Source organism: Narcine bancroftii, chromosome 3, assembly GCF_036971445.1.
Source record: "Narcine bancroftii isolate sNarBan1 chromosome 3, sNarBan1.hap1, whole genome shotgun sequence".
NCBI classification, from domain to species: Eukaryota; Metazoa; Chordata; class Chondrichthyes; order Torpediniformes; family Narcinidae; genus Narcine; species Narcine bancroftii.
The window spans coordinates 340,590,119-340,878,476 of NC_091471.1; the positions used below are offsets into that span (position 1 = coordinate 340,590,119).

Here is a 288,358-nt window from a genome sequence, read left to right on the forward strand (position 1 = left end):
TTAATTCACAGTCCAATCTCACTTCTCACTCCTCCAAGTTCACAAGTATCAGGCAATTCTTATACTGTGCTCAGAAGTTAACATTTATAATTTTCACCAGGCTTTGGTGCTTGAAAGATAAATGGCTACTGCTCAGGAAGGTTCTTGTCAGTTTTCAGAGAGATGTTTGGCTCATTGGACACACAAACTGATTCCCTTCGATCAGCCACTTCAGTGTTTGCAGAATAAACTTGCCCCACCAGGGTTTTCCAAATGATAACCTCTTTCTTTCAGGTCACCACAGAGTTCCTTTTTGTTTTTCTTTCATTTCAAGTGAAACATTATACAGCCAGCCATTTCCTCTTGTATAGACCACAAGAGGTTTGACCAGGCTGAACTAAGAACTCAGAACCTGTCTTCAAAATGTTTTTTTTCTTCCACAAGTTTGCCAGCTTGTCCTTTTCCAGTCCCAGCTCCTGCTGCTGAACTGTAGAACTGAATTCTCTCTCTCCCACCCCACCCCCCCTGAGAAAACCACATGACCCTCTTAGAACAGCAAATTACATTCAGACTGTGGCATTGAACCCCATCTTCCGAGTCCATTCATCCGTTGCTTTCCAAAACAATAATCCATTACTCCAAAGCATGTCCAATTAACACCTACTTGTGAAGTCCTTATACGTATTCTTCAAAGTGTTTTCCCCCCCAAAGTCACTCGGAGCCTGGACTGTCTGGCTTGAGCAGAGCTCTGGCATTTTAAATGAGATGTTTTGAAGTGTTTGTATTTGTGTGTGACCTAACTAAAAACCCCACAATTTATCTCCTTTAAAGCATATCTATATAAAATATAACATAATCCATCACACAACTCACATGCTTCAGTCAGTAGCTGAGCTTCATGTTGCATTCTTGGTTATTTTGTCCATAAACGCATCACACCAGGCGTTTCCTTCTCCTGAGTAAATTCTTGAAGGTCAACATTTATAGGCAATTGATTGCATAGTGTTTGAACTCAGCTATTTATTGTTCAAACACAACTTTTCCTCATGAAAGTTAAACATTTATAGCTTTATGCATCAAGTCATCCAGATGAGGTAAGGTGGAACTTTAAATGCCCATGCATTATTCTATTGTCAATCAATAATTCGTGGAAGGGTGAGAAACAGCAAAAGGAAAACCAACACACTCAAACTCCCGGCAACCACATGTACAAAATCCACAACTTTATCTGTTCAATAAAACTGTTCTACTCCATTGTTTTAAACAGAGGAAGCAGGTTATAACGATTGGTCACGTTTCAACAATTTCCTTGACTGCTTTTATAGATTACCCTGTTTACACTCAAGTTGGCTAAAACAATAAATGTTGCTACCCTCCCCTGCACTTCCCCACCCCCCCCCCCCCATGGCTTACCATATATAACCATATAACCGTTTACAGCACGGAAACAGGCCATGTCGGCCCTTCAAGTCTGTACCGGTTCACTTGAACAACTCCACTAGCTCCTCCGCAAACTCCTGAGGAAGTATAGGCTTTCTTCATGATGCCATTGGTGTGTTGGTTCCAAGAAAGATCTTCCGAGATGAAAAAGGATTTATGACAGAATCAACTTTCCAAGTATTTAAACTTAGCTGCACCCTTCGTTTTTCAGAATTCAATCTATAAAGAAATTTTTTTATCGTTCATATGTATTTTTCTTATTGTTGATGCATTTTGTGAGCTTTGTTCAGTGCCAATGGTTAAAAAAAAACATGAATGATGAAAGAGTAAATATTAAAGAGCTACCTTGGATTTTATATTCTTCACCTTCTGGATCCTGAACCAAGAAGCATTTGTTGGCACCTCCGACTGAAGAACATAAACAAGAGTATATCTCACGACTTCTGCCACGGAGATGAATCTCTGCTACCCTTTTGACAACTATATTCAAATATTTTCATATATTTATACATATTAGACTTGCCATTTGTTTTAAAGGTGCTTAAAGATTGTATCAGAAATAATTGCTAATCTCTATGTACATTATTACATTATACTAGGCAACAGAAACCACAAAGGTGCATACAAATATTACAGAAGCAAATGATAGAGATTTCAGTTCAAAACCCTCCATCTTCTTGGAACTTCTCCCATGTAAAATAGAACTCACCATACATGCTCAGATCTTAAATAAAAAACAAGGAGCTTGATGCCTTCCCCGCCTCTTCTACTTTTTTACTTGGTCAGATGAAATTCAGATATGGATTATATTTTGAGAATATGCTGGCAGTTATAGCTAAATATGAAATGGTGAATGTGCGTAAAACAAATCTTGCATGAGCTTTGGGCTTAGATATAATGTTCATTGTTCTCTTTCTTTGGCTTGGCTTCGCGGACAAAGATTTATGGAGGGGGTAAAAAGTCCACGTCAGTTGCAGGCTCGTTGGTGGCTGACAAGTCCGATGCGGGACAGGCAGACACGGTTGCAGCGGCTGCAGGGGAAAATTGGTTGGTTGGGGTTGGGTGTTGGGTTTTTCCTCCTTTGCCTTTTGTCAGTGAGGTGGGCTCTGCGGTCTTCTTCAAAGGAGGTTGCTGCCCGCCAAATTGTGAGGCGCCAAGATGCACGGTTTGAGGCGATATCAGCCCACTTTCTATTGTTCTACAGTAGAAACAAATCACTATGCTAATACATTGATCTGATGCATCGATACGCTATAATCTGGAAAATGTCTTAATCCATCCAAATGCAAATTAATAAGTTTTTGAAACTGCTAAAGTGTGCACACAATTTTTAATTGTTTATTCACGTACATTTTAATCACTGACATTTTGTTTCCCCTAAGCTGTGCACTTGATTAAACTAAAAAGTACTATAAATTGTAGCAGCCATTAGCAATCAACTTTCTAGTTTAACTTCTAACTTGCAGCGAATCCAAATAAAACCATAAATATTTAAATAAGAAGCAACATTTAGAGGCATGGAGAGGGATAGTTTTGATACTAGAAAGTCAAATAAATATAAAACACATTTTTCTCTTTAAACTTCTATAGTCTGAGTTCCAGCTTGAGCAAGTCATAATTTATCAAATTCTTTAAAGTTACATTTATCTTCTAAGCAACTGATGCCTTGTACATTCTTTATCCCTCCGGTTAGATTTCTCTGGTGAAGTCTCAGCATATGTGAGGGAGATGCCATTTTAAATAAAACACCAAACTTCTTCCAACATTTAAGTTTCAGTCCCAGCCCAAGTGGTACAGACTTTCCAAGCATGAAATGGAAGGGCACATTACAACAGTCAATTTCAGACATCAACGAAGCATCAGATTTTTATCAACAACCTTCAGTTCTTGAAAGGCCAAAAAGAAAATCACCACCGTAATGAATTTCAGGTGAATTTGGAAATATTTTCTATTTTTCAAAAATAAGCCTAAGAGGCTTCGTTTAATTTTACTATATTTCAAGGCTTATTTAAAAATGAACTTTTGGATCGCAAAGTAATTTCAGACCAGAGGATATTTTGCAGAGAGTATGACCATTGAGACCACTTGCAGACTGTACAGGCAAGTGTGGAATGAGTAGCAGCAAACATGAATGCAAGTTGATGAACTTGAAATAGAACGATCTGTTTTAGAAAATACAAGTCTGAATGAGTTAGAAGAGCAAAGATGCAGAAGAACAAATCATAAAAAGGCAAATGCAGCTCAAATAGATTCAACATTCTAACAAAGCATCATTTCAAAGCACAAGTTCCAAACCCACTGTCGTAGCTGAGGAAATGAAATATTATTCATAAATCGGAGACAACTAGATTCTCAAAACAGATCACTAATCTGAACTCCGTGACCGATGATTTTGAGATTTTGACGAGTTCTCTAGAAGCCTCCGTAAAGAGAACATGGTCTTTAGCCATTAAATCTGCAAAGTGGAGTATGCTTGGAGCTGATAACTTTTCAGTTGACAGCAGCAAGCAGAAGCTCTGTGAAAACAGTGGGAAAATTCACCACCTCCTCCTTCACTTGAGGCAAGGTCGGCAGTTCCTGCACTAGCCTTAACTGGTCATCTCCAAACCCATCGAGCTGGACCAGAGCAGCAGTAGTTCATCCTTCATCCTGTGACTGCCCAAGGTGGTGGCAGTCCAATTTGGTGCCACTTCATCAAAAGAGAGAAACTAAAGAGCGACAAGCATGCACTTTAATTCAGTCACCTCGACAGAAGATTGCGGGTTCAAACTCCAAGGTAGATTCATGCTCCATTCCATAGCTGAATTCAAATCAAAATCAAGTGTACCACAGTATTGGGTCCATCACTCCTTCTTTTAAAAAAAATGGCTGAGTGGACGGGAAAAAAGGAGTGATGACGGACAGGCATTCAAATTGGTACCCTTTCAATGTACAAGGGGTAATCTGATAGGGTGATGATGCCTGTGAGGTTATAATAGGTTAAGGTATTAACAGTAGATCGGTTCTTGTGGTGGCAAGAGGGTGCAAATTCATACAAGAATGAGGGAATACTCTGCCAGAATCTGTGGTCACCATGCAATTCATCCCGTTCATTTAAAAGCAAATTAAGTGCATGCCTGAGAAAGGAACACAAGACAGTACAGAAATTGAACAGAGGAACTAAACGAGATACTCTTGCAGAGAGTATCACCAGTGATCATTATTTGGCCACTTGAGCTGTTAGCTTTCAGAATCCTAACGAGGGGGCATACCTAAAGTGTCATCACAATTTTCTCATTACCTATATTGCCTATTGCCAGAATTGCTATAAAAAACATCTTAATCTTTTTATCTTCTCCATAAATTTACTATTGCCAAAAACTGGAGGCACGTACATGAACTTTTTAATCGCCAGTCAAACAACTTCGCCACATTTTTTTTTAAATTTGAAATTATGTAAACATTTATCCAAATGTCACAGACTGGTTTTAGCAAGCATTTGGTCCAATTCAGTATTTGCAGTATTAGGTTTTGTATTTTCTCATATGTGAAGCTATAGAAGCAGAAATCTCAGCACTCTTCTTGTTCTGGCCATAGAAGTCCAAAAAGTCTCCGCTGGGGCTCACAAGATACATGATTATTGTGTGGTCAACCTGAAAGACAACAGAGAGCTTAAAAATATTTAAAGCACATTTAAAAGTTTACTTCTGAAATATTACCAAGCAAATGGTGCTCATTTGCACAAAATTTAGCTGAAATAATATTTGAAGGATCACATTTTGAGGTTGGAATGGAGGAGTACATCGATTACAAGGGCAAGGATCATCAACCATTCATTCTCCTGGTGGTTAAATGCACCACTTATTATAGAAATGCAAACTACAAAGGTCCAAGGTGAATCCTGATTGATCTCAACCACTTATAATTGTGTGCTTTAAACACTTCGCATGTGGCTCCATCATTGGGGCAAGGTGTTTCCATACAATGCACAAATAAGGCACTCACTATGCAGCACATTTAAGGTAAAGGCATCTAGAAGTAACTTTAAAAGGGAATACGAACAAATTACAAAACAACCACTTGTGCTGTCTGGTGAATCATTTTCAAAAATTATTCCAGCCTCAAGAAATAGTCATTTGTATAATTTAATTATAAATTTTAGCTGTAGTTCCACCAAGGATCTGGAAATTTGTTTGACTCCAATTTAAAAATATACAGTACCACTCCAATTATCCAAAATCCACATTTATCCAAAAAAAAAAATGAGGATATCCAAAACAAATCAGAAATCCTCAGTTATCCGAATTTTCTTCAGAGCCAAACTGTCCTCAAAGGTTGAAAACAAAATTCCCCGGCATGAAATTAGAACGATTGTCCTTGTTTCAGGTAACTCCCTCCCCTCGCTCTTTCCATTTCTTCTTTACCTACCCCGTTGACTTTTCTCTCCAACTCTCCCTCTCAAACTGCCTGCCGCTGTCTCCCATCCGCAAGCGGTTGGAAGGATCCCTTGTCCGAGCGTCATCAAAGAGAGAGCCTCCCGGGAGCCGCAAGGACCTCGGGCTCCCGGGAGCCGCAAGGACCTCGGGCTCCCGGGAGCCGCAAGGACCTCGGGCTCCCGGGAGCCGCAAGGACCTCGGGCTCCCGGGAGCCGCAAGGACCTCGGGCTGTGGGGATGTGTCGGTGACTGGCAGCGGGCAGCATTTTTTGGTGAGAATCAATGCTGAAAAAGCTTTCTCTTGTGATTTGCTGTTGCTACTGGGCTGTTTATAAAAAATGACCAGTTCTCAAGAGAGAAAAAAAAGTTTATCCGACCTAGTTCCAGTCCTGACCATTTCAGATAACCAGAGTTGTATAAATAAGTGTTTCTTGAATGCAGGTTCTTGATACAGATCTAACCCAAAAGTTAATGAGGTGTAGGGATGGGAAGGTGGGGGAAGGGAAGAATTAATAAAACGGAAAAGAACCAACAATCAACACAATTGTCAATCGTCGTTAATATGGATTATCAGTGACTTAAAATGAAACAAGCCACAGATCCTATCTGGTATATTCTTTTCACCTAACTTAACATAAATGTTTTTATGCTTTTTATGTAGTAGGTGGGAGAGAAGTATGGAAGAAACCAAATAAACTAGGCCTACTTCTTCAGGAAGGGAGCCCATAAACTTTGAGCAGAGCCCAAAGGGGGCCATTGGGGAAAAAAAAGATGAGGATGGCTGCTGTAGCTCCAACTGCAGCGAGCAAGTGTCTCCCTCTCAAATACAAGGAAAGGTTGCGATGGCACACTCTGGATGAGCATTGCAGCAACACCACCACCGAGGATAAAGTAACCCATTTGGCTGGCACCTACCCACTCCGGTGGGTGGGTGGCCGGGGAGAGGATCCACAATCGGGGCATCGGGAGCTCCGGTGGGCGGGCGGCAGGAGAGAGGATCCACGATCGGGGCATCGGGAGCTCCGGTGGGCGGGCGGCCGGGGAGAGGATCCACGATCGGGACATCGGGAGCTCCGGAGGGTGGGCGGCCGGAGAGAGGATCCACGATCGGGGCATCGGGAACTCCGGTGGGCGGGCGGCCAGGGAGAGGATCCACGATCGGGGCATCGGGAGCTCCGGTGGGTGGGCGGCCGGGGAGAGGATTCACGATCGGGGCATTGGGAGCTCCGGTGGGCAGGCGGCCGGAGAGAGGATCCACAGCCAGTTGGGAGGGCTGGCCACTGGGGTGGGCGAGTGGCTAGGGAAAGGGTTCGAAGTCGGAGTGTCAGGAGCTCGGATGGGTGGGTGGGCCCAAAAATAGGTGGGGGAGGTCACCTTTAATGAGGGGGGGGGATATCAATTATTACACAAATATATATGGTATGCCTTGTGCCAAAATACTGCTGGCCTCCATCTCGATCCATTTTAGGGAAGCAACTGGGATGAATTTTTAATTTACCCAGAGTTCACCTTCTTTCCCGTTGCCACACTTCTATTTCATATTTACCACTTGTGATGACCCAGCTGTAGGCATGCCAACAGCTTCTTGGAATCCTCAGGACAGTCCCAACTTCTTAAAAGGTGTGCCCTGTGATGTCGTCTACCAGGACAGAAAAATCAGGAGTAACACTGGGGAGGCAAGACTCAACTCTTCCTTCACTCACCTCCTGCTGCCCATTGGGTGCCTGGTTCTCAGCCAGTGCAAAGGACAAGGCTCACGACAAAACCATTCAAACGTTTACTTACAATGTAATCATTGTCCTCGTCTTTAGGTCCTTGGCTATAATAGACTCTGTAGGCCTTTGATACCTGGTCTATTTGCTCTTGTGAGCCCGTCAGACCAATCAACTTCGGAGAAAACTCTAAGGAGCGAATCAAATATTTATATCATATTACAAATGAAAAAAAAAAGTTTGTGTATTAATTTTGGATCGTATTTACCTGAAGGATCTCAACACCTCTTGTTGCCTCAGTAGAGCACAAGCAATAATAAAGGACCCCACCCATCCTGCCCTGCATCTGTTTGACCTACTACCCTCTGGCAGATGCTACAGGTTAATCAAGACAAGAACAGACTCAGAAACAGTTTTTTCCCCCAGGCTGTCTCTATACTGAACACACATATCCACAAATTCCCCTCTCTGTCCTCCACATCTATTATACATACAGCCGACACTCCCCCCCCCTCCATTCACATAAAGGACATATACGGCACAGTAAATTAAGTTATTTATTTAACTTCTGTGGTGCTGCCTGTGGTTGCGTCGCTGCATTGGTAACCTTGAACTGCTGTCTTTTTAATCTCGTTGTATAACTTGTACAATGACAATAAAGCTATTTGAATTTGAATTACACATCATTTTTCATATCATCAGGTTGAACCAAAGTGCTTCACGACTAGAAATATTGTAAATGTTCAGAAACTAATCCGTCAAAACACCGAAATGCTAGAGGAGCTCAGCTGATCTTGTGGCGTCCATAGGAGGTCAAGCTTGAGTACTGATGTTTCAGGCCTGAGCCCTTCATACCTTGAGGAAGGGCTCAGGTCCTAATTGTCAGTAATATATCAGCTGTCCTTACTCCAGCATTTCTGTGTTTTGACTACATTCACAGCGTCTGCAGACTTAGTGTTTCGCACCCCACTCCCAGAAACCAATCAGGTTGTGCAAGTGCAAATGTACTCATCTCAAATTCTGACCAAATATGATCAAAACCTGTTTATAATAATTTTAATCTAAAGTGTACTTGCAGAAGATACATCATGATTCATCACCTATTCCCATTTAAGGAAGTAACTTTTATTGTATTTTTATTTCAGATCCTTAAAATTCAGTTGGGAGAAAATACAGACATTTCAAAAGTATTAGATATAGCAGATCAACCTACTGCTTTAAACTACAAGTATTAGGTCCATGAAACCCTAAAAGAGAAATGGCGTTGTGACACGGGCTACTCGAGCCAAAATCCCCTCCTTCCCTCCTCTGCCAAATTCTAGGTAGGATAATCAAGGTTTATCACTCTGGAGTTCTTCTAGTGTATCCATCAACGTCAATCTTCCCATTCCAGGTGTTTAGCTTAGTTTGAGGAAATTTATATTTGAAGTTTTACTTAAAAATAGAGATTGGCTTCCAGCAGAATTTCAGCAAACTGGCTGAAAGGGTACTTGAAAGAGGGAGTGGCTCGGGGGAGAGAGCTGCAGGACGACTCGGGCGGGCCAGCGGGGAGAGAGCGGTCTGTCTTTACCTCACTACATTTACCACATCCCCCATCCAACGCTGCCGTGACCCCCCCCCCCCCACCGCCCCGCTATTACTTAAAAGTACCGCCAAAACAATTCAGCAATCCGAAAAGTGTCCGGACCCAAGGATTTCAGATAAAAAGGATAAGCACCTGTACAAGAATTCCAACAATAATCGCAGAAGAGCAGCTAAAAATCAAGACCAAGGAATTGATCGCCATTCTTTTAACAAAGATTTTGATGGCACACAGTAGGCACTTTATTTTATGCAATAAAAACTGAACATGCAAGAAACACTCAGCAGGTCAGACCACAACTGTGTAAAAAAAAGGTTTCAGGTCCAAGAGCATCAAATCTAAAAAAAACTATTGTCAGTAGCAGAACCTAACAAACAAAATATGCTTGAGGAGATTAAATGAATTAATACAGAAGTTAGAATCACACCAATATAAATAATTGGAGTCATTCTATTTGGTCTCATTCTATCAGAGACATTCCCCTTGTTCCACTCACCTCTTTCCCCAAAAATCAACTTGCTTTATTCCCCCCCCCCCCAGTCCCAGTTCTGACAAAGCATCTCAGACCCAAAACATTAACTGTTCGTCTTTTCACAGACGCTGTTTCCAGCATTTGCTGTTTTTATTCCAAGATTTGAGCATCTGTTGTTTTTATTAATTTAATATCATGACTTGTTTCCTGCCCCCCAACTCCCCACAGATGAACCAGGAGGATCCATTATTAATTTTCAAGAGAAATGATTAGTCTGACAAAAATCAGTAATTGCTAGGAATCAGAAAATAGATCAGGTGTTTAGATCAAGATGGGGTTAGTATCAGAGACATCGGCTTTGTTCTTTATGCAATTCCAGGATTTTAATTTCTTCAATAAACAATTAAACAACCTACCTTGGACATATTTTGCCATGGCCTCCACATTATCTCGGTCTGGATCAATTGTAATCAAGAGAGGTGTCAGATTTGGCAAAGAGGAGATTTTGTCTGTAACATGAAATACAGAAGCAATAAGATTGCTGTAAAGAAAATAGAAGTGGTTAAAAAAGTGAAGATTTTAACAATATCAATAATTATTAACAAATACTGGAAATTGTTAATTCGTGTATTTTTACCACATAAAATATTACATTATGATATTTTCAGTTATAATGGTACAACATATATATGGGATTATTGTATTGAACTCAATAAAAATATTTTAAAAAGAAAGAAAAAGTGAAGAGGTAATGGTGGGAAACTGAGAGGTTTGCTAAATGTTGCCCTGCTTCGGAGGTTTTGGCCCTGACAGGATCTCCTGAAAGGAACAGGTTGAAGTAGATATAAAAACACACTAATGCTGGAGAATCTCAGCTGGTCAAACAGTGCACTTTATAGAGCAAAGATAAAGATATATATCCAACGTTTCAGGCTTGGGCCCTTCATCAAAGTTTGAGCAAAATGTGTGCAGGAACAAGTGTTTGTGTCTCTCCAACAGGAAAAAAATTGACGTAAAGCGAGGAAGCAAGTTACAAAATAAACACTAACAACTTCTCCTGACAAATTTACCAATAAAATTGGACTTCATGACAGTGGAATTACTAAATTGTTTACCTGGAAAGACATCATCACTAATTTACAGCATTTAATAACATAGTTTGGAATGGAAGTGTCTGTTTAAATATGCTGATATACATCTTAAATCGCGGTGATTGCATCCATTGATGAAATTTTACCTATTTCATCCACGACAGCAATCATTTTCTCCAGTTCATCGGGACAAATGTCTGGACAGTGTGTAAATCCAAAGTATATTAAGACCCACTGTCCAAGGTAGTCTTTGTCGGTCTTGGCCTGCCCTCTGTGATCAGTCAGCGAAAAGGGCCCTCCAAGTGCTGCCTTCCCCAAAGTCCGGGTCCGCTCCTTCTCAAGCTCTAAATAAAGTCAATTGAAGAGAGATTAACACCTTCTCGTTGAAAGGTTTGAGATATACTCAATGTGATATTAATGAAATTTGTACATTTTTATTACAAATCTCCTCGTAATTCTCTTTGAGGATTTTGAAACATTAACGTACTAGGAAATGAAACAACAATGAATGTTGAGATGGATAAACTTCTCAATGCAAAGACAACAAGAGATCTGGGAAAGAGGACATCAATATGGTGTTTACGTAAACATTCAGCCGTGGTTGCTCTGAACAGTAGGGCATGCTTAAAGGGCCATTTTGCCAACTCCTCCTATTTTAAAAAAACATTTTGATTGAAGCAATTTGATAGCATTTTGTTCACAATTTATTAATATACCCAAACATCCACAGGAGAAGAAAACAAATTGAAGCTTTGAAAATCTGCCTTTAGATCAATTCCTGCTAGCAAGGAACACCCCGGCCAAGCTAAAGATGCAACACATTCACCTCACTTTTAGTATTCAATCAGAAATGTCTTCTCCGCAGTGATATCAAGTGATCTCTCAGTATTTCATTATCAGAAGAGGTACAAGGCAGGGAACGAAGATGCACCAACTGCAACACAGTGCTTCAGTGTAGTAGCAACTCAGATTCTTTAATAGAAGTCCAATCCAGATCTTTTGCAGCACTACTCAATTGATTGGGAGAGCAAGTTTCTCATACAAGGTATCAAAATTATACGGTCAAAAGAACTGTCATTTCTTTTTTAAGAATGTTTAAACACTTTCAATGTGAGAGATAACTTCTGCAGCACCTCTATTACACATGTCCAATTGGATCATAACTGTTCTGACATTCAACTCCAAATTCACTCTTTTCTTCGAACACCTTCATCCTTTTGGTTAACAATCGTCTAGCAATCCTCAGACCTGCATGTAACAATTGACTTTGCACCAATTGCCATTTTAAAACAAGTTCCATTCATCCACTGCTTTCAGTGAAGAGGAGATACCTAACTTCACTCCTGAAAGTTGGCAGTGTCTTGGGTGTTTGGGTGTGTCTTCTAGCTGAGATTTTGAAGCCAGCAGAAATAATTTTCTATCAATTGGAAACCAAGTAATCTCTTTTTCACTTGAATTGACAGAATCCTCATTATGTAATCAGGACACAATTTAGCCTTGACTGTCCAAGTATCAGTCTGCTAAACCCTCTCTTCCAATCTCTCCAAGAATATTATTGTCCTTCTTGAAGTGTGATGCTTAGAAATGAATAAAGTCAGGCAGAATTAGACTAACAACCATCTTATCAGTTAGGATTCCATTAACCTGACTGATTCCTGCATCTGACAATGGTAATTTCACGATTTGTGTCTGAATCTTAAGCCACTTTCAACTTCCACCATTTCTTTCCCATTGTTACGAGCCCAGAGGACTCCAAAACCCACAGCAATAGATATTCACCAAGACAAATGGTTACTTAAACAAAAGTTGCTTTTAATTATCTTTAAACATGAAAACAGAATCACATTTTAACTTATCACTATTGACTTAACTAACCTAACAACCCCGTCTAATTCTAAGCATACGTGAATGTAATGTGTGTGTAAGTTCAGAAAAGTTCTTTGGTTCACATTCCAATCTCACTTCTCATTCATCCAAGTTCACTGGTTGCAGGCAATTCTTATACTATTCACAGAATTTAACATTTATAAAGTTCATCAGGGCTTGGTAAATAGTTACCGCTCCTGGTTTTTAGAGAGATTTGTTATTCCAGGACATCCACAACTGATTTACTTCCATTAGCCACTCCACTGTCTTGCTGATGAAACTTGCCCCCTCAGGTTCTCCAGATGATAACCTCTTTCTTTCAGGTCACCAAAGAGTGCCTTTTTGTTTAGACAGCTAGTCCCCTCCTCTTGCATGAACCACCAGGGCTTTGACCAGGCTGAACTAAGCATTCACAACCCATCTTCCAAAATGGGATTTCCTACAAGCTTGCCAGCTTGTCCTGATCCAATCCCAGTTGCTGACTGTAAAACTGTAGAACTGATCTGTTTCTCTCTTTCTCTGAGAGAAAGCCTGTTTGACTCTCTCTGCTTGCAAAACCACACGACCCACTTAGAACAGCAAGTTCCCTTCCAGACAGAAGGCGACTCCGACAAGCTCTTTCATCTGTTCCCTTTTTGTAAGCAACAATCCATTAGTGAAGTCTCTTGGGCACTCTCCAAAGCTCTTCCAAAGGCTGTGGGGCCGATATGTTTAGCATTACTAGAGCTCCAGTATTTCAAATAAGATCTGTTTTAAAGTGCTTGTATGTGACCCAGACTAACAAACCTTGCCCCAATTTATCTCCCAGAAACATACCTACATTCTATCACACCATCACCACATTAGAAGTACCCTAATATGCCTTCTCCAGGTCCAAGGTGGTTAAAGTCCATTGCATGCATGACTTACTTTCTTCCTTTTCTCTCTTTAAGTGTTTCATGGCGACCAGGAGTGCTCCTCCCACGGCAAAGGTGATTGCTAAAGATTTCCATGTGACAGGCTACTAAGAAGGAGAAAAATTGCCTTAGAAAAGCAATATTAAACAAATTATGAACAACAGGCCAGTGTTTATTCCTCTAAAAGAGGCAAAAATTAATATCACTTAGAACCAATAGCAGGTACCTAATTGTGATGTCAAAATCACTAAACAGTTGCACAGTTATACAGAAAACTATATGACATGTTGACAATAACATTTGGTCATCAGACTAGTTAACAAATACAATTAAATTATTCTTTTTCAATATTGAACATTGCACTCTGGATTTAGCATGGTCTAGATGGGCTGAAGGGCCATCTATTTTCTATGGATTAAGAAATGGTCCAACCTGACATGAAATTTGGAGGTGGTTTTGCTGAATAAGCAAAAGAACATGGAATTGTTTTTGCTTTATGACACAGAAGGAAGGTGAAGAGGGAAGACTGCATGTGTCAGTAAAGAAGCTGACTTGTACAGGTAAAGGAAAACCTACCACATGGTCTACATGATTATTTGTCCAAGAAGACTCAAACAGCACAATGATCGCCATCAATGCTGCTGCTTCACATCTCTACAAAGTAGAGTTTCATTCGGACCTCAGGTGCTGTCTACGTGGAGATTCCATGCTTCCTCTGTAGAAGTCTGGGTTTCCATATCCCAAAGACATGCTGGTAGGCTAATTCATCACTGGACGGCAGTGATATGGAAGAGAGAAAAAGATACTGAGACACAGTAAAATGAGAGGAAATGGGATTGCTGTCCTGAGAGTGGGTATGGATCTGATGGATTAAATGGCTTTATTTTGTGTTGTTAAAAAGCTGTTTCTATTTTCCTCAATAAAATTAAATTCAGCTTTACTTACCCCACTCTTTTTGGTCCTAGGGTTCCTGTTCTCACCAGTTGGTGGTGGAGGCATTGCGCTGAAGGAGCGGAGATGGAACATGGGGTAATCAGTCTGTTTCCATATTGGGCAAAAGTGACTCCTCAACTGTTCCAACACACAAATGAAGATCAGTGAGCACATTTCATACATTCAGCCTCGTTAATTTTAAAAGTTAAGCCTAACAAGCATTGAAAACATTGAGAGAATAATTCTTCAAAAGCACTTTGAGATTTTCCCCATTCACTTCATCTGGCTTCAGTTTAATTCTTACACAAAAGACAGCACCTCTGATTATGCAGCACTTGGTTTGTAGCACAGATTCTGTGATCAAGCTTGAAATCGTTCTTGTAACTTCAACGAGGATCAGAATTACTCCAGCGCTCACGAATAGGGGCAGAAGTGATAAAAAGCACTAAGTAACTGCGGTCAAGACGCTCATGCATTGCTTGCACGACCAGTCACTGGGTGGTGGGGGGGGGTAGGGTAACCTTTATCACTCCTTCAGCCACTGCTGCCAAGGTGTTTTAAAAACACACAGTAAATGCTGGAGGAACTCAGCTAGTCAGGAGGTAAAGATATATCGCCAATGTTTAGAGCCTGAGCCCTTCTTCAAGGTTAAGGGACTTCTACTCAGGCACAAGGATGAAAGAAAAATAGAGTAGGAGGTAGGAAGTGCTTAGTTTGTTTTTGGTAGGTGGGCACAACATTGTGGGCCAAATGGCCTGTAATGTGCTACAGTTCTCTGTATAAGGGCAGGTAAGTGTCTGAATGAAGACTCCCCACCCCCCTTCTCTCTCTCTCTCAGTTTTTTATTTAGACGCCTGCCTCCTATTTCCTTGTATCTTGAAGAAGGGCTCAGGCTCGGTTTATAGACCTTTACCTCCTGGAAGACTGCCGACTTCTTCCGGCCTTCCCTGTGTCCTTTTACTACAATTGCAGCATCCGCAGACTTCCGTGCTCGCCTTCATGGTCTGAAACTCACCACCGCCGACACGGTGCGCCGCTCCTTCGCTGCTCGCTCAGCCGGCCGCTTGCAATGCAGGGAGACCCCGGGCACCACGCAAGGAACTTGCCGGTTGAGCCCTCCGAAAAGAACAACAGTCCCTCCACGCAAGTGCATCAACAGCGCCATTGAAGGAGGCTTCTGACCTTCATTTAATGCATCCGGTAGCATTGGAGTCCCCGCCTACAGTATTAGCATGTTATTAGACCCGGGCGCAGCTCGAAAACCGGATTGCAAACAGCGTTCGCTGTCCGGGGTTATTTTACCCACTGTGGGCAAGACAGATTTACTTTGCAGGAGGGTGAAATCAGTGGTTATTAATATTCCGAATTAACTTTCCATAAACAAATAGAGAACTTTGCTATCACAGCAGATCCCCCCTATGCAACCCTCATACTGTAAATGCATTGCTTCATCCCAGATATGCCCGAAATACGAAGTCAACCACCCATTGCAAAAGATTGATGCACTTCGCTCAAGAGAGGTGAAGATCGAAGTATATTCTCAAAAGTTCTGAAATCATTTCTCCTTAATGTTTCGACTTGGGGTTTTTTTTTAAATGCTTTGGGTCAACCGCAAACTACGGTTCGAAATCTTCAATACTATTTGGAAATCCTGTATCACGGTGTTGGGCGCTACCAGTTGCCCCAGACAAAGACTGAGGGGAACGATAGGGATTATTACACTAGAGATTGCTGGCCCAGGTTAAGGATAGGGAAATGAGGAGAGGAAGAGGGGTCTCCACCTTTATGGCCTGGGTGACATGGGAGGATGTCATCAGGAGGGCGGGCCAGTCAATATCACAAATACAATCTCCATTTCCACGTTCGATGCTTGAGGGGCTGACACGGTCACGTCAATCTTGCTCCATTCTCTTTGACAGGAAAAAAAAACCCGGAGGAGTGGGGGAGGGGGGGGGTGGTGGTGGTGGGGGAGGGGGGAGGGGGGTGGGGGAAGGGAGGGGGGGAGGGAGGGGGGGAGGGAGGGGGGGAGGGTGGTGGGGGTGGGGAATCTAACTTTAACTTCTGTAACGTCTTCCCATTCTTCTAAGTAATGATTTCCACAAGAAATCAGGTACAGAGCAGGATCAGGCCCCTCTGGATTTTAAACGTCAGGAGAATGTTATTTTTGCTGTAATAGTGTGGATCTGCAGAATTGGGTAATTTGCCAAAATGCTGACATTAATTCAACTATACTGAACAAGCCCACAAGTACCTAATTATGAACACCAAAATGAGCGTTAGCCTTCATGAATTCTGTGCCCTTCAGGATGATTGCAACGTAAAAATCAAACGCAACCATGTACAATTAAAAGAAAAGCTAAAATATGGGGGGGGGGGGGGGAATATACCGACACCCCATTATTACTCAAGTATATTTCATGAAATGACCATCAACCGCCAATTTAATTCATGGGACACCCAGGGTAACACAAGTGATAGAAGTAGTGGCTTCCCCTCTCTTCACCAAGCAACCACAAGATTATTTATTCGTTCAGCGTTTTTAAAGGTGGCTTGAATTCATCTCCCCCAGAAGTAACGGCGCCAACGTTCACATTCCACCCAGGAATAGTTATTAGAAAATATATTTTCTTCCAGACAACAGCAGTCAACTCCAGAAACAAGTCCTGGGGGAGGAAACAGAAAGCAGAAATAATGACCTGCTCCCCATCCATGCTCAGAAATAACCTTCCACTAACAAGAAACCACTTAACCAATTATTCATTAAAAACAACGAGCCACTCAATTGCCCATATATATTAGCCACCGTTTCCCAACAGATACATTTGCAAACAAAGGCATAGACCATAGTATTTCCCAGATATAACTCTGGTGGCCATTCTCATCTCCACCCGGAAGTGGCTGCGGGTCCAGATGTTGCAAAGATTGAGTGACGTGCGGCCGCGATCGGACACGGATGGTGCTGCGGGCGAGTTCTCGGTGAGTCAGTTCAGCGGCTCGGTTCGACCGAGGTGGCCAGGGGCTGGGGTTCCCGCAGCAGAAGCCCTTGTGGACGCTGCACCCGTGCCAGCCTGGGTCACGAAACTCCTCCACCCGGCAAACCCAGGGAGGGTGGAGCAGCGACCGTGGGCCAAAGGAATCCCCTTCCCTCGCGTCTGCCCGGGGAGTGGTTTCTTTTAAACACTACGCGGAGAAGCGGCATTTGTTGCTTTGTTCCCCTTGTTCTTGAATTACTGGAGACGGTTTTACTGTGTCAATGGTTACACTTGCACTGTTTCTCTTGGGAGCATGTGATTGGCATCCTATACAACCCTGATGAGCAGGATTTAGAACATTTCTATACCAGTCACGGCAATCCGTACTGATCTGGAGATGAAAACAAACTGTGCCTAATGCAGGCATTAGTGCTACAAACAAGCACTCAAGTCCTTAAATGAGTATCGTTATTTCCCCCCCCCCCCCCTTTTGTTCAAGAGTCTGAATGTTATGAACCCAGAGGACCCCAAAACCCAGCAGCAATTCACCAAGGCAAGTGGTCACTTAAACAAAAGTTGCTTTTAATTATCTTTAAACATCAAACTTTAACTTGACTAACCTAACTTAACCCCCCTTCTAATTCTAAGTGCATGTCTGTGTAAGTTCAGAAAAAGTTCTTTGGTTCGCAGTCCAATCTCACTTCTCACTGGTGGCAGGCAATTCTTCTACTGTGCACAGAATTTAACCTTTATAAAGTTCACCAGGCTTTGGCGCTTGAAGGGGAAATGGTTACCATTCAGGAAGGTTCTTGTCGGTTTTCAGAGAGCGATTTGTTGTCCATTTACTTCCATCAGCCACTGCAGTGTCATTCCAAAGAAACTTGCCCCGTCAGGGTTCTCCAGATGATAACCTCTTTCTTTCAGGGCACCACAGATTGCCTTTTTGTTTCTCTTATTCCAAGTGAAACATTAGACAACCAGTCCTCTCCTCTTGCATGAACCACAGGGGCTTTTACCAGGCCAAATGGCTTTCCACAAGCTTGCCAGATTGTCCTGTTCCAGTCCCAGCTGCTTCTGCTGGCTGTAAAATTGTACAAGTGATTTCTCTGTGTGTGTGTCTCTCTCTTGCTGAGAGAAAGCCTGTATGACTCTCTCTGCTTGCAAAACCATATGACCCTCTTAGAACAACAAGTTCTCTTCCAGACAATCTGCGGCTCCAACAAGATCTTTCCTCTGTTGCCTTTTGTAAACAGCAATCCATGAGTGAGGTCTCTTGAGCACTCTTCAAAGCTCTTGCAAAAGCTGTGGAGCAGATATGTCAAGCATGATAGGGGGGGGGGCAGATCTCCAGTATTTTACATAAGATCTGTTTTAAAGTGTGACCTACTCTAACAAACCTTTCCCAGTTTATCTCCCAAAAACATATCTGTATACTCTGTCACAGGTAGTATCTATTGTATGTGGTATGAGTCTTGTAGCACCTGTGCCTCCTTCCTAATGGCAGCAGTGGCCTGGGTGTTGTGGATCCATGGAATTTGATGCTGCTCTCCTACGGCAATGTTCCATATAGATATGTTTGATTATGGGAAGGGTCTTTATTGGGCTGCAGGAATTTTCACTCCATTATTGGTGCTCCGATTACCAGGCCATTGAGTCTCGCACTAAGGATGAAGGACACCATCGAGTCATACAGCACCAAACAGGACCACCGACGCGTTCTGAGAGTCAAGTGTGCATTTTTACTCCCAACTTACTCCCACTCATTGTATTCTCTCCATCAGGGGTGGGCAACCTTTTAATTTAGACATACAGCATGGTAACAGACCATATCTGCCATGAGTCTGTACCGAGAGTGTAGGTTAATTGGGCGGCACAGACTCGTGGGCTGAAATGGCCTGTCACCATGCTGTATGTCTAAATTAAAAGGTTGCCCACCCCTGCGACTCCCATTTCCTATCAATTGCCCCCGAGATCCTGTCACTTGTCAACTCATTCGAGAGGATTAACCTGCCAGTTTTGGTTTGCTCCCAGATTCCAAAATGGGGATGAGCAAAAGCATGCAGAGAGAATTTATAATTCCATGTAACTAGGTCAGGGCTGAACCTGGTGTGAGGCAGCAGTTTTCTACCACCCTCAAATGGGGTGAATGAGAGTTGAACCATACAATGTAATTCCACTGTGATTAAAGGTGTTGTGGGGTGCACAGTGGCTTCCTACATTGCACTCCCCATTGAATCAGAAGTTGTGTGTTCATCCCTTTCCAGAGGCTTGAGTAAATAAAACCAACAGACATAGGAACAGAATTAAGCCATTCAAATCATTGAGTCCTCTCCATTGTAGCTAATTTATTATCCTGATTCTCCTGCTTTCTCCCTGTAACCCTTGATTTTCCTCCTGATCAAGAATTTGTCTCCCTCTGTCTTTATATATACCCAAATGATGTGGCCACAAATTCCATTGATTCGCCATCCTCTGGGTAAAGGAATTCCTCCTCGAGTTGCAGCCTGGTACTCTGGAGAGTGTGCCACAAAAATGTTTTTGAAATGAAATGTTAAACAGAATTTTCCCCATCTGCTCTTTGAAACGATCCCATTGTGATATTTAAGGTAATCTACATAGTGTTGTCGCCACGACTCCCCTTCACTGAAATTTATTCTTCAACAAATAGGATTTAAATACATTAACTGGACATGTGGCCTTGTGTGCCGAAGTAATTGAGATTGATTTGCCTGCTTTACCTTATCATACAGCTATACTTCAGAGTAATGGCTGTAAATCAGCTGGGGCTCCCTTTGAAAAGGCATGAAAAATGTGTGAATCCAGAACCTTGGTATTTCCAAATCAAATACAGTCACAAAGCCATTTTGCGTGTGGCAAATCCTCACAAGCAGTAATTTTATAATGGCCAAATAATCTACCTCATTGCTGTTAATGGAAAATGCTACAGTTCTTTGTTTTTCTTCACGACTGCTCAAGAAATCAGATAGATCCTCTCAGTCAAAGTATTTCATTCCCAATGGATTTCAGGTGCCAGCATCCACTGAGTTATTGACATTTCCAGTAGACAGTCAAGGGTAGGATACTTTATTACTTGCTGCTCCCTTCACTTAAGATGCATGTAGATTGTGGGGGGGGGGGGGGGGGGGGGCGGGGGGGCGGAGAGAAAGAGAGAGAGAGGGGGTGAGTGGGGGAGAGAGAGGTGTGTAGGAAGAGAGGGGTGGGTGGGGAGGGAGAGAGAGAGAGAGAGTTAGGGGTGGGGGAGAGGGAGGGGGAAAGTGATTCCTAAATTGTAAAACTAGTTTGTGTTTTACAACTGCATTTTTCAACTTCTCTGACCAGCATTTGTGGATTTACCTGGTGTAGGACAAACATTTCGCTAGGAACCCATTCTCAGCATGGACCCACGCTGAATCATTTTGATGTTCTCCAAACCTGATGTGGCCCTCACACCACAATTGCTTTGCTGTTTAATGTTAAATCCTAATCATTGATCATTTATCTCTCTTTATTTTAGGTGATGGGCATGTGGAAGTGAAATATTTAAAAGAATGGAGACTGAATCGGCTGAAAATAACCTGTACTTCACTTTTGGAGTCATAGCAGACCTTCAATATGCAAATGTACAGAATGGCCTCAACTATGCAAGGACAAGAGAACGTTACTATAGGAACAGCCTCCTCCAGTTGCGCCGTGCCATCAAAGAATGGAATGAAGAGCTGATCACTCCTAAGTTTATTCTGCAGCTTGGTGATATAATTGATGGATGCAATTCACAGATCAAGGTTCCTGAAGAAGCACTACAAACTGTAATAAATGAGTTTACAAACTGTGCATCTCCAGTGCACCATATCTGGGGAAACCATGAATTTTACAACTTTGACAGGAAACAATTGGCTAAATCGGTACTCAATAGCAAGCACCTGGAAGGTGACGTTGAACCTGGTGACGTGCCATGTTTTGAGACGGAGGTTAACCCTGATGATCCTGAAGCATTTTATGGCTACCATTTTAGTCCTTTTCCAAAATTTCGATTCATAATAACTGATGGATATGATCTCAGCATTCTCGGTAGGGAAAAGAACAGTGAAAAGCACAATAAATCAGTTCAGATACTGAAATCAAACAACAAAAATGAAAATCCCAATAGTCCTGAAGGCAAGTTATCATTTTATGTTTTACTTGTGCAACTGTTTTACATTGTGTATGCTGCCTGCCTATTTTCCCCATTTTTCAAATGTTGTTTAGCCACATTTAAAATATTATAGAACAGTAAAATCCTTGGTATCCGGAATTCAAGCGACTGGCAAAAAAATTGAGGAAAATAAATTTAAAGAAAGAATAAAATAATAGGTAAAATTCCATTAAATTTAAAATTGTAAAGTGTTCTCTGAAGTCACACTTAAACCTTTGGTGAAGATGAGAGGAAGCCTTGTTCATGCTTTGCTCGTAGCAGCTGTTGGAATAAAGTTGTTTTTGAATAAAATGGGTGTTGCCCGGGATGAAGAGCTGGTTGATGCCGCTTGCCATTGGGGTGACTTTTTAAAGTGTCTCCTTATCTCTGCTTAGCAAGAGTCACCCTGGTCAGAGGCTTTATCTGTAAACTTGGGGGAGGGGGGAGTTAATTATCCATAAGGTTATTGTTCGTCTTTCGGGCAGCTCCGTGGAGTGGGAGTGGGGAAGGAACCTGTAGATGCAGCGATGGCTAAATGATTTCCAAGAATGTGACTGAAAATAAAGTAAAATGCTTTAAGGTTTATATTTTCAGGCAAGTGAAGTTTGTTCAGTGTCAGTACAGTGTGGAATTTCTGTCTTTTAAAATATTTATTCTTAATGCAGGTGTATTAGTTAGGCACTCAGAGTAGGTTTCAAGCAACTGGAATATATACTTATCCAGCATCTACCAATCCTCATCGGTGCAGGATATCAGGGGTTTTGCTGTATATGTAAAATGCACTGCAAATAGTTTATACCAGTGGTTCTCAACTTTTTTTTCCCCCCACTCACATCCCACTTTAAGTATTCCCTATGCCATCGGTGCTCTGTGATTAGTAAGGAATTGCTTAAGATGGGATGTGAGTGGGAAGAGAAGGTTGAGAAACACTGCTCTGGACCCAATTGTTACTAAAATATTTGTTTGAGAAAAATGGTCATTGGCCCACTTCCTTTGGAGTTCTGAAACCGTGCACATAACGAGTCCATTAGGTACAATTAAAACAGTGGTTTCCAAACTTTTTTTTTTCCACCCACACACCACCTTAAGCAATTCCTTACTCATCACAGAGCACCTATGGTATGGGGAATACTTAAAGTGGAAAGAAAAAGGTTGAGAACCACTAGTTTACACTGATAGTAATTTAAAATATAAATCATTTACATGAAAGCAATATATTTCTTTTAAATGCATCAAGATATATTTGCCCTCTCTGATATAATTATGTTTGCTTTCTCTTAAACTATTTACATCAAATACCAGAGATTAATTTGTTCAGTCTAATATAAGATTCCAGTATTAACTATCAGTTTCCACCTATTTGTCTACCTATTAGTACCGAAGGCTTCCCCAGAAAATAGAAAAGGATCGTTCCTAAAATGCTACTTTGCAATTTAAAGATAACATATCCATCCATCGAGGTAAAGATTACAAGCAATGTAATAAGAAGTTAATGCATTTAGATGAAAAAATAATTTCATTTGGCCATTATTTCATGAATGTCAATTTTTCCTATCTCTATATTTGTGGTTATCTAACTTTTTTTGTATTTTGTTCTGATTTGTGGAGTGTAAAATCCTGGAACATTGTTGTTTTGTGCAAGATTTGCGCAAGCGTTCACTGCTAACCTGTATTTCGTTATCTCATAACTATAATTTTCATGATTATTGCAGTTCTGCATGGTTAGTAACAAAATGCTAAGGAAAGAAAATCAGGTATATAATTTTTCAATATTTAAAAAAATATTTTTTTATTTAGAAGTACAGGCTATTTTGGCTAACGAGTCCATGCTGCCCAATTTACATTCATTAATCAACACCCCCGATATGTTTTTGATTGTTTCAAGATTCAATTTATTGTCATTGTAATAAAACAGTGTCATATTGCTTTTGCCTGCTGTAAGGCAGACAGATTTGCCATTGGCAGAAATTGCCTGAAGCGCCTTTTACAGTCAGAGAAAGAGAAGCAAAAGGGAGTGTGTGTCCCGTCCCCCACCACCCCGAGTCACTGGGTGTCCGTGGATTCGTCCCCAGCGCTTCCATAGCCACACAGTACAGTTCAAACCATTTACAACCCAAGCTCCGACATGGTCAGGAACCCTTCAACGCCTTTGGTACTCCCTTGCATCCCGTTTCTGATACCTGGTACCCTTTCAGCCAGTCTCCAGCAGTCCTCAGCCTGGCGTGAGTCTCCCGACTGCAGCATCCAGCAGCCCGTGGGTTCTTCACCTCACGTCGCCAGCATCCCGCCGCATGCGTGGAACCTTCAGACGCAGAGCCCCCCTCACTAGTCCGCCGTCATGGTCACCAGCATGTGGGTCATCATCTCCTCTGCTTTTCCTTCTCAGACAAGGGTTGCTCTCCCTGTTTTCTCGAGCCCTGCGCGAGACCTCCACTCCCCTAGAGTCTGCAACCCTTCATGGCTGTTGCCGATCATAGGTGCCGCCATCATGGGCGCAGACCTCGTGGTCATGGGATTTTAATAAAACCACTGTCGGGTCTTTTAACGGACTGTTCAAAGCCTGTTTGGAGTTGATGGCAGTTGACTGAGCGGTTGGACCTCAGGGGAGTGCTCCCCACGAGTCCACACCAGCGCTGCCGTTACAGCAGCAGTGCCGTCATATTCTCGCTCTCTCGCTCTCTCGCTCTCTCGCTCTCTCGCTCTCTCGCTCTCTCGCTCTCTCGCTCTCTCGCTCATATATATACACATACATTCTGACTGAACAGGTTATTGAAATATTTCATTACCACTATAAACCACAAAGTTGGAATTGTTTAATAATTTGTGTATAAACCCAGAATTGATTTACATTATTGCCAACCTGCCCTGTACAATTATAACAATGGCAAAGCAATATTAATTGGTCTATGAAATGATGTTGCTTTTAGAAAATAGTTATGCAATTTTACGTTCTCCATAACTGCATGCCATGAAAAGTTCTGCATTATTCCACTGGAATTGTGAAAAATATTTTGAAAGTATTCCATTAACTTAAAAAAGACATCTAAAAACAGTAATAAAGATTGCCATAGATTTAGATAAATCTGGCATTGCTGTAGTCTATCAAAATGTACAATAATCCCTCTTTTAAACCACAGGCCTTGATGGATTAAATAAACGCTTCTTGGGATTTAATGGAGGTTTCAGCCAAGAGCAGTTAGAATGGCTAAACAATGTACTAACATTCTCTGATAACAACCAGGAAAAGGTCACAGTCATTGGTAAGTAATTTATAAGTAATCTGTTCTGGTTGATTTTTCTCGATGTAGGGGCAGACAAATCCATGCGAGAGAAAGGGCAAAATACCAGGCAAGCCACTACTGGAATACTATATTAAGTTCTCACTGCAGCTCTTGGGAAGGATGTGATGGCATAGGTGCACAAAAGAGATTTGTAAGGATATTGTCAATGCTGGAGAATTAGTTGTGGGAGGAGCTGGTCAAGATTGGATTTACTTATTAGGAGAAATAGCATCTTGTATTTCAACCAGATGTTTCTTATTTATCAAAATAGCTACGTCCCCTTGCCTTTGAATTTAAATAAAGAAGCTGCAACATATCCTACCCAATCCCTTTTTAACTTCTGATGTTTTATTCAATTAAATGAGTTTCTTGTAAGAAAGCTGCATCTATTTTCATTTTCTTAATATGTGCTAAAAATCCTTTTTCTCTTCACTGGACTGTTAAGCCCATTAATATTAAAACTTAAGACGGTCAATACTTTACTCATTGGTATATTTTTTAATCAACCATAAACAGTATTTCCCCTTCACCTCTTTCCTCACAAAGCTTTTATAAGGCATATCAATCCAGGGTTTTTTTAAAAGAAAGTAAAGAAACAAAGTTAAATAAAAACAAAATAAACTCCAATTAATGTTGCTAAAATAATACACAACATTATCCCCCTCTGCTTTACAGGTAGTGGCCAAAGCCACAAGAAAACACACATGACTCAATAGATGTCAGTCTATTTCACTCCAGCTCCCCCAAACGTTCACTATTACTTCAATTCATATCGATTAGACAGATTATAGTTATTTTAATCCACTCCTTATAAATCAAGAAGAACTTCAGACTCTGGCTTGTTGTACGGTCCCCTGGTCATCTTCCTGATGATCATTGGTAGAGCCCGCATATTCTTGTGCATCCAGGATCTGTAAATAAAAACTTATTTGGTCCTCCTTGCACGAAAATTGTAAGAGTTGCAGGGTGGAGTAGAACAAATCTGTAACCTTTCTTCCACAAAGTATTCTTTACCAGATTATATTCTTTCCTTTTTTTCAACAACTCAAAACTAATATCAGGATTTTTAAAATAAAAATATCTTATTTCCATGATATTCCAATAGACCCTTTCTCTCTTTGGCTTGTTTTGAGGCTAACTCTAACACTTTCTTCTGACCTGGTAAAGAAGAAACTTTATCAATATAGGTTATCCTTTTTGAGCTGGTAATGGGTGTGGTTTTAAAGCCCTATGTACCCTTTTTACTTCAATATTTCCTTAAAACTCATCCAGTTCAAAAACTTCAGGAATCCAGCATTGGAAAAAAGTTATGATATTTTCCCTTTCTTTACCTTCTTTAAGACCAACAATTTTCTCTAATAAATCCACTTTCTCAGACAGTTGTATATTCATAATAGTGTGCCTCAGTTGAGTTTTCCGTTTTATCCTCCACCCATCTTGATCAAAATTAGCCACAAAACTATTTAATCCATAATCTAAATCATCGATATACATTTAAAAAGAAGCAGCCCCAACCCTGACCCCTCACCACTAGTAACTGGCAACCAACCAGAACAGGATCCCTTTGCTTTCTGCCTATCAGCTAATGCTCCACCCAATCTAATATCTTTCCTGTAATTCTATGGGTTCTCATCTCATTAAGCAGCCCCTTATACGGCACCTTAGCGAAGGCCTTTTGAAAATCCAAATACACAACATCCACAGTTTTTCCCTTATCCATCTTACTTGAGATGACATCAAAAAATTCCAATAGGTTGGTCAGATAGGAATGTCTCTTCCTGAAATCATGGACCTATCATGTCATGCACCTCAAGGTATTTCATAACCTCGTCCTTGAGGATTGACTCCAATAACTTTCCAACTATCAATATCAAACTAATAGGTCTACGATTTTTTTTTGCCTCCCTCCTTTCTTAAAGAGTAGAATTACATTTCTTAAACTCTGAAACCATGTCAGAGTCTATTGATGTCTGGAAAATCATTTCCAATGCCTCCACGATCTCTAAAGCCACCTCCTTCAGAACCCGTGGATGCATCTCATCCAGTCCAGGAGACTTATCTATCTTTAGTCCATTTAGCTTACCAAGCGCTCTCGCTCTTTGAGACCTCTGACTATCAGGTATATTGCTAATGTCTTCCACAGTGAAGACTGATGCAAAAAAAATACTTCTTTAGTTCCTCTGCCATCTTTTTGTAACCCAGTATCATGTTCAATTGGTCCCATATCTACCCCTGTTTCTTTTACTCCACTTTTTTTTTTAAACTCTGTATCCTTTTGTATGTTATTTGCCAACTTTTCTTAATTTGTCTTTTCTTTCCTAGTGGATTTCTTAGTTTCTTTCTGTGTTTTTAAGTTTCCCAGTCCTTTGTTTTCCCACTAACTTTTGCTTCCTTGTATGCCCTCCCTTTCACTTTTATCTTAGCTTTAATCTCTCTTGTTAGCCACATTTGTACCATTTTTCCATTCATAGTATTTTTTTCCTTGGATTATATCTATCCTGCACTTTATATTATATGATTATATCATCCAATTCTGCTCTGCCATCCCTCCATCATACCACTGTAATTTTCTTTGTTCCACTGAAATATTGACACATCTGATATCAGCTTCTCAAATTTGAAACTAAACTCACCCAATCCAAAACTGCCGATCCCCTGGAGGGCTTATCAACAAGCTGCTCTCAAAAGCCATCCCGTAAGCATTCAACAAACTCTCCCGAGATCCAGTATCTTCCTGACTTTCCTAATCCCCTTTCATGTTAAAATCCCCCCATAATTATTTTGACATTTTCCTTCTGACACACTTTTTCTATTTCCAGCTCTAACTTGTCGTCCATTTCCTGGCTTGTAGATTTTCTAATGGTGGGGAGAGTTTTGCCTGTGATGTCCTGGGCTGTGTCCACTACCTTTTGCAAGGCTTTCCACTCAAGAGGTTTAGGCCATGATGCAGCTGATCAACACATTTTCAACTTTACATCTATCTAAAGGTTTACTCTGTCGTACTGGACCTCTGCAAACTTGAGAAAGTTGTGAGAAACTGAGACAGAACAAAAGGACTATTTTCCCTTGCCAGGGAGAGCAATGAGGGGAGATGAATTTATGGGAATTGGTAGGATTAGAAGCAGTTTAAGAATTCTTGTTGTGGAACTTGCCTGTAAATGGTGGAGGCCAGAAACTCCTAAAACCTTAAAAAGAACTTGTGTGAGTAATTGCTGTGTCCTCAGTCAGGAGCTGGGAAGAGCTTTCTCGGTGCTGAATATGTACAAAATGCTTCATTGTTTTAGCAGTGGATGCCTTAAAACAGACATACGAGGGATTTTTTTTGTCAAAATTAGTTCTTGAAGTTTGTTACAAATATTAAAATTTAACCAGGAATTCTGTAGATGGGAATTTGGCCTGCTCTGCCTTAGGGAGTCCTAGTACAGGAGTTCTTAACTTTGTACTTGTAGCTGTAACATTTTCTCACTGCAAGAGTATTGTCTGGTTTGACCAAGGTTCTAAAAAATGGACATTATATAATTGTTCCTTTCATAGTTTAAATGTTGGGCAGCCCGGTTAGCCTAGTGGTTAGTGCAATGTTGTTACAGCGCCAGTAATCAGGACCGGGGTTCTAATTCCGCGCTGGCTGTGAGGTATCCTCCCTATGTCTGTGTGGGTTTTCCTGGGGACTCTGGTTTCCTACAACTGTTCAAAACATACTGAGGTTTTGAGATCAATTGTGTGTAATTGCGCAGCCAGGCTCATGGGCCGAAAGGATCTGTTACTGTGCTGTATGTCTAAATTTAAAATAAATTTATTGCGCAGTATCGCTCTTTAAATTAGAATGGATGGAAATAACGTGCACTTGTCCACTGTTTTTTTGCAGGTCATCTTCCTGTTCATCCATACTCGACCGATCCTATGTGTGTTGCCTGGAACTATAATGAGATTCTTTCATTGCTACATGCACACCCCAGTGTGATCTGTTTTATAGCAGGACATGATCACGATGGTGGCTACTACTTGGATGACCATGGAATTCATCATCTTACCTTTGAGGGTGTGATTGAAACATCACCAGAGAGTCAAGCATTTGGGACTGTTCATGTATATGAAGACAGAATGATTTTAAAGGGAAGAGGTCGCATTTCTGCCAGAGGTTTGTGGTACAGAAATAGATAATTTAATAGATTTGTGTTGTAATGGATAACAGATGGACAAACTAGAATCTTTCTTCAGGGGACAGTTAGGACCATATATGATTTTACCTAGATGCAACAGCATGGAGATTCTAATTCGACAGGGGAATGTGTATATCTAGAATGTATTACATATTCCAAAGTGAGAGTCCGAATCCGAACTTGGATATACAGAGAGATTGGAATTGGATTAAAAATTTAACGGAGAGTGGTGGCAAGACCTCTGTATTAACAGTCTATCTGAAATCATTAATGCCAAATATAAATTGGTGCAATTAATTTCTTACATCAGCTACACCTCACACCACAAAAATTACATAAATCAAAATCTGATTATTCTGAATTGTGCTTTAGATGTAGTGTAGAACTTGGAGTTTTCATCCACTCCACCCGGCTATGTACAAAGGGAAGGCTTTTTTGAGAGAATTTGTGAAGAAAGTTACAAAAGTGGATTTTCCACAAGATCCTGAACTGTATCATTTGGAAGATATTGGGAACATGGGTTTTAAGTTATCAAAACACCAAATTTCTTTTGTGAAGGCCGCCTTCGTTGTAGCCAGGAAGTGTACAGCGGTTTCATGGAAGTCCGACTCCCAGTTAACCATCTCACGACGGAATTTGGAAATGCAGAGATGCATTCCCCTAGAGAAGATCACTGACAATGCAAGGAAGAATTAGGACACATTTGTTAAAATATGGAAACCTTACTTGAATTATATTGGCACCCAGTTTGATTAATTTCCCCCTACTTGCAAAGAAGATGACATTTGATTCTGTATTAATAAGTTTATTGATTGCTTCATCAATTGTATAAGGGAGGGAGGGAAGTAAGGGGATGGGATTAACTGTTTGTGTGTTTATTTTTATCTCTCAGGTTGATTTGTTTATGGATCGTTGAACCTGTAAAAGTTAAAAGTAAAATATTCACACAAAAAAAACCAGTTGGACCTTTGATCACTCGGATTGTTATGCTGAAGTTTGAATAACCGAATGATCTGGCACTGGAGTAGTCGGACATTCTCCAAAGGAGATATTCTGCATCTTTAAAAGGGGGAACCTGGATTTCCATAGTGTTAATTAAAGGAAATTCTGAGTGTTTACACCATTTGTGATTTCAGCAACTTGATGGGATCTGAAGTTGCATTGCTCTTAATTGCAAGTGTTAATTCAGATTCTTGCACTGAATTATTATATTATCCTGTACTTTAATAAAATGTGTTTATAGCCCATTTAAACACTCTTAGTGTAATTTAGTAAAGAGCTATCACCACCATCAATGGGACAAAGATATTGAAGGAGGGATGGATAGTGGGCAGAATACATGAGATGATGAGCATGGGATCTTTTACGTTGATCTGGGGACAGTTTTGGATCAGAATCTTTAATGCATTGATTTGTGTAGCATCGTACTCCCTGCCTACTGTTGTGTTCAACCCCCAGCATGTCGCCATAAAGTTAGCTATAAGGCTCATATCAACATCTCTATTACATCTAATTATGAGTAGTTTTACTAAGTTTCAATCAACTTTTTACAAACTGCAGAATATTGATACAAGCTTGTGTGAACCATTGGGCTCTGGTACACTAATGCAGTGTTTGATTTGCCTAGATATTGACTCCATCTGTACCTTGATCAGATCAGTTTGCAGACATATGTATAGTTTTGCTCTGAACCCCCTCCCTGTAACAGACCAACACAGCTACATCACATCCTCTGGCAACACAAAAGAATCAAAGCCACTAGCAATAGATTATCGCACATCCCTTGTTTGTGTTCCTTTCAAGTCTAGTTTACCTGTTATAACCCACGCTCTTTCACCCAGTTAGTTCTGTGCCACTGATTAGTTGTGGTGAAGAAGAATTGAGAAGTTTTTTTTTTCTCCTCTCTAGTCATATTGCTAAACTGGACGAGAAAACACATCATGTAAATTACGATCGTAAGTCAACTTTATCTGTGAAAGGGGGGGAATAATGTAGTACAGGTGCATAATCTTTTATCTGAAAGTCTGAAAAACAAAACTTCCGAAAACCAAACCTATTTTTCCATGGGTGTCATCTGCATACTGAAGCTCGTGTTTGGTGCCAAACATGACCGGATGCGACCCGCCCCAGGTCCAGCGCCGTGTCTCAGTGCTCCTACCAGTCAGACATACCTCTGCTGCTCGCAGACTTTGAAAATGTCAAAAAGAGCTGCAGGGTCCCCAGTGGGTAACAGAGAGAAGCAGAAAAGGAAGCATCTGTCATTATTGATAGCGCAGTAAGTAGAGTTATTGCAGAAGCTTGATTGTGGTGTATTTGTGTGGCGCCTTATTGAAGTTTATTGTGTGGGAACTACCACCATATACCACTTAATAAAGCAGAAAAATAAGTTGTTGAAGTTTTACAGCGACGACCAGAAACAAATGAAAAATCGGATGCTAGTAATTTTATGGTCTCTCTTTATCTCACTTCATTTACCACCATCATCACTCCTCCCCAGCTCCGCCACTTCCCATTGCACTCCTCCCCAGCTCCGCCACTTCCCATTGCACTCCTCCCCAGCTCCGCCACTTCCCATTGCACTCCTCCCCAGCTCCGCCACTTCCCATTGCACTCCTCCCCAGCTCCGCCACTTCCCATTGCACTCCTCCCCAGCTCCGCCACTTCCCATTGCACTCCTCCCCAGCTCCGCCACTTCCCATTGCACTCCTCCCCAGCTCCGCCACTTCCCATTGCACTCCTCCCCAGCTCCGCCACTTCCCATTGCACCCCCCCCCCCAGTCCAGAGACTCTTCTTGTTGAAGTGTCTCTATTTTGCGCAAAATTGAAATCAGCGCAGTTACTTAATGTACTGCTGTAACTTATTCTATTATCTGAAAAATTCCAAATTCTGAAAAGAGACTGGTCCCAAGGGTTTCGAATAAAAGATTATGTACCTGTACCTTCAAATCACAGGCACAAGAAACTATGGACGTTAGAATCTAGAACAAACAAACAAAAAAAATGTGCTGGAGAGACTAATCAGGTCGTGCAGCATCTGTGAAGGCAGAGGGATACTTAACAATTCAGGTCACCCACCATTTATTAGTCCTGCTGCAGGCTCTCGTCCCTTATCGTTGGCTATCCCTCTTTCTTCACACCTGCTGCATTTCCTGATTTCTCCCAGCTTTTTTAATGCACCTTCAAATAATTTAAAAAATGTTATTTTAAAAAAAGTTCTGTGAAGATTGAATGCATGCAGGATCGAATTTTGGTCAGTGTTGGTCAATCTTGAACAGACAGGAGACCATTCAAAGTGAATATTCAAGTAGGAGTAGAGAGCCATTAACAATAATTTATTCTGCTTAAAAGGCTGTGTTTATTTATTGGCATGTAATTGAAGTTTAATGATAAAATGTAAATGATCAAGAATGATTTTTTAAAAGTTCAGGATCAGTATGCATTGTTTTTCTTTCATGGTGAGCTGCCTTTTGAATTCTACTGCACATTTCTTGATAAGATATTCGCACTATACCTTTTGGCTAGTATGTTCCAGGATCGGGATCCATCTACAATGAGGAATAGTGATTCACTCCATGTCAATGCATCGTGTGATCTGCAGAGCCTGGCGTTTCTGTGCTGCTAAAGCCCTTTCCTTGATGGTCGAGGTCAGAGGTTTGAGAGATGCTCTCTGAGTAGCCTGAGTGAGTAACTGCAGTGAATTTTGTATATGCCACGTTGCGGTCAATGTGCAGGAGTGCAAGAGCAGGTTAATGTTTAACATGGTTGATATCAACTGAATGAGCTGCTTTATTGATGGTACAAGTTGTTTGCATTAAACTCATCCAGTCAAATGGAGGTTGTACCATAAGACTCTGATGCAGGTTGTAGATGATAAAGACTCTTAAGTGGGAGGGTGAGAAGATGTGGTACACGTAGCTAGGACAAAGGATGGGGTTCTGAAGAGCAAATATAGGGAGTTAGGAAGGAAGCTAAAAAGTGTAATCTCAAGAGTGGTCATCTTTGGATTTCTGTCTGTAAGGGTCAATAGGGCGGCATGGTTGGTGTAGCGGTCTCTTTAAGTACATCACCAATGTACTCCAGAAGCAAAAAAATCCCCAAACAGTTGTTAAATGTTTAAAAATGTCTTAAAAACCATTCGTCATTTTTTTTGACAATGTATTTCAAGTTAACCATAGTTTTGTTCAAGGGTGTCCAAATCTACACTTGCTCCATTGTTCATGCAGTAATTCTCATTCTGTTGTTGTTTTGTGACAAATTGGTTCCTTTCCTAATAGCATTGATTGGTAATGCAACCATTATAATTAAGCAAATCCAAACTGAGCAGTATCTAGTTATGGATCCAACTTTAGAAATTCAGTTAGCAATGCAAAATAATGCCAGTGCTGTTAAAAGTTCTTTTCTAGTGAACAGGAGATGAGTACAAGAGCAGGATTGTTTAAATACAGTGCCCTCCATAATGTTTAGGACAAAAAAAACTTTTTTTCCTTTATTTTCCCTCTGCTCTAGAGTTTTAAATTTGGAAGGTCATGCCTCAGGAGTTTAAGTGAGTTTTATGAGGAGGTAACAAAAGAAATTGATGAGGGTAGGGTGGTAAATGTGGTCTATTTGGATTTTAGCAAGGTATTTGACAAGGTCCCCCATGGGAAACTCGTTCAGAAAACCATGAGGCTGAGTGGATAAAAAAAATTGGCTTGTATTAGAAAGCAGAGAGCAGTAGTGGAAGGAAAATATTCTTCCTGGAGGACAGTGACTAGTGGCGTACCTCAAGAATTCATTCTGGGATCCCTGCTCTTTGTTATAAATGACCTGGATGAAGAGGCGGAAGGATAGGTGAGGAAGTTTGCAGATACAAAGTTTGGAGGAGTTGTGGATGGAGCTGAAGGCTGTCAAAGGCTACCAGAGGATATAGACAGGATGCAGAGTTGGATGGAGAAATGGCAGATGGTCTTCAATTGGGATGTGTGAGTTGATTTTGGAAGGACAAACCAGAAGACTGAGTACAGGGTTAATCGTCATTAACTTAAGAGGATTCTAGGCTTCATTAATAGGGGGGGGCTTGTGTTTAAGAACCGAGAGGTCATGTTACAACTCTACAAATCTCTGGTGAGATCACTTAGATTATTGTATTCAGTTCTGGTCACCTCATTATAGGAAGGATATGAAAGCTATGGAGAGGGTGCAGGGGAGATTTAGCAGGATTTTACCTGGTTTGTTAAATGCCTTATGAGACAAGGTTAACGAGCTGGGACTTTTCTCTTTGGAGGGTAAAAAGATGAGAGGAGACTTAATAGATGGCTACAAGATTGAGATGCATAGATATGATGGAGAGCCAGCGCCTGTCTCCTAGGGCAGGAATAGCAAACACTAAGAGGACATTTGTACAAAGTGCAGGGAGGGGAGACATCAGGGTAATGTCTTTTTATGCAAAGTTGTGGGTGCCTGGAATATCTTGACAGGAAACTTTAGGGGCATTTAAGACTCTTAGACAGGCATATGGCAGGAAAAAAAAATGGAGAGTTATGGGGTAGGGAGGTTTAGTATTTTTTTAAAGGAATATATAGGTCAGCACAAGATCAAGGGCCAAAAGGCCCGTACTGTAATGTTCTATCTTCAAAACCATTCACAAGTGATTTAAAGTGTACATTCCAAATTTCATTAAAAGGCACATGTTACACATAGTCCCCTCATTTCAGACTAAAGTACTAAACATGACTAATATATATATACCGTAATATTTGGGACACAGCAATGGTATGTATATTAGTCATGTTTAGTACTTTGTCGCATATCCCTCCATGCAATGATTGCTTGAAGTCTGTGATTCATAAACATTACCAGGTGCTGAGTATCTTCTCTGGTGATGCTCTGCCAGGCCTTATCTATTTTAAAACCCCCTACTCTTTTTTTTGAATATTTTATTTATAGATTTTCAAACTCAAACAATTTCCAGTAATGAATCATAAATTAGTTATCCATTATATACAAAATTTGCCATAGAGTCCAAGCCATTTCCCCTCCCCTCAACTCCCCACATTCAACACAACACAATTACATTCAACATTCGAGGCACCCACAACAAAGGTTGGGAACACATCAGGGATTTGTCACGGCCTGACACCTGGCACCTAGGTTGTTACATTTTTCTTGACTTGATTGGGCTGAAATGAACCCCCCCCCCCGGCCCCTCCCTCAGTGGAAGGATAGACAGAGAAGGCAGGACAGTGAGACATGCAGATCCACACTACAACTGTGCTCCTACGAAATTTAAATATGGCTGCCAAATTTTTAGGAAGGTGTCATATTTTTCTTTAATTTATCGATAATTTTTCTCCAAGGGAACACAGCTTTGCTTTTCTATATTTCAGCACACAATGTCCAAGTGAGAGATTTGCAGGTAACCGCTATGTACATCCTGGCTATTACTAATGCAATCTTTACAAATTGGATTTGAAATTTGGACAACTTCATCTTAAGCCCTATGTCCATCATATTTCCTAATAAGAAGTGCTCTGGGTCCTGTAGAATTCTTTACTTATGATTTTTTTTTTCTAGGGCTTAGCCGAGATCCACCCAGAAGGTACATGTCCACGTTCCTGTTGCAATGCCACATCTAAAGCATTGCTGTGAAATTTCTGGTTTAGCCTTATTCAATTTTTGTGCTGTCACATAGAGCTGGTGGAGAAAGTTATACTGCACCAGTCTATACTACACATTAAGAGACCCATAATTTTGATAATTTTATAAATGACCTAGATTAAGAAGTAGAGGGTTAGGTTAATACGTTTGCTGACACAAAGGTTGGAGAAGTTGTAGATAGTTGGGTAGATGTTGGGCAGAAAAGTGGCAGGTGGAGTACAATCCAGGTAAGTGTGAAGTGATGCATTTTAGAAGGTCATTCTTTAAGGCTGAACACCTGGTTAATGGCAGAATTCTTAAGTGTGGAAGAACAGAGGGACCTTTTGGTGCAAATCCATAGATCTCTCAAGGTTTCCATGCAGATTGATCGGGTAGTTAAAAACACTTTGGTAATGCTGGACTTCATTAGTCAGGGGAATGAGTTCAAGAGTCATGAGGTGATGTTGCAGTTCTATAAAACTCTGGTTAGATCACACTTGGAACACTGTATTCAGTTCTGGTCGCCTCATTACCGGAAGGATGTGGATGCTACAGAGAGTGTGCAGAAGAGATTTAGCAGGATGTTTCCTGGATTGGAGAATGTGTCTTGTGCAGCAAGGTTAACGTGGCTTTTCTCTTTGGAGTGAAGAAGCATGAGAGGGTAGTTAATAGAGGTCGACAAGATTACAAGAGACATAAATAGGGTGGACAACCAGCATTATTATCCTGGGTAAGACTAACAAACACCAGAGGTCATTTGTAAGCGGCAAAGGGAGGAAGGTTCAGGGGAGACATCAGGGTTAGTTTTTTTTCCCCATACAGAGTATTGCATGCTTGGAATGCATTGCGAGAGGTGGTGGTGGAGGTGAAATAGGGACATTTAAAATACTCTCAAACAGGCAAAAGAATGCAGGAAAAAATAGTGTTATGAGTGTGTGGTAATAAAGGTTTAGTTTGTCGAGTGCGTTTATATAGATCGGTACATCATGGACCAAAGGGCCTGTACTGTGCTGTAATGTTCTGTTTTCTATGTTCTAAAATGTTAATAATCAAAGTTTATAAATTACCCCGGATTGCCATTACTCAAGCACAATGTTCATTGGTAAGTGCGGGTAGGGAAATCTTTGAACATCAGGATCAACAAATAATGTTCCAATTCCAACAAAAGTAAACCATACGTGACTGACGTTTCAGGACCAAGTCTAGGTTTAGCTTGGAACCCACCTGTGAGCACTCTTGAGGGGTATAGACTTGAAATTCCACAAAATATAAATTTATGAGATAGACACGAGTATTGATATAAAACCTGCAAAGGCACAATGTTCAGAAAGGTTACATCGATGTAATGTGACATTACAACAGCTGTGAAGTTGCCTTTGTGAAATTTGGACAACTTCATCTTAAGCCTTGTGTCCATCATATTTCCTAATAAGAAGTGCTCTGGGTCCTGTAGAATTCTTTACTTATGATTTTTTTTTTTCTAGGGCTTAGCCGAGTTCCACCCAGAAGGTACATGTCCACGTTCCTGTTGCTATGCCACATCTAAAGCATTGCTGTGAAATTTCTGGTTTAGCCTTAATCACAAAGATTAGTTTCCCCAATGGAAAGTTTCTCTTCTCAATTATTTTAACATTAACTCAGAATGCAAAAGGTACAATTTTCAATTATAAATGTGAAGCTATCACTTTTCTTTTGGGCTAACAATCTTTTAGGACATTCTGCCAGTCCTTTTCTGAGAGGACATTGACAACACTGCTTCGCCCCAATAATCCCAACCTAAATCTCAGAATCTGTGTGATCGTTGCAACGGAATTCACTAGACATCAAATAAATGGGTTTGACCCATAACACCGAGCTGGATTCAATCTTCAAGATCAGAACCAAGACTTAATTGGCAGTCTTTTCCCTCTGATATATCAAAATGACACATTCATTATACAATTAACATTATTTGAAAGGTATTTCATTTATAAATTAAAAAGTTACAGAGAATTATGTCATAGCTTTCTTTCTGTCAGATTATTTGTAATAGCAACACTAAGTTATGAGCAGCTCTGAACAGCAGCTGATCAATTCATTTTACTCCTGGTACGATTATTAGCTCGCATCTTGCTTAAATCGCATTCTTGCAGTGCTCTGGCCAAGATGCCCGCAACTCTTCATTGATGTAGTAATAAAACCATGTTATGAATGGAAAAACAGTAATAAAAACTGCAATAGAAATTCTAAAACCACCAGGATACCTGAAAAATAAAAAAGAAACCGTTAATCTCTAACCAAGTTTGCGTACTGGAATGAGGTGCTTCGAGTGTTGCTCTTTTTAAATTGAAATATCCAATAATTGAATTCTATCTCAGATAGATTATGAGCAGTGACTTGTTAATTAGCTCAACAAGATTGGAAACAAATTTCCCAACTGGAAATGTTTGGAAATGAAATATTCACCTAAGTGTTCCTCCTCTTAGCATCTCGTGCTTTCAAGTTACAAAACAGTCAATGCTTTTAAAAGCCATTGAAACTGATATTACCATTTTTCTGTTTTATTCATTTAACATCATGAAAGTACTCAGAACAAAAATCACAGCTGGTTGGTTGTCCTGTACAAACACAACAAGAATTCTACAACTGAAGATCTGAAAACAAACGATTTGACTGTCATTTTAAAGAGGTAGCTTTAGAGCTCTGGCTTGGTAAATCATTAAAAATTGTGTTCCATGCCTGACACGAAAGTGATCATCACTGACATTTCATGGCCTAACCTGCCACTGAACTGAGCTGTTGGGCTAATTGACGACTGTTAGTAGAAGCTCCCTGTTAACTAGCATGGTAAGTGTGTCATCTGGCAAACTCGTGCATTTTAATATTTAATTTTAATATTGCTACCAGTAATTCACTAAGGATGTTAAAATTTACAAATGTTGCTGTAGATTGGGGCATGAACCAAAAGGATCACAGGTTTAATTCAAAAATTTGAGCTAGGAAGTTGAGGAAGATTGATCACGACTGCAACCAAAGCAAATTGGAAATTTGATCAATCAAGTCCAGAAGATCTAGGAGCAGAAGGACAGCATGGTTAGCGAAGTGGTTAGTGCAACACTGTTTAAAATGCCAGCCACCAGGGTTCAAATTTCGATGTCTGTAAGGAGTTTTATGTTCTCTGCGTGGATTTCCTCTGAGTGCACAACCAAACACTTTCCGATATTGTATTTCATTTGCCACTCCTTTGCCCATACTCCTAATCTAAGTCTCTCTATTTGCTCCTCCACATATCTTTGTATCATCTGAAAACTTGGCCTCAAAGCCATTTATTCCACAGTCCAAATCACTGACATACAACATAAAAAGGAGTGGCTCCCACACCGACCCCTGCAGAACACCACTGGTAACCGGTGACCAACCAGAATGGAATCCCTTTATTCCCATCTGTTTCCTGCCGATCAACCAATACTCTATCAATGCTAGTATCTTTCCTGTAATTTCACGGGCTCTCATCTGGTAAAGCGGCCTCATGGGTGGAACCTTGTCAAAACCCTTCTGGAAATTTAAATATACAACATCCACTGTAGCTCCTTTATCTAGCCTGCTTTTGGTCTCCTCAAAAATTGCAGGTTTGTTAGGCAAGATTTTCCCTTCAGGAAACCCTGCTAACTTTTCATGAAATGTCTTGTCATGCATCTCCAGGTACTCCGTAACCTCGTCCTTGACGATCAACTGCAACGCCTTCCCATGTTAGGCTGACAGGTCTATAATTTTCTTTCTGCTGCCTTCTTCCCTTTTTTAAATAGTGGATGGACGTTTGCAATTTTGCAGTCCTCCGGAACTATGTCAAAATTTACTGATTCCTGGGAGTGCCTCACAATCTCCATAGCTACTTCTTTCAGTACCCAAGGGTACATTCCATCTGGTCTGGGAGACTTACCATATATGTCAGTGTATAAAACGGCTCTTGAACTTTGAAAAAAGTTACTCCAAAATTAGGGATCGTCTTCTATGCCATGTATAAAATCCCACACAGCGAAGTCTCAGCGCTCCCCCGCAGGGTCCTGCCCAGCCAGAACTGCCATCGGCTCTGTACAGGCTTTAAAAGGCCTGTTAAAGGAGCTGACAGTGGTTTATTTTAAAATGTAAACCTTTACTGAGTAATTTGCTTTTAAAATATTGTGAATTAGTATATTAACTGTCAGCAGTATGTGTCAGATTTGGGGTAGTCTTGTATAGCTCAAAATTAACATTTTAGGTGGAAATTCAGATGCCATCTCGTTTAGAGTATACGCCTGCATATACAGTAACTACCCTTAGACCATTCAGTACCTGAAGCAGCAACTTCCTGGTGATCGTGACTCTCTTCCCTGATGCTTTTGTAAGTCCGGTATTCTGCTAATGTTTTCCCCACAGTAAAACCAGATGCAAAATACTCATTCAGTTTCTTTGACATCTCCTTGTCTCCCATTACAATTTCTCCAGCGTTATTTTCTATTGGCCGATATCGACGTGCCTCTTGTTTTACTCTTGATACACTGGTACTTAAAAAGGCTTCCCGTCTCCTTTTTTATATTATTTGATAGCTTCCCATCAAAGTTTCAGGCTGCTCATAATACTCCAACATCACATCCATTATATTCTATCCCCCATAAAATGAATGCCTGCTTTGCAATGGTCGCTTTCTTTCAGAGTTCATCTTCGTGTTTTCAGCATGCTTTTGAAAGCTTCCCAGTCCTGGATCCTCCCCCTGCCGGAGCTGCTATGCACGCAGTGTTACCATTGGTGCAAACCTGGGAGAGCGAAAAGACAGCGCTGCCCCAAAGGATTCAAATGCCTGGTCCTGATACCCTTGGCTCCGTACAGGTGTTAAACACCTTGTTAAATGAGCCGGGGCTTATAATTAAAATCCCGCAACCGTGGAGGTCTGAGCCCAAGAATGGCAGCAGCCACGAGGGGATGCAGACTCGAGGGAACCCGCAGACTGATGCAGGGTATGAGAAATGGTAAGAAGTTGCCCACCCCATTGGAAAAGGAGAACCAAGCGGGAGGTCAAACAAGAAAGGTGACCACGGCAGCGAACGAGCAAGAGGCTCAGTGGTTGAGAGACCAACGCGGGCTGCCGCTGCTGGAGACTGGCTCATGGGAACTGGAATTTCATGGGGGCCCTTCTTGCCTTCAGCACCCAAAGGGCCTCGTGCACTGGCTTCCTGACCACGTCAGAGGTTTGGATATGGATCTTGGGTTGCCAATGGATCGATCAGGAGTCTGTATGGGTACAGCGGCTGCTGGAGTACAGGAGACAAATCCAGAGACACTCAAGTGACTTTGAAGGGGCTTTCCTTTGCTTCTCTTTCTCTCTTACTGTAAGGGGCACACTAAAGGTGACTCTTTGCCTTCTGCTTGCCCTAAGGCAGACAATGTTGTGTAGTATCACATTTTCTGTACATGACAATAAAAGAATCTTAAATCTTGGAAGGGCAAGCTTGAGATGAGCAAATTTTTTTTTAAATGAGGAAAAATGTAGATATATGGGAAAAAATACTTTGGCAACGTTCTGCAGAAAGAAGACTTAAGCCTGGATATTTGCACCATTTCTTTGATTAAACACAGGAGATAGTTGGAGAAATATTTTAAATACTCACTTTCCTGAACCTCGGCAAAGCTTTATCCATATTATGATTAGAACTAATCCTAAAAATTCCCTGCAATGCGAAACAAAATAAACAGCATATCAGTGCTACCATTTGGTAACCTTTCACACAAGCCTCACCTTGTCAAAAGGCCATCAGGGAAGTTCAGGAACAGGCCCTGGGATTCCATTACCAGAAGCCCACTTGCCACCTCACCTTTGCAGGATGGGCCTTAGACACAAGGCATTTACTCTGCCCAGACCCACAGGGCCAGAAAGTATGAAAATGGCAGAGGCTGACCGAATAACTGAATTCTCTTTGAAATTACTTCAATACTCATTAAGTGAAGCACACAGGAAAGTCTTATGAACAGCCACAGGATCTTTTTTCACCCACCGGAATACGGGTCGGGGTGAATGGGCCTCTTACCCAAGAGACAACATTATACAATGCAGCCTTCTGTCAGGGTGTATTGGAGTCTTGGATTAAGTGAGGCTTGACACCCCCCCCCCCCCCCCCCCCCATTCTGATTTAGAGGTTCGAGCCAAATTGAAAAGTGTCAAGACCAAAATTAGTTGGGGTATGAGGTCTGGCACCATCTAACTCCATGCAGCCTCATAGATTCGGAATAATGAGAGATTAAACACAAACAATGCCAAGTTAAAATAAAAGATCAACACAAAGACACAGGTATATTGTGAATAATCTGAACAAGGTGAAGAAAATACACAAGCTTCTACACAAATAATGGTGTAATTTCAATGAAACCTGCATACCGGCCCTCTTCTTGATGGAAAATACTGTTCTTTGAATGTTGATAAACGTACCAACCCCACATAATGGCTTCCATGTAACATATGTAGAGGTGTATCAGTGAGAGATGTTTCCAGAAGACGGTCTCTAAGAAAAGGAGTTCAAAGTGTTCATAAGTAAAAATCAGACAAGAAACATCAAATGACCCTGCTACACAAGAGTTTCTTCGAAAAATAAATTGAATGCAATAAAGAATTGTTTATAAAATAATTTGGGAATTCCAGATGTTCAAAAAACTTCAGTCACACACTTCTGGATCACCATGTAAAGAACGAAAGTTCAGCTGAAAAACAGTTGTTTCAACACGCTCCCAAAGGTTAGAATGAGATAAGTATTTAGAGATGTTAATTGTGTCAAAACAGTCCTGGTTTTTGAAGTGCTACGTGAACTCACATCCTCTGGCCAAAAAAACAAGAGTGCTACCATTGAGACGAGGCCGTCACCACAACCAAATTATTTCCTCCGCTGAGATTCGGAGCTCACATTTCTTTCAGCCAATTCTTCCTGTAACCGTAAAATCCAAAACTTGCAGCCATCACACAGATCACACTAGCATCCCCTTTGAAAACATGGGTGCTGAGTCGAGTCATAATTCTAAAAGTATAAATCAGAAGAATGATACCAGCTCAGTGATAATAAGCTCTGTACCTGTAACGCGTGGATTCAGGCCAACAAGGAAAGACAGTACAGCAGGAATTAAAGTAAGCAACTTGTTCAACAAAGGAGACCAATTAAAGGAGATGTTAGAATACAGGAATAGAACCAGGAGCAGAAAATTCAATTTCTCCTGTTGCTCGCCTATTCAAAAGATTGTGACTTTCCTGCACTAACTCCATGCACCTAGATTAGTTTAATATCCAAATATTGAACAAGTTTCTGTCTTACAACTGACCCTTCACTGGCCTTCATGGTTGTGGATGTCTTTTGAGGCTGCTAACCTGATTTTAGACACTCAAATTGGGGGAAACATCATTTTTGTATGTGCCCTGTCAATTTTGTATATTTCATCGTGATAATCTCTCATTCTTCTCAGCTCAAGTGATCAAGGGTTGAATCTTCTCATTGAACAAACACATCTTCTCTGATAGTAACCTGGTTAACCCTCATTTCACTCCTTTCATCAATAGCATATTCTTCCTTAGACATGGAGATGGGACGTTTTTGAAATGTTCAAGTTGCTCAACAGAGCCATTAAAAATGGAGGGCGACATTTCCACACTTGTATTCAAATTACCTTACAGTAAGGAGTGTTTGCAGTATCAATGTATTGTGCAATGTATCATCAGAAAAATTGATGAGAATGCACATGTATCACTCATCAAAATTACTGCTAGAGATTGTGAACATTTAGGTGCCCAGCACCATACGAGTTTAAAGATGTTAATTGGGTCAAAACAGTCCAACCCCAAAACAATCCATTCCTTCTGACTGTCTTCTCTGCTAGTTCACCAATTTTCAATCCATGCAAGTACATTATCCACAATACCACACGTTCTTAATCTGTTGCATGGTACCTCATCAAAAGTCTACGGTGAAAGAAGAGTTGTGTTTGCCCAAATCCTGACATTTCAGCCAAATGTTATGAAGCTGGTTTCAGGGAATTTACTCTGTGATAAAACATACTTACAATTCATATTCCTGCATCTGGATCATTAACCTGAGGACAAAACAGAAGAGATTTATATATATATATATATATGTGTGTGTGTGTAATTTATTAATATTAAATGATTGATCAAGGAATTTAATTTTCTCCTGGAGAATCAAGTGCACAACATGTGGTCAGTTGCATTTATGATTAAGGTGAAATTTGTTCAGCAAATCTGTAGATATTTCCCTTCAAACCCACACCATGGAACATGACAATTTGGTTAATTTTATTGAGTGCTACTAAAATTAAGAAATAAATCACTTCTCAAATCTCTGCGAACTGCAGACTTCCAACCATGTGCATATGATCCTACAATTGCTAAACCATCAAGTTGTTTCTTGCAAGGATCTAGATAATACCTATAAGCTATATACAGTAAAATCCCTGTTATCCAGAATTCAAGCAACTGGCAAAAAAATTTGTGGAAAATAAATAGGTAAAAAATACTCAGGTTTAAAATTGGCATCCCTAGCTGTTAGTTCGCCAATCCACACAGCATGCAACTTCAAGCAACTGGAAAATTCACTTATCTGGCAATTCCCATAGGTGCTGGATACCGGGGATTTTACTATATATGTTGGGACAACATCGCAGACCAAAGGGCCTATACAGTGCTGTAATGTTCTATAATGTATAATGGTAAACAATAGGATGCACTGTCTGTCTTCGTGCAGGACCCTCTCCACCCCCCACACCCCCCCCCCCCACCATCCCCACAACCCCATGACATGCAAAATATCACTGTGCAATTTACTGGTATCACCGCTAATATATGCCAAATCTCTCCATTACTGTTGGTTTTATTGATGAATTCCGTGACTTTACAGGATGCTGTTCAACCTGCTGCATTTCCACCAGCAGATTGTGTGGTGGTTCAGATTGCACTATCTGCAGTCTCCTTTGAGTCTCCATCTGGAAAATATAACTTTCAGCTGATATATTTAACAGTAAGTTTTCGGCTTTAAACCATTTTTAATCTACCCTGACACTGCTATAAAAATCAACTTAACCAGGATGTTTCAGATTGAGATTGATTGTTCATCTGTCCAGGGGAATGGCAGCAAATGGTAGTGTGAGTTGCGCATCTGTGATTCGCTGGTGGCAGAAACCCTATTGCAATTTAATTCATGCAAGTAGGAATACTTGCAGTCACACTCTAAATCTGATACTCCCTGGCAGCAACGAAGGAGTGGTTGGTTAAAGAAATGGATGTTGAAAAAATGGAAATATTAATCGATGTGCCTACAATTAATTAACGTTATAGTTATTCAATTTGCAGAATTAATTGGATATAACATTATGCACTATTTTTACAGCACATTCTGGGGGTGCTATTGAAGAAATGAGAGTTCAATATTTATTTTAGAAGCTCTCTATCCAGACTTTGAACTGCAAATATTGCTCTTGAATGATACTGGTGATCGCTTCACAAATAATTCCCTCAAAGCTACTGTATCCAAAACTGGCCTTATTTTGTTTACAATTCTAGCCGAATGTACCTTCAACGTCACACCAATATCTTGTACAATTACTCTCCTATATTTCTGGATTTGCAGAAAATCCCTGCGAGTTCTTCCATCAAATTCTGACACTTCATTACTTTGCAGTTATACTCACAGTAGTTAAAATAATGACAGTCCAAATAAACGGACATAGCCTGTTCTGGAAAAGTGCTCTCTATTCCTCCTGCTAATGTTTATGATCAAGTTCCAGAGTAACTACTGATAGAACATCATGATTATTTAACTTTGCACAATGTGAGTGAGCCATTTTACTTCATTTCCATAAAATGAACCCATGTAAACACTGCACCTTTACAAATAGTAAAGTCTATTGTTGAAGTGCCAAAGTTGGACAGCTGAGTCACACAGAGGCACAAGGATGACCAAAGATGCAAACTGTGAGCGGGGCTGTAAATGAAGAGAAGCTTTAAGAAGAACCACGGATCTGAGTAGCTGAAGACACAACCACAAGTGGTGTGCTACAAATCAGAGCTTGCCAAGAGATTGAAAGTTAAGAAGCAAAGATATCACATCCACCTGTTGGGTTGGAGGTGGTACAATGAAAAAGGTCAGGCTAGGCCTTGGAGAGGCTTGAACAGAAGAATTTTAGACAAAGTGTTGCATTAGAATGGAAAGGAGTAATGTATGGGAACACAGAAAACGTAGATCCAGAGCAAAACACAATCTGTACGTGAAGCAACATCAGTGGGAGAAAAAGGACTGTCAATGTTTTGAACCTGAACCCCTCAAGACTGCGAATCAGAGCCAGGGGAGACAGTAAAAACAGTGCTGGAGAAACTCAGCAGGTCGAACAGCATACATGATAGAGCAAAGATAACGATACATAACCAGCATTTCGGGCTCAGGCCTGAAACATTGGTTAAGTATCTTTATCTTTGCTGTACAGCGGGGCTTCCCAAACTTTTTAGCTCTCAGAACCTATTTAGGGAGCACTTGGAAATTGCAGAACCCCAATCGTCAATTACAGTTTAAAAGACCTGATATATACACAAGCATAGTAAGAAAGTAAAAAAAATCCTCACCATTGAAATCATTTGTTACCTCCAATTTACATTTAATGGGATAAATGAAATTGTTTCTTGTCCTCACTTATCTTCCTAATGTTGGGCACAATATTAGATAGGCGGATCCTTATGTCAGGAGCGGCATCAAGTTGGTTCCTGTATTTTGTTTTTGTTGCTGCATAATACAGAAATCCTGCCTTGCACGTGCAAGTCATGGAAAATGGTAAGAGGCAGTGCACAGCTGATTTTGCCAAGGATGGATAGTCTTCACTCAGGCTCCATCTGTGCCCACATGTAAACACTTTTTCCACGGAATGGCACTCTTCATCATGTAGTTATTGAGACAGTTTAAAAATTTCTCCAGTTGCATGTCTTGCAAAGTTTCACAAAGAAGCACATCTTCCTCAATATCCTTCTTGTACACATACCCATTGAAGAATAGCAGCACTGAAAGACTTGCTACATCTGTTTCTTTACACTTGATTTTTCAGATAAAGGCACCATGTAAGAATCGTCAGGAAAAAATGGCGGCACCTCAGTGCTTGCTTCAGATGAATTATCCTGTTGTAGCTAGCTGTTACAAGTTATGGCTCTTCAGAGGCTATAGCACAGGAGAAGTTATAGCTGCATGCAGGTTAGCTCAGAAAGAACACGGTGTTCCAAGAAAGAATGCCTCAAACCCCAGTTGAGTGAAGTTAACGCTCAGCTTTATTGGGCTCACAGCCCTGCTTTTTTTTCTCAAGCTGAGGAGCGTGGTCAAAACCCTCTCAGCACCGATTGGTGTGTTTGAAATCTGCTTCCCTTGATAGGCCAGTTAAGCTCTTTTGGTTGTGGCCAATTGGAGGGCGGCGCTGCGGGCCTCGTGCAGTCTGCAGGATCGTTACGTTTGTCCTTCATTTTGTGAGGCCCCGTGGGGGTGCTGTGAAGGGCCACCGCACTGTTTCCTATGTTCTTTTTTAGACAACGATGCGTGGTTCTTAATATAGTACCGCACACGTGGAATATCTTTCTGCGCTGCTGACGTCAGGCCTCAAGACGCCCTTTTGTTTCATTAGCATCAAGACAACTGCTGCTGTCGTCGCAGAAACAGTGATTTTAAGACAAAGATGTGGTGCGCTGAGGTAGCAGCGAGCAAGCACAAAACTCAAAAAGACTGTACAACAGGCTTTATTCAGGTAAAAGTCTGAACACCAGCTCATGCTTCAGTGGCTCCCCGTGTGACTGGCTCAGGAGGGGCCGGCTCAGTTCTATATTCGGGTCGGCTGATTGACAGCCGGCCAGGTGGAGTCATCCCCCTCGGGGGTCTATTCAGACCGGCTGACTGACTGCCAGCCAGGTGGTATTCTTGCAGGTACAGAGATGCCCCCCCCCCACCCCCCCCAGCAGAAGGTAAAAAGTAATTTAAAATAATAATTATTACAAGTTTTAGTGACATATTACTACTACCCATTTCTTCTGTGGAACCCCTGCGCCTTTTTTTGGGAAACCTTGCTACACTGTTTGACCTGCTGAGTTTCTCCATCATTGTGTTTTTAACTTCATCCAGAACTTTCTTGTTTTATGTCAGAGGGGAGATAGTATCATGAGAATAAGGAAATCTGTCACCTTAATAATGCCAGCTTTTGCGCAACCTTTTGTTTATTATATTTCTCATAGATATAATTGGTTACACATGGGAAAAGCTATGCTCCGGAACTATGAGAAATACAATAAACACGAGGTTACGCATGATACAATACAATTGGTTACACAGGCAATACACCACACCCCAAAAGTTAAATAAATGGGACCCAACAGTATCAGATAGAGGTTTTCGCTATAAGGAGGAAACGGGAAAAACACTACATGCAATTTGGGCATGTGAGAAAGTGGAAAAGTTTTGGGAAGATCTAAATCAGGTATTAAATAAAATCACAAAAAGCAACATACCAAAAAATCCAGAGATCTTTCTTCTAAGTTAATATAAGAAGTAAAGAACTTGGCCTCGATTTGGATGGGGCAGAAAAAAGATTTATTATGATAGCCTTAGCTGTAGCAAAAAAATGTATAGCGTCAACCTGGAAATCAGAAGAGAGCCTGAGAGTACAGCAATGGTACATAGAAATGAATCAATGTATTCCATTCGAAAAAAATAACATAATTTAAGAAATAACGTCACAGTATTCAAACAATTTTGGGAACCGTACATGGAACACAACAGAGAGGGCCTACCGCGCAACTCCACCCCCCTAAAATGAACTGACCCAGTGTGTAAAAGTAGATGACACAATTTTCTTGTTTATTTTCATTGTGTGACGACATTGTTTAATGGGTTTATTGTATTGTATATGTTGAACGTTTAGTGGGTGGGGAGGGGGGTGGGAAGGAGGGAGGGAAGGGAGGAGGGAAAAAGGGGAGAAAATGACAGTGTCCATTCAAGAGGGAAATGTTTTTGTGTATTTTGGTTCATAGTGTGAAAAATATTTTTTTTAAAAAAAGCCCAGCTTTTCATGGCAATGTGCTACTATCTTGCTACATGCTGAGATGTGTTCAGGGTTGAGGCAAAACGTGCGCTGTTGCAATTGCATTGACACATTGAAGCCTGGCTGGGGTTTTTTTTTACCCCCTCCCCTTTGCTATGAGCACAAGTGGACAGGCAAGACAAGCCTGATGAGTCGCAGGAAGGGAACGCAGCCGAAAGCTGCTCTCCAGCACGGACTGGCCGCCCCACTGCGTTAACTCAACCTTACCTGCACGTAAGTGGCAAGCGAGAAAAACAACGCTATGCAGAGGTTGCAAAGTCGCCAGAGCGCGGAGGAGGTGGAGGGGTGCAGACGTCTCGTCCTGAGCGCACAGCCATCTCCCTTCCGGTCCACACCCTGTGCGGGGAATAGCTGCTGCCGACGTGCAGTGAATCCGCCCCGCTGGGGAAGACCCAGGTTTCACCTTTAATGTTTGCTGCCTCTTCTATGCCATCTCAGTTCGAATGGTTCCTTCGTAAAGGTCAGAGCAGCTTGAAAGTCCCTTAATGCAGAAAAACATCACTAAGTAATAACTTCTGGGGGGGGGCAGCAAACACCCTTTTATCTTAACGTGACGCGGCGCAAGTTTTTTTAAAATTGGTATTGACATTCAGACATTCAGACATTGACATTCAGACATTCAGACAGCTCAGCCTTTAAACGAGCTTTTGGAAAAGTAATCTGGAAGAAACAATATTTCCGCAGCAGTCATTTTACTTTCTAAACAGTGTTCCAGAACCTCGTGTTCATTGTATTGTAACACAGCAAGGCTGCGTCCTCGCACCAACCCTCTTCACTATCTTCTTCAGCATGGTTATCCAACTGCACGAAAACCAACAAGGTCGGGTCAGATACAGCAATGAGCTCTCTGAACCCTTCTCCATTAACAATGGCATGAAGCAAGGCTGTGTTCTCGCACCAACCCTCTTTTCAATCTTCTTCAGCATGATGCTGAACCAAGCCATGAAAGACCCCAACAATGAAGACGCTGTTTACATCCGGTACCGCACGGATGGCAGTCTCTTCAATCTGAGGCGCCTGCAAGCTCACACCAAGACACAAGAGAAACTTGTCCGTGAACTACTCTTTGCAGACGATGCCGCTTTAGTTGCCCATTCAGAGCCAGCTCTTCAGCGCTTGATGTCCTGCTTTGCGGAAACTGCCAAAATGTTTGGCCTGGAAGTCAGCCTGAAGAAAACTGAGGTCCTCCATCAGCCAGCTCCCCACCATGACTACCAGCCCCCCCACATCTCCATCGGGCACACAAAACTCAAAACGGTCAACCAGTTTCTCGGCTGCACCATTTCATCGGATGCAAGGATCGACAATGAGATAGACAACAGACTCGCCAAGGCAAATAGTGCCTTTGGAAGACTACACAAAAGAGTCTGGAAATACAGAGCCGTTGTCATACCCACGCTCCTGTTCGGCTCCGAATCATGGGTCCTCTACCGGCATCACCTACGGCTCCTAGAACGCTTCCACCAGCGTTGTCTCCGCTCCATCCTCAACATCCATTGGAGCGCTTTCATCCCTAACGTCGAAGTACTCGAGATGGCAGAGGTCGACAGCGTCGAGTCCTCGCTCCTGAAGATCCAGCTGCGCTGGGTGGGTCACGTCTCCAGAATGGAGGACCGTCGCCTTCCCAAGATCGTGTTTAATGGCGAGCTCTCCACTGGCCACTGTGACAGAGGTGCACCAAAGAAAAGGTACAAGGACTGCCTAAAGAAATCTCTTGGTGCCTGCCACATTGACCACCACCAGTGGGCTGATATCGCCTCAAACCGTGCATCTTGGCGCCTCACAGTTTGGCGGGCAGCAACCTCCTTTGAAGAAGACCGCAGAGCCCACCTCACTGACATAAGGCAAAGGAGGAAAAACCCAACACCCAACCCCAACCAACCAATTTTCCCCTGCAGCCGCTGCAACCGTGTCTGCCTGTCCCGCATCGGACTTGTCAGCCACAAACGAGCCTGCAGCTGACGTGGACTTATACCCCCTCCATAAATCTTCGTCCGCGAAGCCAAGCCAAAGAAAAAAAAAAGATATACAATATAATTGTATATCCAAACACTATGTTTGGTGCACACTCACCTCAAGAGTGCAAGGAAAACACAGTATAAAACACAGATTTGAGCCTTGCAGGGTAATTGAGGGATAAAGCTTTGGCTCAACAAGTTCCCCTCAAGTTTATTATCTCCTCTAATCCCTGCTTCGTTGTTCTCCCAAGTCATCTTTTCATCGTTAGTTGCCAAACTCAAAGCTCTGGAATTAATTCAACCCACAGCACCACCAAACCTTTATTCGTATATTAGGGCATTCTTTAAAACCTAACAGAAAGCACGGCAGTGCATCTCGTGGAGCACCTGCCTCACAGCACCAGGACTGTAGTTTAATTCTGAGCTCTGTGGGTGTCTGTGTGGAGTTTTGCACTCTCTCTCTCTCTGTGACCATATAGGTTTCCCCCATATGCCAAAGGCATACAAGTTGGAAGGTTAATTGGCCACGATAAGTTGCCCCGAGTACAGATGGGGAGTAGAAGCATCGACAAGAGCAAAGAATAGTTCACAGGGAAAATAAGTAAGACAGTGGGGTGGTTCTTTAAGCCAGAAAGGCTTCAATGAACTGAATGTCCTCCTTGCATGTCATAAAGAAATATGTAAATACCTTTGACCTCACCTCTGGTCTATTATGCCAATAAGTGGCTCTGTTGTGAAACATAAAAATCTACAGATGCTGTGATTGTAATAAAAACACACCAAAATGCTGGAGGAACTCAGCCGGTTTTGCAGTGTTCCTTCCTTGACGAAGGGCTCAGGCTCAAAATCTTTATCTCTTATGGACGCTGAAAGACCAGCGAGTTCCTCCAGCATTTTGGTGCGTTTTTACTGTATCAAATTTTGTTCATTGTCCTTATTTAGTATTACTGTCGGGCGCGGATGTTTGGGGACCTGAGGTCGGGGAATCTGAACTGAGGAGAAGCGGACGACGACGCAGGTGGGAGCACTGTTGGGCATGGGAGAGTCAGGGATCCGAGGTTGGGGAGTCAAGTCAAGGAGTGGATGGTGACGCAGGCGGTGATAGGAGTACTGTCGGGTGCGGGAGAGTCAGGGGCCTGAGGTTGGGGGAGCTGTCGAGTTGGAGTCGGTGGTAGAGTGAAAGACCCCACAGGCTGGAAGAAAAAGTAAAGTTAAAGACAAGGACTTACCTGTTAAGGCGTGAAAAGGTTGATTTCGAGGCATTGGAGGATTCCAGGAGCAACGTAGCCAGAGGGGATTTGGTGGGAAAATAGCATGGCAGGAAAGCCTAGAGTTAGAAAGTGAGATGGAGGAGTTGGAAAGCAAGGTGGAGGAGGAATAGGAAGAGGGACGAACGAGGGAGTAAAAGAAGGACATTGCAGGGAGGTAAAAGACAGATAAAGGGGGCAGAGGGCCTGATGCCCTTTGCCAGAGAGATACTGAAGGCCATTGGCCAGATCACTGGTGGGAGGGCAGGGAGAAATCAAAGAAAGGCTGAAAAATGACAGAAAAGGTATCTGAAATGGAAGAGACAATTGAGAGAGTGGAAGAACAATTAGATAAGAGAGAGAGTGAAATGGATGCATGGGAAAGGGAGAGAAGATACCCAAAACATCAGCAGGAAGAATACGGTTAAAATTCTGGAGGTGAAGGAGGGGAGAGACATGGTGGAGTTCCTGAAAAAGTGGATCCTAAATACACTAGGGGAGGAAACAAATTGAAAATAATCTTAGAATGAGCCCACCAGTCTCTCACCCCCTCCCCGCCTGGGGCCAAACCAACGGCCACGTTCTATCCTGGTAAGGCTCCTTTGTTACCAGGATAGAGAGAGAATTTTACAGGTGGTGGGTGTGTAGGCTGGTGGGGGGTGGGGGGTGGAGGTTTTATTCTACCTGGACATAAACATTGTGCTATTTCAACGTAGGAGGGAATTTAACCCGATTAAAAAGAAACAAAAAGGAATTGAATTTACCCTCCTTCATCCAGAAATGCTGACGATAAATAGTAAGAGCAGGAGGGGAAAGAAAGTTTTTTTAAGGATTCAAGAAAGGCAATGGACTTTGTAAGAACCCTGCCACTGCTTCAGGATTAAATGTAAATGTCAATAAGGTGGAAAGAGGGAATCAGGGGAAAGATGGACTGTAAATATTGTGATTGTGAGGAATTCGAGGGGGATTGTGGTGCGCTGTTAGCCAGAATCAGACACACACAAAGATAAAGACTGTACAACAGGCTTTAATCCACAAAGACTTCCACAGAGCCAGGGTGGCTGTGGCTACAGCAACTCTGAGTGGGGCCGGCGCAGGCTTATATCCCAGAGGGTGATTGACACCCGATCGGGTGGGGCTTGATCCCTTCAGGCCGACTGATTGACAGCCGGCCAAGTGTTGTCCTGTCCCCTTACACTTCAGCAGGTTCAGAGGTTACCCCCTGCAGTAGGCTGGTGGTGTACCACCACCTTCCCCCCCTTCTTTAAAATTGTCCCAGAAGGGGGGGTGGGCAGTAACAAGGAATCGCACCCACAATGTACATACAACATTTACAGGCTGAGACGATTCGACGGCCGCCGGGGTCTCTGTGACCATCGTAGGACTGGCTCCTGGTCACTGGTCAGAGGGGAAGTGGGGGGGAGCTGGCGGCAGGGGTGTGTGTGGCTGTTGTGGTGCCATGCGGAGGGGTGGCCAGGGGTGCCGGGGTTGATGTATGTGGGTCATATTGGATGGGTGCGGGGGGGCGGGTTTGTCTCCTAAGGCTGAAGCGGGCCCCTGATGGTCAAGGAGGCCCTGCGTGCCCTATAGCTGCCTGGGGACGGGGATGTATGCCCAGTCAGCATCGTCCTGGGTTGGAAGGTGGCGTGGTGTGGTGGGTGTTTCTGCTGGTGCCAGGTCCCTGGTTGAGACGGTGTCCTTCCTGCCACTGCCAAACCTAATGTAAGCGTAGTTATGGTTTGCATGAAGGAGGAAAACCTGCTCTACCAGGGCTTCGGCCTCGTGTGTCCGTATATGCTTATGCAGAAGCACCAGTCCCGGGGACATGAGCCATACTGGGAGTCACATTCCAGTCGCCGACCTCCTGGGGAATGAGAACAGGTGTTCGTGAGGGGTCTCGTTGGTAGCTGTGCACAGCAGTGACCGAATGGCATGGAGTGCCTCGGGCAGGGCATCCTGCCAGTACTCAACGGCCCACCCTTTTGACCTGAGAGCCAGGAGGACTGCCTTCCAGACCACCCCATTCTCACATTCCACTTGCCCGTTGCCTCTTGGGTTATAGTTTGTCGTGCGACTGGTCCCAATGCCCCTCGCCGTCAGGTACTGGTGCAGCTAGTTGCTTATGAAACTAGACCCCCCGGTCGCTGTGGATGAAGGCGCGGTAGCCAAACTTGGTGAAAATCTGCCCCAAGGCCCTGATGATGGTGGCCATGGAGGTGTACGGACAAGGGATGGTGAAAGGGAAGCATGAGTACTCGTCCACTACCGTGAGGAAGTAGACGTTTCGGTTCATGGAAGGTAGAGGCCCTTTGAAGTCCATGCCGAGATGCTCAAAAGGCCGAGTAGCCTTTACAACATGGGCCTGGGATGGGGTGGAAGAAGCGGGGTTTACATTCCCCACAGACCCGACAGGCCTCAGTGATGACCCTGACGTCCCTGATGGTGTACAGCAGATTTTGGGACAAGGAAATGATACAACCGGGTGACCCCCGGATGGCAGAGGGTCTCATGCAATCCCTGCAACCTGTCATCAGCATAGACGTACAGGTGTGAGAGACGGCATCAGGGGAGTCGTTAAACTTCCCGGGGTGGTACTGGATGTCGTAGCTGTAGGTTGTCAGCTTAACTCTCCAGCGCAGGATCGTGTCGTTCTTGATCTTGCTCTTGTGGGTAGTGTTAAACATGAACACTGCCTGCTGATCTGTGAGGAGCGTGAATCTCCTGCCGGCCAGGTAGTGGCGCCAATGGTGGACCGCTTCCATAATCGCCTGGGGCTCCATTTCAATGGCGGAGTGCCCTAGCTTGGAGCCGTGGAGGGTCCTGGAGAAGAAGAAGATGGGGCACCCCCCCCCCCCCTTGGTTGAGGGTAGCAGTGTGGGCCACCTCGGAGGCATCGCTCTCCACCTGGAAGGAGGAGTGCTCATCCATAGCCAGCATCGTGGCATCTGTGATGTCTTGCCCAATGCGGGTGAAGGCTGCCTGTGCCTCAGGTGGGAGGGAAAAAGTTGTGGCTTGGGCCAGTGGGTGGACCTTGTCGGAGAAGCAAGGGACCCACTGCGAGTAATAAGAGAACAGGCCCAGGCACCTGCGGAGGGCCTTTAGCGTGGGGGGGGGAGGGGTAACTCCATTAATGGGCACATCCTTTCTGGATCTGGGCTGACGACTCCATGGGCCACGCTGTACCCCAAGATGGCGAGGCGGGTGGTGCTGAACACAAACTTCTCCTTGTTGTAAGTGAGGTTCAGCTCCGTGTCCATCTGGAGGAATTTTTCCAGGTTAGCATCGTGGTCCTGCTGGTCACGGTCGCAGATAGTGACATTATCCAGATATGGAAACGTCGCCTTCAGCACAGTCTACCATGCGATCCATCTCCCACCGGAAGACGGCGACCCAGTTCATGACCCCAAAAGGAACTTGGCAAAACTGGTACAGGCATCCGTCTGCCTCAAAGGCGGTGTAGGGCTTGTCCTTTGGGTAGATAGGGATTTGGTGATGTGCCGACTTCAGGCCAATCGTGGAAAAACCTGGTAGTGGGCTATCTTATTGACCATGTCGGCAATCCTCGACAGGGGGTAGGCATCCAGCTGGGTGTGCCAATTAATGGTCTGGCTGTAATCCACAACCATCCTCAGCTTACTTCCCCCTTTGACCACAAGGACTTGGGCTCTCCAAGGGCTGTTACTGGGCTCTATAATGCCTTCCACCAGGAGTCGCCACATCTCAGCCTTGATGAGATCCCTGTCTGCAGCGAAATAGTACCTACTTCTGGCAGCGATCGGCTTGCAGCCTAGCGCAAGATGTGGAAAGAGCACCGGTGGGGTGATGCGCAATGTGGAGAGGCCGCAGGTTGGCCGGAGCTGGAAGGTTGGGGCCCCCCGAAGGCAAGGGTGACACTCTGCAGGCGGCACTAGAAATCCATGCCCAGGAGGAGTGGTGCTTGACCAGGAGCCTGAATCCTGTGCAAGTCTCCCCTCCCACCGTTATATCGACCAAGCAGCGCCCGAAAGGTACCAACAGTCTTATCCTTGGCGGTGAGGGTGATCGAGCAGGTGGTGGGGTGGACCTTTAACCTTAAAGGAGTGGGCCACGCTCGGGTGAATGAAGCTCTCAGTGCTGCCACTGTCCAACAGGGACTTTTTTACCTGCCCTTGACTTGCACGTCCATCATCGAGCGCCCGAGATCGTGGGGGATGTCCCTGGTCAGCGTGGTGGCGGCCAGGACCGTCTTGGAGTCATAGCTATCCGGAGGGATGGGGAGCATCGATAGGGTGGCCTGTTCATCGCCCGTGTTGACCAGTTGCCGTCGGTCGGTGGGTGCTGCGTGCAGCAGCTGATGGCACCTGGAGGTGTGGGGCGCGTCGGTAGGGCGACCTGGTCATCGCTTGTGTTGACCACGTTGTTCTCAACATCGTCGGGGGCCATCCATGTTGGGCACTGCCTGGCCCAAGATAGCGGCGGCACGTGGGGGGCTGCTGCGTGGCTGGCCTCCTTCCCCAGCCGTGTCCGCTGCGCTGGGGGAAGTGACATCATCACGGCCGGCAGCAGTGATGTCAATACATCAGCTGGAAGTGACATCGCTGTATTTCTCAGTGAGTGGTGCCGGTGAGGGCGGGGGCTGGTGCAGATGCTCGGGGCACACGCTGTGAGTCGCTGGCAGGGCCGGATGTTGCGTGGTCAAAGTCGGGGAAGGGGGAAGTCGTCGCGGAGACAATGGCGCCGCCTGGTCCGCGGGGGAGGTCATAGAGGGCTGCTGAGTTGCCGGCAGGTTTTGCAAAGTGACCTTTCTTACCGCATCGGGAACAATACAGGTTCCTGGCTGGGCAGTTTTGGCGCGATCGTCGATCTGACCCACACTAGGACCCATAGTACTTACAGGGGTGCCGGGTGCCTGCCGGAGCGACATTCTCCTCCCTAGCTAGGCCTGGGGCTGCAGCTGCAGTGTGAGAGGGCCATGAGGGAGCCTGGGGGAACCTGGAATTGGAGGCTTCGACGTGCAGGGCTGCTGCTTCCAGGGTTTGGACCACCTTCACAGTCCTGGTTAGGGCATGGATTTTGTCTTCCAGCAGTTTCTGCCAGATGGCCCTCGAGCGTAGCCCTCGGACGAAGGCATCCTGGATCAACTTCTCGACCTCCTCTACACCTACCCTGGGTTCAGCCAGACACGGTCGGGCTAACTCTCGCAAGTGTCCCAGGTAAGACTCAGTGTCTCCCTGGGTCGCTGGGCTCGGGTGTTGAGGAGGTACCTTGCACAGACCACATTCATGACATTCAAGAGTGTCCATTGCATCCTTTGGTTACCTGGAAGGCGCGGGGACCCAGCTTTGACTGGAGTAGGGTCAACCTCTTCCGATTGGAGTCCAGGATGTCGCCCTCATGTGCCTCGATGATTGCCTCACCCGTGTGCTGCCAGATCTTGAAGTGCATCTGGGCTTCTGGGTGGCGTGGGTCAACCTCGAGGCTTCCTAATGCACAGGTGTTTTTTCATAGCCGCTGTGGGAAAATTTTGTGGATTAAATTGTGGTGCACTGTTAGCCAGAATCAGACACAAACAAAGATAAAGACTGTACAAGAGGCTTTAATCCACAAAGACTTCCACAGAGCCAGGCTGGCTGTGGCTGCAGCAACTCTCCGGCGCAGGCTTATATACCGGAGGGTGATTAACACCCAACCGGGTGGGGCTTGATCCATTCAGGCTGACTGATTGACAACCGGCCAGGTGTTGTCCTGTCCCCTTACACTCCTGCAGGTACAGAGGTTGCCCCCTGCAGTAGGCCAGGGGTTATGCGTTTTTTTCCCATAATGTTAATGTTTAAAGATGAATGCATATTAGAAGTAAGAATGTATACGGGGAGCTCAAGGAAAGGGAGAGAGGTACAAGTGTTAGATGGTGCGTATGGCATGTCTCAAATTGGCGGGGGGATTGGCACCAATAGCTTGGTTATTGGTGTCTGGGGAGGGCAGGGTTAAGATAACTTAGGGGGAAAGAAGAGGAGAGAATATATGGGATGTTTTTTTGTTTTGCTATCGAGGTAATTTAATCGATGGTACTTTCAGTTGTATGGGGGGCGGGGATAAATACAGACTCTGTATGTTACATGAATGTTAAAAAAGATTAAATGTTTTACAAGTCTAAAATATTTTTTTAAAACATTTCCACAACCTCTATAATTTCCGGAGCACCACAGAGCTGTGCTCTTAGCCCCTTGCTCTACTCACTTTACATCTATGTGCCTCGGTATGACAGTAACACCATCTACAAATTTGTCAACGATACCACGTTTGTGGGTTGTATTAAGGAAGGGAATGAGTCAGCACACAGGATGGACAATGAAAACTTGGCTGAATGGTGCATGACAAAAACCTTGCACTCAGTGTCACCAAAACTAAGGAGCTAATTGTTGATGTCAGGAAAGGAAGCCAGAAGTTACAATTCAGTCATCATTGTGGATCTGAGGTGAGCAAATTTAAGTTCTTGGAGTCACTACCTCGGAAGATCTTTCTTGGCTGCAACACACTAATGGCATAGTGAAAAAAGCACATCAGCACCTCTACTTCCTCAGGAGTTTGCGGAGGTTTGGTGTGATACCAGAAACCCTGGAAAATTTCTACAGAGGTGTGGTGGAAAGTGTGCTGACCAGCTGCATCACGGTCTGCTATGGAGACACCAACACTCCTGAATAGGTAGTGGGCACAGCCCAGGACATCACAGGCAAAACCCTTCCCATTATCAAGAACCATCTCATGCTGTCGGAGAACAGCAGCAATCAAGGATCCACATCACTCAGCACACGCTCTGTTCTCGCTGCTGCCATCTTAAAAGAGATATAGGCGCCACGAGACGTGCACTACCAGATTCCCTCCACCATCAAACTCAATCAGGGACTCACGTGCACTTTATAGATTTTGTTTTGTTCTCTCTGTATTGTCGTTTGTTTACATCCATCATCCATTTACAGTTCTTTATTTGTTTACATATATATGCTGCGTAGATTTTTTTTGCATTTCCAAGTGGTCATATGGCCTCACCAGCAGTGAAAAAGAATATCAGGGTTGTATGTGATGTCACGTATGACAATAAATCTGAACCAAAGCTGTGTTCCTTCAGCTCAATCTGCGTCACAACCAACTCGCAGACTCCGCAGTGATCTTAAAACAGAGCTCCAGTGACTTTCTGAAAGCTGGTTTTAATTTTAGATCAACTGCTAACATTCTTTTATAAGAATTGCAAATATTATTAATTATTTTTGGAGGGGAGCACTTAAATCATTCATAAAACCTTCAGGAAACAGCAAGAATAAAATGAAGGGAACAGCAACTTACACCAGCAGATGGCGCAGACGGCTGTTTTATAAATATCATTTAAAAATGCCACGTTAGATTTTGCTTAAACAGCAGGGAATTGGCTCATTTAAAATAGTAGTGGCCTAATGCTGAAAAGAATTACACCATCTAATTGGCGAATGGCTCAACATGGTGGTTTCCTCATTATGATAATTCTGGAGCGTGTTAATCCAGCTTATATTGTTTCAATATTGCTGCTACTAGACCCAACAGCATCAGATAGATGTTTTCGCTTAAGAAGGAAACGGGAACAACAGTACATACAATTTGGGCATGTGAGAAAGTGGAAAAGTTTTGGGAAGATCTAAATCAGGTATTAAATAAAATCACAAAAAGCAACATACCAAAAAATCCAGAGATCTTTCTTCTAAGTAATATAAGAAGTAAAGAACTAGGCCTCAAAATGGATGAAGCACAAAAAAGATTTATTATGATAGCCTTAACTGTAGCAAAAAAATGTATAATGTCTACCTGGAAATCAGAAGAGAGCCCGAGAGTACAGCAATGGTACATAGAAATGAATAAATGTATTCCATTGGAAAAAATAAGATATAATTTAAAAAAATAAATTCACAGTATTCGAACAAATTTGGGAACCGTACATGGAACACAACAGAGAGGGCCTACCGCGGAGCTCCACCCCCTAAAATGATAGAATGAGAAGACGATGAAATGAACTGACCCTGTGTGTAAAAGTAGATGACACAATTTTCTTGTTTATTTTTATTGTGTGATAACATTGTTTAATGGGTTTATTGTATTGTATATGTTGAACATTTAGTGGGTAGTGAGCAGGGTGGGAAGGGAAAGGGGAAAAGGGGAGAAAGTGACACTGTGTATATTCAAGAGGGAAATGTTTGTGTGTATTTTGGTTAATATGGTTCATAGTGTGAAAAATAAAAAAAATATTGCTGCTACTAAAATTAACAGCTTTAAACCATTCGAGATAGCAACCTGTGCCTGCCCATTCCAATCCATCCTACCTTTTGCCAAAGGACAGTTGAAGTAATGTGGGTTCTATTGAAGACCTATTTATTACTGTATGATCAGGTACCTCGTTTAAAAGTGCAATACTATCCAGTCTGTAAAATATTATGATGTGCTTTTTTTAATGTATCATGTGACTTTATCAGGATTACATGGTGGAGAGCTCCTAATACAGTAATTGTCCATCTAGTGACCATAGCAGCCAAACCACAAATGTTGAAAGGTTTATTGCTGGGTGGGGAAAATAGATGCAAATTCTGTAAGCTGTCTCTCTGTTGGAAGAGGAGCAGACATGCATGCTGTAAGGTAAAAACATCATGAGTTGGGACCGGAGAAGGAGTCACCCAGTACTAAGGAGTAACAGGATGCAGGTGTGACCTTGTACGCTCAAGATAAGTGTGGCAATAACAAGATGATGTGCAGCAGACTAACAGAGAAGGGTAGCAACAGCTTATTCATTGGACAATGTAATGGTATAATAATTTACTAAGTGCGTGTCCTGAGGTATAAAAAAAACACCACTTGCTGATATCGGGAGAATGCGCCTTCTCCAACTAACACTGTTAGTTGCAAGTGTTACAATCCGGTAATAAAGAACCTTGATTTCGACTCAGTCTGGTGTCTGACTCACTCATTCTCGAACAAAGCAGACCTAACAATGCCCACATGCAAAGATTCTGGCAGACCAGTGTGCTGAATTTTTCTTTAGATCTCTAAAGATCGAGAGGTCTGAGTAGTCCTTTCTGTGAATGTCCTCTGTGGATTCAGCCTTGAGTTTCTGAAGGAGCAACAATGGTCAGCAATGCTGTACACACAATTGGCGTCGTAGCTAAGCCACCTTTCACATTACGTCTCGCAAAAGTCAAGTGGGCATCCTTGCATTTGATACAATAGTAGGTCAGCTAGTCTGTTGAGACTGCTCCAATCTTCAGCTCAACACTGCTTTCCTGCTTCTCTCACCATTGCCACTCAATGCCTCTTAGTCTCAAGTTATAGTCAATGACCCCGCTTCCACTACTCTTACCTGTAGACATTCCAAAAGAGTCATGGCCCTCAATCATCTTAAATGGATATTCTCATTTTCCAAGATCATGATACCCATCCAGGGGAAACATCATCTCAGCTTTGACCCGAATTCACTTTATAATCTTACCTATTTCAAGATAAATATCTCTCATTCTTCTAAATTCCAAAAAGCATAGGCCCAACAGGGCTGCATAGTTAGCGTAGAGGTAGCGCAATGCTGCTACGGTGCCAGCAACTCGGGTTCAAATCCAGCACTGACTGCAAGGAATTTGTACATTCTCTCTGTGTCTGTGTGGGTTTCCACTGGGAGCTCCAGTTTCCTCCCACTGCCAAAATGTACCTGGGTTGTAGGATAATTGGGTGGCACGGGTTCATGGGCCGAAAGGGCCTGCTACCGTGCTGTATGTCTAAATTTTTAAAAAAATTAAAGTTGCTCAATCTTTACTCATTTTCTGGCTCCTACATGTCAAGAATCAACACAATGAATCTTCTCTGTTCTGCTTCCAATGCAAGTATATCTATTCTTCAACATGGAGGCCAAAACAATGTCTTACGAGCACTCTATAAAGTTGCATGAATTTTCTTTAAAATTAAAACATACCATACTCCTTGCACTAAAGGCCAAGCTTAATTACTTACAGTATCAATTGTCTAAAGTACTGTGTTTAATATAAAAATGCACGTGCTGAAAATCTTAAAAAAACCCCAGAAAATGTTGGAAACACTTGGGCATTCAGCACATGTGAAAAGAGAAATTGTTAATACTTCAGGTCAAAGACAAAGCATCATTTCTGATGAAGGGCCTCAGCCAGAAATGATAATGCTGTATCTCTTTCCACAGATCCTTTGGAGGACAAACTGCTCAAATGCTTTATTTGCATTCGTGGTGATTTACTGACAATAAAGAAGATCAGTACAGACCACTCTTCATTTATATTTTAAATTTACATACAGCACGGTAACAGGCCATTTCAGCCCATGAGCCCATGGCAGCCAATTTACACCCAATTAACCTACACCCCCAGTACATTTCAAGAAGCTGGAAGAAACTGGAGCAGACACAGGGAGAACTCACAAAGTCCTTTGAGACTGCGCAAGATTCGAACCCTGGTCCTGATATGTGGCGCTGTAAAGGTGTTGCGCTAACCGCTTCTCTGATAGACCAGTGATATTATATTTTAAGCTGCAGTCAAGAATATTCTACAGTGCAATTGGCAAATACAAATCACCCAGGTTTAATCAGTATTGTTTTGTTTTAAAATGTTGGATTTCTACAAGATTCATTAAATTTGCATGTGGTGAAGAGCTTATGCACATAAAATAATTGGAGGGAAGACACAAATTCACTTTGTATGTCTGATCTTCAGACTACGTTTGAAATACTGAATTGTTTAAGAAATATTTCTTGCGATTTATTACAGCAGCCTTAAAAATCCATACAAGTTTCATTGCACTACTTTGACACTGGGTGAAATCTTGTGTTTAAAAAAAAACTCAGACAAGAACAGAGAGTCTGATAGTTTCCAGAGGACCACAGCTTCTGTGTTTCATTTAAATGTGAATTCCTCAAAAGGCACGCCTGTTCAGTTATGCGTACGGGTGCAGACTTTCTCCGGGATGCTGTTATAAGCCAAAAGCGGGAATAAAGCATTCGCTCCAAAAGTACATGTTGGTGCCAGCAGGGCAAGATGGATGTATAAAGTTAGCTTCAAATGTTGATTGATTCAAAGCCAAACACTGCAGTGCATCCAAATATTAGCACAAACGGAAATATAAAAAGACATATGGAATGAATAAGAACAGGACAGAAAAAGTCAATCTGATCAACTCAAAAGCATTATTGACCTGGAACATTACCACTTAATTTTTTTTTTGTTTCTTGTTTTCATAAAAATGGTGATAAAATGTTAGGGATCATGGATCAGAACTGCTTATAAACTGGAAATGTTGGTTCATAACTTTTCTCCAGTCATAACTTGCATGCAACCAATTGCTTCATTTGTTTGAGTGGACTTGATCTTCATTAAAAAGATAACTTCAGCCAAATAATAAGTCTTATTTTTCTTTATTCTACTTAACTTTTAATTCACAGCAGCTCAAGGTCCATTGAATCGTTCAAAAAATGTTATGATTTATAAAATGAATCGTTTCAAATTGTTTTTCTTTAAAATTGGGGTCAGCCTATTCAAATATAGTGAAACACAATGTTGACAGGCCCATCCCAGTGGATTGGGGGTGGGGGGGGGACTAGGACCATAGGGACTTATGCCCAATGCCTGCTTGTTGCCCATGGTGTGGTGCATCACATGCAGCTGTGAAAGGTTAAAGTGGCCAGTCAGACCATGTGAGGAGAAGGGATGCTGTGTTACAAACAAGATGAGCAGACTGAATCATTACAATCCAAGAGGTAAGATGAAGCAGAATAGCAGTGTTAAATAAACTAAAATGGTATTCGGAACCTAGAAAACATACTACAGCTATAACTTAGACATCAGCAATGCACATCCAGAGGAACATGGAGACAGCAGAGGAAAGCAGGATTAAGGGAGATAAGAGATTTCATGAGACAAAAAAAATTGTCCAAATAAATTATCAAAAACATAAAAATATCAAATTTCTCATCAGCACTTGAAGGAATGGCATGAGACCTTTCAACGATGGATGGACGTGAACCATATACACAGCAGAAAGGCAGAAATATTACTTAAATTTAAAAAAAAATTACTAGGGAGAAAGTAGTATTAGAGTTATGTAAAAGAAAATCAAATTCAGAGTAAATGTCTCTGCCCCTGTACAATTTGTAAGATATCAGAAACGTGTGTGTGCGTGCGTGCGTGAATGTATGTGTTAATGTGTGTGTGTATGTGAATGTGTGTGTGTGCGAGCGTGTGAATGTGTGCGAGCGTGTGAATGTGTGCGAGCGTGTGAATGTGTGCGAGCGTGTGTGTGTATGTTCCATATATATCCATACACACACATATATATACCCATACATTATGCACATATCCACATATGTGTGTGTGAATATATCTCATAGAAAGTATTTACAAATGATAGAAACTAATGGAACGCCTACTAAATAAAAAAAAAAGCATAACTATTCCAAGAAAAACACAACTGCAGATGCTGGAATCTTGAGCAGCAAGAAGGTGGAAGAAATCAGCGAGTCAAGATCCATGGAGAGAAATGGAAAATCATCACTGAGGGTCAGATTAGATTCCATAAGGACAAATCTTGCTCAACTGACTTTACTGAATCCTTTTCATGTGCAACAATAACGATACAGCTGATAAAATTCACCCAGAATTCAATAATATATTGCATATTAGGCTGATCCGTGAATCAGGAAAACAGCAAGTCAGCTAGCTTCTTCACAGAGCCAGCATACCAAGAAGGCGGCACATCAACCCTCTACTTTCTTAGGAGCCTAAGGAGATTAAGCATATTGTCAAGTGCTCCATCAGACTTTAATAGGTACATTGTGGAAAGTATACCGACTGGTTGTATTGTGTTTTTGGGAATCTGATTGCTCAGGAACGCAGAGGCTTCTGAAAGTAACAAACATAGTCTGGCCCATTACAGGCTTAGACCATTGAAGACATCTAAGCAAGGCAATGCTTCAAGAAGCCAGTAAAAAGTAAAAAGGACCTCATCACCCTGGTTACAACCTTTTCACGCTGCTACCGTCGAGTAGAAGGTACAGAAGCTTGGGTTCAAGGACAGTTGCTTTCCAACAGCTATCACATCTTGAACCTCACCTTGTGATACAACTCATGGACTGCTCTGACACCACTCAAGGAATGTCTGCACTATTGCAAAGACACTTCTTTGCACAAGAACAATGATCCATCTTCTATATTTATTGTCTCTTTTTAATTAGTATAATTAGTATACAATAGTATACTTGATTGTGGATTTTTTAAAAAAGTATCTTTTGGTGCAGATGTACATCGTACAAGAATGGGACAATAAATTCATTACCAGTGGGGGTGAAAAGTGGAGTCACATTAGGATCAAAGATGAGACTAAACTAGATACGTTATATTGATAAGTATCAAAATTTAAAAAAAATACAAGGATGACACAAATTTTTGAGGGGAGTGGGAAGACAGCAGGAAGTCTCAATAAGGAGGACTGCAACAAGTCATTAATAGACCTGTACAGTGGTGGTACAACTGACAACTGGATATCAACACCTGAAAGTACTGAAGAGATCGTGCTGAACAAACCTAAGGCCAGAATTGCTATCGATAATCTGTGCACTGATCTCTCTGGGGTTTCAAATCCCCAGTCTAAGTGGCAAGAACCAGATGATGACAAACTCTCAGGTGGCACAACACAGTGTAGATGGCATTTGAGCCTCCCAGAAACCTGTCTCAATGTTCTCATTGCTTTTACCAGTTTATTTTTAAAGAGTTTGAATGTTCAACTTCAAGTTTATTATCATCCAATTGTTCAAGTACAACCCAACAAAAGACCTTTCTCCAGTCCTTGATGGAAAAACAAGCAAACACACATTCAGATCTCACGCACAAAGGATACCTATGCTGTACATATAAAAAATATTATGTAATAAACAGTAGAGGCTCCAAGAGTTTGTAAGAGCAGTTCATTTCAGTCGTTCAGCAGTCTCACTGCCCATGGGAGTTTTTCTCAGCCTTGTAGCTCTGGCTCTGATATTACTGTATCTCTTTCCCGACAGGAGTAATTGAAAGATGCTGTGTGTGGAGTGGTAGAAGTCCTCAATGATTTATGAGCCCTCCATCCTGGTAGATCATATCAATGGCAGGGTGGGGGGTGGAGAATGGAGATCCCGGTGATCCTCTCTGTCACTCGTATGGTCCTGTGGATTGACATCTGATCTTATGCTCTGCATCCACCGTTCCACACTGTGATGCACACAGGCCAGGCCGCTCTCGGTAGAGCCCCTGTAGAAAGCTGACAGGATAGGAACATAGGAAGCAGGAACAGGAGTAGGCCAAAAATGGCCTGCTCCGCCATTCAATAATATCATGGCTGATCTAATTTATGACCTAAATCCACCTACCTGCCTTCTCCCCCTATCACCTCATTCCTCTATCATGTAAAAATTTATCTAACCGAATTTTAAATATGTCTAATGAAGCAGCCTCAACCACTTCCCTGGATAGAGAATTCCAAACATTCACTACTCTCTGGAAAAAAAACTATTTTTCCTCATCTCTGTCCTAAATCTACTCCCCAGAATCTTGAGACTGTGTCCTCTCGTTTTAGTTTCCCCGGCCAGTTCAAAAAACCTTCCTACATCTATCCTATCCATTCCCTTCATAATCCTATATGTTTCTATAAGATCTCCTCTCATTCTTCTGAACTCGAGCAAATGCAATCCTAGACGATTTAATCTTTCATCATAAGTCAACCCCTTCATCCCAGGGATCAACCTAGTAAACCTCCTCTGGACTGTCTCCAAAGCCAGTATATCCTTCCTCAAATATGGAGACCAGAACTGGACACAGTACTCCAGGTGCGGTCTCACCAGTACCTTATACAGTTGCAACATTAGCTCCCTACTCCTGAATTCAATTCCTCTAGTGATGAAGGCCAACATTCCATTTGCCTTCTTAATAACCTGCTGCACCTGCAACCTAACTTTTTGCGATTCATGCACAAACACTCCCAAGTCCCTCTGAACAACAGCATGCTGTAGTTTTAGTTTTTCACCCTTTAAATAATATTCAGCTCTTTTATTTTTCTTGCCAAAGTGGATAACCTCACACTTACTAACATTGTACTCCATCTGCCAGACCTTTGCCCACTCATCCAGCTTAACTATATCCCTCTGCAGACTCTCCACATCCTCATTACAATTTGCTCTTCCACTCAATTTGGTGTCATCCGCAAACTTGGCTACACCACATTTTGTCCCCTCCTCCAAGTCATCAATGTAAATGATGAACAGTTGTGGGCCTAGCACCGACCCCTGCGGCATCCCACTTACCACTCTCTGCCAACCTGAAAAACTCCCACTTATCCCGACTCTCTGCCTCCTGTCAGACAACCAACTTTCAATCCAGGCCAATAGACTTCCCCGGACACCACTTTCCTGTAACTTACTGATAAGTCTCTTGTGTGGCACCCTATCAAACGCTTTCTGGAAATCCAAATACACATCAACTTGTTCCCCTATATCCACCGCACCCATTATATCCTCAAGAATCCTAACAAGTTTGTCAAACAAGATCTTCCCTTTCTAAAACCATGCTGCATCTGCCTGATTGAACCCTTACGTTCCAAAAGTTTCACTATTTCATCTTTAATGACAGCTTCAAGCATTTTTCCAATTACAGACATCAAGCTAATAGGCCGATAATTTCCAGTCTTCTGCCTACATCCATTCTTAAAAAGTGGCGTGACATTTGCTGTCTTCCAGTCTGCCGGGACCTGCCCAGAATCCAAGGAATTTTAGTATATGACCACCAATGCATCAACTATAACTTCTGCCATTTCCTTCAGAAAGCTTGGATGCATATCATCAGGACCAGGTGATTTGTCTGGCTTTAGTCTCATTAGTTTCTCCATCACTACTTCCTTTGATGGTGGCTGGTAGCTTTGCTCACCTCAGTCTTCTCAGGAACTACCTTCTTGTTAAGTGAGATGTTAAAGTTTTTAAGTGGACTCCTAGGATCTAGGTGCATTCTAATCACTCCACTACTGGGCTATTAATGTGCAGTGGAGGGTGTTGTCCCTGGTTCTCCTGAAGTCCACAGTCATCTCGGTCTTGTCCATGTTGAGATTCAGGTTGCTATTCTCGCACTAAAATTGCAAGATTTTCCACCTCTTCTCCGTAGTGTGATGAGGCCAACTACTTTCGTGTCATTTGCAAACTTGTTAATAACTCTTTTGCAGCTGGATCTAGCATTGCAGTTGTAGGTCATGAACAGGAGCTGGCCAAGCACACAGCCCTGAGGTGTGCCAGACCTCAGCATGTCTTTGCATGTCATTCTGTTGTCAGTCTTTTCGTTAGAAAGTCCAGAATCCAGTTACAGAAAGAAGTGTTGAGTTCAGTGAAGACAGCTTCTCCACCAACCTCTGGGGAATGATCAGATTAAACGTTGTGCAGAAGTTGATGAACAGCAGCCTGGCATATGAGGGCAACATTTTCCTGGTGCATCAGGATGGAGGGACAAGGTTATAGCATCTTTGGTGGAATGCTTCCCTCTGTAAATGGGTCCTGTGTCTCTGGGATGTGCGATTTGATGCATTCCATCACCAGATGCTCAAAGTGTTTCATAATGGTGGCGGTCAGTGCCATAAGGCAGCAGTCATTGAGGCTCATTATTGTTGCCCTGTTACCGAGATGATGGTGGCTGTCTTGAAACTGGCGGGAATGATGAACTGCTACAATGATGTGTCCACAAGGACCTCTGAAAGTTAGTCTGCACAGTCTTTCAATATCCTACCAGGTATGTTGTCTGATCTTGGTACTTTGTGTGGGTTCACTTTGGATAGGATCTCAGCCACAGGATGACATGGTCATCAGGACACAGTCAAAATCATTAAAAAATATTAACAGAATTCAAAACAACATAATTAAAATTATAAAAAACATACCTTCTTTGCCTACTATTCCATAGGTTTGAGTCTCCATTAAATTCTTGAATCTAAGCTAAATTGACTTGATATCGGATCTGCGTGGTAATTTTGTGTATTGTCGGTCAGCTGAAGCAGTTTTGGGCTTCTTCACTATAACACAGCAGAATCCAGCGACACTCTATTGGTGATTTATTTATCAACAAATTTTGAATGCTCACATTCGGAATTACTATATGCACCCCACAAGATTCACCCCAAACCATTTGTAATTACTTGCAAAGCGAGAATCTAAGTGGAGAAGAATACAGATACACAAATTACAAAAATAACATGGGTGAATATGGCCAAGAAAGCAAACCAAGCAACAGAGCTTTTGGAATATTTATGAATCTATGGAGTCGATTAACAAATCTTGGTTATACCATGATTGGAGTACTGTACACATCTCTGGTAGTCAAAATAAATTTTGTTCTTGATTCAAGTTATAATTTCTAACATTCAAAGTTTTAAACCCAGACACTCCCTAGTACTTTAGTTATTCACCAATGAATAATTTTCTGGATAAACCAAATATAAATAACGGTAAATGTAATTACAGCAGAAAGGTTGTCGAGGTGGCCACAAAACTGCAGTCATAACTGCTAGGTACCCTATCATACTTAAGGTATGGACTAGCAAGGAAAGCAAAGTCAAAATTGGAATATTTTCCAATAAATAAGCCTGGGCCAGCAGACTTTCCAGACAATGTAACATACTCAGGTGACACAAAGCAGTTCAGAATTACAGAACTGCGTTAAGATGTCAGTGAGACCATACTTGTCATTCTGTGAATAGTTCCGGCAGCCTAGGTATAGGATAGATGCCATTAAGCAGGAGGTGGTACAGAAAAGATTCACAAGGATATTACTGTGTTTCTGAGGGTTGGAGTTTCCCTGAAGCATTGGAGGTTTAGGGGTGACATTAGAGGTACAGTATACGAAATCATGAAATGAATAAGGTGAATGCAGGCAGTCATTCAGATGTGTTTAAAAGCTCATGCCAAAAACATTCAGTGTGTAAGTGTAGCTAAAGCTGGCACACCATGCTGAAAGGAACTAATTGAAAGGTGGCTGACAACACCCAAATTCAAAGACAAATCTAAAATTCAACAATAGCTCCAAAATCCAACCGTGGCTGAAGTAATCTGGGATGGAGTGAAAGGAGATACCCAAGGATCTCACCAGTTCACAAGTGTACGGATAATATCACCATTGAATAGAGTTAATGTATGTAACAGAAAAAGGCCCAAAGTGAAAGCAGTGAACTACTGAAGAGAAAGCATTTTTTTTGTGATCTGTTACATTGTGAGCCTTTCAAAATGGGTCAGTGAAGCATTTCAAGCTTTTGTGTAATCTCTTCCTCAAAAAATCCAAACTTTGTGCTATAAACACAACACATTTCTTTGGTATGATGGTAACTTCTACGTTTACTTACTGTAAGCAATGAATGAGGTGGAATTTCAACTTCAACATTAAATATTTGATCCACAATCCCTTAATTTTGTGTGGCCAGCTATTCCTTTGGTTGATTTTTGCACGTTCCCATTCTTATTTTGTTAAATAATGCCAGTTTACAAAGTATTCTATGCTTCACCAATTACTATGGGCCCATTTTCAGAAACTAAGGAATAAGGGAAGTGAAAATTAATGCAGAAGTTAATCCGTGACCTTACCGAATGGTAGATTTGAGCAACCACATCACCTACTCTTATTCCCTTTGTTTAGGTTTTACAGAAATCAATCTTTTTTCATAAAAATCTATTCACAATTTCCTGTTCAAGATTCTCATTTAATGGTTTTTCAAAACCGCTTTCAAGCTTAACAATACCTTGTGGTAATAAGTATCTCAACCTTATAATAATTTTTATTTATTTACAGCACGGTAAAAGCTGATTCCAGCCATTTAAACTTGTGCCACCAAATTATACCCAAATTAGCTTACTACCCCGTATATCTTGGATGGTGGGAGGAAAAAAAACCCCATGCAGACAAAAGAGTAATGAACAAACTCTTGAGAGACACTGCTGGAATTGAACCTGGGATGGAGCATTGCCTCGCTAACCCTGCCATCTCAAAAGTAATTACAATGAAGATTATGCTCAGAAATAGCCACCTGAAAAACTCAATATCATGTAGATTGCATTCCCTTATGTATGTAAAACAGAATTACTTGGCTCCCAGAGCATTTATACTCAGAGATAAAAGCTGTGGACAGTTGAGCAACTTCATTCCACCTTTAAGAGTTGGGATGCAAATCCACTTACTTTTTATATAAAATGTAAGGTGTCAAGCCGATAGAAATTTACAAAAACTGCAAAGGCGTTAGGTGAATCAGGTAGGATTAATCTGGACTTTGTGCAAGTTTATTAGGTGACACCTTAGCAAGTGATGATTTTGTATCCATTCCCATTTGCTTCAGGTGGAACTATAAAATAATGGAGGCCAGTCAGGCTGCCTGATATCACCACCACTTCATCTCAAAATATCAACACCAAATACTCGGATTAATCAGTGTTTGAAGGTATGGATGCAACAGATTTAAAATAGGTGCATGGAAAACAAAGGAGGTGTAAAGTGCAAAAAAATTGTTTATGAAGGGGTCAGAAGTAGGAGAGAAGAAAAGATGGTATAAAGTGGGTGGAATACCACAAAATTAAAATAGAAAATGATGTAATCACTCAGCTCGTCAAGAGTTGTGTAAAGTCAGATCTGATGATTTTCTGGTCAAAGTCTCCACACCTCCTGACCACCCAATTTTGGGCCTCTTTGACCTGCTGAGTTTTGGCAGGATTTGGTTTTTATTTAATTGCAACTCCTTAATCATTACAAGCACCATCTATCTACACCAAAGAATACATAATTATGGATTTAAAATAATTAAACATGAAGCAAAGTGCTTATCCATCGGATTAGGTGGTGTTCCTTCAGCAAGCTTGGAACAGAGGAGAAAGATGAAGCTGGATTGAGAACAGGGGACAAAAATCAAAGCACAAACAAATGGCAGCTTAGGAATCAAAATAGAACACTCAAAATAAGGAATAGACCAGGCAGCAGCAAAGTTACTATTTCTCTCCATAGTTGCTGTTTCAACAGAATCTTTTCAGCATGTTTTTATTTCAGATTTCTAGCAGGTTTTTTTTGATAGTTTAGCCTAACGTTCTGATGTGAACGGAGGTACTTACAAAGTTATCACCCAATATTAAGGGACTACAGAGCAACTAAGGAAAGTATTTGAGATTGAAATCTGATTGAGGCTTCACACGAGCCAGAGTTTGGAGATAAGATAGTGAAATGGCTTTAATACAACTTCTGTTCATGTAAATGGGAAGATTTACATGATTACAAAGTCAAAGTACATTTCCTTTTCACAACCATCTGATTTTAAAAAAAAATTGATCAATTAAACCATAAAACGAAACACCGGCCAATTGAAAATGTGATTTTTCCCAATAACTCAAATGTTTTTGCATCTTATATGACCAAAGATGATACGGTTGGCGTAGCGGTTAGTGCAATGCCTTTATAGCGCCAGCGATTTGGACTGGGGTTCAAATCCTGCGCTGTCTGTAAGGAGTTTGTATGTTTTCCCTGTATCTGCATGGGTTTTCCCCCAGAGGCTCTGGCTTCCTCCTACCGTTTAAAGTGTACCGGGGGTATAGGTTAATTGGGCAGCATGGATTAGTGGTCTGTTACCACGCTATCTGCCTAAAGTAAAAAAAAACCGAAAGACATCGTTGCTTTATCACATGGGTGCTTCAGGTTGCAAATGGAGATGTTGACAAATATGCAACAATGAACAATATATTCAATGATCAGGCTGACTGCAAACTTCTTGATACACATTTCAAATTATGATTATTAGTAAAAGATCAGATTGATGTTGTCCTTAAAACACATCAAGTTGTACACTTTATCCAGCATTTCAATTTGGAGTTTATTTTTGCAATTGTGTGTTTCAGACCTTACAAAACAAGAACAAGGTCACAGTCACGTTCTAGTTTTATTACAACTGACCTGCAGGCAAGAGTATAGAACTATTATATGAATATTTAAGATTCCATTTATAATGTTTTAAATATAGGAAGAAGTCAAACCAGTATACAGGATAAGAAATATTCACGAGCTCTGTAAAATAATGCTATGGTGATGTAACTCAGAGAGCTCAATTTTCACAGACAAGTAAGGCGATATCCCTGCACATCAGCTTTGATATTTTTTATACATTTTCTATGATACAGGAAAGAAAAATTAACCAAAGTTCACAATGTACAGTTCTTATTCTATTTTCACAGTTTGTGACCATTATACACCTTTTTAAAGATACACTGTAATATATTCCTCACCCTTAATAGATTATAATCTAAGATTAATATACGTATAAACGGCCAATTTTACAGGCATTCCACTCGAGAAATTTGAAAAGTCTCTTGATTTTCTTAAAGTTCATTTCTCCACCAGCAGAATTGAACACAATAAACTATGATGAGAGGTCAGGGGAAGGGGAAGCATGTCTTAAGTTATGAAAGTAGGATTGAAGAACACAAATTTTGCATATTTTTTAAACTTTAGTGACATTCTGATCTACAAAGGAGATATTTATTGGATTTACTTGTCCATTACAAAAACTATTACCTGTCTCAAAAAAACTAACATTCTCTCCAAAGATGTTGGTATGAAAAATAGAATCTCACAAAGAATCTTTTTTTGTGTGTACCACACAAGCCCTGATTCATGTGTGCAGCTAAAACTTAAACTTTCCTAGAGTTATCTGAAGCAATAGAATTCTTCCAGACTTACAGCACCTCTGGAGCAGTGGTGTTAAACCAAATGGAAGACTTTGCACCTAACATCCAAACTGTTCAATCTGTTTCGCCTACCATTAAACTGTTTTTCTTTAGCAGACAAGTACAACCAATAATTACACAAATAGCTAAATGGTGTCAATATACCACTGATAAACTTGGAGGCCTTGTTTCTCAAGGTTTTCACAGCAGTCATAGGAATACATTTATTTTTGCATAAATAATTTCTGGTAAAAAATAGCACATTGAACCACAGTATGAGCTGTCGGTGGGCAACATCTAAGTACATTACTACCAGGTGCTCACTGTATAATCCATATATAGCCTGCTTTTGTCTAAATTCCTAAGACATCAATGTGTACATTTACAGACTGATAAACAGGAAAACATTTGTTGCTTGAATACAAGCTTAATTTCCCCAGCATACTTTATAAAGTCTGCTGATCAAAGTTATACTGCAGCCCAATATCTTTGCTGTAAATTTTAATAATCAATATTAAACAATTTTTCTCAGATGAGTTGGCCAATTTTCACAAATGTTAGATAATATACAGTGAATGCTCGTACAAAAGCTCAATTTTAGGGAAACACCTTAGCTTTTTTGCATCAAACCTTTCCTGTATCAATTTTGTTTTCATTGCAAACCTTAGTCCACACTTTTTTTGGTGAAAGACATGCTGTTCGATTTTGCGCGTATTTAAAAAAAATCATTTCCACTTTATTAACAGTAAAATACAGATGAATTCATTCCTCCATGATATACACTAACTATGAAGCAACAGAATTAAAATCAGTAAATCTATTGCACTTTGTTGAGCAAAGATTAAAGTTGCTTGACTGCACTGGAATATTGTTCGAAATATCCTGTTCATATTGAGGTTTCCATTCATTGAAGACAAAGCAGAGAGCAAGGAGGAGTCTAAAATATTCTATGCAGTGGAGAGAAAAAAAAACAAGTCCAAGACTGTCTTCCCAGAAATGCATGGAGATGCTGCTGCCTGACTTGCTAAGTATTTCCAGCATTCTCTTTTTTTATATTTTGACTGAGTGGACTCCAGTTTCATACTCTTCCCAGCGACGGCTGCACAATATCTCAGCAACAGTCAAGATTTACACGAAGACAATGGTAACCTCCAAAGATTATCCCAAAAGGCAATAAATATTTCAGGTCCAGTAAAATTCTTGCGATGACTTGGATACAATGAGAAGGATACTTCGAATGGACAATTGCGGGCGGACACAAGGGAAATGGAACACCAATTTTTATTGCACTGTTTGAGCAAGTTAAAAATAGAAACACTGCAATGTGTCATAAAACAAATCTTTACACCTTGATTTCTCTCAGCCATTTTAAGGCCATCTTTTCAGTAGCAAATTTAATCGACGTACATTGGGGAAACGGGGGTAGGGGGCATTTGATCCAAGATTTTGCTAACATAGCTTGCAACGTCCACCCTGCGCTCTTCATACATAGAGATGAAAGAATGTTTCTGAAATGAAGACAACAATATGTTTTGGATACACAAATCACATTTCTCCTGAAATGAAGACACCCATAATATGCATTATTTGATCTCTCAGAAACTTTCATTATTAAGATATTAATGAGCAACATAAATATTGTTTCTTTGAAAGCTCCTAATTCTTATATTTCTCCATTGATCATCTAGACAGCCATAGATCAAGTAGCAAATTCAAGAATTGCAGTGTGGTGTTTGATGAGGGTTTCAGAATAGTTTATTCGAAGCAATCGCACCAGTATTATTGCTTAAAAGTTTTTCTTGAAGCAAAACTTTTATCAGAATATTGACAGCAACATAAACATGAATATCAGCATTCATAAAATGATAGGGTACAAATTATTCAGCACCTCAACCCTCCCTTCACACAAAATCTATCTTCATTTACTCCTTGTCCACCCACCAGTTCTCAACAATCACAGACTTTGAAATTAAGTAATAAATATCTAAGCCTAGATCATTAACACAAGGAAAGAGAGCTGTGGTCATAATACCAATCCTTTGGATCACAGCACAGGATTAACATTAGAATTATGTATACTATCCTCCACAAAGGAAAAGGACATGAACCATTATTGCTTCCTGTGGCTTAAATTTTATATCCAGTCTCAACTTTACTGGCTCCAATTTAATGATGCAGCTTTATATTGTTTATTCAATGAATTAATATGTTTGTAATGTTGTCCACCGAATATGAATATTTTAACATTAAAAATATTCAAGAAAGAAAGTTAAAAAGATTAAAACAAACCAAATTGATGTTTTTAGTTAATTTTGTTTCAAATTTAGAGATACAGAACAGGAAAAGGCCCTTTGGTATCCAAATACACAGGTTAACCAATAAACCCTGTATGTTTTTGGAGGGTCGGAGGAAACAGTAGCACCCGGAGAAAATCCACACAGACACAGGAGAAATTGCAAATTTCTTACAGACAATGCCAAATTTGAACCCAGGTTGCAAGCACTGTAATAGCTTCGCACTAACCGTGCCATCCAATTGAAACAAATGATTTTCTCCCAATCCATCAATTCTAAGGGAAACTTTGTGTTGTGCATCACAGATGCAGCCCTTTCCTACCACCGGATCCAGGCTCGTCATCAAGTAGCCATCAGTACCAATATAATTTAATTCTGTGTACTTTCCCCTCAACTCTCTTCAGATTCCACCACTTACTCACTAACCTGGAGCAACTTATAGTGGCCCAGAGCCTATCAATTCACCTATCTCTGCGTTTGGGAGGAAAGAGGAGCACCTGGAGGAAACCCACACCAGACAGCAACAATGTGCAAATGTCCCACAGAGGCACCAGAGATTGTGACTGAGCCTGATTGTGTGGCAATTCTGTGTTTCCAATAGTTTACAAATGGGAGCATTTTGCTTGAAATTTAAAAAAAAAGACAAACATGGACTTCAGTAAAACCTTTAAATGGTCCCATATTGAAGTCTGGTTTAAAAGGTTAGAATTCATATGATCCAGAACTGATTGACAAATTGTATTCAGAATAGCTCAAATAACATCTCAACTTAAAACCCATTGGCTAAATTTGATAGTATGTCAGTGTGGCTTTTGTCAAACTGTCTGATGCTCACTAAGGGATGTTTTTAACAGTGAAACTACTGATAAATGGAAGTTATGTCATTAGCCATATCAAATAATGGTAATTATTTGTTTTGATCATCTCTTGAGCAAATAAATTTGATAATTTTGGCCAGAGAGTAAATGTACTTTCATGGGGAAAATGCCAGTCGTACACAAGATTTCCCATGTCTCGGATCAAAACAAAAATGAATACAACTGCAAAAGGTTCTCTATTCCATTTACATCATGCTTGCTATAAGTCTATTTCAGAATGTTAACTTGTTTTTCCTTTTAGTGTTCAGAGTAGGACTGTTCAGAGTAGAAACTAAGAAGACTGTCATCAACAGCCTGAGTCAGATGAAAAAAAGGACCAAATTACAAACACTGATGGGAATGCTTGTATTTTGCTGTGGAGGTCATTCAGTATTTTGAAAATACGTGTAATAAAAATGTTACCTACAGTTAAAGTTGCAAATGGAAAGGTTTGGCAAAAGTTATGAATTAAACTGAACTTACCAGAAGCTCTTTATACTTTGGCCTTTTGGATTCATCCTTTGTAAGGCTAAAAGAGATACATGCCATTAGGTATACATAGAGATAGCAGTAACTCAGTTTCAAATGGAAGCTCTGTTACATGGGGAATTTCCACTGATTTAGAGAGATAATTTCCCTGCTCCCTCAGTAATGAAAATTCTTCCCTTCCTCTTTGAAGATTATTTTTTTTATATTAAGATTAGCAAGCTAATATCACTGCAGTAATATGCCAAGTAAACCATCTTCAATATTGATAATCAAGGATATTTAGGAACAATGTACTTCTTTGCAACACCACTACAAACCAGTTACTATGAGGACATATTTAAGTTACCAAATTTGTTTTTGTGGTTTATTTGGGTAAACTACATGATGTGCTGAAGTACTTCATGGCATTTTAATTTGTAGTATTTCCAGTTTGCTCATCTTCCTTTAATAAAGGGAATGAATGATATGATGAGACTGCAATGAATTCTCCCTATTCAGGTATTAGGTAAAATTATAGTTTAAAAGAGCAGGAAAGTTTCCATCTTATTGGAATAAATGTCAACTCCTCTCCATAGGAAGTTTCTTGTTATGAAAATGCACAAGAGCATAGAAACAAAGGGCTTCCAAAATATATTAATTTTCTTTTAAGAACGGATAATTCACTTAGTAATGAATATGTCGACTTAAAAAAAAACAATTTAGCACCAAAACAGTCATTTCTTTAAAAGCAAAAGATCAGAGATGTAGAAATTTAAAATTGATCTTCCAGCGTCAATTAGCAATTGATCAAAAGAGCTCTTGAAGCGCTTCAATTGATAATTTGTCTCTTTGGAATCTGAGCTATCAATTAATTTTAATCTTTAACAAGGCTGATAATATGAAACTGGCAATGATATTTTGTAAAGGCAGCAAGAATTACCTACCTTTTATTATCGCTCAATGAATTCTAAACACCAGTTGAAACCTCATGCATATGAACAGGAATATTCTAATCATATAGACATTTAATGGATAGATTATTTCATTTAATTTAGACAGACAGCACGGAAACAGTCCATTTCGGCCCACAAGTTCGTGCCACCCAATTTACTCCTAATTAATCTACACCTCCAGATTTTTCAAACAGTGGGAGGAAACTGGGGGAAACCCACGCAGACACAGAGAGAACGTATAAATTCCTTACAGACAGCGAGGGATTCAAACCCCAGTCCCAGTCACTTGTGCTGTAAAGGCGTTGTGCAAACCACTACGCCAACCGTGTTGCCCCTTAATATCAACAAATATGAAAAATAAAAGCTCAAAGCACATTGAACTCAGGAGTTGTCCACAAAGAAATGGGTTTGGATAGTTGATCAAAAAGTAGAGATCTATCCCAACAGGAAAGGAGGAATTTGAAAACCTCCAAAACAGAATTATATTCTGACTCAAAGCTTCAAAAACCCCATGGTTAATAAAAAGAATGTAAAGAATATAATAATAAAGTGATAATAAGAGAGAATAAAGACACAAGGCAAAGGGATGACTGTAATCACAGTACAACATTTAAATAATATCATATTGGAGAATATTTAGGTCAAGTCTAAGCAGGATGTATAAAACAACTCTCGAGGGCAGAGCAAAAGAAATGTAATTTAAATGCACAAACATAACTGAGAAGACTGAAAAAATATTCTGAATTCTGCCAATATCAATTCAACTTTCATTGAGCTCTAGAATTAATGGCTTCTTTCTTCACCTTAAATATATCCGATACATGGGGTATGAGCTCCAATGTTGGAAAGTACCATGAGGCAAGTCAAAAAACAGTTAAGAGCAACTGTAGCAAAAATAGGCAAGTGAAGTGTCCGAATTTGCTAACAAGGTGAGATATTATTTGACTTATAACAACATTTTGATAATTCTTACCACAAGTTAACAAAATTGATGAAGCTAGGAGAAAATTCCCTCTCTTCAGAATTGCTGAGTTGTGGGGGATCACCTTTTACTACCTGGGTTAGTTGATCAAATACACTGTTCCATTTTGGATATGGGAATCGTCCAGTGGCTAGCTCATACTAGAGAATAGAATAAAACAAATGTAAACTTTTTTTTTCAAAAAGCATTCTTAATTGACAAATATTGTTATTGTTTTAATAATTCATACCATTCCTTTGAAAATGATTAGGGAAATTTAAACAACAATGTTTATTTTGTTTCATTTCCAGCATGCTTGCTTGCAAATATATTGGAATTGTACTTACCAATGTGATTCCCAAACTCCAAACATCTGACCGCACATCGTAGCCTTGTCTTGAAGCACTTGGATCTATTCTTTCAGGCTTTGGGGCAGGGCGGGACAGAAACAAAAGAAAATACATTTGGTGTTAAAACCAATTGCAACAATCACTCACTCTCAAGGCAGAAATCTCCAGCAAAATTGGCATACAATTTCCTGAAAATGGAATTCAATTTTTTTTTTCTTATATTATTTTCTCCTTTTTGAGAAATATTGTTGCCTTCTGGGAAAACATATTGGGTGGATATTCACAAAGAGCATTCAGAAGGCAAGGAATGATCTTCCCCTTGGTTTTCATCCCTATCACATTGCCTTGACTCAGCAACTTGGGCCAGGCTCAGCAACATTCCATAAAAAGAATGCAACATCTCTTGGCTCGTTAAACTTATGTTACTCAAAACCAATAAAAAAAAACAAATTATAAAGGACACTATTTGACCTCCTGTGTTTTTCCCCAGCATTGTGTTTTTACAATTAACCAGGCATTGTTTGAAGGTTACATGACACTGCTCATATATTAAAGATGCTTTGAGGTGATATTTACAAATAATGCCCCATTGAACTTCAGATGCAGCCTAGACCAGCCATTCGCAGCCTTTTTTTTGGGCCATGGCCCCTTAGGCTTCCTTCCCTGTGAAGCAGTCGTTTAGTTGGTTTCTTTCATACTTGACACCTACTGACTATATATTTTATGATTTTAGCCCATGGCCACCCTTAAATGTGCTGAGGCCTCCAGTGAAAATGGCTAGCCGAGACCAACTTAACCCCTCTGTGATCTTGCAGTAAAGTTCTACAATTGTACACCATGAAAGCATATTGGTGCATTTACAGTAGCAATTTAAAATCACAAATAAAATATACCATATTTTTTATGCATATAATGCACGTGTTACATGCTGAAGTTGAAAATTATGACCTAACCATCTAAAGTGGATCTGCATTTGAAAGAGGAAGACCAAGACACCTAACTTCTGTGTCTCTATTAGAAAATTAATTGTAACCTATGTCTCCAAAGCCACTCCCACACCTATTGGAAATTTAATCCAGGTTGTTCTAAAGAAAAGAATGAAAAAGATTCTCGCAATTACAAGCTCAATCCTTTTTAAATTTTTAATAACAGCCTGGCTTCAATTATAATATGGTTACATTATTTACCAAAAACCAAGATTTCAGATGCTGCTCAAGGTATTAAACAGCAAAAATGTGGATATTTTAGAAACCAATTTTTAACTTTCTGCATCTTAGCACTAAATAAGACCAGAAAGCAAATGTTCCAATTTCAAAACTGAAATATTAATTTTCCAATAAATGATACCAAACCTTTAGGATTGTCCATTTTTATGTCACAGTGTTGTATAGCGTAGAGGCAGGCCCTTAAGCCTACTGGGTCTGTGCTGTCTACAATATCTAATGCATTAATTCTATATTCTATAATACCATGCTCATTCAAAGTTCAAATATATTGTCAGAGTACATACATGACATCACATGAAAACCCTGAGATTCTTCGCCTGGCAGTCAGACGGTAATTCTACTTATTGGTGATGTAAACTGAACTCAAGAAAAATATACCGTATATGCTGGGACACAGGACGATCTGAAACTTAAATGATTAAAAAATACATTTTTGGTAGAATAAGAGTTATTTTTGATATGTTGTACTGTAAGTAAAACATACAATTGTGTAGACGGTACACTTGAACAAGCAAGCACCTTTCTGCTTTTAGGGTGACTGTAATTGTCTGCCCATTCCCTGTGATACAAAACTGTAGTGCTGAGGGCAGCTTTTTTTTCTTCTACCCTCTGACCACATACCTGTCAGCCTGTGTTCCTCCCTCTGCACCTTCCTCTCTTCTCTCCTCAGCACCCCCCACCCCTCCATCCTACCTTTTTATTCAGGCACCTGCCAGCTTTAATTTCTACCTCAATGCCTTCTACGCTCGATTTGGCCAAGCATTCTGACAACCTTAAACTTGCCCTTGATGGGACTATTAATCCTTTAACAGTTTAAACAGAAACTCGAGTCGAAAGTTATTTCAGTGAAATGTGCTTCATGCTCAATGTGAAAAAACACCAAAATGCTAGAGGGACTCAGCTGGTCTATTCAGCATCTGTAGGAGACAAAGATATATTCCTGCTGTTGTTTGAATTCTGAGACTTTCTGATGCATCCTGCTTCTTCCTTTTCTGATTTTTCCTTGAAGGGCTCAGGCTCAAAATGTCGCAATATATCTGTCTCCTATAGATGCTAAATAGACCAGCCGAGTTCCTCCAGCATTTTGGTGTTCTTACTACAATCATAGTATCTGCAGCCTATCATATTTTTCTGTGGAACATGCCTGAAGCAATTTCAAATTGGCAAAATTCCTAGAAACTTAAAAGACTTCAATAATGGAAAAAAACAATACAACACAAGTCTGATCTAGACTCGCACAAAATGTTACTGGGTACTTATTGAATCAAACACACACGTGCAGATCTTTATTAACATGCTATTATCTCTTTCTTAATAGTAAAAATGAGGCTCATAAGTCATGTTACAAGCCCAGAGGATCCCAAAACCCAGCAGCAATAGATATTCACCGACTTAAACTTAAAGTTGCTTTTAATTATCTTTAAACATGAAAAAAGAATCAAACTTTAACTTATCACTATTAACTTACTTATCCTAACAACCCCCTTCTAATTCTAAGCACACGTGTATGTAATGTGTGTGTAAGTTCAGAAAAGTTCTTTGGTTCACAATCCAATCTCACTTCTCATTCCTCCAAGTTCACTGGTCGCAGGCAATTCTTATACTGTGCACAGAATTTAACCTTTATAAAGTTCACCAGGCTTTGGTGCTTGAAAAGTAAATGGTTACTGCTCAGGAAGGTTCTTGTTGGTTTTCAGAAAGAGATTTGTTGTTCTAGGACATCCACAATGGATTTACTTTCATCGGTCACTTCAGTGTCTTGCTGACGAAACTTGCCCCTTCAGGGTTCTCCAGATGATAACCTCTTTCTTTCAGGTCACCACCGAGTTCCTTTTTGTTTCTCTTATTCCAAGTGAAACATAAGACAGTCAGTCCTCTCCTCTTGCTTGAATCTCAAGGGCTTTGACCAGATCGTCTTACAAATAGCTTTTCCATAAGCTTTCCAGCTTGTCTTGTTCCAGTTCCAGCTGCTTCTGCTGGCTGTAACATTGTACAATTGGCGCGCGTGTGTGTGTGTGTGTGTGTGTGTGTGTGTGTGTGTGTCTCTCTCTCTCTCTCTCTCTCTCTCTCTCTCTCTCTCTCTCTGACTCTCTGAGAGAAAGCCTGCTTGACTCTCTACTTGTAAAACCACATGACCCTCTCAGAACTACAAATTCTCTTCCAGACAATCTTCGGCTCCAACAAGCTCTTTCATCTGTTGCCTTTTGAAAACAACAATCCATTAGTGAAGTCTCTTGAGCGCTCTTCAAGGCTCTTGCAAAAGCTGTGAGGCCCCCGATATGCCTAGCATGGGGCAGAGCTCCAGAATTTGAAATAAGATCTGTTTTAAAGTGTTTGTATGTGACCTACTCTAACAAACCTTTCCCAATTTATCTCCCCAAAACATATCTATATACTCTATATATTCTGTCACAGTACTAGGAATCCAGGTTATTCCTCCTGAAATTATTCACTTCGGGAGACCCAGTGGACACTGAATCGTGGCATGAGTAATTAAGGCCAACAATAAAACTGGGGCAGATCAGACTTCAGATTTTGTTTCTAAACACACTAAAATGTTATGGCTTCATTTTGCTGCACCTCTTCCTTCAGTCTGATCACATATATGAATATAAACAAAACAATATACAATGCCAGTAAGTTATTGTTTAAACCCAATGTCATGATGATAGAAATCAAAATAATGAAAATACATAACTGATTTCTACATACAGGCCTATAAAAATCTCCGTACAGCAGGAATTTACTGCAATGACAGCAAAATTTAAAATATTTTTAAAAATTTCAACCAATAGCATGGAAATAGGCCATTTCTGCCCATGACCCCGTGCCGCAAAATTACACCTGATTGACCTACATCCCCGGTACGTTTTTGAAGGGTGGGAGGAAACCGGAGCTCCCGGGGAAAACCAATGCAGATGGGAGAATGTACCAACTCCTTACAGAGAGCGTGGGATTTGAACCCAAACCCTGATTGCTGATGTTGTAAAGCCGTTGTGTTAACTGTTATACCAACTACGCCACCCCAATCACGAGGGTCCAAGTGGTGAAAAGTTACTTAAAATCTAAACTTAATGGCAACAAATGAATTCAGAATTTACACCTTCAAAAACTGATTTGTACAATTTCAAAAGTTCTTCTCATCTTTCCACAGCACAGGTTACAAAGGACATCACAACATACATGAGCACTGTGGATTAGTTTTTCAATCTTAAAATGAAAACCCATGTATTTCTAAACCTTGGAAGGAAACACCTAGGAAGAGATGATCTGTATTTTAAGTGTGCAAATGTATATCATCCTGTATGTAATTAAAACAATTGAATATTTTCACATTCTTTGGAGTAAAATTCAGTATTTCACCATATCACAATTATATGGAACAAAAGAGGGGAATGGAGGGCTTTGGACTGGGTGCAGGTCAGTGGAGCTAGGCAGAAAAATAGTTTGGCATAGATGAGAAGGGCCGAAGGGTCTGTTTTCTGTGCTGTAATGCTTTATGATTCTAATTCAGGTGTTAGCAGATATCTTAACAGATACAGTAATTCTAATTCCACGTGTGCAGTCATATAAAGAATACCCAAATGCTTTGAGATCATGGATAGTGAGTGGACCTATTCTTTGTTCTGCATGCCAAATCCAGTTGATACCCAATTTTGTAATTAAAAAGTGGTATAAATTAGTTGAAAATTGTGAAATTTAATGTTGATAAATTTAGGTTAAAACTTGTTGTGTATTTTGGCAGAGGTAGTTTCTTTTTCCAGAGGGAATCAATGAATGAAAAAAAACACAATGTGATCATATCAGGAAATGTTCCATTATGCAGTAATTAATCAGGCACACAAGAACATAGGGCGAGCAGGTGACCTCATCCACCTCAAGTCTGACTGTTTGATCCTGGATGAGACAAATGCTTTATTTTCCCCCTCCTTTGTTCCATACATCTTAAAGCCCACCTGATTAAAAAAAAGTTTTAACTTTCTCAAATTACCCAGACGTAAGTTTCTTTTGAGAGAGTGTGTATTCCAGTTTCCACTACCTTCTGTATGAACTATTTTCTGACATCACCCTTGAATAATCAACTTCTGCTTAACATTGTTTCAGACACTTCTATCCAATTCATAACTGCAACAACTTTCTTTAAGGCACCTGACCCTAACTTCAATGTGCTTTAATTTCCTACTGTATTGCCATCTTCAAAATGTAGCCTGTGAATAGTCTTGATCCATGGAAATAATTGTTTATGTGCAAAATCACTTTACAGTTTAAATTGATAAAGGTTAATAAAATATAGATTCCTTTGGGGACAAGGAAATTAAAAAAAGAAACAAGATCCCTTTACAGCTATTCTCTAGTGTGTCATAATGGCATAGATGTTTAAGTTTAAATAAATATTTCCCTTCTTACAGTCAGCTGCCAAAGGGCATATTTAGTGCATTTATTGTGTTCCAAAATTCTGGATCTCATGATACTGTGAAATTCCATTCAGTCTGCCCACTACAGCTACTACAGTTAAAAGTTGCAATGGTAACTAAATGCAAAATCTAATAAACTTTATGGCTCTTAAAGAAAAGACCAATCATCCTTTGCAATGCTCGATCGTCTCATACCAATTTTAGGTTGCATTTTCATGGCATGAATCACAATTAAAGCTTTTCTCTCTTCAGCAGCTGTTTTCACGTTTGTAAAAAGCTTTGTACCCACTCCAGTGAGTCCCTGTGTCTGAAACTATGCCTTTTTGACTTAATAAAATTAGCTGAAAACCTTTCTAAAATTTTCCATGGTTAAAATCTGATATTACAGAGAAAATGTAGTGGATTTTTATCTCGCATATACAAAATCACGAATGGAATAGATTGGGTAAACACAGGAATCTTGCCCAAAGTTGGGGAAATGGTAACCTGAGGCCATATATTTAAGGTGAGGGGGAAAGATTCAACAGAAAACGGAGGGGTAACATTTCCACTCCCCTCCTCACCACCACAAGAGGGCAGCGAGTGTACGGAGCAAGCTGGTAAGGGCAGATACTATTGCAATGTATGTTCAAGAAAAAAAATGAATGGATACACAGATGACCCAAACGCAGGAAGGTGGGACAAGCATGGGTGGGACATCTTGTTTAGTGTGGGCAAGTTGGGCTAAAGAGCCTGCTTCCATGCTGCATGACTCCATAACAGAAATGACTGGTCTTTTTTTGCAAGCATGGGACTGAACAATGTTTGTTCTCAATGTTAATTACAAGCTTACTTCATAGCTTAGTTTACAATGGGTCTTATACTTTACAGCTACCAATTATATTCATATAATTTGGCTAGATACTGTACAAACTTGGCGGGGTAATTTAGTTCTCAAACCTTAATCCGGTTAAATCTAATCTACAACGGTTCCAGGTCTTTGCAGGCTGGGTGGACACAAGTTTCTGAATCAATTTTCTGTCAATATTTTTTAAAATGGTCAACTTCAAAAATTCAAGTGAGGAAGACATTTACATCTTAATTAAACCATAATGGGTGTATTGCCTGCACGATCAATGTGAACCAAACTTTAACCAAAATATCTTCCTCCCAAATTTTTTTTAGTCCATGTCAAACTTTTGGATTTATAGGAGCTATTTCCACCTTCACCTCACTCAAAAGGTCTGGGCAAGAACTATTGAATATTTTTAGCTTTGGGAAACACAAGCAATTTCCTTTTATCCTTCCGAAGGGATTGAAGGAAGAACATTGCAGCACAGTATAGGCCCTTCTGCCCACAATGTTGTGCGACATAAATAAAACTACCCAACAATTTAACCTTCTCTACATCACTCTCATAGCCCTCTATTTTTTCTCGGATCCACCTTCCTGTCCAAGACTAACTTGAATGCCCCTATTGTACCAGCCTTCACCACCATTCTAGGCACCAACTACTCTCTGTGTAGAAATCTTAACCCTGATGACTCCACATAAATTTTCCGCCACTTTCTTTATGCAGATGTTCTCTGGTATTTGCAATTGTCATCGTGGAAAAAGATGCTGGCTGTCTGCCCCTATATATGTCTCTCTAAATCTTATTCAGCTTGAACTCCATCTACCACTTTTCCACCCAACTCTGCATCCAGTCTACATCCTGCTGTAACCCATCACAACCTTCTGAACTATTTGCAACACCTCCAAGCTTTATGTCATTTGCAAACATAGAGTCTAGACCTATCCCTCTACTTCTATATCCAGGTAATATATATATATACATATATATATATATATATAAATATATATATATATATTTTTATATATATATATATATATATAAATATATATATATATATATTTATATATATATATATATATATATATATATATATAAATATATATATTATATATATTTTTTTTTTAAATCACAAAACAAGGGGTCCCACAACAGATACCTTCAGAACTCCACTAGTCACAAACCTCCAGGAAAATTATGTTACACCTACCACTGTCCTCTGTTAAAAAGTGAAGCTAAAGTCTACCATCTGGCCAACTCATCCTCCTGTGTGTGTTTTATGTCTCTGTTAAAAGAATAAATGCAATGCTTTTAAAACCAAGCCTTTATTCTTAATACAGTAAAACCTTGTTACCACGCGGTAGTTGGGGTCCAAGATTATGGCTGGAGACCCACCAAAATGATTATCATCTTTACTGCCTCCTCAGTTCAGGAACAATTCATACCCAGTCTAGCCTCCATGTAGTAAAACTGCAGATATCGTGGTTGAAGTAAAAACTCAAAGCTGGCGAAGATCAGCAGGTCAAGCAATGTCATTTGTAAAGTTTGGGGTCCACAGACACCCGTGCTATAAGCGATTCCGCGGATTAACGAATCTCGTTCCAACAAGGTTTCAGTACATGAACAAGGCTGCATTTTATATAAAATTCAACCAACGATTCCTTCCTCCCTTTTCAATTAGCTACAGTTCTGAAGGCATTCAAAACTTGAAGAAAATACCGTGGCACAACTTGGATTCCCTCAAGCCTATGTACCTTCAACAATTCCATTCTCATCATAAACTCATTTTCTTCAATTGATGGATAGTGCATCGAACTGCCTTTTCCCTCCAATTCACAAGCTTTTGATTTATTTGGCACTTTTGACTGCTTAGGAGATTTGAATTGAACCACACCCCTCTTTTTCCTTTGGAATGTACATTAACAGCACATTTTATGCAAACTCCTTTAGTTGTAATTTTTTTTCACGTGGGAATGAAACTCCAAAAACCAATTTTCTTAACCTCAAACAGACACATTTTTCTGAGATATCAAAAAATGACATTAATACACTCCTAATGTGGAAAACTTATGAGACTCCAATATGCCATAAAACTTGTAAATCTGTCCGAAAGTTGACGAGTGCAATTTCCTGAACAAACCAATTTAGTTATGCTCATTTTACAACTGTTTAATTGGTTTTACAATTCTGCCCTCACTGTCTACAAAAGCTAATTTAACTGCGATTTACATATAAAGATGGCTAAATGTTCTTGCTGTTATAACCATAACCATATAACCATTTACGGAGCAGAAACAGGCCATGTTGCACTTTCGAGTCCGCACCGGTTCACTGATTTTGTGCGCCCTCTTCAGGCATTGGTCCCGGTAGATCTTCATTCAATAATGAAGGGCGAATTCAATGCAGGTGGAATCAGATAATAGCAAAACTATGAGCAAACAGATTGGCTGTCTTTGTACCAAAAATAGTAAAACTTGACGAAACTGGATTTATTAAGAAAAGACAAACAATGGACAATGTCTCTAAGTTCATTAACTTATACTATAGCGTGCAGAGAGAAAAACAGAAATAACACATGCACAGTGGACTTAAATAATGCATGGGCACCATGGTAATTTCTTCTAATGAATTAATCCCTTGACTTCACATTCATTTGGGGCACTCTGCAAAATTAAAAAAAAAAGGTTTTGACACTATTTGGTTAGCATTTTGAAACTCCATCTGATTATATAATATGTGATTATAACAGAGAGTGCATTTCTTCGCCACTATAATAAACAAATGGAACAGACCATCAGCATTTTGCCATTTTCAGATCGACACCTAAATTGTGTTTAAGCTTCTCTCCCAGCATAGCAGTTTAGGACTGAATTATCACATTGAAAACACAGTAAAACCCATGATCACAATATCAAATAACCAGCAGTCCCAAGCAACCGGCAAAAAAAATCATGGAAAATAAAGGGGTAAAAATATGAAAGTTTAAAATCGGCATGCATCGCCGTTCGTTCACCAGTCACGCAACACGCAATCTCAAGCAACCAGAAAATTCACTTATCTGGCATCTACCAATCCCATAGGTGCCCTTCTTCTTCTTTGGCTTGGCTTTGTGGACGAAGATTTATGGAGGGGTAATGTCCACGTCAACTGCAGGCTCGTTTGTGGCTGACAAGTCCGATGCGGGACAGGCAGACACGGTTGCAGCGGTTGCAAGGGAAAATTGGTTGGTTGGGGTTGGGTGTTGGGTTTTTCCTCCTTTGTCTTTTGTCAGTGAGGTGGGCTCTGCAGTCTTCTTCAAAGGAGGTTGCTGCCCGCCGAACTGTGAGGCGGCAAGATGCACGGTTGGAGGTGAGATCAGCCCACTGGAGGTGGTCAATGTGGCAGGCACCAAGAGATTTCTTTAGGCAGTCCTTGTACCTCTTCTTTGGTGCACTTCTGTCTCGGTGGCCAGTGGAGAGCTCGCCATAGAACACAATCTTGGGAAGGCAATGGTCCTCCATTCTGGAGACGTGACCTACCCAGTGCAGTTGGATCTTCAGCAGCGTGGATTCGATGCTGTCAGCCTCTGCCATCTCGAGTACTTTGATGTTGGTGATGAAATCGCTCCAATGAATGTTGAGGATGGAGCAGAGACAACGCCGATGGACGCGTTCTAGGAGCCGTAGGTGATGCCGGTAGAGGACCCATGATTCGGAGCCGAACAGGAGTGTGGGTATGACCACGGCTCTGTATATGCTAATCTTTGTGAGGTGCCCAATACCAGAGCTTTTACTGTATGTGGTTTAATGTAGTTATTCTGGTGTGCTGGGCAACATAGCTCCCTCATTCATCACAAATAAAACAGACCAAATGATGCAGTTCACTGAACGCATCTTTCATATTTGAACAATATTTAACTTTATTCACAGCAGCCTATCATGCATGCCTTTACATTTACCACAAACAAATGTGAATTATATAAAGACCCCACAAGCTGCATCACTGTCCTGGTGCAAAGCAAGAGATTTTGCAGGAAACAGGGTGAAAACAAGAAAAAACAAGTACCTCTAGTTGTCATGGTCAACAATGGAACAAAAAGTACAGGAGGAAATAATGAAGGAAACACAGCTGAGAGTAGCATCTCTGGATTATTGTCCAAGCGACGTGCAAGCAAACAGGTATCTCATAGAAGGTAAAAGGCTAATGTGAGAAAGACGGGCTCCTTGTCATTGGATACTGGCAACAGATCTGGGATGAGACAAGTGACCAAATGGAAAGTGATGTGGCAAATGTTTTAAACTATTAACATAGGGTGAGGACTCTGCAAGAACCTCAAGCAAGCTAAATATGAACAGAACACGTAAAACCCCACAGCAGGGTGCTAGATCATTGAACACGTTTAAAAAGATGGCTAACAATAGAGTGGGACAATTTAAAATATTATACACTGTCCATGAAGTGGCACATGTGCTGCCCATAACAAAATACACGAGGAGGAGCCAGATATAGATGTGGCAAATTATAATTGAGAATGAAACACTGCAGCATACATCGAGAAACAGGAAAAATAGGAGGAACAATGTTACAGTACTCATAATGGCAAGAAAGAGGAAGCAGCCATACAGAGGACAAAAAAAAATTAAATAAAAACAGAGCATGTTGGAAATACTCAGAGGGTCAAGCAGTATTTGTGGGAAGAGAAACAGAGTTTAATGTTTCAGGTCCAAGACCTTCCATTTCTCTTTCCACAGATTTGGCCTAACCTGGTGAATATTTCCAGCACTTGCAGTTTCGATTTTAAATTACCAGCATCTGCAGTCTCTTTCTGAATTTTCAAAAATCAAATCAATATTGAGTTGAAGTCATACAACATCGATACCATCCCACTGACCCATAAATCCATGCACTGATCCATTTAATTCTCTACAGAATTCCATCAATTCTCTCCAGATTCTACCACCTACCTCCACACAGGACAATTTACACTGACATACTCTTCTTTAGAATGTGGAGGGAATCTGGTGTAACGAATCGAGAAATGATAATAAACAACCAATGAAATTAATAGTTTCCAGACCATCTGACAGTGGAACGATGGAGGACACGTATATATAAATTAAAAAAGCATAAAAGTGTAAGGGGGTGGGGTTCAATTACCACAGTAACAAGTAGGAAGGAGAGGCAACCAAAGATTATCGAACGGTGTTGAAAGCACACGAGGTTGCTTTCTAATCTGGTATGTACAATGCCCAATGGAGGTTTTGATTTGGAATTTTGTAATGGGGAATCAAAGAGAAGATGCAAGAGATACTTAAGAGGTCCACCATCTGGGTGCTAGTAATGATTTAATACTCTTCAAGATTCTAATAAAGTTGAAAGCATGACAAAATTAGCTTAATATTGGTGAAAACCAACGTGGAGAAGAGGACTTGGCAAGATAAAGCTGGCAACAAGACTGAAACACAACAGTGGACAACATTTCAAACGACCTTAAACAGGGTACAAGAAAATATACTTAGTGAGAGGGAAGGAACCAAAATAAATGTTCATGAGAAATCCATGGCATCGTTTAAGGAGTGAGGTCATATAAATGGGATACATTAAATTAAAAGTGGCAAAGGAACACATGACATAAAAGGGATTAGGAGAGATGACACAATTAGGATGACAAATGGAACTGAAATAATCAAGAAATACAATAAAATATTTTACAGATATAATTTATAAAGAAAAGTTAGCCCTGTTAAGAAACCACACACAAATAGAGAAATCACAGAATATTAAAGCTTTCCCACCCACTGTTCACATCATTTAACAAATTTTGATTAATCACCCATCTAATATTGTGTCTAAGCTTACTTCTGAACTGGGCCTGCTGCATCCTGACTTCAGAAAAATATCACTTTTATCTCCATACTGTAATCAGTGAAACATGAAAGTCTGCAGATGCTGTGACCGTATTAAAAACACACCGAAATGCTGGAGGAGCTTAACAGGTCTTTTCAGAATCCATAAAAAGCAAAGATAATATTGCTGAAGTTTCGGGCATGATCCCATCTTCAAGGAATAAGCAGAATGAGGCAGAAGCAGGAAATCTCAGGAAGCCCGAAGCATGAGCCTGCTTCTGCCTCATTCTGCCTATTCTCTGGAATCTTCACCCATCCAGTTCCAAACCTTCGTATTAGTCGCTGCAAGACGCAAGTTGTTCCTAAACTTTCTCTGCCAACTATTAACATATTTAATGCCACCTATATTCCATTCAACGCTGAATATATATTTATGTTAACACCAACATCCAATACATTGATTTCCATTAAATTGCTAATTTCCAATTTTCACACATGCCGAAATCTTCCTTACCCAAGTAACCCTTTTTAAGCCTTACTTCATCTTCTGTCTCAACCATCTCCACTATTGATATTGTCTAGTCTTTTGTTGCACTTTGGAATTCCCCTCCAAATCTAAGTCTAGCTGCTTCCCCATCTCCAAAAGCCTTCTCAAACTCATTCACCTTGACTGTGCAATGTACAATGTGTGTTTATTGTCATATTTGACAAGTACAAGGTACAGATGCACCAAAATTTGCATCTGCTGAGGCCAACCAAGTACAAAGGGAGATGAAGGATTCCAACTCAAACCTCAACAATTCTTTCTCTCACTGATGCAGCTTAACCTGCTGAGTTTCTCCAGCACGATTTCTTTTGACTCTGCATTAACTTTGTTCTTACTTACTGCTCAATCTTCAAACGATTCGAATATTTTTCAAGCACCTTAACCTTGTGATTTCACTGTATAACTACAAATTACTAATGTACATAATGAAACCAGAAACCATTTTCTTTACTCATCCTCATTTATCATTGAGAAAAATTACATGTATAGAATTCTGGGAAAACAATCTATGAATTACCCAGGGATCAATGTCAGAAACAATATAAAGGAAAGAAAGGGGGAAGTTGTCTAAAAATAGAGAAGAAAGCTGTATTCAGAATCAAAATACTGCCAAATAGTTAGTTTTGACGTTGAAATAGTATTTGCAAACACACTTTCTATCATCACACTGCAGCAACTTCTATTTAATAAAGAATAAATGAATGGAAATTACAGAGCGGAACCCTGAAAAGATTTACTTGCGTTAACTAAAGATTCCAAAGTCATACAGGGCTTGTAGGTTCATTGGTCATATGGGTGTATTTGGGTGGCTTGGTCTCCCAAACAAAAAAAAATTAAAGGTAAAATAAATTATTGAACCAGTTAACTGCTTCTCTGATTGTTCAACTTCTTGTTGACTTCAGGAAGGGAAAATCAGAGGTGGACAAACTGGTGATCATTTGTGGATGGGGGTGAAAATCAGAGGTGGACAGGTTGAGCTAAGTTCTTGGGAGTTACTATCTCAGAGGATCTCTCCTGGATTCCTCAGGAGTTTGTAGAGGTTTGGTGTGGCATCAGAAACCATGGCAAATTTTTATATAGATCTGTGATGGAAAGTGTGCTGATCAACTGCATCACAGTCTGGTATGGGTACACCTGAGCACGAAGCCCTGCAAAAGCTAATGGACACAGCCCAGGACAGGCAAAACCCTCCCCACCATCCAGAACATTTTCAGAGAAAGCAGCGATCATCAAGGATCCAAATCAACCAGCACACACACTTCTTGCTGAAACCATCAGGGAAGAGGTATAGGTGCCACAAGACTCACACCACCAGGCTCATCACACCACCAGGCTCAGGAACAGCTGCTACACCTCCACCATCAACCTCCTCAGCAACAAACTCAGAGGCTTATTTAAATATTCTTACTTTTGACCTTTATTTTCTTCCCCTATCTCTGAATTGCACAGTTTACATTTTTTATTTACATATATGTACGTTGAGTCAGTTTTTTTTTTGCACTGCCTACGAGTAGTGATACTGCCTCACCCGCAGGAAAAATAATCTTAGGGTTTTATGTGAGATCATGTAAGTACTCTGACAATAAATCTGAAATTTCTCCACAGAAAAAGTAAAATTCCGATGAACTAGCAGACTTGAGACTCTGGTAAAGCCAGGCTAATGAATGTTATTCTCAGTAATGGCCCAATCTTATTATTCACTTATTTTACAGGTTACACGGCATTGTAATATTTTTGTCATTAAACCCGTTGAAAGAGCATGAGAAATGCGCCTTGATGAGTCAAAATTGTGCGCAGGAACTGGGAGGCCAATGACTGAAAGGAAAGAGCAGGATCCAGGGCTCTGATGAGACAAAAGGGAGTGTGTGATCCAGGAAGAACAAGCAAACATACCTGGAGACTCAAATGCTGAACCATCAGGATTTCCAAATGGTCAGGATGTGGATCATCAAGAATTTTACTGTACTACTGTAAATGTTACACATTTTAAACCAACCATTGCTTTCACTCCTTGCCCACCTTGTAACATCTGCAGGCTTGTAGCTTTTAGTTTTTGAAAAAAATGAGCAGTTGAATCTATGTTCTATAATTCTCGGTGTAATTATGTCATATGTTCATAAATATTTCCACGCAAGTGCTGCAGAATAATTTCTGAATAAATGACATATTTTCAGATATTGAAATATTTAGACATATGTTTGCAGTCAATACTGATTTTTTTTTCCTCTGCAAATGAAGGCAGCATGGCTTTAATCCACTGCACTGACATCACCAGAGTCCATTGAAATTCCTGAAATGTTAATGCTGTGAGCAAAATCTACTTTATCAAAGAGATGCCCATGATGTCACTTCAATACTTGAGTAGTTCAAGATGAAAAAAACCTCTGCTCATTCATTCAGAATTTGAATAGAGTAAATGAAGTCATCTCAGTTTAGGGCTTCCGACTACCTAAACTTAGAGCATTACATCAGTTGGTACTGAGCCCATAATAAAGTACTTAGTTCCAAAGCTTATGTCATGTCTACATTAGTAAATACAAAGGCAATTGGCTTCAACAAATGATAATTCTTCCAGCAGAGGTGCAAATAAAATTAGTATTGTGCTTAATACAGATAGGAAAGTTACCTGTAATTAATATACCAAGTAAAAAGTTTCAACTAGAGCCTAAATTTTTCTTGAATTACATTTTATTAGATTTACCAAAAGTTCAAAGAATGACAAAGTTCATAATCAAAAAGTATTTTCCCACTTGTGTAGAATTTTTAAAATAAAACCTGATCCAGGATGAATATTTATTGCTTCAAACAGGAAGTAGCATGCCTTTGCCCTGAGCTCACTGGGAAAGACTGAGCTGCATAATAAATGTTAAATGATTTATTTATTAGGCACAAATATGAATGCAAAAATGAACACCAGTTGAAAGGTTACCAAATTTAGATAGGAAATTATGGGTCAGCCAGTAAAATCAGCCTGCATGCTTTAATAATACTGTTTACAGTACAAACTATTGCTTCACAAGATCAGTACGTACATAAAACTCCAGATTTGCTACATATTTACAAATTTAGTACATTCCACTGAAAACCTGACATTGCCACCAGCATGCTTGAACACAATGATACCATACTTGAAACTACAAAATGTTCTGATTTTAACAAAAAACATAGTGATCCACTGGGAATTTGATGAAAGACTTTGAGAGAACAGCAAAAAGTTAATTTTACTACAGTTGTTAACAGATTCCAATTTGAAATGCAAAACAAAGTGACATGAGAATTTTTCCTTCATTCAGACTGTGCAGGTAGTACTTGTACTCCAATCAACACTGGCATTTACCAATATCCAAAACTACACAATGAATTACAAGAGGCCATTAGAATATAACAGGGGATAATATAATTAACCCTGCCTTGAAGAGCAATAGTGAGGCCAACTACAGCAGTCTAATGGCAAGATTGGGAACTCAGCACCTCAAATAATGGACCTAAAGCTGCTATGCATCTTCATAAGATCAAAGCACAGAAATTACTTCAATGCTGACGTTTGCATTACTTCAAATACAGGCATCTTAGGTACATACAAGGATTAAAAATTGTAGCCATTTCAGAAGGAAATTGGAAAATAAAGTAATCTCAAGCAACTCTCAGTACATGTCAATATATGAAACGAATTCTAAAGAAATTTGAGATAGAACTCAATTATCAGAGATTTGACAATATTTTATTGTGAATTTATATGCAATCAAAATAAACGAATTAGGACTAAAAAAAAAAGAACTGAAGATGCTGGAAATCCAAAAGTGATAACAGATAATGTTGGAAACACCCAACAAATCTGGCATCATCTGAAGAGAAGGGGGTTGATGTTTTTGGGAAAAGACCCTTTGTCAGAATTGATTCCGTTCAGACCCAAAACAGTTAACATTTCAAGCCAGAAGCCCCATATTAAAAGTGAGTTTTAATTAAAGGTCTTCTGGATGAAACATCAACTTGTCCCTCCTTCCACAGTTGCTAACCTGATGAATGTTTCCAGCATGTTTTGTTTTTAAACAATTTTTCACAATTGACAACATTCTGGAGCATGGGGACTGGACAATCAGGGTGCAAGAGTAAAAATAACTTCAGCCCAGATTCAACACGTGCACCAAAATCACTGAAATATAACTAAGACAAGGGCAACATGGTTTGGAAAGTGAGAGATCAATATGGAATTTACAAAGTTTTATTTGTCACAAAATTCCTAGTACAGTGAGAATGGTTCTTCTGTGAACAGAATAAAGGTCATTTCTAACATATGTACAGCCACATAAAGTGCTCACAGAATACAGGTTTGTAATAAAATGTCACTTAGAACCAGGTGGGCAAGATTCTGCCAGGTTTGAGGAGAAGGATTGCCAGTCTACGGCAGCACAAATAAGGGATAGGACAGAGACATGGAACCGGATGGAAGAGCAGAGATGACTTGCAGAAGAACCACATAGGGGCGGGGTGGAGGAAATCAAAGCGTTAGCAAATAATGTTTAGTCCAATGAAGTACAACGTAATGCATGTTGTCAGGAAGAGTGCAGAGGACAAGGGACACTGGAATGCATCTCCACCAAGAGCTAGCAGAAAAGGTGGCAATGGAATTCTTGAATTTTTTTGGTCCAAGGCATTGAAAACAAGCGCAGAAATAATCTTTAAATGCTAGTCAGGCTAGGATGTACAGATCATCTCTCCATATTACAGAAAGGATAACATTAGAGAGAATGCAGAGATTTACAAGGATATTTCCAGGGTTGAATATTTATGGTGACAAGGAGAGATTGAAACATAGAAGATAGGAGCAGGAGTAGGTCATTCGACCCTTCGAGCCTGCTCCGCCATTCAACGAGATCATGGCTGATCTTAAAGTTCAGTACCCCGTCCCCGCCTTCTCTCCGTAACCTTTAATACCCTAGAAATAGATCTAATTCCCTCTTAAATATATTTAATGAACCTGCCTCTACTGCCCTCTGTGGCAATGAATTCCACAGATTCACCACCCTCTGGGTCAAGAAATTCCTCCTCATCTCGGTCCTAAATGGTTTGCCTATTATCCTCAAACCATGGCCCCGGGTTCTGGATTTTCCCATCATTGGAAACATCCCATCTGCATCCACTCTGTCCAGTCCTGCCAGAATTTTATAGGTCTCTATGAGATCCCCTCTCAATCTTCTAAACTCCAGCGGGTACAATCCCAATTTGATTGGACTGGTGTTGGTTACACTAATTAAATCTCTTCCTAAGCTTTCCAATCCTAAGGAGTTTAAAATTATGAGATGCCTTCTCATAAATTGAAGAGGGTTGGACCAATTTCCCTTTGGAGTGTGGCGTCGTCAAAAACCAAAGTACAGTCAATCTTAAAACAATAAAAGGCTCAGATGAACAGGGGATAATATAATTGAAAATCAAATATTTTTTCCTTACTGCCATGTATGGTCGGCATCCTGCATCCCTCGTTTTGGCAATAGAATCTACTAGTTGTCCACTAATACCAAAATCGCAAAGTTTAATATTGCCATTTCTGTCCATTAGAATATTGGAAGGCTTGATATCTGCAAAATAAACATGTAGTCAGTAAAATGTAATAAAACTTGATTTTTAAAGAACTAATTTTTCTTTCAAATGGGTCAGAATTAAAGTGATTCACTGCAGAGGATAAATGCAAGAACATTATAAACATCAACTGTGTTCTTAAACATTGGTCACAACAGCAATAACAATTTACGGAGAGAAACCGAATTCCTCTAAGGTTCAGTGAATAAATGCAAAATGTTTATCCACTTGAAACGTTTAATTGGCCTTTTTTCAATTGATGATGTGTACTGAATTGTCTTCTCAAAGCCAAAATGTTTGTTCCAGTTTGACCTACTTAATTCCTTGATACAAGTCACAGTGCAAAATAACAGAGAATCATCTCATACAGACCACCGAGCAGAGGAGATGTACTACCAATGAAATCCAGAATACTAGTATTGGAAGGTCACATGGCTAAAACTCTTCATCCTTTTTAAAAATACCAAGGCTAACCTGTCCATGTTCATATCAGATTGTGAAGTCCCTCAGTTTATTTAAGTACTTGATCCTCTCCACTGCTGAGCCATCGATGACGACTGGGTCATGTTCTCCTGACTTCCTCCTTAAGTCCACACTCATCTCCTTGGTTTTGCTAACATTGAGCACAAGGTTGTTGGTGTGACACTATTCAATGAGCTGATCCATCACCCTCCTCTACGCTTCCTCATTACCGTTTGTGATTCTGCCGGCAAGTGTGGTGTCATCGGCAAATTTGTAGGTAACATTGGAATTGTCCCTGGCCACACATAATGAGTAGCACAGTAGATGCATGCATCCTTGAGGTGCACATAATCAGTGAGGAGGAGACGCGGTTTCCCATTCGTACTGACTGTGGTCTTCCAATGAGAAAACCGAGGATCCAGTTGCAGAGGTCCAAGGGCTTCTTGACCAGCAGTGAGGGAATAATAGTGTTGAAGGGTGAGTTGTCCTTGATGAAGAGTAGCTGTATGCATAAGTTGCTGTTTTCGAGGTGATCCAGAGAACCAGTGATGTTGCGTCTGCTATGGAGCGAGTGTGATAATAATGAATTGCAGTGGGTCCAGACCTTTGCTGAAGTACCTGTTAATTCTGGTCATGTCCAGACTCTCAAAGCATTTCATCACTGGGTGGTAGTCATTGAGGCAGCTCACACCGCTCTTCTTGGGCACTGGGATGATTGATGCCCTTTTGAAGCTCTGACTGCAGCAATGAGAGGAATATTCTGATATTTGGAGGAATAAAGGGTGATCCTAGCTGAAATCTCTCCATAAATCTAACGACATGTTGATGAATGAAGATGGTAAAATACTGCAATGGCAAAAAAAAAATTGTTGATTTAAGTTTGACAAGAAAACATATTTTTGTCCAGAGAGTTGAATATCTTTGGAATCCTTTCCCATGAAAAGCTCAGTCCTTAAATTGAATCAAGAACAAGATTGATGTTTTGTGGATGCAAAGGGAATCACTAACTATCAGAATCTGATGGGAAAATGGACACAAGAAAAACATCTGCCACCTTATTATCGAATAATAGACCAAATTTAAGCTTCATGGCTTATGAATGCTATTTACAATCGACAGAAATTATAACAAATCTTGCATTTACATATTTTCTTTATTTCTTCAAAATAAAAGTAAATTTTTGCTGTTTCCATTGATAAATATCACAAATAATTATCTTGAAGAGAAATCTGAAATGGTACACTTTAAATAAAAATAGCACTTTTTACAGTCATGGAGAGAAAGTGAAGAAACAGACTCTTCAGCCATTTGAATCGGCATCGCCGATCGATAACCTATTTATGTTAATACCATTCTCCCTACATTCTGATGATAATGAGTTTATTGCCATATGCACATGTGCATTTGCACTAAATTTCTTATTTGCTGCAGCCAAACTGTTATTTTGTCAAAAAAAAAGTTTACATTAAATCACTATACAGAAGATAGTATAAAAGACAGACAATAAGTATTCAAAATTATAGGAGTGCGAGAGAAAAAAAGTGGCACTTCAAAAAGTGAAGACTTGCCTTTTGTGGTGGCAGAGTAGTTTTATTGGGGTAATAAGAGGTTCACGAGCCTGATAGCCATTGAAAAAAAAAGTCTGACCCAAAGTGTTGGACTTAAGGTTTCTGAACCTTCTTCCACAAAATAGCAGCAAGAGGCTGTGTCCAGATTGATGGGGGTCCTTTCTGATGATGGTTACCTTCATGAGGCAGTGTTTCACCTACATGTCTTCAATGGATGGGAGGTTGAACTTTGGTTATGATGGGTATATTCTGCAGCCCAGATATTTCAATGACCACAATTATCAACTATGACATCAACTCCTTCCCAGATTCTACCATTACCCTACACACCAGGGGCAATCTGCAGTGGTCATTTAACCAACTGACCCACAGAACCCATGCAATCACAGGGAAAGCTGGCAAACTCCTCAAAGAAAGCACTCGAGGTGACAATTGAATGCAGACCTCTAGACCTGTGAGGTAGCATCTTCAGAAGAGCCCAACAGCTGCTGACATTTAAAATGCATTTTGAGATAGTTATTTGTACAGTATCCTCCTTTTAAAGCTATATTCTAAATGCTTACCTCGGTGAATTATTTTCAAGTTTTCTTTTAAATAGTTAAGTGCTTTCACAGTCTGTAAGGGAGCAGATGAGGATTATGAAATATTAGACTTATGCCAATCACAATAAACAAAAACAAATATTCCATCATATGATATAAAACAAAACACAAGAAATATTATGGTCAACAATGGTTCTAAAAAAGCCACAAATACCAAAATATGCAATTTGTACTTTTCCAGAATTCTATGAATGAAAATATTTCAAAAATACCCAAGCCAGCTGGAAAAACCCTTGATGGTTCTCTAGGCCAATATTTAAAAAAAATAATATTAGCTACTTTGATCTTGCAGTGTTTTTTCTATAGCTACAAAGATGAAAAGTGTTTTACTACAGTTAAATATACAACGGAATAATCTTCTTAAATTAATTTACAGGGAAGTCAACTATTTTTGGCCAAACTAAGATGAATGGTGACATTCAGTAAGAAACAAGCTGATATCTTTAAACTGTTGCACAATTAAAAATTTCATTTTGGAATTTTGCAGAGATGACACCTTTTTTAAAAACAAAACATCAAGGTTACTTACAGCTAATGTGATTTTGCCTAAGATTTCCTCTGGGATAACATCATCTAATGAACCATATACATATTTGTAGAATTTGTCAAATGAGGTAGACATGAGCTCCATACATATCCAACAATCGCCCTGAAAAGAAATAAGAGGCAAGGATCAAATTTACCTCCTGAGAAGTGACTATTTGGGACAGAATTTGGTTAACATTGCCCATATCAGCCATTCTCAATGGGGTCCTATGGCTCCCTGGGGGCCACAGCACATTTAAGTAAAAGCCTTGTTTTCTTTACACCTCATGTAACTTAAATATTTTTATGTAGGGGGTAGGAGAGATATGGAGAAGAAACCAAAATTTAACTGCTTCACAGGGAAAGGGGCCCAAAAAATTTGAGCAGGGTCTTGGGGGGGGGAGCCATACTGAAAAAAAAAATATTGAGAATGGCTGGCCTATATTATCCAAAATACCAGAAAATAGTGCGCGATAGGCAAGCAATTAGATAAATGGCAGGCTTTAACTTTTAGAAACATTTTTCAAACTCACTTTTCCCTCCAGAAACTGGCTAATATTTATCAACTGTGCCCTCTTTGCAGTGTGGGGTGGGTAGGAGGCCACTATCCCCAGCAAGGAAGGACACAGCCAAGAGACATCAGCTTGATCTTCCGTGCCAATCATCTATGAGACAAAAGAGGTGACATCATCAGCCCATGCTTGGGCTGATCATGCAATTTCCTTGCATGCTCACAATTGGCAATCTGCTTGGAGATTTGGGATCCAACTGCCCAACTCAAAGTTAGCAGGTTATCACTGAACAAGCGGCGCATAGCTATAAATCATCAAGAGTCATGGACTGACTCATCAATTTGATATCAAATTATAAAGTGTTAGGACATACAATTTTCTGTAAAAACGGAAAATGCTGGAAATAATCAGCAAGTTAGACAACATCTGTCAAAACACAGAGTTAAAATTTCAGACAGATGACTAAGGGTCTTTCCAGCAGTTCTGTTTTTTTTTTAATTTCAGATTTCTGGGATCTGCAGTTTCTTGATTTTCATGAATTCTAATACAGCTCCCGATTCCAATGTTGAAGATATCGCTGCATTTACTCGGAAATTATTACAGTTAGATATTTCTAACAATGAACTGTAATATGAAGGAATGTCAAAAGGATTTAGTTATGGCATTAAATATTTAAATATTAATTTCTTAAAGACATGGGTTCCTTTACGGACTATTACCATAATCCAATGTTTTAAGATTGATCTAAATTTCGATGATGTATTGTCGGTTTCCGAGCAGTCATCACTTGATATCCACGTTAGATTTTCTCCTAACCTTGCTAAATGGATGGGATTTTTTTCTTCTGCAATTGTATCTTAAAATATAACTGTATGGTTTAATTTTGAATAATTGTAAATTCCAAGAAAAATATATTAAAAAGGATTTAAAGACAAATTTAAGCCTTTCAATTTTGACTGCATTTTAACACCAATATTACAGATTGCTACTTTTGTTTACCTCCTCATTTCTAACCTTTAATCTGATACTTTCAACCACTCTCAATTAGCTTAAGAAACTTTCAACTTTATCCTGCTGTTTTTTTGTGATTCACTGGTTCAAATTCAGATTTTGAAATTTACCTGAATTTGTCCTTCCGCTCTCCATTTCTGTTCTCAAAGCAAAAGTTGGTCTTAGCATCAGGTAATATCCAAAGAAGGGTCAGAAATGAGGAAAGGAAGAACAATGCGATAATGGCAAAATTTTTGTTACAACCTAGTGCATCAAACTTTCTCCTCTCCTCCATTTCCCTGTCTTTCCTACATTCACTCTGTTCAATAAATTATCCACAAATACTTTTTGTTACTTTTATGTCCTTCTATTGATTCAATGAAAAGTTCTTATATTTTATCTAACAACCTGTGGCTTCTTTATTTCCCGCCCCCCCCAAATCATTTCAACAGTGATTTTTCCTCCAAATCTGATGAAGTTGTCCTGAAAATATTACCCCATCTTTTCCTTTCACAGTTGCAATTTTCCAACACTGCTTATGTTGGGAATTTGAAATGAGCTGCAGTTGGCATAGCGATTAGCGTAACATTTTTACAATGCCAGCAATCGGGACCGGGGTTTGAATCCCACGCTGTCTGGAAGGAGTTTGTATGTTCTCTCTGTTTCTGCATGAGAGTTTTCCCCAGGGGCTCCAATTTCCTCCCACCATTCGAAACATACTGGGGATGTAGATTGATTGGGAGGCAATTAGGCCAAAATGGCCAGTTACCATGCTGTCTAAATTTCAAAATTAAAAAAAAAATAGTTCAGATCACTTTCTATTTTTGGTGCATTACAAATCAATCTGTAAAATTCAGGTTCTCTTTCATTATGAGCTGTACAAGTATTTCTAATGTTCACAGGTAAAGATCTCTCATTTGAGAATCAATATAATTTTACTTTGAACTTTCACAAATCAAAATTTTGTTGCTGGATAGTTTGTCATTTGCTCACCTCTCTGAAGAGTGCGCCATAAAACTGAACAATATATGGACAATCACTACTCCTCATTACAACATCTAAATCCATAAGAAGTTGTTTCTGTTCCTTCTCATCCACTGTAGATCGAATTCGCTGAAAAGATAAGCATACATTGGAAGAAGTGTTATTCCAAAGCTTTCTATACAGCACCAAGGTGCTCCACTTTTTCCAAACCAAAAAAAAACTCTTGTAGCTTTATGCTTCTAATAGCTTAAGATCCCCAGTGTCATGGGGACACTTTCAGAATTTTTTTCTCCATTTAAATTGAACAAGAACAAGTTGTAGATTGTTCTGAATGACACAAAATTAGAAAGTGCCTTGCCAGGGATGGTGGTGGAGGCTGAAACATTAGGGGCATTGAAGAGACTCTTAAACAGGCACATTGATAGAAGAAAAATAGAGGGTTAAAGGTAATGGAAGAAAAATAGAGGGTTAAAGGTAATGGAAGAAAAATAGAGGGTTAGAGGAAGGGAGGGGGTTAGTACTTTTTTTTAAGGAATATATGAGCCAGCACAATAATGAAAGTCGAAGAGCCTGTGCTGTGCTGGAGAATTCTTTGTAGATGCATTAAATCTATTCCATTATGGTTACTAATAATTATCCAATGATAAAATAATTCTCTGATGGTTTAATTTTTTGTTAAGGTACATGTTTCTGGAAATATCATGCACTTCAATGACATTTCACATTTGTTATCTTATAACTATTGGGGAACTTGTCCACGCTGACCCATTTTATCCCATTTCCATTCATTCACCATATCCCTCTAAAACCTTTCGATAGATGTACCTAAATGTCTGTTGAACATGAGAATTGTCTACACTCTCTCTCTAAATCAATCCCTTCTCATCTCATATCTATGTCCTCCAGCTTACATTCATTTACTCTGGGAGGAAAAGGCTTTAACTATTTACTTAATCCATATGCCTCTTTATAAATCTCTCTTATATCTCCATTTAACCTCTTGCGTTCCTGCAAGAAATGTTCCAACCTCTCCTTATAAAACAAGCCATGACCCCCACATTCATGAACCATTTCAGCACCATTTCCAGCTTAATGATATAATTTCTATTGCGTGGTGACCAACACTGTTTACTCTACTCCAAGTGTAGTCTCACTAACATCTGCTCCGGTTTTCATTGCCAAATGTCTTCTTCACAAACTTCCTGCCAGCTGTCCCGACTTGTCTTTTTGCATCACCATTTTCATGGAACGATGTGCCTGTTATCCAATTCACCGTGCATGTCCAGCTGTGGCTTAACCTACCGAAGTGCAACACCTCCCATCTGCCATTCCTTGGCCCACTTTACCAGTTAATCCAAGATTATTATAGAAAAACATTAATGGCTGAGTTGACAGCACAATGGAAACTCGCATGCTACACGAACTCAGGGTCAACTGCTGGTTCCCTGCTGATTTTCTTTAGGACTTCTGTAAATAGTGACACCTGAAATCACACGATCTTCCACTGAACTAACAGTTTTCCACTGTTGCTAAGTCACAGCAAGCTTAGTTTTAACCCAAAAACTCACATGCAAGGATAGGTTAATTAAAAGCAGCTTGTCGGAGGAACAAGGGGATGTGTTAAATTAATCGCAGGCATAGAAGAATCAACTAGATTTGCTGAGGTGGGGGGGGGGGGGGGGGGGTTGTAACCAAAGTGAAGAGGCAGTTGGCACACAAGTCGGGACAGCTGGCAGGGAGTTTGTGTGGAAGGATAGGCACATAGGGAAAGATTGCAGCCAGTGGGATGAGTTGCAAAGTAACAGGGACAGAGTCGAAGTAACAAATAAATGACTAATGGTTTTGTATTTAAATTAATGCAGCAAAAGAAATAAAATAGATGATTTTTACACATTGGTGGGTATAATGTTGTGGCCTTCGGACTAAAGGATGGATATCATGAGAAGCTTAATGTCCAAGGATACCCAGCGGATCAAAAGGATAGGCCGGTAAGCAGAGAGGGTGGCATGGGTCTGCTGATTAGGGAACAATATTAAATCATTAAAAAGGGGTGACATTGGATCAGGGGACATAGAATCATTGTAAGGTTGAGTTCAGAAATGTCAAGGATTAAATGACACTGTTGGCAGTTTATATACAGACCTCCAACAGTAGCCAGGATGTGAACAACAAATTACAACAGCAAAGAGAAAGGGCATGTCAGAAGGGCAATATTATGGTAGCAATGGGGGATTTTAACATGCAAGTTCATTGGAAAAACCAGGTTATAGAATTTGTAGAAAGCCTATGAGATGGCCTTTTTAGAGCAGCTTGCCGATGAAGGGTTTGGCTGTAAAGTACTGGATACAGTGCAATGCACCAGAGGGATTAGGGCGTTTAGAGTAAAGGAACCATTTGGGAGCAGTGATCACAATTTGAGATTTAACAAGGTATTTCAGTGGAGTAAAGGGAATTTAATTGGTACGATAGAGGAGCTGGCCAAAGTAGATTGGAAGGTGGCAGTAGACGGGATGATGGCAGAGTAGCAATGGATGAAGTTTCTGCAAGAAATGAGGAATGTGCAGGATAAATACATAACAAAAAAAGAGGAAATATTCAAATGAAAAAATGTCACAACTGTGGCTGACAGGAAAATAAAGGCAAACTCATATGGAGGGAAGACGAAGTCTGAAAGTAGGCCAGCAAATAATATCAAAGAGGATACAAAAGGCAAAAGAGATGTGGAATCGATACAAGACCATTAGAAAATGATGCTGAAGAAATAATAATGGCAGACAAGGAGATGGCTGAGGAGCTAAATGAGCATTTTGTATCAGTCTTCACTGTGGAAGACATTAGCAATGTGCCAGATGTCGAAGCGAGTGCAATTACTATTTCAAACGAGAAGGTGTTCAGAAAGTTGAATGGTCTCCCAGATGAAATGGATTGCACCGTCAGGTTCTGAAAGAAGTAGTGGTAGAAATTATAGAGGCATTGGTAATTATTTTTCAGGAATCAATGTATTCTGGTATGGTCCAGGCGGACTTGAAAATTGCAAGTGTCACCCCCCTAGTCAAGAAGGGACGGAGGCAGCAGAAAGGAAATTATAGATATCAGAAGTTGGGAAGGTGTTGAAGTCAATTGTCAAGGATACGGTTACAGAGTACTTGGAGGCACATAACACGAGAGGCCAACGACAGCATGGTTTCCTTAAGGGAAAAATTTGCTCTACAAACCTCGTGGAATACTTTGAAGAAGTGACAACCAGGCTAGATAGAGAAGGCTTTTGACAAAGTGCCACACTTGAAGCTACCTAACAATGATAAGAATCCACAGCACAGCAGAAAACATACTAGTGTAAGTAGAACATTGGAAGCAGAGAGTTGGGTGACAGTGATCACATTCTAGTAATTCTGTGGCATATTAATGATTTGGATAATGGAATGAATGGTTTTGTGGCCAAGTTTGCAGATGATATGAAGATATTGTTGAGGAAACAGGGAGGCTGCAGAAGGATTTAGACAGATTTGGAGAATGGGCAAAGAAGTGGCAAATATAATTCAATGTTGGAAAGTGTAAGGTCATGGCACTTTGGTAGAAAAAAATAAAACGGGCAGACTATATTTTTTAAATGGGGAGAAAATGGAAAATATCCAGATGCAAATGGTCCAAAGAGTTCTCGTTGGGAGTAGCCTGAAAGTAAACTTGCATGTTGAGTTGGTGGTGAAGAAGGCAAATGTATTGCTGGCATTCATTTTAAGAGGAATATAAGAGCAGAGATGTGACATTGAGGCTTTATAAGGCACTGGTGAGACCTTATTTGGAGCATTGTAAGCAGTTTTGGGCTCCTCATTTAAGAAAGTATGTGTTGACGTTGGAGACGGTTCAGAGAAGGTTCACTAAAGATAATTCTGGGAATGAAAAGATTTGACAGCTCTTGGCCTGTACTTGTTGGAATTTAGGAGAAGAGGGGGAATCTCATTGAGACATTTTGAATGTTGAAAGGCATGAACAAAGTAGATGTAGAAACATTGTTTCCTTGGTGGGGAGTCAAGTACAGGATGGTACAACTTCAGTATTGAAGGGCGCCTGCGTAAAAGAGATGCTTTTTTTTGAAGTCGGATGGTGATAAATCTGTTGCCACAGACCACTGTGGAGGCCAGGTCATTGTGTATTTAACTCAGAGATTAATAGGTTCTTAATTAGCCAGGGTGTCACAGGTTATGGGGAGAAAGCCGGGAAGTAAGGCTGAGTGCAAAAATGGATCAGCTCATGATTAAATGGCGAGGCAGACTCGATGGGATAAACAGCCTATTTCTGCACTTATGTATTCTAGAAATAAAATCTAATAAATGGGCCATACAGTGAGATCACCCACATCAACAAATTCTACATGAAATCAGGGTGCAAGACATACACAAGACTAATAGTTGAGACAAATGTAAAACTTCCAGGTCTCGTTAAATGCACTTTTTGAAGGATCAAGTAAAAAAAAACATTAACATTATGATTGTCTTATACAAACTCAAAAAATAAGCTGTTTTGTTTCCTGGAGTACAAGTAGGATATGACATTGCTACAAAATGGACTAGTTGAAACAAATATATAAATTTAAAGGCAGACCTGATATGTTAACAAGGGAAAAGGACAAGCCAAATAAGTAGATCAAAAGAAGTGGAAGCCAACTTAACAATGTTATGGATGGTTGGTTTGAATGTTATGCTCCCTAGGCTATCATTTTTATGTAATCCTATGTCAACGTATGTTCTGCCACTGCAAGTTGTAAAACCCAATGGCAGCGACAGATATAGAACATGAAATTGAGGTTTGTGATAACAACCGGCAAAACTGTGCACTGCAAGTTGAGAGGCAGAACAGAGAATAGAGTTAATGTTGGAAATCAAGCTAATTGAAGCTTGACATATAAAATGCATATTAAACTTTAAATACAAATTCATGTCTATTGTAGTCTAGTTTTTAATGCATTGAATTATCAGGATATCAGAAGGAATGAATCTGTTTCTGCACAATATTCTATGAAGAGTAGCTATGAAGTATTGAACTGCACGTTTCACAAACATTTCTACGACTGATTCCACCTGCATTGAATTCGTCCATCGTTATTGAATGAAGATCTACCGGGACCAATGCCTGAAGAGGGCGCACAAAATCAGTGAACCGGTGCGGACTCGAAAGGCCAACATGGCCTGTTTCCGCTCCGTAAATGGTTATATGGTTAATAGACACCAATTTAAAATGATCTACCTATAAAGTATTAAGTTCTACTTGGATTGCAATCAGCTTAAGAATGGACATAACTTACTGAAGAGCTAAAATAATTTCTTCAATTACAAATAAACTTAACAGCATTGAAGAAAGGGACTTTCAAATTATCTTGCTACATTGCAATATTGAATGCTTTTCTTTCTTCCCATGCCAGTGGGTTGAACGTGGTCACTTGAGATGTATGTTTCATATTCTCATGGGGATAATGTCCTAAAAGACAATTTCAAGTCATGTCTTGTGAAAACAGATCCAATGCAAGATTCCACTCACAAGCCAGTGCAAATGTCAGTCAGTGACAGTGGTGACAAATATGTTTATTCTGGAAAATTCTAGGGAGGAGCTGCAATTAAGTTGTTCATCTGGAAGTGACAACAAGCTACATGAGTAAATGATAAGTGCTGGGTGTCTGGTTTTACTTTAAGTGAAATGATGACAGTTTGAACTGACAGTTTAGATCCAGGATGCTAATGTGGATAATATCAAAGAAAAATATAGGAAGAATTTTTCCAAATAAGATTGAAAAGATAATTTTAATATCTTTATTCATGATCTTTAAGAAACGTGCCAAGCCACATACCACAGAACTTGTATTTATATGGAGCACAACACAAAATGCTGGAGGAACGAGGCAGGTCAGGAAGGCAATAGACATGTTCAGCTATGACCTTTCATCAAAAATAGGAGAGGATGAATAAAAATGACAAAGATGCAATTAGGATGTCTGTCTGAAGTTATATGCTTACTTTCACAGCCATAACCTGTCCACTTGGGTTATGGATCATTTTGTTCACAGATCCGTAGGCTCCACGTCCTATTTCCCCAAGGTCCTTGAGGTCATCTGCGGTGAAGTCATACAATTGTTCTGGAGAGATCTTCAACTTCCCTGAGGATTCAATGCTATGAGTCCGCAGCCTTTCTCTGAAAAAAGGATTTCAAGAATGATCATCAAATCTATGGAAATCTAGTCAGGATCAATTACAACTTGTTGCTGCTTTAAAAAGCTCTTTCTATTCTGAGTATTGTTTTGAAATATTGCTTAAGTTCTTTGACAGCCTGTAAAACAAAACTATGGAACCAGTGTCCAATAACGTTCCTTTTCCTCTTTCCATAGAAATAAGCTAATTTAGACTTTAACTGCATTAAAATCAGTCATCACCTATTATCTCATCCCGTTAGCCAAGCTATTTTCTAACGCAGATATTATCAAATGCAATCGAAAATAATCTTTTCAAAAAATGTAGTCATGACAAGGTTCAACATTGCTTCCTCTAATTGAATGTGAAGATAAAGTGCTACATAAGAAGAGGAGACGTGCATGCATGTTTATTCTTTACTATAATGTTCGAAGTCCTTGCGGTGCCAAATGGTGCATTTGTTTTCAATACCTAGTTGCATTTTCTCAGGGCCTCCATCTATTTCTTTGTTACTGGAATCATATACTGTGCTCTGTGAGAGGTATGACCAAAGTTCCATGCAGGTTTAACACAACCTCAACACTTTCTCATTCCATCCTGTTAAAAATAGAGGACTGATATGCATAGTTTGATTTCAGTGATCTGACAACCAAATTTATTTGATATTTTGCAAGTTTCCTCTTTTCAAATTTTACTTGATACATGGAAAAGGATGTTTTAAACTCCCTGATAATACTCCTCCATTGATTGTCTATGCCTCCTCAATATTTTTTAACATCACTCCCGATTTCTTTTTGTTGATCAGTCCACTGCCATTTCCTTCATTCTAAATCTTCCTTTAAGTTTTTAAAATCATATCCTGTTGTCTTAATCATGTTCAGTTTGTTCTTATTTCATAGGAAATATTTCCCTCATAAACATACTTTGTTATCTCTTCAAAATAATTTAATTAAGTTGGTCAGACAGGACCTACTTTTGACAAAGCCATGTTGATGTACTCCGTTAAGTCCCTACCTCTCCAAGTGATTAATCATCTCCCTCAGAAAATTTTCCAACCAATGATGTTCAGCTCACAGGTCTACAGTTCCTTAGCTTTTCCTTGATCTCTTTCTTGAAAGGGGTTGGGGGTGTGGTGGGTATGTTTGCTGTCATCTAATCATTAATGGCCTCAGCTGCGTCCAGCAAAGTCTTTTAATGTCAACCTTCATCTGATGCCCATAGCAGCCAAAAATATATCCTATCCAGTCCTGGGGGTTTAAATTAATTAAAAAAAAATTAGACATACAGCACGGTAATAGGCCATTTCAGCCCATCGTGCGCCCAATTTACACCCAGTTAACTCCACCCCCAGTACATTTTGAATAGTGGGAGGAAACCGGAGCCCCTGGGGAAGACCCATGTAAATACAGGGAGAATGTACCAACTCCTTAGGAACAGTGTGGGATTCGAACACAGGCCCTGATTGCTGGTGCTGTAAAGGTATGCTAACCGCTACACCAACTGTGCTGTCCTTGGTCTCCTTTAAGCCTTTATTTATGGAGAACGGCACATACCACTTCAATAAATTCGTCACCAAAATATTTCTCATTTGTGAACACTAATGAAAAGAATTAACTTTGGACCTTACCTATGCCTTTTGTCTCTATGTAGATTGATGCTGTCCCTACTCTCCACCCCGCCAGTTATTGTTTTGTCATTAATACACATATTGAACACCTTAGGATTTACCTTAAACTTGTCAGCCTTTGACTTTTCATGAACCCTCTTAGCTTCCCCAATTTCCTTTCCAGCTTCTCCCTTCACTTTTTAAACCCTTGACCAGCATCGCCCATCAGTTCCCTATACCTGGTCATATAATTCCTTTCTCATCAATTCTGCAATATCCCATGACTGTCAGAGTTTGTTCATTTCTAACTTTTATTGACAGGAACAGGTTGGCTTTTAACTCTTAATATTTCTCCTGTGAATGCTTCCAACTGTGCAGATGTCAACACAGATGCTGATAATCTACCTTTCCCAGGTCCTCCCATATGTTAATGAAATTAGTATTTCACCAGATTAAGATTTTTATTTCTGCTCAATCCTCATTTATTTCCATTCCTACTTTAAAATATAGTCATCATCTCCTAAATAATCCTTCACATTGACGGTCCCACAATTTGACCAATTGCATCTCCCAGGTCTGTTAATGTCCCTTCCTCCTTGGACACTCCTCAAAAACTCTTCCTTAAATCCTTCAAGACTAAGGCAATCCAAGTTAATATTTAGGAACGGATTCTCTCTCAGAATAATAATCCATCTCTCAGATATCTGCCCACATGTCCGTTGTTAAAGCTTTTGAGTTCATCTGCTTTACTGAGAGGCTTCTAACATTTAGTAGTTTACTTCTGACCAATTGAATGCGGATACATAAATGAGTAGAAGCTACTTAAGTACCTAATTAAAGTCATTCCTTGGACATATCAGATGTCAAAAGTGTCAAGGAGACAAAATGTTTCTGATGTACATAACCATTCAAAAATATTCTTAATGTTTACATTTCTAATTCTATTAAAATGTTAAATATTTGAACATAAATACACAACAATTAAAAATAAAGACATAACTTATATAATAATAATAAAATGTCTTTTATTTAAGCTGTTGCAAATCAAATCTATCAAAGTTTGTGCTCCCCAGTCAGCCTGCACGAGTCAAAAGGCAGTGTAGTAGATCAAAGATCAGCAAAGAAAATCTGACTTCAACCTGTGTCTGTGCAAAGTCTTGAACTTCCACAGTACATCGGTAAAAGGTGTCCTTTCTGAGAATTAAATTTGAAGATGAAGGCCATTATCTTTCATCTCTTCCCACTTTCCTTGATAGTGTCATTTTTTCCCCCTCTCTTAGATTATTGAGATAACTTTTCAGCTCACCACAGCTGGCTCAAATGAATCACAATGAGACAGTGAACCAGAGTGGGATAAATCAGCTAGTTGAGTGGTGTCACAACAATAACCTTGCATTCAATGTTAACAAAACTAAGAAACTGATTGTGAACTTCAGGAGGGGCAGGGGAGGGGGGCGGGAAATCAGGAAAACAGAAACCACTCCTAGTCTTGGGGGTCAGCATTGGAAAGGGTTAAGAACTTCAAATTCCAGGTGCCAACATCTCTGAAGATCTTCCCTGGGGCCTCCATGGCGACGCAATCAAGAAGGCAGCTCATCAGTGGCTATACTTCGTGAGGAGATCTGGCATGTCACCAAAGAAACTTGCCAATTTCTACAGGTGAACCATGGGAACATTCTGACTGGTTGCATCACTTTCTGGTATGGAGATGCCAATGCACAGGACAGGAAAAAAAGTTGTGAACTCAGCCAGCACCTTCATGTGCAACAGTCTTCACTCCATCAAAGACATCTACAAGGGGCAGTGCCTTAAGAAAGCAGCCCCTCTCCTCAAGGACCCTCTCCATCCAGGCTATGCCCTCTTCCCACTGCTACCATCAGGAAGGAGGCACAGGAGCCTGAAGATGAAAACCCAGAAGTACAAAAAAAGCTTCTTCCCTTCTGCCATTGGGTTTCTGAATGGATAATAAACCTCGTACATTTTCTCTTCTTCTGCACTAATTTATTTATTTTTTAATTTTAATTTATAACAATATTTGCACCTGTAACAGTGCTGCCCAAAAAATACTCTGCCTCAACAACCAACAATCAACACAATGGCAACATCATCATGCATGGGTAAGATTCTCATGCAGCTGTCAGAAATTAAAATATACTGAGCAGTCGTTCACACCTCCAAAAATAACTGTATGTCCAGTATTATTGTCTTCTCTGTCTGGTCTGTAAATGGAAGGCAGGCAAAATATATTCATGCAGGTCAGAAACACACATGCATGCTTTTCTCTCTTTCTTGAAAAGTTGTTGGTCTAGTACAGGCTGAATAAGCAAATCTATACCAATATAGAGTGTTTTAAAAAAAAACCTTTTCAAATGGCTATTTTGATCAGATTTGAAATATGTTGTCAATTTATTCCAAACAAAGAAAACTGTCAGCTTTGGGCCATATCCTGCTTGGAGTAACTACCCAGCTTTTCCCCAGGTCGATGCTGAACTAGTCAGGATATGAAGGACCCATCATCCTGGTCCACGGTATTCTAGATGATGGTAACATGTCCAGTAGTGCAACAAGGAAACTACATGACCAAAACATCTTTGAAAGCTTTGAAGACAGTCAAGACCCCATTCCAAGATTTGCTGTCAAGATGCGAGAAAGTAATTTTTTTTTTCCAATGTTTTAGTCATTGAAACATTTGAACCATTAAAATTGCAGCACTGAGTACTAGTGGGAGGAACAGGATCTTTCCATCTAAGTAGACTCGCTCTTTGTGCCACGAGTTGTAAATAGTAGGACTTGACAATCAGATGAAGAAAATAGCTCGTTAATATCATCTAACACTCCAAAGCCATTAAAGGATAAGGTTCAAGATTAGCACATAATATTATTGACAAAACACAAAAAAATCCCTCCAATAAGGTTCAAGAATTCAACAAGACCAGAACATATGTATCAAGGTTGTTTCCCCATCGTTACATCTGTCACTTCAGGGGATTTAGATCAGAAAATATACGGGATAATTTGTCTTTAGAAATACAAGTCACCACCTTGAAAAGAATAAGAGAATGTTGAGCACATAGTGAAGAGGGATTAACTAATTTAAGAATCAAATCCAAATTTTTGCCTGAGATAGAAAACTGTAGATCATGCTTCCATGCTCTTTTCATCTTATCAAGGGAAACTTGATGCGATTTTGAAAGCGTATCATATATAAAGGTTATTAAATTCTTCTGGGAAGGTTTTAATTTGAAAATAACATCGAGCTGTTAGATTCACAAGTTATGAGAAATTTTGGTAATTGAATCTGTACAAAATTTCTGATCTAAAAGTGTCTAAAAATCAATGAATTTGGTCAATTAAATTTCTCTGATAACTGCTCAAAAGACATGAGACAACTTTTTAACAAGCAAGTCTCAAAAACACTGAATATCATTATCATGTCTTAATTTAGAAAAGACACTAACAGAAATTTTCATAAAATTTGAAGTCCTTTTAAGGACTATTTTTGTGCTTTATTCAATCTGTTTGTCTTGATCATTGAATGCATTTATATATATTTTTTTTCCTTCAGTTAGTCATGTTTTATAGATTCAGTAGAACAATACTACCTTTAATTTTATATCAAAACATCCCAGTTTTACTTTCGGTAGGGGATTAGAATTCTTTTCTTTGGTTTATTTTTTTCTTTGATTTATTTTTTTCTTTTCTTTTTTTTGTCACCGACAACATTGTATGTGGAAGGGGTGGGTATATCATTATTGTTTTATTTTTGGAAATGTACTTATATTCTTCATATTTGGTAACCTTGTGTCCTGTATACAACGTGTGCTCATTAATTGCAGCAACCTGTTTTAAATATCCAGACATTTGCAAATACTGAAGTTATTAAACCAAAGCAGGAATTTTATTCAATGCCAGCAGGTTCCATTAAAATCTCAGTAAGATCCAACCCAACTGTTTAAAGCACAAATGTACAACAATTATTATCTTTAGTTTTGTAACAAATGAACTGATATTCTCCCAAAAAAGATATAGTAACTGTGCATTTCCATTAATCCTCTGAAATTTTTCTTTCAGATTTAACAATTTTGTTCATTTAACATCATGAGTTTAAAAATAATCATTGCCCAGTACTTGAGAAATACAAAGCAGGAAATGAAATAATGAAATTATAATGCAAAGCTTAGTAAAGGCAAATCAAATGTGATGTTATATTTAGTAAAAGTTAGGAATTAGGAAAATTACAGGAAATCCTTGGACTACAATACTTTAAAAATCTAACTTCACTATCTCATTCAAATGACCCTTTTTGAACAAGTATTCCTTTCCTATCTCGGCATGTTATGTTTCCACCACCTCCCTTTCTCACCACCCCCCAATTAGGAAGTTTGCAACACGACACAAACTTTTCACAGTAAACTATTGAGATGGAACATTGTGTGATTTTTTTTCCAGTAAAGTTCTGCAACTTCAATAGTCTGAATTGCTGGAACTCCTATAAATCACAAAACCCATGGGTCACAGTAGAAAAGAAAGGCTTGATGGGTCAAATAGCATACCTCTTTTTCAACTTGGAAGACATAGCATGATACTGTTGGTTTAGATTACACTCCTCATTATAGTTAACATTCTTTATAATGAGGTAAAAAGCAAAATTTTTTGAACGGCGTTTTTTTTCCCCACAAGTTCCATTTAGAGATCTGTAGACAAATCTAACTCCCACAGACTAATGGAAAATTATAGAAATTCACAGAACAGGATACTATTTGGCTCTTCATATCTATTCTGGCTGAAGAGCAGCGTCTTAATTTACTTCTTACTCTTCCATAAGTTCTCTTTTTCTAAATGCAATGAACATTTCTGTCGACCTGGTTTCTCAAAAAGTACTGTATATTTCAGCATATAAAGTCAACTGGCAGATGTCGACCACCTTTTCCAGCCTTATTTTAATGGTTTTATCATATATCAGGTGTATAAGTCAACCCCTAAAAATTGCATTGACTGAGCTGTTAGGCGTTGGCTGAAGGTGGTTGTTATCATGGAGGCTCCAGCAAAAATGACTAAAGCAGTGGTTCTCAATCTTTTTCTTTCCACTCACATACCACTTTAAGTAATCCCTATGCCATAGGTCCTCTGTGATTAGTAAGGGATTGCTTAAGGTGGTATGTGGGTGGAAAAAGATTGAGAACCACTGTTTTAATCGTATCTAATTGACTCGCTATGTGCATGGTTCAAAACCCCAAAAGAAATGGGCCAATGACAATTTTTCTCAAGCAAAATATTTCATTAACAATCGGGTCTAGAGCAGAGATTCTCAACCGTCCCTTCCCACTCACATATTAGCAATCCCTTTCTAATCACAGAGCACCGATGGCATAGCCATTATTTAAAGTGGTATGTGAGTGGAAAGAAAAAGACTGAGAAAAACTGGACTAAAGTATGAAGCAAATTTTAAGTTAAAAGTGATAGAAATGGCCATGAAAACCAACAAACTGCATTGCTGTAAGAAAATTTGATGTATATGAGAAGTTGGTAAGAGACTGGAGAAAGAAGGAAGAGACTAAAAAAAATACCAGAAAGGCAATGTTCGATGAGAAGAGGAATCACTCGTTGGCCAGAAATGGAAAATGAATGACGTCACAGCATGGGTACGTGAACAGAGGCAAGATTGCTACATAGTGAAAGAAAATAAGAGCATTTGCTCTGAAGTGGGCAAAATCACACCCAAAACGCAGTAAAGATTTTGAAACTACAGTAGGATGGTGCAACCGTTTCATGAATAGGAAAATTCTGGTATTACGACAAAAAAAAATGCTCAGAAACTACCAAATGATCTTGATCATAAAATTGTAAGTTTTTACGAGTTTACTATATGTCACTGGCAGAAACACCAGATTGCATTGGAAAATATTGGAAATATGGACTAAACCTCCATGAATTTCAACAAGATATGCAAAAGAACAGTGGAATGTAAAGGTGTGAAAACTGTGCAAACCGTGCACAGGCCATGAAAGGACCAGGTTTACCGTGGTGTTATTGTGCATGGCTAACAGGACAAAGTTAAGACTCATGGTAATCTTCAAGTGCAAACATAAACCAAACATAAAATTCCCAGCAGATATTTTCATGAAAAGGATGGATAGATGAAAATGGTGTAAAACTGTGGATAAACAACGTGTAGAACAGGCGGCAAGGCAGTTTACTCAAGGAACAGAGTTTGTTGGTCTGGGATATGTTTTTTTACCCATTTAACTGAGAAGACTAAAAGTAGATTAGCACTAAATAATACTTACTTGGCAGTTATCCCGGTGGTTTGACATCTATTGCAATCTCTCAATGTCTACTTGAACAAGCCATTCAAAGACCATGTGTTATGAAGAATGGAATACATGGATGACAAATGCAGAAAAATCATTTACAAAAGGTGGGGCAATGTGTGCTGTGTGACTTTGTGCTCAAAGCATGGGATAAAGTGAAAGTAGAGACTGTAATAAATCATTTAAAAAGTGCGGTGTCACTTGTGCAATTGATGGTATGGTAGGTGATTTATTATGGGACAGTGATGATGAAGTCGCCTCAACGGATACAGATTGGGACCCATATGATGACTGTTTAAACAGTGAGAGTATGGACGAGCTTGTAGTGATTTGAAGGATTCTAAATGTCTTTAATTTTTCAATAAAATTTTCAATTAAAATTTGTAGTTGGATTTTTTGTTTGTTTTTCAAAGGCCAACATAAGCTGAATACACTGAATTAGCATCCAGTGGATTTTTGAGTTGAATTTAAAGTCTCAAAAATATATTGGGCATATGTCGACCCCCATATTTTGAGAGTTTCAAGACTTGACTATACGGTATTTCAAAATCTCACATCAGTCAGAATTACTCCTTTTACCAGTTAAATAAAACACTAACATTCTCCTGCTTAACGAAATCTGCTGGAGGAACTCAACCAGCTGAGCAGCATCAGTGGGAGAAAATTAATGGTCAATGTTTTAGCCACATCCCTTCATCAAGAAAGATACAAAACTAGTGGAGAAAAGAAAATGATGAGGCACTCCAGTTTTAACTAAATTTAAGCAGAAACACATTTTGATTCACACTACGAACTCTCAAAACAAGATAGGAAACAAATCTACAGTTGTGCAATTTAAATCTCCAAGAACATTAAAAGAAAGAAATGCAAATAGGACATTTTAATTTTTCTTTAACCAATCAATGAGTTGGCATGGAGTTGGGATTGAAATGAATTAATGAAGTCGGAAAATTTGGGACAGACCAAGAGATGGGAGATTTTGATGCATTAACTTCTAAATCTATATTAACTTCTCGTTAGGTGAGGCTTTATCCAGACTTATGGCTACACATTGTTAAGAGTGTCCAAGCCACTCTCAGACTACGGATCTGTTTTTGCCAAGGAAATTATTCCACATAATTCTTCTCAAGAGCTTTATCAAGAGGGCATATCCAAAGCAGTGGAACAGATCATGCAAATCTAATTTTAGATTTGCCCAGTTAACTTAATATACTCCCCAATTATTACCTTTCCTTTGTCAAGTTAACATACAGTACTAAAAACGCATGTTGCATACTGTACTTTGCTTACTGTAAATATTTGCATCATCTTAATATATTAACATCGATTGGATGTTCATTATGTTAAAAAAGAGTCATTAGATCAAATACTGGTTTAAACATCAGGTCAATTACACAGTATTGTCCACCAACTACATAAAGCAAGATTACTCATTAAATACCAAAAGCATAATAGATCCATTATGCTTCGGGTATTTAATGAGTAAAGAACCACAATACATTTCCAGTCCAGCTGAGCTCCTTGTTAACATGCATATAATGAAATTACTATAAGCTTAAATCGCTATTTTAACAAGAAAATTGTGCAATTTAATCTACATGAGCCTCCCTTTGTTTGGGAGACTCAAGAGACTACAGATACTGCAAATCCAAAGCAAAGAAACAAACTGTTGGACAAACTCAGTGGGTCAAGCAGCTTTTATTTGGTGGGTGATGATGCAGAGGGGAGATGGGGGCAGTAAATATTATTAATGTTTCAGACTTAGACCCTGCATCAAAACTGAGTGGAGTGGGAAGATGGGAAGTACAAGGAGAGGATTGCAGGGGAGAGACAGTGGTCACAGTGGGTGATAGGTGAACTGAAAAGCAGTGAAGAACAACAGCTTGTATCAGGCTAGAGAGAGAGAGTATCAGGCTAGAGTAGAAACAGGTTGAAGAAGGCAGAGGGGAAAAAGCTGGTAGGATGTGGCCCAATGGGCATCAATCAAAGGTGGAGAGTTGCTGGAAGGAATAAGCATGAAAACAATAGCTATCAATGCCAGAATCTGACAATGAAGGAAAGTGATAATAGGAACCATTAGAGAAGATGTAAAGGGCAGAACCAGATGGTGGAGGGGATCCAGTGGGTGAAATGTGTGAGTTAGTTTGTGAATTCAACCAGAAAGGGGATAGGGATAAAAAGATGATGGGGGATGGAATGAGAAAAGGGGTAAAGTGGGAGAACCAGAATTGGGTCAGAAGAGGAAAGAGCGAGAGGAAAGGACAGGAGGTAAGGGATACCTGAAACTGGAAAATTCAATGTTCATACCATTGAATACCTACAGACCCTCAAAAGCACTGCAAAAAAAATAATTAATGGCAGATGCTGGTAATCTAAAATAAAATCAGCAAATTCTGGGGATATCAAACAGCATCAATGGCCATTCATTACAACTGCTCATTGACTTAATACAATAACTAATTTTTTTCCTCACAGATGTTGCCTGACCTCATCTGTATCTGCAGGAAATGTGTCAGAATTTTGTTAAAGGAGGCTACATTTTTGACAAATAATACAATAAATAACATAATTATTGCTTTTTCATTCTGCCAATCTTTTCTCAATTGATATATTCAGTTAATATAGAAATGCTAGGATAAACATTTCCAAAGGGAAGCTGCTATTCAGCCCATTGGATCCATACCAGCCCACATAGGACCAATCAGATTCCTCTCATTACCTTCTCTTTAACTTAAACATAACAACTTATTTTCTTTCACATATGTTGATCAACTTCTTTTGAATTCTTTATATCATAGATTAAAACTCAGGAGTAACGCATAGCAGCAAAATATCCAATCACCACATGTTTACTTAAGTAACTGAAAAATAAGAGCAAAATTGAAACTACATTCTGCATACCAATGAAACTTCATATATTCTCCCTCTTATCAAGAACACAACTGCAATTACCCTGGGCATTTTATGTCCCACAAAAAGTGCAAGGTCTGTAAATTAATAACCTATAAAATCCATGTTAAGAGATTAAGAAAAAGTTAGCTTTGGTCCACACTTTCAAAGCACTTAACATCTTTGTTCAGATGCAATAGGAGAATAAAAAAATGCAAATGAATTACAAAAATAGGTACCGGTAATTTTAGGTTACCTAGGTTCTAGTGCTGTTTGTATTGAGTTTTCACATTCTCCACATGGCTGCACAGTTTACCCAAGATAGTCCAAAGATGTCCTGTTTGGTGGGTCAATTAGTTGCTGCAAATTACCCTCCGGACAGGTGGGTAGTGACAGTCAGGAGAGGCAATGAGCACAAGGGAAATTGGATTACAAGGTACTTAACCCCAAATGAGATAACAGGTTTAAGGGATAGCTCTGAGTGCTCAAAAAAAATTCTAATTCCTCTCCTATGGAAAGCGAATATGAAAATGTATTTCTTCTTCGTGACTTTGCTTCCTCCTACATCACAAAGACACATCGTTTGATTGGTCATTGGCTACTATAAATATCCCCCCACCACCCCCAAGTCAGGAGGCGAGTGCAAAATCAGGGAGAAGTTGATGAGACTGTGGCACAATTTTAAAAATGGATTAATGTTGCAATAGTCAAAATAGGTTGAAGATCAGTATAAACTTGGTGGGCTGAAGTGCCTAATTTCCTTTTATATCTCTTTAAAACAAAATCATTTGAAGGGATTGGATACAATGTACGAAACATAATTTGAAATACTAAAAAAATTAAGGGTTTTTTAAAAATGTATAAAAAATGTAAAACATAAAATTAATTACAATTTTTACAACCAATATTTTGTTCATATTTCAGACAAGTAAATATTTAGAGGAGGAAGAACATGCTATATTTTGAGCTCACAAAAGAATGAAAACATCCATCATTACACCACAGAGATGCTGGAATGTACATTGAGACATTTGGTAAAGATAAACTGGGAACAGTTCAGAACTTGAATTGGGAACAGAAATCAAGAATGCAGGGTCAGAGCTATATAATAAAGAACAGTGTTTAAAATGTTAGAAGAAAGAAAAGTTCGATATCTGAAATGTAGGAAGAAAGAAAAGCTCAATATCTGAAATGTCGGAAGAAAGAAAAGCTCGATATCTGAAATGTCGGAAGAAAGAAAAGCTCGATATCTGAAATGTCGGAAGAAAGAAAAGCTCGATATCTGAAATGTCGGAAGAAAGAAAAGCTCGATATCTGAAATGTCGGAAGAAGCTCGATATCTGAAATGTCGGAAGAAAGAAAAGCTCGATATCTGAAATGTCGGAAGAAGCTCGATATCTGAAATGTCGGAAGAAAGAAAAGCTCGATATCTGAAATGTCGGAAGAAAGAAAAGCTCGATATCTGAAATGTCGGAAGAAAGAAAAGCTCGATATCTGAAATGTCGGAAGAAAGAAAAGCTCGATATCTGAAATGTCGGAAGAAAGAAAATCTCGATATCTGAAATGTTGGAAGAATGAAAAGCTCGATATCTGAAATGTAGGAAGAAAGAAAAGCTCGATATCTGAAATGTAGGAAGAAAGAAAAGCTCGATATCTGAAATGCTATAGCAAAAACAATGTGAAAACATAATCCAGAATCAGATTTTAAGAGAGAGATGCAAACAGTCAATGAAGCATGTTTAAAATAGTCATATCACACCATATCAAAGTAAGAAACATTGCAACCCAGTTGGTGACAGCAACTCCCACAAGCAGCAACATGATCATGGTGAGATGATAATTTTTTCAATGTATCACTTGAGGGACTCCTATTCATAATGCATATTAAAATCCAAATACATCTTCCTCACTCTCCTCAACATGTCTGATGGTTACAGAGGCTGCTGAGTTTAACAGGGTAAAAATATAAATGCAATTCAAATTAATCACAAGCATAATAATTGGTTCAAGAATGGCAGTTCTATGTTACACAATGTGCAAATCCAAACAAACCTTGTTCGTTTCATTTCCAAGGATATGAAGTCTTCGTCCACAGGAGCTGAAAGTTCCAAAGATCCAAGGTCTGGGCCCTGTTTTTGGGTGGGCCTGGACCTGTAGAAAATATCAGTGTAAAATCTAACAGACTAAATGAAACAGTCGCAAATGTTAACTCGACAAATTTTTAAAAATCTAATGGAAATGCTTGACTAAAGTTAAAGCTGATGGCTGCAGTACAATACTGACCCTTGCAAAACCAAATTTTAACATAGCATATGTCTATGTATAGCAAAAGAATTCTGCAAACTTTACATTTCGAAGAAATATAAAACACAAAGCAGATTCACTGCATCGTTCGACACATTTAACTTCTTTCAGCCCCACCTCAGAGCTGAAATACACCATCGTCTCGTAAAATTCAAATTAAAACTTAATAAATTTATACATCTCTACAAAAAAATGGATTTGTTTCATCAACCAAATGAAGAAAAATTATTTTCTCTGCCTCTTGTACAAATTCATTGGTGACAACCCTCAGATGTATTGTCAACACTGGTACATGAATAAGCCAGATACAGTCTTTTCTGCCAAAATAGCTCATTCTTAACCTAATTCCATATACTATATTTGTCAGTCCCATATGGTTTCGTATTTGCTTCACAAAAATCTGACATAAAATTGACAAGATAGCACAACCTAAATGGCTATTTCCTAATGCATAATCAATACTTTCACAAACCCTTTTGGATGTTTCCTCACCTGATTCCTGCATGATCTGGCTAAGTGTCCTGGGATATTTAAGCATGTGAAAATATATGGAAAGGCAACTTATCAATCAGCAGCCCATCTAATTGTAATGTCAAGCTTGCATGAAGCTTACACTTGACAGCATTGTGGCCAGCATGTAACAAAGGCAAGATGGAGACACAGGAGTCTGGAATCTGGAGCAAGGCCAACATTGTGGAACCCCAAAGTCTGTAGACACTGATTTGTAGTAAAAACACAGATATGCTTGAGGAACTCAGCTGGTCTTGGAGTGTCCATAGGAAGTAAAAATATATTACCGACATTTCGGGTCTGAGTGTTTCTTCAAGGTACATCAGCAAAGAACAGGAAGGTGTCAGAAGAAAGACTAAAGAATAGGAGTGGAAGGAGTCCAGGCCAATAAAAGGTGTTAATTGGATATAAGGTGAGAATTAGGTTTGGCTCTGTGAAAGGAGACAGACAGAAAAGAGAGAGAGAGAGACACACACATCTGGGGGAAAGGCAACAAGGAGAAGAAGGGGGAGGGGGTTTAACAGAAACTGGAGAAGTCAATGTTAAGGTTGGAGGGTGACCAGTCGGAAAATGGGGTGATGTTCCTCCAATTTGCGAATGGTCTCAGTCTAGCAGTGCATGAGACCATGGATAGACATGTCAGCAAGGAAATGGGACTGGGAATTGAAATCAATAACCACTGTGAAATGCATGCTATTGCAGCGGGAAGAGCTTTACACATTGTTTCAGGCAACTTCATTGGCTACTCCTGTTTAGCTACAACTTTCATGTTGCTGCACAAATATCCAACAAAAAAAAATCCGAGGCTGAGTCCCTGAATATTAGCACAGTGAAATGAAATCATGCTTAAAATTAATTCAATTATACACCCACACTAAGATGTTATCCGGAGTTTTACAGTTTGATTGAAATTATGTGCATTTAATTTGTTTCTTCAAATGACGTTGGGTTTTGCCTTCACAAATGTGGGCCCATTGGAATGATAAAACTTGCTTTGTTATTAAGTCGGAATATTAGGCCGAAAACAACATGCATTTTACATTGCAGTCGTGTTTTAATGACGTGGTGATGCATTTATGAAAAGTGGGTCTAAGAATTCAAACCAACTGTGTTCTTTATGTACGAATCTCATCCAGTGGACCTCAATATTGAAGGTTTCAACTTGCTGTAAAGCAGCCATATGGAGCCAATTTGAAATGAAAGTGTTGCCTTCACAGACAAAGGTAAACAAATTTCTGTAGTTATATACATTACAATAAAAGGAACCTTGACCCTTCACAACCAAAACAATAAAAGTACATCTAAAGAAAAACAATGGGTAGAATAGAATTGAAATCAGTGATAGCCTTATTTTTGATAATTAACGTCATTGATAAGTTTGTAGAATTGTGTGCTGTATTTTTAACTGACCTGTCATTCACATTTCCTACGTCAGGCTAATCACAGGCAGCAATCAAAACTAACACACTAAATGATACAACTCGAAATTCCGACGATGTGCTTAAAATACCATTATTATTGTTCCCAAGGGCCGCCTATTATACGATTACAGACTTCCAGCATAATCTCTGACCAGAGGAAAATCAATTTCCTTTCAGGGTTGGCAATTTCTTAGATTTTTGTGAGAAGGGGAAAAAAGAAATACAAGTTCCACAAGCAACTTCGTTCTGGGATATTATTCCCTTTTTTCTGGAACGTGTGCTATGTAAAAAGCACAGAACTGGAATGGGGGTGCCATTCCAGTCCCGTCTTTTTTCTGCCTCGGGCCCTAGTATTTTTGTGAACTGCCTATAGTGTACACTGCACTGCAGACACTCTGGGACCAAATCGGGTCATGATGTGTGTGGTGTACCATAATTTTCTTAGTATTTTGTGTACCATAATTTTTTTAGTGCAGCCTACCTACTCTCTCCCATAGCCCGCTGTCCCACTCTGACAGCAGTGGTTCGCTGCCTGCTCTCTGTTGCTGTGGGCCAATAAGACAAACCCTAACCCAATCCTACTCAACCATACCAAACCCTAACCAGAACCCAATCACAGTGCTAACCCTAACCTGAAGCCCACATCAAACTTGAACCTCACGTCTAACCCTAACCTGAAGCCCACATCAAACCTGAACCTCACACCTAACCCTAACCTGAAGCCCACATCAAACTTGAACCTCACACCTAACTCTAATCTGAACCCAACAACTAACCCTATCCCAAATCCCACACCTAATCCTAACCCTAAAGTGTGAATATAAGGTCAATACTTTGCAGGCAATAAACTTACCCAGGACATTTCAAAATATACAAGTACTGGAAAGGAAATAAGGCACTCATCCCACTAAGAGCTAGAAACAGGCACAGGGTAATGAAACTGCCAGCCAAAAGTGGACCTCTGAGAGAGACCAGTGAACACGAGAGGGTTGATTATCCTGCTTTGCACATATTGACAAATTAATCTGAACCCTAACTCTAGATTTGACACGAGGTCTGCCAGATTGTAAACCAGCTGGTCTGTGGGTTTATCCTTAGTTATGATTAAATCCACTACCCCGCTCCCCACTGACAGCCCACCACCAGCCCCAAATGATAGGTAGCAGTGATTAGTAAAGGATTACTTAAGGTGGTATGTGAGTGGAAAGAAAAAGTTTGAAATCCACTTCTTTCTATCAACACTTGTAGATTTTCCCATGCTTTTTTATAAATGGAGGACCATCGCCTTCCCAAGATCGTGTTATATGGCGAGCTCTCCACTGGCCACCGTGACAGAGGTGCACCAAAGAAAAGGTACAAGGACTGCCTAAAGAAATCTCTTGGTGCCTGCCACATTGACCACCGCCAGTGGGCTGATAACGCCTCAAACCGTGCATCTTGGCGCCTCACAGTTTGGCGGGCAGCAACCTCCTTTGAAGAAGACCGCAGAGCCCACCTCACTGACAAAAGGCAAAGGAGGAAAAACCCAACACCCAACCCCAACCAACCAATTTTCCCCTGCAACCGTGTCTGCCTGTCCCGCATCGGACTTGTCAGCCACAAACGAGCCTGCAGCTGACGTGGACTTTTTACCCCCTCCATAAATCTTCGTCCGCGAAGCCAAGCCAAAGAATGCATGTTTTATTAAATTGTGCACAAATTTTCCCATGCTCTTTTATAAATTGTGCACATGTGTGCTTTATTCCCATTATGATTTTCCCACCTTCTATTAATTGTGCATGTGGGTGCTTTAGCTCTCACTACGATTTTCCCACACTCCTTTATTAATTGTATGTTAATAAAAAGAAAACTTGATAGCAAACTTTGTGTCCAGACTCATCTCTCATGGGCCTGACGCTTTCTCAACTCAATGATCAGTGCGGCGACCGACAGCGTTACTGTCGACATTACTTACCATTATCACCCTAATTTCAACCTGGCATATAAAGCCCGGGGAATATTTTTGAGCCATTTTGGGGAAAAACAAGTAGGTTCAACATGCTGTCAAATATAATATGTTATATGTATTAGACGCAGATACCAACACTGTTGAGTTGCACGTCCAGCCCCTTTTGTTTGCAGATATAAAAAGGCAGACTAATATGGAAAATTGCAGGTTTTGGATGTTCCAATGTGAACGACCAATGCAGAAAAATGCAGAAAAATCACACGAATGTTGTGTTTAAAAAAAGCCATGTGATTATCAAAGCTTGGTTCTTTTCAGGAAATACAACCAACTTAAAAGGAAGAGTGGCTTTACTATAGTCCCTTTCCTTCAAGAATCATAAAATCTCATTCCCATTTGATTCCAAACTCAAAGTATAATTTGTTCACAGGAGCTTTTTGTACCTATTATTCTGTGCAAACTTGAACCCATCAATCATTTCAGTACATGGCATACAAGAAGCCAATGAACACCATTATGATTCTCTTGCCAAGCAAGTTAATGAATTTATTTCCATATTCCTAAAGTGGCAAATGTGTCTCAAAATGAATTGCCAAATTCCAGATGTGCGCACTAGGTTAGTGCAGCTCTGATTTCTGCAGCCTTCTCATCAAGTAACAAGAGTTGGGCAGCATTAGTCCCTGACTTTGCAGCTCAAAGAAAGAGCAGAAATTATTTAATTCAAGTCTGTCCAAAAAGTGAGGCAGTTGGATCAGCTTTTGGGTGCATATTCACAGAACTACTGGGACAGTAAAAGGGTGAATGAGACTGACATTTGGTGGAAATAATTTTGAAAGATCAATTATTGTTTCAAAATATTCAAAAGGCAATACATCTTGAAATGTAATGGTAGCCTTTTAAAATACAATTGTTCAAGCAATGAGACAAAACTTGTTCAGTTGCCAATCAGAAGAACAAATACACTGATATTTTATGCATGAAGGAAAAATGGGCTTGAACTTTTATTTTTCATCAGTAACAGCTCAAAAAATTCCTGAAATCTTCTTAAATTATATTTTCATGCACTGATAAAAAAAATTATTAATATATTTTATATTGATACAAAATATATTAATTGTGCATTTTGCTTCAAGAATGCAACCTGCGCAATACTCCATGCAGACTAATTACCAATTTTTTTTGTGTCAGTGAAGCAACCAATTAACTTGAGAGATAACAACCAGCAATAATGAAAATGCAAACACACTGTCAACTTTGAAATTGGAGGAAATATTGTTCCTTACTAATTGGTTGCCTTTACCTCAATAATTTGCACAAACATGACAGAACTCAAATGTCAGAACCGAAAAATCCCCAATTAAAAAAAATAAAAATAAACAAGCCAAATTCTAACTGTAATTTGATAACATCAAACATGCGTACCAAACCACAATTGGCTTCTCTGAAACTGTCATTAAATACAATTAAATATTAAGCCTTCTAAGATACTAATTTCTCCGTGCTGTTTGTTTCTATTAAAAGCAATTTCTTCGGAGTCTCCTGGTATATAGTGTTGAGGACAATCAAATCAATTCCAACCTTGACTTTTCAATTCCAAACATCGACCTGCAGAAGTCACCGTGGTCTTCATTTTAACCGCAGACACCCTTTCCGACAGCCACCTAGTCTAAAGCAGGCAGGGATGTTTGTTTGGAAAATAATTCGGCTACCAAGGACATCTTTCCCCCATCATTCTCCTCCCTGATCAGAACCCAAAAACATTTTTATTCTCCTAACCTCTTTTTAAATTTAGTTAAATACGGCATTCCCCAAATTGGCCAGATATTAAATATTCTACTTTTTGTCTGGTACGATTCGTACACAGAGTTTAGCCTATCAACAAAACATTGTTCTCTGGTCCTTGGTGTAAAACACACAGACATCAAACCAGATATAACACACAGAAGCAAACAATATATATGCAGGACAAGTCTTCGTAAATTTCTCAGCAAGTGCAGTTCCTGATGATAGATTTTGAGTCCCCACGATAGGTATCCAGTTAAATGAACTCCAAGGAACTTGGAGCTCTTCACTCTCTCTACCACAGAGTTGTTGATGTGGAGGGTGGTCGTTCCTGGTCCTCCTGAAGTCCACAATTAACTCCTTCATCTCGTCCACATTAAGATTCAGGTTATTAGTCCCGCACCATTTCACAAGATTTTCCACGTCTTCTCTGTAATGTTACTTATCGTTGTTGCTGATGAGGACAATTACAGTTATCTCATCTGCAAACTCAATGACATTGTTGGAGCTAGATCTGGTGATGCAGTCATGTATCAGTAGCGTGAACAGGAATGGGCAGAGCCAGTGCTCAGTGTGATTCTGCTCGACATTCTGCATCTGACCTGGATAGACTGCAGCCTTGCTGTTAGGAAGTCTGGAATACAGTTACAGAGAGAGGTCTTGAGGCCCAGTGAGAAGAGCTTCTCCACTAGCCTCAGGAGAATGATTGTATTAAATGCCTATCTGAGGTCAATGAACAGCAGCCTGGTGTATAAGACGTCGTTCTCCAGGTGAGTCAGAACAGAGTGAAGGTACAAGGCTACAGCATCATCTGGATTGCTGCAGTGAGGTGTTGAAGATGCCTGTGAAGACATCCGTCAATTGGTCTTCAGTACCCAACCAGGTATGTTATCTGGCCTTGTCACCTTGTGTGGATTCACACTGGATAAGGTTCTCCTCATTTTGGCTACGCAGCGGGCCTGTTCCTCAGGGAGACACAGAGCTTTCTTCTGTGTCATCTGTTCTTCTCATCCAGCTGTGCATAGAAAATGCTCAGTCTGCCCAGAAGGGAGGTGTTATTGTCCTGAACTCACATGGTTGATTTGTGATCCATTATTATCTTGATCCCTTGCCACATGTGCCTCAAGTCACTGGTGTCGCGTGGCTGTCTGTGAATCTTCTATGTGTACCCACACTTGCCTTCCAGATTGTACAGGAGAGTTCAGCCCTGGCTGATCTTAGTGCCATCATGTTCCCCATCCTGAAGGCAGCATCATGAACTCCGAGAAGGGCCTGAACTTTAGCATCCAACCATGGTTTCTGGTTACCCTGGTTGTGAAGCATTTGATCTCGGTGACATCTTCAATATCCTTGCGGATGTAGCCAGTCACTGAGCTTGAATACTCCTCAATGTTTACATGACCGTTGTTGGTGGCTACCTCTCTAAAACAGCTGCAGCCTGTGACCTCCTGCCACATTCTGATCTCCCTGCAAACTGCCCTAGTTTTCTTTGCCAGTGGTCTACGCCAGGGTTGGCAGGACAGATATGTGATCTGAGTAACCAAGGTGTGGGTGAGGTGCAGCCTTTCTACGCACCAGAGACTTCGTTGTGCACCCGATTCAGGGTGTCCTCTCCTCTGGTGGTGTGAACATGCTGTTGAAACTGTGGAAAGACAGTTTTCAGGTTGGCGTGATGAAAGCAGGTGCCAACAACCAAGGCACCAGGGTGGGATGTCTGGGCTTTGCAGATGGCACTGAAATTCATACAAAATACATGTTGCATATTCAAATCAAGTATGACAAATGTATCCGAGGGTCAAAATCATAAATGGAATACCTATATATCAATTTACAAAACATACAAATTCCAAACCTGGTTTCTAATGTCTGCATCTTTTAATTGTACTTTTCTTCCTCTAAAAAAATTCACAAAAAGAATCGTCACATTCACCTTCCATATTTATCTGCCCTGAGCAGCTCAGACTTTATTTCTCATTAGCAATGCTACCAGTCCAAGCTCCTCCAAGAAAGTTTGACAATGCTAAATGTTTCTTGAATTTAACCGTGCTAGTTGTTGAATCTCACAATAATTTTTACTTCAGTACATAAAGCTTTCACACAAGAGCAGCATAGAGCTCACAAAAATACTGCAAAAATTTCAAATCCTGTAAATTGATTTTGTAATTCAGATTAACCTCACTGGCGCATCAATCATCAATGATACAAACTAATGAACAAGAGTCTTTCAAAGAAATATGAGCAATTCAAAACATAGATGAACTAACGTTTTAAATAACTCTTACAATTGAGTAGACCATTCATTATGTTCAAATTAATTTCTCTTTTGGAAAATTTCACACAATTATCAATGATAATTATATACATAACATGAAATTTTTTGCACTTAAAACAACTCAAAGAGCCTTCTTTCCACTGATGTTACTTGTCCATTTCCAGGTTTATTCAAAAGTTTAAGATTTCATAAATTCCAATGAAACTCTATTAAGTGGGTGCAAGGAAAAACAATGCAGTCAAGCAAGAACTGCCTACACCATAATATTTTGCTTAAATCTTTGAAAATGGTTATACAATAACTATTACTGGACAAATAATGAACAACTTTTCACAAGCAAATAGTCTGTAATTATAAAAGAGAAAAGTACAACAATACTTTGGTCAGGCAGTTGCAGAGAGAGTTAACAGTGCAGGGCTTCTATCAGACTGGCATTTTATCCTTTTATGGATTCAGGGACACATCTCTTGGGACAAGATGATATGACTGAGAGTTAGATGATAATATTTGGAATGCACGATAATAAACTGATTAAATAGAATTCAATATTGCTGAGAATCAGTCCACATGTCCAGATGTCCATTCATAATGCAAAAGACAAATGTGAATACATCCATAAATTGTTTTGCCACAAATTTACTGCAGATTATGATGGGAATTTCCATTTTAAACTATTATTTTCCAACTGGGATCATACAAACGTTAAAACAGATACTGAAAATATTTTTTTCCAGAGATTGCACATTTATAAGCAATGGCGATGGTTTATATGCCTGCTCACATCCATGAAATTCATAATCATCTTACATTTATCTTTACAAAATCGATAGTCTCCCAGCAACTAAAGTAATCTCAAGCCTCAAAACTCAGTCATGACAACTACAGAGTAAAAATTGTTAACCCTCATCTGATCATCAAGAATTGGAGAGTGAAAAGATCACTAACCAAAGGTAAAACCTGCAACCTTTAACAGAAAACTGCAGACAGTTGTGCAAACATTAAATCAACTTCTAAATTTCTGACAACATAATTACAGATTTCCTTAATTTTATCCAAATCCTGGAAAAACTCAGCAATTCAGGCTCCATCATAAATTGGCCCAAGTTCTTGAGATCTTATGAATTCTGAGAGAACCTAATTCTAACAGATTATTCTTGAAAAGTTAAACCAGAAAACTTCACTCACATGTGCGGGTTCTGAAAGTGAACTCCTCCTGGTGGATTTAATGTGAGCCTTGCTGTGGTCTTGAAGGCAGGGTTGGCAAAATTCAACTTCAATGCTTTGCGTTTAACTGTTTTTAAACAAAAAGATGACAAAAGGGAAGAGAAAAATACATTAAGACATACCATCCACTGCATCCGAGATGCTATGCACTTGCTCAAAACCTGGTAATTAATGGCAATTAAAAACATGTCACAAACAGTATTTTTTGTTGAAAAGCTAATTTATCTTCATAGTTTTTTCTTGCATGATTAAAATAACTTCATGAAGTAAATGAAAATACATTTATACTCTTCATGTGTATCATCTGCTCTGCTGTTTTTTGCATTATATATGATATGCACTTCTGCAGGTAGAATATTCTCAGAATAAACTTGTACAAAACATTTCAAATTTCGCCAAACAAATCAAGTTATCCAGTATTACATTTACAAATGCCCATTAGTTATGTAACTCAGTGACTGCTCAAGGACACAAGTAGAAAGAAGGATAATGAAATGTTATTTCTCCAATTCATAATGAATTCCAATATTTTCTTTAGAGTTATCAACTGCAATAAAATGAAAAATACCTTTTTGGAATGGATTTCAATTTTTTTAGGGAATATTTTATTTATTAAAAAAATGATTACAGACAATAAAATAAAACAATGTCAAAATTTATAAAAAAACTAAAAATCTACTGAAAAAAACCCCAATCCCCCCCAAACCTAAAACTACACCATCCCTCTAATCTACATCCAAACCCCCTAACTACCCATAAACAAAAAAGAAAGAAAAAAAACAAGAGAATACTAAACACAGTTCAATTAATATGAGGTAAGGAGACCTGGCGGCACTCAAATCCCGATCTTGAATTTTCCCAGTTTGTTCACTTTTATTTCTTTCTTTGTTTACATTTCTCTTTTTTGTATACTTATCTTTTCTTGAGTAGTTTTATGCACTGCAGTTTTATCAGTTGAAATTCTGCCTAGCCTGCAGGGAAAGGAATCTCAGGGTTGTATGTGATATCATGTATGTACTCTGACAATAAATCTGAACTTTGAACATGGGAAATTGATTGTGGTTTCAATTAAGTGAAAATTAATACTGTTAAAATTTCCCGAAACATTTCCCCTACATGTCAAACTGCACAGATTGAGGTTTCCACTTGCACTTTAAGGCCAATGTTATTTTTCCATTTCTAAAACAAGCCATGTCAGTACGGCACCAAATATCAAGTCTTTAATTGGTTGTAGCTCAACTTCAGTTGCAATGAACTGAAAGGTTGAATACGATGGCTGCCATTACATTATCAGCTGTGCAATTGTTTAGTTTCAAATGTCTGAATGGAAGGTTGAAACTGAACACCAACAGTTTTAACTGGTCTGTGGCTACATTAAACTAAAAACTGGAGAACGCCAACAAAATCTGAATGTTTACAGCAAACAGAGGTTCATGTTAGAAAGTTACATGAAAAATATGTTTCTGTGAAATTTCTTGGAAGCTTTATTTTCCAATCAATGGCACTGTTTTCTTACTCAAAGTAAAGGAATATTTTGGACATGTGTTCTTTACTCAAAATAATCTTCTTGGCTATTTTCTTTTTAGGCAGAAGAAAAATGCATTCACTATAATTCCAAGTATTTTATCAGTCACTGAGAAAAATATTGATCAGCTAATTCCCCTCCTCCATTAGGTCTTGATAACAGAAGGATAACCAACAGAAACAAGGATGTAATATCTGCAATTTCCAGTTCTCTGGCATTCCACTGTGTCGAGGGAGGAAAGAATGATTATGACAAGCTCTTCCACAAACCCAAATTCTACTTCTCCCAACAATCCTGATTGCATCCCACCCGAACTGTGCTATTTACTTTCAGCGTAAGTCAACCCTAACTATGATTCAAATTTTCAACAAACTCAGTTTCTATAATCACCTGAGATTTTGTCTGCATGTTCTCTGTTGGTAAAGACTGAGCAAAATGATTCATTGAAAAATTTGTGCCATGTCCCACATTTCGAAAAGTCAAGTTTATTGTCAGCTGATTGCACAAGTACAATCCTCAGTGCAAAACATGCAGACATAATATATATATAAACAATGCATATGCAAGACAAGTATTTTATCTCTACAAATAAATAATTAAATATTGCTTTGCACAAATGGGAGTCTTGGATAGTGAGCAGTTCCTTTGGTCGTTCAGCATTCTCACTGCCCATGGGAAGAAACTGTTCCTCAGCCTGGTGGTGCTGGCTCTGATACTCCTGCATCTCTTCCCCAACAGGAGCAGCTGAAAGATGCTATGTGCAGCTTGGAAGGGGATCCTCAAAGATTTTGCATGCCCTCTTCAGATAACGACCATAGTAGATCGCATCAATGGGGGCTGGGGAAGGGAGACCCAAGTGATCCTCTCTGCCGCTCTTATGGTCTCCGCAGCGACTGTACCACACTGTGATGCAGCCTGCCAGGACACTCTCGATAGAAGGTAGAAGGTTGACATAAGGGTGGCCAGTAGCCTTGCCCACTTCAGTCTTCTCAGGAAGTGAAGTGGCTTTTGTGCCTTCCTGACGAGTAGATGCTGAGTTCCCTCGATAGGTATCCAGTAAAGTGAATTCCAAGGAACTTGGAGCTCTGCATTCTCTCTACTACAGAGTTGTTGATGTGTAGTGGAGGGTGGTCATTCCTCATCCTCCTGAAGTCCACGATCACCTCTTTTGTCTTGTCCACGTTGAGACTCAGGCTGTTACTCTCGCACCACTTCATGAGATTTTCCACCTGTTCTCTATAGTGCGACTCATTGTGGTTGCAGATGAGGCCAACTACTTTTGAGTCATCTGCAAATTTGATGACACTGATGGAGCTGGAGCTGGTGAGGCAGTTGTGGGTCAGTAGCGTTAACAGCTCAGAGGTGCGTCAGTGCTCAGTGTGATGGTGCTTGACATTCAGCTACCAACCTGGACAGACTGTGGTCTGTTAGGAAGTCCAGGATCCAATTACAGAGAGGGGTGTTGAGGACAGCTTCTCCACCATCCTCTGGGGACTGATCATATTAAATACTGAGCTGAAGTCAATGAACAGCTGCTTGGCATTCGAGGCGGCGTTCTCTTGGTGGACCAGGACAGAATGAAGTGACAAAGCACCTAAATAGTGGCATTTGATCAGGTATACCATCAAGAACCCCTATCTACACTGGAATCAGTGGGATTCAAAGGGGAAACACAAGGAACATATATATGGTTGTGGTGAGTGCAAGTAAGTCATCCTAGTTATAGGACATCCTGCAGGAGTTCCTCAAATAGTGTCCAAAGCTCAACCACGTTAACCAGCTACATCAACAACCTTCAACTTTCCTTTATTCAGAAGATCAGAAGTAGGAATGTTCGTACAATGTTCAGTACCATTTACAACTCCTTTGTATAACGGAGCAGTCCAAATCCAACCCAAACTGGATGATATCCAGTCCTAGACTGATAGGCAGCCAGTAACACTCAACAAGAAACCAGTTAACACCCTTTAATATTCAATGGTGTTTGCATAATTGAATTCACCACCATCAACATTTTGGGGATTAACATTGACCAGAAACTGAACTGGTGTAGCCCAATGACACAAATTACAAGAACAGGTCAGAGGCTAGAAATCCTGCAATGAGCAACTCACTAAAACTCCACTAAAACTGGCAACACCTAAAGGCATTCATTGCAATTGTATACTCTCAACTTTCCCTGTTTTAAGTGTAGCTTCAACAACAATGAAGCTCAACACCATGAGAACGAAGAGAGCTGGAGGGACTCAGCAAGTTTGACAGCATCCATGGTTATGTATGGTCAAAAAGGTACAATTAAAAATGAAATGCAGAAATTAAAATGCCTGAAGCACCATCCCAGTCATACTATACAGTAAAATTTTGAAAAGTCAGGTATAAACAGAATGAGTGGGCCATAAAGAGCAGAAGAGTAGGAGGAACAAACTCAGAAGAGTCAGCTGCCCTGTCAAACCTGCTCCTCCATGACGGATCTAGCTATCAATTCAGTTGCACCTCTCTGCCGTTTGACCACAACCCTCAATTCCCCTACTATTCAAAAATCTGTGTCTTCAATACATTTCATGAGGCTGCCTCTATAGCTTCCTTCCTTGGGCAGAGAATTCCATCGATTCTCCACACTCTGGGAAAAGCAGCATTTGTCAATCTCCATCCTAAATTGTCTCACCAAGCTCTTTTTTTATGAAAATTTTATTTAAAATGATTTTCCATAAATGTAATCATAAACATATGCAAAATACAGTAGACAAATATTAGTATCAAATCCATTACACACAATCGTATATGCAAAATAGAGTAGACAAATATTAGTATCAAATCCATTACACACAATCGTATATGCAAAATAGAGTAGACAAATATTAGTATCAAATCCATTACACACAATGGTAGTAAAAATCCCAGCCCCCCTCTCCCCTAAATAAAACTCCAAGAAAAGAAATGACAATAAGAAAAATCATTCCCCAAATCTTGAGGTAAAGTCCCCTAGTTCTAATCTCACCAGCCAGTGAAAATAAATTTCTTGTCTGTATCTTATCCATCCCTTTCATAATTTTACGTTTCTATCAATTCTTTCAAACCTTCGCTGCCATTCAATATCATATTCCCACACAAGCTGATACTCTTTAATGCTTTTTGTCTCCAAAAGGATCAATCTTGAAATTAAGCACATTCACCCTCCAATATCTCTTTTATGAAGAGTTCTCCACTTAGACCACACATGTCAAACTCTGGCCCGCGATATAATTATATTTGGCCCGCAAGATCATTTCAAAAATGTATTAGAGGTGGCCCGCTGGCTGCCGCGCCAGTATAGCGCATGCACAGTAATACAACAAATCCCAGAATGCATTGGTGTCAGCCTGCTAATCGCCCCCACCTCCTCTGTTTACGTTGCAGGGTCTCACCGTGGACTCTGGTTTTGGGGCCTGGCCGGTGTCAGGGGAAGCCAAGGCCGCTTCCCAGCACCCGGAACCGGAGGCCTCGGGCCTGACCTCGCCAGGAGCGTTGCCCTCCCTGCCGCAGGCCGATCCGCGACTCACGGTGACGGGGCCGCTGATCCGCCGAGATGCCGCCCTGCAGCGAGAGCCGATGCCCCCGCACTGTCGTTCTCCAACCCGATCGCCCGCAAACCCCGCCCTCTCGCACACAGGCCTGAGTAAGGATTATGAACTTTAATCTCAGGATAAAACGATCTTCCAATAGTTTCATGTCACAGTGATCAATATATTCCTGGTTAAAAATGGTCCTGCACCTGGATACAAGCTCATTAGGCATAAAACTTGAAAAGTGTGTCAATCAAAGAATATCTGTACCAATGGAAAAAGGGCATGGCAAATAACCCTGCTAGAGTTCATGCCCACAATCAGTCACCCATTTGATTGTTTCAGGAATCATGTTATTCTCCCACATTCTCAATAGCCCTCAGATTTTACTATTCGACAGCACACTAGCAACATTTGACAAATCCTCTATAGAGGAATATTATTTATTGAATATTTTATTTCTCATTTGTTAATGCTCCTGGAAAGAGTTTATCCAAAACTATTATTAAACATTTATTTTAATAAGAAAAAGTTTAACATTACATATGTTGAAAAAAGAGAAAACATGCAGATGTTGTTGAAAATTTTCAATAAATATTTAGTTCGACCCTCGACTTAGTCCAAGTTTTTAATTTTGGCCCTCCATGAATTTGAGTTTGACATGCCTGATTTAGACCCATATGTCTTATACCATATACAGATCCAGCCTTTCTCTCCCAGCCAAGGGAAACATCTTCCCTTCATCAAGTTCTGAAAGATTCTTTGTTTCAATTTGTTCTCTTCTCATCTTCTCACCATGTATACAGACCTTGATGACACACTCCATATCTATGCAGCAATACCCCCATCGCAGGAATCAGACTAGCGTACTTTTATTTTAGTTCCTCCAGGGAAATTATGCATTTCCTTGAGGAAGAGACCAAAACTGCATGTAATACTCCAATGTGATCTCATCAGAGGCCTTTATAGGAGCAGGTCACTATTCTTCTTTCTTTCTTTGGCTTGGCTTCGCGGACGAAGATTTATGGAGGGGTAATGTCCACGTCAGCTGCAGGCTCATTGGTGGCTGACAAGACCAATGCGGGACAGGCAGACACGGTTGCAGTGGTTGCAGGGGAAAATTGGTGGGTTGGGTGTTGGGTTTTTCCTCCTTTGTCTTTTGTCAGTGAGGTGGGCTCTGCGGTCTTCTTCAAAGGAGGTTGCTGCCCGCCGAACTGTGAGGCGCCAAGATGCGCGGTTTGAGGCGATATCAGCCCAATGGCGGTGGTCAATGTGGCAGGCACCAAGAGCTTTCTTTAGGCAGTCCTTGTACCTCTTCTTTTGTGCACCTCTGTCTCGGTGGCCAGTGGAGAGCTCGCCATATAACACGATCTTTGGAAGGCGATGGTCCTCCATTCTGGAGACGTGACCTACCCAGCGCAGTTGGATCTTCAGCAGAGTGGGTTCAATGCTGTCGGCCTCTGCCATCTCGAGTACTTCGATGTTAAGGATGAAGGCGCTCCAGTGAATGTTGAGGATGGAGCGGAGACAACGCTGGTGGAAGCATTCTAGGAGCCATAGGTGATGCCGGTAGAGGACCCATGATTCGGAGCCGAACAGGAGTGTGGGTATGACAACGGCTCTGTATACGCTTATCTTTGTGAGGTTTTTCAGTTGGTTGTTTTTCCAGACTCTTTTGTGTAGTCTTCCAAAGGCGCTATTTGCCTTGGCGAGTCTGTTGTCTATCTCGTTGTCGATCATTGCATCTGATGAAATGGTGCAGCCGAGATAGGTAAACTGGTTGACCGTTTTGAGTTTTGTGTGCCCGATGGAGATGTGGGGGGGCTGGTAGTCATGGTGGGGAGCTGGCTGATGGAGGACCTCAGTTTTCTTCAGGCTGACTTCCAGGCCAAACATTTTGGCAGTTTCCGCAAAGCAGGACGTCAAGCGCTGAAGAGCTGGCTCTGAATGGGCAACTAAAGCGGCATCGTCTGCAAAGAGAAGTTCACGGACAAGTTGCTCGTGTCTTGGTGTGAGCTTGCAGGCGCCTCAGATTGAAGAGACTGCCATCCGTGCGGTACCGGATGTAAACAGTGTCTTCATTGTTGAGGTCTTTCATGGCTTGTTTCAGCATCATGCTGAAGAAGATTGAAAAGAGGGTTGGTGTGAGAACGCAGCCTTGCTTCATGCCATTGTTAATGGAGAAGGGTTCAGAGAGCTCATTGCTGTATCTGACCCGACCTTGTTGGTTTTCGTGCAGTTGGATAACCATGTTGAGGAACTTTGGGGGGCATCCGAGGCGCTCTAGTATTTGCCAAAGCCCTTTCCTACTCACAGTGTCGAAGGCTTTAGTGAGGTCAACAAAGGTGATGTCAAGTCCTTTGTTTTGTTCTCTGCACTTTTTTTGGAGCTGTCTGAGGGCAAAGACCATGTCAGTAGTTCCTCTGTTTGTGCGAAAGCCGCACTGTGATTCTGGGAGAACATTTACGGCGATACTAGGTATTATTCTATTTAGGAGAATCCTAGCGAAGATTTTGCCTGCAATGGAGAGCAGCGTGATTCCCCTGTAGTTTGAGCAGTCTGATTTCTCGCCTTTGTTTTTGTACACGGTGATGATGATGGCATCACGAAGGTCCTGAGGCAGTTTTCCTTGGTCCGAGCAGAGCTTGAAAAACTCATGCAGTTTGGTATGCAGAGTTTTGCCGCCAGCCTTCCAGACCTCTGGGGGGATTCCATCCATACCTGCTGCTTTGCCACTTTTCAGTTGTTCAATTCCCTTATATGTCTCTTCCCGGGTGAGGACCTCATCCAGCTCTAGCCTTAAGGGCTGTTTGTAAAAACTCGTCATAAAAGACATCATACCATTTGGATTACTAAATACATGCTGCGATTTCATACTCATTTTCTGCACCTTCCTTACAACCTTATCCATAGTTTTGTGTAATCAGTAAACTTAAAAGATTACTTTTGTCCCCTCATCCAAATCATTAACACAATAGAGCCCAAGGTCTGATCCCTGTCATATCCTGCCACCCAGAAAAATATTTATTTATTCCTGTTTCCTGTAAAAAAATACTGTCTAACTGTACTCCAATATAATCACAAGCTTTAAGTTTTAATGTTAACCTTTCTCAGAGGCTTTCTGAACACTAGGTTAATTTCCTACAAAAGGCATTTGAACTATGAATAATAATGATATACCTAAAATAAAAGACAGTATTTATCCATTAACTCTAAGACCTAAAAGATCAACAAATACAAATGAATAAGAACATGTTATTTTAAGCTGAGAAATTATGCCCTGATGCTAAGGTACTTTTCCTCTTCGACGACTCTCCTATTCCTCCCCTCACAGTGGGAGGCCAGCATTCTAAGTTTAGGCACAAAAAAAATGAACATGTGCAGTTACAAAACAGGATCTCAACTTCAATGTGGGTACATACTCAAATAATAGGGTAAAGTTTGCCTGAAAAAAATATTTGCAAAGATAAATGTGAGGTGTGGCATGATATATACAAATTCCTGGAGCGAGCAAAACAATATTGATTCCTTGGTAAAGGTTCTTCAAAGATGTGACAAACAAAATAGGCTGACAAATGATCTTTGACTTAAAATCTTGACTCCATTTCATTTTCACAGATGTTGCATGATATTTTGGGTTTTCTATTTTTAAATTCACATTTCCAGCATCCCAATTTTTAAAAAAATATTTTAATTCATATTGAAGCTAAATTGGTTAAGTTACCAGATATGTCACCCAAAGCCCTGATTAAAGATCTGAAAATGGCTGGGAATTTAAGTTCATTTCTTTAAATTCTGAAATAAAGAGGAAATATAATAGTAACCAGCTGTATCACTTTCTGGTAAGGGGACACCAATACCCCTGAGGGTAAAGCCATGTAAAAGGTCACAGACATAGCCCAGGACATCACAAGCCAAAACCTCTCCACCACCGAGAACATCTCGAGGGAATGCAGCAGTCAGAGAGCTGCAACAATCATCAAGGATCCACATCACCCAGCACGCGCTCTGTTCTTGCTGCTACCATCAGGAATGAGGTGTCGGCGCCACAAGGTTCACATCACCAAGTTCAGGAACAACATCTACCCCTCCTCCATCAAATTCCTCAACAACAAACTCAATCAGGGTCTCATTTAAAAATCTTGCTTTTGCACTTTATTTTCTTTCTGTATTGCAGTTTGTGTACATTTCTTTATTTGTTCACACATGTATGTTACATATTAAGTAGAGATTCTGCCTCATCTGCAGGATAAAAGAAGCTCAGGGTTGTATGCGATGTCATGTATTATACTCCGAAAATAAATCTAAATCTAATCTAAGTTTGGGACTGCAGCACATATTCATATTAATGCAGCCCAGACTTGAAGAAATTCTGGCTCATCAATCTATCATTAATCACTGATGCTCAGCTATGCATGAAGTCCAAAGGTGGAGCATGAATTTGCTAAGAAATCCCAGCTGGAATATCTGCTCACCTACATGATGCGAAATTAATTGATGCAGTATCCACAAGCCCATTTATTTCAATGGAGATTTTATAGCTGCAAAGATAGGGAAGAATGATACTTTGTTTTAAATTAATTTTCGTCCTCTTGACATATTTTGTGATTTGTAAATGTTTAATTTAACATTTAAAAATTAAAATCTAATGTCAATTAAATGTTTGAATGTTTCTGAACATCAGGGTCATTTCTGACCAAATTCTTTTACAGGGCTCCATGACTGATCCCCAAGATATCAAGCTAGTCATTCATAGCTTCTGCATCTAAAAACCAGACAACTGCAGGCAAATCAAGAACCTAACCAAAACATGTATGCAACAGGCCATTCTCACCCAAACTCCAGGTAAACACTCCATAATACTTAATGTTGAGTAATTCATGCAAAACTCAAACCCCTACAAAGTTTGATCCCAGTGGACTACTTTATTCTTGTAGCCAAAACACCTGCAACATCAAAAAGATCACATACTGGGGGCTTAATCCATAAATCGCTAAACTAATTACATTTAACACCCAGGATAGGGTCTGCACCAGATCCCCATTAAAACAAACATAAGCTCATTGCTGGGGAATGACAAACTTCCCTTTAACTTACCAAGTCACAAATGATTAATTGTCTTAATATTCCATAATATTCACAAGGAATATCATGTTTGAACAGGTGCATTAGTACCCATTGCAGAATGGAGGGCCCAAATACAGCTATGATTTTCCAAAGGGCTGATGCAACAGTTGGTGCTTTTAAACTGCAGTACCTGGTTAGACCTCCTGGGACCCAGGGGCGATGAATGGGGCAAAGGTGCCTCCAGCACCTTATAAGCTGAGGGGGGATAGCCCCAGTAAACCACCAACCCAGCGATTTAAGGGGGATCCCACCCCCGCGATGACGTGGTAAGTGACGAACCACGCAAACTAGTCTCTCCTTCCCCCCCACCAGCTATCAGTCTCCCCCCCACCAGTTGACAGTCTCCCTCCCACCGTCAATCGTGCTTCCCCCCCCAACCCGCGGCAGCTGACCCCTCTGCCCCCGCAGCAACCGACCCATCTCTCTCTCCCTCGTGGCAACGACCCTTCTCCCCTCTCCCTTGTGACAGCAACCCCTCTGGCCCCCCCCCCCCCCGGTGACATCGGCCTCTCACACCCCCCCCCCACTTCTCCACCCCAGGCCCTGGCAGTGACCCCCCCCCCCGATCGCCACAGAAACTTCAGCCAGGATTTCCTTGTGATGCCAGCACGTAAGCGCTTATGTCACAGGATTAACCAGGTCGGCCATTTTGCGTGTCCTGGGTAAGTTTAACTGTATTCCCTGACTACCTCGGAGGTAGGGCAGAGACCCGGTCGACTTTGGACAATGCTGACCGTGTCAGACCCTTTCAAGCTGCCTTGTGAGTGGAGCGCTAACCGGGCAAATTGCTCAATTAATCCCATTTTACAAGGCAGTTTGAAAGCACCTAGTATCACAACATAGAATATTATAGCACAGCCACGACCTTATAAACTAACTCAAGAATCTAAATATTTCCTACCTCACACCTATAGCCCACTATGCATCCATGTCCATGTCTGAGAGTCTTTTGAATGTCCCTATTGTACAAGCCTCTACCATCACCCCTGACAATGCATCCCAGGTCCCCACTGCTCTGTGTGAAAAAACAACCCTGATGTCTTCCTTAAATTTCTTTCCCTCCCCTTGTACAGATGTACTCTGGTATTTGCTCAGGTAAAGAATCAGAAAGCACCATAATTTGCAATGATTCACATTTTATCAGCTTTCCCCAGTAACTGATTTTGTTATTCCAAGAAAAAAAAGGCAAATATGAATGGGTATTCTGAAAGAAAAACAGAACTTTTGCTCAGAGATGCTTCTCATCGTGAAAAATTAAAATGACTGCATACAAGAAATCTGAAATATACAAAACACTAGAATACAAAATACATCTCACCATTCTCCCACTTCAGTTTAAAAAAAAAGTGTTTGATTACCACCTAGTGTAGATGAAAGGCCATGGGCTTGAATCGTTAATTCTGTTCTCATCTTGAAAATTTATGAAAGTGTGTTTAACAGCCTGACATTTGCTTAAATATTCTTTCGTCAATACGAGCATAATAACATTGCAAGCTTAAATTAGATTAGAAAGAATTTATTAATTTTAATACTATTTTGCAGTGAAAAACTGGAGTTTGGAAGACCAAACCCTCAAAATAGCACTTAAGAATTGTTCTCAACACAACAGCATTATTCAAGGGTGAAATCTACTAAAGTCACTATCATATTTAATAGCAAAGATTTAAATAATTGGTAACTCACAACCATCATCAGTATTGTACTTCATTATTTTGCAGTTTAATGCCAACATGCAATTTACAATGTGGATTACTGAAAAAGTCAACATTCAATTACAGTGAATCCAGTTCAATAAATTGCTATCCAGGATCCCTGTACTTGAGAGATCAGCAGTTTGTTATTGGGAACACAAGCATCCTGAGACTTTCTGATGTCTGGAAAATCCTCTTTGCTGTGTGATAGATTTAATTGATATGCTCGCAAGCTGTGAAATATCAGGAACACTTGGGGTCTCGATCTTAGGCTCAAAGCATGTGGCCCAAGCTGGGTCCACAGCAATATTTCCACAAGATCTCTCTAAATTTTTAAAAACTCCACACTGTTTACTTTCCATTTGAAGACAACCACTACATCCTAGGAATTAGCTTGTTGAATCTCCTTTGAACTGTTTCCAATGCTACCATGACCTTTCTCATGTTAGAGGACCAAAACTCTGAATGGTGATGCAAATGTGGCATCACAAAAACCAGGGGAAAAAAGTCTGAATTTCTAAATCCAAGGCCAACATGCTAACTTAATGTTGCATATCTACACTTGGATCCTTCGACAAATAAGTTAAACACTCCCCTTTGGATTCTTCCTATCAAAGTTCATCACTTTAAATTCTGTCCACCAAGTTTTCACCCAGTCACTCAACCTGTTGCATTAATACAAAAAGTAAATAATTGAGAGCCCAGAGTGATCTCTAGGACATTCCACTGGTTACATCCTTCCTACTGGAAAAAAAGACCCATTTATTACAACTCTTTTTTTTTCAATGTGGTAATAAGCTTACAATCCATGCTACCACACTGTCCAATGCCAACGTACTTTTCCAATACTATGAACCAATAACGTGTATCAATCTCCTGTGCGGCAGGCTGTCAAATGTAATTGAGAAATCTAAATACAATCAAAGGATTCCCCCCCCCTCTCCAATCTAATCAAAGTTGCAGCATCCTGCCAACAATAGATAGTAAAGTAGAAGACCTATTGTTGCCCACCTTTACCTTCCTCCTTTTCTAAACAGGGAAGACATTTCCATTTTCAACCCACTGGAACCCTCCCAGAGTTCAGCGAGTCCCATTCAATCAATGGTCCCTCTATATCTGTTATTTGTCTTTAAAACCCTGGCGTGCAGGACAAGGAGTAGATTCTTCACAATGAATGGTACATTAAAAGAGATAAATTTCAAGAACAAAAAGTTTGATTGCTGGTCCAACATTAGAAACACATCAGAAGGGGATAACAAACATTACAGCTTATTCTTTCTTTCACAGTAGAAAAGCCAAATATTGGAGCCCTTTTGCTGATGTATTTACAGCTAATTGTTCTCCCAAATAAATACACTGCAAATAACTGGTCAATAAGAGCACTGTATGCAGACAGTGGATCTAAAAGGTTTCCAAACACTTAGCTGTTATCAATACACAACAGAGTTTCATTTAACAAATAACCAGGGCGGTTTCTTTCAATTTTTAATGTGATTTCTTCTTTCCAATTAATGCAACAGGCCTCAAAGGACATTTTTAAAGATGCCTACTACCAATAAAATTCAATGGGTACTTGAGAGAAAGGAACATTGTTTTGTGTAAAGGTTGATTGAGATTTTTTTTAAATCAAGGAGACTCAGTACAGGAAGACTGACCATTAATAGGAGCTATCAGATTATGAGAATAAACTGGCAGGGAAATTCTAACTATAACTCCAAAAGGAAGAGCAGCAAAAATAAACAATGGTCTCAAAGGATGAAATTATGACATTAATAATGGCAAATGAGGACTCAGCAGACACTTGAAAAAATATTTTGAATCTGCTTTTACTTAAGATAACCACTAAAAACATCATCATATCACAAGTAAATCCAAGAACAAAGGAAGAACGGAAGATAATCAAACACACTGGATAAAGAGCACTAAGCAAGCTTTCCCCCATCTCTCAAATACCCATTATGCTTCATTGACAGTCTGCATCCTTAGATCTTAAAAAAGTGTCTGCAAAGGCAGTGATTTACCAAGGTTGCCTCCATTCTGGAAAGGTCCCAACCACATTAAGATATTGCAAATGCAATCCCTTCATTCAGATAGAAAGCAGGAAACTATAGGTCAATTAACTTAATATCTGCCATAAGCAAAGTAATGAAATTGAGAAATTAGTTGCACAAAGTACAATCAGTGATAAATTCAATCAATGTAGTTTTAAGAGAAATTTATTAGACTTCTTTGTGGGTGTAATGAAGGTGGATAAAGTGAAATCTATAGTTTTGTTTTGTTCATTCTGCACTTCTACAGGATCAGGGTACCTGCTGACTCAACTTTGCTGTCCATTCCCAATTCCAGAATATTAACTGAATTTAAATTCCTCAGATATCACTGTGGAATCTAGATTTTTGAGTCTCTAGATGTTCTGCTAGGACTCTGGAATAACTTCAGTATAACTTAACCACTGCATCTGCACCATATAGTAATTTTGTCAACGTGATTCAATTAGATGCTACTTAAAAGGCTATTACATAAGGCAGGAGTTCATCACAAGGGGGGGGGGGGGAGTAATATAGTAGCATGGACAGAACTGGCTCATTAACTGAAAACATAATTTCAATAAATAGATGATTTTCAGCTTGACGTTATGAGAAATGGGGGGGGGGGGTGGGGGCAGTGGGTGGCAAGCGGGTAAAGTTTGGGAATTGAATCGAGTCCCAAATTATTCATAATTTATATTAATGACTTTGATGAAATGACCAAGTACATTGCCACCAAAATTGGTGATTAAAAAAAGTTCTGAAAGCAAGTTGTTGGAAATATAATTGGCAATGGGATATTGAAAGGTTATGTGGCCCAGCAAATGGAATAAAGGTAATCCTCTACTTTTGATGGGGTTGTGTTCCGACAAACCTATTGTAAGTCGAACCAGCATAAGTAGAGGAGCATCTGTATTATGTGGGGGAAATGCAGGATAAACATATTCAGTTGGAACAATCAAGAAATAGAACATGCTTTTAATGGAGGATATCTACAGGTTCTAGCTGGAAAGAGAATCTATATTCCAATCTTAAAATGTTTACGTGCCAGTACAGCTAGCAATGAAAACAAGTGAAATATTGGCCTTTACTGCAAAGGGGTGAGTGTGTAAAAGAACTTTAACTACAATTACATGGTATTTGTGAGAGAGTTTTGGACCATTTACGTTGGGTACTCAAAGTTGATTCCTACAATTAAGTGGTTTGGTTAAAAGTTTTAAAGATGTATTGAATTTAGGGATAACAGTACAGTAACAGACCCTTTCAGCCCACAGTGCCAATTTATACCCACTTGATCAATTTACCTATTAGCCCATACATCTTTGGAATGTGGGAAGAAACCAAAGCACCTGGAGGAAACACATGCATTAGGGAGAACAGAAACTCCTTACAGATTGCAGTGGATTGGAACTCGGGTCACTAGCACAGTAATAGCATTACATTAACCACCACACGACCGTTCCACCCCAAATATGTATATACTCAATAGAGTTCAAAATAATGCAAGGATCTGAGGGTGTGGTAGGAGTGGATGTTTCCTTTTAGAACTATGAGCCATAGTTTCAGAATAAGGCTATTTAAGAACAAAAGGGAATTTCCTCTCTCAGGATTGAACTTCTGGCACGTCTCTATTCCAGAAAGCTGTGGAGGCTGAATAACTAAATACATTTCAGATTGAAATAGAATGATCATCTTTAAGGAAGTTGAGAGGTTATGTGGAAGAAGTAGAGACGTGGAACTCAGCACTTATCAGATTAATCATGATCTCATTCCTTGATAGAGTAGGCTATAAAGCCTGCTCTTGCTTCTAATTTTTTTTTGTTTTTAAACTCAGGAGTATTGAAGTTGACTAACCAAAATTTTAAAATCTTCTAAGTCATGTGCTTCAGACTGTTAATTTGGAGAAATTCAATTCTACAATTTATTATTACCTTCATCAAGGCTATAAAAAGCATATCACAAGTCCGAATGTTTAGGTAAGCCTTGGGTTCAATGAGAAAAGTCAGCATATACATTGGTTACCACCTCTTCAGGAACAGTCCTTTTAAAATGGCAGTGCATGCACTATTTTAGTTTTCTTGCACTTCGTTCACTGGCATGAAAATGTAAATGTTCCGGGTCATTTCATTGAAGCAAATCTCAAATATCTAAACGATTCTTGCGTTCAACTGCTGGACTTAATATTCTGATCTAGCAATTTTTTGATTATTCCAGAAAAAAAAACATATTTAGCTGGGGTAGGTGTACACATTGTTAGATGGTTAGACCTCTAATGCATTTGAAAAGCACAGCAAGAATTCCATGGTTCTACTGTTATGGAACTGATCCTGTTTCAGTTTTTAAACACTGGAAATAATATTTTTTTAATAATTAATCTCCATCTGCCAACAAAAAAATGACAAAATTTCAAATAGTTATTGGTACACAAAGCCAATTTCAGAAAGAAACGGACTCTGCTTGCATTTGCACTAAAGATATGGGAATCTCTGCATGACACCACTCAATAGTCACAAAATAGAGGACTTGCTAGACCAAAGTTCCACATACTATTAGTTGGAAAGGCACAGATAGATATCCACTACCCAGTTATCAGAGTCCGAAACAAGTTTCAGAATACAGTATCATGAAATAGGAGCTTACTTTGCTCTTTTCCACAGACGCTTAGCTGAACCCCTAAAGCAGAGAAAACAAAAACTTTTTTAGAAATAATTGCAACACAGCAAATTTCTACAGCTACCACTGTACCTGTTAAAGAGAGATCACTGAGCCTCTAACCATAAAATCCGATCATTTTAACCAAAATAAAACTGCTGGCAATTTTTGAAGGCAATGGTAAATATTGGGAGATTTTAATTTACAGCATACTACTTTCATTCATAAATTATTCTTGAATTTTAAAATAAATTAATGAGAGGAGGAAATGCAAGAACTGGGCAATATTATTGGTATTTAATTAATGGATCCTGTGACCCATAACTAACAATAGAGGTATACAGAATGGGAACTGTTCAATAAAAGTATAACTGCATTTTCACTTGCATTGTTCCAAATAGTTTATCAACTATTCTTTGAGTAAAAAATGTCGTCATTATACTCAATCCAATTACTTGGGAGTGCATGAGATAATAAGGGGGCTTAATTTATGGTAGCTAATAAATTCTCATTATCCTTTCTTTAAAAATGTCTCATTTTATGCTGGCAACAATTAATTGCGAGAACAAATTATTTAAAATTCAGGTCAACAAAAATTATAATGGTTATCTGTTCAGGACCTCAAGTTAATACTTTGTATTTGTTTTAATAGTTTTTAAAACAATACAATTTGAAAATGCAAAATGATAATGATCAACGATTACAGTATCACCAACTTCATCTATTAACATATTCCAACTCTGTAAGCAAGTGAACTCAGCATCAATTGATTCAGAAAAAAACTTGGGTAAACAAAAGTGATAAAAATAACGATGTTATACCTCACCTTAAGCCAATACATTTCATATAGATACAAGATATTACATCAGATTGTCAAATACATGGCAGAGATGACTCTTCATCAACATCTTAAAGGATCAGAGATAAAGAAACTTGGTCTGAATTACAGAACATGGATTCTGGAACTATACCAATATTTGAATGACAGAAGTTGGGTGGACAGGCCAGTTTGGAATATTTTTTTGTTTAAATAGAGGAAACAAAGGGCCAACACCATACAGTAATCTGGATGAGAAGTTTAAAACATGGATATTGTTAGACTAGCAGCTAACATAACTAAGGAGACACAGGCTGCAAATTGCAAACAGAACATTCAAATTCAAAATTATGGAGGTGAGGATCAGAGAAATTATGAATTGGGAACTTAAGAACACTGAAATAAACAAGAGATCATTTTCTTTCATTTTCAATTTAAGAGAAGAGGAATTGAGTATTTTGCTCATTTTGAGAACTCGGGATCAGTGGAAAACCCTGGATCTTAATTATTGTTACAAGCACAATAAAACTTTTGGTTATCTTTGTTAATGACATGTTCCAATGAGGAATTACTTTCCTCACCAAAAGAAAATGGTCCAATGCTTTCCATTTCCACTCTTCTTATATATATTGCAATTAGAGGATACAGTAATTTAGCACGACAAAAGGAGGCAAGAGTGGAGTGAAAAAAAGATACAGCATGGGAAAAGATCCTCTGGCCAACTGAAATGACAATAATCCATTGACAGTAATCCTACATTCTCAAACTGAATGAAGATTTTAAATCTAATTTGTATTGAATTAGCACATGAATTTTATGGATAATGCAAGCTCATTTTACAGGACATCTTAAAATCATATTTGCCAGGTTCTCATTCAATTTATTTCCAACTGTCAACTTCTATGTGATGATCAGTCTGAGATCCTTTAGTTTTAAAAAAAAACACATAAGGCAGAAGAATTACCATGTACCTGGAATAGATGTTTGCCTGCAAATCAAGTCACTTTCCCTACTCTACAAGAAAACTAGTGCCTTGCTTCTACAAGTCTAGCTTTCATTCAACTTATCATAATCAGTTTGGATGATTGAGCTTGAGGTCCACAATGAACTGAACAAAGCTACACAATTTCATTATTTGTCATTCAGATTATTGATAAAAATGCACTTAGAAATATTCTTCAATAGACCACGTCTATTATATATTACTCTGGTATTCCATTGGTTTGCAACATACATCACAAAAGTAGGTATTTGGAATTGGTAAACTCGAGTATAGAATAATGTGTATAGTATAAACATCTTGCATATGCATTCCATGCATTGGAAGCTGTTCAGGTAAGATATGGCTAATATCTGGAATGGGCAGGCTACCTCATGGCAAAACAAGTAGCTTGCATCTGCTGGAGTTCAGAGAATGACTTGAGGGACTGACTAGCCTGCTTCTCCTCCTCTACTTATTTTAATAATTAGCATACAATGAGACAAATCTACATCATTTCACAAAGTTTTGTTTTATTTCATAATCTTAAATTACTGGACAAACTGGTTTGGTTTACAATAGATCAACTCAACACGCTACTTTTTGTTTAATATATAATGTGCTTTAGGGAGCATGATATTTGGGGGGGGGGCGGGGGGCAGGGGGTGGTGTGAAAGAGGGGAGTCGGAGCACCACACAAGTCCAAGTAGGGAAGAGATCTACCCAAATAGATTGCTCAGAGGGCATGAGAACTGAAGATGGACAAATTAAATTAGAAAGAGAACTATTCCAATAACTAATTAAACTTGGGCTATCAGCTTATATGATTCTTCATATTAAAATAAATCTGTATAAAAGGCAGCAGAGGGTGTATTATGCATCTTTATTAATTTGTTGAAAAGACGTTGCCAAAGGAAGAAGAAACTATTTTCTAGGAACCAAGATCAATGCAAAATTAGTTGGAAAAATAATAGAAGCCAAAAAATTAAAGCCATCATAAATCAGAATTAGAATTTTTATTGTCGTGAACATGTCCCAACATTTTTTTCATTTTGCAACAGCATTACAATGAAATATTGCTATAATTTACATTTTAAAAAATAAATTTGTGCAAGGAAGAGAAAGTGAGACTGTGGTTTATTGTCCAATCAGAAATCTGATGGCAGAGGGGAAGAAGCTATTTTTGAACTATTGGGTGATTGTTTTCAGGCTCCTGAACCTCCCTCCTGATGGTAGCAGTGTGAAGAGAGCATCAATATGAAAGAAGAGACTTTTGCTTAAATTAAATCAAGATGGTGAGGCTTTGCGAGCTACTCACAACAGATCTTTTCTTCCCACACTCTGCAATCGCTTCACTCTCCTATCCTATTTCTCTGACACTTCCAAGATCACTAATATTGTTCTTTTAAATCCTTTTTTTCTTCTGATTGATCTATCACTCCACTGTGTCGTATTCGTGTTGGCGCATTATTTATGGCTTGGCAAGCTGTGTTGCACCCAACGTAAACTTTCTCACTCTACCTCAGTACATGTGACATTAAACTGAAATTTAACTTGAACTAGAGCACACATGTCAAACTCTAGCCCGCGGGCCAAATTTGGCCGGCGATATAATTATATTTGGCCCGCAAGATTATTTCAAAAATTTATTAGAGGTGGCCCTCCCTGCAGCGAGAGCCGATGCTGTTTTTTGGTAATGTCACCCCCACCATCCTCCCCCTTCATTTCACATCCTTCCCCATTGTAACACGAGAAACTGTAACACGTCGATGTCATCAGACGGCAAGCCAGTTGGAAGGCTCCCGCACAACCAGTCACTTCTCCCACCTGTCGAGCGGTGCGGTGGATTGGCGAGCGCCTGTAATTTCCTGTCGGCGCGACGGACGTGGCAGGCTGCGCATGGCTCCCGCTGTACCGCAAAGGCTGATCGGCAGCGCGCTGGGCCTGAGTGGGTGGGTAAGCAGGGGTGGGCAGAGGGTGTAGGTGAGGAGTAATGGGCAGGGGAAGTTATGGTGGTGCGAGGGGCAGTTAGAGGGAGGGATGAGTAGAAGGAGGGGTGGATAGGGAAGAGGTAAAAGGGGAGGGGCAGGGCGAGTAGGGGAGGGGTGATTAGAGGGTGAGAGACGGGTAGAGGGAGGAACAGGTTGAGGGGAGAGGCAGTAGAGGGGCGTGTATAGGATGGGGTGGGTAGAGGCAGAGCGAGTGGAGTGAGGGGTGAGTAGAGGTTGGGTAAAGGACTGGTCAGGTAGAGGGAAGGTGGGTCGAGGGTGAATAGAGGCCTAGAGCCTGAGGAGTGAGCAGGAAATGCTGAGTCCTGATGCAGGCCAAAATGGACACAGCCTGTGAATGCTGACTACATCTCCACAGGGACCAAATATGTTTCCCTCAGGTCAAGCAAAGGGTGAACTTGAGCTACCTACTCCTGACCTGTAAAATTATCCTCCTAAAGTTATATCCTAAAGTTTAACATTACATATGTTGAAAGAAGAGAAAACATGCAGATGTTGTTGAAAATTTTCAATAAATATTTAGTTCAGCCCTCGACTTAGTCCAAGTTTTTAATTTTGGCCCTCCATGAATTTGAGTTTGACACCCCTGAACTAGAGCTTTCTCTTGTATTCAGCAACCAGTACTGATTTTAAAAAATGCTTTGAATATAATTGCACAATTTGAAACAATCCATACAGTAGCACTATAGTCAATCTATATTCTAAAATGTCACACCAGATGCACTGAACTGATGGACAACTATTTTATTTTGAAGGTAAGTGAATATTTAATTTATTCCCAGCCAGAAAATGAAATACATATTTGAGAACTTTTTCCATTGCAGGCAAAATCTTCGCTAGGATTCTACTAAATAGAATAATACCTAGTGTCGCTGAGAATATTCTCCCAGAATCACAGTGCGGCTTTCGCGCAAACAGAGGAACCACTGACATGGTCTTTGCCCTCAGACAGCTCCAAGAAAAGTGCAGAGAACAAAACAAAGGACTCAACATCACCTTGGTTGACCTCACCAAAGCCTTCGACACCGTGAGCAGGAAAGGGCTTTGGCAAATACTAGAGCGCATCGGATGTCCCCCAAAGTTCCTCAACATGATTATCCAACTGCACGAAAACCAACAAGGTCGGGTCAGATACAGCAATGAGCTCTCTGAACCCTTCTCCATTAACAATGGCGTGAAGCAAGGCTGTGTTCTCGCACCAACCCTCTTTTCAATCTTCTTCAGCATGATGCTGAACCAAGCCATGAAAGACCCCAACAATGAAGACGCTGTTTACATCCGGTACCGCACGGATGGCAGTCTCTTCAATCTGAGGCGCCTGCAAGCTCACACCAAGACACAAGAGAAACTTATCGTGAACTACTCTTTGCAGATGATGCCGCTTTAGTTGCCCATTCAGAGCCAGCTCTTCAGCGCTTGACGTCCTGCTTTGCGGAAACTGCCAAAATGTTTGGCCTGGAAGTCAGCCTGAAGAAAACTGAGGTCCTCCATCAGCCAGCTCCCCACCATGACTACCAGCCCCCCCACATCTCCATCGGGCACACAAAACTCAAAACGGTCAACCAGTTTACCTATCTCGGCTGCACCATTTCATCAGATGCAAGGATCGACAATGAGATAGACAACAGACTCGCCAAGGCAAATAGCGCCTTTGGAAGACTACACAAAAGAGTCTGGAAAAACAACCAACTGAAAAACCTCACAAAGATAAGCGTATACAGAGCCGTTGTCATACCCACACTCCTGTTCGGCTCCGAATCATGGGTCCTCTACCGGCACCACCTACGGCTCCTAGAACGCTTCCACCAGCGTTGTCTCCGCTCCATCCTCAACATCCATTGGAGCGCTCACACCCCTAACGTCGAGGTACTCGAGATGGCAGAGGTCGACAGCATCGAGTCCACGCTGCTGAAGATCCAGCTGCGCTGGATGGGTCACGTCTCCAGAATGGAGGACCATCGCCTTCCCAAGATCGTATTATATGGCGAGCTCTCCACTGGCCACCGTGACAGAGGTGCACCAAAGAAAAGGTACAAGGACTGCCTAAAGAAATCTCTTGGTGCCTGCCACATTGACCACCGCCAGTGGGCTGATAACGCCTCAAACCGTGCATCTTGGCGCCACACAGTTTGGCGGGCAGCAGCCTCCTTTGAAGAAGACCGCAGAGCCCACCTCACTGACAAAAGGCAAAGGAGGAAAAACCCAACACCCAACCCCAACCAACCAATTTTCCCTTGCAACCGCTGCAATCGTGTCTGCCTGTCCCGCATCGGACTGGTCAGCCACAAACGAGCCTGCAGCTGACGTGGACTTTTTACCCCCTCCATAAATCTTCGTCCGCGAAGCCAAGCCAAAGAAAAATGTTAAGAATTTAGTGTAACATTAAGCTGGTTAATATTTTAAATGCAGAGTTTGATGTAAAAATCAATTTTAAAATTATTTCAGCATTGTATAAAGTTGAACGTTAATCCATTCACAAATAAAAATATCTCCCTTCTGATATTGCAGACAATATCCTGACAATCTCATGCTTTTGTTTATTCCATCGAGACAAAACATTTTTTACAAAAATCAATTACATTTTTAAAATCAAGAGCTCTTCAACTGATTTCACCTGATGGGTAAGCCAAGTGCAGAATAAATAAAAAATATATTTCTCAGCCAAGTCAAAAGAGCAAAATAATTGACAAAGACTTGCATCTATTACAAGCATAAACAGTTGTTGCAGGAAGAAGAAAACTTTGAATTAAGTTCTAAGAATTTGAAATTTTATGCTAAATGTAATTGAAGTGAAGCTTATAGGTAACTACCATCATCCACAACAAAATTCAACTTTCAGACACCTATAATCCTTTATGAAAGTTGATTAAAGGAGTGTTACTGATAGTTCGGCCTTAAGGATTAGGACCATAGAATGTAGAGGAAATGTAAAATGCAATTACTTCACATCTTAGCATATATGCTTTTCTAGAGAACTGACAATTTAAACTTTTCCAAACTAACCATATAAACAGCCCAGTGGATAGGGTCCCCTTTTTAACTACAACAGCCAATGCTACTGCTTTGCAAAGAAACTTAAGTCATATGTCCTTGGATGTTAAAAACAACTATTGGTATTACCTCTAAAAAAACGAACGACATGTGCATTGACCAGAACATTGCTTCTGGCAAATTTTCATTATTACTTATGCCTCAAAGCATTTTCATTTCACATCAACGTAAAACTAACATCTGACATTCATGACCAAAACAAATGAGATACTCAAGTGGACAATGTCTTATACTACTGCAGATTGACAACATTTATTAGAATCACAGGTTTGCCAACCAACCTAACCTTAATTTACATGTTGGAATTGGCCTTTCATCTTGGTGCCCATAACAATTAAACCTTTCTTTCCCTCCACTCACATATCACCTTAAGTAATCCCTTACTAACCACAGAGCACCTATTGCATCCTATGTGGTTAGTAAGGGATTACTTAAGGTGATATACAAATGGGGATAAAAGATCGTGTCCCCACTGAATCAAACTTTCAAACAAGAGCATTCTTAAATTTATTTAAATTTAGATATACTGCACTGCAACAGGTCAATTCAGCCTTACGAGTCCGTGCCGCCCAATTTACACATTAACCCACACACTGGCACATTTTTTTTGAAGTATGGGAGGAAAACGGAGCCCCTGGTGAAAACTCATGCAGACATGGGGAGAATGTACAAACTCTTTACAGACAGCACGGGATTTTAACCCAGGTCCGGTCCCGATTGCTGGTACTATAAAGGCATTGTGCTAACCGCTACACCAACCTTACCACCTTCTTCCCCAGATAGGAAGAGTTAACCTGGCAACCAGGGAGGCAGAAAGAGAAGCCAAAATGAGAACATTACACCATGTACTTCCAAATTGTTAGCTTAATTTTTGATGCCCATCATATATGAAATATTTCTTGCAAAAACACATCCCTGTGTGAATTAGTACAATTATTACAATTGAAGAAAAATTATTTCTTGCTTTCCAACCAGATAATCAAACTATTTATGAGATATCAATAAAACAAAACCCTGCAGAAATTCTGAAATTTCTAGATAGAAAAATGCATTCGTCAGAATGTTAAGGCCAGTCTTTTGAACTGATTTGTCATTTTCTGAGATCTTGGTCATATTCATGTCTCAATTCTTTAACATTTAATAGACTTTAATGGACATAAGGCATCTAAATGTTTTAAATTTTTCAAATAACTTAACAACATTTTGGGCTTCGATAGTTCCAAATTTTCACAACCAGAGATTCCAACAATATCCTCAGATGGTCTGGCTTGCTCTGAAGCACAAAACACATCAAATCCCTTTATCGTCTTAACCATTAAGTTAGATCACCCTTCTATAATCAAGAGAATTAAAAAAACTAATCCATTTAACCTGACAACTTTTATCTGCTATAGTATTCACACAATCCATTACATTCTTGACTAAGTATGGTGCCAGCAGGACCAAATATAGTATTTTGAATGGAATACAACCATTTTTTTGCAAGTTAATGTCCACCTATTCATGACCCCTCTCCAAATTAAACACTAATAATCCATAAGCCATTAAGACCTTTGTGTGTCACATACTAACAAATAAATATTTACTCGAACTTCTGTTCCAAGGCCACACCTATATAAAGCTCAAACTAAACAATCTGCTGGAAGAACATAAGTACAATTCAACCTGAAAAATCTTTTAAAGGTCTCATTGCTTATCTTCAGAAATCAGAACTTTCAACATTAAAATACAAGTCATCAAGTTCCCACTACCCAGACATCATTAACAGGTGACTATCTGACCCCAAGATGCTAATATTTACTGCATCAACAGGCAACATTAATTTTCACTCTTTACTCCTCCATAAAGCAGTGTTTGTTATCTCTTTATTAGGAAAACCATCCTATCTTAAACCAATCATTTTGAGAGATTCAGTGAACCTCCGTTAGCTCAAGCCAAGCAACAAAGGATAAGATAATGTAGGTCATTTACCAAAAGTGCAGTAGTCCTCATTTTTGGAATGAAGTTCTCCTCCACAAACCAACTTTCCCACCCGCCTCCCCTCTGGGTCTTGGTCTGGACTGAGGAAGGGCTTCTGTTTGAGATTTCTGTGTTTCAATTCTGTTAAAACAATAAAATATAAAAACATGTAATTGACGGGACAATATTACCCTCCAAGAGACAAATAAGGTACCTACTTTCCATTACTGTAGATGCATGCATGCATGCAAAGAAAAATTAAAGGAAACTTCCTTTACTGGGAAAGTTATCAAGCTCAGAATTTTACTACCACAATGAGCCACAAATAATGGTATTGAGGGACAATTGCTTGAAACAAAGATTTAGAGATTCACATGAATGGATGATGCAAATGTTTTTAAAGTTCAATACTGAAAAATCACAGAATATCTCCCTCATCCTGGTTGACAAAAATACAAATCCACAATGAGAAATTTACATCTTCAAAGTGCAATTTACCTTTCCACAAAACTTGATGTCTGCAATCAGGTGTGATATTTTAAGAGCTGCTGCAGTAAGTTTAATTACATGGTCTTTCCTATTTATAACAGTATATCTGCAAAAAATGGTTACTATGAAGCCCACAAGATTAGCTTTGTTAGGGTTTAATGCTTTGTTTAGGGTTTAATGCTTTGTTTAGGGTTTAATGCTTTGTTTAGGGTTTAATGCTTTGTTTAGGGTTTAATGCTTTGTTTAGGGTTTAACACTTTGTTAGGGTTAGGGGTTAACGCTTTGTTAGGGTTAGGGGTTAACGCTTTGTTAGGGTTAGGGTTTAATGCTTTGTTAGGGTTAAACGCTTTGTTAGGGTTAGGGTTTAACGCTTTGTTAGGGTTAGGGTTTAATGCTTTGTTAGGGTTAAACACTTTGTTAGGGTTAGGGGTTAACGCTTTGTTAGGGTTAGGGTTTAACGCTTTGTTTAGGGTTTAACACTTTGTTAGGGTTAGGGGTTAACGCTTTGTTAGGGTTAGGGTTTCATGCTTTGTTAGGGTTAGGGTTTAACGCTTTGTTAGGGTTAGGGTTTGATGCTTTGTTTGGGTTAGGGTTTCATGCTTTGTTTGGGTTAGGTTTTCATGCTTTGGGTTAGGGTTTCATGCTTTGTTTGGGTTAGGGTTTCATGCTTTGCTTGGGTTAGGGTTTCATGCTTTGTTTGGGTTAGGGTTTCATGCTTTGTTTGGGTTAGGGTTTCATGCTTTGTTTGGGGTCGGGTTTCATGCTTTGTTTCGGGTTAATACTTTGTTTCAGGTTTAATGCTTTGTTTCCAGCAAATCCCATAAATGTAAATTCATCCACTGTAAAATTTACCATCTCACAGTACAATCGGAGTTTGCGAAATGCTCTTTATATGAATCATTTCAGCCGCACTTATCCCATTCATGTCATAGCCAAATGTTCAGTAACTATCCTTCAAGCTCTGACTCCATTCTCTTGTTCACCACCCTTTTCTTTCCAGCACTTGCTTTCAGGCAATGAGAATGCACCTTTTGCAATATTCGACTTAATCCCGACATCTCTACATTCTATCCCAATTCCTCTTCTTAAATTTAAAATTTATTTGGCAATTGTTGAGCTACACAACACAAAAAAATTACATTATCTTAACCACCTCCACTTCTGTTAACCACAGAATCAGTGCTTTGCAGTTTAACACATTTTTTTCATGCCTCTTTAGTACCCTAAGGCCCTTCCTTGGTTGAAAATATTAAGTAAGTTGAAGTGGTTATGAATCTGGGATAACAAAATTACTGAGTTTTACTTGGTTGAAGCAACAAGCTTGCAGCATACATCTACCTAACTGAAACCAGAAAAGGTTTGAGATTTAATGAAAATCTTCCTTGAACCTTTGGCAAAATGTATTTTTTGCTCTTTAAAACCTAATTGAAATAGAATCTTTTCTCTTTCAAAAAGTTTTATGATCTCAAAATTCCTACGGAAGTTATTAGCCTAAATGAAATCTCCAGTAAAAGAATATTGAGAAAATAAATTAACATATTTGTGCTAACCTTTAATTTAATGTTAAACTATTTTTCTCATATACAAAAATGTCTTAGTAAATTATAGAGTTAAAATACTATATCTGTATTCTTAGTAAAGCCACTCTCAGGTGGCCACAATACCCAACTGTAAAGCACCCTATTGTACTCCTATCCAGCTGTTGGGTGGCTACTTGAAAGTGGAGAACCTGGCCAGGAGGTTTACCTACTCAACCCTTCTCCTGTAGGTATAATATCCTGCGTTTGCTCTGTGGCCCCTCTCCCCACTTCAGACCTTTCAGATGGCAGGACACCTCCTTCAATGCTGCCACCTGAACATCTCTTCACAGACACTTGTAGCCTACTCCAGAGCCGTATTCTCCAGGCGATTCCACCTGAAAGCAGCTTAAGTTAGCTGTGGGTTGGTAGAGGGTCACACACAGGTCACAGCACATTTATAGAAAACCATTGATTGCTGAGAACAATGTTCATTCTCTGAGTCAGAGCTAATGGATTTTAAGTGGGTCTTAATCATTCAAGAACTGCTAAAGGAAGCTATTTGTTTTTAATCACTTAAGCATCTTGAACATAGATGAGGTCAGAGGTTGTTATGGATATGGAATGGTTTTGAAAAAACGGAATTTTGGTAGAAATAAAACTGATGGTCATGTGGTTTCCATGAACTGGGACTCACCTCAGGGATGTAAAGATCACATGATTTGGAGAAATATATAAACAAATTCAGACATTTTAAGTTCAGTTTTAGAAGAGTTCAGCTTGGAGCTTAAAGAAGTCAAAACCCTGTGACACACAGGGGTTGAAACCTTGTGAAAGACAGGGTTGAGTTACAGCAGCCAGAAATTGTGCTGTTTGTGTTGTGCTACTCCTGGAAGAAGGGGAACACAGAATCAGTGGCTTGTGAAATAAGGAAGACCATTTTGCTGTTTCTTTGGAAAAGAGGACAGATTTCTACTGGGTCTATTTTTGTATGGCCACTTCGTTTAACCCATGTCTGGTTTGTGACTTCATCATGGAAGAAGAGAACCACATTTGTTTAACCCTTGTCTGGGTTTGTGAATTCATTGTGGAAAAAAATAACCACATTGTGAGTAAATGGGCCTCAAGATATAATGCTTAAAGGTGTTTTATAATTATTTCTGAACTGATAATTCAATGATGCTGAACTTTAAAAGATTAACTTTTCAGAATGGGACTTTAATTATACACACACACACACATTTACATTTGCACATAGTGGGGTTAAATTTAGAGTTAAGTAAGTTTAGAAATAAGTAATAAATGTTATGGTTATTAATAGTTTTTTAAAAAACTATTATTTTGAATTTACCATTTTCTGGTGAATTTTCCATTGCTGTTCCTGTGTTAGTGCTAACAAAGTCTGTTTAGTCCCAAAAATAATTAAAAGAGTTGTTAGTTCATAACAAAATCAAGTCAAAAAGTTATCAAATCCATTAACACTTGTTAATCAAATATTTTGAATTTTATGCTAAGTCGTTCGTGATGGTAAACATTTAAATCAACATCGCACACAACCAGCAAGCACAAGAGGAATTGAAAAATTACATTTTAAAGCAATATGTTGCGGTAAACAAGGTTAGACGAACACAAGATAAAATGCTGGATGTACTGAATAAACAAATACTTCACTTATCAATTTTGTATTTCTTCTGACTTCTAAAATATACAGTACCTTCACATATTAGGTTAAAAATCAAGGCAACTTACATCTTTTAAGGAAATATGGCCCACAGATTTAAATCAGTGGCAGAATAATTAAATGATCACCATTGATTTTTTTTTAATGCTCCCACGAATATTAAGCAAGAATTCACTGATTCTGATGCATCTTGCACATTGGCATTGTCAGTGATCTTTAGTCCCTTTCACACTGGCATCTTGTCCTAGTAATTCACGGCCAATATAACAGTATGAAAGCTCCTTAATTGGCTCACAGGCATCAAATCACACCGGGGATGGACTGCCTAGGTCAGTTGCATCAGCCCTGGGATCATCTGACACCTGCGTGCTGATTAGCCCAGTGTGAAAGGGACATGGACTATCCAGGGACAAAGTAGTAATGAAATTTTTGTGTGAGTGCAAGAACGCGAAGGAAACAAAAGATTAAAAAATGTGTAAACTTTGTTGACCTATTTAAACCTTTATAAATTTCTAAATTTCTGTGGGAAAGTTGCAGTGGGGGTGAGAAGGCACGATGGAGATTCTGCTCTCCCAGAATTCCATGCAGCAGAAAAACCCCTCCATGAGTGCTCCGAACATCCAGCCCTTTCTCTGCTGCATGGAATTCTGGGAGGGCAGGTCTTTCATCACTCTTTCCCACGGTCTTTATAAACTGTGCACTATTCTTGCTACCACTTTCCCACAGTCATTTATAAATTTATAAAGGTTTGTATAGGTCAGCACAACAACAGGGACTGAAGGGCTCATACTGTACTGTACATAATGCTGAATTGTTAAAATTAGGCATGACTAATTTTGTTTAAATATAAGATCATAACACATTGACCAGGAATTAGAGTTGGTCTACCATCGCCCAATGCGTCATGAACGCTTTCACACCTGCAACCAGCCATCCCCAGGGTTAGGACCTGTTGAAGGTAGAACAGTCCTAACCCTGAGGATGGCTGCTTGCAGGTGTGAAAGCGTTTAGTGTACCAATTAGGAGTGGTCAAGTGTGAAAAGCCAAACCCCCATTCCTATCCTGGGTCACTGAACAGCTGATTTAGTATGATGCAAGTGCGAAAGGGGCTTGTGAAAGAGGCTATAAGCTGCTTTCACACTTGGGTCCCACTACATTGGCCATTCAGTGTCCTGGGATAGGAATGGGGGTTTGGATGTTTACACTTGACCACTCCTAATTGGGATACTGAATACTTTCACATTTGCAAGTAGCTATCCCCGGCGTAAGCTCTGTTCTGCCTTTGACCGGAAGTGCCAGAATGATGCAAAACGCAAAAGATGGAAGTGACATCATCTCATTCTGTACAATGGTGGACATAAGACAGATCGCTTTGGACGTCCTGAAGATTTTCGAATCTATTACCAGGCAATCAGGTTTTATCAGCCTCCTTATCTGCAAGTTGGTGCAAAGAGTAACTGGTTCAAAAAAACAGTGCCCACCTGATGCTAGGTGGCAGAATTTTAATGACATCTTGCGTATATCCTCTGACATGTTTGAGGAGGAGAGTGTGGCCAAGCTAAGAGTCAGATGTAAGAAACACTTGGTTGTAATGAAGTATTGTGAAATGTTACATAATAGTAGAAGGATGTAGAAGAGGGAGAGATCTCAGAGACCTGTATTCTGGAATAAAATCTTCAAAAAATATGATGACCTGTAACGTAAGAATCTACGAGCGTCTCATGTTAGGTTTGATTTCCTTGCTGGGATACTGGGGCCGCACCTGAGGCTTAAGAACACAAAATTCAGAAGTCCACTGTAGCCCTACATCAGACTTGCAATTGCCTTGTGGTGGTATGCCGTTCTGGGACAGAGTATTGCTCCATCAGTGTTCTTTTTTGGTGTTAGTATCTCCTCTGTATTCATGGTGGTGAAGTGGGTGACTGCCACAGTGGAAAAAAGAACCTCGTGCCACGTTTCATCAAGCTGTCGACTGGGGAGCGTCTTCAGGAGACAATGGAAAAGAAGGGGTGGTTATTCAATGTGTGCCGGTGCCATCAATGGAACATATATTCCAATTAGCGCACCACTGGATGGTCCAACATCCTACTTCAATTGAAAAGGCCAGCACTACATAATTCTTCAAGCTGTGATCGACCATAAGTGCTGATAAGGATGATATTTCCTTCTTCACCTGAAAATGTTAGCATTATGTGTCATCTAGCTTTCACCTTCTGTTTCCATCTGCACAGATGTGCACATGGGTTGGCCCAGGTCACACCAGGAGGGCTCGCGCTCTTCTCAGCTTGCCCATTCACAGAATTGCTGAGAATGCAGGCAGCCACCTATTCCCCAGTGACATAAGTGAATATAACATAAAGCACAATGATGCTTTAATGTGTACACATCAACATCTAAAGTGTTGAACAGACCCTTGCTTTGAATGCATGACACTGGTGAGTTGACACTGCCATTATTCCCTTATGCTCCGAGTCACCCCCACTGATTTTATCAACACAAATGTTGGTGGCGTGGAAAATTCCTGCACATTTGGTTGGGGACCCCACCTACCCATGGAGAAAATGGCTGATGAAGGAGTTCACGCAACATCACATTAAACGCACATTCAACTTCAGCCTGAGCTCTGCAAGAATGGTTGTGGAGAATGCGTTAAGCCGTCTCAAAGGTCGCTGGAGATGGCTGTCGAAACCATTAGATATTGATATTGCCTTTATGTCAGAGGTTGTTGCTGCCTGCTGTGTATAATACATAGTATCTATGAGCTTAACAAGGAGAACTTCCTGGAAGAGTGGAGGGGTGAGGTGTCTGATCTCCCTCCTCCAGAGAGTGTTCCTTACAGAGGTGCAACAGGCCATGGTTCGCAGGCCATACATGAGGCAATTATGACAGTCCTGTGTGGAAATGAATAATAAGAATGAAGATAACAACTGATTCATTTCCATTAAAAGTCAATAAAACATTATTGCTCATCTTGGAACAAAATGTAACTGTAAAATCTAAACTTTATAATAAAACATGTTTAATAACCGTTGGAATGTCATGTGCAACCATTGTGTAAACAGAGACAAAAATTGTCAATAAAAATGGTGCAAAAACTTTCTTCAATAAAACTTTAACATTTAAATAAAACTTTTTTTGGCATCTCTTAACTCTCAAAAGCCTTCAACTTTTGTTCAACATAATACTCAAAATCAAAACAGACTGACTTCAGTGATGAACAAATCATGTGAAACTTTTCATTGGACATTCTCATCCTCTTCCTCCAGCAGATGAATGTGGGAGCTGGGATAATGGCCAATGAGGGAGCGATCAGCTGAACCCTCAACACCAACATGTGACGAGAATGCCCCATTTGACCGGGTGATGTTGGATGGCGTGTAAGTGGCATTCATCGTTAGAGCTGGAAGATGGCATTGGGAGTGGGAGGAATGTGTAGGGCGATAAGAGGAGAAGAATGGAATGGGGAGGGCAGATGGCAGTGTGAGGAGGGTGGGGTATGCAATGGGGCTTGTAGTATCATGGTGGCAGAAGATGGTTTGAATGAGGGGGAGGCTGGTGGGAGGCAGGAGGCCTGCCAATAAAGGAAGGAGACTGAATAGTGGAGGGCCAAGGTTAGGCAAGTCTCATTATCACTGCAGTCTGTGCCTGCATCTCCTGCCTTCTGTCAGTTATCAATCGTGCAAATCCATCATTGTCGGCCTGGCATTCCCGTCTGTTGGTGACATGTTCCTGACTTGCGCTGTTACTGTGCCAACCATTGCTCCTGCATCAGCCCCTACAACATCTCTGCATGCCTCTCCCTTTGGACCCATTCTCTTTCCTGTTCAATCATGTCTATCTCCAACATGAGCCCATGTGTCGCAGCTGTCTCCTCCTGCCTCTTTGTGGGCTTCTTATGTTTCTACCTCCTGGATAGCAGTGAGACACATAAGTGAATTAAATGCCACAACTTGACCATTGATTCAAACTTGAATTGACATTGAAAAAATAAATTAGGGATCTTAACGGCTCCCAGTGTGATTCCTGTGTTTTCGCCTGTTGTTGTATGGTCAACTGGTCAGCTGAGGTAGTGCCAGGGAATGAGGCAGATGAGAGACCATGGATGGTTGATGGATAGGTGACAGATGAGGTACAAGAGGCATCCAATTCCTGCACCTCAACTTCCTCCTCAGTTTGCAAAATGGGTTAAAGGGATTGCACAGCAGCCCGCCTCTTAGCTTGCAGGTTGCCCTGTAAGGGCCAGTGGTGTAGCTTGCCTGCTTGTACCCCAGAGGCCATATGTCAGATTAAAATGCCAGTCCCAACAGTTTGCACCACTCCTCCCATTATGGACCTGGTGAAGCCTCCTCTTTAGTGTCTTTAACATTAATGGTATGTTTTTTTGGTCCCTCTGATACCTCATTGCCCTGAACTTTGATGCAATACCCTCAAAATTGCCCATCTTTAATTGTGCCCGTTAATTCATATCCAGCTCCCTTCTCCAGGCTTATGGTGAGGAGCTGTTGCACCTCCCTGTCCCTCCGAGCTTGCAGAAGACATTTTTAATTTTTGTATGTGACTTTTTTCATTGATTTAAACTCTTTTTAAAGTCACACCAAGTAACATCTGGATTTTTAAAAATCAGTTTTTCAATAGCTCTCCCAATGTGCCTGATATTTAAATATTAATACCGACTTCACAGGAGGAATGGAGGAGTATTTGCGATACCGTAGGTGTCCAGTACACTTCTCCTCAGGGTTTAGCATGCTCACGCAAAAAATACCGCCATTTTAATCCCATAATGCAATTGCTCATGCTACATTTGCAAAATTGCAATGCCAGCATCTCCAGACACCAGGGATTGTACTAGGGGTCAAGGCAATCAATCCCCAGTGTAGATGACATCATCTGAGAAGATTTTCCTTTCACACAAGACACTTTAAAAACCAATTGGCCATTAATTCCTGGGACCATTTGTAAGTGTGAAAGAGGCTAAAGAGTGCAAAAGAGCTGCCCAGACAAGGAAACTAGTCCAAAGATACAGTGCCCTCCGTGCTTGGGACAAAGACATTTTTATCTCTATTTGCCCCAGAAAAAGGATTCCTTTCAAAATGCAATTTAAAAATTGTTGAAAGTTATTTTAGAGGGATTGTCAATTTTTTTCTTTATCTTCATGGTAAAGAAGACCACCTTGCTTTAAATCTGGACAGATTGTTATCAAGTTGATGAGCATTCTGACTGTGATTTGTAAGTTTCAGTACCCTTCATAATGTTTGGGACAAAGACACATTTATTCCTTTGTTTTCCCATGCTCCAGTTTTAAACATGTCATCATAAAATTCACGTGATTAAAGTACACATTCCAGGTTTTATTAAAGGGTATCTGTGTATATTTTGGTTTGACCATGCAGAAATTACAGCTTTTTTCTATAGCACCCTCATTTCGGGGCACCGTAACATTTGGGACATAGCAATGGTACGTATGTTAAAGTAATCATGTTTAGTTCTTTGTTGCTTATCCCTTGCATGCAATGACTGCTTGGCATCCTTGGCTATGACGTGTCCTGGGATAGGAAGCCCTTTGTGCCGTTTCCACTGGGCACTAATTGTTCCACTGGACACTAATTGCTTTTCCACAGAACACAACTCATCCCTGGGGAACAAAGTGTTCTACCTTCAACTGAAAAAGGCTGACTTTCTGCTGCCCCTTTTCCACTGGTTTTATCAGCGCGCTAGCGTCAGCAAACACCGGGGATACGAGTAGGGGTAGAGGTGGCTAATCCCCAGCATGAAAAGACGTCATTTGATGCTAGTTTTCGGACAGTGTTCCTTTTCCACTGGAACCTGCCCCAGTAAATTCCTGGGTCATTGTGCAAGTGGAAAAGGGGCTTGTGATTTGTATCCTGGTGTCTGCAGATGCCAGCATTGCAATTTTGCAAGTGTAGCATTTGCAATTGCATCATGGAATGAAAGTGGCGGTTTTTTTTAAATTAAGCTGGCTTTGGTCGTTTAAACTGAAATGAGCAAGGCCTGCATTTTTCTGGGTCAGTCTGTCTTTACACAGAGAGCCAGCATTGCAGGAGCAAAAGAGGCAGGACATATAAATCTACTGCACTGGCACCTAGTGTGATGTATAATATACGTGCCAGTCATATCCTTCAAAACAAAAATGGCAGTAGATGTTGATGTCCTTATGGTACCAGTCATGTACACGTATATCACTCTTCGAGCACAGGCTAAGTTCCTGTGCATCATACACGACATCATGATGCGCAAATGGACGCAGAATTCGTGCAAGCAATGTATTGGTGTAGTGGGGAAATCGGAAATACATTGAAGAGAAGCAGAGAGATGTTTGATACAGAAAGACACGCAGACCTTAGATGCAGTAGACAGACACATTTCGTTCTTGTGAGTCAATTTGAGCTGCTCTCGGATAGAAAAATGTGGAGGAGACACACCACATGGACCCATGTTCTTGTCCAATGTCCTCAATAATTTTGATGAGTGACAGAGTCATTTTCATACGTCGGGACACTTTTGCCTTTGTATTGCAATTTGCTGAGCCACACCCGAGGCTCAAGACAACAAACTGGCGACAGCCTCTGGAACCTCGGCTTAGACTCACCATTGCTTTATGGTGGTAAGCTACCCCATGTGAATATCAATCCATAAGTTCTATTTGTGGCGTCATCACCACTGTGTGTACATTGGTACACCAAGTTACTGGAGCACTGAAGAGGACCCTATTTAAACATTCTGTTGACTTGTCGAGTGGTACACAACTTCAGGAGACAATGGATGGAGTTCCAGAATGGGGGTATCCATTGATGGCATGCATGTTCCCATCAGAGCCCCTCATGAGGATCCAACCTACTACAATCAGAAAGGCTGGCCTTCCATTGTTCTCCAGGCTATTGTAGACCATAACTACTGGTAAGGATCTTGCCCAAAATTATAATTATTTGTCTTCATCAATTAATATGTTTCATATGTTGATCTAAACACAGACTTTTTCGTTGTTCCAGCTTCACAGATGTGTATGTGGGTTGGCCTGGTCGCACCCATGATTCTCAAGTTTTGGGCAACTCACCCATCTACAGAAAGGTCAAGGATCAAGGCAGGTAACTATTTCCACATGAAATAAGTTTATATACCCTAGTTTGTGAGGACCTCAGTGAATCAGTCCAAAGTGTTTTTTTTGTCACATGTAACCATATAGGATACAATGATAGACAAGTGTTTGATTGTCTAAACTCAATGAATGCCTGACTGAATCTACTTCAAATGAGACTCATGACAAGTCAAAGGGTCAGGTTCAATCCTGTTAATGTAAAACAGCCACTAGAAAATACGAGTGAACTGCTTGTTTGTAATCTCAGGGGTTGCATAAAGTACTTGTACATCTACATTGTTAACAGTTTTGGATTTCTGTGGACAGAGAAGAGTGGAAACCCCTGTGCATCTAATTGGAAACCTAACTTACCCCCTCAGGAAGTGGTTGATGAAGGGGTTCACTAATCACCACCCACTTGATCAACTGCAGCGTAGCTTTAACTTCCATTTGAGTACGGTCAGGATAGTGGGGTAAAATGCTTTCGGTCGTCTCAAAAATTACTGTAGGTGCCTGGCCAAGCGATTTGATATTTGTACTACTTTTGGATCAGACGTTGTTGTCGTCTGTCATGTTCAACACAATGCGTGAAATCAACAAGGATCACTTCTTGCCAGAGTGGAACACTGAGCTACCCGATCTCCCTGAGGACGCTGATCAGGTTGCTTATCAGGGTGCACAAGTACACAGTCACCAGGTTATCCATGAGGCAATTTTGTCCCTTCTGAAAGCAATTTAAGCTAGTAAGTGACAGCTTTTCATCAATGCATATTGCACATGAGAGAATTGTAGTGAATGGGAGACATGTAAATTAAAATAAAGATTTAATTCAACTGTGTATAACTATTTACAACTGTGCAAATAAACAAAACACCAATAACCATCCCTTCCTTTTGAGTGCATTAAGTTTCTCTGCAGTTTAGATTGTCATTTCCAGTAATGCAATGAAAAAAAACATTGTGAAATATTTCAGATACAAGCCCAGGCAATAGGGCAGATGTACAAGATCCCTCAGTCCTTTCAAAAAGTCTTGCTCACTGACGGATACTGTATCCCACCATAAGACACTTAAAAACAAATGATCTGGTCTTTATCACAGACTGCAGCATCTTGCTGGGAGCATCTTGTCAATGGTAGTTATTACAACAGCCGTGACCACTCTTCAAAGTGTCCGCTGTTGGCTATGTAAAATCCTTTCAAGGGTGCTGAGATTGTGCGAAGTTCTAGATTCACAAGTTCTTAATTTTTAACCATGAAAATGTTAACTTTACACAGTTGCTGATGTCAATCCACAGGACCATAGAGCAGCAGAGTAGATCACTGGAGTCTTCCCCCTCCTCAATTCTCATCTATCCACAAGACCCTTGTCCAGAATTCTGAAGGTTCTTTTACATAGTTCTTGGCAAACTGTAATCCAGCCATCCTGTTTCTGTGGCTAACTCATGATTTGCATCTTGCCATACAGCCTCTGTATTCCTGTTCATGAAGTCTTCTGTGGACAGTCACTGGAGTCTTCCCCCTCCTCAATTCTCATCTATCCACAAGACCCTTGTCCAGAATTCTGAAGGTTCTTTTACATGGTTCTTGGCAAACTGTAATCCAGCCATCCTGTTTCTGTGGCTAACTCATGATTTGCATCTTGCCGTACAGCCTCTGTATTCCTGTTCATGAAGTCTTCTGTGGACAGTCACTGGAGTCTTCCCCCTCCTCAATTCTCATCTATCCACAAGACCCTTGTCCAGAATTCTGAAGGTTCTTTTACATAGTTCTTGGCAAACTGTAATCCAGCCATCCTGTTTCTGTGGCTAACTCATGATTTGCATCTTGCCGTACAGCCTCTGTATTCCTGTTCATGAAGTCTTCTGTGGACAGTCGTCATCGACACACCAACAACTGCCTCCTGAAGAGTGTTTCTGATCTGTCAGACAGGCATTTGGGGATTTTTCTTCATTATGATAATTATTCTTCTGTCATCAGCATGACTGAGCTCACTAGTACGTTCTTCATGGTGTTCCAAGCAGTTGATCTTGGTCATCCTAAGGTTTGGGCAATGTCTCTTACTGTTTTATTCTTGATTTTCAGCCTCATAATGGCTTCTTTGACATTCATTAGCACAACGCTGGTTCTCATGTTGAAAAATGGCAACAACAGACTCCAGAGGTGATCAGAAACTCAGGAGCAAGCACATCTCTCTTGTGATGCAATGAAACATAACTCTGTAATCACTGTGCCGCCAAGTGTCCCAAACTATATGGTATCTTGAAACTATTTATAAATTTCTACATGGTCAAACCAAAATGTACACAGATAACTTTTAATAAAATGGAATGTGCACTTTAAAGACATGTGAATTGTTTGATTTCAAATTTAAATCTGCAGAGCACTGGGAAAATAAATGAAAAAAATGCATCTTTGTCCAAAAGATTATGGAGGGCACTGATTATGCTGACAGTCATATCTGGCACCCAATACCCATTTCTGTAGCATGCATTTGGATTCTGCATTGTTACCAGAGCAACAAGAGATCGAGAGGAACTCAACTTTAAACATTCAATGCATATGAGAAAACAGATGGTTGACTAATGAAGTCGTGGCCATTACAGAGATTTGGCTTCAAGGAGGTTAAAATCATCAACTCAGTTTTCTTGTGTTTCACTGTTTCAAATGGGATATGGGGGGTAAAAGTGGTGGTTGAAATTAGTTGCTAATCAGGGAGAGTGTCACAGCTAATGGTGGCCTCAGGTAGAAATCAAAGAAGGTGCAATCATTCTGATTCAAGGGCAGCACTGTTAGTTAGCACTGCCAGTTATTACAAGGGGTTTGAATTCAGTGTTGTCAGTAAGGACCTTTTGTATGTTTACCCCATATCTTTATGGGCTTCCTCCCTGTGGTGTAATTACACCACTTGGTCCATATGAAGCAGTCCAGAGCTACAGTCTAGCCTTCCAGGTTCATCTTGCAGAGAGACAAGACCTCTTAGTGTACATATTAGCTTATTATAGCTGTCTTATACTCGCACTGCTGGTGTGGTTATTGTCAGTACACTCCCATCCTCAAGAAAGGTTAATTTGGGTGGCATGGGCTCGTTACTGTACTGTATCTCCAAAATCTTAAAAGAATTCTTATAGAGCAAAACTATAGGCCTCCCCATAGGTAGGGAGGTGCTGGAACAGATTACAATTACATAAAGTTGCAAAAGTAAAAGGGTTGTCACAGTGGGAATCCATAATTTCCCCAATATGGATTGCAATGGCCTTAGTGCTAAAGGCTTAGATGGGGCAGAATTTTTTAAGCTAGTCGAAGAGAGTTTCTTCAAATGGAATTGAGATCGTCCAACTAAAAAAGGGGTCTGCGCTGGGAAACAAGCAGGGCTAGGTGATCAGGTTTGCAGTGGGAGAGCATTTGGGAATAATGCTCACCATTCCTTAAATTCCAAATTAGTTTAAAGGAGGACAAGCCTGAGGCCTTATAGAAAAAGTATGTAATTGGGAAAGTCAAAAACCTTTTAATTTAGACATCCAGCACAGTAACCGGCCATTTCAGTCCACGAGTCCATTCCACCAAATTAACCTACACTTCCAGAATGGACTCATGGGTTGAAATGGCCTGCTATAATGCTGGATGTCTAAATTAAAAATTAAAAGGTTGGCCACACCTCTATTACATATTTAGACCTGAAGTAAGGAGAATTATGAATTAAGAGCAGCTGTTATCAGGCAGTCACATATGTTGGACCAACATGTTCAATTACAAAGGAAGGGCTGGATCAGCAGAGAACCTAGGATGATGAGGTTATGAATTTAGTCAGAAAGAAAGGGTTATGAAGCTACAATCAGACGAGGGCCTGAAGGATTTTCAGATTTCAGACAACCCTTGAGATTTTTTTTAAAATCTGCAGCTACAGAAGTATCACCACTAATTGATAGTGCAAAAAAAAACTGTACCCAGCAAAAACATGCCAACAAATAATAAATGTAAACAAATTGACAGAATAAAAAGATTTCAAGAAAGAGCTCAAGCAGGGGATCAAGAAGGATCAAAGAGGCCATGTAATGTAATTAAAAAGCAAGATAAAAGAGAATCCAAGGCATTTTACATTTAAAAAAAATGACTAGGGAGAGAATATCACCACTCAGGGAGAAAGGAGGAAATTTATGCTTAGAGTCAGAAGTGGGTGACGTACTAAATGAGTGGTTGCAACAATATTCAAAGAAAAGGCAATATTTTAATTTTGACATAAAGCATGATAACAGGCCCTTTTGGACCATGAGCCCACACAGCTTACAGATATATGCCGCTCAACTTCCCTTCGGCCAATGTCTGACCACATATACATCCGTCATCCATGGTCCTATAAGGTTTTAATAGAGTTCATAAATCCAACTGGAGAACGGGACATAGCGGGTATAACTGGACGCACGCACCAATTGGACGCACACCACACGTGTCTTTTATTTTATCTGTATACAAAGGCCTATGCATGTAGGTACTGCACTTTCTGTCTACCATAGTTCCCAAATGCAGCAAAACCAGGTAAAGTAGTATCTATTAGGAAGTGAAACAAAAGGTTATTAAACAACAAAAGTGGAAAAACAATGAATGCTATTGTTTGTGATTCAGGCATGTCACATTCGACAATCACGACAATCCTCAAAAGCAAAGAAAATATTCTCCACGCTGTTAAAGGATCGGCTGCACTGAAAGCTACAAGGCTAACGAAAATGCAAGAGGGACTTGTATCAGATGCGGAGAAATTGCTAATAATGTGGATTGAGGACCATACTTCAAAAGCAAGTTCCCCTCAGCACGTTGACAATCATTGAGGTACGAAGCTTGTTCCAGATACTCAAAAAGCAGGACCAGACAACGGATATTGTTTAGGGCCAGCTCTCGGTGGTTCAGATGCTTCAAACATTTTTCCCTGCATAATGCGAAAGTGAGTGGTGAGTCTGCGAGGGCTGATGCGAAGGCAGAAGAATTTGTTGAAACCTTAGATAAACTAATTGTAGAGGGATGTTATTTGCCCCAGTCATTTTTATTTTAAAAATGGACAAAGCATCCTTATTCTGGAAGCGAATGCCTGATAGGACTTTCATCCATAAGGAGGCCAAGTCAAGTGACAATGTTGCTGGGTACGTTAAAGCCATTTCTTATTTGACATTGTGAAAACCCCAGGGCTTTCAAGAACATTAACAAACACACCTTTATTACAGGGCCAATAAAAAAAAGTCCTGGATAATGCAAATGCTGTTTTAGGATGCCCTTCTTGATTTCTATGCCAGTGAAATTGAGAAGTACTGCTTGGAAGAAGGCATAGCTTTCAAGATTTTGCAAATTGTAGAAATGGTCCAGGACACTCCCTTTCATTGGTGACCTTCGCCCCAATATCCGACCAAGCACCACCTCTTTAATCCAGCCACTGGACCAAGGGGTTATTGCAGCGTTCAAGGCCTACTACCTGAGGAGCACTGACGATACTGGCAAAACACTGATGCAGTGCGGGAAGGAGAACATTTTCCACTGTGTAAAGAGCTTTCCTTGTGCCTGGGATGATAGGACCAAAGAATGCACAAATGGTATATAATAAAAAAAATACTGAAGCGGTATGTACATGTTTTTAAGGGATTTGAAAACGATAAGATTGCAAGGATTAATAGAACTGTTGTCAACATGGTAAACAACCTGACCCTGGACATAGATGATGAGGACATTAAAGAACTAGAGGAGGTTCCTGAGAAACTAACAAAGAGTTGCTGGAGCAAGAACAAATAGCTGAAGAGGAGGCAAGGGAAAAGGGAACTGCAGAAGGAGAAGAATAGATGCAGAAGAGGTTATTTGTTAAGGGGTTAGCCAAATTTTTGGCAGACCTTAACAGCTTGCTGAAGAATGCTGGGCCCAAACTTTTCACTGATAGAGAGGAATGCTCACAGTGTTTGCTGAATATAAATAAATTTGAAGAAAAAGCAGACTAGGCAAACAACACTTGACATATTCCTGAAGAAGCCAACACCTCCCCAGGAAGAGCCTCAGCAGGTCCTTCAGGCAGTACAGAATGATAGTTCATCAATGGAGGTTACAAACATATACGAGGAGAAATACCTTAAGACAGAGGATGGCAAAGTTACAGAATGTGTTGCCACAGATGGGTATACTTAAAGTGGAGGTTGCTCAGTTCTTGATTAGTAAGGGTGTCAAAAGATTATGAGGAGATTATAGGAAAATGGGGCAGAAAAGTGGCAAAGAAGTGCGAGATGTTGTACTTTGGGTGCCCAAATGCAAAGGGAACATATTCGGTTAATGGTAGGACGAAGTATTGGTGTGTAGAAGAATCTGCGAGTCTAGTTCCAGAGTTCATTAAAAATGGCCACGCAAGTATATTAGGTGGTGAAGAGGGTATAAGGCACGTTTAGCTTCATTGGGTGGAGCATTGACAACAAAAGGAAACCATTTGCACCATACAAAACTTTGGTTTGATACTTGGAATACTGTGTGCAATTCTGGTCAGACCATTATGGGAAGGATGTGGAGACTTTGGAAAGGGTACAGAAAAGGTTTACTAGGATATTGCCTGGATGAGCGAGTACATATTATAGGGCGAGAATGGGCAAACATGGGTTATTTTCACTGGAGCATAGGAAGCTGAAGGGCAACGCGATAGAAATTTAGGAAATCATTACAGGTATACTATCATCATCGGGTGTACTGTCAGAATCTTTTCTCTGGGGTAAAAGCGTCACACACTGAAGGACATGCATTTGAGACCTGGAACAAACTGTCAGAGTTAGTAGTAAAAGCAATAGAAACTTTTTAGGGATTGATTAAAAAAGACCAATATCCCGGTCGGGCCCTCTGCATACCTTCCCCGCATTGAGAACCCGACAACTCCTCGCAAGTTTCCTAGTCGGTCCCTCAACGCACCTTCCTTTAAATATGAACCCTAGTCACTGGCACTGTAACAGCATTGCGCTAAACATCCTGCCATCATAATTAACCCTCCTCCCCCAAGTTTACAGATAAAGCCTTACTAACATACTTAATAATGTATTAATAATGTACTAATAAAGATAAATATTCTTACAAGGCAAAGATAGGGAGGTGCTTTGGGAGTCACCTCAACAGCGAGCACAATGGCCAGCTCATCATTCTGGGTGTCACCATTTTATTCAAACACAACTCTATTGAAACTTTATTCAGCTACTCTGGGTGGGGCACAGCCAGGGCTTGCCTCTGGCTGAATGTTTGCTGCCAAGGGGCTTGGAAGAACATTTACTTTTACAGTTTTCTTTTATTTCCAGTTGATTGAGTGCCAGATAATAGGATTTTACTGAACATACTGATGCGTCCCTCTCAGGACTAAGTGCATCAGGAGGCAAGATGGTGGTCTTGTCTTTCTGCAGAATAACTGTGAGCAGAAATGCCAAAGGCGTTGAAAGAACACTTTTCATTCAGGTGATATCCTATTACCTACTGTTCATTTTCAATGAAGAGACATTGTGCCAAATAGCACAGATCACTTGGGTGGTTCAAAAGTTCAGATTTATTGTCAGAGTACATACGTGATATCACATACAACCCTGAGATTCTTTTCCCTGCAGGCGAGGCAGAATTTCTATCAGAATTGCAAAAACATATACAAGAGATGTAAACAAACTATGTAATAGAGAAAAAAAAAATCAGTAATAACTTGTTCAAAAGTCAACTTGTAAGAGTCCTCAAATTGAGTTTATTGTTTAGGATTCTGATGATGGGGTAGCAACTGTTCCTGAACCTGGTGGCACTAGTCTTTTGGCACTTATAGCTCATTAGCGAGAACAGAGCATGTGGATCCCTTATTATTGCTGCTGCTCTCTGATGGTTGAATTCCATGTAAATTTCCTTGATGGTGAGGAGTTTTGCCTTTAGTGAACTAGGCTGTGTCTACTACCCTTTAACGTGGCTTTCTGCTTTGAGGAACTGGTGCCCACGTAACAGGCTGTAACGCAGCTGGACAGGACACTTTCTACTGGACACTGAAGTTTGCCAGGGTTTTTGATGTCAGACCAAGCCTCTGCAAATCCCTGAGGAAGTAGAGGTGCTGAAGTCCTTTCTTCATGATGACATCAATATGTTGGGTCCAGGAATGGTTCTCCAAGGTCGTAACTCTCAGGAATTTAAATTAGCTCACCTTCACCGGATCCCCCAATGATCCCTGGGTTGTACGTTTAGACAGCATACATTCTCTTATGCTACATATGGTGCAGCGTAAGAATCAATACTGCAAACCGATTCTCTTCACCTCCCCTTTGACTAATGGCTCGCATGTAGAGCCAAAGGATGCACTCAGCTTTGAACTGTCAACTATGTGGCATTGGCCAACTGAGTTCCTCTTTTCTACATTGTTTGGTATATGCATTTTATTTTATGGATCTTCCCTTAGCTGCCAAGACTAAAGTAGAAATGCTGTAAGAATTCAACCGTTCAAACAGCATTATGGCAAGAAATCATTTAACATTTCAGTCAATGACCCTTTGTCAGAACTCAAGGAAGAGTGCAGGCTTTATAGTTTACTGAGCTGGAGAGAGGAGCTTCCAGCATGTTTTTCTCAGTTCAGATTCCAGCATTTGTAATTTTTTTTCCTCTCTCAGTTCTTGCCACAACGTCAGCCTTTGTCACATCAAACTTGAATCGATTTTTTTTGAAGTTAAAGTCCGACACATTTGATTGCCAATCCATTATAATCCACATTCACATAATTCTTTAGACATCTGAAAATTCAGAATCCAGTGTTCTCCTGGAAGGTGGTCAGATTTTCAAATATTTTAACACTTCAAAACAATTAATTTGATCTACCCTTTTCCTGGGCGAATCTTTGCAAGCATAAGAATTGATATCCAGACAAGTTGCAATGTATTAATTTGCATGATTCTTGTGCTACCAGAACATCAATTATTGATCGAATCAATTTAATTTCTAAACCACATTTCTGGACAAAAAAAAGTGATCTCTATTAACCTTCAAGGCATATAATTGGAATCACACATGGATTTAGACTAATTGGAACCTAAAGGTCAACGGAGACTCATGCCTCATTACAATGCATGGATTTAAGAAGTGCTACATGGACCCAAAAGATTGGTTTAATTCCATGCTTCCAAAATTGAAATTTCCAGATCGAAGCAGCATTTTAGAACTTAACACTTGGTCCCATTAGTTTCGTTGGAGAAAGAACCCAATTCTGGTCATTTTCATAGGAGGTGAGAATAAAATCAAATTCAGTTGTTTCATGCTAGGCAACATGTCAAGACAAATAGCCCATGAAAAATAACCACTTGGGCAGCATGGTTGGTGTAGCAGTTAGCACAACACCTTTCTTTACAGCACTAGTGATTGGAACTGGACTGGAGTTTGAGTCCCACTCTGACTGTAAGGAGTTTGTAAGTTCTCCCCATGTCTGTGCAGGTTTTCTCCAGGGGCTCCAGCTTCCTCCCACTGTTCAAAGAGTACCGGGAGCGTAGATCAATGGGATGTAAAAATGGGCGGCACAGCCTGTATATCCAAATTTTTAAAAATTAAAAAGTGCTGGAATGTGCTTAGTGTTTTTAAATGCATCTTTGTAAGGAAACAGAATTCAAAAAATCACTCAAAGGAAGGAAGAGGAAACAAAATATTACATACAAAACATAAAATTCTGGCCCGTCAACTAACCAAAGCCAATGTACGTTCAGTGCTCTCACAACCCGAGAAACTAAAACAGCCAGTACTCTCACAATTTCCATTGTGCCATGAAGAATACAAGAGCCACAAAAAACCAAAAAAAAAATCAGGCTCCTACGTGGAAACTCCATCGTCTGTGATCATTTTTCTTTGAACATACAAATAGACCAAAAATGTTGACCATTCCCTTGCCGTCATAAATGGTCACCTGACCCGCCGAGTTCCTCCAGCAGCTCATTTTGAGACAATGAGAAACACAAGGAGAATGTACCTTGTCCAACTGGAAGGAGGCAATTTAAACACAAAGATGGATACTCATAACTTTATCCCCCAAATAGCTTTTACTTTTGCACATACTGTGCTGAATTTTTCCCAAAGTATTTTTTTCAAGTTTCAATACCTTGCTAAAAACTGCATCCTATTACTTGGATCTACAGCCTTGCTGACAAAACTTGGTCAACTTCTCTGAAGCAAGGGGTTAAGGGGAAATCTGAAAGGAGCTTTTAAATTTAGACATAGAGCACAGTAACAGGCCACTTCAGCCCAGGACTCCGTGCGCCCAGGTAACACCCCACATTATTCTAACCTGGTAGGTTTTTTGAATGGTGGGACAAAATTGGAGAAAACCCACACAATACATGGAGAACGTACAACAATCTCCTTACAGACAGCGCAGATTTGGACCACGGTCCAATCCCAATCGCTGACACTATAAAGCTGTTGCGCTAACTGCTACACCAAACGTGCCATATGTTATGAGAGCAATAGATAGGGTAGGTAGTGAGAATATTTTCTGGAATAAAATGTCAAATACCAAAGCTCATACATTTAAAGTGAGGGGGAGCAGCATGTCAAGATGTGAGGTACTAAGAGTGGGAGGTGTGTAGAACAGGTTGCCAGATACAAGAGCAGGATTTAAGAGACTTCTTGATAGACAAATGAATGTATGGTGATTAAAGATATGGATATGCAGGCAGAAGAAATTCAGTTTAATTTGGCATCATGTTCTGTGTATATTCTATAATATAACTGAGCAAAATTTAACATTTGACAAAAAAAACCCAAGTCCCAGTGAGAGAACAATTAAGTAGCTACATCATAGTAGAAAGTTCAAAAGGCTATGGGTCAAAAATAAAGGCCCATGGGTATCACGAGATACGAAAGGCATCAGAATAAGATGACTAAAAATACCAGAGGTCTTCCGAATTGAATGCCAGGAATAACTTCTACTCTTGAAGCTACAAGTCAGATTCTGAATACACTGCCATGAACATGTCAAGAAATTCCATGTTTTGCAGCATCAATACAGTGCAAATATTGCTATAAAATTACATTAAAAATAAATAAATTAGTACAAAATTAAGAGAAAGTGAGGTAGTGTCTGTGGTTCATTTTCTATTCAGAACTCTGAGAGCAAAGGGGAAGAAGCTGTCCTTGTGCCGCTGGGTTTTCGTCTTCAGGCTCCAGTACCTCCTTCCCGATGGTAGCTGTGTGAAGAGGGCATGGCCTGGGTGGTGAGGGTCCTTGAGGATACAGTCTGCTTTTTTAAGACCCCGCCTCTTGTTGATGTCATCGATGGAGTGGTGACTGATGTGCATGATGGCACTAGCCAAGCTCACAACTCTAATTTTTTCTCCTCCTGTGCATTGGCACCTCCACACGAGACAGTGATGTAACCAGTAAGAATGCCTCCACCTGCAGAAATTTGAAAGTCTTTGGTGTTATACCAAATCTCCTCTAGCTGCTGGCGAGCCTTCTTTGTGAATTGCATCGACATGGAGTACCCAGGACAGATCTTCAGAGACATGGACACATCTCATTAAGAATGTCACATTCTTAACCCTTTCCACTGCTGACCCCTCGCTGAGGGCTGGTTTGCGTTCTCCTGATTCCCCTTTCTAAATTCACTATCAGCTCCTTAGTTTTGCTAACAATGAGTGGAAGGTTGTTGTGGGACCACTCAACTAGATGATCTATCTCCTTCCTGTACATTTCTTCATTGCTGTCTGTGATTCTGCCGACGACCATGGTGTCAAGTTTGTAGACGACATTTGAATTGTGCCTAGCCTCCTAGTCATGGTTGTATATCAAGGAGAGCAGTGGGCTCAGCATGAATCCTTATTATCACAATCAGCTTCCGCAAATGCAAATTCCAAGGGCCAATAGGTTACAAATATTATTCAGAAAAACTTTACTGAAACTTACACAGATATTGCAGCATGTGAATCAATAGATCACATTTGCAAAGCTCAAAATGCGTGAACATAATATCCCTCCAGTGATGACCAACTTCAATCAATATGATTTTTTTTCCCCCATAAGATAGTCTTCTCCATCTTCATCAAAAGAAGTAATAAATCCGATGCCGGATTCTAACCTGTGCTGAATGTAATAGCAGTTTAATGTCATTGTGCTAGTAGACCAGCCAATTAAATACAAGCAGCATTGACCGGAATTTAAAATAGAGTTACATACATTACAATAAAAACATACAATAAACCACATGCAATTAAAAGCGCACCATTCTAAAATGAATGGTTAAAAATTACTGATTGCAAAATACAAACCATTCAACGCTTCATAAATAGAGCTCTTTAAGCCTGGTGGTGTTAGGTTCTGGACTTGAGTGTAATTTAGATGGAAAAAGCCAGAAAGTCTTGGACGATGATGCTTGCTTTCTGAGAACATCAGTGAGCAAACATAAGTGGGAGCGAGTAACTGTGGATTTAAAAATGCCTTTCAACTGAAGCCAATTAAACAGAAAATTCTACAAAAACACACAGGTTTAGTTAGCTTATGCAAATCATATACAAATAGAGTAAAAAAAAGCATAATTAGCATATTTCTAAAATGCATTTGGAATTACCATACTCAATGAACATACAATATCATCGAACCTTTCCAGTATATTACACTTGGTTCTTGTATACATGTGATGTTGTATTCTTTGAAATTAATGATTTTTGATTTCCAATCACGCGCACTTAAGCAAAAAACTCAAAGCATCAGACATGAAGGATGAAAGATTTTGTAAATGGATCTTGAAAACTGAAGAGAAATAAACACTACTTCCAGGCTAGCAAGATCTTCTGCATTCAGCTGTCATGTACTAAATTTTAAGTTCTCAGAGTCCATCCAACCAGTCCACAGTTGAGTGAATATGCAACTTTAGAACAGTTCAAAATTATTGATATGCTTTAGTGCCCTAATTAAGCAATATTGATAGACTTCTGATAAAGAACAGTGTATGATATATCGCCATACCTTTGTTTTTTGATTTACAGTGGAAACCAAAAAGTACAAAATTCATGTATCCCTCAGGATAAGCAGCTCAGTTTTTTTTTCTTTTTTTAATATTAGAGAAGGTTAAGTGTTTTTTTTAAAATACATAATACTTCTGATTTTTTTTCACTCAGGCCTCAGGCTTCCTGACCAAGTTTATACTGTTTGTTTTATCTTAATGTGATATTGTATTTTCATTTTTGTTCCCTTTTCTTCATTGTATTCTATTTCTTATAAAAACCAATAAAAAAGATTGAAGTGAAAGAGTGTCAATCAAATGGCAGTCAAATGGTAATGGGAAATTTTGAACTGCAACCAATGAGGTTTTGCCAAAGATAACACACTGCAAATACAATGCATCAGTTAAAGGTGAGAGGAAAGTTGCCAAATAATAAATTTCACTTTCTTTTCAATCATTTAATACTGTCATGACAAATAGTATTATTGTGTTTAGCAGGTACTGCACTTTACCCAAGCTTCTGAGTTTTGTCAAAGTGCAAAACCAAAACAAAACATTGGGCCAGATTTTGATGAACCTCTTTAAACCCAAGTCTTCCATACAAGTATAGTTAAACAAGTCACAATCATCTTGCCAAGAGTCTCTTAAACCTGGTCCAAGAATCACAAACTCACCAATTTCAACATGTTGAGAAGAATCAGGTAACTTCCCTTGTGTATAAAAAGCCATTTGTGTAATATTCTTAATTATATAGAATTTTATGAATCAGTTACACTAAAAAAAAATTAAATTCACCATGTTTTAAAAGTAACTTTTATAGTTTATAAAACTGGAACCAATGCTTTTCCAGTTGTTAAACTTGGCATGACATTTTGAAGGAGGAGCTTCAAAATGAGCAAAGCAGGAGACATCGTTACTCCCAGTCCTAACGCTGGTGGCTCCAAACAGGCTTCAAATGGCCTGCTAAAGAAGCCGTGTTTTTTTAAAATCCTGCAACCACGGTGTCTGTGTCCAAAATAGTGATGCCTGTAGTGGGCTCACAAGGAGTCGCAGGGACCAGTGTAGGGGACCAGAAAGGGGGAGAACACCCCCAAGTGAGAAGCATAGGAGATGACCCTACAACACAATGACCATTGCCGCAGAACAGTGAAGGGCCAACAGCTGAAGGACTGCACAGGCAGCGGGGTGCTGATGACTTGCAGTCAAGAGTCCCAAACAAGGCTGCGATCTGCTGGAGACTGGGTCATTGGAATGAGGTATTAGAACCAGAATTTGATAGGATGCCGAAGACAAGAAGGGCTCCTGAAGGCCTCAGGCTTCCTGATCATATCGGAGGTTTAGATCCGGAGCTCGGCACCGATGATTTGAACTGGAGATTGCAGAGGCTGCAGGAGAGCTGGAGGCTAATCCACAGACACAGTCTCACTGAAGGGATTCTCTTTTGCTTCTCTTTCTCCTATTGTTAGGGGTGCCGGGCAATGATCATGTCCCCTCTATTTACCTTACAGCAGGCAAAAATTTTACATCATGTATATTACATTATTGATGAATTATTATGACAAAAAAAGGAACCTTTGACCTTTCTAGTATGCAGATTTGAAGCTCCTATAATAGCTCTGGCTTGCCATAAAAATCGAGAATGCTCTATCCAGCACAAAAAGTCAAATCTGGAGCAAAGTGAAATATAGACAATGAGGTGAGCAGAAGTATTCCAGATCCCAACTTGGAGGTAATTAACATATTGGGATATTCTTATTTTGTTTGCTATTTGCATAAGCAGCAAATTATACAATAGCCCCTTTTCCAGTGGCACCTTAATCCCAGGAATTAACAGGGAATTAGCTGGTTAAGGAAAAACAATCAGCACACTTGCATAAAATGATGTCAAATCACACTGATAGACTCAACCCCTACTAATATCCATGGTATCAGCTGATTCCAGCATGCTGATTAAAGGACAACTTTATCACAAGGGTAAAGGAACAGAAGCAGGCCATATGGCTCATCAAGTCTGCTTCACAACTCCACCCAGAGTTCTCACATCTAGTTCCAAATTCTGGCCATTTCCCCATATCCCTGGATACCCTGACTAATGAGATACCTACCAATCTCCTCCTTAAACTACCTCAATGATTGCGCCTCCATAGCTGGATGTGGCAATGAATTCCACAAATCCACAAACTTCTGGCTAAAGAAATTTCTCCTCATCTTTGTTTTGAATGGGTTCCTTCTAATTCCAAGATTGTGCCCTCTGATTCACCCATCAAGGGAAACATCTTATTCACATCTATTCTGTCCAATCCTTTCAGCATTCAAAATGTTTCTAATGAGATCCCCGCTCATTCTCTATCCTCCAATGAATACAGTCCGAGAGCTGATAAACATTCCTCATACGTTAGCCCTTGCATTTCAGGAATCACCCTGGACTATATTCTCTGTGCTCTTCCATCCATTCCATTTGAAGGTAGACTCTCTGAACCCTTGAGATGAGTGTGTTCAGTGGAAAACCAGTCAGTGTCCTGGTTAAAGATGGCCAGTGGAAACAGCACAAATGGCTTCCTATCCTGGGACACTGCACAGCCAATTAACTGGGATGCCAGTGGAAAAAGGGCTGTTGACGGTGCTCCAAAAGCCCTTTTTCCAATTAATCCCAATTAATTGGTCATACAGTGTACAGGTTACAGAAGCTGTTTTTGCTGTTTCCACTGGGCCACTTTTAACTGGGATGCAACATGCCTTCCCATTGACCAAACGTCATCCCCGGGGATTGAGTTGTAGTTCAAAAATACAGGTGCCTAACCTTTTATCCAGGATTCCTAACACTGGCAACCTCCAAAAGCCAGCACTCTTTTCAGTAGATGACATTTGACAAATAATGTTGATTTCCCTTAATAAATTCTCCATTAGAGAGAGATTCCTCCCCCCCTCCCTCACAGTCCCCGTTAACCCCACCCCACCCCCATGGTACCCTCTCAATTTCAGTGAGAAGGTGACTCCCGGCCCCCAGCAACCAGTAGGAGAGAAGCAGGCAGTGGCTGGCTCAATGTGGGAACAATGACAGTCTTCATTTCTGGCAGAGCGGTTCCAGCTGCATGGGGGATTGTGGGTAAGGAAGTCAGCCACTGCTCCTGCATTGAGCCCATCGCCACAATCTGGTGCAGCGCAACGTAAACTCTGGTCTTGGCAGCACTGCACCCCTGCTGCCAGGTCAGTAGTTAGATAGGGGAGGGGGTGGGATGCCAGTGTGTGCCTGAGGGCCAGCCCAACAAGCTTGTTGAGCGCCTGAGAGCAGCCTGCACTCGGCTCCACTGCCTTGCTCCTCCGGCAGCTCTGCACCTAGTGTCTGGTCTTCTGCCCCGCTTGGCCGCCAGCTCCGAGCACCTGACACTGGCTGCCTTTATGACTGAGCTCCTGGGGCATCTCGTCACCTCCGACCTCCACCTGACTGACTTGCTGGTCGAGAGCCTCCTGAAAACTGAACCACTACTCAGTCCGGTCAGCACCCTACACCCTCTGCGCTCAGCCCGGCCTAGGCCGCAGAATAGTCTGGCACCAGCCCTGGTGGGGGGGGGGGGTGCCGATGGATGGCTGTCCGGGTCAGGGCGATAGACGGCCATGGGAGGATGGACATCAGGGGCTAGGAACGAGGCATTTGCTTAAAGGGACCAAAATAAAAATGATTCTGAAATCTAGCTGATTCCAAACAACAGCAGGTGTCCTATCCCGACGATGCCAGATAAAAGGTTAGGTACCTGTAGTCTAGGGATACAACTTGTCCTTTTTCCACTGGTTTGATTGGCACGCCAGCATCAGCTAATGTCAGGGATTGGAGTAGGGGGTCAAGGCCACCAATCCCCGGCATGATTTGACATCATTTGATACCAGCATGCTGATTGAGTTGCTTTTTCACTGGAGCCTTAACCAGTAAATTGGCCATCAATTCCTGGAACAAGGTGCCAGTGGAAAAGGGGCTAAATACTAAACTTAAATCTCCACTGATTGGAATGATATGTAAAACTGATGCAAAGCAGCAAGTTATTCCAATATAATCTGTCACATATGAAGGAAAATTATCTAATACCAATACTTCCTGAAACTGATACGACAAATTGCAACTTTCAAAGTTTGCTGAAGTGAAATGTTAAGTCTTGCTTCCCTTGCCATTGATCCTGATTGGCTTGCTGAGTGTTTTTACCTTAAATCTCCAAATTGAGATTCTTTCAAAAGACACATGAGGTACAAAATGTAGTCAGAAATGCAAAATATAAACATTAGATAAGCAAAAGGATATTTTATTATGCATTTTATTTAATTTCATCAAGTAATTTCACCTCCATCTGCTACAATAAAAGCCAAGCAACTTTACACTAAAGGAAGATTGATTTTAGAGACAATATTTTGTTGATTTCATGCAATAGGAAGATATTTATTGTGAAAACTAGGCTTCAATTTTGGATTTATATTAAAAATCTGAAAACATGATTGTTACCATAGAACATTACAGCACAGAAACAGGGCTTTCAGCCCTTATAGTCTGTGCCGAACCATTTTTCGGCCTCATCCCACTGACCTGCACCATATCTCTCCATACTCCTCCTCAAATTTTATATGTTAAAATTGAGCATGCATTTACCAATTCAGCTGACAGCTCATTCTACACACCCATCAATCTATGTGTGAAGACGTTCCTCCTAATGTTCCCTTTAAACTTTTCCCTTTAACCCATTTCCTCTAGTTTTATCTCACCTCACCTCAATGAAAAAGCCTGGTTGCATTTACTTTATCTATTGGATGATAATACACTTTAATGTCATTGTGCTAGTAGACCAGGCAATTAAATACAATCAGCATTGACCGGAATTTAAAATAGAGTTACATACAATAAAAACATACAAAAAACCACATGCAATTAAAAGCGCACCATTCTAAAATGAATGGTTAAAAATTATTGATTACAAAATACAAACCATTCAGCGCTTCATAAATAAAGCTCTAAGCCTAGTGGTGTGCAAGCAAAGGCTCTTATAGCATTTGCCTGATGGTAGGAGAGTAAATAGTTCATGGTTCTGTTGTGTTGAATCTTTGATAATATTTCTCACCCTGCCCAAACATCATTCCCTATAGATAGATTTGATGGTAGGCAATTGCATTCAAACAATCCATTGGGTAGTTTTCACTACCTGCTGGAGTGTACAGTACAATTCCCTTACCACACTGAAATACTGTATGTCAGCACACTCTCAATTGCGCATCTATAGAAATCCAAGCGTATTCTTAGGGAGAGGTGCATCTTCCTCAGGCATCTCTAAAAAATTAAGGTTTTGTTGTACCTTTTTGATCAAAATTGATGAATTCCAAGGAGTAAGTGAGATCAGCAGAGATACGGACTCCCTGGAATTTAAAGCACTGTAAAAATTCCACTACCATTCCATTGATGTAAATCAGGGCAGAGATTCCACTACCATTCCATTGATGTAAATCAGGGCAGAGATTCCACTACCATTCCATTGATGTAAATCAGGGCAGAGTGTGGATACCTGTACATCTAAAATCTCCACTGATCTCCTTGGTCTTTTGGGTATTGAGTAACAGATTGTTCTCGGCACACCACAAGGCTAGGTGCTGAGCCTCACTCCTATAGACAGTTTCATCATCCCCTGTGATCAGGCCTATGACCGCGGTGTCATCTGCAAACTTAATCAAGATCGTAGTATACATAGGAACTCAGTCGGAGGTAAAGATGGAATACAAAAGGGGGCTCAGCACACAACTCTGGAGCATTCCAGTATTCAAGGTGAGACTGAAGGGAAAAATATTGACCAGCCTAACAGACTGAGGTCTATTAGTAAGGAAATCCAGAATCCAGATACAAAGGGATGGGCTGATAGAGTACAAACAAAGTCTGATTATCAACTTTGATGGTACAACAGTGTAGAAAGTCAAACTTTTCTTTTTTCTTCTTTCTTTGGCTTGGCTTCGCGGACGAAGATTTATGGAGGGGGTAAAAGTCAAACTATAATTGATGAATAACATTCTAACATAAGAGTTAGGTCTATCAAGATGAGATTTCAAGTGAGTTGGAAACATCCTCTCAAAACATGATGATGGAAGTAAGTGCAAGTGGATGGTAGTCATTTAGACTCAATGGTACAACAGTGTAGAAAGTCAAACTTTTCTTTTTTCTTCTTTCTTTGGCTTGGCTTCGCGGACGAAGATTTATGGAGGGGGTAAAAGTCAAACTGTAATTGATGAATAACATTCTAACATAAGAGTTAGGTCTATCAAGATGAGATTTCAAGTGAGATGGAAACATCCTCTCAAAACATGATGATGGAAGTAAGTGCAAGTGGATGGTAGTCATTTAGACTCAATGGTAGAGTGCATTGGCACAAGTTAGGTTAAAGCTTGTTGGAACAACAGCCTTGGCCAGGGACAGATTAAAAATGTCCGTAAAGACCCCAACCAACTGATCTGCGCAGACTCTAAGCACATGACCAGCTGCCTTCTGTACATTTACCCTACTAAGGATGGCCCATGCATCTGTAATGGAAATCAAGAGAGATAATTCATTCAGTAAAAGATCCACCTTGAAAGGGACTTCCTTATTCTCTCAGTCAAAACCAGCACAAAAATAATTAAGCTCCTTCAGAGAATTTAGGGGGTCACAACTAGAAATAGGCACTATACCAGATGATTTCTAATCCATGATAATCTGTATTCCCTGCCATATGTGCTGCGAGTCCAAGGATATGAAGTGCTCTTCAATCTTCTGCATGTATATAGGTTTAACCTGAAAGATTCCCCTCTAAGTTGGTCCTGGCTAAACCATACAACTCTGGTCTCCAGATCTGAAGGTTGAACCTCTATCTTTGATCAAACAGCAGACCTCGCTGTTCATCCACGGTTTCTGGTTTGTGAATATTTTAATTTTCTTCTGTGATGTTACTCTGTCCACACACCTATTTTTTTTTTACTCAATAAAGTTGGTGTATACATCGACCTGACAGTCTACTATGGCACGAGCGGCAAACACACTCCAGTCTGTATTTTGTTAAATGTTGAAGAACAGTCAGCCTCCTTCAGCCAGATCTTAACAGTCTTAGTTACAAGCTTAACCTGTTTGGTGACTGGGCTGTACTTGGGAATCAAACACTGAAAGATGGTCATACTGACCCAAGTGAGGGTCAGTACATGTCAGCCGCATTTGCGTAAACTTGATCCAAGGTTTTATTCCCTCTTTTATTACATGTTACATTTAGATTAAATCTTGGGAGCAGAGAACATAAATTACACTGATTAAAGTCTCCAGACACAATAAAGGCACCATCTGGATGTAATGTCTGCAACTTGCCAATAGCAGCACTAAGGACTTTCATGGCTGCTTTAGCTTTCACATCCGGAACTGCTACAGCGATGATACATGTAAATTCTCTTGATAGATAAAAAAGCCCTGCACTTGATAATCAGGTACTCCCAATCTGCAGAGCAGTGAGTGGTAAACAATGTCAGCAATGTTAAAAGTTAGTGCATCATAGTTGATTTTCTGTCAGTCCTGAAAATTGTCCGACCTTCCAATTCCACCACATGTTCTGGTATCCTGCTATTGAGCCATATCTCAGTTAAAACCATTAAATTACAGTCTGTGAGCCTTTCCTGTGTGAGGACCCATCCATTTTATTCACCAGAGACCAAGCATTGACAAGGAAAATACTCGGTAGCATTGGCCTGAGCAGTTTTAGCCATGATAATTTTATACACCTTGATCAAATCTCTCCTCATTCTTCTACACTTCAGGGAATAAAGTCCTAATCCAATTAGCCTTTTCCCTACGTCAGTTCTTCAAATTCTGTCAACATCCTTGTCAATCTGCTCTGCACTCTTTCAATCCTATTAATATCATTCCTGCAGTAAGGTGACCAAAAACAGCACACAATATTTTATCTGATGGTTGATACCACATGATAGTTTAGAAATATATATTTATTACTATCACAAGAAATAAATCTTAATCTGGCTAACTATCCAAGGATCAAGTCAGTTCTCTAGCTACATCATGTAACAGTTACTTCTATTTATTTCTTGAGTATGAGAGGCTGTCATCTTCACAATATTCAACTAGTTAAAATATCACATGCAATAATGATCAGTAATATCTTATTAATTGCCTACCAAAGATCAAAATAAAGCATTTTCTGAGTCAAAAATAATGTAGTTCTATGAATATTAGCTTGAATGATTCAAGTCCCACTGCACAACCAATGAAGCCAAATGTTTTTTCCCCCCCTTGTCAATTGTACATTTAAGCACCCCCTTCAGTAAAATAACCAATTGAAATGTCTTTGAATCATGCATTTTAGACATTTTAGCTTTGGGATTATACTTGAGAAGTCACACCAGAAATTTTAATGTATTCATTTCTGCATGGAATCACTTGAGCATTCTCAAATGAGTCAAGACTCTAAGCCAGGGGTGTCAAACTCAAATTCATCGAGGGCCAAAATTAAAAACTTGGACTAAGTCGAGGGCCGAACTAAATATTTATTGAAAATTTTCAACAACATCTGCATGTTTTCTCTTCTTTCAACATATGTAATGTTAAACTTTTTCTTATTAAAATAAATGTTTAATAATAGTTTTGGATCAACTCTTTCATTGTCATTGCCATTGGCCCATTTCCTTTAGTGTCTGAAACCGTGCACATGACGAGTCAATGAGGGATGATTAAAGCAGTGGTCTTCAAACTTTTTCTTTCCACCCAAAGACCACCTTAAGCAATCCCTTACTAATCACAGAGCACCAATGGCAACAGGGACGCGAGTGGAAAGAAAAAGGTTGAGAACTGTTGTATTGTGGTAACTCCACATCTGATTAGGTTAATTGTTAGGCAAGTGGTCAGAGAGGGACCACCCCCCCCCACCACCCCAAGAAAGGCTTAAATCACAGGAACAAAATAAGCTTCCGTCTCACTGCTCCCAATCTTACACACAGTCCTGATGTGGAATGTGGAGTCGCAGCTCCACGTTCACCCGAGTTCAGGTGCTGTCTGTGTGGAGTTTGTACGCTCTCCCCTTGTCTTGGACCAACAGGACGGTCGCCTGACGAAGGCACCCGAACCCCCCATTGAAACGCCGGCGTCCTGGGCGGTGGAGGAATTGGCTGAGAAGAGCGCGTTGCTCCCACCCCCCACCCATGGTTGGAGAGGGATTAAAATGCGATCTCATGGCGCCGGGCTCGTCTCCAAAAAAAGGAGCGGGAGGCAGGGTCCGCCGCGCACGGAGCGAGGGGGAAGGTATCACCAACGAGACGTTCGGTCCGGCGTCGCCGCTGAAGCGCAGACCCAGCGAGGATGGTCCCCAACTCCAGCCGCGTCTGTGTGTCCGGGAGCCGGGCGGGCTGAGTGCGGCGCTCCGATCCCTGAGATTCGGGACTCTGAGATCCCTCCACACCTCCGGCGTCTTCATTTTCACCTTCAGTGTGCATGCGCTATACTGGCGCGGCGGCCAGCGGGCCAACTCTAATATATATTTAATATGATCTTGCGGGCCAAATATAATTATATCGCGGGCCAGAGTTTGACGTGTGTTCTAAGCAATACAAAAATATCGTAACATATTTCTGCAAGTTTCCACTAGCATTGTGCTCAATGGATCGATCAACATATTTCAATATTTATAAATAATAGTTATAATTATGTACAAAGTAAAATGTTATAGTATTTTGCAGTCGTAGACAGCATTGCTCTATTGCCAAAAATTAACTCAAGAAATAATTTGTAATAATCCCTAGTAAGAACAACCCTTTTGCATTGAGAATCTTGTAGTACAAATATCTCATGATTTAAAATGAGAATAATTCAATGTTACGAGCCCAAAAGACCCCAAAACCCAGCAGCAATAGATATTCACTATGTCAAATGGTTACTTAAACAGAAGTTATTTTTAATTATCTTTAAACATGAAAACAGAATCAAACTTTTACTTATCACTATTAACTTAACTCCCTTCTAATTTTAAGCGCATGTGTATATAATGTGTGTAAATTTAAGAAAGTTCTTTGGTTCACAGTCCAATCTCACTTCTCATTCTGCTAAGTTCTCTGGTTGTAGGCAATTCTTATACTGTGCACAGAATCTAACATGTATAAAGTTCACCAGGCTTTGGTGCTTGAAAGGTAAATGGTTACCGCTCAGGAAGATTCTTGTAGGATTTGCAGAGAGAGATGTGTTGTTCCAGGATTTCCACAACTGAGGTACCACCATTAGTCACCTCAATGTCTTGCTGATGAAACTTGCCCCATCAGGGTTCGCCAGATGATAACTTTTTTTTTCAGGCTACACAGAGTTCCTTTCTGTTCTTATTCCAAGAGAAACATCAGACAGATAGTACTTCCAGCCATCCGCCACTCTGGAGCTTCTGTTTCAGTTCCAACAAGCTTCTCCTGGCTTGTTACAGCTTTCTGTGTCACACACAGACAAAGACTCCCTTCTGTCTCTCTCTCTATCTGAGATTCAAACTGCCAGCAGCACGTCCTTCTCTCTCTCACTTGCAAAGCTCCCGACTTTCTCCAGCAAACAATAGGAGTTAATCTTCTGGTCCATCTGTTGTTTTAGGTAAACAATAACCCCTCAATGACTTCTGAGTGAGCACTTTGCAGTGAGGTCAAAAGCCTTACAAAAAAGGTCCAAAACAGACAACCTGGCTCTGGTTGCTCTTCCAAGACAATAGTTCATTCATTTCATGACATCATTTCAATTAGCACCTACTTGTGAAATGTGCATAGCATTCTCCATATTTTCTGTAAAGTCACTGAATATGAATTCTCCAATATTTCAAATAAGATCTGTTTTAAAGTGTGTGTATGTATGTAACCTTCTCTGATTTTACCAATATATCTCCCAAAAACATTCCAAAATATTTCATCACATCAAGAAGTGCCAATTTTAAGCCCATATTTTGATTAAAATTTTCAACAACTAGCAAATGAAACTTCTTTGACCAAGCCACTCCACTTATTGACCTCCCATTGTGATACTGGCTTTCAAACACCTAATTCAAGGTCATTCCTACAAACAAACTGCCACAATACTACATTCAAAATATCAATAAACATACTGGCATATTAATTTGCATGTTAATTTCTCATATTGTAAGGGGTGTCAGGTAATACTAATGGTGACACTGTCTGCCTTATGGCAGGCAAAAGAAACCTGTAATATTACATTTTCTATATTATTACCCAAACAAGGAATCTTGGATCTTGAATTTACTTCAAAATCCACACAAGCAAATTACCCAGCTTAACAGCCATGTGAAAATTACATTGTAGCATTTCATTTCGTGATTTAAAAAACAAATCTGCACACATGCTCTGTAATTGAATATCTAATTGGTCATTTCAAAACACTTAAGGTCAGTGGGCAAGTCAGAAATTACAGATGGCTGTTTGTGTCTGAAGGACATCAGTGGTCAAAAGTAACTTTACAACAATCCAGTGGTTTCATAGCCACGTTAAAGCTATATTTCTAAAGTTTCCATTCACTTAAATTCACAATCCTCAGTTGCCATAGTGTCTGAATCAACTATCAAAGTTTACTTCTACTAATCTAGTAATTTGATAAGGAAGAATGCTGAACTTTCCAGGGCTCCATTTTTTTATGCATATAAATGTACGCAGTAAAATAAGAACAGAGGTACATACAAGGAAGAATGAGGTACAGATATTACAAGTACTATGGGGCAATGATGTTTCAGTGCAATTCTTCTTCCAGCTACCAGAAAACTATTTCAAAAAATTTGGAGCAAAAAGCTATAACGCAAGGAGATTAATAATGAAGAGAGACAATTTCATTGGGTAAAAATCACGCAAAGCTGGAATCAGTTCTCAATAATTACTGGCAAGTCAAATGGGAACAGTTTTTGTTTTCTTGGCAATGAAAATGAACAGCATTCGTGCATTGAAGATCTGATTAACTAAACCACAAATGAAAACAATTACCAACAGCACTTCAAAGCAAGTTAAAATAAAGGATCATACCTGCATTTTATTTTACACTATGATACAAACTGACAAAGCACACATGTAGTTACAATAAAATTTGCAATTGATACAAGTTTGTGAAAGAAATCCAAGACATCTTGACACAACATTGGTCTCAACTTAGAAAAAAATCTTCCATGTTTAGATTGAAAGCTAAGCCTAAATTTTCCCAATTTCAGTCGGGACCACAATCAACCTCACTGAGTTTGAGGCAGTAGAAGTCAAGGATTCAGCGAAAGCTGCAAAGACCATAAATGTATAACCATGAAAGACAAGCAAGAGAGAAATCTTGCTTGCTCTTGAAACCCTAATCAACAAAATAGCCTGTCAGCAATTCAAAATCTATCAGACCTGAAAAAAATAACCATCTAGGTGAAATTCTATAGAACAGCCCACAACCATGGAATCTTGCCAAAGCTGGAATCTGTACCTTGAAATGAGTGAAAAAAATTCAAAAAGGCATTAAAGGTGAAGCAATGCCAATGCTATGTAAAAATCAGTAAGGATATTGTGTTTTGCAATCCACAAGAGAGTTTTTGGTCATGCTATGTGAAAATAAACAGCAGGAACCACAAAGCTGGATGAAGTGCAAAGTATTATGGAAAGCAATGGCTTATTTAACAGGAGAAATTAATTTTTTTCCCCCCATATCAAAGCTAAAAAGGACACAAGTTCCATTTGACATCTCTTATCTCCACAGCTCAGGGGAATCAGAGGACAATGAAAGCCAGTCTTTTCTACAATTTCACCATCTGGCTTGACAAACATGTATCAGTGCTAGGTCTTTCTTTTCTGTCAAGACAGGCCGTGATTCCAGGATGAGAATATGAACAGATGCTTCTCCAATGCCATGTTCGCTTAAAACCCAATGATTTACATTCCTACACCTTCCCAACATTGGTCAAAATCCCAAAATCTTTAAGAATTTTCAACAAATTTTGACAAGCCTGCATTAACCCATTATATCTCTACTGCTTTTGTAGTTATATCATTCACTGAAACTTAGTCAAAAACGGACTAATTCTACTCTTACATTCATAACATAATCTTTGCAACATGGTGCAATTTTCTTGCATTTGAGAATTATACAATATTACCAGGATGAAAGTGCAATTTAATTTCCAGGCCAGAACCCAAGCAGGTCATAATTTAGCTATCAGAAAAGGCTTGTTACTCCATAAATGAGAGAGTGTGAATTCTAGCAATGAAACTAGAACATTCAAGATCAGTCAATGCAGGGGGCGTGGCAAGATGGCGTAGGGAGCGGACGTGCCTTCCCGGTCTCCACCAGGCAGTTATATAAATACCCATTTTAAGAATATTTCTTTTCTGTTAAAAGCCTTTGTTTTGTTTATCAATTGTTTTTAGTTTAAAATGGCAACAAAGATTAAGGAAAATAGAGTTCAAATACAGAACAAAACTACACTCTGCGACTTTGGAAGAAACTCGGCCTACTTGCCCAGACAGAACCACGGAGTCAAGGCTGGAAATTTCTTAAGAACGGAGCTCATTAATTGGACTGTCGGATAAGCTGGCCTTGGACACCCCTCTGAAAGATGTTTAAAATGGCAACAAAGATTAAGGAAAATCGAGTTCAAATACAGAACAAAACTACACTCTCCAACTTTGGAAGAAACTCAGCCTACTTGCCCAGACAGAACCACGGAGTCAAGGCTGGAATTTTCTTAAGAACGGAGCTCATTAATTGGACTGTCGGATAAGCTGGCCTTGGACACCCCTCTGAAAGATGGTGATGAATATTGATTTGAAATGTTTTATGAAGATAAATTGCAGTAATTGGCATTGGTTGCCCGTGAGTTTTAAAAATCCAGATAACATTAAAGTTTATTAGTGATTTTTTTTTGGATGGAATATCGGAAGGATGAACTTATTATCTATAAATACAGAACAAAATTACATTCTTTGACTTTGGAAGAAATTTGACCCATTTGCCCAGACAGAGCCGGAGTTGGTGCTGGAATTTTCTCAAGAACAGAACTTATTAAAGTTGATTTCGGACTCCTTTTTGAAAGATGGCGACGAATGTTGATTTGAAATATTTTCTGAAGATAAACATATATATGGAACTCCTTGACCTGCAATAAGGTTTATCAGTGATTTTTTTTTTTGGATGGAATATTGGAAGAGTGAATTTATTATCTGTGAGTATGCATACATTGCAAACAGATTTTAATAGTTTTGAAAAGGTTTTTTTAAACTAAACAACAAGATCAGTTTAATATTGAGAAAATTGGAAAAAACTGAAACTTTATTAAATTTGGAAACTCAGTAGAAAGAAACTATGAACAAGATTGATGATTTATAAAATTAAAGTTGAAGGAGCAATGTCCAAGAAGAGTTAAAAATTTTGAATAAGTTTTTCTTGAAAATAAACAATAATTTCAACTTAACATTGAGAAGATTGACAAAGTGGAAAATTTGATATTAAATTGGGAAACATAGAAGAAAGAACTTATGAATAACATTGATGCTTTAGAAGATCAAGACCGAAGGAATTATGTTCAAGAAAATTTTAAAAGATTTGAAAAAAAACTTTTTTTGAAAGTAAGCTACAAATTCAACTTGAGACTGAGAAGAATGGAAGATTCGGTGTTGAACTGGGATGTTCAGAGGTGTTTTAATTCAGTGGATGAAATTCAGGAAGACTTGAAAAAAATTTTTAAAAAAAGTTTTTATTGATTGTAAACAATGTTTAACTCAGTGTGGGGAGGGTGGAAAGGGTGCAAAATTTAATATCAAGTTTGGATTTTCAAAAAAAAGGTTTTATGGATATAAGAAATGATGATTTTTCGGTTTATACGTGTATTTTGTCTGCCTGGGGGGGGGGGAAGGGAGTGGTACTTCTGCTCCCGAAAGTCATAGGCCACTTGTGGTTTATACCACACCCATTTGGGTTTTTGGGAATTAACCACCACAAGGTGGTTTCCTATGGGGTTAGGGGAGGTGGGGGGGGGGGGTGAAAATTTATTTAGTATCTATTATGTAATATTATACTAAGTCAATTTGAAATGAATGTATGGAGATACTATAAATAAATTTTTAAAAAATCAGTCAATGCAGCAGATTCATGGCTTTGTAATCATATTTTTCATCAAAATCAAACAGTGGCTCCATGTGAAACTCTCATAACCTTGTACGATTAAATATTACAGCAATAAAAATTGTGAAAGTGGCTTTGAATTTCACTAAAATAGATGCAATTACTTTAAGACAAAAATATCTCGAAGTATAAAATTGGATGTGGAATAAGAAGGAACAATTCAGGAAAGTAACAAACAACAAATGCAACTTTAAATTTTTCATTCCAATTCCTGTTAGTAAGACGGTATGAGCAGTATACTTAATGCAATTCAAGTGATTTTCATTTTTAATTTTAATAATATTAATCAATAATTATTAACAAAAATTAGAAATTAATTAGTGCATTTTTTACCAGTTACAGAATATGCATATTATAATATTTGCTATATTAATGCAACATATATATGTGTGGATTATACTGAATGCAATAAAAATATTAAAAAAGATCATTGCAATCTGGAGATGTGCAAGATTTTTTATTAAAAAAGGTCAACATTAATTACATTCCACAGGCTGCAGTACAAGATAGAGCAAATTGCTCCAGGGGTGGGGGAAGAAATCATGATTTTTACATATACAATTTCAATGAAACATCAGAAGTAGAAACTTAATAGCAACTCAAACATCTGGTCCCGGGAAAAGTGAAAGTTAATTCAAGAACCAAGTTTGTGGATTTGAGATAAATGGAAGGTAAGGCATTAGGCACACATGGTTTTGAGAAAGCAGGGATGTAATGGCACAATCAAGGATTTTGCCGCTACACGTGCAGTCTAAAAAGGAATGGGCAAGAATTTTGAGTCCATTCCTGCTCTGCGATTTATCCTGCAGAACCCCTACAACTTTTTGGAGGAAGCCTGCAGTGTAAATCATACCAAAAAAGTTGTTGTCGGTCATTCACTCTACAGCTTGTCCAACCACCGGGACAGACTATTGCACTCAGATTCTTGCAGTCGAAAAAGACGCCCAGTGTGAACGACCACACGGACAGTAATTATGTTAATTTTTTCAGCGATTTAGAATTGTAGTCTAAAAAAACATCACTTTGTGCTATTTCAAAAGCAGGAATTTGAAAGTAAATATGACTACACAAGCAACTACTTACAGTTAACTATAATAAGGACCAAGAAGAAAGTGTAGCAGGACATGATAAAAATGTGATTGGAATACATCAACTAACTATATTCATATCAACTAAGTTGATCTGATAACTAATGTTTAAACTTGTTGTGCACCAATCACATTCAAGAAAACAAAGATGGCAGCTCCACCCAGGCAAATATATTATGTTTTAACAAGAAAAAGACTTCAAAAGGACAAGTCAGTCAACAAGCACACTGTCCCGTTCACACTGGCTCTCGAAAGTGTTAATAAACTGCTAATTTACCAGTTCACCTGACAGTGTGAATGCTCCCAGCCAGCTTGGGGGGGGTGGGGTTCCAAATCGACCCAGGAATTATCTGCCTTGGGAGGGTGTATCACTGTCAATCTGTTTCGAATCTGCATAGATGGTCACCCAATGTGAATGGCCAAAAAGACTCATCATGTTCACTTTGGAAAATATGGAAGCTGAAGTGATCTTTCACATTCCATATCCAAGAAGAGTCCAAAGGAAGCTGGAAAGGAAATGGGCATGTGATTGTCAGTTTAAATCACTGTGTGAAAACACTTGGCTCATGTCATTCCAGATCTAACATCTATTTACAATGAATAACAATGATTCTTTCTGGTATAGATTGATCACATTGCCTGAATATTACTGGAACAGTAAATATGTATGACAGAGGCAGAGAAAATTGAGCGTGCTTTGATTTTAAACGACCTGACTGAACGGTTGAATTCCTTTACATCATAGATTTTCAAGGTGGGGGCGTGGGAATATTTTGGTGGGGCTTAAGAATATTTTAGTGGGGTGTAGGAATATTTTGGGAAATAATTAAAAAGTTGGTTTGAAAAAATGAACTCGTTAAGTTGGTGTGAAAGATGCAACTGGGCAACACCGTCAGTCGAACCCAATTGTAGTAACTTCAAGTAAAAATACTTTGTTCTTTTTATTTTCATAACGTGTTTTTTGCTCTTCCGATGTTTCTCTTATTTTAACTGTTGTTATCCTTGGTTAGCATTATAATTATATTTTTTATGACCAGTCTTATTATCATCCATTCCAAATTATTTCACTGGCGATGAGAATTTCAAATTATCTCAACAATCATGTTTCCATCCATACTCCTTTACTTTTCCAGTTCAGTAGTGAGCGAGGCCTGTATCTATATGCATCTTCGTGGACTGGCGTATTGATTTGGGGGGGGGGGTCCCACCCCAGGCACGAGCCTTAGGGGATGCTAAAAATAAAAAAAAATAGGCATCTCATGAGGCTAGCGCAGTTTTGATGCACTCTGTGAGAAAAAAAATGTCGGAAACCACACTAGTGCTTTTTTTCCCCAATTTACTCGTCTCAACCATGTGTTGTTTCTTTTAATTTTAGCAGTGTAACTAATAATTTGTCCCCACAAATAAGCTTTCAAAGCGTCCCATAAAACAAATTTACTATCAAATGAACCTACATTTATATTCAAAAACAACTGTATTTGGTCCCTTATAAATTTAGTAAATTCAGAATTGAATCTCCAACAATTAACATTCTCCACTCTCTCTGAACAGGTACAGGTAATTAACAACAAAGAATGATCATACAAAATCCTAGTCTTCTATTCAGCTTTAAAAACTCGTCCTTGTAATTGTGCTAATACTAAAAATAAATCTATTCTAGAATAAGAATCGTGCAGAAATGAATAAAATGAAAAATCTTTCTCCTTAGGATTTAATTTCCTCCATATATCTACCAAATTTATATCTTTCATTAATACCATTAATTGTTTAGCCATTTTCTTCTATCGATTTTGGAGATTTATCTAATTAATAATGGTTCTAAACAACAATTAAAATCACCTCTTACCATAATTTTATCATACGCCTGATTTAAATTAAGAAAGGAATCCACCATAAATTGCTCATCATCTATATTAGAAGCATAAACATTCATTAAGGTCCAGGATTCAGAATTTTTTTTTACAACTGACCAAAGCCCACCAGCTGCTTCAAAAACGGAATCCAATTTAAAAGATAACTTCTTATTAATCAAAATAGCATCACCTCTTGCTTTAGAATTAAAAGATGCTCTAACTTGTCCAACCTAATCTCTTTTTAATTTTTGATGTTCCTTTTCAGTCAGATGTGTCTCTTGTAAAAAAGCAACATCAACTTTTTAATATATGCCAATAACCTCTTTCTCTACATCGGATTAAGCCCGTTGACATTAAAAGTAGCAAAATTTAAGTTAACCATAAAGTATCACTATAAACTTACCACCATAAATGGCAAGGCACCTCCCCATGGCTCTAATACAAACAAACTTAAGGATCTCCTCAAAGAAAATAAAGGAAGAAACAAAAAACCCTAAAAAAATACTATCATAGAATAATAGTATTACTCCCCCTCAATTATACGTGAGTGACAAAGTGGCCGACGACTTCGGAAAGAAGGGTAGTCGAACGACCCCCCTGAACAGAACAATCAAAAATAAAGCAAAAATCAATTTAAGTACGATATACTTGCAATTCTCAGTTAACCTGATCATTATCAATTCAGATATTAATTAACTGTTGAATTTCCATCTCCTGCTTCCCATTCTTCCCTTTTGGAACTAGAACAAGCTGTTGAGGGAATCTTTCTTGACCTTGCCCCTGCTTATTATCAGGTAAAGAATTAGCAAATGTAAGGGCTTCAGCATCATCAGTAAAAACTGGAGTTTGATAATCTCCATAAAAAACTTTATAGATAACGAAAAGCAAACTGATATCCCTTCTTCCAAAGAACAGCTTTACCTTAATTAAATTCTTCACGACGTTTAATTACAGCTCGACTCAAATCAGCATAGAAAAATACTCTATTATTCTTAACAAGTAGAGGGCCCTGATTACTTCTCGCATACTGTACAGCAAGTCTTAAAATCAATTCTCTAACCTGATAATGCAGACATCGAATCAAAATGGAATGTGGAGCTTGACCAGGGAGCAGCTTCCTTCTTATTGCTCAATAAGCTCTGTCTAATTCCAGACCGTTCGGGAAGTATGCTGTTCCCAAGACCTCGGGGATCCACTTCTGAAAGAACTGAACATGGTCTGGACCTTCAAAATCTTCCAGAAGACTGACAATTTTAACATTATTTCTCCAACTATGATTCTCCAAGGCATCAGTCTTCTTTAACAAATCACTTTTCTGAATCTCCCAACCAGTAAACGAGTCCTCCATCTGTCCCATCCTTTCTTTACATTGGTCCACATCATATTTACAATCAATACATGCTTCTTCAATCTTAAATTTATCTTGGACCTTATCCACTGCTTTCAAACACTTTACCACATCCATTTTAATAGAAGATATTTCTCCCTTCATTTCAGCAAATTGTTCCTTCATAATTGAAAATGCTTGACTCACTTGTACAGCCAAATTCTCCATTTGTTTAGACATATCGACAGGTGAGGTTGGATCTGAATGATGAGGGTCAGATTTAAGCTTAAACGTCTGCCTCACCACAGACCTACCCTTAAATATAACTGTGTCTTCTTCTTTAGGTTGCTCCTCCTCCTCCATTGATACAGAGGCCACCTCAGCCCATCTACAGGTACGGACTCTCGCACCCCCCCCCCCCCCATCAGTCCAGGTTCGCTGGAGTGAGGGAGGTCAGGTCCCCCCGCAGCTTGGGCCATTTCAAGAATAACGCACATGCGCAAAGTTTTGCGCATGCGCAGTTGTTCTTGGTCAGAAGTAGATTGACTGGTGACATCTTGCGCAGCAGTACGCTAAGTCAATGTTGGCGTAGTGAACACCTGACTGGTGGACTGGCATTGTGGTGGGTCTGAGTAGAAATTGATTCAGGAAGTAGTTTGCAAGTAGGCTGAGATTCTTCAGTAATTGTTAACTGTTTAGTACCTGTTTTCTTTGCTGGTTGAGCTTTAGTTTTCCACATAGCTGCTAGTAGAGTACTTCAACAATGTAATCAACAATTTTTTTTTAATTTAAACTTTTGGATGGGGTTTGAATAGTTCTGCCAGGGGAGGCATCTTCCCAAGTCTTCTACCACGCACCCCAACTAGTGTTTTTTTTTTTAATTTTTTTTTAGTGTCAGTTTTCTTCCTTTGATTTGATCATTAGATTTTTCAATTCTAATACATAATAAAATAGTATTAATCTGTTTGAGGGGGCTTATGCTATGGTATTAATCTGTTTGAGGGGGCTTGTGCTGTGGTACATTCAAAAATACATTTGCAGTAAATTATTTAATTAAAACTTATTTTGAATATATAACTTTTTTCAGCTAATGGTGGGGTGAATATTTTCTTGAAAAATTAAAGTGGGGCCTAAGGCAAAAAAGGTTGAGAACCGCTGCTTTGCACCAATAACTCCTATCCATCAGTGTGACAGGAGTGGCATCATGGAGAAATGGTAACGCTCAACCTAACAGGAACATAGGGGGAACCCAATAAAGGCTGGAGTAATAGTCTGCACATAGTTTGTGGGCAATCTGGAAGCCCAGCTGCCATCATTTATTTCATTGACCTTCCCTCCATCAGTTCGGAAGTGCGCACATCTCTTGATGTTGTGCCATTTGCAATGCTCAGGAGAGCTAAGTTGCCATTCCTGTATGCAACAAAATTCAAACATGGGTCGACCAATAATATGAGCACATCAACTGGCAAGAAATGCAAATTTCGCAAAAGAAAATTCCCTACCATTGACATTAAATGGCATGACCAGAGTCAGCTATCAATAGGATCCTGATGATCATCAATGACCACATGAATACAGCTGCCACTGAACACAAGTCACCCTGTGAAAGAATCATCTTGGTGTAAATAGAATACTCTCCATTTGTCTGGATGACCACAGCTCCAATGCCATAATCTAGGAGAACAAGACTGCTACCATTAACACGAGTCAAAACAATCATTTACTAATCCTTTGGTGCACTGTGGTGGTTTACACATTAACAAACTGCACAAATTATTTGCCAAAATCTCTGAGCCATAGCCTCCATCATCAAGAACAAAGACGGCAAGCAGAAGAGAATAACAGCATCATCAATGTACAGAGTTGGGAAATAGGTCACTATTCCTTCATTGTTACTTGGTTCATGTACTGGAAAGCTTTACTGCAGTGGTTCTCAACCTTTTTCTTTCGACTCACTACCACTTTAAGTAATTCCCTATGCCATCAGTGCTCTGTGATTAGTAAGGGATTGCTTAAGGTGTTATGTGAGCTCTAGATCCAATTGTTACTGAAATATTTTGCCTGAGAAATATTGTCATTGGCCCTTTGGAGTTATGAAATCGTGCACTTAATGAGCAATTAGGTACAATTAAAACAATGGTTTTCAAACTTTTTTTCTTTCCACTCGCATACCACCTTGCGCAATACCAGACTAATCACGGAGCATCTATGGTATAGGGAATACTTAAAGTGGTATGTGAGTGGAAAGAAAAAGGTTGAGAACCACTGCTCTACCTAAAAACATACACATACATTCATTAGGATGACTGCAGTAATTCTTGGTGGCAATATACCATCACCTCATGCAATTTCAATGACAAGATTGGTGGCACTGCCAACAATGCCAAGATCCCAAGGATTAAAAAAATACAGCTTCTGGGATGTAAAAATCATAATCTTCTAATTCTGTGCCAAGTGGCACCAAAATTGCACAGTGAAATACAGTACTTTTCTCCATATCCTAAAAGCTTGGGACCAGGCATTTTTTGGTTATTGAATTTTTTCAGCATGTAAAAAAAAACAGCACAGTTGCATCAGCCACTGCCGACCCCCAGCACCTGCCTGCCATCAGTACCTGACTCCTGCCGGATGCCAGGATAGCAGAGAACCAAGTACAGTGGAGGGTAAAGAAGAAATGGAAAAAGAGTGGGGAGGACAATTAGCATTCGAATTTCTCCCCATGCGTTGCCTGACCCAGCAACTTCCTTCAGTCGCTCACCGATGGCTCGAGATTCCAGCCTGGTTCACTGAGCCAACATCCAGCCGTTCATCATCTGTCTTCCGGCTAGTTCTGAGCTCTGTGGTTACCCAAGTAGCACCAACAGAGCATCAAAGCCCCACCTGGGGAAGTTGGGTGATTGTGAAGTCATGATGGTGCCAAAAAAAGTTCGGTTAATAGAACTTTTGGGTTAACAGGATATGGGGAAACGTACTGTATTAGAATGTCAATGAACAAATTCAGCTGATGCTGAATCTTAGTTGCTCTCGCATTGTATCATCTTAAAGAAAAATACTGAACCAGTAAACTCAATATACTACAAAACATTTGGCCCTCAAAAGAAATAATTTAATTGAATCATAGTACAAGAGCCAAAAGTAAAATTACACAAATTTTATAGAAGCCCAGAAGACCCAGCAGAGGGGCTGCATTCCTTGCTACCTTCATTCAATTTTCTCCCTTTAATCCATCAAGATTTTCTTTTCTCTGCTTTTGCGACAAGACTATTTACTTCTTTCCCCTTCTGTAGATGCACTCCAAATTAAAATGGAGGCAGTAGATGGTCTTTCACGCACGTTCAAATCCCAGGTTGGTAGCTAAAGGGAATTGTTAGGTCATGTTTAAGTACATTTGTTTACAATGAATCTCCAAATATTTGGTAAGTAAACACTGAAATGAAACAGCAAGATTTGGGAATACAGTGGCGAGAGGATGTCAATTAAGTTCTTGTTCTTAGTCAGTTTCTTTTAGAATGAAAATTACTTGCTTTCACTGTGACTGATGAAGCCAGTATGCAAATTGAATACTCTTCCATAGAATGGCAGGAAATGCTTGACATGGTGGGCAAGATTGCTTGATAGGAGGTGCACTCTTTCCACTGTTTCAAATCTAAACTTTAGATAATGCTTCTGTGCACTCCAAATGGACAATACAGACCCAAATGCTACTCCTGTATTTTGGGCAGTCACATGCCAGGGATTTCCATAAATATTTTTGCCTGACTACCCAATAATCATTTTCCTCAGCAGAGATCAGAATAGTATCTATTCCGGAAGTCTGGTGTGGGCATACTCATGACATTGCTTGTCCAACACTTGGAAAGTGCATTGTGGAGGATCATGTGGCCTCTTCGACTGGAACCTGGTGGGAGTGTGGATTGTGAAGATAATGTGGCCCCTCTGTCTGGAATATAGTGGGAATGTGAATTGCAGAGAGTCACGTGACATCTCTGACTAAAGCCTAGTTGGAAGTCACCTCACTTGCCAGTCAAAGGTTAGATCTGCCCACTGGTGAGGCCGATGCTCAATTTGCCCTTGCAGGTCACGTAGACGGATCTTGCATTGGAAAAAGTTGAGCACTTGAAGTCTCTTCCCTCTCTCTATTTGCTGCTACATGGAGCCCATCACTGAACTCCAATAAGCCCACCCCCAGATCCCAAGCTGTGGGCAATGCTGATATACTTGTTAGTTGCAAGTTAGAAACTTGTCCGTGAACTACTCTTTGCAGACGATGCGCCACTTTAGTTGCCCATTCAGAGCCAGCTCTTCAGCGCTTGACGTCCTGTTTTGCGGAAACTGCCAAAATGTTTGGCCTGGAAGTCAGCCTGAAGAAAACTGAGGTCCTCCATCAGCCAGCTCCCCACCATGACCACCAGCCCCCCACATCTCCATCGGGCACACAAAACTCAAAACGGTCAACCAGTTTACCTATCTCGGCTGCACCATTTCATCAGATGCAAGGATCGACAATGAGATAGACAACAGACTCGCCAAGGCAAATAGTGCCTTTGGAAGACTACACAAAAGAGTCTGGAAAAACAACCAACTGAAAAACCTCACAAAGATAAGCATATACAGAGCCATTGTCATACCCACACACCTGTTCGGCTCCGAATCATGGGTCCTCTACCGGCATCATCTACGGCTCCTAGAACGCTTCCACCAGCGTTGTCTCCACTCCATCCTCAACATTCACTGGAGCGCTTTCATCCCTAACGTCGAAGTACTCAAGATGGCAGAGGTCGACAGCATCGAGTCCACGCTGCTGAAGATCCAGCTGTGCTGGGTGGGTCACGTCTCCAGAATGGAGGACCATCGCCTTCCCAAGATCGTGTTATATGGCGAGCTCTCCACTGGCCACCGTGACAGAGGTGCACCAAAGAAAAGGTACAAGGACTGCCTAAAGAAATCTCTTGGTGCCTGCCATATTGACCACCGCCAGTGGGCTGATATCGCCTCAAACCGTGCATCTTGGCGCCTCACAGTTTGGCGGGCAGCAACCTCCTTTGAAGACCGCAGAGCCCACCTCACTGACAGAAGGCAAAGGAGGAAAAACCCAACACCAAACCCCAACCAACCAATTTTCCCCTGCAACCGCTGCAACCGTGTCTGCCTGTCCCGCATCGGACTTGTCAGCCACAAACGAGCCTGCAGCTGACGTGGACATTTACCCCCTCCATAAATCTTCGTTCGCGAAGCCAAGCCAAAGAAAAAAAGTGTTTGTTAGTGTGCTGTACCTGCGAGAGATAGAGAGAGTTGATGGTACTATTTATTTAAATCTCATGTTCCTAAATGGGAGTTGAGAAGGTTTAGTCAAGATTTATTCACACCCAATGTGTAGCTATTTGTGTATTATTCTGGGTTAATCTAGGAGTGTGCACCCTTCTGTGAATTCCCCCGTGCATAAATAACACCCACTATTTGTTGATAATGTTTCCAACCTTGATTCTCTTTGAATCTATTGAACTTATACTTGAACACAACACTACTGACTCAATTTAATTAGTGACAAATCCAGGAACGTTTCCCTGGGAGAAGAAACTGATATTGGCTTACTTAGTCATCAAGTATACAGATAGACACCGATTTATGATTGGTTTTGGCACTTCCATTATAAGTTGAAAATATCCTACATTGGGGACTATCTATACAGATGAAAAACATACTAAAACAGTGTTATCATGCATTCCTGGAAGAAACCACACACACAAAAAAAATAATTGAAAAGTTAAAATTCTTCAGGCAAAAGAAAATAAGGAGTGGAAAGGACAAGAGGTACACAAAAAGATGCAAGCGTAGAAAGAATTATTAAATGAATGGAATGTTCAGACACAGGTAGGCCGAGCGTAAGGAGGTCGGATGCGCGAGCGGGCAGGGAGAGAACTCGTGGTTGGGAGCTCGGATGCTCGGGCAGTTGGAGAGGGAACGCTGAAAATCTTTATTCACACAAGAAAGATGACCCCACTCTCAGGCCACCCCACCCCCCCCCCCCCCCGACCCCACAACTAAGAGTAGCAGCGCCACCTCACAATGTACATTGTGATTTGGAATGCACGCACCGATTACCATCACTGTCTCCCTCTCCCCAGCAACGGCAATTGGCGCATGCTTTGCAAATCAACATTTTTATTTCCTTGATGTCACGAAAAGAGAAGCACCAGAATGATGATGGGGTTCGGGGGGGGGAGCGGAAGGAGGAGTGGCAGCAGTGGGAAGTGATCTGTATGGAGGAAAAGAAAAAGCTACCAAGTTGATACAGGTAGACCTCAACTTTCCTTTATTCAAAACGGATTCTGATCATTGTAACTTTGAAATATCATAAGTCAGGGTCTATCTGTATTGGGAGGATTCTGCAATAACAGCGTTGGTGGTCATTGTACAGTACCTTTTGTCAATGTCAAAGCTTGTGTTTACAGGATAGCTACAAATATAATGAGAAATCCAGCATAGGTTTTACTCAGTCACAAGTTTTAGGCTCAAAAACGGGCAGAAGTGATAATTGATTCTAATTCTCTGTCTAAGTCATCTCAGAACAATCACAGCCTCCGGGCTCCAGAATCACTAGGCCCTTTCAAATTGCTGTGTAAAGTAGGGTTAACCGGGCAACTTGCCGTGTAAAATGGGGTTAACCGGGCAACTTGCTGTGTAAAATGGGGTTAACCGGGCAACTTGCTGTGTAAAATGGGGTTAACCGGGCAACTTGCCATGTAAAATGGGGTTAACCGGGCAATTTGCCCTGTTAGTGCCCCAGTTACACAGCAGTTAGAAAGGGTCTGACCCGGTCAACCCCGACGGTATCCAACCGAGTGTCAGAAGTAGTCACCCCAGGCAGCCAAAATCCAAACATCCGGTGGTACTTCCAGTGAGTATGTGACGTGTCATTGTGGGGGCAGGATTCCTCTTAAATCGCCAGCTTGGCGATTTATTAAATAGATCCGCCTGCAATTTAAAAGGTGCTTCCAACACCTTTGCCCCAATAATCGCATCTGGGTCCTAAGAGGGCTACCCAGGTGCTGCAGTTTAAAAGAGGCTATTGTTGCCTTCCTTAATATCTTTAACACAGTAGAGCTAACTGACTACTAATCTAGTCAACAAACTGTCAACAGGCAGCCCATTCACAAATTGGTTTCCAAGCCAAGCGCAGCTGATTGAGTCTACTGTCTGTCAGATGTGAAGTGAATTGTCAAAGGCTATAGTAAGCATCCAGTAACTCTAACAGCAGTGCCAGCCCAGTCTCAGTTTAATATTGTTTCTGCCTAGAAGTTTCACCTACCATTGTTAACTTCAATAACTTAAGATTAATGTGAAATTATCTATTTGCATGCGTTAATTGATGATCAGAAATCAGGCAGGCAGAGAACTAATGTCAATGTGTTCTGGAACTTCTGTTAATTTCTGTATACTAGAAAGATATCTCAATTCTGACTTGTACACGAGAATAAATGATTGACGCAAAACCATTTCCCTGTCTTTAGAAAGAAGATATGCAAGATGTAAAACCTAAGCTTGTAACAATGAGTTCAAAGAAATATTAACAAATTTGTATGCAAGAAAATGCCTTAAATATTGTACCGCCTGACTGTGTTCAGTGAATGAGATTCACCAGTATTAGTGAGGCGTATTTTCTGTGTGTGGTTTGGTTGTACTTTTTGTACCTTGACAGGAGCGTGGCTATCATATCAATAGTTGAAGGTCTCTGAAACTTATAGGAGTCAGAAACTTTGGCCTTCAAATATCTGTTTCCTTAAGTGATCAAAACATTGAAGACAAAGTTGAATTTTATCATCAATGTCTGCCTTAACTGACAGATGGCTCTCAAGAATTGGATAATTATTCACATTTTCCAACATCTTGCTGTGACTCTTTAGTGGGCAACACTGAAGAGACTCAATGGCAGAGGGGACAAACATCCTGCCAATGTTAGGAACAAAACTAATTCTCTCATTTGTGTCAGTAAATGATTTGATGATGGCTTGGAGATGAGCCATCAAAAACAAACTCTTGTATTATATGCACACTATTGAACAATTGTACAAGATGTTCAGAGTGTTTGAGGGGATGAAGTGAAGGAAACCACTGGAGACAAACACCAATTAATAAATGTTATTTAAAGTGAAGAAATGAAATAATATACTAACTTTCTGTTTGTTGAAGATAATTATGTAATTTATAAACAGGGTTAAGATTGCAGTTGGGAGATATTTTCTGTGATACACTTGCAGAGAAGCATTTTATTTGTCTCAGGACAGATGTTGCTGGTAACACTAGCATATATCACCAATTTATTGCTATCCGAGAAAAGGTACAGTGGGTAGAGCTCCAAGTGTCAGGCACATTCAACTACTATACTAATTATGACTATTCTCATTACAAAATGCAGCACAGCATCAACTTTGAAGTTGTGGTCACTGCACACCTATAAAAATACATTAGCACAAATGGAACTTAGATCACAGAATTCCAGCAAAGCCCCAAATAAGTCTAATAGCCTGAATATACATGGGACTGACTAATCATGGAAGTTAAGCAGGCTCAGGCCGAGGAACATCTGTGATGGGCACTGGACAAAGTGGCAACTCTCTGTGCCTTATGATAGAGAAAAATCAAAGAATTTCATGTATATTACATTCTAAATGTAGTATTATGTGACAATAATGGAACTTTTACCTTTACTTTCAACTGCACTATGTAACTGGATTCTGGACTTCCTCATGGAAAGATCACAGTCTATCCAGGTCAGCAGCAGAATATCAAGCACCGTCATGCTGCTGAACACTGGCACACTTAAGGGCTGTGTGCTCAGTTAGCTCCTGTTCACACTACTCACCCACGACTTTTTCGCCAGATCCGATGACACAACAGTAGTTGGCCTCGTTAGCAACAATGATCAGTCACTCTCCAGCGGTGAGGTGTAAATATAGTGATATGGTACAAGAATAACAACCCAAGTCTCAATGTGAACCAGACGAAGGAGAAGATCATGGACCATGAACAACCAAACTCCACTGTACATCAATAGCTCTGTAGTGTCGAGAGTAGAGAGCACCAAGTTCCTTAGAGTCCACTTAATGACCTCTCGTGGATACATCTCCTCACTTGTCAGGAATGCACATCAAAGACTACGTTTGGAGAAGACTGAAGCAGGCAAGGCTACTGGCCATCATCATGTCAACCTTCTACAAGATCTCCATTCAAAGCATCCTGGCCAGTTGCATCACAGTGTGGTATGGTTGCTGCAGAGAAATGGATCAGAGGTCAATCCACAGGACCACAAGAGTGGCAAAGAAGATCACTGGAGTGACCCTCCCACGTTGACATGATCTATTGGGATTGCTGTCTGAAGAGGGCGTGCAAAAATTTTGAGGACCTCTTCCACCCTGCACACAGCATCTTTCAACTGCTCGCGTCAGGAAGGAGGTATAGGAGTATCAGAGCCAGCACCACCAGGCTGAGAAACAGCTTCTTTCAGTGAGAATGCTGAACGACCCAAAGAACTGCTCGCACTAACCACCCAAGGCTCTCATATTCACAAAACAATATTTATTTATTTGTACAGATGAATACTTGTCCTGCATATATATTGTTTGGTTGTGTATTTGCATGTTTTGCACTGACTTACGGTTAAATGAGAAAAACATTGAAACAATGCTGAGCACTCCTTCCATCACTTTAAAGGTTGACAAATGACAGGAATAATTTTTTAAAACCTACTTTAATGAAGAGGACATACCAAGGTGACTGCTAATATTGCTGTTCAGCTATATTACAACAGCTTTCTAGAAGTAGAGCTAATTCTGGAATCCAGATCTTCCGCATTATAACCTGATGTTGTCAAGAAACAGTTGACCATGCACAAGTGGAGTAAACCAAACTGGTTGACATCTGTGATGGTGAAGATCTTTGCAGTAGATAAATCATTTACTCAGAACCACAGGGAAAAGAATGTGTGCATTTTAGCGTAATCTTTTGTGGCAGGGCACTCATACAATCACCAGTTCCCATCAGATGCTTAATTTTTTTTTTCAATTGCTCATTGCCTCGCCTGACCTGACGGAGCATCTGCAGTCTTCTACCAGACTGCTGCAGAATTGCTCATTGTTTCAGCATGCCACAACTCCATCTGATAGCATCACCCTTCTGGGATTTCATTTTGGTGCAAACACCCTCCCCTCTCTTTCCATTTCTTCTTTATCCTCCACTGTACTTGGTTCTCTACTGTCCCGATCAACAAGAGCAGCCATCTGGGCAAGAACAGTGACCTCGGCCTCCCAAGGAGGTGCCGGGGACCAGCTGCAGCGGCGAGGTGCCGGGGGCTGAGGCTACTGTGCTGTTTCTGTTCCGTTAACCAAAAATCCCTCAATAACCAAAACTGTCCAGTCCCAAGCTTTTCAGATATGGGGAAACATACTGTATTAGAAATGTCAGAAGGTGGCAACACTGCTGATGTAAGAGCACCACTGCCACAGGTGTCAATTCAGGAGGAAGATGCATCTTTCAGCACTCTTCAGAATTGCTGCTGCTAGCCATCCCACCCATTGGCATTTTACAGAGACTTAAACTGCCTGCAGAATGGAGCCGACAACAGTCTGTCACATTGATGATCCACAGAATCCAGCAATCAAAATGGTAATGGCCATGCTCAGCAGCCTAGACCTTTAGAGTTGCGGGCTCCGGGAAGCAGCAGACTGATGCAGAGTATCAGAGTGAGAGAACATCCATCTCCGGGGAGAAGGAGAAGCCTGAGAGATGACGCTTCAGTGCAGGGCTCATGGCTGGAGGCCTCTCTCCAGGCTGCAGGAGACTGACATCTGGGAACCAGATTTGGGGACCAGGACTTATTAGAGTGCTGATGGCAAGCAGGGCTCCCAAAGGAACTCAAGCACCGTCAGCTTCCTAATTGCTTTGCGGGTTTAAGAACAGTTTCCAAGGAGGGCAACTCGAACCTCAAACTCAGGCTCACTGTTGGATCTGACAGGAAGTCATATGATGGCAGAGATTACAGGAACACACAAAGTGGTGCCATCCAGGGACGTGGCTTGATCCACAGACAATGTCTCTGAAGAGACTACAAAACATTAGTGGTCACTCCTTAATTCATATGCTCAAATCTGCAAAGGGAATGAGAGCAAGTTGTTTTCAAACTTAGATGCAAGAGCTTTGTCCAGTGAGCAACTGACAGGATAGTGGTTGTTGAACAACACACATCTGTTCTGAAACCGAAGATGTGACTTGGCCCTCACAAGAACACTAGTTACAAGCAGATGCATCTAGGCAGTCCTAAGATTGGAAAAACAAGGTCAATTCAGTTAAACTGTTTAGTGGCAGTTCAATGCAATTTCCAGAGGTAGCAAAGGAGCAACACTGATGCAGGACACATGTGGGCTAGGTCCAATAATGCCAACAAATTAAGGGATTTAATTTGAAAACTATCTGATAGTATCCTGATTACTTTTACTATAATTTATTATAGATTTGTGATTATATATCGAAGAGTTCCAGTTAAAAACAAGGGTCATCATTAAAACAGGTCCAAAGTTAAAGAATGAAAACTTGCAGCAAACCTAGTTAATTTTACAAATGCTGCCAAAATCCACAGGTTGGTTTCAGCCTTGAAGCTGCAAAATTATTTCCTCCATTATATCAAGAGGACTTGACCAAATTCAAGGCCCAAAAACAAAGCAACAATTACTATCTTCCTGGATTGGCACTAATATGTGATAATATGCGATAACTCAAAGCAAACCATCATAAAATTAAACTGCTTTTATTCAGCTGTTCAAAATTAGAATGAAAAATTGGTTGGGGAAGAGAACAGTGTAAACACAAATCTCTCAAGTGGATGCAAAAATTAAAGTTACCAAGCTATGATCTGAGAGATTCATATCTGTATGGAATTTCACAACGTTTAATAGATTTGCTCATTTTTGTGGATATCTACTATCCAGTATGTTGACAAACACCACTCTCTGATATGTTCTAAATATTATGGCCACGATCAACAATTATAAATTCTGTCAGAATTAATGTGTTTATACTTCAATACATGTGAAAGAATTTTTAAAAATATTCCTATAGAGGCACACAAGCGATTGCAGATGCTGGAATCTGAAGCAAAGGACAATCTACTGGCAGAACACTGGGTCAAGTGCATCAGTGGGTGAAAAAGAATGGTGAACACTTCAGGTCAAAACCCATCATCCACCCACTGAGTTGCTCCAGCACATTGTTCTTTTTGCATACAAAATCCCTCCCTTTGAACATAATTGGAAGCACATTTTAGAAATTAAAAACATCAAAATGACAGTATTCATGTTTTAGTCGCTGACTCCTGCAAATTGATCATTATGAAAATACCCCTACCTGCTTTGAGTTTACAATGTGGCAAAATTCTCTATAAGAAGAATCGATACGCTCAAAAATATGACATTCATGATAAATATTTATATTTTCATTACAAACTATTTTATCCAAATATTAGGCTGGATATCAATAGCATATTTGTGACATGTCAAATTTTGTACTGCAACATGTCTGGATTCAAAGTTATGGAATGGAGAACTGAAGAGAGGCTGAGTGCTGAGCAGAAACCTTGTAGAGATTTATAAAATTGAGGGTCTTAGATAAGATAGACGTTCAAACCCTTTCTTAACGTAGGGAAGCTGGAAGGCACAGGTTTAAAATTAGGAGAAATTTAAAGATATGAGGAGTTTTGTGTTCCCCCATTAAAAGGGTGCTGAAAACTGGGAATACACTGCCAGAGGAGGCAAATTAAAACAAAAATTAAAAAGCACTTGGGCAGAACTTTGATAGAGGGATATGGGACCAGTACAGGCAAATGGGATACGAGTAGAAAGGCAATGCGGTTGGCTTTAACAAGGTATCTGCTGTACAATTCTGTGAAAACATGAAGTTGTAAAAAAAAGTTTCAACAACAAAATGACTACTGTTTCATTCCACCTTTTTATAACAACCCTGTTGGGGCCTACTGACAGAAGTCGGTACTTTTGTGGGAAAAGTAAGGTGGGGGGGGGGGGGGGGGTTAAGTCTATGTACTATCCAAATTACCACTCTGGATAAAGACTACTTAAAGCTGAAAATGAGTTGATTGCATGCAAACCATCACTTGGATTACACATAGACATCATAGGAGGAAAATGGAAGCAAGTCTTCAAGGGCAAACCAAAAGAATGGCATGTCCAATTGAAGTTAACTGCAAATCACCAAGTTAATCATGAACTCTGATGACAAACTGCAAAGGCAATCTCTGCAGATAAAACACAACACAGAATTAAATGCTACTAACTTGCAACTTACCACCCACTATTTTTATTGCCTAAATATTCTACAAATCTCATTTCTAAATGGCTATTTAACCTATTGATTCTAATGGCAGCAGCATGACATGGCTGAGGTTAACAAATCAAAATGGATGGAAGAGTACAGTGCTCCTTCAGTTATGTCACAGTACCTGAAAAATTACCAGTCTTATTGAACATTCTGCCAGCTATAATAACTCATCTTGTCCTGCATATTAAATCAAAGTTTAAACCATGTCATTAATAAGTATTGGCCTGCACATTAATAGAGTCCAAAATATTTAATAACTGGATTACTTCAGCTGTCTGCATTATTTTGTTTGCTGGCTTCACCCCAAATACAAAACCTACAAAAAATTTTGCTTTCAATATAATGGGCATTGTTAACTGGAACAACTTTACAGGATACTAAGTTTGCAGACAAACTCCGACTTCTGTATCATTTTTAAAGAAGACAAAGATCTCAAAGCAAATTAGGTTTAAATAACCAAATTTGAGGAGTTTCCTTCTCCTCCCACCCCCCATTAAGAGGGTGCTGAAAACTGGGAATACACCGCCAGGAGGCAAATTAAAACAAAAATTAACAAGCACTTGGGCAGAACTTTGATAGAGAGATATGGGGCCAGTACAGGCAAATGGGATACGAGTAGCAAGGCAATGCGGTTGGCTTTAACAAAACAAGGTCCCTGCTGTACAATTCTGTGAAAACATGAAGTTGTTTTAAAAAAAAGTTTCAACAACAATGACTACGGTTTCATGCCACCTTTTTATAACAACCTCAGGACATCACTGCAGGGAAACAATTTTATATATATATAAATATATATATATATTTTATATATATATAAATATTTTATATATATATATATATTTTATATATATATAAATATATATATATATATATTTTTTTTAAATCACAAAATTCCCAGAGATTATTCCCTGCTTTTTTAAAAATTTATAAAAATCACAAAATTCCCAGAGATTATTCCCTGCTTTTTTTAATTTATAAAAATCACAAAATTCCCAGATTACCCTGCTTTATATATATTTTAAAAAAAATCACAAAATTCCCAGATTACCCTGCTTTATATATATTTTTTAAAAAATCACAAAATTCTCAATTACCCTGCTTTCTTATATATGAAAAAAAATCACAAAATTCCCAGAGATTACCCTGCTTTATATATATATATTAAAAAAATCACAAAATTCCCAGATTACCCTGCTTTTTTATATATATATATAAAAAAATTATAAAATTCCCAGAGATTACCCTGCTTTTTTATATATATATCTACTAAAAAAATCACAAAATTCCCAGAGATTACCCTGCTTTTTTATATATATATCTACTAAAAAAATCACAAAATTCCCAGAGATTACCCTGCTTTTATATATATATAAAAAAATTACAAAATTCTCAGATTACCCTGTTTTTTTTATTAAAAAAACCACAAAATTCCCAGATAGTAATTACCCTGAATCAGAAAATTCCCAGAGATTACCCTGCTTTTAAAAAAAAAATACATTTTTATAAAGTTGATCTTGTATTTTGATTTTAACCACAGAAGCGTGGAAGTATTCCAACCAGAAGACTGCCCCAGCTTCTCCCAAATAAATCACTGACTTACTGCATTGCTTAATTTTTGTATGATTGCAAACTTCAATTTTTAAAAAAGAAAAAAAACAACGTGAAATCAAGGCTTTTAAAGAATGAGAATAGAAAAAGCAGGGTAATGAAGACTTGGCCGAAAGTTGTGAGAATTGGCCCAGGTCGGGGCTCCCTGTGCAGGCAACACGATTTCGCGTCCACATCCCCCCCTCCTCCACCCCATGTCATAACATCACTTCGGAGAGCAAGGGCAGCGACCCCCCTCCCCCCGCCCCCGCCCCCCGGGGGGGGGGGGGGAGGAGGCTGTCTGGAACTGCAAGAGCCCCCGTCCACACCAGAAACAGAACAATAACCGGAAAGGGCAGAAGAAATCTGGCGGTCGCTTACCCTGCATGCAAGTGGTTGTGCTCTGCTGACTCGGTGGCTGCTGCGCCGAACTGCTGCTGCTACTATAGCTGGGAGTCGCCATTTGCCCGGATAATATTCCAAGAAGAGGAGGAGGAGGAGGGAGAGAGGGGGAGGGGGGGGGGGGCTGCAATGCAGCGCTCGCGGTCACTTGCTTCCCTTTTCTTGAGATATATATAGTCCAGAGCACCACATCCACTGGCACTCAATCGCTCAACGGGACCCAGACCCCGCCGTCGAGAAAGCAAGCGGTGAGATCCTCTGGCAGCAGGTTCCTTTCGAGCCACATAGCACAAACCCCCCCCCCCCCCCCCCCCCTACCCAGACACTCAAATGTGAGAAGAAAAACTTGGCTCTCGAATTAAATTGCTCGACTCCACCCGATTATTGGTTTCAAATCAATAGACGGCGATCCCCCCCCCCCCCCAGGAAAAAAACAAGCTTTCACCCTAGGAGCTGCTGGAGGCGCCTCCACCGCAGCCTGACAAAGAGGCCATGGACCCCCCCCCCCCCCACCACCACCACCACCACCACCACCACCACCACCACCAGCCCACCCGGCAAGAGAGAGGCCCTCTCTGTGTGCGAGAGAATTTTTCTTTCTTTTAAAAACCAACCACCCCAGCTCAAGACTCTGTGGCGGCCCGAGGAATCAGAGAACAATTCAGGAAAATCCCATTGAGAATGCGCTTCCCCTGGCGTCACATCTCGGACTGGAGGAACCAGGAGTGGGGGTGGGGGGGTGGTGAGGAAGGCAACGCGACGAGGACGGCGCTGTGGTGGACTGCGCAGCCGCGCCCACGGGGGCTGGAGCGAGGGCAGGGGATTGTGGGACCTGCCGTCCCGCCACCCTGAAGGGGTCCGGCGCGAAGCTCCCGCCCGAGGGCAAACGACAATTCCCAGGCCGCCTCGCGGCGGGGCAGCGAAACGTCCGCGGAGCCTCACGTGCGGCGTCGCGGGTGACGGCGAAGGGGCAGGGGTCAAAGTTGAACGTGGTGGACTCCCAATCCCAGAAGAGGAACTGATTGTCGCGTCATGTGGGGTTGTGAGGCAGCATGGGAGTGCAAACATTCCCATTGTGACCATCTGACAACATTACTCTAAAAAAAATTGGACTGAAAGCAAGGTTCATTGATTATTCAGGAATCTGATGGCAGTGGGGAAGAAGCTCGTCTTTGGGCTCCAACATCTTCGACAAATTGGAATTTATGGCTGTGAAACTAAAAACCCTGGCCAGATAAATCTGCTGATTAATGGCCAGGGTGACCCGTCCAGTACGGACAGTTATTTTTCCCTTGAATAATCACCGCCGACTACAGTCTCAGCTCAAAGGTGCAGCCTTCGTCGAAGGAGAGCGGGGAGGCCACAACTACAATTCGGTGGGTCAGAGGTCGTGGCGGATGGAGGGACCTGATCACCCACACGGAAGGCATGGCCGCTGAAATGATGATGACTTTTATCCCGATGGTAGCAGAGCGAAGAGGGCATGGCCTGGGTGGGTGGGGGCCTTTTTTATTAAAGACACCGCCTCGTGTACATGTCTTCAATGGAGTGAAGTCTGGTGCCCGTGATGTCACAGGCTGAGTTACCAAGCATCCGGAGTTTATTCTTGTCCTGAGAGTTGTTGTCTCCATTACCAGGAATGATGCAACCAGCCTGAATGCTCTCCACAGTACACCTGTAAAAGTTTGAGAGCTTTCAATGACATACTGAATCTGCTCAGATGCGTCACAAAGTATATCTTCTTTGTGATGGAATCAACGTGGAGGCTCCAGGACAGTTCCTTGGAGAGGCTGACACCCATGAATTTGAAGTTCTTGACCCTTTTCCACTACTGAGCCCTCGATGAGGACTGGGTCGTATTCCCCGACTTCCTTCTGACATCCACAAACATCTCCTTGGTTTTGCTAGTGTTCTGCCAAAGGTTGTTGTTATTACACCATTCAACAAGCTGATCTATCTCCCTCCTGTTTGCTTCCTCGTTGCCATTTGTGATTCTGCCGACAATTGTGGTGTCATCAGCAATGTATTCCCAAATCCAAAATCTCCAGCTTTTCTTAATTTAGCACACCTTTTGATGTCTGGCTTTGAGTATAGCCATAATTTCTGTGGTCAGCCAGACTCTTGCCTTCAAGGTGAATTTCATTTTTTTTTAAATTTTGACCACTTCCAAGTTTGATTTACCAATTATTTCCATTGCAACAAAAGAACTTTAAAAAAAAAACTCATGGTCCCCGTTAATTTGATATGGCAGTTAAAAACCTTGAATTGACAAGCATTCAAATTAGGAGCTGCAGTAAGCTGCTCATCACCTCAGCATTCTCCATCATTTTATGAGGGCAGGGCAGATTCTGGAATAAAAAGTAATCTGGAGGAGTTAAACATAGACGTTGTGATTGTAGGAAAAGCACATAGTAAATTCTGGGGAAACTTAGCTGGTCACAGCGTCCATAGGCAGTAAAGATATATTACCAACGTTTCAGGCCCGAGCCCTTAAAAGTATAAGCAAAAAGCAGACAGGCGACTCAATGAAGACTGTGAGTGGAAGGTGGAAGGGAGAGGAATCCAGACCCACAAACAAAAGGTGTTAATTTGGTATAAGAGGAAAGGTTAGAATTGATTTTGATTGTGAAAGGAGACAAAGGGAACAGGGAAAAGAGAGATAGAACTAGAGGAAAGGAGTCAGGGGGACAAAGATGGGGAGGAAAGTTTAGTGGAAACCAGAGAAGTCCAGGTTAATGTTATTCTCAGGTTTCTGTTAACCCCCTCCTCCATCCATCCTTGTCCCCCTGTCTCCTTTCCTCTAGTTCTATCTTTCTCTCTTTTCCCTCCATCTCCTTTCACAGAGCCAAAATTAATTCTCACCTTTCCCCTTTATCATATCCAATTAACACCTTTTGTTTGTTGGTCTGGACTCCTCCCCGTCACATTTCTCCACCTTTCTCCTCCTTGATCATGAAGCCTGTCTGATTTTTTTGCTTATAATTCGAAGGCCCGAAACATTGGTCATATGCCTTGACTTCTTATGGACTCTGCCAGACTAGCTGAGTTGCTCCAGCATTTACTGTGAATTTTACAGTAATCTGGAAAAACTCTGAGACCAGCAACATCAATGACTTGATAATCAGGTCTGTCCTGAAATGTTGACTATTCTTTTTCTCCCACTGAGTTCCTCCAGCAAATTTTTTTTTTTGCTTCTGATTCCAGCATCTGCAGTCTCTTGTGTATCTCCCCACTGGTTGTGACCTCAACTGTCTACCTCCTGCAGCTTCTTATTCCCTTAATTATCAAGAACATGTCTTCCATTGGTCTCCAAAGACAGACAGCCCTTTGAGACAAAAAATATATACCTTTTTTCTGTCTCTTGTCTTTAAAGCGATCTCCGGTTCTAGATACTTGCACAAGAGATAGCATCCTCTCTACTTTCATCCTGTCAAGACCCCTCAAGAGTTTAAAGTTTGGTTTATTGTCATATATATCAATAAACAGAGAAAAGCTTTGTTTTGTGTTTTATCCAGGCATTTTACAAAGATTGCCACTATCCAGTGCCATTTTGGATTTAAAAATAACTGAAAATCAAATGGTAACAGCAAATAATATGGATTATCATGGTAATGGTAAAACTAGGATTTTCCCATTTTCACATAACAAGCAAATCAGATTAATTCACAGTAGCTTCTTGGCATTCCAGGAGCTGCTCAATCCTCCGCAAGATGAGGAGAATCCAGCACCAACAGACGCTCCATGCCATCAGTCATAGCTCAGTGGCAACTCCAGCTATAGTAACTGTCCCGATGCCAGTGCACACCTGAGTAGCTGTCACACTGACCATGCTCGTACCATCCTCTGCTGCCACAGACCTCTCATTTACACCAAATCACTGCCTCTCCTGCATTTGCAAAATCTGATCCCAGATAAACTTTCAAGATTCCTTCTGACACCAACAAATCCTTGGACTATTTGTGACCTGGGAGTAGAAGTCTTGTTTGTGAAGATAAAAATCTGGCACCAGTGCACAATGTGCAGCCCTGTGTATTTAGTGTATGAACATTATTGCTGAGAGTTGGCAGTCTGTCCATCCAATGGTTTGTTAAACCAAAAACTTAAGTGGAATCAAATTGACAAAGTTTCATTTCATGGAATCATCCAAAGATTTTCAATGTGATTTTGAACCCTTTGAAAATTCTACTGAATTACACTGATAGTTTAAAGTTGCCCGGTTTTTTTAAGGCTTTTAAAATGTTATCCTTTGAAGACCTACATTGATGAATCTGTATGTTGTACAGTGGAGAAGAAAGAACTCTGCTTCTGTCCAGAGTTTGTGGGGCTGTTTTCATTTTCAAGAACGATTTCAGCATCGGGCTGGTGAACTATGAAAAATTTGCAATGCGGAAGGTAACCATTCAAGCACGTGATCTATTCCGGCAGTAAAAGTGTCACCTTCTATCACCAAGGCTCTAGGTTTTCCAGGCATGGCTCCTCAAGTACACTTCCAACAACTTTTTACAACTGCCTCTATCATTCTATTAAGCAGTGATTTCTCACCACTATGGCCCACATTTTGAAAAATATTTTCCCCTCGAATCCTTCTATTATTGTAAACCTATGACCGCTGGCATTTGACCTCACTGCTAAAGGAAATGGGTCCTTCCTATTTCCTTGATCTAGGCCAAAATAGTTTTATACATTTGCATTAACTCTCCACTCAGCTTTTTCTCTTCTAAAGAAAACTGGCTTATCCTGTCTTTCCACATTGTTAAAATGCTCAGTTCCTGGTAACATTCTTTGAAAACTACTCTCTGCCCTCTCCAGTGCAATCATATCTCTCCTGCACTTTGGCTTGGCTTCGTGGATGAAGATTTATGAAGGGGTAATGTCCACGTCTGCTGCAGGCTCGTTTGTGGCTGACAAGTCCGATGCGGGACAGGCAGACACGGTTGCAAGGGAAAATTGGTGGGGTTGGGGTTGGGTGTTGGGTTTTTCCTCCTTTGTCTTTTGTCAGTGAGGTGGGCTCTGCGGTCTTCTTCAAAGGAGGTTGCTGCCCGCCGAACTGTGAGGCGCCAAGATGCACGGTTTGAGGCGATATCAACCTCCTGCACTATGCTGAACAGAATTGTGCATAAAAGTCAAGGTCTGATCAAAGAACAAGAGCAGATAGGTACTGTAATCTAGTGCAAAAAAAGCACCAGAAAACTGGTGGAAGAACTCAGCAGAGTAGGCAAAGGGACAGTGGACAATGCAGTGTCTTGACTCGAAACATGTACTATCCCTTTTCATTTACAGATGCTGGCTGAGTTCCTCCAGCAGCTTCTTTGAGTCGTGGTCCAATACACACTGTATACTGTGGCAAAATTACCTCTCTGCTGCTTAGTCAAGCTCTAGATCAGTGGTATTTGCCAAAGCCCTTTCCTGCTCACGGTGTCGAAGGCTTTGGTGAGGTCAACAAAGGTGATGTAGAGTCCTTTGTTTTGTTCTCTGCACTTTTCTTGGAGCTGTCTGAGGGCAAAGACCATGTCAGTAGTTCCTCTGTTTGCGCAAAAGCCGCACTGTGATTCTGGGAGAATATTCTCGGCGACACTAGGTATTATTCTATTTAGTAGAATCCTAGCGAAGATTTTGCCTGCAATGGAGAGCAACGTGATTCCCCTGTAGTTTGAGCAGTCTGATTTCTCGCCTTTGTTTTTGTACAGGGTGATGATGGTGGCATCACGAAGATCCTGAGGCAGTTTACCTTGGTCCCAACAAAGCTTGAAAAACTCATGCAGTTTGGCATGCAGAGTTTTGCCGCCAGCCTTCCAGACTTCTGGGGGGATTCCATCCATACCTGCTGCTTTGCCACTTTTCAGTTGTTCGATTGCCTTATATGTCTCATCCAGGGTGGGAACCTCATCCAGCTCTAGCCTTAGGGGCTGTTGAGGGAGCTGGAGCAGGGCGGAATCTTGGACTGAGCGGTTGGCACTGAAAAGAGATTGGAAGTGTTCTGACCATCGGTTGAGGATGGAGATCTTGTCGCTGAGGAGGACTTTGCCGTCTGAGCTGCGCAGCGGGCTTTGGACTTGGGGTGAGGGGCCGTACACAGCCTTTAGAGCCTCGTAGAAACCCCTGAAGTCGCCAATGTCCGCGCTGAGCTGGGTTCGTTTGGCGAGGCTAGTCCACCACTCATTTTGGATCTCCCGGAGTTTGCGCTGAAGATGGCTGCATGCGCGACGGAAGGCTTGTTTCTTCTCTGGACAGGACGGCTTTGTAAGGTGAGCCTGGTGGGCAGCTCGCTTCTTTGCCAGCAGCTCCTGGATTTCCTGGCTGTTTTCGTCAAACCAGTCCTTGTTTTTCCTGGAGGAGAAGCCCAGTACCTCTTCAGTGGATTGCAGTATGGTAGTCTTCAACTGATCCCAGAGGGTGTCAGGGGACGGGTCCGTGAGGCGGGTTGCATCGTCGAGCTTTGCTTTGAGGTTTGCCTGGAAGTTTCCTCTCGCTTCGTCTGACTGCAGGTTTCCAACATTGAACCTCTTTCTGGGGGCTTTATTGTTCCTGGGCTTTGGCTTGAAGTGAAGGTTGAGCTTGCAGCGAACCAGCCGGTGGTCAGTGTGGCATTCCGCGCTAGGCATGACCCTGGTGTGGAGCACATCTCATTTGTCACTTTCTCGCACCAGGATGTAGTCCAGGAGGTGCCAGTGTTTGGATCGGGGATGCATCCAGGTGGTCTTAAGGCTGTCCATCTGCTGAAAAAGGATGTCCCCCAAAGTTCCTCAACATGATTATCCAACTGCACGAAAACCAACAAGGTCGGGTCAGATACAGCAATGAGCTCTCTGAACCCTTCTCCATTAACAATGGCGTGAAGCAAGGCTGTGTTCTCGCACCAACCCTCTTTTCAATCTTCTTCAGCATGATGCTGAACCAAGCCATGAAAGACCCCAACAATGAAGACGCTGTTTACATCCGGTACCGCACGGATGGCAGTCTCTTCAATCTGAGGCGCCTGCAAGCTCACACCAAGACACAAGAGAAACTTGTCCGTGAACTACTCTTTGCAGACGATGCCGCTTTAGTTGCCCATTCAGAGCCAGCTCTTCAGCGCTTGACGTCCTGTTTTGCGGAAACTGCCAAAATGTTTGGCCTGGAAGTCAGCCTGAAGAAAACTGAGGTCCTCCATCAGCCAGCTCCCCACCATGATTACCAGCCCCCCCACATCTCCATCGGGCACACAAAACTCAAAACGGTCAACCAGTTTACCTATCTAAGCTGCACCATTTCATCAGATGCAAAGATCGACAATGAGATAGACAACAGACTCGCCAAGGCAAATAGCGCCTTTGGAAGACTACACAAAAGAGTCTGGAAAAACAACCAACTGAAAAACCTCACAAAGAAAAGCGTATACAGAGCCGTTGTCATACCCACACTCCTGTTCGGCTCCGAATCATGGGTCCTCTACCGGCACCACCTACGGCTCCTAGAACGCTTCCACCAGCGTTGTCTCCGCTCCATCCTCAACATCCATTGGAGTGCTTACATCCCTAACGTCAAAGTACTCGAGATGGCAGAGGTCGACAGCATCGAGTCCACGCTGCTGAAGATCCAGCTGCGCTGGATGGGTCACGTCTCCAGAATGGAGGACCATCGCCTTCCCAAGATCGTGTTATATGGCGAGCTCTCCACTGGCCACCGTGACAGAGGTGCACCAAAGAAAAGGTACAAGGACTGCCTAAAGAAATCTCTTGGTGCCTGCCACATTGACGCCTCAAACCGTGCATCTTGGCGCCTCACAGTTTGGCGGGCAGCAACCTCCTTTGAAGAAGACCGCAGAGCCCACCTCACTGACAAAAGGCAAAGGAGGAAAAACCCAACACCCAACCCCAACCAACCAATTTTCCCCTGCAACCGCTGCATTCGTGTCTGCCTGTCCCGCATCGGACTTGTCAGCCACAAACGAGCCTGCAGCTGACGTGGACATTTTACCCCCTCCATAAATCTTCGTCCGCGAAGCCAAGCCAAAGAAGGAGATCAGTGGTTCTCAATCTTTTTCTTTCCACTCACATAGCATTTTAAGTAATCCCTATGCCATCTCTAATTATTATGGGATTTTTTTTAAGGTGGTATGTGAGTGAGAAGGGAAGGTTGAGAATCACTGCTCTAGACTCGACTGTTACTAAAATATTTTGCTTGAGAAAAATTGTCAATGGCCTTTGGTGTTATGAAACCGTGCACATAACAAGTCAATTAAGTACAGAGCACCTATGGCAAAGGTAATGCTTAAAGTGTTATGTGAGTGGAAAGAAAAAGGTTGAGAACCACTGCTCTAGATCATTAATATATAGTATGTTCCAAAAGAAAAGGAGCAAATGCCTTCCAATCTCAAAAAAAATTCAATCATTCATTACCCTTTGCCTCTTACATCTGAGCTAATACTATATTGAAATTATTTTGCTCATCTTGCTTGGGTACCATAGGTGTTAAGCAAAGTATTTTGCTGTTCCTCAAAACTAATTCTGGTAACTTGCCCACTGCCAGAGTTAAGCAAGATGGCCTGTGATCACTTACTTTATTTTCTGATCCATCTTACAATTTGGTACAATGTTAGCAATCTAAAAATCTTATGATTCATGCTAAATGATGATTAGAACCTCAGCAATTTCATCCAAAAGTTCTTTTAATACCCTGAGATAAATTTCATCTGAACATTCAATTTATCTACTTGCAAAGATGCTTAGTCCCTCCATAATTATTTTGTTATGTTTATCTCAAACAGTATTTCACACCCATCCTCCATAACTATTAATCACGTGTCTCTCCACTCTTTCACCAGAAAGTATGATTAAAATGAGTTGTGTTTGTGGGTTTCCAAATGACGAGTTGCATTGGCAGGAAGGTACAGGGGCTCCCTGGGTTATGGACAACCTGAATTTTGGAAATCTGAATTTATGCAAATTCTCTCAAGTTTTTAATGAAAACTGGTAATATATTTTCATTAACAGTTAGATTCTGTGTTTATCTAATTTGTTTATTTATGGGTCATGCCTAGGTGAACATAAAAGAAATTCAATGAAATAAAGGACATTGTGACAAGATAGGGCAACGTTCGAAAACAGATTACAGAGTTATGCAGTACTGAGAAGAAATATTGCACCTCAGGAAGGAGAAGCTCAATGATTTTTACCTTGGCTCTGAGGGAAATTGTTTGTTCTGACTTCCAGAAAAATCAGTTTACAAAGAGTCCTCAGAAATGGAACCCTCATGTAACCTATGGGCTGCCTGCATTGTCAAGACAGCTGTGAGATTCTGTAAGCTTGTAATAATTTTCTGTGGATAGCTTATCTTCTGTGATGGAGACTGAGTGATGCAGAAGGTAAGGGAGGAGTCAGAGATAGACAGCGTGAAGATGAGACCAAGGTGGATATTGGCAGCAAAAGTAGTCTCCGAATTACAATCTGTGCGACCTATGGCCATCCATATATACAACTGAAAATCTTTTTTAAATTTATAAATATAAAAATGATGCTTTTACGGATCCATTCTTAACATTGCGTGTGGTGCTGTCCGTATCAAAGAATTCGCCTCGCCTGCCCAAGTGTGCTCGGTGCAGGAATCACGGCTATGTATCGGCTTGGGGGGGGGGGAGGGTACTGTTTCCTCGGCAAGAGTTTGGGGACCTTAGACTCCACAATTGTAAAATGTCTGGGTGGTCAGGGACTGGCGATGGCAGTGTTGGTGGGGAGGTGTCAGGATTGGTGGTGGTGATGAGGAGGTATCAGGACCACAGTAGTGGTGGAGATCACACTTGGCCATTGGGAAGGAATAATATGAACCTGATCCTGAATGGGAATAGCTACTTATACTGATGGAGCTAAATCTGAAATATAGAGCTTGTAATAAGCTATATAATAATTTGCTCTGGGGGGGTCTCTCTTTTGCTTCTCTTTCTCTATTTGTAATTCTGACTAAGAAATGTAAGGGGCACTTAGACAATTTATGCCAGTGGCAAATCTGTCTGCCTCACAGCAGGTAAAAAGGAATTTCATGTAATAGGACAATAAAATTAGTCTAGAATCTAGAATACAGTACCCTCTGTAATTTTCAGGACAGTGAAACTTTTTTAAATTTTATTTGCCCCTCTGCTCCACAGTTTGAAATTTGTAATCAATTAATTCACATGTAATTAAAATGCACATTCCAGATTTTATTAAAGGGTATTTGTGTACATTTTGGTTTGATCATGTCGAAATTACAGTACATTTTGTGCACAGTCCCCCTCATTTCAGGGCAGCATAATATTTGGGGCATGGCAATAGTATGTATATTAAAGTAGTCATGTTGAAATCTTTGTTGCATCTCCCTTGCATCCAATGACTGCTTGGTCTGTAATTCATGGATATCTTCGGGTGATGAGTATCTTCTCTAGTGATACTCTGCCAGGCCTCCACTGCAGCCATCTTCAGCTCCTGCTTGTTTCGGGGGCCTGTCCCCTTAAGTTTTCTCTTCAGCATATGGAAGGCATGCTCAACTGGATTTAGATCAGATGGCTGACTTGGCCATTCAAGGATTTCACTGTTTTTAGTTTTGAAAAACTCTTTCGTTGCTTTAGTGGTACGTTTAGGATAATTGTCTTGCTGTAGGATGAAGCACTGTCCAATGAGTTTGGAGGCATTTGCTCGAACATGAGCAGATAAGATATTTCTACACACCTCAGAATTCATTTTGCTACAGCCAACAGCCATTCCATTATCAATGAATATATTTGTGCCAGTACCTGTGGTAGCCATACATGTCCAGGCCATAACACCCCCACCACCATGTTTCACAGATGAGATAGTATGCTTTGGATCTTGGGCAGTTCCTTTATGCCTCCACACTTTGCTATTGCCATCCCTCTGATCCAGGTTAATCTTGGTCTCATCTGTCCACAAAACCATTTTCCAGAATTCTGCAGGCTCTTTTGAATACTTCTTGGCAAATTGTAATCTGGCCATCCTGTTTCTATGGCTAACTAGAGGTTTGCATCTTGTAGTGCACCCTCTGTATTTCTGTTCATGAAATCTTCTGTGGACAGTAGTCATAGACACACCCACAACTGCTTCTTGAAGAGGGATTCTGATCTGTCAGACAGGCATTTGGGGATTTTTCTTCATTATGATGAAACTTCTTCTGTCATCATCAGTGGAGATCTTCATTGGCTTACCTTTCCCTTTGTGATCACTGAGCTCACCAGTACACTCTTTCTTCTTAACTGATGTTCCAAACAGTTGTTTTATTCTTGTTTTTCAGCTCATAATAGCTTCTTTGACTTCCATTGGCACACTGTGTTCCTAATGTTGAAAGCTGGCAACTACAGACTCCAAGGTGATCAAAAGCTTAGAAGTAAGCTTAGCTCTCTTATAAGTGCACCACTAAAGCAATTAAAACCACCTGAGTACTCACAAACAACTGTGAAGCCAAATGTCCCAAACATCATGATTCCCTGAAATGGGGGAACTAAGTATACAAAGTGTTGTAATTTCTACATGGTCAAACCAAAATATATCCAAATAACCTTTAATAAAACTTGGAAGGTGCACTTTAGTCAGATGTGAATTCTTTGATTACAAATTGCCAACTGTGGAGGACAGGGGCAAATAAAGGAAAAAAAATGTTCCAAACATTATGAAGGGTATTAATACTTGCATATCTCTGAGGATCTGTCCTGGGAAATTCATGTTGATGTGATCATAAAGGTGGCTCTTTGTAAAGAATTTCAGGAGATTCAATATGCCTCCAAAGACTCTCTGAAACCTCTACAGGTGTATGGTGGAGAGCCTTCTGGCTGGTATGAAGGTACCAACACTCAAGACAAGAAAAAACTCCAAAGGGTTGTTAATTCCCTATGAAATCACAGGCATCAGACTTCACTCCACTGAAGACATGTACAAGAGAAGAAAGCAGCTTCTATCCTCAGGGACCCCCACCATGCAGGCCATGCCCTCTTCACTCTGCTACCATCAGGAAAAAGGTACAGGAGCCTTAAGATGAGAACTTATCTTAAGAATCAGAAACATAATGCCATTTGAATCACAGCTAGGTCAAGGAGAGGAGAGGAGCAGCAAGCATAGTGCCATTTGAATCATGGCTAGGTCAAGGAGAGGGGAGGAGCAGCAAGCAGAGAGTGAGGTGAGTCAAGTTAGGGTTTAAAAAGATTCAGAAATAGGGTTTAGTGCCCAGTTATAACGTTATTTCATGGTGTTTACACTTGCTTATTAGCTAACAACTTCTTGTTAAAGTTAACCACAAAGCATAGAACAAAACAGCATAGTACAGGCCCTTCGCCCCTCGATGTTGTGCCGACCTATTTATTCCTTCCTTAAAAAAACTAAACCTTCCCTACCCCATAACCTGCTATTTTTCTTTCATTCATGTGTCTAAGAGTGCCCTAATATTTCAGTCTCCACCATCATCCCCGGCCAGGCATTCCAGATACCCGCAACTCAGTGTTAAAAAAAAAACTTACCCCGATGTCTCCCCTAAATGTCCCTCCCTTAACTTTGTACATATGTCCTCTGGTGTTTGCTGATTCTGCCCTGGGAAATGGGTGCTGGCTCTCCACCCTATTTAATCTTGTAGACCTCTACCAAGTCTCCTCTCATCCTTCTAAGCTCCAAAGAGAAAAGTCCCAGCTCTGCATAATACTCAATTCCCAATCCATGCAACCTCCTGGTTAATCTTCTCTGCACCCCCTCCATAGGTTCCACATCCTATAATCAGGTGACCAGAACTGAACACACTACTCTAAGTGTAGTCTAACCAGAGATTTGCAGAGTTGCAAACATGACTGCTCTACTCCTGAAAAGGAGTGTTTCTGATTGGCTAAGTTTTGTTACGAGGCAGAAAGTATCCAACCTTACTAATCTCAGGATGGACTTCAGGCAGCACAATGGAACAGGCATCCCATGTGAATTGGAAGTAAATTTATGATGAAACCGTAGTCAAAATGACTACCAGTTTCATTTTGCTCAATAGTAAAACACAATTTAAAATATTTAAACAGTCACATCAAACACTTTAAAGACAGAAAGTAATCAACAATGCTCTTTGATTTTACAGTACAAAAAGCACTAAAAATAACAGTTATTCTTGGAGTATTTATTTTCCCAGATCCATCTGCTTAGCTGTTCTCTTTAGTTTTTTTTTCTCTTGGTCAACATAATTTTCAAACTAAAAAAGCAGGAAAGCAATTTTCTGGCAACTGTCGTAGACAAACACAAGTAGGAGAACAATTTAGCATGATTCATCCTCTCTATTTTCCAGCCCTTCTCAAGAAAGGTGACTCATCCCTATTCAGCCTCTTCACTTATGGCGAGATAGGATTTCTGCTCTTAGGATTTGAAGCCTACAATCTGTTCTCATCTCTGTCCAATTATGGACAAATTTTTGACTGAAACAAAATGTTTCAAGTGTACACTATCATTTGGTTGGCACGATAAGGCTCGATAAATTCTTTTACAAGTGAAATAAAAACCGAGGAAAATCTAAAAAATAATAATAAAAATCGAAGAAATGTGGGCTTTTGGCCCATTGTGTTTCCACTAGATCACTGTAAGTAAAATTGGAAACATTCAGTTACCCAATTGCAAGTTCCTGCTAGATTGCTGTCAGGAAAACTGGAAACATTTGGTTACTAGACTGCAAGTCTATTCAAAATAAGAATTACTCAAAATATCACTGGTTGATAACCAGATTAGAGTTAGTGTTGGATTTATTTTGCCTGTTATACTGTGCACACCTAGAAGTACTGAGGGTGTAATGATATTTTGATAAATATTTGAAAATATCAATTAACAAATGTTTCTCAGGCATTTCAGATCTTGGGATTACCCTTTGAGGGGTGTAAATCAGAAATTTACTTTTTCCTGGCCGGACCCCTTGGGACTCTGGTCAAAGTTTACAGGCTCATTTTCCTTTGAAGCAGTCAAATTCAGTTGGCTTCTTGCATACAACCCTTTCACCAACTACATAAAAAATATTTTACAATTTCAGTCCATGGCACCCCCTTAAATTTGCTGTGGCCCCTGGGCGTGAGGGGTGAGCGGGTGGGGGGGGGGGGGGAAGTGGTGTATATTGCCCCTGTTGAGAATAACAACCACAAAATAGATCCCACTTGGTAAGTGACGGGGAAATGGTCATTAATCATATGTTTGATGATTGTGGAAAGTGAATGAAACAGATGGGATCCATCATATCCATATTGTATGAAGAAGCCTCTTGGTCTAATCCCACCTCCGTATCTTGTCTTTGGACCTGCACATTCAAGTATTTTCTAAGCATGATCAGACATTAATTTCCAGACCATAGTACATCTGGGGTGAAGCTTATATCCCACTTATGATAATCATCCTCACCCATCCATAAATTCACCAGCACGGTAATTGGTTGGATAAAAAAGGGGTGAGTCAGCCTATGGGAGGGAGATTGAAAACTTAGCTGAATGTTGCACCATCAGTAACTTCACATATCAATGTCACCAAAACTAAGGAGCTGATTGTTGACTTCAGGAAGGGAAAACCAGAGGAGTTCAATTTAATGATCAGGAGGGATCAGAGTTGGAGGGTGAGCAAATTTAAGTTCGTGGGAGACACCATCTCAGAGGATCTTTCTGAGACCCAACACACAAATGGCATCATGAAGAAAACATATTCAGGAGTTTGCAGAGTTTGGCATAACATCGGAAACCCTGCCAAATTTCTACAGTTATGTGGTGGAGGGTGTGCTGACCAGCTGCATCATGGTCTGGTATGGGGCACAAATGTCCCTGAACATAAAGCCTTGAAAAAAGTTGAGGACACAGCCTAGGACATCGCAGGTAAAAACCATCCCCACCAATGAGAACATCTACAGAAAACACTGCCATCGGAGAGCAACAGCAATCATCAAGGATCCACAACACTCAGCCCAAGCTCTGTTCTGGATGCTACCATCAGGAAAGGGGTATAGGTGTCATAAGCCTCATACCACGAGGTTCAAGAATAGCTGCTACCCCTTCAACAACAAACTCAATCAGGGGCTTATTTAAAAACTCTTACTTTTGTACTTCATTCATTTTTTTCTCTCTCTGTATTACACAGACAGTTCATTTACATTTCTTTATTTGTTTACATGTGTACGTTGAGTCAGGTTTTTTTTTTGCACTGCCAATCTTTCTCTGGTGACCAGAAATTATTACAGCTCTAGAGTTATGTTCTCAGCATTTAAAAAAAAAGAATTATAGCATGGTAGAAGCCAATACCAGCCATTTAAACCCCTACTTCCCAATTATACCTAAATTAACCTGTTGAGGTGCAGCTGTTTTGGCCTGTATGTCCCGTCTACCCCTGAACAGGTACCACCTACCGCTGAACAGGCCCCAAAGCCACAAATATCTAAACCTCTCCTTCCGGTGTCATCTTCCATCTTGCATTATCCTCCATGTTCTTACCCAATGCTGGGTGGTACTGGAAGTAATCAGGATATTTCCACTTTTGCTTCTTAATCTCCCTTCTAATTCCCAAAGGCCTATTTGCTTGACCTCAATAATTTTTATACCTTGTACCTGGTATTATTGCAGTTCATGACTTTTGGCTGTTCATCTTTTTTTCTTGTAGAATGTTTGCCAGCCAGAGGGATTGGGGGTGGGAGGCTTATGGTGACAAAGCCTGAAGCACTGGATCATCCACATCCTGAAGAGCCTTTAAAAGTTTGCGGAAAATAAGGTTTTTTTTCCAGCAGTTTTCCTTTTTTTCAATATTTTTAATTCGATAGCAGTTTTCTTTTAAGAGACGACAAGGAATAAAAGCTCAATTGTTCTCTTAACATGGATCCCATACACCTAAGCTCGGATTTTGTCTCCATCTAGTTTACAAAGTCTATTTATTTGATTTATTTCTTACTCCTCTTTGAGTGGCTTGGTTCTATATTTAAGATTAAGCTCTTGCATAATTCTGTGCTGTGGTTTCAACTTATAATGATTATGCTGCCAAGCCATATGTGTATCCAGCATTTTAGAAAGATCTTGGCAGGCATTAGTCTGAGCTGCTTCAAATATTAAAGGAGATATACTGTGCATGTCCAATTCAAATCTAAAACCTTTACCTGCTCATAGCACCCTCTCCTCAACCATGAAATAAACTCCCAACTGGTACTTTACATTACTTTAAAATAAGTCTGTCACCCCAACCAGTTACTGTACAGAATGATAACTTCCTTCAGATTCAACTAGACAGTCAATCCCACATTGTGGTTCAGAGAGGCTGAGTATTCTGAGTGGGTCACCTTCACTTGCCACAAAGTCTCCCATCTCCAACTTCAGAGTGAGTTAGTAGTCTGGTCGAAAACTCTCCATTTAACTGGATAGACCAGCTGCAACAATAAAAAAAAAGCTTCCAGGGAGAAGCAGTGTGTTTTATTGGCATGTCTTCCACCATTTTAAACATCTTCTCTTCACCACTAGTGAACATGAATAGGATGTATACCAGAAAAATGATAAAGCATCTTCCACAAACCTATAACTTCCAAAACCTAAATAGTAAAGAATGGCAGGTACATATAAACACTATCACCTTCAAGTTCAAGTTGCACATCATTGGTATTGGCAGTTTTCAATTTTCTTTTTTTTTATTTATTTTTTTTAAATTTTTATTTTTCACACCATAAATCACAATAGCCATGATATACACTTTTTCTTTTCCACACATTTACAGTGACTTTTTCTCCCTCCCCCCTCCCTCCTCCCAAGCCACCCCCCCATCCCCCCCCTCTCATCCATTTTAGTTATACAATCTAGGTTGCATTAATTCAGTTAGACAATGTTGTCATTCAACAAAAATACACCAGAAATTCTACTGAGTCCATTCTTTTCTTTTCTTCTCCTTCCATCAACTTAGGTAATGTTTGTTCCCGGTAGGTTTTCGCTATTGTATTTAATGTAAGGCTCCCATACTTGTTCGAATATTTCAATATTATTTCTTAAACTATATGTTATTTTTTCTAATGGAATACATTTATTCATTTCTATATACCATTGTTGTATTTTCAAATTATCTTCCAATTTCCAGGTTGACATAATACATTTTTTTGCTACAGCTAGGGCTATCTTAACAAATCTTTTTTGTGCATCCTCCAAGTCAATTCCAAATTCTTTATTTTTTATGTTACTTAGGAGAAAGATCTCTGGATTCTTTGGTATATTGTTTTCTGTTATTTTATTTAATATCTGATTGAGATCATCCCAAAATTTTTCTACTCTCTCACATGTCCAGATTGCATGAATTGTTGTTCCCCTTTCTTTTTTACATCGAAAACATCTATCAGATACTGTTGGGTCCCATTTATTTAACTTTTGTGGTGTAATGTATAGTCTGTGTAACCAATTATATTGTATCATACGCAGCCTCGTATTTATTGTATTTCTCATCGTTCCAGAGCATAACTTCTCCCATGTTTCCTTTTTTATCTTTATATTTAAATCTTGTTCCCATTTTTGTTTAGTTTTACCATTTGTTTCCTCATTTTCCTTTTCTTGCAGTTTAATATACATATTTTTTATAAATCTTTTGATTAACATTGTATCTGTAATCACATATTCAAGGTTACTTCCCTCTGGTAAACTCAAGTTGCTTCCTAATTTATCTTTCAAGTAGGATCTCAGTTGGTAATATGCCATCGCTGTATCTCCCGTTATATTGTACTTATCTCTCATTTGTTCAAAGGATAAGAATCTACTTCCTGAAAAACAATTTTCTATTCTTTTAATCCCTTTTTTTTCCCATTTTCTAAAGGCAAGGTTGTCTATTGTAAAAGGGAGTAGCTTATTTTGCGTCAATATTAGTTTTGGTATTTGGTAATTTATTTTATTTCTTTCTACATGAATCTTCTTCCATATATTGAGGAGATGGTGTAATACTGGAGAAGTTCTATGTTGTACCAATTTTTCGTCCCATTTATATAATATGTGTTCAGGTATCTTTTCCCCTATTTTATCTAATTCTAGTCTCGTCCAGTCTGGTTTTTCCCTTGTTTGATAAAAATCTGATAGGTACCTTAATTGTGCGGCTCTATAATAATTTTTGAAGTTTGGCAATTGTAAGCCTCCTTGTTTATACCATTCTGTTAATTTGTCTAGTGCTATCCTCGGTTTCCCCCCTCTCCATAAAAATCTCCTTATTATTTTCTTTAACTCTTTGAAGAATTTTTCTGTCAGTTGTATTGGCAATGCCTGAAATAAGTATAGTATCCTTGGAAAAATGTTCATTTTAATACAGTTTATCCTTCCTATCAGTGTTAGTGGTAGCTCTTTCCAATGCTCTAAATCGTCCTGTAATTTTTTCATTAGTGGATTGTAATTGAGTTTATATAATTGGCCTAGATTTTTGTTTATTTGCACACCTAGGTATCTTATTGCCTGCGTTTGCCATCTGAATGGGGATTCCTCCTTAAATTTTGAGAAATCCGCGTTATTCATAGGCATTGCTTCACTTTTATTTACGTTTATCTTGTATCCCGACACTTCTCCATATTCCTTCAATTTCTTATATAGTTCTTTTATTGATAGTTCTGGTTCTGTTAAGTACACTATCACATCATCCGCAAACAGACTGATTTTATATTCCCTGTCTTTTATTTTTATTCCTTTTATATTATTATCTCTTCTTATCGATTCTGCTAGTGGTTCTATAGCTAGCGCAAACAATAATGGTGATAGTGGGCATCCCTGCCGCGTTGACCTGCTTAAGTTAAATTGCTTTGATACATGTCCATTTACTGTCACTTTCGCTAACGGTCCCTTATATAATGCTTTAATCCAATTAATATACTTCTCCGGTAAACTGAATTTTTGCAATACTTTGAACAAGTAATTCCATTCTACTCTGTCGAAGGCCTTCTCTGCGTCTAGAGCAACTGCTACTGTCGGTGCTTTATTTCCTTCTACTGCATGAATTAAGTTAATAAATTTACAAATATTGTCTGTTGTGCGTCTTTTTTTGATAAATCCAGTTTGGTCTAAATTTACCATTTTCGGTACCTGTTCTGCTAATCTGTTCGCTAATAGTTTAGCTATTATCTTATAATCTGTGTTTAGCAGAGATATTGGTCTATATGACGCTGGTGAGAGTGGATCTTTCCCTTGTTTTAGTATCACTGTAATTATTGCTGTTTTACATGAATCTGGTAAGTTTTGTGTCTCATCAATCTGGTTGATTACATCCAGGAGGGGCGGTATTATTAGGTCTTTAAATGTTTTGTAGAATTCTATTGGGAGTCCATCCTCTCCTGGTGTCTTATTATTTGGTAAATTTTTTATTATCTCTTGTATTTCTACTGTTCCAAATGGTTCTGTTAATTTATTTTGTTCCTCTATTTGTAGTTTTGGTAGTTCAATTTTAGTCAAAAATTCATCTATTTTCCCTTCTTTCCCTTCGTTTTCGGTTCGGTATAATTGTTCATAGAATTCTCTGAAGTTTTCCTTAATTTCTTTTGGATTATATGTAATTTGTTTGTCTTTTTTCCTTGTTGCCAATACCATTTTCTTAGTTTGCTCTGTCTTAAGCTGCCATGCTAGGATTTTGTGTGTTTTTTCCCCTAGTTCATAATATTTCTGTTTTGTCTTCATTATATTCTTCTCCACCTTATATGTTTGTAATGTTTCATATTTTATTTTTTTATCCGCCAATTCTCTTCTTTTGGTTGTATCTTCCTTTATTGCTAATTTTTTTTCTATGTTTATTATTTCCCTTTCCAACTGCTCTGTTTCCTGATTGTAGTCCTTCTTCATCTTGGTTGCATAACTTATTATTTGCCCTCTAATGAATGCTTTCATTGCGTCCCATAGTATAAACTTATCTTCCACTGATTCCGTATTTACTTCAAAGTACATTTTTAATTGTTTTTCAATAAATTCTCTAAAATCCTGTCTTTTAAGTAGCATGGGGTTTAATCTCCATCTATACATTCTTGGAGGGATGTCTTCTAGCTCTATTGCCAATAACAGGGGTGAGTGGTCCGATAATAGTCTAGCTTTATATTCCGTTTTCCTAACTCTCCCTTGTATGTGGGCTGATAACAGGAATAGGTCTATCCTTGAGTATGTTTTATGTCTAGTCGAGTAGTATGAGTATTCCTTTTCTTTTGGGTTTTGTTTCCTCCATATGTCCACAAGTTTCATTTCTTGCATTGATTTAATTATAAATTTGGTTACTTTGTTCTTCCTGTTAATTTTTTTCCCCGTTTTATCCATATTTGGATCCAAATTCAGATTGAAATCCCCTCCTATTAGTATGTTGCCTTGCGTATTAGCTACCTTCAAAAAGATATCTTGCATAAACTTTTGATCTTCTTCGTTAGGTGAATATATATTAAGTAGATTCCAAAGCTCTGAATATATCTGACATTTTATCATAACATATCTCCCTGCTGGATCTATTATTTCCTCTTCTATTTTAAATGGCACATTTTTGCTAATTAATATAGCCACTCCTCTTGCTTTTGAATTATACGATGCTGCTGTTACATGTCCTACCCAATCTCTCTTTAATTTCTTGTGCTCCAATTCAGTTAAGTGTGTTTCTTGGACAAATGCTATATCTATTTTTTCCTTTTTCAGTAAATTTAGTAGTTTCTTCCTTTTAATTTGGTTATGTATTCCATTAATATTTAGAGTCATATAGTTCAGCGTAGCCATTTTATATTTTGTTTATCTTCTCTTTCCGTTTTTCCATCATTACCTTTCCTCCTTTTCCATTTCTGTTTTCTTATTTTCAACTCTTTACCAGACAACATTCCTACAACATCCCACATTTTCCTTATTCTCCTATTTCTATCTTCTTTATCCCCAATCTCCCCTTCCCCTCCTGAGTTGCCCTTTATCCCTTGTCGGACAACCACATCTCCCCTCTCCATTTGGATTTGCGAATCCACTCGCAAGCGTCAACTGATTTTGCAGTGACCGCTCTTTTCCCTCACCCAGCCCCCCCCAGAAAAGATTTCGTTTTTTATATGTCACAAAGGTCACTCTTTTAGTTCCCTCCTTATTCTCTCTATTCCATTACCTTCCCTTATTAATTCTTGTCTATACTCTCTATGTTTTCCTCTAATTACAGATACTTTCACATATGCCCATTGTCTCTATTCACTCTTATACCTCTTTACCCGCATACATATCAATCGTGGTCATTTTTACCCTCCTTACCCGTCTTCATCCCTCAGTCTATTTTTGTCTTCACCCACATACATATCAATCGTGATAATTTTTGCTCTCATTACCCGTCTTCATCCCTCAGTCTATTTTTGTAATTGTTCTGCAAATTTTCGTGCTTCTTCTGGATCCGAGAATAGTCTGTTTTGTTGTCCTGGAATAAATATTTTCAATACCGCAGGATGCTTCAGTGTAAATTTATATCCTTTCTTCCATAAAATCGCTTTTGCTGCATTGAACTCTTTTCTTTAGGAGTTCAAAGCTTATATCTGGATAAATGAAGATTTTTTGCCCTTTATACTCCAGTGGTTTGTTGCCCTCTCTTACTTTTTCCATTGTCTTCTCCAGTACCTTTTCTCTTGTAGTATATCTTAGGAATTTTACTACAATAGATCTTGGTTTTTGTTGTGGTTGTGGTTTAGGGGCCAATGCTCTATGTGCCCTTTCTATTTCCATTTCTTGCTGTAGTTCTGGACATCCTAGGGCCTTAGGGATCCATTCTTTTATAAACTCCCTCATATTCTTGCCTTCTACATCTTCCTTAAGGCCCACTATCTTTATGTTATTTCTTCTGTTATAATTTTCCATTATATCTATTTTTTGGGCTAGCAATTCCTGTGTCTCTTTAGTTTTTTTATTAGATTCCTCCAATTTCTTTTTTAAGTCTTCTACCTCCATTTCTGCTGCTATTGCCCGTTCTTCCATCTTGTCCATTTTTTTCCCCATTTCTGTTAAGGTCATATCCATTTTATTTATTTTCTTTTCTGTGTTGTTTATTCTTCTTCTTAAATCATTGAATTCCTGTGTTTGCCATTCTTTAAATGACTCCATGTATCCTCTAACAAGAGCAAGTACCTCCTTTACCTTGCCTTTCTTTTCTTCTTCTATTTCCCTGTACTCTTCCTCTTCCTCTTCTTCTTCCTCTAGGTTGACCATCTGTTGTTTCTTTGCTGCCCTTTCCTCCTCTTCTTTCTTGTTTCCATTGTCTTCTGTGGTCTCTTCTTGCTGCAGGTGTTCTGCAGCTGTCGTTGCCGGCTGTGGAGATCGACTCCCCAGCTGGTCCCCCCTCCCGTCGGTGTGTTTTTTTTCATGCGCATCGCGCATGCGCGAGGAGTCGCGCATGCGCGGTTGCGCACTTTTACTCGGCTCTGTGAGCCATTGTTGTAGTTCTCTTTCTACCGACCTGAGGTAGTGGGGTCTTCTCTCCACCGCGGGCCTCTTCGGACAGGTAAGGCCTTCACCTTTTTCCTCCGTTGTCTTCTCTTCCTCTCTTCTTTCCGTTGATTTTGATTTTTCTCCTTTTGTCTCCATCTTCTTTCCACCTTTATACTCACTTTTCTTTAACTTGTATTTCTGTGCCTTTGTATTTTCTCTTGTTTTTCCCGACTTTTCTGGAGAGGGCTGGAGTTCACCGTCCGGCCACTACTCCATCACGTGACTCCCCTCTCGGCAGTTTTCAATTTTCTATGTCAGATCTCTGCATCCCAGGAATAAAGCTAAAGGCAATTTGGATGCATTTGTAGGGAAAAATGGTTCTCTTGACTTCTTCAATGTTGGAGTCGTCAATGGTCAGCAGAGAGTGATCCCCCCAGGCTCTCCTGAAGTCAACCTTTGTTTTGTTGACGATCAATAAGTTGACTTATTATTCTTGCTGACGAGTCCTACCACGGTTGTGTCGTCGACGAACTTCTCTTAGCAGGTGCAAGGTTGTGGAGGGATGGCTTGCCTTTCAAGTGTGTAAACCTCATTTTAACCATCTAATTTTTCTTTTTCAAATGTTCCAATTTGAACATTGGTTTCCTATTAAATCTCATGGTCATTCCAGTAAATTAGCTGAATAGCATATGGTGTGTAATGATCATCCCCTAGTGGTCATTATGTCATTACAGAAAATATACAACTTTTGCACGTGTTCCTCATTTACAGTGTTTTTTTTAAAGTAACAGTGATATCCAAATGAAAAAGAATTATTTGTTATGAAAATTCTGCAAATGTATGTATTCAGTGCATATTAAGAATACTATACCCGAGTATAACCAAGAGTTATTTGAAAGCATTTTTATCAATATACTATCTAAAATACCTGAAATTAAACAGAAAATCTCAAAAATATTTAAAATACTAGGTAGAGCATATATCAAAAATGGCAGCATTTCCAGAACTACTGCAATGGCAACACTGTCACTGGTGTGGACCTGGGAGAGTGGGGAGTAGAGTAGAGTGACTGGTGCAGGGAGAAACAGGGCAAACACCCCCCCCCCACCACAAATTGAGAAGGAGTAGCCTGAATGATGACCCTACAAGAAGGTGACTATGGGAGCAGACCAGCTAAAGGCTCAGTGGCTGAAGGACACAAACAGGCTGCGGGCTGTTGGCGACTTGTGGTCGAAGGAACCACACAGGCTGCGGGCTGCAGGAGACTGGCTCGTAGGAACCAGGCATCAGAACTGGAATTCAAGAGGATGTTGTGGCCAAGAAGGCCTGGAGCTCGTGTTGCCAGTGGTTTGTGCGGGCTGCAGTTGTGGGAGTGCTAAAGGTGAATGGGTGGACAATATCTCCGAAATGAATCCTCTTTTGCTTCCCTTTCTCATATTGTTGATGTTGGGACCTTCATGGTGACTCTGATGTACAACAACAAAAGTTGAGGTCTATCATGTTATATTTTTATGTATTATTACATGACAATCCAAGATCCAGCTGCGCTGGATGGGTCACGTCTCCAGAATGGAGGACCATCGCCTTCCCAAGATCGTGTTATATGGCGAGCTCTCCACTGGCCATCGTGTCAGAGGTGCACCAAAGAAAAGGTACAAGGACTGCCTTAAGAAATCTCTTGGTGCCTGCCACATTGACCACCGCCAGTGGGCTGATATCGCCTCAAACCGTGCATCTTGGCGCCTCACAGTTTGGCGGGCAGCAACCTCCTTTGAAGAAGACCGCAGAGCCCACCTCACTGACAAAAGGCAAAGGAGGAAAAACCCAACACCCAACCCCAACCAACCAATTTTCCCTTGCAACCGCTGCAATCGTGTCTGCTTGTCCCGCATTGGACTTGTCAGCCACCAACGAGCCTGCAGCTGACGTGGACTTTTTACCCCCTCCATAAATCTTCGTCCGCGAAGCCAAGCCAAAGACATGACAATACAAGGAATCTTAAAGGGAAGTAGGTTTTGATTAAAATTTCTGCTCAATAACTGTTGAGCCCTCATCATGAGGAGATATTACAGTATATTGTTATGTGGTTGATAATGCCAATATGTTGATCTATCTATCCTTCCAGCGAATTTGCACAATTTTGCTGGCCTCAATCATAGAGGAAGGCAGAAATTACAGCTACCAGGAAGACCATGTGTTTTGTGGCAGGTATAAGGTCTTGATCTTCAAATATCTTTCTTTTTCATTGACCAAACACTACACTGGCGCATTGAAGTGATGGTGAATTTCATCATTGTTTGCCTTTATCGATGGGTGATGGGAAATGGTCCACAGTTTCCAAGGAACTTTGTCTTGTGGAAATCTCATTTACTTGAGTGAACTGATCAATGAAGGCCTCTGAGTATGCACAAATGTTGGCATCATCTGCATACTGTGGTGGAATTGCATCCAGTTTATTGATGTGGGTTCTCCAATGAAGTATGTACATGTGGGTGTAGCCAGGTTCTAATGTTAGGGGGAGCGAGCACAAAAAAAGGACCACGACGCATATCAGATGATGAGTCAGTGATTGAATGATTTTTTTGGTGATGTCGGACCTGGGGGTGGTGATGTCAGTGGGGGGAGGGTGGAAGCAGCAGAGCCACATCCATGACTCATACATGACTCATACCTAGTAATTTTAGATTCATTATACATTTTTTGTACCTTTACTCATCCAACATTATATTCTTTTTATCACACTTTCACCTTTTATCACTAACATTGTAATTTTGAAAGCCAAGGAGAAATAAATACCTTTGGAGACACGGGGAGAATATACAAACTCCTTACAGGCAGAGTGGGATTCAAACCCTGGTCCTGTCCCGATCACTGGCGCTGTAAAGACGTTACTCTAATCACCACACCAAGGCAACGCCCTGGTTAATCACCTCTTTACTTTCTCTCGCACAATTAAATATTCCTATATAGTGTGGCAGTTGATTCTCTACTCCGTGCCTGGTCTGCCCAGTATTTTTTAAAGTTCTATTTTAACATCCCAACTCTTATATTCTATGCTTTATAGCTATGACTTGGACATCAAGGTCATTCTGTTCATCATGATTTCTTAATGCTCTACCATTTACTTTATAGGCCCTAACCCTTTTTGAATTCCCTTGTACATGTTTAGATTAAATGCTTTTTGTTGATGCTCAGCCCAACTTTCCCTGATCTGTATCCTGCTTAAGCTTCAAGACAACCTCCCCTTTTGTCCACAATTCTACAATTTTCATGTCATCTCCAATATTATCAATCATACTTCCTACATTCACATCCGAGTAATTAAAACATGCTTCAGGCAGTGTCATTCCCAGCACCAATTCCTGTAGCAAACCCCTGGTCACAAACCCAAAGGGAAAGGCACCATACTTTCTTTTTCCCTCTTTTGTCATGCAGAAGATAGATGTGCTTGAAAACACAAATTTCCAGATTCAAAGTCAGTTCCTTTCCTGCTATTAGATTTAAATGGATCTCTTATCTTGTCCTTGAGCTATGTTAACAGAACTTTTCCCAATACCTTGCATGAGTCTAGTGTGTACAGAGCCGTTGTCATACCCACGCTCCTGTTCGGCTCCGAATCATGGGTCCTCTACCAGCATCACCTACGGCTCCTAGAACGCTTCCATCAGCGCTGTCTCCGCTCCATCCTCAACATTCATTGGAATGACTTCATCACCAACATCGAAGTACTTGAGCTGGCAGAGTCCACAAGCATCGAATCCATGCTGCTGAAGACCCAGCTGCGCTGGGTGGGTCACATCTCCAGAATGGAGGACCATCGCCTTCCTAAGATCGTGTTATATGGCGAGGTCTCCACTGGCCACCGAGACAGGTGCACCAAAGAAGAGGTACAAGGACTGCTTAAAGAAATCTCGGTGCCTGCCACATTGACCACCGCCCGTGGGCTGATAGCGCCTCCAACCGTGCATCTTGGCGCCTCACAGTTCGGCGGGCAGCAACCTCCTTTGAAGAAGACCGCAGAGCCCACCTCACTGACAAAAGAGGAAAAACCCAACACCCAACCCCAACCCACCAATTTTCCCTTGCAACCGCTGCAACCGTGCCTGCCCATCCCGCATCTGACTTGTCAGTCACCAACAAGCCTGCAGCAGACGTGGACATTACCCCTCCATAAATCTTCGTCCGCGAAGCCAAGCCAAAGAAAGACGTTCTTCAACTTATAAAACTATTCTGCACATCTATCCATCTTTCTGTCTGTCTGTCCATCTGTATCTTTATGTATTGATCTAGTTAATTATCTATCTATTTATGTACTTTATTATTGAAGTCTCTGCTGTATGAGTCAACTTGCCTGGGTACTAGGTAATACTAAGCTTTTTTTTAAAAAAACTATCTTGGTACATGTGACAATAAACAATACAATTCATTTCAATTTTCCTTGTAGCTGGAGTTGGGGGATGTTTCAGACTAACATGAGAATCCCTCTGCATCCAGAGATATTGGTTTGGGGTTTCTGTGGGGAGCCATTCCATCTGGGGAAAGTGGACGAGCATGTTCTGACTCGACATTAGCCACTTCCCACATTCCACATTGGCTATATCAGAATCCAGCTACATATAATTGCTTAAAGAGAAGTAATCGTTTCAAGCTACATTGTGGTATGTTCAGGTCGAATGAGCTTATTTGTATAAAAATTAAGTAATTTAAACTTTGACGTACAGTACGGTAAGAGGCTCTTCTGGCCATTGAGCCCATGTCCACCGAATGTTTGACAAATACATTGAAATTCTTTAAATTTTCTTTTGATTGTGTGGATAAGGGAAATAAGTGGTTGATGCTTATTTAGGGTTTGCAGTCAATAAAGTGCTCTCAAAACATAGTTGTTATACAAAATAAGGTTTATTGGATTGGGTGTGACATATTGGGAGCCATCATAGATCCATGATTAGTTAAGTGACTAAACAATCTAAATGGGTTGTTTTCAGGTTGGCAGATTGACGTACTGATAGTTTTGGGTTTCTGCAATTTGTAGTCCTTATCAGAAGCTGAGCTTGATGGACCTGTGACTCTGACAATCCAAAGCTGGATGGGAAAGTAAGGCCCGATGAGCACGAAAAGCTGGTGTAGGAAAAGAAGCAATATTTTAAGATTAAAGTCTTTACTAATAGGATTCAGAAGGATCTCAGTGTCCATGTGTATGAGAGAACGAATATGCCTATTCTGTAAGCAGTTAAGATGCAGTGGTGATTGTAAGAATTTGAAGTATAACAGTAAGAAATTATTGGTGCCATTTTGAAGGGATTCGCTGGCCCCACAATTGGAGTATTGGGCATAATCCTGTTCTCATTATCTAAAAATAGACTCAATTACATTAAAAGCACGATCAATTACACAAAGACTGAAGTTGCTGAAACTGAAGGCTTTTATTTGCAAGAGATTTGCAAGACATCTGCGTTGGTCGCTCACACTGACCTGGACTCGAACTGCAGGCAGGCTTGTGGCATGACGGCCTTTATGGGGAAGGGGAGGAGTCACAAGCCAGACAGTGAGACTAGGGTCAACCAGGAAAGGTCATGAAATTTACAAATGATAAATATCTATAAATAGTGGTTTCACAACAAATGTAATAAATATCTGAGAGTTATTTCTGGGATAAAAAGATTGAATGTTCCTTGAGGTTCAGAAAAGCTATTTCATTGAGATGTATAACTGTCAGCTCCCCACCATGACTACCAGCCCCCCCACATCTCCATCGGGCACACAAAACTCAAAACGGTCAACCAGTTTACCTATCTCGGCTGCACCATTTCATCAGATGCAAGGATCGACAATGAGATAGACAACAGACTCGCCAAGGCAAATAGCGCCTTTGGAAGACTACACAAAAGAGTCTGGAAAAACAACCAACTGAAAAACCTCACAAAGATAAGCATATACAGAGCCGTTGTCATACCCACACTCCTGTTCGGCTCCGAATCGTGGGTCCTCTACCGGCACCACCTACGGCTCCTAGAACGCTTCCACCAGCGTTGTCTCCGCTCCATCCTCAACATCCATTGGAGTGCTTACACCCCTAACGTCGAAGTACTCGAGATGGCAGAGGTCGACAGCATCGAGTCCACGCTGCTGAAGATCCAGCTGCGCTGGATGGGTCACGTCTCCAGAATGGAGGACCATCGCCTTCCCAAGATCGTGTTATATGGCGAGCTCTCCACTGGCCATCGTGTCAGAGGTGCACCAAAGAAGAGGTACAAGGACTGCCTAAAGAAATCTCTTGGTGCCTGCCACATTGACCACCGCCAGTGGGCTGATATCGCCTCAAACCGTGCATCTTGGCGCCTCACAGTTTGGCGGGCAGCAACCTCCTTTGAAGAAGACCGCAGAGCCCACCTCACTGACAAAAGGCAAAGGAGGAAAAACCCAACACCCAACCCCAACCAACCAATTTTCCCTTGCAACCGCTGCAATCGTGTCTGCCTGTCCCGCATCGGACTTGTCAGCCACAAACGAGCCTGCAGCTGACGTGGACTTTTTACCCCCTCCATAAATCTTCGTCCGCGAAGCCAAGCCAAAGAAGAATAACTGTCTTAGAAGACATGGAAAAGTAAGTGCTGAATAGAGTTTTCTTTAATAAAAACTAGCAGTGATAGTCTCATGATAAAATGTCTGTAATTCTTCAAGGGACTGGCCTTCATAAAGTACTAATGACATATTTAGTTGAAGATCAAATTCATGACTGAGCTGGGGAATCAAATAAGTCACAGACACCAGGTAAAATCCATGTTTTCTTTGGTAATGGGTTGGCAGCGGAAAGGATCGGAAAGGCCAGAAAGTGAGATCATAATGCACAACAAGGCCACAGGTGCATTTGTGGAAGTTTGAACGGAGCTGCTGGAACTAACAGTATGTGATTGGGCAGGTTGTCATTGTAACAAAGCTGTGAAAAATGCAGCACTTGTTTCCCCCCCCCCCCCCAGACATTGTGTTTGGATGACCCTTTGCAATGTTCTATGTATGTTTCAGGCAAAATGGAAAATTATAGATGATAGAACTACAATCTTGCTTGTGGCTAAAGATAGATTGTAAAACTGCCAATATAAATATGTTTATACTTTGCATAAATGTAACAATGTTGGTTTACAAGGACTCACTATGTAAATCTTTAATGTTACATAGCAGAAGCTGAGCAGGTAAACAAATTTCCATTTTCTTTATAAGAGCATGTAAGTCTGTTTTACTGAGGTGTTAAGCACCACACCTAACATATGGCAAGCATTCCAAAAAGTGTTACATCTGATGCTTACCCATTATATCTATCAGGCAGGCACTCCTTTCATATTATATTCTTCCTATCTCCACAAAAAAACTAAAGAAAAAATTGCCTGCTTGATGCTAGGATTGCATTGACATTTGGATGGCCTGAACAGAGCAGGTTCCACATGTCGAGGTCAATTAGAGTGATCTGGTAAAAATTACCTTATCCACCCCTCGTTATGTAAATTTTTAAAGCATTGCTGGAAGGACAAACACTTGTCCCTTAAATATGCCCCTGCACCGTGTCCACTTTAATGAGGTCCAATGTCTAGTTTTCAAAGAACCACACAATGGATACAATCCAGTTTTGAGAAAATCTTAAAAAGCTGTGATAAGTGTAGGAACTTAGAACATTACAGCACAATGTAGGCCCTTCGGCTCTTGATTATGTGCTGACCTATATATTCATACCAAAAAAAACTCCATTCCCTTCTCATAACCCTCCATTTTTCTTTCATCTATAAGCCTGTCTAAGAGTTCCTTAAATGCCCTTGATGCTTCAACTTCCACCACCACCACTGGCAAAGCATTCCAGGCACCCAAAACTCTGTGCATAAAACTTGCCCCTGATGTCTCCCCTAAATATTCCTCCCTAAATTATGTCCTCTGGTGTTTGCCATTCCTGCCCTGGGAAACAGGTGCTGGCTGTCCACCCTATTTATGCCTCTCATAATTTTGCAGTCCTCCATTAAGTCACTTTTTAAATTACACTCTCTGGAACAATATAGTCAAAAAAATTATAGAGAAAACAGAAAGATAGCAATGCTTTTTTAAAAGCAAGGTCTTAAGTAAAGAAATTAAATATATCAACTTCCTGCGAGTGTTGAGTGTCTGGATTTGGTTCAAGCACTGAAAATGCATTGAATGTACATCATAATGAAGGGACAATGAGCCTTTGTGTATAACAAACGAGCGCAAGCCCGAAATGCCTTGGAGTACTTATGGGCCATATTATGAAATGAATTAAACACATCAAAATGTAGAGGAACTCAGCTGGTCTCTTCAGCATCCATAGGAGTCAAAGATATATTGCCAACATTTCGAGTCTGTGATAGATACTGAAAAGACCGGCTGAGTTCCTCCAGCATTTCTGTGTGTTTACTACAATCACAGCGTCTACAGTCCATCATGTTTCACTTATGAAATGAATTGTTCGTTAAGTTCTCAAAAAACCTTCATTTGTGAAGCCAGCTATTAAAATCCAATGGCACAACAGCAAAGAGAAGAATATTACTGTTGTGTGAAAGTATGAATCACTGTTGATAACAATCTTAATGTGACATCATTTTGCACTCATTTTAGAATTTTATCTTATCAGCATTGGGAGAATTGTTACCAGGCATTGGGAGAGTCACTTGACAAAACAACAAGCCATTTGGCTCAGTGAATCCATGCAGTCCATCAAGCACCCATCTTTACATCAATTCCAAACAATTTATTTTCTCTTCATTCCTGTCACCTTGCCCCAGATTCCACTGATTGATGGTTCGAGTCACTAGCTGCTACTTTACCCCATTCACAGAAAGTTCCGTATAATTTCACTTTAAAATAGAAAGTAATACTTTTTAACAAGGAGCCTTAGAAAAATAACTACCTAAATTAAACAATAAAAGTTAAATTTACAGGTAAATGCTAGAAATTGACAAACATTAACTCATGAATGAGGCATGAATTTATCAAGAAACAACTACACACTTTGAAAGCCAATATCACTTCCCTTATCTAAAATCAGGCTGCTTCTTGAAGGTGCCGACTGCTTTTAGCCAGCTGCTATATTTCACAGCTCTGAAGTGATATGCAACTGCACAAGCTGACTGAATGTACTATTCAGAAAACCACCAAGTGGGCAGGACATTGAGTCAATTTTCTTTTCAGCGTAAACTTTCACCTATTTTATTTTATGCCCAGTACTACTGTTAATAACTTTTCACCAAATTGCTCTGAACTATCATTGATATTGTGGTACTGTACAGCTGGCCACATATTAACCCTTAGATTACCAAAGTATTTTTGGATCTGCACAATACTGGCATGCAAAGCCATATTACTGGCAACAAACCTTAGGATATCACAGCACCAGTGGCCAAGGTTCATATCCAGTGCTGTCTGTAAGGAGTTTGTACATTCTCCCCACGACCTACATAGGTTTTCTCCGGGTGCTCCGGTTTTCTCCCACCCTCCAAAACAGATGGGGTTGGTCTGTTAATTGGGCATCACGGGTTTCATAAGCCGGAAGTGCCTTCTATTGTTTCTTTGGCTTGGCTTCGCGGACGAAGATTTATGGAGGGGGTAAAAAGTTCACGTCAGCTGCAGGCTCGTTTGTGGCTGACAAGTCCAATGCGGGACAGGCAGACACGATTGCAGCGGTTGCAGGGGAAAATTGGTTGGTTGGGGTTGGGTGTTGGGTTTTTCCTCCTTTGCCTTTTGTCAGTGAGGTGGGCTCTGCGGTCTTCTTCAAAGGAGGTTGCTGCCCGCCAAACTGTGAGGCGCCAAGATGCACGGTTTGAGGTGTTATCAGCCCACTGGCGGTGGTCAATGTGGCAGGCACCAAGAGATTTCTTTAGGCAGTCCTTGTACCTTTTCTTTGGTGCACCTCTGTCACAGTGGCCAGTGGAGAGCTCGCCATATAACACGATCTTGGGAAGGCGATGGTCCTCCATTCTGGAGACGTGACCCATCCAGCGCAGCTGGATCTTCAGCAGCGTGGACTCGATGCTGTCGACCTCTGCCATCTCGAGTACTTCGACGTTAGGGATGTAAGCGCTCCAATGGATGTTGAGGATGGAGCGGAGACAACGCTGGTGGAAGCGTTCTAGGAGCCGTAGGTGGTGCCGGTAGAGGACTCGCCAAGGCAAATAGCACCTTTGGAAGGCTACACAAAAGAGTCTGGAAAAACAACCAACTGAAAAACCTCACAAAGATAAGCGTATACAGAGCCGTTGTCATACCCACACTCCTGTTCGGCTCCGAATCATGGGTCCTTTACCGGCACCACCTTCTATTGTACTGCATCGTTAAAAAAAAATGGAGGTAATATTAATTATTGAATTAATCAGTAATTTTAATCTTTCTTTTATTCCTGATGAGACCTTTGGATTACATATAAAAGGAATCAAAGAGTTAGTCATGGATGGTGCAACAATCACTATTCTTGGGACCCTACCCTCACATTTTTTCCCAAATTTAGGTGCTATGTTATGATGACACAGGGATGCAACCTGGGCTCAATCTAAATCTCATTGCCCTATTTGTAGGGTTTGCATGTTCTTTCTGTGTCTACATGGGCTTCAGATGATTAAGTTTCATACTACTTCCCAAAGTTTGTTTATTTGTCATACAATTGTACCTGTACAACCTGATGTAGCAGAATTCCCTGGTCCACAGTGCAGAACACGTATATGGACATAACACAGAGTACATATGTACATATATTAAAATAAATGTTATTAATTGATAGTATAGTCATGGAGAATTGTTTTAGCAGTCATTCAGTAGTCTCACTGCCTGTAGGAAGAAGCTGTTCCTTAGCCTGGTTCTAATTCTTCTATATCTTTTTCCTGATGGGAGTAGCTGGAATATGTTGCTTGTGGTGTGGTAGGGAACTTCCCTGATTTTATGATCACTCTTAAAGCAACGATCCCAGTAAATCACATCAATGGGGTTGGGGGGTGGGGGTGGGGGGGCAAAAACAGACCTCAGTGATCCTCTCTGCCACTTTTAAGGTCCTGTGAATTGATCTCAGAGCTGATTCTCTACAACAATTGTACCATACTGTGATGTAGCCAGTCAGTACCCTCTCAATAGAGCTCCTGCAGAAAGTTGACACAGTGGTGGCCGGTAGTGTTGTCTGCCCAGCTGCCCCAGGTTTGTAAGGAATTCTAGTAGCTTAATGGACTGTTAAACGGCCTCTTGGTGTATGTCAATGGAAGAAAAAAAATCAAAGGAGAATTGCTGGAGATGTGTGAAAAAGCACAAGTTGGAAGATGCAGTGAAGTAAGGAGAGGGGAATGGGACTAAAGGGATTGTACCCCTGGGAGCTAAAGGGCTTTCTGCTGCAAATATTTTGTTCCTTCTCACTCTTAAGGTCTCACAAGACTTTCATAAACTACCGTCTGATCAATTTTCCAGGCATAATATGAACATTTACACTGACAATCGCTATGTGGATTCTTTTGGTGTCTTGAAGTTTGATTGTTCATGGTGGTTCTGTTCAATCAAATCTGCATCGTGCAGCTTCATAAACTGAGTTAGCTAACCTCACAGAAGAGTCTAACATTGCTCACAGTTCCCGTGAATTTAAGAAGAGAAAAATCAGTGGGAGCTCATCTGGAAAAATCTGTTGGAATTCTTTTACTATCTTCCAATGCAAGATGTAGTCCCTTACAAAACAAAGTTGGAAAAGCCAACAAAAACGTTTATTTCATTAATATGTTCAACGTTGGACTTTGTACGAGGAAGAATGATGGGAAGGAAGCATTAAAGCAAAAATGAACCAGACGTATTTTCTCAGGCCAATCACATCCAAAGGCATCTCAATGCTGCTTTGTGAGAATGACTGCTTTTTTGAGGAAACAACTGTTTAATGCATGTTATTCAACTACTAAGAACAGTGAACTTGGTGGTGTTGACTTAAGGAATAATTTTTTTCGGAGTATGTGCTGCAATTCACAACTCTTCACCGAACAGTGAGTAACCTGGACAGGAAAACCCCTCAAGACCTCATATTTCATCTGAAGGGTGGAATAATTTTTTTTTGTCACTTCAAATTATACTGTGTTCTTAATACCATGGAATATATTTATCAGAAAATTAAGGTACATGACATTGTGAAGATTCTTTTTTGTAGGGGTTTTGATAGGGTCCAAAGTTTGAGTTGGCTCCGTTAATAGACAGGCCATTCTTTGGATCCTTCCGAACTACATCCAGTATACTCTGACACATACAAACTGCTGAGCTGTAGGTGACGAAGAGCAGCTGAATGTATGAGTTGCCGATTTCTAGGTGATTTAGAGCTGAGTGGAGACCCAGTGATATTGCATCTACTCTGGAGCCATTGTGATGACAGGCGAATTGCAGTGGGCTCAGTCCTTTTCTTAGGTACATGTTAATTCGGGCCATGACCAACTGCTCAAAGTATTTCATTATAGTACAGGTACACGATCCTTTATCCGGAACCCTTGGGGGACAGTGTGTTCTGAACTTTTCCGGATTTCAGAAAGCCCACCCGAATTGTGCTGCTGTATCCACCCCCACCCCCTTCCAGTCGCCCAGCCGTCTCCCCCAACCATGTTCCCTCGGCCACCTGCCCCCCCCCCCCTTAACCGAGCGCCTCTCTCCCCATTTACCGGATTTTAGAAGTCCGGATAAAGGATGGTGTACCTGTAGATGTTAGGGCTACTGAGTGACAGTAGTTGAGGCAGCTCACTCTGTACTTCTTGGACACTGGGATGATTTATGCCCTTTTGATGCAGGTAGGAACCTCTGATTGCAGCAACGAGAGATTGAAAATATCTGTGAACTTTCTGGCTAGTTGATTGGCACAAAGTTTCAGTGCTTTGCCAGGTACCCCATCGGGGCCTGACACCTTGCGAGGGTTCACCCTCTGGAATGATGTTCTGACGTTGCCCTCAGAGACAGATAACATAGGATCCTCAGCCTTTACAGGGATTCTTGTAGGCACTATTGTTTTCTGCTTCTCAAAGCGGACATAGGTGTTCAGCTCATTGAGTAATGAAGCCACAGCCATCTATGGTGTTCGCACTTGCTTTGTAAGCTGCAATGGCCTGCACTCCTTGCCATAGGTGATGTGTACCTGTCTGCTTCTAGCTTCCTATGGAAATGCAACTTTGTTCCAGAGCTAGCCTTATGCAGGACGTACCTGGACCTTGTAGAGATCTGGATCCCCAGCCTTAAATGCCCTTGATCTCACCCTCAGCTGGTGGCAAATCCTCTGATTCATCCAAGGCTTAAGGTTGGGGAACTCCCAGTATGTGAGCATAGGCATACACTCGTCCATGCAAGTCTTGATGAAGTTAGTGACACATGCTGCATATTTATTCAAATCCAAGGATGACTTTGAATATGGGCCAGTCCACCAATTCAAAGCAATCCTGCAAATGCTTCTCTGCCTCCCTTGACCATACTTTCACCGTCTTCACCAGTGGTGCTGTGGTCCTCAGACTTTGCTTGTATGCCCAGAGTAGAAGTACAGCCAGGTGATCAGACTTGAAGTGCGATTGTTGTATGGCTCTTGAGGCATCCTTCATGGTAGTGTAGCAGTGGTCAAGTGTGTTGGCTCCTCTGGTCGTGCATGTAATGTGTTGGTGGTAGTTCGTTAGAGCCTGATGTCAGCCTGTGGCAAAATGTACACCACAACTTGGATGATGGCAGTGAGCTCCCTCGGCAGGTAAAATAGGTGGCACTTTGATTGCCAGATGTTCCAGGTAAGGGGAGCAGGACTGGGACATAACCATCACATTTATGCACCACAATGAATTGATGAAGCCACCTCCCCTGGCTTTTCCTGATGTTGGTGCTTGATCAGCACGGTGGAAGGTGTAGCCCCTGGGATGTAGCACTGTGTCCAGAATATCCTGGTTTAGCCATGTTTCTGTGAAGCACATCACACAGCACTCCATGATGTTGTAATCTGGTTGTGTTCATTGACCACAGCTCAGCCTTCAACACCATTATTCCCTCAGTGCTGATCAACAAGCTCCAAACCCTAGGCTCCTGTACCCCTCCTGCAAATGCATCCTTGGTATTGGAAACAATGTTTCCTCCTCACTGACTATCAACATAGGTGTTCGTCAAGGATGAGTAAACATTGCATGACTACGTGGCCAGGCACAATTCCAATGATCTCTACAAATAACACCACTGTTGTTAGCAGAATCACAAACAGTAATGAGGAAGCATACAGGAGGTACTAGGGACTAGCTGTCAGTTCTTCTAGCACCTGCTCTAACTGTTCCCGCACCTTTGATCAGCTTGCTAAGTGGTATCACACCAGCAACCTTGCACTCACCATTAGCAAAACCAAGGAGATGAAGGAGGACTTCAGGGGAACGCAAACCAGTCCTCATGGAGGGTTCATTCGTGGAGAGGGTCAAAAGATTGAAATTCCTTGGTGTCAACATTTCTGAAGATCTGACTTGGAGCCTCCATGTTGATGTAATCATGAATAAGGCTTGCCAGCGGCTATACAGTGAGGAGTTTGAGGACATTCTGTAGGTTACCGAAGACTCTTGAAAACCTCTACAGGTGTACTATGGAAGGTGTACCGACCGTCGAGAGCATTCTGGCTGGTTGCATCACTTCTGGCACAGAAGTGCCAATGCTCAGTGTACTGACACTAACCACACCAGCAGTGCAAGTATAATTTAATAAACTAATATGGACACTAAGAGGTCTTGTCTCTCTGCAAGACGAACCTGAAAGGCTAGACTGTAGCTCTGGACTGCTTGATAGACAAGGCCACCGAGATGTCCCCTAGACAAGAAAAAAAAACTCCAGAGGTTTGTGAACTCGACAGGCACAAGTCTTCACTCCATTGAAGACATCTACAAGAGGCAGCCTCTATCCTCAAGGACCCCCCCTCCCATACCATCTTCACTCTGCTACCATCGGGAAGAAGATGCGAGGCTGAAGACGAGCACTCAGCAGCACAAGGATAGCTTATTCCCCGCTGCCAGATTCCTGAGTACCAAAGACACTGTCTCAATTTGATTTTTATTTATATTTGTAAGGTGGTTTGTATAAATGCTGCTGCCACAAAACAACGAATGTGTGACACGTTCATGTCAATAAATTCTGATTCTGATTCCATTGCTCTGCAAAATTATGCCTCATCAGGTATACCATTAAATTATTAAAATATTTCTGTGCATGTATCACACGCAAATTAGAATCTACAAGTACATCTTGCTGTGCTCAGAATATTAATGACATTCCTATAATTCTCTGAGCTGTCTCCTGTGTGGTTTCACTGCTGGAACCTGACAGGTTGCCATTATTAACTTTGTGCTCATGAGCAGCTGTTTATCGAAAATTCTTATCAACACTTCATGAGACAGTAAACACAATTTGTCAGTCTTGTATCCATTAGCATTTGGCTTGATGTATACCAGACATGCATCCAAGAGGGACAGGGCTCCACCACAATACTTTTAAGTGTCAGAGCTGAGATATTGGGAAAAATAAAGTGTTCATGTGCTCTCGTGGACTATGTCAATTCAATCAGTTGGGTGAAGAAGTGTAGTTCTCTGCATCTTGCGACTTCACATTCTGAATAGAAGGTCCCTTAAAAGGTTTCTGAAATGCATGTGGATTGATTTATTTTTGTCATTAACATCAGAAACATGGTGTCAATTGTGCTCCTGTGCTAACAATCCTGATTTCACTGGAAGTTAACAAAACTTTCAGTGTGATTTGGTGTAGGATTATGGCCCGAAATGTTGATTGATTATTTCTACCAACAGATTCTGCCTGACCTTCTAAGTTCCTCTAGCAGCTGATTGGCTGCTCAACTATTTCCATTGTTCCATGAAAGTCATTCATCCTGTTTCACTTCAACATTTCACGATAGACAGGCCGTGCTTGTTATTAGCGGTAAAGATAGAAAGAGAGGCTCGACATACAAATTTGCTGTTAGGTGCTGAAAATGGGGAACCACAGGCCTGTCAAATGGCCCATTCTGTGGACTATGTTCAGTGCTGGTCTTGTTCCAGAAGACTGAAGGAATCGCTTTTAGGACAGCACCTAAAATGTTCTGGGCACACATTCAAATGAGAAGTGCAGGGATGTTTCCCTCTGGTGGCAAAGATTGTTGACATTGTTCAACTGAATTTAAAAAAAATGCAGAAAGCAGTCAACATGTCCAGCAGTATGGCCACAGATGATGTCAAAACTGTCGAGTGTCAATAGCATATGCTATTTTTTGTTTTGATTTCCAGCTCCTCCATTTTATTATTTTATTTTCAGCCCATCTGCTTTCCTTAAATTGTTTAACCCAAACCTTCACTATCTGTACAAGTTGCCTCCTGTATCCAGATTGATATTCTCTTCCTCATAAAGGGATGTCCAAACCCTTTATACCTCTATCCCCCACACAGGTCAGAAAGCACTTTGCTTTTTCCTGGACCAGCCACCCCTTACCACCACCCTCCTCTGCCTGGCAGAGCTTGTCCTCACCTTCAATAAGTTCTCCTTCAACTCATCCCACTTCCTCCAAATTAAAGGAGGAACCGCATGGGTCCTCCTTTGTGGAGGAGCAATCCATGCTGCAAGCCCCCCCCCCTTCCTCCAGTGTATAGACAACTACATCGGGGCTGCCTCATGCACCACAGTGAGCTTGTCAACTTCATCCACTATGCATCCAACTTCCACCCCAACTTCAAACTCACCTGGTCCACTTCCGATAACATTCCTGGATCTCTCTGTCTCCATCTCAGGAGACAAGCTTTCCACTGACATATACTATAAACCCTCCAACTCCCTCATTTACCTGGACGACACTTCCTCACACCCTGCCCCCTGCAAGGATTCCATCTCCTTCTCTCAATTTTTCCAACTTCACCACATCAGTTTCCAAGATGAGGTCTTCCAGTCCAAAGCTTCTCAAATTTCTGCCTTCTTCCACAAGCATGACTTCCCCTCCTCCACTATCAACTCAGCCCTCACCTGCATCCCCTCCTGCTTATCTCCCATGGCCCCCTCTGACCCCCCCCAGAAGCAAACAACATAAAATCCCCCTCATCCTCACCTACCACCATACCAGCCTCTGCATCCAACATATTATCCGCCCGAATTTCTAGCACTTACTACAGGATCCCACCACCAAGCACATGTTTCCCGTAGGGACCACACCCTCCATGGCTCCCTTGTGCACTCATCCCTCTCCACCCACCACATCTCTTGCACCTTCCCGTGCCTACAGGAGGTGCAACACATGCCCACCCATCCTCCCTCTCCACGGTCCAGGGCTCCAAACAAGCTTTTCATGTGAAGCAACGTTTGTACATCCAGAGGGCTTATTTACTACATCCAGGACACCCTTTGTGGCATTCTCTACATCAGAGAGACCAGTCGCAGACTGGGAGATCACTTAGCTCAGCACCTCCTCTCCATTCGCAATCACAGCGACCTTCCAGTGGCCAACCATTTCAATTTTGGGTCACACTCCCACACTCGCATGTCTGTCCATGGCCTTATGTACTGTCCCACCCTGAGATTAGAGGAATAACTCTATTTTCTGTCTGCGTACCCTCCAGCCAGATGGCATATGAACATTGACTTCGTTGCTTTCCATTAAACCTGCTTGCCTTTACTTCCCCCTCCCCCATTGTGGTGGTACACCACCGGCCTACTGCAGGGGGCAACCTTTGTACCTGCAGAAGTGTAAGGCGACAGGACAACACCTGGCCGGCTGCCAATCAGTCGGCCTGAATGGATCAAGCCCCGCCCAGTCGGGTGTCAATCACCCTCCAGGATATAAGCCTGTGCCAACCTCTCGGGGCCTCTCACTGAGTTACTGCAGCCACAGCCAGCCTGGCTTGTGGAGGTTTTTGTGGATTAAAGCCTGTTGTTCAGTCTTTACCTTGTGTGTGTCTGATTCTGTTTAACAGCACACCATACCCATCTCCTGCCTTTTCAGTTCTTTCACCTACACAGCCCTGCCTCTTCCTCCCCCCCCATCCCTGTGCTTCTGTCCACTTCCTCCCTTCTGCATCTATCATCTCCTGCCCTATCACCACTCTCTCTCTTCCACCCCCTCCCCCGCTTTTGTTCTCACGCTCGCCAGCATTTCCTCATACTTTGAGGTAGGCCTCAAGCCCAAAACATCAGTTCTGGATCTCTGCCTTTGCTACTTAAAGGACATGGTTTGATCTGTTGAGTTTCTCCAGCAATTTGTGTTTTTACTTCAACCACAGTATCTACAGCATTTTGTGTTTTACTACTCCTTCCCTCATAATTATTCCTCCTTTTATGATTGTCTTTTTTCTTCCAAATTAGCCCCTTTCTACTCTTTTTGCTTCCCTCTCCTCCTGATGGTTCTCGCCATTGACAATCAGCTCTCTGTACCCTCCCTAAATGTTCAGGTCGACAATAGTAGTGAAGCAGGAACTTAAAGTTCAATGTCAATATGCAACTGAGCTTGCTTCATAATGGGTAAACTATTCACCAAATATATTGGGTCCAGTGTGTGGTGATATGTAATTACACCACTAGATCACCAGGGGTCATCCCAGTGACCTTGTCTATAAAGCAGTCCAGAGCTACAGTCTAGCCTTCCAGGTTCATTTTGCGGAGAGACAAGACCTCGGTGTTTAATATCTTACCTATTCTTCAGTGTAACCTTTCCAAAAGCACAGTTGGGTTGCCTTTTGAAAGATAAAAAGGCAAACCTTAATTCGACCCAAACAACATCTATACATCAGTATTATCCAGAAGAATGATGAATCTCTTTTTCTGTCTCAGAAGTACTCTAGTTCAATCTGGTATCTCTATATTTAATTCAAAGAAAGTCAGCTAATTTAGCAAAAGCCAGGTAATTAATTCTCAACACTCCTCAACACTCAAGGCATTTACCAACCAAACTATCAATGGAACATCTTGTCTGATATTTTTTAAATCTCTCTTGCCAGGCGAAGGTTAAGTCACATCATATTCATAGCCATTTGGCAGTCTATTCCAGCATTGCTGAGGGGGTAGTGAAAGCTTCTGGTTCACATTAAAATTCTGTTCCATGATTAGCTGATGCAAAGTTCATCGCTTAGTAAATAAGAAGTACTTTGATTAATAATCCCCACCTGGAATGTTGTTGAAAGTGCATATCCATCAAAGTTAAAAAGAAACTCTTTGTCATTAGAATATACTAGACTGTTTGGGGAAAAAGTAAACTATTCAGAAAGATATGAAGTTAGAAAGTGTCAAATAACAAAGCAGAAGAACACAAAGAGGAACTTTCAAATGCAACTGATGGATTGGAACCCTGCTAAACACTTTAAAAGAAATCAAAAATAGATTTTATTCACGATAAATTATTTACACAAGGAAAACCGTTCAGAGTTTATTCCCACCTTTAGTTTCCTATCCGTACATTTCCATAACTGTACATTGTTACATTTGATTCTCTTTACACCATTACCACCAGTGTGGCATCTTGTAGCTTCTCTACCCCCCCCCCCCCTGTTTGAGGAGGTACCCCTCAGTCTCAGCCCCTCAATGCCCAGTAATGGAAGGATTCCAGACCATGCTCCTTCCACACAGTGCCCTTGCGTTGGTTGCCCCAAGCTTCAGTGTGTCCCTCAGCATGTGGTCCTGCAGCCTGGTATATGCAGTCGGCAGCATTCTCGCACCAACCCCTCCTGCCCCTTTTACACTTGAGTCCCACTAATTTGGCTGTTTAGTGTCCCAGGCTAGGAATGGCATTTTTGCTGTTCACATTTGACCACTCTTAACTAGGACACTGCACGTGTTCACACTTGCAAGGACTGTTCTACCTTCTACCGGTGACATCATGACACATCAAGCAATGGTGGATCTGCCCTAAATCAATGTATTATGATCTTATATTTGAACAAAATTAATCATGCCTAATTATAACATAATTAACTTTATGTACAGCACAATATGAGCCATTCAGCCCCTGTTGTGGTTGTGCCGACAGATTTAAACCTTTATAAGGGACCGTGGGAAAGTGCTAGCAATAAATAGCAATAGCAGACAATTTTTAAACAGGGTGGGGAAAGTTGGTAGCGCTATCGCATACAATGTAACCAGCATGGGAAAGCAAACAGTGCTATTGCTCACAGTTTATAAATATTTGTGGGGAATATGCGATGGCAGATCTACCCTCCCAGAATGCCGTGCAGCAGAAAAACAGAGCACTTATGGAGGGGCTTCTCTGCTGCATGGCATTTTGGGAAGTAAGGTCCGCCATCACTTTTCCCACTGTCTTTATAAATTGTGCACCATAATGCTACCAACTCTCCCACACTGATTAAAAATTGTCCTCTATTGCTATTTATCTTCTTTCTCTCTCTGTGACTTTTCCACAGCAAAGTTTATACCTTTATTTTAATCTTTTCTTCCTTCACGTTCCTGCAATCACACAAGAACTTGGGTCATTCTATCCCACAATGCAATTGCCCATTCTACACTTGCTTGATTGCAATGCCGGCATCTGCAGATGCGAGGGATTGTATTAGGATCAAGGCTGTCTATCCACAGCATTGAGACAATTTCATCTCATGCCAGCATTGAGACAATTTTCCTTTCACACCAGATCTTTTTTAGGCCGATTGGCCATCAATTCCTGGGACCACTTGTAACTGTGAAAGGGGCTTCCGTGTGGTGAAAGACCAACAGATTTTGGGCAGACCAAAATGTGTCTTTCACCAAGTTTATGGTCTTCCAGCATTTTGGATGTTTGACACTGTGTATCTCCTGGGAGCAACCCGTAGATCAGAGAATCCTCTGTCATACTGCTGTTGGGGACGTGACAAGAACCTTTGCATCCTTGTCCACGCACTCTTAGCAAATCTGCATTGTCCAAAGAAGTGGGTTCTCCAGTCCACCGCATTTACCTCAGGGTCAACCAAATAGATGCTCCTTTTGTATGTAAAGTTCGATCTGCATTTACAGTATTTAAAAATGAATAAAACAAACAGTACTTAACAAAGAAACATCTTTTAAGAAATCCCAGTCCACTTAGCCAATGTGTTTTTAGGATATTTGTGAGTGGCACAAGATTGCTGAACACAAGTCCAAATTAGCAAACCAGTCTTAAAATATGAAAATTATTAATCTGTGTGAACATGCCAGTGATTTAATAATTATTCAAATGGAGCATTTAAATACCAACTGTGTCTACAGGAGATTATGGAAATGTTCCAAAAAGATAAAGTTCTTTAAGACAAATTATGAATGATCAAACATGATCTGAAGTATTAATTTAAACATTATTACAGAGGTGTCTCATTTATATATGACAGATTGTCTTCTTTTTAATTTTCATTGTGAGTATTAAAATGTCCAGGCCAAATGACAAGAGAGAAAAAGTGGATATCACCTTCAAAGACAGCCACAAAAATGAAAGAGAAATGCCAAAAATGGACATGGTTTTCCCCAAAGTGTCAGTAAATTCTGTGCCAACCAAATGCCAGATGGAAAATAATACTGGCAGGAAACCTTGTTTTGTCCATGGAGTGATGTGAAGTATCTGAACAGATTTATTCAATTTCATTCCTGAAACTTTCCCTATCATTTTTAAACCAAGTATTAAGCCAGATAATACAAAGAGATTTAGTCAATGTAAAAGATTCCTTCAGTAAGTTATGTACAGATAAACTATAACCTTGTTTCACGTAAAAGGGCACAAGATTTTCTTGTACAAAGAAGTCCATCAGATGGGGTGACACAATTAATATTGCAGTTATCGTTACAGCACCAGAGACCAGGGTTCAAACCCAGTCCTGTTGGTAAAGAGTTTGGATGTTCTCCCTATGTCTGCGTGAATTTTCCCTGGAAGCTCCACTTTCCTCCCACCTTCCAAAATGAACAGGGTTGTAGGTTAATTTGGGTGTAATTGGATAGCATGGGTTTAAATGGCCAGAATGGCATCTATGGTGCTGTAAATAAAATTTTAATTAAAAAAAACAAACACTATTGCCATCACTCTGGCACCTTGTTGTTTCTCCAACCCCTCTCCCCCCCCCCCCACCTGTTGTTTGAAAAGCTTCCCCTCAATCTCTGGTAATGGAGGGACTCTAGACCATAGACCTTCCTCACAGCACCCACCTCAGTGTGTCCATCAGCATATAATCCTGCCATCTGGAATGTGCCAGTCTGCAGCATTCCTGCACGATCATCTGTCTGCTGAAAGACTAACTAGTTTCAGGAAGATCAAAGTGCGCCTTTCACTGAGTTGATGGTCTTCCAGCAGTTCTGGATGTCTGATTCTGTGTGCCTCCCTGGGAACAGCCCATAAATCAGATGGGGATGAACCATGACAAAGACCCTTGCATCATTCTCCGCACACTCTTAGCAAATCTCTACACCACTGCCACTGCAGCCATCTTGGAGTCAATGTGTGTTGTGGATGGTGTTCCTATTGTACAGGAAGGATCTGATCAGGAGGACTCAATGCCATCCAGGCTAATTCTGGTGTGCTCAGGAACCACTCTAATGTGCTCATCAAGTCTTCTTCATCAGTGTCTGCAGAATGTTCTGTGCTGACCATTGCCTGATGGCTTTGTGGTCAAAGGTGTTTGTCTGGAAAAACTTTTCCACAAAGATTAGGTGGTGTGGCAGAGTGCAGCTGACTGGAACATTGCATGGCAACAGGGCCAGGCCTATCCTTTGCAATACCTGGAGCAAGTAAAACTTCAGCTCCTTGAGATACTTGGTGCCCTCGTACTTTGGTTCCACAGTGTGATGCAGCCATACGTGAAGGAGATCATCAGAATGAGGACTTTGCCCCATTGTCTGGTGACTTGTACATGATGACCCCACACATCCTTTCCATCTTTGATCCCCTTGTGAACTGGAAGACTGCTCTGGAGGTTGCCAGGGCAGACATGCATGGGATAGGCCACTATATGCTGTACAAAAGTTCTGAGAACACTTTGCATCTGATGACCAGGGTTTCCCTATTATTGAGAGGGAATATGGGGATAGACCTAATTTCTGGTGTACCTTTGTGCTCCGCTCCAACCAATTTTTGTTGCATGCCTTGACCCCACCACACCAGATCCTCAGGTAGCCAGACCTGATTATGAAGGGGATGGCGGACCCATCAGACCGAAGAGAACTGCTTGTTGCGCCATGATTATCCTCAGTATTACTGGGAAGCTTATTTTGAGGACTATCTCCCAAATCTTTAGCCAGCAACTCTACCACAAGGAGCAATTTCCAGCAACTAATTGACCTAGCAGACCTTCAGGGTGTGAGAAGAAAATGAAGCAACTAAAGGTTCAGGGGAGTGGGCGGGAGCATGGAGGAAACTCCACACAGACAAGAGATCAGGGTCAAATTCAGCTAACAAACTAAGTTATGCACCACTGTACTGGATGTAGATTTCAATAAGGTCCCACCCAAGAGGTTAGTTAACAAGGTTAGAATACATAGATTTGGGACTTGGATTAAGAACAGGTTATTGACAGAATGCAAAGAGTGGCAGATTGAAACATAAAGGCCACTGAAGGGTTCTGAGCTTTGTCCATGGCTATTTATGATCTATATCAATGATTTAGATCAGGTGGACAAAATATCAAATGTCCGAAGTGCATAATGATACAAAACTAGGGAGGTTTGTTTTGGGGGAAAGGATATAAAACAGCAGCAAGAGGATTATAGACAAAATAAGTGATTGAGCAACAGTATGTCAGATAGAATGTATGTGGAAAAATGTGAAGTTATCCATTTTGGTACATGAAACAGAACGGGGTGAGAGAAGAGTAATGCTGATGTTCAAAGAATGACTTCACGGGCCAAGGTGAAGTCGCTGCAAAGAATTCTGAAGGCAGATGGCAAGACGACTTCTCTACATCTGTTGGCAGATATTTCAGTTTTAGTTTGTCTTTTATTTATTTTCACTGTAGCGGCTGTGTAGCAGGCGCTCAGCGCGGTAATGCAAACTGCCACCGTCAGTGCACAGACTTACCCAAGGGCTGGCATGCTAGTGATACTGAGTGCCGAGGGATAGCACGTTGATCAGCTGGGTCCCCTGCTGAAAGGCACGGGACGTTAACAAGTCTCAATTTAAACCTGCTGCTTCCGTGGACCAGTAGCCATCCCTTAACAAGGTCCCACCTTGACCCGTGGAGCCCAGGAGAGGCAGGGAATAAAAGCCACTTGTAAAGCTTTAATAAACCAGTCTTGAGTTGACTATTTTTTAAAATATAAATAGCACTGTAGAAGCCAATTCAGGCTATTTAATCCCCTGCCACCCAATTACATTGAAATAATCTACAACCTACTTTTTGGAGGGTGGGAAGAAACTGGAGCATCTGGGGAAAATCTACACAGGAGACCGTACAACCACCTTACTGAGAGCGCCATATTTGAACCCAGGTCACTCGTGCTGTAATAGCGATGTGCTAAATGTTATGCCAACCATACTTCCCTATTTTGGATCTACAGCATCTGCATTTTTTCATCCAATTCACTATCCAAACTCCTTCTGTTATGTAGACAATTTCAGTTTATCTGTATAGTTTTTCACCTGCTTATACTAACTGGTCAATAATTTCAAAATTTAATTTCAGTCATCCTTAAAGTCATGTCATCTCTTCAGCATCATTTGCAGATTCAATTGAAAAATGGAGATGCTTCTGTTACATAGGAACATAGGAAGTAGGAACAGGAGTAGGCCAAAAATGGCCCATCGAGCCTGCTCCGCCATTCAATACGATCATGGTTGATCTAATTTATGACCCAACTCCACCTACCTGCCTTCTCCCCATATCCCCTAATTCCTCTATCATGTAAAAATTTATCTAACCTAATTTTAAATATGTTTAATGAGGCAGCCTCAACCACTTCCCTGGTTAGAGAATTCCAAACATTCACTATTCTCTGGGAAAAACTATTTTTCCTCATCTCTGTCCTAAATCTCCTCCCCTGAATCTTGAGACTGTGTCCTCTCGTTTTAGTTTCCCTGGCCAGCTCAAAAAACCTTCCTACATCTATCCTATCCATACCCTTCATAATCCTATATGTTTTTAGTTTATTCTCCTTCAATGAAGGGACAATTAAAAAAAAAAAATTTGAGGTCAAAAGGAACTTGAGAGAAAAAAATAAACTAATTTTATGATACATGATAAACTTGCTTCCACAAAACATTTTTCATTCCAGCTTTTCAATGGAAAACATGTCAGTCTTGGAATATCCTCTGGATGTTTGGAGTAGAATATACATTATTTGTGTATTTGTCAAAAAAAATGCTAATTTTGACAATATAGATTCTTCAAAAAAGCAATTAAATATTTTCACTCAATCTCCAGTTTTGGAAAAATGGTTAGCATTTGTATAAGCAAGGGTGTTGTTACCAGCCATTTATAGAGAAATTAACCATATTCTAAACTAGTTTCTTAATGAATTTACTCCAAATCAGTGGTGTTTGTAAAAAATTTAAGATACACCAGTTAATGGGATGAAACTAAATTCATGCATGAAACTAAAAACGTTGGGAGCAATATAATCTGAATGCTTTTTTTTTAAATACACATATCTGCCTTTCCATGATTACAATTCCTTCTGACAGAATCTGCATTATGAGAATCTTAGCTAATTCCAGTGAGGCTTTCTTCAAGTATTAAGTGCTACTTCTCTTCACAGATGCTGTGTGAAATAACAAGTTCACAAGTGATCTGAACCATACATTCTGTTGTGGGCCTCAAAGTTACTCTATTTCCCCACTCCAGTGTTCAGGATGTTCTCCCATTCAGTTTTAGGTTTGATACTATTTGTTTTCTCCTACTAGATATAATAATTTCTTATAAATTGATTTTTGCAGTACAACATTTTACAGGGGATTGTTAGATAGCTGAGAACCCAGTCATTACATGCATGAAGGATCTTCAGTTCATCTTAACTAGGGACCATATTTTGTTGGAACTGCCCAATTTTGTCTCATCCCAGGTCATTACAGCCTCTGATACAGCTGATGTGACCTGCTCTTTCTCCAGCATCATGCTTTTTGCTCTGAATAGGGAATACTACAGGAACATGAAAAACATATCCAAACTCAGGCCATCTCCCTAAAAGGCTCAGCCTTTCTGCCAGCTCTCTGACCCTACCAAGCACATTTACACTCCACCTCCTGACCCCTTCTGCAATCTTCTCCCAAACATCTTGTGGTGACATCCTTTCCCAATCTCCTTCCACTTCTTAAGTCTTTCGTCCCTCTATGATGTTGTCTCGTCTGGCTGATTCCAAACCATTACCCTAGCCAAGGATCTGATCACCCCAATTTTATTGCCACCAAAATGCTCATTGCTGCACCATATCCAATCCAAGGTGCCCTGGAAATTATCGGGCAAATGGCTTTGCAACTTTGGTTTAATGAGCAAGGTGATACAAACTGGCATAAGATAACCAAGTTGAAATGTCTAACACGGGATGGCAATCTCACAAGTCTCAACACACATGACCTCTATCCTTTCAAGTACTTTTCAATCCTACAGAAGACACTTCCAACATCAATAGAACCACAAAACAGATTCCAGACCTTACCTGCTGATGTTGTTTTGTTCACCAGAGAAATAATTATAATAAGTTTACCCATGAAAAAGCAACATAGTGCACAATGTTCAAAATGGTTCTCCATATAACCAACCAGTTATTTGTCCATCTGCGCCTCTAGACTCAGTTAAGAGCCTCCACTCCACCATAGTTTGACAATAAGCAAAGAAAAATAATGCAAGTTGATGTTATTTTGCAGGTGGCAGTTTTATTTTTGTATTGAGACAGCCACTTTCCTTGGTTTAATAGAAGTATGCTTCTGAGCTAATGAAACTGTTCAAAGATATTATTAAAAAGACCACTCATTCGGTATGGGAATGAATGCCTTATCTATGGATATGGATTTAAACTTGAACATGTAATTTGATGACAAGATGAAGCTTTTCAATACACAACACCAGAAATGGATCATACTTCCTTGCACGCAAACTTAACAAATGCTAATGGAGCAGGCTGGTTGAGGAAATTCTTCAAAAAATATTATTTGCTTGGGATAAATGAAATATAATTACAAATCTGGTGAAATAAACAACATCCACAAGCAGATTCAAGAAAACTTTGGTTTGTGGGTTTATTGATACTGCAGGTGTCTTCTACGATATCAAGTAGGATTTGAGGAGAGAGTACTTGTGGCTCAGGAGGAGACAATGCTGCACATCTTCCCTACCACTGAAGTCAGACTAACTGATCATTAATTCCCCGATTTCTCTCTCACCTTGGTGTCACTTTGGCAACTTCCAATCCAAAGGAACTGCTCCAGAGTATATTGGATATTTGTGGAAAAAAACCCACTAATCGACTATTTCTAGGCCCACCTCCTCAAGTACTTTGGGATGTAGATCGTCAGGCCCTGGGGATTGATCAGCTTTCAACAACATCAATTTACCTAATGCAATTTCCCGACAAGTCACAATTTCCACCAGACCCCTGGAACTCGCTGAATCTTGTGTTGCACTTTAGTAAAGACAGTGCTCGGCCAACAGTAAGAGTTCAGACAAGTGAATGGAATAGTACTTGGCTTTTATGAACAGACTCAATGCTATCTTAGTCTGGACATTGGGACACTGAGCACCATCTGTTATATCAGCTGGCAGACACTCCTATAGCAGTAGCCAATACACAAGTACATCGACGTGAGTGACATTCAGTAATAGGACATTCACCCCACCCCATCCCACCCTCACCCCCATCCGCTCCAGAATTTAGCTAAATTCAAAAATACCAACTGGAACATAAAATGGCTGTGAAACTGCGTTTAAATTTTAGAAACACGCAGTAGCAAAGTGTGTTGGTCAAAAGCATAAATATATTTAACACTAATTGGAAAGATTTTGCATAAAATGATAACAGAGTAAACATTAAGTATTAATTGGAAGAAAATTTCACAGAATCATGAAAAAAAGAATAGCAATTCAGTTCTCATGGTCACTATTGGATTTAGAAAGTTTTCTCAGTGTTTTGCATACTGTAATCCCTGTGGGGACTTGGAAATGCAGGTTGAAAGACAGGATGTTCATTCCCAGCTGTGGCTCGAGGTTGAGGTTCAGGGGTAGGTAGGACATGTTCATGCAGTGGTGATATTTCCTGGGCTGACATAGAATCTTGCAACAGATTATTAGATCGATTAATACTTTGAGAAAAGGGTTGTACGTCACTAGCGGATGGTTGGGACATGTTTTTGAGGAAAGGAGTTAGTTAACTGCACACCGGGCAAGGCAAGGTCACGGAGGGAGACAGTGTAATCTCTTCCATCTGAATATATAATACAAGCATAGCTTGGATTTGCTGCACCCTTTCCGCGAGTGGATCAGATTTGCTGTGTCTTATGCACTTTCTCTGCAAAACCTGTCCCGGAATAGATAGCCAGCCTGGCAAAGTCATCCCAGTTTTTGATTTTCTAGGAAAAATAAAAAATATGTCGGTGAGGGCTTTCGTTAGTATCCATGCATAGTAATGAACAAATTGAGTGCAGCGCTTCTGGCAATACATGTTGCCAGCGGCTGGTTGGGTAACCTTTAGATTTCAGTGCAAGGGTGATGGTTTTCCAAATAGTGGCATGACCGCTCCACTTGCCCATTACCACGTGGATTATAAGTAGTAATGATACCTTTTGCCAGGAGGGCTCGTTTTAGCTCAGTGCTCAAAGGCAGATCCTCTATCACTGTGAATAAAGTTAGGATCACCAAAAATGCTAAAGATTTTATCAAGGGAGTAAATGACACTTGAAGCTGACACATCGGCTCAGGGAATAGCGAAAGGAAAATGTGAGAATTCATCTATAACGTTAAGGAAGTAGACATTTTTATTGTTTGCTGGTTGAGGTCATTTGAAAGCAACACTGAGGCGCTCAAATGGTCTGGTGGATTTAATAAGGCTGGCCTTGGAAGGCTTGTAGAACTGAGGTTTGCACTTTGCACATTCCTTAGTCATTTGCCTTATGTCTTCAAATAAAGACGGCAAATGGAGAGACTTCATATAATGATACAATCTCGTAACACCAGGATGACATCATGAAGTTCTTTCAAGCAATCTGATTATATGCTAGCGCAGTTTATGTGAAATAGAGCATCAGGAAGATTGTTCACCTTCCCCGGGTGGCAAAAGTATATCATAATCACAAGTAAAAAGTTCGATCCTCCAGTGTATGATTTTATCATTTTTAATTTTGCTTTTCAATTTCATGTTGAACATGTAAGCTACCGACTTCTGATCTCTCAGCAATGTGAATCTTTTCCCTGCTCTAAATAGCATCTCCAATAACGATGGACTCTACTACAGCCTGTACTTCTTTTTCAATGGAGCAATGCCTCAGTTCCAGCCCTTTTAATGTCAGTGAGAAAAAAGCTACAGGACTACTAGTTTAGTTTAGTGTGGCAGCTAGAGCACCACCAGAGGCGTCAGATTCAACTTGGAAAGGCAAATCCTCAATAATAGCAGACATAGAAGCTTTGGCAATGTCTAATTTGATGCTCTCAAAAGCATCTGACAAAGAAAAAACAGTAGTTTTAAAAAATGGTCGAGCCTTGTCTGACACCCACTGTACATAATAAGAGAAGAATCCTAGACTAGACAGTGTTTGAGAGACTTCCGTGTGGTTGGGGGAGGCAGTTCCACAAGGGGTCTCATTCTTTCAGGGTCGGGGCTGACCACCCTTTTTGACAACATCATCCACTATAACCAGTGCGATACACGCACTGGTCTTCATTAAAGGTTAAGTTTAGATCTTTGACCATCTGAAGGAATTTATTCAAGTTATACAATCATGATCCTCTAGGGTTTTGCCACATATGGTGACATTGTCCAAATAGGGAAGGTTGGCCTGTAAAGTCATGTGCAGCCACCAACCTATCCATTTCTCTCTGGATAACAGATACTCTATTGGTAACTCCAAACAGAACTCTTCTAAACTGATACAGCCTGCCATCTGCTTCAAACTCTGTGTACTGTCTTTCCTTTTAGAGTATAGGTACTTGGTGGTAGGCTGACTTTAAATCAATTGTGGAGTATATTTCATTTTGAGCAATTTGACAGTCAGTAATCTGAGGCGCCTGCAAGCACACACCAAGAGCAACTTGTCCGTGAACTACTCTTTGCAGATGATGCCACTTTAGTTGCCCATCCAGAGCCAGCTCTCCAGCGCTTGGTATCCTGTTTTGCGGAAACTGCTAAAATGCTTGGCCTGGAAGTCAGCCTGAAGAAAACTGAGGTCCTCCTTCAGCCAGCTCCCCACCAGGACTACCAGCCCCCCCACATCTCCATCGGGCACACAAAACTCAAAACGGTTTACCTATCTCGGCAGCACCATTTCATCAGATGCAAGGATCGACAACGAGATAGACAACAGACTCGCCAAGGCAAATAACGCCTTTGGAAGACTACACAAAAGAGTCTGGAAAAACAACCAACTGAAAAACCTCACAAAGATAAGTGTATACAGAGCCGTTGTCATACCCACACTGTTCGGCTCCAAATCATGGGTCCTCTACCGGCATCACCTACGGCTCCTAGAACGCTTCATTTTTGTATAATAAGAGAAGAATCCTAGACTAGACAGTGTTTGAGAGACTTCCGTGTGGTTGGGGGAGGCAGTTCCATAAGGGGTCTCATTCTTTCAGGGTCTCCGCTCCATCCTCAACATTCATTGGAGCGACTTCATCCCTAACATCGAAATGCTCGAGATGGCAGAGGCCGACAGCATCGAATCCACGCTGTTGAAGATCCAACTGCGCTGGGTAGGTCACGTCTCCAGAATGGAGGACCATTGCCTTCCCAAGATCGTGTTATATGGCGAGCTCTCCACTGGCCATCGTGTCAGAGGTGCACCAAAGAAGAGGTACAAGGACTGCCTAAAGAAATCTCTTGGTGCCTTCCACATTGACCACCGCCAGTGGGCTGATATCGCCTCAAACCGTGCATCTTGGCGCCTCACAGTTTGGCGGGCAGCAACCTCCTTTGAAGAAGACCGCAGAGCCCACCTCACTGACAAAAGACAAAGGAGGAAAAACCCAACACCCAACCCCAACCAACAAATTTTCCCCTGCAACCGCTGCAACCGTGTCTGCCTGTCCCGCATCAGACTTGTCAGCCACAAACGAGCCTGCAGCTGACGTGGACATTTACCCCTCCATAAATCTTTGTCCGCGAAGCCAAGCCAAAGAAGAATAAAACAGATAGAACCAAAGAATTTATTCGATATGTCTGCATTTCCTCATTTTGAATTCTCTTGATTCTGCAAGGGACCCACATTTGGTTTAATTAGTCTCTTTCTCTTTACATACCTAGAAAAGCTTTTAGAATCAGATTTTATGTTCCTTGCAAGTTTCTTCTGGTACTCTTATTTTCTTCCCTTATAGTTAAACCCTTTTTCCCTAGTCCTCAGGTTTGCTGCTTTCCTAGCCAATATATGTAATACATTGTAGCTGAGTGCTACAAAGAAACACATACACTTGCAGTGTGGGAGGTTAAGGTCTGAGATTTATTGAGGCTGGAAAGGCTCCTTTTATACAGTTGGAGATACCGCCGTTTGTTTGATTGGCTGACATCAGCCACAAGAATAACAATAGTGGGCAGGAACATTCTTGCTTGTGAATACCCTTCTTCCCCAGCCGATTATTGATCTGGGCAGCTTGCCCTTCTTTGGTTTTAAGGTAACCCTGATTTCCCTTCTTAGCCATAGATGAGCTATCTTCCCAGTTTTGTTTTCACAGCAAAAATGGTTGTACAGTTTGTGAAATTCCTCCAGATGATCTTTTAATACCCGCCATTGCTCATCTACTACAGGTATCAACACATCAAGTACTCCTTGCAAGTCTATCCTAGCCAATTTACACCACGTTCCATTGTAGTTACCCTTCTTTAAGTTCAGGACCCAAGTCTCTGAATTAATGGTATCCCTCTCCATCCCGATGAAATATTCCATCGTATTATGGTCACTCTTCCTCAATGGGCCTCGCTACCACAAGGTCACTAATTAGTCCTGCCTCCTTGCACAACACCCAGCTGCTCTCCAATTTGTTCCCAGATATATTGGTCAAGGAAACCACCCCTTACATCCCTGCAGAAAATCCTCCTCGGTTGCCTTGCTACCAGTTTGCTTCTCCTAATCTACATGCATTCACTACAAAGGTTACTACTGAGTACTTACTCCCTACTCTTCTTTGGCTTGGCTTTGCGGACGAAGATTTATGGAGGGGGTAAAAGTCCACGTCAGCTGCAGGCTCGTTTGTGGCTGAAAAGTCCGATGCGGGACAGGCAGACACGGTTGCAGCGGTTGCAGGGGAAAATTGGTTGGTTGGGGTTGGGTGTTGGATTTTTCCTCCTTTGCCTTTTGTCAGTGAGGTGGGCTCTGCGGTCTTCTTCAAAGGAGGTTGCTGCCCGCCAAACTGTGAGGCGCCAAGATGCACGGTTTGAGGCGATATCAGCCCACTGGCGGTGGTCAATGTGGCAGTCTCTTGAATCTGAGGCGCCTGCAAGCTCACACCAAGACACAAGTACTCCCTACTACTACCCTAATAATAACATTCTTCAACACCACATTCTTCAATGTCTGCAGCATTGAAACACCATTTTTCTTGCACTTTGGTAACTGAATTTTTAAAAAAATTTATTGGTGGCACAGTTAGCATAGCGGATAGCCCAATAGCACCAGCGACCAGGGTTCCAAACTGGCACTGCCTGTAAGGAGTTCATACTTTTTCCCCCATTTCTGCGAGAGATTCTTCCCACCGTTCAAAAATTACTGGGAGTGTTGGCCATTTGGGTGTAATTTGGCAGCATGGGCAGGATGTTTAAATTAAAATTATATTAAATTATCTCTTTTTAATTAACCTAATGCTTACTGTTGTAGTTTTTCTTATGAAGTACTTATTCAGCTGCAGCAAGTCAGAATTTCAGAGCCGGTGTACATTGTAAAATATGTGATATTTCACTACTATCCAGTGATAACTGCTATACCTTTATTGCACACTGTTAGGTGAGATTTAAGCCAGATTTGAAGGGTTCAAAGGAAAGTGAGTTAAGAGACAGGCTAACACAAGCAAGGGCTGATATTTTTTGTACACATTTGAGGCTGGAAAGGCTCCTTTTATACAGTTGGAGATCCCGCCGTTTGTTTGATTGGCTGACATCAGCCACAAGAATAACAATAGTGGGCAGGAACATTCTTGCTTGTGAATACCCTTCTTCCCCAGTCGATTATTGATCTGGGAAATTGTAGGGAAATTGTAATAGGGAAGACAAAACAATTCTTGATACTTAAAGCAATATAGAGATTCAAAACAATATAGGCCACTTTGGATACAACGATCTCCATTACCAGTGGCAGCCTACTCTATCTCTTTATTACACACGTGCAGTAATATACTGCTACTGACACAGTCTTACGAGACAAGGACTTCAACACACACTCCCAATTTTCTGTACCAAACCGGGTGCGGCTCAATGCTAAGTATTCCCGCCCAATACAACAATCCCACTTTAAATGAGGTGCACAGCTCACCAGCAACTCCTCCAGCAATGTCCACAGTTGATGACCTGGCATAGAGCAGCATTCATAGTCAGAGGTAAAGAGACCAGTTGGCTGCATGTGGTGGGCTTTTAAAGTGCAGTAAGCTGGGGAGTTTGGCCTAGGTAATCGGTGAGTGATTTAAAGGGGCCAATGGTCAGGTGGGCACTAGTGGATGGGCAGTATCCAACCTTAACTGGCTGGTGATGTGACTTATGAATAGATTCCAGATGGAGCGGTCATGTGACCCTCCACAATCCACATTCTCACTAAGTTCCAAACAGAGAGGCCACATGACCCTCCATAATCTACACTTTACACATATTCCCTTATTTCTTGCTTTTTTTTTTGAAGGCAGGTAGCATTTATTCACGACACTAAACATATCCATCAAGGTAAAATTCACAACCACTCACTTTACACAAGTTAACTATAGTTGGTAACAATACAGCTGTGCCTCACAACAGGTTCCAAAACAATGATAATGCATTTGCTTGGAGTTTTAGGAAGAAATCGTTCTACCCTTCTGTGTAAGTCATCCAAGACATAATTTGTCTTGGATGGGCAATGAAAGGGGGACTTATTTCTTGCTTGATATCATCCCCAATCTCACTTCTACTATTTGTTGGTTTGTACATTACTCCCAATAATATTTTCTGCCCTTTTGTGTTTCATGATTCGGTCCCGACAGTTTCCACCACATTTAATCTGACATCATTCCTTAGAATTGTGTTAACTTCCTCTTTAATGAACAATGCTTCCCCATCTCCTTTACCAATCAGTCTATCCTTCCTAAATGTTGAGTGCCTTTGAGTTTTCAAACTTGGTCACCCTTGTGCCATGTCTCAGTAATCCCAGTCGGGTCATAATTGTTAACAGCTATCTCATTGAAAACTCAGACAGGGAGATGCATACAAATAGATACACAGAGAAAGGTAGGTGCTGTCATAATTAAGTGATAAATAGCTGTACGTTAATTTTCCATGTGGGAGCCTTTAATTCATGCCTTCTTGATATTGCTGTTCTATGTGCTTGAGTTACAGGAAACTTTTCAGTTATGAGCTGCTTTTCATCGATTACAGGTCAGCTTTCAACACCATAATTTCTTCAGTACTGTCAGTAAGATCTACACCGCACTCTGCAACAGAATTCTTGGCTTCCTCATCGGAAGATCATAGTCAGTACAAATCAGTAACAACGTCTCCTCCTCACTGACAAACAACACAGGCACACCTCAAGGAAGGGTGTTTAAATCCAAAGCTCTATTCTCTACACCAATGGTCCTAAGGCTAAGGCACAGTTCAAATGCCATCTACAAATTTGCTAATAACACCACTGTTACTGGAAGAATCACAGATGGCAACAAGAAAGCATTCAGGAGGGAGATAGATCAGCAAATTGAGTGATGTCACAACAAACATTTCACTTAACATTAGCAAAACTAAGGAACTGATTTTGGTCTTCAGGAAAGGGAAAGCAGGAGAACACAAACCAGTTCTCGTCAAGGGGTCAGCAGTGGAAAGGTAAAGAACTTCGTGGGTGTCATCACCTCTGAAGATCTATCCTGGGGATTTCATTTTATGCAATCGTAAAGAAGGCTTGTCAGCGGCCATACTTTGTTAGGTGTTTGAGGAGACTTTTGCAAATTTCCACAGGTGTACCATGAAGAACGTTCTGACTGGTTGCATCACTGTCTGGTATGAAGGTGTCAATGCACAGAACAGGAAAATGCTTCAGAGAGTTGGGAACTCGGCCAGCGTCATCATACACATTAGTCTTCACTGCATTAAGGATATCTAAAAGAAGCAGTTTTCTCAAGAAAATAGCCTCTATCATCAAGGATCCTCACCATACCCTCTTCTCACTGCTACGATCAAGGAGGTAGAAGCCTGAAGATGAAAACCCAACAGTACAAAAAACAGCTTCTTCTCCTCCACCATTGAATTTCGGAATGGATAATGAACCACAGACACTCCCTCAATTTTTCTCTTTTTTTTTTGGTACCCATTTATTTATTTAAAAATGTAATTTATTGCAATTTTTGCATGTGCAATGTTGCTGCAAAACAACAAATTTTGTGACACATGTTCATGACAATAAAATCTGTTCTGATTCTTCTAAAACTAAGGTGAGAGCATGCATATTATTGGTTCAGCCTTGGAGCTAAGGCAGAGAAGAACATTGTGCACTTTGATTGAAAGCATGAAAGAAGTTAGAGGAATGTTATCCCTCGTTAAAGTGTGTGGTCTAATTAAATCATGGGTGGGATTTCAACTGGAAATGATCACCACTGTGTTAGATAGTGTGTAAACCAGTTATATTACACAATCTAAAATATTATTTCAAAGTAACAACCTGCTCCTTCTCATCCAAATCGAGGTTTCAACCAAAGTACATGGTGTCCTTCACCATTACATCAATCACAGGGATGACATCTGAAAAGATCACAAGGAGATTAAATGCCTTTGATCAGTAATGCCAACACATACATATCTAAGTGAAGGGATAGCCCTTCATTGAAGAAGTCAGTCAGAAAACAGGAGACAGACTCACTTTTATTTGATGCAAAGAAATGAAGTGTAGCTGTTTGTCCATATGTCCAGAATGCCCATCTCCTTGCCAAACATGATACTTGGCTGATGTAGCTAGAAAGAAAAAGCAGTCCCTAATTTTGAATAGGCAGCATCAATAGATCTCCAGAAAGCACCAATACAACACTAGAGGGTGCAACTGCACTGATCAAGAATGAAAAGTTATATGTTTATGTCGAATGAATCTCTGAATGCAAAGTGAGCAGGCCAGAAACTGAGAAGGAATTAAGCTGCAAAATATCATTATTCTGTGTAATAAGTAATGCTAACATTTCCGATTTAGGTTCATAAATTTTCATTTTCAAACTGGTTTGACGCAGTAAATTAGAGGACCCCTTTTCGTCGGCAGAACAGAAGTCAAACTTATTTTACACCATTTCAGCTGTCAAGCTTCTATCTCCCTGAGTTTGTTTATTACGCAAGAAAATATGCATGAGAAGAAGCGACGGCAAGCTGCAGAGAGATACAGGTTGTAAGAATGACACTGATAAAATGATATATAGGCATATAAAAAAGCATCATTAAAAAAAGCAGTGCATGACTGAGGAACAGAACTATCCTTGTGTTCACTTATTAAGTGCTGATTGTTTTAATTTCTTTAAGAAATGGAAACATTTCTTACCTGAATAATATTGGCTTTTATATTTTTATGCATTCTTTACCTAATTTTATCATTCTTTATCAAAATCGCTGTTGACGAATGTGTTAAATCATTCAGGGTATTTCCCAACCCTGTTCATCCAGCCCTGGATGAACAATGAAACCTGGAACTTGCTGAGAACCAGGTCACAGGTATTTAAGTCTGGAAATTCAGAACACTAAACAAGGAGCATTCACTACCTACAGAGAGCCATCTCCTGGGCAAAGTGGATATTCCAAATGAGAATGGAAACAGTGAAGGATGTCTGACAGCTGAGGTAAGGCCTAAATGACATAGCCTGCTACAAAACCGAATCTGGTGCAATAGGGGACAGCCAAGCTTCACTCCCAGATGAGCTCAATGCCTTCTGCACATGATCTGAACACCACAGCAAGGAAGAACTATTGTATACCCACATGTGCCCAGACAATCCTCTACTCTCAGTATCTAAAGATGGTGTGTGGGCTGTCATCAGGAGAGTGAATCCAAAGAAAGCATTTAGTCCTGACGGTGTACCCGGCCGGGTATTGAAAAATTGCGCTGAACAACTGGCCAGTGTATAGGCGGATATCTTCAACATCTCATTCCGACAAGGCGTAGTACCTATCTTTGCAAAACAGGCCTCAATTACACCTATACCCGAGTAGAGCGTGGTAACCTCCCTAAATGACTACCATCCAGTGGCATTCACATCCATGTTTTGGGAGACTGATGATGAATTATATTAGCTCCAGTCTGATCTATTTTAATTTGTCTACCATAGTAACAAGTCTACGGCAGATATCATCTCACTAGCTCTCTACAAAATCCTGGAACACCTGGACAGTAAAGATGCATACAGCAGGATGCTCTTTATCGACAACAGTTTTGACATTCGACACCATCATCTTCTCAAAACTCATCAGAATACCTGGACCAGAGCCTCAATGCCCCAGTATGTAATTGGATCCTGGATTTCCTCACCTCCAGACCACAACCAATGAGGATTGGTAAGAACACATCCTCTGTAATCTCCATCAGCACTGAAGCACCACTATTTGTGTACCTAGCTCCCGCTCTACTCACTATACACCTATGACCACGTAGCTCAGTAGGACAACAACACCATTTACAAATTAGCTAATGTGGTGCGCTGTATATAAAGGGGTGATGAGCCAGCATACAGGAGGGAGATTGAAAACTTATTGGAATGGTTGTAAGAGCAGCAACCTCTTACTCAATGTCAGAAAAGCCAAGGAGCTGATTGTGGAAAGCCAGTTGTATAATGCAGTGATCATTGTAAGGATCAGAGAGGAAGAGAGTGAGCAATAAATTCCTCAGAGTCATTATCTTAGAAGACTTTTCCTGGACCCAACATATTAAAAAGCACAAGTCAGCGTATCTACTTCCTGAGGAGTTTGCAGAGATTTGGTATGACATCAGACATATAGGCAAACCTTTTCAGATGTGTAGTAGAAAGGATGTGGATCAGCTGCATCATGGCCTGGTATGTGAGGCTACATGTTAGTAAATGGAAGATCAGATTATAATTTAAATGGCAAGCAATTGCAGCATACTGACGTCCAGAAGGACTTGGGATTGCTTGTGCATGAATTGCAAAAGTATGGTTTGCAGGTGCAGCAGGCCATCAAGAACACAAATGGAATGTTGGGCTTCATTGCTAGACGGACTGAATTTAGGAGCAGGGAGATTATGCTGCCATCTGTATAAGGCATTGGTGAGACCACATCTGGAGTACTGCATTAAATTCTGGTCTCTTTATTTTGGTCGTGGTGCCGAGGAAGTTCACCGGGTTGATTCCAGAGATAAAGGGGGTCAGGCTGTGAGGAGAGATTGAGTCGTCTGGGACTGTACTCACTGGAGTTTAGAAGAATGAGGGGCGATCTTATAGAAATGTACAAAAATATGAAAGGCAGAGATAAGGTAGATGTTTCCTTTGGTGGGGGGAAACTAGAACCAGGGATTCAGGATAATAGATTTAGGACAGAGGTGAGGAGGAACTGCTTTTCCCAGAAAGTGGTAAATCTGTGGAATTCACTGCCCATTGAAGCAGCAGAGGTTACCTCAGAAAGAATGTTTTAAGACAAGGTTGGATAGATTTTTACATAATAGGGGAATTAATGGATATGGGGAAAAGACAGATAGGTGGAGATGAGCCTATCATCAGAGCCTATCATGATCTCATTGAATGGTGGCGAAGGATCGACAGGCCGGATAGTCTGCTTCTGCTCCTATTTGTTATGTTCTTAAGTATGGGACCATGAGTAACTCTGAGTGGAGAGCCCTACAAAAGCCAGTAGACTCAACCCAGTAGATCACTGGCAAAACTCTCCCCACCATCGAGAAAATCTTATGGAATGCTGTTGTTGTAGAGCAGCAACATACACACGACCCAGGACATGTTCTGTACTCATTGACCAGGATCGCAAACCCTCCACCATCAAATTCTTAAACAGACTCAATCAAACTTCTTTAAGGACCCTTTCTTTGGACATTATTTATTACTGAATTGCAGTCAGTTTGTTTACATTTCTCTCTTTTGAATAAGTATCTTCCTTCTTGAGTACCGTTTGTAATTACTGATTCTTAGAAATTCTGCCTGGCCCACAGGAAAAAGAATCTGCGGGTTGCAATGTGATGTCATGTATGTACTCTGACAATAAATTTGAACTAGAAATTTGAACTTGAAAGAAATATTCATAGCTACACTTTCATACGTGAATGTGTTGATAGCACATTGGTGATAAAGCAAAAAATAAAATGCTGTATGGGTGAAAATTAAAAGGAAAGTTGTAAATGAGAATGACTGAAAATTAGCTGATCTTTAAAAACAGGCTCCAGTGCAGCTGGAATATAATGCAGGCTTTTCTGAACCTTGAGACTTAAATACTAAGTGGAAAATGGAAACGAGGAGGTAATTTCATTCTATAATTTGTTAGGAAAATGAGGATGTGCTCCTGTGTCCCATGACTTGAAGGTGATATGACATGAAGTGGTTGCAAGTAGGATGATCTTGATTGCCACCCCTGGCACCATTACTATGTTTGACAGTGGAAATAGAAGCAGGAGTAGGAGGATAAACTTGACTACGTCCAGTGTACTAGTCCTGTCCTTGCATTCAATTATCCGTGGATCAGCTTTGCATCTGGCTTTCTGCTGACCTTGTTGCCAGGAGGCCACATTTCCCCTAAAAGTTACGATACCTCATATTTTTCATGGAAGAAAACCGAGAGACTCATTGAGTCCATACCAATTCTCTGAGGATTCCCATTCTTCCACTGATTTCCCTGCAACTATTGTTCCTCATGTGTCAATCAAATCTCCAGTTCACCTGGACAAGAGTTAGTTTTTAGTGGGCAAAATTACCTGGCAACCTGCACATCCTTGGGACGTGGGAGCGAAGTAGATGGGTTATTGCAGCTCTCTGTTTTACCATTGGTGGATGGAGGAAAAGCAGTTTGCTTTTGACTTCAACCATCCATCATGATGTAAATTGATTTGGGAGTTTCCAAAGAACCATTCAGCATTATAGTTGGTTAAGCCCTCCCATCATACAGTACATGCTTTTCATCAGGTTCCTTAAGAGATGGATTCTCTAAAAACACTGATCCCCAATCAAGGTGAGATGCATGCAAATTTATCAATGGATAGAGCTGTGAAGAAACTTCATGTGACCATGGAACCAGCTGCCAAGGTCTGGTGTACTTACATTTCATCTGCTCAATTTAGAATCATAGAGAGATACAGCACAGAAACTGGACTTGCAGCTCGCCAAGTCATTGTTGACCAGTTACACTAATCCTGCACAAATCCTGTTTTATTCTTCCCACTTTCTGGCAAATCCCTTCAGATTCTACCAATCATTGACATGGTTGGAGCAATTTACAGTGGCCAATGGAACTCTCAACCTGTGTATCTCTGGGGTGTAGGAAGAAACCAGAGCATCCAGAAGAAGCCCATGTGGTCACATGTAGAATGCATAAATTGCCATACAGACCACATGGAGGTCAGAATCTATCAGATTTGCCACTGTGTCACCCATTCCTTCCAATGATTCACATATGGGACTAGAAATCATTTTAAAATCCATTGTGGTAGTTGTATATTAAAAAAAGGACAATTAGTTCAAAAATTAGTTCAAAACTGATACTCAGGTGGATGGTGTGGTGAAGAAGACATTTGGAATGTTGGCCTTCATAAATCGGAGTATTGAATTCAAGAGTAGGGAGGTTATGATGAAATTGTACAAGGCATTGGTGAGGCCAAATTTGGAGTACTGTGTACAGTTTTGGTCACCAAATTATAGGAAAGATATAAACAAAATAGAGAGAGTGCAGAGAAGGTTCACGAGAATGTTGACAGGATTTCAGGGTCTGAGTTCCAGGGAAAGGTTGTGCAGACTGGGGCTTTTTTCTCTGGAGCGTAGAAGATTGAGAGGGGACTTGATAGAGGTGTTTAAGATTTTAAAAGGGCCAGACAGAGTAAACGTGGATAGGCTTTTTCAATTAAGAAAGGGGGAGATTCAAACTAGAGGACATGGTTTAAGATTGAAGGGGGAAAATTATAAGGGGAACATGAGGGGAAATTTCTTTACGCAGAGGGTGGTGGGGATGTGGAATGAGCTTCCGGCAGACGTGGTCGAGGCGGGATCATTGGTTACATTTAAGGAAAGACTGGATCGTTACATGGATAGGAGGGGACTAGAGGGTGCTGGTCAGTGGGACTAGGAGGGTGGGGATTTGCTACGGCATGGACTAGTAGGGCCGAACTGGCCTGTTCTGTGCTGTAAGTGGTTATATGGTTAATAGATCATGTCTAGCCTTGCCTATACTTGCATGTTTGAACCCAATCATTTTAATATGCAGTTGCAATCAATTTCTATTTACAATCAATCCCTTCATATGTATCATTGATCAACAATGATCACACAGGAAGATCTACACCAGATTCAAGATTAAAGATTCAAAATTCAATTTATTGTCATAATACACAAAAAAATTTTTGTCTGCTGTGAGGCAGAAAAATTTGCCATTGGTAGAAATTGCCTGAAGCAAAAGAGAGTTACCCCCAGAATCACTGAGTGCCATGGATTTGTCTCCAGTGCTCCCACAGCCTCCACAGCCATACAGAGTTCAGTCCAAACCATCAGTGGCCCGAACTCCAGATCTGAACCTCTGACACAATCGAGAACTTTACAGTGCCCTTGGCTCCCTCTTGCATCCCGGTTCTGATACTGGTAGCTCTTCAGAGAGTTTTGAGCCAGCCTCCAGCTGTCCGCAGCCTGGTGCGAGTCCCTTGACTCCAATCTCCAGCAGCCTGCAGCCTCCGTGGATTCCTTGCCTCAAGTCAAACCACCGCCTGTGTGGTTTCTTTAGCTGTAGAATCCCTCATTGGTCCGCTGCCATGGTCACCATCCCATGGGTCATCTCATCTGCTTTTCCTTCACAGAGAACGTGGCCTCCCTTTTTTCAGTCCTCCGCTTCCCCAGAGCCTGCAATCCCTCGTGGCTGCTGCCAATCAGGTGCCACCATCTTGGGTGCAGACCCCATGGTCAGGATTTTAAATAAAACCGCTGTTGGCTTCTTTAACAGGCCATTCAAAGCCTGTGCGAAACTGACGGCAGTCAAACTGGGTGGTTGGTCCACGTGGGGGCATTGTGTCTCCACTCCCTGCACACCAGCAGCCGCGCTGTTGTTACAGCAGCTCTGGCAGCGTCGCCATTATTATTTTTGTCACAAGTGTGTTAGAGGGATAGAATCTGAAAATTAAATATAATGTAAGATTAGATCGTCTCTACCCCATTTGAAAACTGTTTGAGACTCGACCCAGTGCAATTTCCCACACTTTTTCCTCTTTAAGCACGCTTATAGATTTTAATGGATATGAAAACTTGAGGTTAATTTGATTCTGTAACTATTCCTCAAATGGCAACTGTTAAAAAAACTCACTGCAAGAGGAAAGGAAATGGCAATCTGATAGTTTCTGCTGAGGCTCTGTAGAAATGGTGAGCTCTGCAGTGGCTTCAGATTATTTTTCCTTTGTTCATCCTGGAAGCTGAATCAACCATATTTAAAGTTGATTTCTCTCATGTGTTACTTCTGTGAGATTCCAAAATCATGGTGCTCATTTTTCGATTAAATACCTGTAAATATTATCTGTAAAGAACAACTCTTTCAGATGCTTTAATATGGAAGATTACATGTGTCACGTGATCCTACCAACAGTCTGAAGTCACCCAACCTGCCAATCGAAATCAAGCGCACACCTGAGCTCTAATCATTTAACCCATACCTGGGCCAGATTCTCCACTCTTGCATGATAAAGCCAACCACGTTTGGACCATCTGCCTCTTTTCCCTGGGACAAACCCCAGCTCCAATCCAGGTCGTGAACTGTGGGTGATGCTGGAGAATCATTGGTAAGGTGTACACAGAAAAAGGGTGGGAAGGTGTAGTGCGGTACATGAAGAGATCACTATTGTTGTAAGCCTAGTTTAGTTTAGTCAAGAGCTGTGTCTGCACTGTTTCAAGGGAGTGATGGATATTGTATTGTCTTCCTTGTCTATAAAGTTATTTCTCTGTGGGTGGATGCGAGTATCAGGTTGCTGTTGCGTCCAATGCAATTCTATTGTGCTGTCTTGCGATAGTGTGTGTGTGTGTGTGTGTGTGTGTGTGTGTGTGTGTGTGTGCGTGTGTGTGTGTGTGTGTGTGTGTGTGTGTGTGTGTGTGTGTGTGTGTGTGTGTGTGTGTGTGTGTGTGTGTGTGTGTGTGTGTTATCCCTGTTGCAACTTCCCTACACATGAATAAAGAGAACTCTGTTTAATCAGCCTGTTTTTAGACTCGCTGCTCTTTGGACCTGTCACACAACAGATGCATGACACATTAAACACATGGATTCTTTAGAATCTATCAGTCGCCATACTTAGTTTTCAACTTAGGTCGAGAGCTCCCTCTCCCGGTTAGTTGGGGACAAATTGTAGAATTCTTTGTCCTCCTCTCAGATCCCATATTCTACAGGTTATGTCCATGCCTATACTACCTCTTAGCAGTTCCTATGTGTGCTGTGGCCAGAGTAATAACTTTTGACTTGTTCCTCAGTGGAGAGAATGGCAGACACACACTTTGGTCTGGGCAAATACAGAATCTATCTTAATCAGCTGGAACATTGGAGCCCACCCAGTGAGAGAGTGGCTGTTGAGATTTATACTTTAATAATTTTGTAATATTCTTCATTTTAATTTCAATTTTTTTAAATATGGAAAATAACAGGATATAATTTTGAAAGCTTAAAGTTATCGAAATCACACAATGGAACAGGTCACATTTCACATGAAAGAAAAAAATTAATGATGCAGATTAAGTATAAATTTGCAGATATTGTAAGTAAATATTATGATTCAAAGAAGTGTTAGTTGGGAAGCTACATAATCTTTTGTCTTGTGAAAGAAATCTTTTATGAAATGGTAAAATCAGTGTTGAAGGATATTTCCAAAGCAAACACGAAGAATGCTAGAAATGGTGAAGAACTGGAAAAACGAGAAGACAAGAATGTAGACCAAATCTATCAAGGTAACGGGGGACAGGAATTTTTAAAAAAATTTGTTTCCTGAAAAAAAAGGGAATTATGATAGACAATTTCAAGCTGAACACAAAAAATAATTTCAGATTTTCTGCATTATGTATGAAGATAGCGAAACATTAACTTTTATTGAATTTAGCATGTTTCGTCGCATAATACTGCGGGCGCGTGGTGCTTGTTTAACTGACCTAAAAATGTTTCGCCACTGGTTTTCATTTGTACTCAGCATCTGATGCCTCTCATGTCAGAGTCCAACAATAGTTGGCCAGCATTGATGGATTCCAGTTGTCTTGATACTGCTTTTCCAGGTCGCACTGTCCTGGTGAACTTTCACTATGTTCATCAAAAGGGAAGAAGTCCAAGTGCAAATGCAGAAATGAATTTTCAATGATATGTTGCACTTCATGGTTTTGTCTGCTTGAAGCAGACTTAAAATATGATAGGAAATCACAGGTTATATCTAAAAAACAGTTTGTGGTAGGAAATTTTAAGGTGGTTTTTGAGAGCAGCAGCCCAAAATCCATAAAATACAACCAAATGTGTTCAGGAAGGAATATCATCCATTGTTCAGTGAATCATTACTTTAATTGCCAGCAGTTAGAAACAACCAGAACAAGAAACAAAGTAATAGAATAAAATTAACAAATCCTGCAACATCATTCCCTGTTGGAATTAGCGCAGTACAACGTCCCCAGGTAGAAGATAGCGAGATGTTCCTTAAGCTTTCATTGGTCATTGGTAGAAGAGTGTAGGAGATCAATGGGAGTGGGGAAAAAAATTAAATTGATACATGATCAGAAGCTCAGGGGACTAAATTGGGATGTTCTGCAAAGTGGTCACCCAATTTGAGTCTGCCGAGGTGACTAACAACATTCAAGAAGGTTGTGATCAGGACCAAGTTTCCCTATAATTGACATCCCCTCCACCACTCACTCCTCCATGGAGATTGCACTGGCTACCATTCATGGAAGAGCAGCAGATGTACTGGATACACCACGAATGTCAAGTGCCTTTCCAGATCACAGACAATTTTGACCAGGAAATAAGTTTCCAGAATTCCCTAAGTAACAGTTCTGTCAGAACATCTCATCAAAAGGACCACACGATTGATGGAGCGACCTTCTGAAAGGTACTTGGCAATGGACAATAAATGATGGGACTTGGCAAGGTAGCTGAAAGCCGATGGATGAGTAAAAATAATAATCACAATGTCTAATTTCCCTTGAAACCTTAATCTACATCCATTACTTTCAGACTGTACTCCCTTGTTGGAAGAACACATTTGACTTGTCTCTTCTACACTGTGATCACTGGCCTGATTTCTTTCATTAGGTATTCTCTCATATTGGAACAGATTAAAAACAATTTCACCACAAATCTGATTGGGATGAATCTACATCTTGCTTTATCATGTAACCATCCACATAATGCTAATCAAGTTTTGTAATTCAGTGAAGCTAGCAGAAATTTTCCAAATTAAATGAAAACAATATTTACTTCCAAATATGTTTAGTTCCAGTGTGCATTACTCAAGATGTAAAGAGATTGATGTCGTGCCAACATTATGAGGCTGCTCATGCATTCCCTTTGTAGATACTCTCCTATAACTGAAGAGAAATAGTATTTGTCTTTACGATTTCACAACTTTTTGGATATTTCTTTACATTTATTCTCTCCACAGATGCCAGACATACAAGTGTTAATGGAACCAAAAAAAACTATTCTAGCCAGCTTATCCTTGCAGTCATCGGCTCAGAATCCTGCCCATTAAACACAAATTGTAAATTTATGTGATCAGTTTCAATCAAGGGAATGCCTGTAAAAATCAGCCTCACAAAGCAGTCACCTGATCACTTCTGGCCAATGAGACTGCGAATAGGAATGGAATCAGTCAATTCTTTCTTTTCTTTCTTTGGCTTGGCTTCGCGGACGAAGATTTATGGAGTGGGTAAATGTCCATGTCAGCTGCAGGCTCGTTTGTGGCTGACAAGTCTGATGCGGGACAGGCAGACACGGTTGCAGCGGTTGCAGGGGAAAATTGGTTGGTTGGGGTTGGGTGTTGGGTTTCTCCTCCTTTGTCTTTTGTCAGTGCGGTCTTCTTCAAAGGAGGTTGCTGCCCGCCGAACTGTGAGGCGCCAAGATGTACGGTTTGAGGCGATATCAGCCCACTTCTGGTGGTCAATGTGGCAGGCACCAAGAGATTTCTTTAGGCAGTCCTTGTACCTCTTCTTTGGTGCACCTCTGTCACGGTGGCCAGTGGCGAGCTCGCCATATAACACGATTTTGGGAAGGCGATGGTCCTCCATTCTGGAGACGTGACCCACCCAGCGCAGCTGGATCTTCAGCAGCGTGGACTCGATGCTGTCGGCCTCTGCCATCTCGAGTACTTCGATGTTAGGGATGGAAATGGCCTCTCTTAGTCCACATTACATCTTGATCCCTCAATCCTATTTGCATCCAAGTATCTGTCCAAACACCTTGCAAAGGTATCTACCTCCACCCCCTCCTTTGGCAGCTTGTTCTAGATATTCATCACTCTAGTGTAAAAACCTTTTTCTTTGATCTCCTTTCAATGTCTCCCCTCTCTCCTTAAATTCCTGACCAGAACTCCTCTGCCTTGAGAAAATGATTCTGACCATCCATCTTATCTCTTCTCATTATTTTCATAAAGCTCTGTAAAGTCACCCCTCGGCCTCTGAAGTTCCAGCTTTCTTGTCAGCAGTGCCCACTTCTGACCAGGAAGAATAGTGCCCCAAATGATTTAGTGATCTCTGCAGAGTGCATTTACTCCCCCCGCCCCCCCCCCCCCCCCCCCCGCTGTTACTCTCAGGGGATGTTCTGAAACTCAGTCATTTGGATGTCAGCAGAATCAGATTCAGAATTTATGGTCATGAACATGTCACAAACTTTGTTTTGTGCCAGCATCAAAGTGCAAACATCTATATAAGCCACCTTACCAAATGAATAAAAATAGTGCAAGAAAAAGAAAGAGATAAAGCAAGACAGTGTCTACGGTTTATTATTCATTCAGGAATCTGATAGCAATGGGGAAGAAGCTGCCCTTGTGCAGCTGAGTGCTCATCTTCAGGCTCCTATAATATTTTTCCTGATGTTAGCAGAGTGAAGAGGGAATGGCCTGGGTTATATCAAATCTTCTCAAACTCTTTACAGAAACTTAACTAAATGCTAAAAAGCCTGGATGTGGCAAAGTTGTTGCCCATGGTAGGGGAATCTAGGATGAGAGGGCACAACTTCAAGATTGAAGGGTAACATGTAAAACAGAAATGCAGAGGAATTTGTTGAGCCAGAGAGTGGTGAACCACTAGAATTTGCTACCATGGGCAACTGTGAGGATCAAGTTGTTGTATGTATTTTTTTGGTAACTTTTTATTTATCGCACTATGAACCGTATCAACAATAATATATACAAATGTTTTTCATTAAATGTACACAGTGACATTTTCCCTCTTTTCTACCCCCTACCTTCCCTCCCCCCTTCCCACCCCATCAAAAGCCAATAAATATTAAACATACAAATTACAAGAAAACAACATCCTCACATAAAAAAAAACAAAGTCGTGTCGTCTACTTTTGCACATTAAATCATGTTTATCTTCTTATCACTTAAGGAGATGACGGTCCGAAGCCGGCATTTTCTGTCATATTTCATATATGGTTCCCAAATTTGTTTGGACAATGTATATTATCTTTTAGATTTTATGTACTTTTTCCAATGGAATACACTTATTCATTTCCATATAGCATTGTTGTATTGTTAGGTTCTCTTCCATTTTCCAGGTTGTCATTATACATTTTTTTTGCTACTGCTAGGGCTATCATAATTAATCTTTTTTGGGCTCTATCCAATTTGAGACCTAGTTCTTTACCTCTTATATTATTTAAATAGCCTCACACTTTATCCCAGTCAAGCCTAAGGCTACCTGAGTTTACACATCCCCAGCTATTTGACTGTGAACCCATCCTGCCAGGAAAAATGTTTAAATGTCAGCTATCTATGCTGGAAGATATGGAAGGCAGGACTTTTCCTCCATAGTAGCCTTTTGGGAATTAAATCACATTCCCAAACACAAAAACTCATACTGACATGTCTGTCCATGGTCTCGTGCACTGTCAGACTGAGATCACCCACAAATTGGAAGAATACTGGAGGTATGATGGGAGATATGAAGATGGTGGCACTGCCAGAGCCATTGTAGCGGAACCACATAGAAGGAAGGAGCAGAAATGCAGTGCTCCCACGGGGTCCAGCCCCCAGTTGACTGCCGTCAGCACCATATGGGCTTTGACCAGCCCATTGAGGGAGCAGACAGTGGTTTGTAGCTGAAATCCCGTGACGGCGGATCTGCGCCCAAGATGGTGGCGCCTATGAATCAGCAGAAACTACGAGGGGCTGCAGACTCTGGGGAAAGGGACGGCTGGAACAGGGGGGTGTGGAGGACTGGAACAGGGGGGGTGTGGAGGACTGGAGCAGGGGGGGTGTGGAGGGCTGGAACAGGGGGGTGTGGAGGACTGGAACAGGGGGGTGTGGAGGGCTGGAGCAGGGCACCAAAGGACAGGAAGATCATGCACCATCTGAGAGGGAGAAGTGGAGAAGACGACCCATGGGGACAGCCACCATGGTGACGGACCATTGAGGGGGTCCGTGGCTGAGGGATCAGTGCATGTGGCAGGCTACTGGCGACTTGAGGCGAGGCGTCTGTGGATGATGTGGACTGCTGGAGACTGCAGTTGGGAGACTCGTGCCGGGCTGCGGACTGCTGGAGACTGGCTCAAACTAGCTGGAGGGGAAACAGCTATCGGGATACAAGGAGGTGCCAAGGGCGCTGGAGGGTCCCTGACCATGTTGGAGGTTCGGATCTGGAGCTCTTGTTGCCAGTGATTTGGACTGGACTCTGTGTGGCTGCGAGGGATGTGGAAGTGCTCAAAGCGTATCTACGGACACTCAGTGTCTCTTGGGGGGGGGGGGGAGACTCAGTGTCTCTGGGGGAACTCTCTTTTGCTTCTCTCTCTCTCTGACTGTAAGTCTAACTGTAAGACTGTAATAGGCACTTAGGCAATTCCTGCCGGTGGCGAATCTGTCTGTTTTGCAGCAGCCAAAAGGAAATTTCATGTAATATTACTGTTTTATTATTATGACATTAAATTGAATCTTGAATCTTGAATTACATATTTTATCCGGGCACCCGCCAACCAGATGGTATTAACATTGACCTCTGGTTTCTGTTTGCCCACACCCCCCCCTCCGCCACTCTTGTCTCTCCCCTTGCCCTATCTTTATTTCTTCTTTCCTCTCACTCTGTCTGTGTTTGTCTCTCTTTTCCTTTCCCCCTGCCTCTTTTCTTCCAGCCTTGCATTCACAGAGGCACTCCTTCCCCCATCAAATTTCACCTTTCCTCTCCTGTCCTCCCAACCATATCCAAATACCAATGTTGGCCTATGCTCCTCCTCCTGCCCTTTTGTCCCTTCCTCCCTCAGCCCTTTTATTCAGGCGCCAGTCTACTTTTTAGTCACATCTTGAAGAAGGGCTCAGGCCTGAAACTTTGGTTACATAATGAGGAAAAAACACAATGCTGGTGAAACTCAGCAGATCAAACAGTATCCTTTATATGGCCAAGGTAAATGTACCTAAATGACGTTTCGCTTGAAGGTATGAAAAATGTCGGCTGATGTCCGGCGTTC

The 288,358-nt window shown here is 40.6% G+C and overlaps 3 protein-coding genes, 4 long non-coding RNA genes and 1 other non-coding gene across 21 annotated transcripts; 2 read left to right on the plus strand and 6 right to left on the minus strand.

Annotated features, from left to right (window-relative positions):
• Positions 1-2,732: 2,732 nt before the first annotated feature.
• sco1 (synthesis of cytochrome C oxidase 1) lies at positions 2,733-17,481 on the minus strand. Of its 3 annotated transcripts, none has more exons than XM_069929492.1 (7): positions 17,228-17,481; positions 14,398-14,523; positions 13,466-13,556; positions 10,837-11,034; positions 10,016-10,108; positions 7,619-7,734; positions 2,733-5,051 (listed from the first exon to the last, which is right to left on the minus strand). In XM_069929492.1, exons 1-7 carry the CDS (start codon positions 17,228-17,230, stop codon positions 4,923-4,925), a joined length of 756 nt encoding a protein of 251 aa, XP_069785593.1. In that variant the 5' UTR covers positions 17,231-17,481; the 3' UTR covers positions 2,733-4,922. The 3 variants fall into 3 exon arrangements, with proteins under 3 accessions (XP_069785593.1, XP_069785592.1, XP_069785594.1); XM_069929491.1 differs by lacking the exon at positions 17,228-17,481 and adding an exon at positions 15,401-15,607; XM_069929493.1 differs by lacking the exon at positions 17,228-17,481 and adding an exon at positions 15,299-15,394.
• Positions 17,262-31,564, plus strand: adprm (ADP-ribose/CDP-alcohol diphosphatase, manganese-dependent). Of its 2 annotated transcripts, XM_069929490.1 has the most exons (5): positions 17,262-17,361; positions 20,872-21,512; positions 24,666-24,788; positions 28,675-28,947; positions 29,862-31,564. In XM_069929490.1, exons 2-5 carry the CDS (start codon positions 20,906-20,908, stop codon positions 29,864-29,866), a joined length of 1,008 nt encoding a protein of 335 aa, XP_069785591.1. In that variant the 5' UTR covers positions 17,262-17,361; positions 20,872-20,905; the 3' UTR covers positions 29,867-31,564. The 2 variants fall into 2 exon arrangements, with proteins under 2 accessions (XP_069785591.1, XP_069785590.1); XM_069929489.1 differs by lacking the exon at positions 29,862-31,564 and having other exon boundaries at positions 28,675-29,836.
• On the minus strand, positions 24,367-32,626 carry LOC138759299 (uncharacterized). Its single transcript, XR_011354699.1, has 3 exons — positions 32,481-32,626; positions 32,045-32,146; positions 24,367-25,720 (listed from the first exon to the last, which is right to left on the minus strand). It is a non-coding gene; the product is annotated as an uncharacterized lncRNA (long non-coding RNA).
• A 2,519-nt stretch (positions 32,627-35,145) lies between these two features.
• On the minus strand, positions 35,146-45,080 carry LOC138759298 (uncharacterized). The gene is made up of 5 exons (XR_011354698.1): positions 44,453-45,080; positions 43,637-43,666; positions 41,973-42,096; positions 41,209-41,268; positions 35,146-37,827 (listed from the first exon to the last, which is right to left on the minus strand). It is a non-coding gene; the product is annotated as an uncharacterized lncRNA (long non-coding RNA).
• Positions 45,081-72,787: 27,707 nt separating this feature from the next.
• On the minus strand, positions 72,788-216,422 carry LOC138759300 (dual specificity mitogen-activated protein kinase kinase 4-like). Of its 11 annotated transcripts, XM_069929494.1 has the most exons (17): positions 215,923-216,421; positions 160,790-160,840; positions 157,445-157,573; positions 148,606-148,638; positions 132,015-132,120; positions 122,648-122,746; positions 109,619-109,793; positions 103,620-103,739; positions 102,758-102,784; positions 101,658-101,789; positions 101,129-101,248; positions 100,561-100,612; positions 97,839-97,966; positions 79,543-79,620; positions 79,208-79,356; positions 77,297-77,342; positions 72,788-75,170 (listed from the first exon to the last, which is right to left on the minus strand). In XM_069929494.1, the coding sequence occupies exons 1-17, from the start codon at positions 216,002-216,004 to the stop codon at positions 75,057-75,059; spliced, it is 1,641 nt and encodes a 546-aa protein (XP_069785595.1). In that variant the 5' UTR covers positions 216,005-216,421; the 3' UTR covers positions 72,788-75,056. The 11 variants fall into 11 exon arrangements, with proteins under 11 accessions (XP_069785595.1, XP_069785599.1, XP_069785596.1 ...); XM_069929498.1 differs by lacking the exon at positions 122,648-122,746 and having other exon boundaries at positions 215,923-216,422; XM_069929495.1 differs by lacking the exon at positions 102,758-102,784.
• On the plus strand, positions 206,680-213,544 carry LOC138759302 (uncharacterized). Its single transcript, XR_011354700.1, has 2 exons — positions 206,680-206,866; positions 212,683-213,544. It is a non-coding gene; the product is annotated as an uncharacterized lncRNA (long non-coding RNA).
• A 55,877-nt stretch (positions 216,423-272,299) lies between the features above and the next one.
• On the minus strand, positions 272,300-272,418 carry LOC138759738 (small nucleolar RNA SNORA26). Its single transcript, XR_011355067.1, has one exon. It is a non-coding gene; the product is annotated as a small nucleolar RNA SNORA26 (small nucleolar RNA).
• A 1,547-nt stretch (positions 272,419-273,965) lies between these two features.
• LOC138756596 (uncharacterized) lies at positions 273,966-275,177 on the minus strand. The gene is made up of 3 exons (XR_011353179.1): positions 275,064-275,177; positions 274,404-274,495; positions 273,966-274,285 (listed from the first exon to the last, which is right to left on the minus strand). It is a non-coding gene; the product is annotated as an uncharacterized lncRNA (long non-coding RNA).
• Positions 275,178-288,358: the final 13,181 nt, after the last annotated feature.

What these genes read in the sequence shown, in the direction of transcription:
- sco1 (XM_069929491.1), bottom strand. Translation starts at nt 15,592, where the DNA reads ATGCTACCGGATGCATTAAATGAAGGTCAGAAGCCTCCTTCAATGGCG. An exon ending in CTAGGACCAAAAAGAGTGGG is followed by an intron (nt 13,557 to 14,397) that starts GTAAGTAAAGCT and finishes CCTTCTTAGTAG; the next exon opens with CCTGTCACATGGAAATCTTT. An exon ending in ACGAGGACAATGATTACATT is followed by an intron (nt 5,052 to 7,618) that starts GTAAGTAAACGT and finishes GTTGTCTTTCAG; the next exon opens with GTTGACCACACAATAATCAT.
- adprm (XM_069929489.1), top strand. Translation starts at nt 20,906, where the DNA reads ATGGAGACTGAATCGGCTGAAAATAACCTGTACTTCACTTTTGGAGTC. An exon ending in AAATCCCAATAGTCCTGAAG is followed by an intron (nt 21,513 to 24,665) that starts GCAAGTTATCAT and finishes TTTAAACCACAG; the next exon opens with GCCTTGATGGATTAAATAAA. An exon ending in GGAAAAGGTCACAGTCATTG is followed by an intron (nt 24,789 to 28,674) that starts GTAAGTAATTTA and finishes GTTTTTTTGCAG; the next exon opens with GTCATCTTCCTGTTCATCCA.
- LOC138759300 (XM_069929494.1), bottom strand. Translation starts at nt 216,004, where the DNA reads ATGGCGACTCCCAGCTATAGTAGCAGCAGCAGTTCGGCGCAGCAGCCA. An exon ending in TTGGAAATGAAACGAACAAG is followed by an intron (nt 109,794 to 122,647) that starts GTTTGTTTGGAT and finishes TCCTTTTTTCAG; the next exon opens with AGAAAGGCTGCGGACTCATA. An exon ending in GCCAGTTTCTGGAGGGAAAA is followed by an intron (nt 101,249 to 101,657) that starts GTGAGTTTGAAA and finishes ATTTCTTTTCAG; the next exon opens with GGCGATTGTTGGATATGTAT.